Below are 243,793 nucleotides of genomic sequence, written 5' to 3'. Positions count from 1 at the left end.
TGTGTGTGTGTGTGTGTGTGTGTGTGTGTGTGTGTGTGTGTGTGTGTGTGTGTGTGTGTGTGTGTGAGTGTGTGTGTGTGAGTGTGTGTGTGTGAGTGTGTGTGTGTGTGTGTGTGTGTTGAAAAACTAGGGGAAATGAGCACATCCTTTAAAACCATCAGAGCCTTTGTAGGAACGGACACAAAAAGGGCGTATGCCGAGGGGGAGGGGCTGTGGCCCCGCAGGCTCCGCCCCTCTGCATAATGTGCCGGGTTCATTGAAACGACTAGACAGCAGAAACACAGCAGCACGGCACCGCACGGGCTTCACGGGACACTCGTCGAAACGGGGAAGAGAACTCTCAAGTGTACCGCGACATGGCTCGAGTCCTTTGAGCGAGGGGACGGGACGAAGAACTTTTCTTTATCCTGACGACGCGGATGGAAATCACTTGGGAATACAGCTTCCTCTCCTCCTCAACCGTGGTACCCTGAACTCAGACTACAAAGGGACGAGAGGTTTGGGCACCGGTGGAAATGGATACATTCTTTTCAGAGGCAAGTTAAAATGACTTTCTCCATACGGCTTCACTGCTTTTGTATTCGCTCTCTGCTATAAAAGTGACTTCCACATGATTTTGGGAGCGCGACGTCTTTTGTTTTGTTTTTTACTTGTGCTGTGCGCGTGCCTGATCCTGGCTGGTCCCGTTCTAGCCGAACTGTACAGTGTTAGTAAACTTATCACCAAAGAGCACCACTTTTTGACATTCAATCTGTTGTGATTTTGGTCTTTGTGGAATATAAATATCCCGGACTAGCACCGGGCTGGTGGACAGGATGCAGCTGTAGTGAGAACAATAATGCCCCAACAAGCTACACGTAGGGACACTATTGCTTCTGCAACTTGTCTGTACAAGCTAAGCGTGTGCCCTTGTAGGTTGGATGTGTCATCTTCAAATCAGACACCGACACACTCACACATATAGAGACTGTGTAGAGACTGGCTGTAGGTCTGCTTTGTCACCCTCCTCTGAGTCAGAGGATGGCACACACACACACACACACACACACACACACACACACACATACACATATGTGAGTCTCCTCCACTCTCCCCCTGTATCTCTTCCATCCACTTGGCCCTCAGTGATGATGTTGTGACTCAGTGTAGGTACAGTGGTTCAGAGCTGTTTCATGCTGTTTCCCACTTTGCTGCTCTGTATTTAAAGTGGTATACAGACTGAAACATTGCTCTACAATTGATGTGCGGACATTATAAGACTAGCTGAGGTCATTCATCTCTAGACTTGACAGAGATATATTTGACCAAAGCAATGTAAACCTGCACAGTGGATGGGGAAATAACTGAATTATTGTCCTTTTCTGGCAAGAAAGTGGTTAGACTGAGTGATATTTCCCTACAAAATTGCCTCTTTCTGTGACTTCAGTCTACAAGTAAAAACATCAACCTCAGATAGCCCACAAACTGTAGTTTTCAATATTCTGTTGCATAAACCAAACTCTGTAGCCAACAGATTGAGGTGAACTGGATTTTGGGTCGTAATCTGATTGTATTAGAGTGATTTGCTTTCCAGAGGAAGGTTATCATTTCAAATCAGATCGTCATAGAGCATTGTTGTTATTTGGCGTGTCCTTCGTTCTATAATAACTGATATCCTCAAACATGTATTTGAATTTTATCCAGGGTGCATTTGTTTGTTTTATTTCCTAATGTGGTTATGTAGTATATTGCTTTTCATCCTGTGATATACCCAAAAGTGCTTTTCGTCTTGTGACTTCAATTTATTTGAAAAGGTCAAAGGTTATATTACACCAATGGATTTTGCCTGGGCAATTCAACTGGCATCAAGTCAAACTCTACCGTACCTTTTAATGGGCAGCAACTGTAGAAACGGCAGCAAAACGGGTATTTCTGGTGGTTATTTCACATGGCATGAAAACTGCATTAAAATGAAGGAATGAATGTTTTTTTTAATGACTTATGGGTCAAGAAAGAAATCAGCTCCCTGAACTCCTCAGTGCAACCAGTGTGGATTTAATTAAGGAGGGATTCTGGAAGTGAAGTAAGACAAGGATTAAACCAGACTCAGTGAAAACAAGTGCAGCAAGATAAATCTTAGGCAGGATTCAGTACTGTGCATCCAGTGAATCAGTCTTATTTTCACAGCGGACATGATGTTCATGTCAACGCATAAATGATATGATGGGCATTTTGCATATAACGGCATGTTTAAATCTGCTTCTTGATCTGAGAAGAGATTATTTTGCAGATCAGGTTTATTGAAAGCCTTTATCAAAAGTCAGTTCATCTTGAGTCAGCTTTCCCCTTGCATGTCAGTGTTGGCGGTGGGGAAGGTGGTGATGGGTATTGAGGTTGCGGCAGAGAAAGAGGAGTGGCAGGTACAAGGGAGGTTTATCCTGAAAGCCCATCCTGTCCGACGAGGCCTTTCCTCCCAGGAGCTGACACAACACCGTAAAACCCTCAGCGACGCCACCTCGACTCCACACCCAATCCGTCCTCTGAATGGATACGGTCCACTCAACACACACACACATACCTGGAGTGTGTTAGAGATCTTGTCCCTGCCTTTTGCCAGGGCTGCCGGGTTTAGTCAACATAGACTTTCATATGTCAGGAATCCCTGTGATAATATTCTCACATCTGTGGCTTTTTTACGTGTGTTTGAAAATATAACCTTTATGTCTTCGTGAAGCCTCCTGTTGATGAAGTAAAATCCCAGCTATGTGAATTTCTAAACTTGGTAATCAGTTCCTTTTATAGCATCAGCTGTTACTCACCGTAAAGCCTCATGAGGACCTTTCCACACCCGTTAACTACTTCCCTGCACTACACACCGAATACCTTTCTCTTTAAGATACTCTGACAGAGGGAAGCCCAGATTCCCAGCCCTGACCCCTGACATTCCCAGTCATGGCCAGCCTGTCATCCTTGCGTTGTAGAGCTGTGGTGACGAGGAGGCTTTAGGTTTCACACCATCACCACCGCCCCACACACACACACACACACACACACACACATGCATACATACACAGACACATTCTCCCCATCCTGAAACATCGCTCACAGCCCTGTGTGCTGTTTATGTCTGGTTCTTTGAAGCTGGAGCCGTGGGTCAGCATGCTCAGTAAGCGTTCTGCGTTGAAATGGGTAACGTGAGAAAGGCTGGACTATTTCTCTACCCGGGGTCTTTTCTACCCAGTTGTCACTTCCTCCAGCTGCCACTTTAGAGAGCTGAGAATCTGAGATCCTCGCTCTCCACTTCCAACCACGCAGACGGCTCATGGAGCAAAGAAGGAAGTCAGGAAGTACAGTTAGGATGTAAGGAAGGAAGGAAAGGTACAAAAATAGCAAATGGATCCTGCATTTCCTTTACCATGTAATTATACTTGAAGTGGTTATTGTGTGCACTGTCACATCAAATGAGGGGACTTTCAAACAATGTTGTAGCCAATCTTGAAGTTGTGGTGAAAGAACAGCGCTGGTTGTTTCTGAGGTATTATTAAGTGCATGTGTCAGCATAACTCTTGCAGCTTTGGCACAGTCTGGAGGTGGTTTAATCTGTCACAAGAACGCTGGGACTAATTACCAACTGGCATTGTCTGACCACACACAAAATAATGTGGATAATCCATTCTCATAATGACACAGATGCGTTATATTAGGGGAGGCGGTTTAGCTTCGGAAACCACCATTCATAACGGAAATGTGGAGTTTGTTGAATTTGGATTTTCCATTTTAACGTAACAAATAGTTTTATACATTCAAGGTCTGCTTTGAAACTCGAATTAGCTGATAATAGTCTGAATCAAGCTTTTTCCCCTCGCTACCTTGTGTTTGCATTTCTTGTGTCTCTATCAGTAACCTGAGCCCCGTCTATCAGCGAGCTGACCGTCACACAGTGCTGTGATAACCTCCTGCTGACACCATGCTGTTGACTTTAGCTTTAACCCGCTACGTTACCAAGCTTTACAGACAAAGCTGTCTATTTGTGGGGATAAAAGGAAAAGAACACCTTTCCACAGTTTGTTCACAAATAACAAATAATGCAGCGCAGGATCCGGTCTTCCTGTCTATGAGCTCATGATGATGGACAAACAGTTGCTCTATGAAGTTCTGTGACAACTTCTGTCATCTTCTAACTCTTGGCCAGAAAGAAAATTAGGCCATTTCAAATGTTGAACACTTCAGCTGACCTTCACTATGTCCACAGGACACAGCTAATAAAACATATCACTATGTTAATGTTCAATCTACTCTCCACTCTTCAACACCTTCAACACCCATCCTTCTTGCCCTGTGTGTGTGTGTGTGTGTGTGTGTGTGTGTGTGTGTGTGTGTGTGTGTGTGTGTGTGTGTGTGTGTGTGTGTGTGTGTGTGTGTGTGTGTGTGTGTGTGTGTGTGTGTGTGTGTGTGTGTGTGTGTGTGTGTGTGTGTGTGTGTGTGTGTGTGTGTGTGTGTGTGTGTGTGTGTGTGTGTGTGTGTGTGTGTGTGTGTATATTAATTGTAGGGCAATCCTGGGTGTGTCATCCTCTAAAATATAAATCATCATCTTGGAGCACTTGTGCAATTTGCTATCTGTATGCCACCTCAGGTCACGATGAAAGAGAACAACTATTGTCTGCTGTGTCTGTGAATTCAAAATGAAACGAAGAAGTCTTTGTACAACCATGCAGTGTTACGTCGGGACTTGTTGAAGCAAGAGCTCTTGGTTTGATGTACTCAGCTTGTTCAGTGTCAAAACAACAGAGACATGAAAGAGTACAAGTGGGATATTTCTTCAAAGGAGTTAAGAAAAAAAACTATTTTAAGCTATTTGAATCCAGTTGTAAACACTTTGGAACTAATTAAAGGAATATGATCATTTATTATATTGCTGAGAGTTAAATTAATAGCTCTCTGTGCAGCAAAAGTAGCTGAGGCCTGAGGGGAGTTTGCTTAGCTTAGCACAGATACTTCAAACAAGGTGTAACGGCGAGCTTGGCTCTGGCAATAGCGAAACAAATCGTCATGTTATGTCACGCAAGTTTAACTTCCTGCGAAGCTTAGCTAATCGGCTGCTAGCTCTAGAGTCATATTTACATATACAGACATAAGGGAGTTATGGATCTGCTCTTTTTACTCTTAGCAAGTGTATTTCTCAAAAAGCTGCTTGTGTTATGTGTTGGGACATAAACAGTGAGTGTGTTTAGTATGCTGTTCTGTCTCTTCTTCATGTCTCAATAAGATTTTCATTATTCAGACGAACCTGGACTCTCAACCAGTTCGATCCCGCCACACAACAATTTTTTTTTTTATACCAGATTAGACTGCAGCGTATTTTGTGCGGCAGGATTTTTGTTAAGCAAATGAAATCAACGTTGCTGTTTATCACTGCTTTATTGCTCACACAATAAATGTCTGTTGGCCTTCACCTTGGCTGCCCCACCTGACAGACACAGTGAGCTGGTAAGAAGTGTGTAGCTCAAATCCTCTGAGTTCAGAGGTCTCGTCTGGAAGCTTAATAACAGCCAACCTGTGATTACTGCTTCCAGGCCAGATGGTGACTTTCCCTTTTTAGCCCCCTATGATTACTGCGCACAGAAGCAGCCTATTACTGGATGGAGTATGTCTCTACACACTTGCCTGTATATTACATGTTCCTGTTTAAACATATTGCAACAACCACAGGGGAGGGAACAAAAATATTTTTAAAAATTGTTGACTATACTGCTACAGTTGTATTTTCAGGATTAATTGCAGGAGGAACACCCCGCCAAGCCTAACTATATACATCCCACACTGCATGAGCCTTTACTGCCGTGGCCTGAAGAGTCTCACATGGCACCGTGGTGCTAAAAGAGGCCAACAACACAGCATGGCACAATCCACAGTCATGACCGGGTGGCATTCTCATCCATTCCCAGTTTGTTTTATTAGACATGAGTGTGTGTGGTTTGGCCCGAGGTTGTTTGTAGGATGGTGCACTGAGATACTGAGACTTGCATGTGGAGCAATGTTCAGTGTTTTCAACACTCTACATATGTTTATTTCTCCCACTTGGGCCCAACTTCCTTCACACCCTCATCCTATATCTATAAAATACTCCCCACATTCCTTAAGAAAGCACATGAACTTTCAAATGCTGCACAACCTCATATATGTATCTCCACTGTGTTCAATCAATACATCATCATATTTGGCTTTTTAAAAATAGCTGCTAATTAATTGTATGTCTATCATTTAATCTACTGACTAATTGTCTTGTATGTCCGTGTTTGTGTGTGTAAATGTATTGTTGCCAGTCAACAAATTGGCAGATATTGACAAAAGCCCAGAATGCATCCAGTTATTAAAGTTTTTCAATTTAAAATTACAATATGCAGAGAAAAGCAAGCACATCACATATTTGAGGAGCTGAGACAGGCAAGAATTCAAGTTTTTGTCATTTGATGAATCAGTCATTTGTGTAAACACATGTCCAAAATGTATAAACTGTGTAAGACAGGACAGTTTCCATGAGCCATAATGACCAATCCGGGACCGTGTGAGGTATGAGTGAAGGTCAAATACAATGAAACAGGACCCAGGTCCTCAACCTCAACAACCAATCCCCCACTGGCCTGTCCCCCGGATGACTCACCCAGTCAAACACACAGCCCTGACAGCAGCATTCCTGAAATATCTCTGGGATTCCCTGCTGTGTGACCCCACAACAGTCAACAGATGAGTCCAGAGGAGGCTAGATATGTAGATGACAGACAGGAGGAGGAAGGCCAGGTGGCTGTGTAGACATTCAAAGAAATTAAAGCTTAGCTGACAATCCTGGCAAACCTGCAGTAATCACATCATTTGTTGCCTCTTGGTCCCGGCTTGGAACCCATTCTGTTGTCAGAAAATGTATCATAACCCTGGATCACACTAATAGTTTGATCACTCTCGATCAGTCGTGGAAGGGAAATATGTGCACACAGGATATGGATATAACGCAGGACACTGACAGAAGTTTGTGTGCTCCTCTTCTTTATGTGCTCCTGAAGACATGATTCGTTATGCAGATTCTCTTCAGTAAACTCATTAGCATCACGGCAGATTAGCTTCATCAGACAATGACAGAGGGGAGGTGTGATTAAACCCCTAGACACACACATCACCAAACACACACAGACACACACAAACACACACAGACAAAACACACAAACACACGTAAACCTGCCCATATTTGCTTTACTTGCTCTTGTGATTCCATTTAGTATGTTAATGAAAGGAGCTTAAAAGACAGCAAATTGCCAGAGTGTTGCATGTGTTTAATTTCCATTAACCCAGTGACACAGTTGCATTCATAACTTCATCATCCCCAGACATTCTCCTTTGAACAAAACCAGTCTATGAATATGCAAATGAAGCGTGGGTTAACTGGTGAGACGACTGCCTCCGGGCCATCCTGCTTTAAATCTGTTTATAGCTCCCTCAGCAGGGGGTCCAGGCAGCTCCTCGGAGTCGGGAACAATTGATGCACTGCACCCTTTTTTCTCTCTCGCTCCCACCTCCATCACAGTCTGAGGGAAGCCCTACTCCCTACGGGACTCCTCCTTGTCCATTAGCTAATTTCTGATCAGCTGCTCCCTCCATCATTAATTCATACGTCTTCCAGCACAGATGCTGAGGGTTGCCTTTAATCATGTGGTTTTCTCCCCTCGGTCACACTCACCCTGCCCCTCCCTGGCCCGCCCTCACCTCATGCTGGTTGTGGGCATCAGCAGGCAGACGTCACGGTGGCAACCAGGAAACAAAGAAACAAGAAAATGTTTGAGGGACACGCAAAAGTGCACTTAGTATTAAATCCCTGTTAGTTATACTTGATTTATTCTTCATACTGGTCAGTAATTACATGCAATGGGAGGAGACAGTTGCCTGATGGTTTTCAGAAGCTAGCATGTTGACAGCAGGCTGCATGACTGAATCCTTGTAAAACCAGTGGAGGATATTTTCCTCAATAACTGCTACTAATGAGTTCTTGAGAACAACGCTTAACCCTTGGCTGTGCCCAGAAGAACAGTAAAAAAAAAGAACATAGAAGAGAACGTCCCGATTTTGCCCCACTGGAAAGTTTGTGGCAAAAGACGCAGAGGGATCTTTGCCCAGATTCCCCTCTCAGCTGCAGTCAGCCCATTTCTTTAATCTCACCAGCTACTTGGCAGTTTCCTCCTCATTCCACTCACTCAGTATTCAGGAGATTTGGTTACAATCCCTGAATTTGGCTTTTCTCCCTTTTGATGGACAAAGCAATAAACTCCTGCATTGCTACTGTTGTTTATTCTTCTGGCTACATGCATTCATGTGGCTTTAATCTTTCTTTCAAATACTGATTATATACCAATTTAAAAGCCTAGTTTCTGAAAAAACGTTGGAATAATTTTTCCGTCAAAAGTGTTGTTGCACGCACACACGCGCACACACGCGCACACACACACACACACACAAACACACACACACACACACGCAGAGAGAACATGCGAGTGTCAATATGCTGTTTGGCGTTTTTAAATGCAGGCTATCCATCCAGCCAGTGTTCTGGACTGCACATCTGCCCAAGTGAGGTCACACAGGGTCTCGGCCTCATGCCTCTCTAGTGTTATGGTAATGTGCCTATGTCTTGGTATTTGAAGTGTAAATGGCGTGCTGGACAATGATTGTGTATATATATATGTTTAAAAAACAAGATGTGTTTTTGAACATCTGCTTCTAAATGAAATGCAGAAGTTTTCTCCGGCCTTTGACAAACACAAGACATCGTAAATGAACACGAGAAAGCATATTTGCGTGAGACAAGTCAAAGTGGCTACAGCTCAAATTTCTTTTCAACAAATATGTCCCTGGTGGGTACGTTCCGGTGTTGCGTTTATCTTAGCACAACAAATGAGATGCTGGTCCGAATCCAGCTGGATATTCTTGACTCTCAGCCAGGCCTCAGTTCTGGCCAGCAGTCAGCTGCACAGCTGTCCGCTGGGCAAGCGTTCACTCACCGCCCCTTGAAACCACGCCACGATCCAGGAAATTGGCTTATCATAACTAACTGTTCAACCGTGTCCAAATCAGGATGAGTTAATTAGCTTTCTTTTATTCTGGTTGATCCGATCACCCGATACCGCCTGTCCACGTGCTACGCCAGAGAGCATCGAAAGAGCCGTGGCACCTTTTACAGTGTCTGCTCCTAACATTTTTTTAAGGCTCATTCATTAGCAAATCTCTGAGCTGGACGTCATTATACAAGCAGCAGAAACTCAAGCCTCCAACTCTGGGATTGCATCATTCAGCCCCGCTGGTTTCTGTGTCAGAGAGCATGATGGGACGTCGGTGTGCGGCCTGTGTTGGTGCGTTGGTTTACTGTTGTCAGCTGGGTTCTGCCTCAGCAGTGTCACACGTGCTCAGTGACATACATCATTAAGAATTTAGATTAGTTTGAGCTGGAAATGCCCACGCAGCAGTTAAGCGTTGCTTTTTAATAGAGCTGGTAAAACATCTGGTTCCTAGAGGCCTGGGAGTCGCGGTTAACTCGATAATTAAATCCAGTGAAGGATTGGTTTCATTATGAGATTGACGTTGTACATTTCAATGATTCTTATGCAACAAGAACACGCATCGATTCACAGGTTTAGTCAGAATGGTTAGTTGTGCTGCAGCAGGGGATTCAGGTTTAGGGGCCTGAACACAAGCTGATACCCGTGTCCCTTTTGTGTCCCTTTTGTGTCCCTTTTGCGTCCCTTTTGCGTCCCTTTTGCATCCCTGCTGGCTTTTGTTTGGGATATTTCCGCCTGGCTAACTTCTGAGCTCTCAGTCAGAGGTGGTTGCCTTTGTCCTGACTGAGTGACGGAGCTCCTGAGGATGGAGGAGACAAGGGGGAGGAGTTCTGGTGAGACCATCTGTTGCTGAGACAATTCCTCTCTACTTTATACCCTTCAGCTTCGACTCTTTTGGCAACACACACGCTCACAAACAAAGACACAAACAAATGGACAAACACGTCTGGTGTTGTCTGTCTTGAGCCCCCGGGTCACTGGAGAACCGCACTACTCCTTCTATCAACTTAGGTTTTACTGGCTGACTCATCCAGACAAATCCCCGGGTATAAATATCCAAATATTTCGGAAATAGACTGTTTTATAGTGAATGACAATTCCCCACAGCTGATGGTGGTATGCTAAGATAACGTTTCTGCTGACGTTTACTAAGTCAACGCAATGAATGCTTCCTCATTATGCGATGGCTTGTGGAGGTCGTGCACATTTTGGAGGTGAAATTGTATAAATGTGAGCTATAAAGGCAAAGCCTGTTACAGTTAGGATCAAGTGTGGAACTTCTTAGAGAGGGTAATAAATGTAGTTCTTGATTGACTGGCTTTCAAGATTATTGATGATTTTTGTCGTTTGGTTGCTTTTCTCTCTTTTAATTATTTTAAGCCAGAAGACTGTATTTTGTATGTGGTACAAATGTTAAAATGAATAAAAAAGGAGATAACAAAAAAGGGAATGTGAGCTACACGTGATTGGTAGAATCTGAGACATGTGTAATACGAAACTAGTTCAGCTTTTTGTTTGTTCGGTGACTACTGATGTGGCTTTTTCTGCAAAATGTTGATTATAGTGCCTGGTGGGCAGTTCTTCAGAGAGCAAGTCACTCTGCACAGACGCTGGTGCAGTAGCCAAGCCAGAATTGGCATCTTTATGGACCAGCGTGTTGCTGACTTTTGGTTTACCATTTAGCGTTGACTCATTTAATGAACCAAATATTATGTGAATTATTGGGTCTCTTAATTCCTGAACTGTGTGCAATGAGTATGCTGTGTGGAGAATTGTGTCCAACTTTATCCATACAATTGTATCTGGGCTTCTCTTTGTTTATGTGAAAACATGTGAGACTCTGACACAAAACCATTCAAACCTTGGAAAATTGTCTTTTAATATTTGCGTCACTGAAAATGAAGCAATACCACAATGTGGTGTAGAAAAACATACCCTTATGAGCCATCCCACTGCTTTCCATGTCATGGCTTGTCTGCTGCTTTACTCTGTGTAACGTCTCATATAATCTATCTTCTGTTATAATCCACTCCCTGCATGTTTCTTTACTTCATTAGCTCGACTGTTGAAGGTTTGAGTTCAAACAGCCACTTCAAGACGACTAGTGCCAGACATATTCTGCTGCTTTCAAGTCCCTGTGATTTGCAGTTACATAACAGAATTGATCTTCTTAAAATCTATAGAGTAAATCTCCTCACTGGAGCTCACGTGAAGCAGCTTTCCCCTGAATAGGCCATGCATGCTCGGCTTGTACCGGGCAGACCCAGTCGCCAATGGTCTCATGTTAAATAGAGACAGAGTTCATGTGTGGCCACGTGTTGGAGAGTACCGCTGTCATATTTGTGCCCAGATGGTTCTGTTTGTCTGCCTATTTTTCCAGACAATGGGAGGCGGGTCATTATCAGGTGCCTGCACCCTTCCTCTTTGCCCTCTCGCCTCCCCCCTCTTAGCCTCCTCCTAATTTACACGACCTCCTTTATCCCACTCACCACTCTCCCTCGTGGTTTGAGAGAGCTACATTTAGCCGCGCTCCATTAGCCGACTGAAAGGAAGAACAAAAAAGAACTTGATGATGGAAATAGGTTTGCAGACTGCCTCGCTGGACCAAGTGACCCTTTGTCCAAAAAAGGAAACCTTAATCACAAAATAAAGCAAATAATCGAGACCAGTCATCACTCTGAGCGGCGGAGCAAGTTAAATGAATGGATTCTGAGTAATTCTTTACTGAACCAATTTCCCCTTTGTCTCTGTGATTCAGCACTATTAAAAGCAGATTGCATTTCACTATTAAACACAAGCTTCTCTATCTTTGCTCTGACCCTGGTGGCAAAACACATTTGTGTTCCACGTATGAGAGTATGTGTGCACACGTGGCAGCCTGTTGTTAATAGTTAATGAGGATTGATGTCTGGTTGTGGTGACCTTGTATAAGGTTTCCTAGAGGAATCCATGCATATTGATCTCTCCAGTTTTATGCTCTGTTGGACACACAATTCCCTTTTTGCTGCGTGTTTTCCCCGATCACTTCAATGGTGGGAATGATTAATGGTATTTAGTTTGTCAAACATCGGCATCTTACAAACACTTACGGGCACATCCTTTAACTGTTAGACTGAAAACCAAAATATTGAATTTGTGTATTCATGGTTGAGAACATAAACTGAGGAAATCAAAATAAATCTTTTTAAAGGAAAATTGTAAAAAAATGTGCGCGTTCTCGCAGAAAGATAAGTTAGAGGATTACTTTTGTAACCACACATTATCAGCTGTCTCCTGTTCAAAGCTAATCTAATGATATGCTGGCTTTAGCTTTATATTTAATGAACAAACTTGTGAGTGGCATCCACCTTCTCATGTAACCCTCACCAAGCAAGCCAAGAAGCTCATTTCCAAAATTGTCAAATGTTCCAATGAATATAATAGGTTTATCATCCGTTGGTTTACAGTAATGTATGTTGTTTACCCGAAGGCCACATTTATTGTTTTTTACCATGACGAGTGTGGATTTAGTCATCCTAAAAGACTTACAATTTAGACCGCACAGGCGTTCACTCTCATCCACCACAGTCATTAAAATGCAGGCGGTTCTATAAATGTATCTTCCAACACTGTCAGGAAATGACAGTCAGTCTGAGCAACCAGCCTCAGATTCCTGTTATTGCTCCTGGTTACTGAGCTGCTTACAAACATGTCTGGGAAGACCAGTGACTTCACAGAGATACACCAACACAGGAGAATAGGCTGCCCAGATCAGCTAGTGCTGGTGATAATCTCCACCTGGAACTAGGACTTGATCCGGGTGGTTTGCCTGATTGAAATATAGGAAAAAAGAAAGAATGGGGGGCATGGACACATTTATTTTGATTGCTTTGCTCAAGTGCCAAATGCTCATTTGGGAGTAAAGTAGCCCTCGCATTCAAAGACTGAAAGCCTTTTTGAGAGTTTTACTGAGTGTGTGACTGAGTTGTAGTTTCAGTGTCTGACACACCCTCTGCATGCGGGCCTACACATCTTTTCTCTCCAAAAATGAAATGACAGTGTAATAAGAGGATAACTGTGCCAGTTTAGTGTGGTGAGGGAGTTGCTGTGTGGCAGAGTGGTGAGCAATGCTGGGGAAAAGAGAAAAATGGTGGAAAGGCAGAAGCAATAAAACTAGAAGGTGTAATCTCCGTTTAGTATTCCTCTCTTGTCTCTTCTGACTGAACAGTTGTTACTCACCTGGTATTCTCACATTACAATTAAATGGCAAATAATATTTCTGTAGTGTATTTCTGGGTTGAACTTTGCCTTTTTCTTGTTCCTAAAATGCAATGGTAATACAAATGTCCGTTACTTTCTTCCTCAAACCGATGACTCCAATACGACTCCTGGATGTGTCCAGATGCTAACGGTGTTTTTCTGTCTATTGTGTTGCAGGGCGCCCGTGTTTGGCTGAGACACAAAGATCAGCTCCTCCCCTCCACCGTCAGCTCTTGTGATGATTCGTCCTTGGTCCTCACCACCGACTACGGGAAGGTAAGAAGAAGTGTTAATGCTTCCTAAGTTTAAACTATCTGAAAATTCTCATTCTCAGTGTGTCTGCAACCATAACGTATGTTGAATTGGTTTAAGGGCTGATCTCACATGATTTTACAAACCCTTTAAATTCAGGAACAAAAGCCAACACTTGTGCATTCAAGTCATATGCCTTTGCAGGCTTTAACTGATTTATTATTATTATTTCATTTATAATTTACATGGTTGTAGTATAATTTAGGAGAGGAGTGGCCCAGGGTGAATGTGAGAAGGTTTGTTGTTTGCACACGTGTTTCATCTCAAAGGCTCAGTGTTGGAATCAACACCTTTTGTAATAAAAAAAGAATGACAGGAATGGGCTCCTTGTGTCAAGTCATTGGCCCAAGCTTATCTGTTTCGCAGTCCAGGGTGGTCTTTGTGTCTGGAGGAAATCCTGTCAGAGAGAGGGAGAGAAGGAGGGAGAGAATAAGAGCGAGAGAGGGAGATGGAGATGGAGAGAGGGAGAGGCGGCTAAAAAAAGAGTTTCTCAGTCAAATGTCGAGTGTGGGTAGAAAATGATCGGCCATCACTCTTATCTTATGGAATGCCTTTGTACTGAACAAACCTTAAAAGCAGTACATATAATCGTCCTTTAGTTCCTGACTGTCCAAAGTCAGCCGCAGGTCTTTGGTCAGGTCAGGGCTTCGGGAAGGAACAGGGTAGGGCCCAAGGACTGCAGAATCTCAACATCCAACAGCATTTCCACATCCAGAAGGCCATCACCCTAACCACAAGCCACAAGCCACAGCCCTGCTTTATTCCTTCACTGGAGTCCTCTTACATTCATATGAAGAAGGGTTGCATATGGCTGCAGCTGAAGCTTGGGCTGACGGCGCTGTGTTCAAGGTAGAGAGTTATCAACAATGTGCGAGAGGGAACATATGAACTCATCCTGAGTATATGTGTTTGATGCTTCTATAATCAGCACCGGGGATTCTTTTAGTGCGAGAAGTCAACCATGTGTTCTCAAAGGGACGGCGATGACTCCGACCAATGGAAACAGCATCTATTAAAGCTAGAAAGGATTCGCAGCTACAGGTTAAAGGTTGAGAAATGAATCGGTCTTAATAAGACCGGAGAATGCCACTGGGTGCTGCCTTCTCTACCCGCAGTAGGATTAGAATAAATTACATTTGGTTGATGTGACGTCACATTTTATGTGACTGGGTTTAGCTGAACTGAAGCTGGACTCTCATATGATCCTCACATGCAAGCTCAGGATGTGTTGGTTCATCAGGCCAGGCATATGGTCTAAGACTCTGCAGGCAGAATGACAGGAATGTGAGACTCCACCTTTAGGATCACCAGCTGACCGGTTTCTGAATGAAGTATCTGCTGTAATCTATATTTAAAGGCATAGCTTGGAGGTTTTTAAAGTGGGGTTGTGTGAACCATAGTTAGAGAATTACCTACTGTAGATGACAGTCTGCATGACCCCAGTTTGGAGACATAGACGCAAAGCAATAAACTGCTGTGGGTGGGGGAAGCAGCCAAACGTATTTTAGCCACCTCTAAAGAAAGGCTCATACAAAAGCAGTACATTGTTGTGTCCTTGTTGGTTCTCCTGGCTGCTTCACCAAACTGAGGTAATACGATATTGACTTCACACTTCAAAACACCCAAACTATCCCTTTTATTTAACCCAGCTCCTCTCGTAGGTTAAGGGTATTATGTGTGTGTGTGTGTGTGTGTGTGTGTGTGTGTGTGTGTGTGTGTGTGTGTGTGTGTGTGTGTGTGTGTGTGTGTGTGTGTGTGTGTGTGTGTGTGTGTGTGTGTGTGTGTGTGTGTGTGTGTGTGTGTGTGTGTGTGTGTGTGTGTGTGTGTGTGTGTGTGTGTGTGTGTGTGTGTGTGTGTGTGTGTGTGTGTGTGTGTGTGTGCGGGTGTGTGTGTGTGTTGTCGGCCAGGCTGTCTTTTTCTTTGTCCCAGTGTCTTTACTCCTGTGTGCAGTGTCAGAGGTGGTTTGGTAAATGTATCCTGGCAGCATTTTACCCTTGGGAGGGGGGGTATACCATTATCCATTGCTTCAGTGCTCACACTAAGGTGCAGCTCCCTGCCTGAGTGCTCATCTTGCAGACTCAATAGTGTGTCTTTACCCACACTGCATCGGCTTTTACAGGCTGACCTGGCTGCTGTCACATTAACCATCATATCAGCATTCATCACTATCTCATCCCTGGTACACCACATACCTGAGTGGACCAGTATTCTACAGCAGACACAGTCAAGCTGAGATAAATGGCTTTGAGCGTGTGTGTGTGTGTGTGTGTGTGTGTGTGTGTGTGTGTGTGTGTGTGTGTGTGTGTGTGTGTGTGTGCGTGCGTGCGTGTGTGAGTTTGCACGTGTGTCTGTGTCACTGTGTGTGTGTGTGTGTGTGTGTGCGTGTGTGTCTCACTGTGTGTGTCACTGTGTGTGTGTGTGTCTTGGCCAGATGGCACCAGCTGTATTATCAGTGGGTGAGTTATCCCCAGAGGGGCGCACATGTAAAGAAAAGGCTCTGTCACCTGAACTAAAAAGTTGCTGGTGATGTCATCTTTGCCTACCTGAATGCTAGAATTGAGATTGATTGTCTGTCTAGGAGCCACAAATACCATTTTTACGCATCAATTATTTGACACGTACAGTACATATTATTGTTAAAGATCAAATATGATTATTGTTGTAAAAAAGGAAGCCACATTATGGCCAGATATTGATTTGTAATAAATGCAAAGCAGACATTAGTCGATTAATCAAAGTATTGATAATCGAATCATCATTACAGAACATTTTCAATCAAAAAATTCCATGTGTCCAGTTACAGTTTCTAAATTGTGTCTTATTTGATCTTAAATTGAAAATCGTTGGGTTTGTCAAACAAAAACTATTTGATGATGACACAATTGGCTGGTAATGGTGATGCCTTTTTTGTATATATTATTAAAATCTTAATTGGTAACTTGAGAAAGTAATAAACAGATTAATTGATAATTAAATGAAGTGCTATTTGCATCCCTTAATAAATATATTAATTCAGTCATTTTGCTAAAGAAGGATACCACAGATAAAAGAGCCCCTCTGCTTGGTTTCGGATCTTATCTTCTTGTCATCGTGTGCACAAAATAATATTTACACAATAAGCATTACTCTTTGGGTCGAGGCCTTGCTTTCCAAAATGTGTCTCTTACTAAGTGTGATGTCTGAAGTCGTCCACAGCCATGCAGCCTCTGAGGTTTAAAAAAGGCCTTTGATGTCCCCTCAGTTTCTTTTTATGGATTATTGGTCAATGGAACCATTATGTGATTCTTCATGCAAGTGATGTGTATTCATAAGGATCAACATGCACACTCACACATTATTGTGAGCATCTGTGTGTGTGCTAAGCAAATGTCTTTATTTAGGCTTGGGGCTTGCTGAATGCCATGTTTTATGATATTGTCTCATTTTGAGCAGGATCTAATGTAAAAAATCTCTGTTGTAGTCCTCATTAATAAGCATAACTCTTTCCTCCCCCCTATGTCTCAGGGGTCTGGGTGGGATCTCCCTTCAGCAGATGGATTCACTGTAAGACAGAGAGAGAGAGAGAGAGTCAGAGTAAAAAAAAAAAAGAGATAAACAAGACAGTGTTTGTGCTCACAAGCCTGTGATTCTATAACTGCCCATGTGTCATTTCTAAAGGCTTGAATATATCTGGCAGTAAAGGCCACAGAGCGACAGAGCCTGACGCCGCCCACATGTGAATATTCAGCAGAGCTGCTGGAACAAAGCAGCAGCAGGGTGTGGTTTCTGTGAGGAGGGAACAAAAGGGAAGAGCGTTACATCTGCAAGAAAGTTTAAAATTGATATTGTTGCTATTGTTTCGTCATCAGGAAAACTACTTATGTTTCAGAATCTACAAACTAGACGGTTGAATCCTCTTAACTGAGAAGCTGGTTCATGTTGCATGAAAAAATACTTTGCCGATAAATTATCAGAATCATTGCTGATTATTTAGAATTTTCTATTTATTTTTCAGATCAACTTTAATACTAATAGTGCTGGAAATATTTTTATTTCACTCATTTTTTTAAATATTTATCATAATTAATTGTCCAGTGATGCAACATTACAAATTTCAAGATAAATGTATTGCATTAACTGGTAAATTACCCTCTATTGAGTATGCTTCTTTTTTTTTTGGGAGCTGTGGGATTTAGTTTTCTTCCACAAAGAAGGAAGAAACAAAGAAAGCAAAATTAAAAGGAAATACCAGCGGACACATCTGGCTGTTTCTCACAGCTTAGTCGCTTAAAAACCTTCACCACAAAATCCAAGACTCAAAGAAAGTTGTGACTTTTAGCAACAGTTCCAGTGAGTGGTGTTGTTAATTAGCCTACTTTGTGTCCAGCCGTGTGTCCAGCCGTGTGGCCAGCGGCGTAGTGTACCGATTTTTACAGTCAACATTTTCCCTAATCAATCATGTATGTGAGTCACATGTTGTGATAAGTGGCATGACATTATCTCCAGCCATCATTACACCAGTCAGATCATTAACACTGATGGGGCTGCATCCCCACGTGAAACATTGGGATAATTGTCGGACGGCCACTGACTGACATCATGAGCAGAAATGAAACAGCCACTTGAATTGTGTGCTCAAAATAAACTAGTTCTGCTTTGTGTGCTTGTGAACAAGAGACACTCAGTGTTACATCACTGTCGGGTTAGTCAGGCTTTTGATGACGTTTTTTTTCCCAGTGTGTCTAATTGTTTTAATGGACACTAACGGAACGTTATTGTCCCTCCTGAGGATTGTAATGGAAATAGTAAAGAGTATTATTCTGCATCTAGACCTCATATTCCATCTTAGTTTCCTTTTAGCCAAATCTACTGTGGTAGTGTTGTAAATCATATGGAAACTAATTTGAGAATACATAAATGGATATGGATGAGAAATGGTTTGGCTGTGAGGACAAAGCTCAGTGACAGGAACAAAACCCACAACGAGACCAAACGATAAGAAAACCGGGGGGCAAAAACAGAGGAATGTGAAACCTGGAAACTCCCGCTCAGTTTTCTCTGAGCATCTCTGATGTTTCAGGAATGAAAAAGTCCCTCGAGGCTCACTCGATCAAGAGCAAATACAAAAACAAAGGTCATATCATATGATGCAGAGCCAGCGACAGACACTAGACACATTGCAGAATATATCGGCACGCACATAAAGATGTGACGAGACAATTCCTCTCTCATGTGTTGTCCTCACTGCAATTGGGGGGTGTAACATGGACCTGTGGCCGCACCGTGTTGTTTGTTATACAGCAAGGGCCCCTTACAGCAAAGTGGCATAGTCTCGTTTTAAACGCACAAGATGTAATTTTCATCGCAGTCAGCTTCTTCTGGTTAGAGTTCCTTCATCGTTCAAGAGTTTTTTTTACTGGGAGCCGATCCACACAGTTCTGCTCCTGTGTGGATCGGCTGATTGAAACTGGGAAAGACACTGAATAAAGCAGTTTCACTTTAAACATCTGTGTCCCTGCGACACAGGACGTCCCAGTGGTGCCGTGAGCCGACGTGTCACTGACTTCTGCCCTGCTTGCTTCTCTTTTAACTGAAGTTCCAGATGTCCGATGATTAACATCCTTCCTCAGGTTGAAATACAGTCTACTGTTTTAAATGACCTAGATCTAAGAGGTGTTTTGTACAAATGTAGCTTAAAAGTGGATACAAAAGACAAGACGGCTTCTGGCAGACAACCACAATGTTGACACATGAGCAAAGGGGATATTATGTTGCTCGGCAATTTGGGACATTTGGGAAACATGTTAGTTTTGTAATGTTACAAAACAGACAACATAGGTTTGGTAGCTTTTTTAAAGATCAAGCGTGATGAGCTACATCCTTGATATGCTTTTAATTTAAATTATATGCATTTAAAATAATGTGGTTCAGATTGCAATTGCGCTTTTTGATGAGTTTGTTAAATAATTTGCAGATTGAATATGGATTTGTATGAAGACACTTTAGTCGGCAATCCTCCAGAGCCCAGGTGTTGATACTGACATCAATCACATTAAATGAGTGATGCTATTAAATGTAAAATTATAATTCTGGTTAAGCATGTAAAACAAGTGAGAGGCCTGTTTGATTTATCGGCCAGTTCGGCCAATTTATCAGAGGAGAGGGTGGGTGGGGTTAAGGCTGAATGTTTACGGACATCTGGCTGTAAATCTGCAACCTTCTGCCCGGTGGATGACATCACTGCACATGCTGCCTTTCTCCCCGAGGTCCTCTTCACCCTTTCCCTTAACACCACATGAAAATGTAGCAACCCACTGATGACTGCATTGTTATTGTGCAATCGTCCCATCCATACACCCATTCTCTAACGGCCATCGTCTTATCATCTCTGTACTTTTATACAGATTCACAAAAGATGAAATCCACACATACATATCAATCACTACTCCAGTTGTTTAAAATACTAACCTCAACAGTTTTTCCCAGCAGCCCCCACTGTGCTCATGCAACAGTTCTGTGAAAAACAGTATCTGTTCCCAAATGGGACACAAAGAGCCAGAAGTAATGCACTGGGACACCGCAACCCCCAGCTCCTTGTCCATCAGTATTGATCTGAACAGGGCTTCCCGTCAAGTGACCATCACAGTTGTAGTCTGTCTGTTCTCTTATCTCGTGTCTTTTCCAGCAGAGTTCTGATAGCCAGAGTCTGGGAGGCTCTATGTAGAGCCTTTTGTCTTTCTCACAAGCTCCCATTTTATCCATTTCAAGTCACAAATGGGTCTTTAATGTCCAGTCAAGGACATCTCCAATCATCACACGTACTCTACTGTTGCTGGAATGTGACATGGAGAGGGTTTGTTGTATAAAAGTAATCACAGAGAGAAGTCCGGGCATGAGTTAGACGGGGGGGTTCCCTCGCTGTCAGGTATGCTGGCAGCACGCACAGACAGGCACACATCAGGGACTCAATCTGTCATTTTGAACCCAGCTATTTCTGTATCATGGCGGGAATCTGCTGTCATTCATGCACGCGGCGCCGCGGTCACAGTAGAAGAGTAGAAGAGAGATTTATATCTGTGTAGATGTGTCGATCTGCCATTCTTCTGCATAAGTGCTGTTCAGACCCCGAGGCTGTGGTGCCTGTACAGCTGTGAAGTGTCAGCTGTGACTGGAGTTACTGAAAGGGAGCATTTAGCCTTTTTAGTATTTAAGATATATATACTGTGGAATTCACTATGACAGTTAGTGTTATATTGAAATCATATGTTTTTCTGTTGGTCCGTCAACACTTTTGATAATTTGCACGGCTGGAAGGCACCACACTGCTACGGTCATATGTTTCATGAGGGTGGCTTTAGGCCGTCATCTAAAACTGAACTTGTGGGTGTTTTGAGTCCTGGGAAGTTGTTTTGGTTTAAAAAAATAAATAAAATGTTTTACTGTTTATTAAACATTTTAAAGACTAGTTTTTTTTTTGCAGGTGATTTACCTACAGATGTCGGAGCTGAACAGGGAAACGGTGTACCCGATGCACCGCAGCAGCATCCATGGAGTTGAGGACATGTCCACACTGGAAGAGCTGCATGAAGCTGCCATCATGCACAACCTCTTCCTGCGCTACCAGAAAGACAACATCTATGTAAGGCACCACCCTGTCTTAATCTGTGCACCACCATGATGTACCTGCAAGCTGTGGGTCTATTGTCCTGGTCGGGGGTGTATTCTTCATGTTTCTGGGAACTTTGGATGTTCAGCGCAGCTAGACAGAGACTTCAAAGTGTAACAAAAAAAAAAAAAAAACATAAACGGGAAAATTCTGTTTCTGGTGTGAATAATTTTTTTATGCAAGGCACATGCAACATAACACCAACATGGTAAAACAAAATTACACACAGATTTTGGGGGCTTGTTGGACATAACCACTATAACTGAAGCAAGGCAGACCAAAAACAACAAGACTAAATATCAACATTTAACAAAATAAAGAAAACTCCTGGAAGTATTCCTGGAGTATTAAGATTTCAGATGTATTTGTTTGACCCTGTTTCACTCCCGGGATTATTTTCACGGCAGGGTACTGAAGTCCTCTTGAAACACTACACGTGCATTATGAAAATAAGCATTGCCCACAGTCACATGGTAACTATGTTTTTCGAAATCCTATCTCCTAATCTGATCTCGGAGGGTTTGTGCTGGTCTGTCTGCATGGCATCACAGAACGATATCATTGTGGAAAGATGACCCACAAACACACTTTTGTTGAGCACTCCTCAAAGTGATTACCCGAGCCACGCAATGGATTCTAAAACACCACCAGCCTCAGTGCAAACTAGGCCATATATGCAGCAGTTTAAGATTGTTACAGGCTATGGGTACTGTGTCACAGGAAACTGGGTACATCTACAGCACTCGTAGTGTGAAATAATTATACTGTAAATCTCATGCAGGAGTGCAATGTTTGTACAAGAAGTAAAGGTTGCAACTTCGACTGTTTTCTTTCACACCATGTGTGTCTATTCTGTCATGTTTCACTGATAATCTGTGTCTTCCTCTCTCATTTCCCACAGACCAACATCGGCTCCATCCTGGCTGCAGTAAATCCCTATAAGCGGATAGCCGGCCTGTATGGCGGCACCGCAGTCGACCTGTACAGCAAACACCAGATGGGGGAGCTGCCTCCTCATATCTTTGCCGTGGCCAACGAGTGTTACCGCTGTCTGTGGAAGAGACACGACAGCCAGTGTGTTCTCATCAGGTGAGGACCCACTTTTAATACAATTATTACAAAAGTATTTGAAACTAATCCATGGTAGCACGTTCTGGCTCTGAAAAAAAACGGAACACACTCCTGGACATTTGAAGTTAAATGGGTTCGATGGATCCTTCTTTGTCTTTGTGTCGTCAGTGGGGAGAGTGGAGCGGGGAAGACGGAGAGCACCAAGCTGCTGCTGAAGTTTCTCTCAGTGATGAGTCAAAACTCAGCAGGCACTCCTCTGTCAGAGAGGACCACCAGGGTGGAGCAGGCTCTCGTCCAGAGCAGGTACTGTTAGAATTTAAGGGTCTCCACCTCCTGTCTTTACATTACACAAGTGGCAGAGTATCTGTGTTTACTTTGTTATTTTCCTGCATCATTTATTTTATGTTGACATAATTAATGTTTGTATGTTTGTTTAATGAGCCGTGTTACTCTTCGATGTCGTCCATATGTAAATATATGTGTTTGCAATGATTAACCATCAGAGGTCTAAATTCATGACATTCTATAAAATACTGTGACCAGGCTGCACCAACTCAACATCTGAATCCAAACACACAGCGATGGACAAACGTGATATGTAAAAAGGGCTTTCGGAATAAATCATTTTATTTGCGTTTCCTCTCTCTGCAGTCCCATCATGGAAGCCTTTGGGAATGCTAAGACCGTATACAACAATAACTCCAGTCGCTTCGGGAAGTTTATCCAGCTTCACTTTTCCCAGAACGGAAACATTCAGGGAGGCTGCATCATTGACTGTATCCTTCAACTCGAGTTATACTCTAAAGAAATCACACGTCCATAGTGACGTATTGTACATTGTCAAAGTTCTCCTTGACTTTCAAACATCAGATTTGCTGGAAAAGGTACGTTTGTGTTGAAACATTCAGTAGCAGCAACTGGGATCAGCAAGTTTTCATTTTTGACTTTATTAATCAGTCCTCATCAGAATCCATGAAACACTTAAAAAAAAAATTCTTCTAACCATCTTCTCTCTCCAAGAACCGCGTTGTTCGACAGAATCCTGGAGAGAGAAACTACCACATCTTCTACGCTATGTTAGCAGGAGCCGACAAAGACCACAGAGGTTTGTGTGAAAGAATGCAACTTTTGACAGTTTTTGACCAACATTGATGCCAAAGTCACAGGTTTTCCTACATTCCTACTACTTTCATAAGTACTAACACTTAAACATACACTCAACCCCTTATTAATAACAACATGTGTCTAAAATATCAGGGTTACAAAAAAAATCTGAAGTTGTGTATGGAAAATCTATCAGTTACATACAAAATATGATAAAACAAATCCACATTTGGTGTCTGTGTGTTGCAGACTTGTACCTGCTGTCGGAGGGTCCTGAGTCGTATCACTACCTCAGCCAGTCGGGCTGCGTTCAGGACGGCAGTCTGGATGACAAGCAGCTCTTTGACAGTGTGATGGTAAGGATCAGTCTGGTTAGTGTAAGTAGTTAGTTTGAACCCCAGGGGGCGCCATACGCCTTTATCATGAGTGTGATAGCGCCTTATGAGACTGACTCTTCGGTTTTGGAGGCACATGATGCATTATGTTCATATAAGGGTTTTAAAAAAAATTGAACTGCTATTTAACACATATTGAATAGGGCGAGTGTGTTTCTAGTGAAATGTTGTTTAACTTTATCTGTGTTGTGTTGCAGGAGGCTCTGAATGTGATGGAGTTCACTGAAGAGGAGATCAGAGACGTGTTCAAGTTGCTGTCGGCTGTCCTCCAGATGGGGAACATTGAATTCATGACTGCTGGTGGAGCTCAGATCACTTCCAAAGCAGGTAGGACAAAGAATTACAAGGATGATAACAGATCTACTACACAGAGTATGTTAAATTGATCCTGTTATACACATTTTCCATCTGTACCGCACTGTTAAAACTTTAAAGGGGGCAGATAAGTTAAAATAGGAAACTTTGGGAATGCTATACCTCTGTAATTTCTGAATTATTTCTGATTGATTTCCTAGGAAGTTGTCATTTGGAACTAATTATATTGTACACACTGATTAAAAGATTTGTCCACAGGTATGGAAGTTTCAAGTACTAAATGTATATTACATTACATTTATTAGGACACTAACTTGAAAATCATTCTGAAATGATTTGGAAATTACAGATAATCTGATGGTACTTATTCCCTTTGAAAACCAACGTATTTTAGATCATGTGAGCACAGTGCTTTGGTAACCAGACAAAGATGTTTTTTTTCTAATGAGCTAAGCGTAACGGCAATGTTAAGGAAATGTGTTTTTGAGGATACTGGCTACAAAGCTGTAAACAGTGGGAAATTATTTCATCTCGAATGCTATTTAAGGGACAAACACGGAACATTTGGCATTTCAAGCAAGGTCCAGTAAAAAAAAACACCAATTGTTCCCACTTTATTATTGTAAAATAAACTCTGTTTTCTAAAGCAGATAATTAGATGTTGGACCACTCTGCTGTACTCTTCATGCCCCTGAGTTTGATTGACATTGCACTAGCGGACAGCTCTGAACAGGCTGTAACATGAGCTCAAGGCTCCTTTGTTTGCTGTGTCTGACCTCTTTTCCAAAGAACTAGTGAACTACAGTGACAGCAGAGAACTGCAACCCAGCCAGCAGAGCAGAGTTTCCTATAGACTGTCGAGGATCACAGCCTATAAGTCACGTCTGTCGTTTGACATGAATAGAAGACACCTGAATGTTATATACACACTACACCTGAGACATTTGTTTATATATGTGTTTCAGTTGTTAGTAACGTCAGCGAGCTGCTTGGCCTGGACTCCTTCCAGCTTTCAGAGGTGTTGACCCAACGCTCCATGATTCTCAGAGGAGAGGAGATCTGCTCACCGCTCACTGTGGAGCAGGTAACGACCCATCCAAACTTCTCATTTCAGGAATCAAACATCATAACACAGCGCCGTTATATCCCAGAATTTAGGGATTGTTCAGATGTCTACACTGAAACATACAGTAGATGCCTGTTTGTTCCCCCTGTCCGCAACCCCTCTCCCTCCCTTTGTCCTGGTGACACACACACAGACACGTATACACACACACACACACACACACACACACACACACACACACACACAGCCTTTCTCCGTCGCTCTCCCCCACATGCCTCTCCAGATCCCTTGCGTGACTCCCAGCCATTTCCTGCTTTTTGTCTGCCAGATTCCTTGCACAATAAACCCATCGTGATAGTGATCTGAGTCAAGAGCACAATAGAGCCAATGACTGAGGGTGAAGCGAGAGTCTTCTCCTCTGGAGGCAGCGCAGCCGAGCACCAAAAGGGTGGCGTAATAATTCTTTGTCGGCTTCAAATGTCCACGGTCGTGCTCGGTAATTAATGTGAATATTTACACAAGTCTGTGTCAGCGTGTGTTATCCTATTCACCACACGCCACAAGAACATTCTGGCGCATGACGCAATCCTTTTTGGCTGAGCTCAAGCCTTCAGCCACCTCCATATGCATAAATATCAGCGAATAAGCAGCATGCGTTTCATCACCAGACAAAGACCTCGTGCTGTCACCCTGCTGCCGCTTCTTCCTGCCCTTGAAGCAGACCGTGTCTTAATAGAGTTCATTATTCCGGCCCTGGAGTCGGTAAGAATGGCTTCTTCTCACAGCGGCCAGGGGTCACCCACCCCGCGACTGCCTGCGCTAACCCCTCTCCCCCGCCATCCTGGACAAACAGCCATTCTTCTTACCGCTGTGACGGAGATCCTGGAGCCACCAGCGCTCTGTTCACACCCGCTAGTTGCGAGAGGTGACGGGGCATGATGGATTACTCAAAAAGCCCAGGAGCATTGTTGCCCCGAATACAGTACACACCGCGACAGTCTTGTTTTGTTTTCAATTCAAGCACAATGCCTGTGGAGGAAGTGTAGCTGGCAAGCTCCAGCTTTTCTATGTTCACACACGGATGCTGTCTGGCTAAAAGGCCGACTTCACTGCAGCTGGAGAAAATCAGAGCTGTGAGCTGTTTTTTTTTGTCTTGTGTGGAGTGCAAAATTAGGGGAGTTTGTCACAAATTACAGCAGCTACCTCATTAATCAATCAAGTAGCGTTGATTACATAGATTATGATGTTGTAACTGTGACTCAAAGACCACTTACTTTTTTTTCTGGAGCTCGTGGGGAGAAAGCTATAGGTGTCATCTCCTGGTTAATAATACAACCCGAGGCAATAATCTACAATAGCATCTTCATATGTTTGTCTTTTTTTCTCTGTATTATTTAAACAGACCAATTAATACTGCCCGCAGTGCGTCACTCTTAAGATATGTAGGTGATAAACGACCCTGTCTATTGTGACAACACAGACGTTGCCTTCCCTGCTGCCTGCAGACAGACGCTGACACAATACACTATTTGGATTATAGACCCCCCATTGAGGCCTCATTCAATCATGTTTGTATCTGCCATCTGACAGAACTGATGACATGTACATGGTGATGAATTGTATGTTGTTTATTCCTGCATTGGTATCCATAGTAACCTCTCGTCTCTCCATATCATGATTTGCAGGCGGTGGACTCCCGGGACTCGGTAGCCATGGCACTTTATTCTCAGTGTTTCTCCTGGATCATAATGAGGATCAACCAGAAGATCAAAGGAAAAGACAACTTCAAGTCCATTGGCATCCTGGACATCTTCGGCTTTGAGAACTTTGAGGTGAAAGTTCTTGTCTAATTTAAGCTTTTAAAGAGGACATACATCCCGTTGTCAGTGCTTGAGCACATACAGTACATTTGGGTATCTGGAGTGCCTACCAACCAGGGGCGTTTGTAGGATTCAAAGAAAGGGGGGCTAAGCTCCAAGGCGAGCAGCATACTTTGATATGTTTGAGTGCACATCAAGTCTGTTTTGGGGCCCCGGATATCCATTGTTTCCGACAGTTCATAGTTCACAGTTTCTAACTTCAAGTAAACCTGAATGTAAGCAGGTAACAGTTGTTAACTACCGACAGCCACATTCTGTAACTACCTGGACTGGCATTATTATTATTATTATTATTTACTGGGGATTATTATTATTATTAAGCCCCCCTAAAATATGCCTAACGACGCCCCTGCTACCAACCCACAAACTGTGAAATAAGTCACACAGTCATAAATCATGTGATTCAACGAGCCCCGTCCTGTGTCACATGCAGGCGCATTGGAATATACAGAGTATCTCCACACATGGCTTCAAAACTACCTTTGCAAAGGTGAACCATATATTTTCCCTCAAGCCAATCAGAGCAGACTGGGCTTTTTCAGGAGGGGGGCTTAAAGAGACACGCACTAACACTGGGCGTTTCAGACAGGATGATGAACAGGTTTAATCAGAAAAACGTTTGGCGTGTTGTTTGTCCAATATGAAACTTACACAAGTGTGGAATCTCAAATGTTCCAGTGCATAAACACTGAGAATAGACTTTCCTCTGAAACAGGAGAAACTTTGTTCAGTCGTGGAACTTCTGAGGAAAAAACATATTTGATGTTCACAGATATGCGATTTTTCAATTCGGGAGACAGAGAAGATGCGATTTGAACACAGTAATTGAATATATTCAAGTCATAAAATCTCATTATTAATCAAAACAAAATGTTTTATATGGCTTAAAACATGTCTGAAGAGGATCTTTAAGTTACAGAATAGAACTGTCTTAAATCATGCTCTTCCATCCTGCAGGTGAACCGGTTTGAACAGTTTAACATCAACTATGCCAATGAGAAACTCCAGGAGTATTTCAACAAGCACATCTTCTCGCTGGAACAACTGGAGTACAACAGGTAAAGATGTTTCTCCATATCTAAACGATTAGAGGCATCCGTGTCTTCAGATGGGGTTTGTTTGCTGGTGAATACAGTGAAAAACAAAACAAGACTTCTCATGTGCTGGAGACTGCCCCACAGACAGATACAGCTGTGGATCGGGGTCGGGGGTTGGGCCTCCTCACGGCAATGCAGGCAAACTGCCAGAGGTTGGGCATTGGCTCAGTTTCTTGTCCAGACAGTTGTTTTCTTGTATAGTGAGCCAGCAGCTTGGACATGGCTCATTTCATCACATGCTCATGCTGGACAATACAGCCATTGTGTCTTCATAGTTGTTTATATTTGTATATATACATGGTGAGTGTGTGTGTGTGTCTTTGTCCTCACAGAGAGGGGATCCAGTGGGAGGCCATAGACTGGATGGATAACGCAGAGTGTCTGGATCTCATAGAAAAGGTAAAGTCACCACCGGGGGCGACCGCTAACCGCCAGCCAGAGCGTACTAACCCAGACGTCGCACTGTGCTTACATTGACCTCCACCTCCTACTCTATCCTTATGCAGTCTCATTGTGCATGTTGTGTGCACAGTAATGTACACCAGTCAGTGGCTGGAGGTACGGTTTGTTTTATTTTATCACCATGATTATAATGATGGTGAAAAATTAGCTTCTACAGCAGTGGGCTTTCTGGGTCAAAGGTTTAGGGCAAGCGAAAAGGACTACACTACAAACATTGTATCCCTGCTTACACTCTCAATTGAGCTTGATTTATAAGCGGATTTCTGCTGTAAATCAGAAATCCGCTTAGATATTTGTTCTCACAATGTAATTAATACAAGAGCAAACCCACACTCTGCAGTACACCAGTCAAGCTCTTAAAAACAGGTTAAACAAGTCACGAAAATCTTTTCTTTTTCAGCATTTCTTTTTTTCCTCCTAATTATAATGGGATATGGACAATTTCATGCAGAACATCCTGAGAGCATATTAGTTCAATTTGGTATCTTCTGGGTCTGATTTCCCCTCAAGAAGTCATGTTGCTAGTTAGTATGGCGATGTGTAAGTGTTTGGTGTTGCTCCTAAACCCGGGGTCTGCTCAGTGCTTTTGGTAAATAAAAGAGAAAGTTGAATGAATTCTGATGCTATTTCCAGTACTCTATTGTTATGATAAACGCTGCCAGATGTGCCCCAATAGGATTATAACGAGTTTCATCATGACTGCGTTGTGTTTAACCTACTCCTCTTGTCTGTCTCCCCTTTAGAAGCTGGGCATGTTGGCTCTTATCAATGAAGAGAGTCGCTTCCCCAAAGGCACGGACTACACCCTTTTGGAGAAACTACACAGCCGTCACGCCGTGAGTCCACACGCACACATGGACACATCTTTCACACATGTCGGGGAGACCCCTCAAAAAGACATAACAATGATCCATATCCCTCCACCAAAGCTGAAGAAACGCCTCCACCACCCACCAGCTCAGACAACCCCAAATAGTTAAACCTCTCTTAGGGCCGATGAATCTATGAAATTAATCGACAGCAGTTTTGATCATCATTGCAAAAAGTGTTGCGTAGTTGCAAATTCATTTATTTTTTATATTTAGTCAAATTAACAGATACAAAAACACAGTCAATTAAATTGTAACACATTTCAAAGGTAAGGTGCCCAGGAGGCAGTTTGTGTCATTAAAACGTATGTTTGTCCACATTAATGGCACAAATTAGTTCTTGTAATCATCTTTGGAAACAGGGTGAGATATTATCATGGTAAATTTATTGATTTTTGGATATGGGAATGTTCTGCATGATTTTGAGATCATTTCTTCCACTTTTTTCTGAAATTCTTTAGACTAAGATTCATTAGGTTAGAGAAACAAAAAAATATGAGGTTTTAAAAACAGATATTTGATTGCAATCTTCATTAGTTGTTACCCTCAATGTGTTCCTGACCTCTCAGCTGAACTCCCTCTTACTATGTACTCTGCTTGATTTGATTATCACTTGTAAAATGTAAAAGTACATTAAGAGCATTTCTAAAAGGCAGTGGTGTCGTTGTCCTTTTTCCTCAGACGAACCCATTCTATGTGAAGCCCAGAGTGACCGACCACCAGTTTGGCATCAAGCACTACGCTGGAGAGGTAATTAGCAACACTTGCACACACATACAGTACATACAAGCACAGATACAGGGCAAAACCAGGTTCCTCCGGCTTCCTGAACAAGTATGTTGGGGAAGTGAGGTAGTCGCTGGATGGGCGACAGGGCATTCTTTGCCAAAATGAGCTTTTCCCTGAGTCAGGAAAAACCGCTTCACTGCCCTCCTCTCCTTCCTTTGCTTACACGATAAACCTAGATTACTCCTGATGGAAGTGTAGAGAAACTCAAGGAGATCAGGGAAGGGAGAGAGTGTGTGGGTGTGGGTCTGTAAGTGTTTGTGTGTGTGTGTGTTTGTGGGTGGGAGGGGGCCATCATGAAGCCTCATGAAGCCCTCCTCAGACAAGGTCTCCTCAGTGTGGTAGCTCAGTCACAAGCCTGGCATGGCTGTCTATGGTAATGACTTCTTGGTCCAGAGAGGACAGGCAGGCCAACCAGTTGTTCTTTCTCTCTCCAGTGTGTCTCTATGAAAGCTCCTTCTGTTATCTGAAACTGCCGTGAGATCAGCTGGGAAATAGTATCGTCCTCCCATAGATTTGATTATCAGCGTGGTGCCGGAGATGCTGGAGGGGGGGGGGGGGGGTTCTCCTTGTCGGACGTGAACTTTAACAACAACAGAAACTCACCACATCTTGTGAACTTAGGAGCCGAAAAGCAATAATGCAAAGAAGCAACTTTGCAAACAACATTTCAGACTCAGTGTTTGCATGATTTGTGCACCTGTCATATTTTGCGCTTTTTGTAAGAGTTAATCCCCATTTCCCTGTAGCATCATGAGACCATAAGAGTAAACTTAACCTGAAAGTGACAAACACAGACAGCTTATTGTACGAGTCTATTCCCATGTCAGGGGAAATGGAGTGCAATTAGCGTGCCTCCTAATTTATAAATACATGTGTTGTCAAGTTTGTATCTCATGGCTTCCCATGAGCCTCGAGGCTTGTGGGGGGGATCTTATTAGATTAGGATACCCACACACAGCTGTGAATACGAGCACACACACACACACACGTTCACAAATGTGCCTGTGATTAAATTACAGTATGTTTTCTATTATAATTTCTATGCATTTTTTTGCATTACATACTTTCTTTCAAACGTGCAACACACACAATCAGAGTGCATTACACGTGGGTCAGGGCAATGCAGAGAATGATGTGTCGCTCAGATGACGGCTGAACAGAACTCAACAGGTGACTGCAGGCTCTCTGCTGGCCTGTACCCATTTGTCAAGACATACATGTACAGCCCCCACTCATGTTACACTTTGTGCATGTGTGAATGTTGTCATCAGAAAACCCACTCTGGATGATAAGCCTCCAGAAGATAAATATAGTGCATATTAATCAACAGACAAATGGACTTCATTTTCTTTCTTGTGTCCAATCTGTGCCTTAATTGACATTCATTTTCTACACTTTAAATTATGACTTTTTTCAGTAAAAAAGGTTTTGATTTAAAGTTTGAGCACTTCTGACAGCAGTTTAGGACATGCTGTGCTTACAATGCCACCCAATTTGCTGCAGTACTTATGTTTGCAGACATTCATTATCTCTTTGAACATTCTATATATTCCTTTACATTACAATTACAATTGTGGTTGTAATTTACTTTTATGACTGGACATGTTCTGCAAATCACTCTGAAGCAAATTGTAAATGCATTACTTCTGCTCATGTAGATTATTTGATACTATTTTGTTGCATATAATATTTCATATAGCTCTTTTCTTTTCTTCTCGTACTGCTGAAACATCAATAAAGTATTGTCTTAAACTCTGCTCGTACTCACTTTTATGTGTTCATGTCTGTTGTAGGTGCTTTACGATGTGCGCGGGATCCTGGAGAAGAACAGAGACACCTTCAGAGATGACATCTTGTTTATTCTCAAAGACAGCAGGTGAGCATATCACACTCTTGTCCTCTAGCATGCTGAACACACTCCTTCTGTATGATGCAGTTCATATCCACGTTTTTACATTCAAGCCTCCTGTGCTGCGCCCTGTGTGTCTGCAGGCTTGACTTCATCTACGACCTCTTTGAGCGCGTCGGAAGCAGAAATGGAGATGAGACCCTAAAGATGGGCACGGCCCGACGCAAGCCCACCGTCAGCTCTCAGTTCAGGGTGAGACCGAAGCTTCTGTGATCTAAATGTCACTCTCAGTTCTGAGCAGCACAATCACACAGACAATGTGTTAATAGTTGAATGTGCTGCCACCAATGAGGATCACATAACCTGTTAAACTCTTGGCTGTCTATCTTGGCATGCTGAGTGTGAGCGCGATGGCACAGACGAAGTGGGGGGGAAGGAGGATAGAAATCATGGAGAGACAGAAGGGGAAGGAGAATGCCGCCAGTGTATTTAATCTGCAGAGAATGATGGGTGATGGGATATATAAAATATGTGGTTAAGGCGGTGGAGGGGGAGCTGTGGAGGGCTTATCTAAGCATGTCCTAACTGCAGTGGCGAGAGAAGGAGCAGGGGGGGGATTTGGCAGGCTGCCTGGGCTACAGTTCCTAAAGCCAGAGGATTATGGTTGATGGCTGGGCAGAGAGGGGCCAACCAGGGGCCAGTCCTGCTCAGTTCTGCCAGGCCGGGCCTCGCTGGAGACAGACTGTCTGAGGCAGCGAGCAGAGCGAGGCTGACATAGCCTGCGAGGTTCAAGGGTCCTCGTGTGTGTGTGTGTGTGTGTGTGTGTGTGTGTGTAGACAGAAAGTATGAAATTAATCTATCTTTTTATACATTTTGTCAGAAATACTTAAATTATTTTAACTTTTCTAATGTAAGGACATTTACTTGTTTTGGAGTATTTTATGTATTGTTTTATTGATACTTTTACTAAAGCAAGGTCTGAAAACATATTCTACAACAGGCACTGTGACAGTGGTGGGGAACATTTACTCAAGTACTGTACTTAAATAGAATTTTGAGGTGTATTATTAGTGTCTGTTACTGTGTCTGAGAGAAATGTTGTACTTTTATTCCTACTTTATAGATTAACATTCTGCATCATGCAACCACTGCAGAAATCTTCATGTTACCAAGTAATTTGTGTAATTTAATCCTCAAAATCTGAAAAAAGCATTACAGTTAGACAATGTCAACTCTATAGAAGTTAACTCGTTTTCAACATTTTCTACATTAAGGATCAGCAATCTCTCATTCTGTCTTCTTTCAAGTTTCAAAGTCAGGCTTTTCTAGATTTCAACTTTTCTTAGTCCTTTATAATTGTCTACAAGGTGAGAAGCACATGCACACATGAAGTCATATATTTGAATAACTTAGCTTAATGACATGGCTCCTCTGATGTCTTAATCTTGATCCTCTTGGTGCTGATGTGTTTCAGGACTCTCTCCATTCCCTGATGGCCACACTAAGTTCCTCCAACCCTTTTTTTGTACGCTGCATCAAACCAAACATGGACAAGGTAGGTCATGCAAATTTCATTGCACAAAAAAAAAAGAAAATGTGAGAAAGCCTGCCAGCTCTTGTCAAGGTCAGCGCCTGCAAAGTTAAACCTTGTTGATGCTATTCATAGCTCCCATTTCCCAGAGCTAATCTTTAGTCATATAAATGTTCCACTTGAAAAGTAACTATTCTTTTTGTTTTTGCTGCAAATTCTCTTCACCAATAAACTGATACCACTCTCCAGACTCTCATTGTACTTCCTCAAATAAAAGGGCTGTGCACAAGCACATTCCTACCACTTTATCCCCTTTACCGGAGGTCGGAGGTCACAGTTGGCCACTCCAGCTGCAGCAGCTTGGCTGATGCTCTGCTGATCTGGCTGCATCAGTGGAATGCCAAGATAAGACCACAGTGCTGTAGCTGTTGTGAATCCAAAGGGGGCGTTTATTTAATAGGCCTCTATTCCTCCAATACTCTTTACCAGATTGTTGTTAGTTATTAATGTACACAACTCAGTCTGATTGTCCTCTTCTGTCAGCTCCTTCCTTCCCACCTCTCCTGGCCATCATTCCACACTTCTCGCTGACATATTTGCATTGAAACTGCACAGCCTTCTCCTCTCACCCTGTTCCCTGCTCCCACTGGCTCTGTCTTGCATTCGCTCACCTGGCCTCAGTCGGTCAAGATGGAACAAGCTGTGCCTCAGTTAATCCTGCAGAAGTGACAAGAGTGCGTGCATGCAAACAGAAACCACATACAATGTATTTGTGTGATTTACATGCACCCAGCCTCCTTGGAAAATATGTCACTGGGGGAATGGTCAGCTTGTTTTCGCTCAAACAATCAACATGCCGTACCTCTTTCAGCCGTCTAAATCCCCTGCTAAAGAGCAGAGTTCAGAGCTCAGAGTGGTGCACATTTATGGGTGTGTGCTTGATTATGAACATGAACAGATACAAGTGTGCCTTTGTATCCAAGTGTCTGTTTCCATGCACAGTACCATTAGCCCGTAATTAGATTGACACATTTGGGGAATGCTGCGGCCCTGTGTGGGGCTTATCCAGCACTGTGCGCCCTCTGGGAGACAATGGCCTTCGTGCGGTCCTTGTGAGCGGTCAGGCAACCTGTGTCGGGGGGTGTAAGTCGGCAGATATCACAGATCCTTTCTGATAAGCAGACCTGAGGATCATCTGTAACACAAAGCTGTGAACAACGTAGCTGATTATTCCAGAGAGAAAGGCCTATGCAGTTGGACAGGTCTTGTTTAGCACCGTTTGTGTTTCTCTCCGATGGTGTGTGTTTGCTTTGCAGTAAGCTAATTGTTAATGTAAAATGATAGCACTCCCGATGGTAATTAACGTTTTAATTCAAAGTAAACATGGCTAGGCAGAAGAAGAATGTGTACAGGTGTGTAGGCTCAACAGAGGAGGGTGATATTTGCCTTCAATGTTTTGCTGTCTCATATCTTCCACACGGAGATACTCACAAAACATAAATTGTGCTGAATAAGGCCTGTTTGCAGCTTAGCTTTCAATGCATAGCTGAGAATGACTTGCACACATAGATTTGTGTTGTTATCATTGGAGAGGAATGAATAGGCATTTTAGTTGTTTGCATTTTTCAAGTTGTTTTGTGGATTGTCCTCTCCAGAAGGCCAACCAGTTTGATCCTGATGTGGTCCTGAACCAGCTGAGATACTCTGGGATGCTTGAGACTGTGAAGATCCGCCGGGCTGGATTCCCCGTCCGTAGAACCTTTCAAGACTTCTACAGCAGGTCAGCAAAATACCAAGAATATACTGTACAGCCTGAGGCTGACGAGTCATCTAAAAATGATTGAATTATGTCGGACGACTGGGGAAAAAAACTGCTGACAGTCCCAATATGTGTATCAACAGGTACAAGTTGATCCTGAATAACAAAATCCCCTCAGACGATGAGAAGCAGAGCTGCTCGGAGCTCCTCACACTTCACGACGAAGCCAAGACAGAGTGGCAACTGGGGAAGACTAAGGTGGAGCACAGACACACACTCCCGCACACATATGCCTCAACTTGTTTTTGTCATTTAGGAGGACATTGCTTTGACTTACTGTCATGCCCTACTCACAGCAGTAACCATAACCACTACCCAAACCCAGCCACAACCCTTAACCCTCAACCGTATCCCAACATTGTCCAAAAACAAAGTCTTAAACTTAAAATTGTATTTGCATTGGAGGGACCAGCTTTCTGTCTCCGAAATGGGAGACGATACCCCATAATGCAACACACGTGAACAGATATTTGTTCTCACAATGTAATTAATACAAGAGCAAACCCACACTCTGCAGTACACCAGTCAAGCTCTTAAAAACAGGTTAAACAAGTCACGAAAATCTTTTCTTTTTCAGCATTTCTTTTTTTCCTCCTAATTATAATGGGATATGGACAATTTCATGCAGAACATCCTGAGAGCATATTAGTTCAATTTGGTATCTTCTGGGTCTGATTTCCCCTCAAGAAGTCATGTTGCTGTCCTTTCCAAGCTGTTAATGTGTGTCACAGTTTGGACAGCCCGAACTGTGACTCGTGTCTTAAAGATTATTGTGTGTCTTCTGCTCTCCTGTTGACAACTACAGAGTTACATGGCTGCTCCCCAAAAAAACCCTAACACCAACAACTGTTACTGTAACTGTAAACCAGCGCGGGGCTTACAGTAATCCTGAGGCAGCCTTATTGTAGGTGGAAGAGTGTTACCCTCCTGACACTCGTTGCACTGTTGATTTAACAAACTAAAATCCAAGCGAGTGATTTTGAAGCAGTGATGAAGGGTTGCAGAGGTTTAGAAATCGTGTAGAAAAGTTATTGTCCCGAAATGATCTACATCTGTTGCAACACAGTTTATCTTCTCTCGTTTTCTCTCTTGGCCTCTTTATTTCAAACAATCATCAACTCCTCTCTGCACTCCCATTGAATGATTAACCTTTAATGTTGAACTCCGCATCGATGGCCTCTACACCGCAATATAAAGGGTGTAAACAGTTTTTTAGGCTTTCTTGAAATCAGCTAAATCCACACTTGTCCCAAATGTTTCATGCATGCACATCTCCGGAGTCACTGAGTATTACAGACTTCAGAGAGAGAAATAAGTGTTTCCTCTTTGTGGATAAAACTTCATTATGCATCCTGCATTTTGATCTGTTGCTGCCACTGCTGATGCTTTACACTGTGAACTAAAGTAATAGAAAGAGAGAAAGACTAGTTTCAATTTTCAATTACGACTGAGTCTGTGTCATTCTCTCCACATGGTTGTGTTTTTGATGGCAGCGTAATATTTCTGGGCTCAGGGAATTAGGGTAGTGCGGGTTGTGGGAAAGGGGGCTCAGAGACAGATGGGGGCTACAATTCCTTTGGAGAAACAATCTGTGTGTAATTATATATGTTCTGATTGTTTGCAGAGGAAGTGTGTTGCCTAGAATTAGGGGCTTGGGCGTGTGTGTGTGTGTGTGTGTGTGTGTGTGTGTGTGTGTGTGTGTGTGTGTGTGTGTGTGTGTGTGTGTGTGGACGAGGGAAGGATGTGGACGAAGAGGAAGCTTCCTCCTCTCACAGACTTTGCAGAGGCAGGCAGGGCTCCAGCTGTGGGATCCTTTGATTAGTGGAACATCTGGGACTCAAACACACACACACACACACACACACACACACACACACACACACACACACACACACACACACACACACACACACACAGTCATTCAAAGGTCCCCCTCCAAGTTGATCCTCCAGCAACAGTTATCGCATTATCACATAAACCCAGATACACAGCTGGCTGGTTCTCCCAGCCTGCTAACATGGTCAGACATAATAATCTGATCATTCATAATATCGTGTTACCGCTCTCTGTTCATTTCTGTGTTTGAGCATTTTATTCTAGGAGGAGTTGGAGGCTGTCATTTGTCCCACAGTAACCAACTTTGAAAAAGGTCTCCAGGAGCGAGGAAAGGGTTAACTAAACTTTTCCTCCTTCCCTCACAAGAGCAAGGAGGGGTGTGGCTTTCTATCTGGACCCCCCTCCCTCCTTCCCCCTCTCCCTCCATCCCTCCTCTCCTCTCCCTACCTCTCCACTCCCTCTCTGCCTGTGCACGTCAGTCGTGCTACCAACGCAGCAGCAGCAGTATAGGGACACAATGAGGCTCTGCAGCGGCGGCTTTAGCAGCAACTCTGCGGTCCTCGCGCCCGTCCTCCGCTCCGCTCCGCTCCGCAGTCAGGGAGAGCCGCTCGCCCGCTAGCCTCAACTGCACCGCAGCTTCCTCTGCAGTGGGCACAGGGTGCTGCCAGCAGACAACAGTGGCCCTTCACATCTCTATTGGCCCCTCTTTTGCAGTCTTACCAAGAAGAAGGAACTAACCCCCCACCCCCCTCCTCTTCTCTGTGTCTCCCTGTCTCTGTCACTCCCTTGTCGGCCGTGGCGCTGCTCGTCCCGCAGGTGTTCCTGAAGGAGGCCCTGGAGCAAAGGCTGGAGAAGGAGAGGGAAGAGGTGCGGCGCAGGGCTGGCATGGTGATCCGCGCCCACATCCTCAGCTATGTGGCAAGGTGAGTGGTGGAGCGGGGAGGCGGGGCGGAGGCTGAGTGGCAGCGACAGTTGTCGTTGTTTAGTTTTGTAATCGAGGTGTGCAGTCGGTGTGTTTTTGGAAGGGGGGGGGGGGTCATATGTGCATGCCTTTGGCACACTATTTGTGTGTGTGTGTGTGTGTGTGTGTGTGTGTGTGTGTGTGTGTGTGTGTGTGTGTATAACGTGGGTTATACAGTGTCAGTGCCGAGGTTGCCTCCCAGATTTCCAAGTGCAGTAAAGATGGACAGTTATTTCTTTTAACTTGCTAGTGGGCCAGTAATTGAAAAGGCATGCTTTACGTTGTTCATATCTACAGAACATTAAAAAAAGTGGAGCCAAGATCCCAGATTTTCCTACGATACCAAATATAATAATTCACTACAAATGTTGTGTACTCCAGAAAGTCTTATAGCAGGAGTGTGGAATCATAAAGTCTGATTGCAAAATAACAATATCAAATCCAGCACTTTGTATCACTTGATCTCACTTTATCAATAACGTTCAAGTCCTCAGACCCACATTTAATTTTGAAAGCGCTGTGGAACAAAACATCATTAATAAATTGAGTACAATGAGTTTCCCCGTTTTCTTCTCTTTTTTTTTTTTATTCCTCCACAGTTGGAGAAATGTGTATAAAATAATGCACGTGCCATCTAAAATATTTTCATGTGATGTAATGGTGCAGCCATAAAAAACGTAGAGTGTTGGGATCAAGTATTTCACTTGTAAAGATATTATAGACAGATTCAGGATGAGAAGTAAGATTATTTTTAACAACCTTTAAGCAACTTCTGGACAAAAGCAGGAGAACTGTTTTTGTTTTTGTTTGTCTGGTCTGGAGGTTACAATGTGTAATGCACTTGACAAGTATGTCTTTAAAATACAGTTTGATGTGGAATTATGTACAGGTCATGCCCCTCAGTTGGACCACTTATGGGCAAACAGGCTATATGTATACAGTGTATTGGTACACTATAGGCGGTGCAGTCAATGTTGTTTTACTCACACTGAATAACTCATTCTTTTCTGCAGGGCGGCAAGTTTTCCGCCTTTCCGATCTCTCTGTCAGACAGCAGTGCATACATCTCTTTTGCAGTTAAAAAATGTGTTAATTGCACCTGCGTGCCACAACATATCATGTCATATACAGTCCTCCGAAGGCTCCGTTGGGAGAGTATAATGTGACTGATGACTGTGTTCAGGTTGTGAGCTCCCTTCACTTCAGAGGCCCTCATACTAAAGACACAGGCTAGGGAAGTTCCCTAAAGACCCAAGCAAAGCAAAGCCTTTGTTTTATTATATGCAAGCTCAGCAGACTCTCAACATTGTACAGTTCACAATGTGCAGGAGTTTATACAGGTGTGTTTATTTAAACAGAGAGTGATGCTGAGCAACGTTACAAATAAGTTTGTGGTGACACACAACATTGGATTAAATATGCGTGCGTCCATGTTTGCTTGAAAGGTGCGCGTTTGATTTTCTCCCTAGGAAACGATATAAGAGGGTTCAGTCCAGCGTCGTCACTATCCAGAGGAACTACCGCGCTCACTACTGGAGACGCGTCTTCCTGCGGCTGCGCTTCGCCACCATCGTCCTGCAGAAACATCACAGAGGCCAGCTGGCCCGATCCCTCCATCGCCAACTCAAGGGGGAGAAACAGAAGCGAGAGGAGGAGAGGAGGAGGAGAGAAGAGGAAGAGCAGAGGAGGCGAGTCGAGGAGGAGAGAAGGAGGATGGAGGAGGAGAGGAGACAGAGGGAGGAGGAGAGACAGAGGCTCGTGGACGAGGAGATGAAGAGGCGGGAGGAAGAGGAGGAGTCAATGAGGAAAGAGAAGCTGAGACTGATGAGGGAGAAAGAGGAAGGACAGAAGATGGCAGCTGAAGCAGATGAGAAAAGGTAGAGTTATTCGCTCTTCATGACATGTTGAAGATGCATTTATTAGGATCAGATGATCATTCCTTTAAATGCACATTTGTCACCCCGAATGTTATTTTTTTCCATTTTCTAGGAACTCACTGGTAAATGGTGTTTGTCAGAAGGTAATTCCTTTTTTAAATACTATTCTTCAAATAACAAAACACAATATGAGGTGTGTATGTGGTGGCATAAAGTAATTCACTTCCTCTTTCCTTGTCCGTTTACAGAAGGAGCTGTCCCAGACCCTGTCCAACAGTCACACCTCTGAAGAGGAGAGCCGTCAGATGGAGGAGATCCTGCGGCTGGAGAGGGAGATCGAGCGTCTGCAGAAGCAGCAGGAAGACGGCGTGTCCCTTCTCGGGGACGTCTCCCACGAGGAGCTGCGAGAGATGAGAGACGCTGAGATCTACAGACTGGAGAAGGAAGCTTCCCGTGTGGCTACTGAATTTCTGGATCTCCTGGACTTTGGTGGTTTAGAACCATCCCTCTCGAGTGAGGAGAACCTCCACGACCCAACCGAATCTACAGCCCCTCTAGCCGAGGAGGAGGTGGACGAGGGTTTCCACGCTGAGGACGAGTGTGTTCCTTTACCTGACTTCCCGCCTCCGGCTGCAGTTCCTTTGGACAAGGAAGTATTCCGAAGTATTCCCCCTCCTCCGCCTGCCTTTGCAGAAGGACTAGTTGCCACCCCCTCCTTTGCCTCCTCTCCTGCACCAGCAACGCTCTCCCCACTTACCCCCAACGGACTGAGTCATGGCTCAGATCTTACAGACTCCCGAACCTCCAGACCTCCTCTTCCTGTAGTCACTAATGGAGAAATGGTACCGTGCCATAGAGCCAGCAGGGGCTCAGACTTTGAGCCTGTGAGCGAGGAGCCGTCAAACCTGCCAGACGCAGAGTCAGACTACGACCAGGAGGAGTTTGAAGAGGTTCATAGGAGCTCAGGTGCAAGCACCAATGACGGCCATATCACAGATGAGGAGGTGTTGCGAAAATCCTCCTGTACCCAAAACAGCCTGGACTCCTTCAGAGGCAGCTCGGACTCGGTGAGAACTAACAAGCTGAGGCTAATTTCTGTCTAATACTACAGATCCAATCCAGATGGATAATCATTTGGAGTATCATTGTTTACCATAAAAAGTGACAGGAATTGCTGTTGAACCAAAAACAAATACGTTTAGCCTTTTTAAATTGAAGCCAAACATGGAATTACTGCATTTTCCTATTTCCCATGTCAAATCACACGGTGAAAGCCATTGTTCACATATACACTGACACACACCTGGCTTTCTTCTGGGTATATTAATCCCCCCGTGCACTGACTTTACACGTAAATGTATATTCAGCATTTGCCTGCACGTGTGCTAGCCTGAATCTCCTCTTAACATATCAAAAATCAAAAGGAGCATGTGAATCTATTCCCTCATACTGCGCAGAGAGCTCAGACCTAACTCTGTCTCATCAGCAAAATGTCAAAGGGGTGTGTGTGTGCGTGTGTGCGTGTGTGCGTGTGTTTACAATAACACAAGGTCAAGACAGACTGAAACTTCCAGTCATTGTCAGAAAAACAATAAACAATCAGTTATTTTCGTGAAATTACCTTACTAATGTGCAGGTTATATACATTGTAATTTATATAAATTGCTTGTGAAGGACGAGGTATTCTCATGGAGCACAGCTAACATCATGAATGTTGATGTTTGTGTTTCAGTTCATTGACAGCGATGAGGACAACGATGGCTATGTGGACACAGACGAGGAAGTTTCCAATGGGAGAGTGAATATGCTGAATGGCAGTGGGCCTCCTTACTTCCACGGCTACCTCTACATGAAGAGTGAGTAGCTTTACCAAATCACTGCCCAGCAGGCATGCAGATGATTTCTGCACAGCTGAACGCAGCTGGTCTTGTTGTCTCATCACTTTTGGAAATGTCGAAGAGGCATTCTTTGTTTATGTTGTAGTACTTACATTGCATGTACCGTATTGTGTTTGTTAAATGTAGTTTATAGTTGTTTTGCATGATTGTGTGTTTCGTTTCCAGAGGATGCATATGTGTGTGAATATATGTGCGTACAGGTGTGTTGGTGGGAGGAGCTAAAGCTGTTTTTACTACTCCCATCCTACTGAGATTCCACATGATACATTAGTACATAAGCATAGTTCCCCTCTGCTCTCTGCACCTTTCCCTCTTTCAGGCGGGCTGATGATCCCGTGGCGTCGTCGCTGGTGTGTCCTAAAGGACGAGACCTTCATGTGGTTTCGAGCCAAGCAGGACTCCCTCAAATCCGGTTGGCTTTACAAGAAAGGAGGAGGAATGTCCACTTTGTCTCGGCGCAACTGGAAGATGCGCTGGTTTGTTTTGCGGGAGTCAAAGCTCATGTACTTTGAGAGCGACAGCGAAGAGAAGCTGAAAGGAACCATCGATATCCGCACAGCCAAGTAAGATCCTGTTCTCAGTCATTGTGGTAAACATGTTTAATTTTCGTGCCATGTGTTCACTTATTTTGGGGGTCTAATTATTGCTCAAAAGAGACGGAAAAAAATGTTGTTTTGTTCTACTCTGGGTCATCTGTAGGGAGATCGTGGACAATCATGAGAAGGAAAACGCACTGAATGTTGTGACCGAGGAGAGGACGTACCACATCTATGCCGAGTCTCCAGAAGATGCCAGGTACATTATATCCAGAGTCCCATAGAAATCCTGAACTAGATGTTGCTGTTTTGTAGGTAGTGTCTGTAAAAGTGGTGTGCGTGGTGGGGGGGAAAGAGTTCCCCCTTGTGGTTGCCAGTGTAAGTTCATGGTGTAATTATCAATTATGAGTTTGCTGACTTTCACTTTCTGAACTCCCTCTGACCCCATCCAGTGGTTGGTTCAATGTGCTGAGTCGGGTCCACAGCGCCAGACCGGAGCAACTCACGGAGATGCACCACGAACAGGCCAACCCAAAGAATGCAGTGGTTAGTGCTGCTTTACCTCTCTACTGCCTGGGCCCCAGCCTCAACACTGTTTTATTAGCAGTGAAGATGAAGCGCATAACTGAATCAACTTAAGTATGATGGTTCAAATTTGGGTCCTTTAGTAATTTAAGCTGAAGAAGCAGAATACACACAATGTCATTGTTCATTTTGTATGGACGTTGAAAGATTGCAGTGGAGATTTATGAAATCAAATAGCTAGAATTGTAATTGAACAAAATGATGGCAAGGCAAATTTCATAAAAAGAAGCTTTAACATGTATGTACAGTACACCCTCCATTTATTAATATAACACCCATTTACAAACTACTCTGATTACACCCATTTGCCTTCAGATGTGTTTGGATGCCATGATTTACAGACTGCTTAGTTTCAAGTATATCCTGGTATTTATTCCCAATAAACCTTCTCTATCTCACTTACAGTAGTAATAATCTGTACTATAGTAGTGTATTAATGAAATTACGAGAAAATTAAGAGAGATGACAGGAAATTATAGGAGAGAGAGAGAGAGAAGGGGAATGATATGCAGCAAAAGCCTCAACCGGGGAGGTTACATTTCACATTAAACAACATCTGGCCAGTAGGACACCCTGATCAAACAATGGATCACTCTTAAAATAAAACGGCTTGGAGTACCAGGTGGGAATGTTTACTGTGTCAGGGTAAGTAAGGTGGGGGCGGGGGGGTGGGTTCCTGCACCACTAAGGAGACCAAACAGTGGTGTGTTTGTTGCCTTCAACTCACCTTGAAGAAAATCCACCAAGGAAAACATGAGCGAATGGGCGCCCAGCTACTAACATTTCAACCCTCCCCTCTTCTCTCTGTCCAGGGCACACTAGATGTGGGCTTGATTGATTCTGTTTGTGCATCAGACAACCCTGACAGGTGAGGAACGACTAATACACCTAAAGGATCTATTCAAAATGCAATCTTAGTAGTACAACGACGTCGTTGTGACTACACGTGTGTGTTTATGCGTTCTGCAGACCAAACTCGTTTGTGATCATCACGGCTAACCGGGTGATCCACTGCAACACCAACACACCAGAGGAGATGCACCACTGGATCGGCCTGCTGCAGAAATCCAAGGGAGACTTCAGGGTTGATGGACAGGAGTTCATAGTCAGAGGTCAGTCAGTTGAGACACCCACTTTTATAATGAGACGTTTATGATTTAGGAGTTGATGCATGTACTTAAGTTTGCGGTAGGATACTTCTGGTTAGCTCCACAAATGTCTGAGGAGAAAGATAGTTTGAGAGGAGGAAATATTAAAAAAGGATTAATAATAATGTTTATCATCCCTCAGGCTGGCTACACAAAGAAATGAAGTCTGGAGCCAAAAGCACTTCTCTCAAGCTGAAGAAGCGCTGGTTTGTTCTCACCACTACTTCTCTGGACTATTACAAGTCGTCAGAGCGCACCGCCTCCAAACTAGGAACTCTGGTCCTCAACAGTCTCTGCTCTGTGGTGCAGCCAGATGAGAAGGTCTTCAAGGACACTGGTGAGTTCATGGTCCACGTTATTCTCAGTCGTCTTGAGCACCATAAATATACATATCAACTTAAGCTTTAGTCTCTCAATGTTTATTTGGTCATTTCTCAGGTTTGAGCCTGGAGGAGGGAAAATATTTCTGATTTGTTCAGTCTTAAGCTCCATCAGGGAGTTGTTTTGCCTCTACTTACCTGCTGTCTTGTTCACCCAGGTTACTGGAATATAATCGTCCATGGACGTAAACACTCTTACCGCCTGTACACCAAAATGCTGAATGAAGCCATGCGGTGGGCGAATGCCATACAGGGAGCGATAGACAGCAAAGTTCCCATTGAAACGCCAACACAGCAACTCATCAGGGACATCAAGGTATTAAAGGATTCATTTGCCTGTCATGCTAATAACTGCTCGTCTGTATGCAATGTTTGACCAATGAGATTTTACGTGCCACACTAAAGGTGCTAATAATAATAATAATGTATTAATAATTTGCATTAGATGTCATTAACATATTGATATTATTTGAACTCTAATTCCTTTCAGTCATACAAACCTTTGGCAGGGACACACACTAGTAAAGTGAGGTACTTGTACTCACTGAGTGTGTGCTGTGATCTTCTTTGAAGTATTTTGCTTCGCCTACTTCAAAACTTTTTTTCCATCACTGATATTGCTACTATGTTATTTTTCCACACTGAATTAATTAATTATCCCTATTTAATTATGCTTTATTTAGTTGTAAAGATAACTCATGACATCTTTACTTTAAGATTGCTGATCCAGTTTTCTGTCTTTCAGGAGAGCAGTTTGAACGTGGAGGCTGTGGAGCAGACGTACTGGAGGAACCCCATCTTGAGATATACCCAGCATCCTTTGCACTCCCCTCTTCTACCTTTGCCCTATGGAGATGTCAGCGTCCTCTGTGAGTGTCGCGACATGCAGCTACTGACAAAATAAAATACTGTGTTTTAAATTGTTGGGTATAACACAGTACAAGTACCCTGATTTGTTTTTGCAGTAACATGCACCTCAATACATCTTTTTGTTTTCGGCATTCTTATTTTTTTTCTTTCGTAATTCCAATTTTACAACATAAAAGCTTATACAAGATGGAGGGAAAAAGCAGGCATCATTATTTTTAATAACATCATTAAATGAGGAACTTTCCAGTTTGATCCACCTCGACAGCATTGAGTGCATAGATGAAGACGACAACTTCGAATTGAAAGCTCCCCACATACATGGTGCTCTATCAGCGTTAGAAGACATTAAATGATCATTTTCAAGCAAATTGTTAAAACTTATAGCACAATATTTGAAGTCATCTAAAGTAATTTAATTAATACCAGGTATAAAGAAAAGAAAATATTTGTATGTAGTTAAAAAATTGGACTTGAAATACCCTCTCTATCTACCTCTCCCAGTGCAAAAGGAAAAGGGTTATACCAGCCTGCAGGATGAAGCGGTGAAGATTTTCAACTCACTACAGGAGATGGAGGCCGTGTCAGACCCTGTCCCAATCATCCAGGGAATCCTACAGACCTGTCAAGACTTGAAGCCATTAAGAGACGAGGTTTACTGTCAGTTGATCAAACAAACCAATCACGTCCCGCACCCAAACAGTCCGGCCAATCGCGCCCACTGGCATCTCCTGACCTGTATGTGCTGCACCTTCCTGCCCAGCCGAGGCATCCTACGCTACCTCAAGTTTCACCTCAAGAGGTGCAGTCTATTTCTGGGCTCGTGCCTTGATTCAAAACAATCCTATGGTCGGAGATTACAACGGGTTAGAACTTCTATTTTACTGTCTTTTGTGTGTTTTCAGGATTAAGGAGCTGTTTCCTGGTACAGACATTGAAATGTTTGCGCATTTCATTAGTGAGTCTCTGAAGAAGACCAAGAACAGAGAGTTTGTTCCCTCTCAAGAGGAAATCATGGCACTGCTTACCAGACAGGAAATGACCACCACAGTGTACTGCCACGGAGGAGGCTCCTGCAAGATCTCCATTAACTCACACACCACCGCTGGAGAGGTGAGAACTGTCGTCATTGGAACACAAGCAGTTTTGAATATCCCTCTGCAGGATATCACTGTGATTACTTTACACAAACGCTGATATAGATTTGTCTATTTCCAACGAGGCAAGAGAAGGCGCTGTGCTAATATATACTAAGCGTTGTGATTGTTGTCATCTTGGCTTGCTCTGTCCAGGTGGTGGAGAAGCTAATCCGAGGTCTGGCTATGGAGGACAGCAGGAACATGTTTGCACTCTTTGAACACAACAACACCATAGACAGAGCTGTCGAAAGCAGGGTTCTTGTGGCTGATGTTTTGGCTAAATTTGAAAGGTATTTTCACCGTGATTACGGATTACTCTCTATAACATATTATATTTGAAAAAGTTATGATGAATTCTGGGTCCTGTCACATACCGAACACCCAAAATCGATATGTAAGTGACAGGTTTGTGGCTTTCCCACCAGACTTGCTGGCAGTGAGGAAGCTGAGGATGAAGGCCAATGGAAACTCTATTTTAAACTCTACTGCTTCCTGGATGTGGAGAGCATGCCTAAAGAGGGGGTGGAGTTTGCATTTATGTTTGAGCAGGTGTGTTTTACTCATGCTGTTGCACTTTATTGACTCTTTTCCGTCACAGGTTGGTGCTCATAATGCTAACTCTTGTGCTGACCCTCCAGGCCCATGAGAGTTTGACCCGGGGCCACTTCCCTGCCCGTGAGGAGACCCTGCAACACCTGGCCGCTCAACGCCTGCAGTTTCTGTTTGGCGACAAAGCGAAGGTCACCTGGAGCCTGGAAAACGTCTACCCTGTGGGGCGTCTGCGCAGTCGCATCCTCCAGTTCACCAAGGTGGGTGGTGCCTCGGGCTCAGGCCAAACTCTGGAGCGTCGAAGGACTAGCTTCCTGGACGGGACTCTGCGACGGGGGTTGAAGACAGGCTCAATGAAGAAGCAGCGCATGGAGGAGGAGCAGATGTTGGAGATGTGGATAAAGGAGGAGATGTCTGCCACCAGGGCGAGCATCGTGGAGAAATGGTCCCGCCTCAGTGGTCTGGACCAGCACCAGGCCATGCTCCGATACATGACCATCATCAAGGAGTGGCCTGGATATGGATCCACACTGTTTGACGTCGAGGTAGGTTTACGCGTCTTTGATTGGTGTCCGATCCGATCAACATGGTCGACATCAGTCTTGGTACTGATACTGCAGATCGGATCAGTGCGTCCGAGCTGCCAGCCCACCGCACACATTGGATGATGTTCATAACGCCCTGTGTTTGTGTCTTTCTAGTGCAAAGAAGGAGGCTTTCCTCATGATCTCTGGTTGAGTGTGAGCGCTGAAAATGTGTCCGTCTACAAGAGAGGAGAGCCCAAGCCTCTGGAGACTTTCCCATATGAGCACATCATTTTCTTTGGCGCTCCACAGTCCTGCACCTACAAGATCACTGTGGATGAGAGAGAGATGCTGTTTGAAACACCCCAGGTGCGTAAACGTTGCTGTAGATATTAGACTGTTTGTTTGTGAGAGGATGTCTTCTGACTGTGTTTCTTCTATACATTGCCAGGTTGGAGAGATCACAAAGATTATGAAAGCCTACATAAACATGATTGTGAAGAAGCGCTGCAGTGTGAAGTCTGTCTCCAATTATGGAACCAACTGGATCCGGTGATTGACTTCCAGGACTCAACACGTACTCGCCTACAGTAGACCCGACAGATAACAAGCAAGAATGGAGAGAAGATGTATCCATGGCAAGACAAATCACCTCTACAGCGATTGTGTTTCAGAGCTTTTGACTGGCTACTTAGCAAAGCAGACAGAAAGATTCCTTTCAATAAAGACACATAAAAATGGATCTACTGCTTGAGACAAAAGTGGGAACATTAAGCTTCTGCACCATTTTAAGCTTTACAGTCATCCCAAGTGTTGCTGCCCTCCATGCAGTCTCATTAGTTGCACTGCTCATATGTCACATTTTACTTGAAATGTATTTCAGGCATCTTTTCATGGATTCTTTTTTTGCTAAATATCCAAGAAAACCAGACTCTGTCACAAATTTCCAAACAGACATTTATTCAACATCTGAATTAGGACTTTTTAATTTCTAAAAGTGTTTATTCTCTTTAAACATGCATCCAAACTAGAAATATGAATGTGCTACAGTGGCAACTGACTTTGAGTTGTCAGTGTTTTTCCAACAGATGTTGCTCCCCATTGTAACGAATGTTCTCCTTAATGGAGATCCCCTCAGGTTTATGTGTAATATACTACGACTGTCCCAGGGAGATATCCCGCATCTTGCCTTATTTAAGATTTTATTTGAGCTATTCTGGACTAAAATATTTGGTGTGTGCAATGCGGCCTTTCAGGAATGGAATATAAATGTTGGGGTGTTGCGTATATTTGTCAGTGGTAGTTATGGCCTCTACTGGTGCATTTGCTAAAAAAAGCACGTCCCTATCTTTTAAAAAAGAAAATTCAACATGAATAACCACTGCATCAGTGGAGATGCATCGTCTATAAACACTGCAGTCAAGTTATTTTCTCAAAATGCATGATTACTAAAATCAATCCAACCAAAATATACTTCTCTAATAGAACAAGTACTTTTTGCTGAGCTTTTTTATTGTGTACTTTTATTGTTTGTAGCTCAAACTGATTTTAAAAACAAGCAGGATAGTGCTTGTTCAGTGTGTCTGTGTCTAAGACAGTTTTACTGTGTTTTTCTCAGTGATGTCAAAGGCCTTGTAAGGGTGGGTTATTTATTTATGGAAGTAGTGGATTGGGAGAACAAGCAGAGGTGAACACAGTGCTGTAAATGTATTGATGCAGCTGTCCTAATACTGTTGATTTTCTTTTATCTGTGCATTATTGGACATAATTGTAGATTCAGACGATGTGTTTATAACTTACTAGTGATTTTCTCCATTTTGTGCCCTGTTTCTGAGCTTTTGTCAACGTAAAATAACCGAAGTGTGTTGCCATCGACAACCAACATGCTCAATTCATTTTATTGATCTAATAGGATATTTCTCTCTTCCAAGTTAAATGAACACACAGTATGCCTATGCCAGTTGACTTACAGTATAGTTGTGATAAGAGTATGACATATTGAGCTTAGTATTTACCTCACTTCGCATCACTGTCTTCCATCGCTCTCCCATCGTACTCACTTAGGCGATCTGGTCAGCTGCCGGCGGCCACACCAGAGACTGATCTTGCCATTGATGATGACTGTATTTCTGAGATTTCTGATTGTTTTGAGGAAGAAAAACCAGAAAATGTTTTATATCAGAATTTAAAGATGCTCTAATAAATTATTGTATTTGAAAAAAACTGTTTTGTGTTTGCCTGTCTCATTGTTGTGCCTCACAGGGGAGGTTCACGTACTATTCCAAGATGATCCCACTGCTGCTAGCCTTGTAGTCAAACCAAATGAACAACCTGATTATGTTAAATGACTTATACTCCATAATCAGTCTGCGAAGAACACATCTGGCATGTAGTTTCAGTAAACTAGGAAAAGTTAGAGTTGATGTTTCCTTTAGGATTCTGCATGGTATGTGAATATGTTGGAATGGGCTGGGTATTGAGCATCCTGGCTCTTGTTCTTAATTTATTGTGAACTAAACTAATTTGGATTAATGTGGATTACTTGTGAAGGAAGGAGACACTTCCAGGTAAATACGTTTCTTGAATAACTTTTAATAACGTGTTGTTTTTTTTAGAACTTTATAATGTTAATAACATATTCACTGATGTTTTATTGATCAGTCACACATTGTAGCAAGTTATATTTAAAGGGTAATGGATGTACTTTTCCGAAAACATTAAAAGGGGTAGTAGTTTATAAAAGTTCCGGTTTCTCTATTTTTAATTGCCGTCAGCAAAAGTTCAGCGTTAGTTCTCTAAAACGGCACATGACATGAAGCCGCTAATAAAAAGGCTTTTACAAACACTTGTCTGTCACCGTCTGACAAAGAAAGAGGAGAAACAGCTCGAGTTTTATTACAACCTGGCAACCCAACAGGTGTTGTTATTAATGGCTTTAAACGCATAGGTCTATCAAATGAGCGTGAATCAAATCGTTATTAATATTAATATTATGTTTGAATACAACATGACGGAATGGACCCTCCGGGTAAGATGTTCCCCTTTTCGTTTCATGACACCAGCGTCAGGAGTTCATGACGTCAGCCCTCGAGGAGGCCCATCCTCCGGAATCGTTGGTTTGGTCGTTACTTCCATGCAGTCGGTGTTCTGCACTCGTCTCACGATGTCCGGAGTTTACCGAGCGCCAGCCTTGGTTTTTGCCTTGATTTTCGGCGCTGTTTTTATGAGCACGAAGGCGCAGGAGCCGACTTCTTCTCCAGCTCCGAGTAAGTGTGTGTGTGTGTGTGTTTTTTTTTCTTTTCCTTGTTCAGCTTTCGCTGAAGAGTTGAGAGTCAGGAGCTTGGTCACATGACTACAGAAAAGTGGAGGCAAAGATAATCCTCTCAATATATGTTAACGGCTCTCAAGCAAACTTGCCCCTAGTTTCTCTTGTCTCACAGTGTGTCTTTATAACTGTAAACTCTGTTTATGAATTATCACTGGGCATAAAGTCAAACCTCCATTACGATTGTATGTTCTTCCCTGTAAGGCCGTGTATACAACAGCTTGAACCTAGCAAGTAAAACGAGGGCCAGAATGCCATAAAACAATATAACTGCATTGCACTGTTGACTGTGTCAATCGTGTTACTGCATTCTGTTTCAGCTCCTTGTCCCTCGAGATCCAACACCAGTTGTGCTGAATGCCTGCAAAATGTGACAGTAAGTCTCATGAACTCCAGACAAATACTGTAACTGGTCTTAGCATTGTGAGTGGTGTATTACTATAAAAAAACAGAGCTACAATAAGCCCAGTGTTGACTGCTGCTTTTTGTTGCAGTGTTTGTGGTGCACACCAACCAAACAATGCATGGACTACCCAGTGAGGAACATCCTGCCCCCCCGCAGTGTGTGTCCACTGAATGATGCACGATGGGGGTTGTGTTGGGGTAAGACTGACGACATCTTAGATCTCACATCTGGGTGTATCATGCAAAATGGGTTTACCCTAACCCTAACTATTTAATTGTTTCGAGTCATTTTGCCAAACATTCTCTCGTTACAGCTTTTAGTGGTGCTGCTTTCATATGTCTTACTTGATAGTAAAATGAATATTCAAAAAACTATTTGTAGACCGAAACTTGTGCTTTAGGAATTTCTGATTTATCACTATTTTTTTACATTTAAAATAGTTTAATCGATAGAATAAATTATCAGCAGAATAATGACATTATTTACATAACATCTTAGTTCACTAATAGATATGTAATAGTCAAGTAATTGACTGTTTGTGTCCGATTTGTCAATTACTTGACTGAATGTCATATCTAATAGTTAAAGTTAAAAAGGGACCGTGGTGTATATTTAATAGGATTCATAATATGATCAACGGCTAATCTTTGAGAGATTTTTCAGTGTTTCTTTTTTTTCTCTCTCTCTCTCTCTCTCTGTTTCTGCCTTTGATTTCCAGTAAACTTCCAGATTTTGATCATCACCATGTCGGTGCTGGGTGGCGTCATCATTATTGGCATTGTTGTTTGCTGCTGCTGCTGCTGCAAGTGTGAAAGAATTGGGTGAGCATCGCATTATGCCAAGTGTCGGCTGTGTTCAACGTGGAAGGCGGAGCACGGGGAACACAATGGGTCGGTTTTGTGCGAGGCCCGGCTGATACCGCCGTCTCCAAAAGCCTGCCAGAATTTGTGACTGCAGCTTAGCTCTGAAAATAATAACATTGATCTTTCTATTTGGAAGTGTAGCCTCTTCTAAAAAAGTGTTAATTTAACAATGGCATATGTATGTGTCTTTGTATATATATTTATTGTTAGACTATGAAACTGATTAATTAATCACTATTGTGATTTATATTGCAATGTAGGCTTTAATTTACAAAAACACAACAATGATGAATAATAACACAACTGTATATTCTAGGAACAAGAGAGAAGACGCAAAAGTGGAGCGACAAACCCGTGCGAGGAAGAGCCGTCAAAAAGCAAAGTAAGTAACTGTTGAGGAGTGGATCTAAAAAATAACTGATTTAACTATATGTATGTATTCAGATATACAAACTACAAACCCATATTCATTTAATTATAACAATAACATAACGTGAAAGAGAGAGTCTTACATGTTGTGGACTGTCCATATCGGCATGTTGATAAATAAATGTTCATGATAAAAGAGGCAACCTTTGCTTGCCTTCTCAAAAATGATGCAGACAGAAATCTATTGTAATTATATGTTATCTATTTTTAAGTGGCAAGTATGTCAAATGTGAAATAGGTTTTGTGGTATTTACCGTCAGCATATTACAGCAGTACTTTGTGTTGGTCATTAATTGAGAATTAAACCCTGTCGGCAAGAGTGTGTCCAGTGTTCCCTGTTGTCCAACAACTTGTCTTTGTTTCTTCATTTACAGGAGAACAGAAATGCATCTGAGACATGATGAAATCAGGCAGAAATATGGTGAGATTCATTTCTTTGTTGTGTGGTTTGAGTGGGATAATAAATATAAATGCTGGAATATCAAATATGCTTTTATTTCACAAAGCTTTGCTTACATGCACAGTGCTAAAAGAGTTTGAAGATAATGGAATCTGAGCCGAGGAAAACTAAATACAACAATTTTGTTCAAGTAGCGCCATCTACTGTCCAAATTCAATTCTAACACTTTTTACTATTTTTGGAAGACATGGATTTTAGAAATTTGCTTTTAACCCACAATTAAAATGCATGCAACCAGCCAACATCTTGCTAACTAGTCTGGATATGTTCTATTTCTAAAACAGTAATATGCTTTCCCTGTTGTTAGCCATACAATAGGTTATACAATATGTTCTCCATTGTTTTTTACAGGTATGGCAAAGGATAACCCATACGCCCGTATGAACGATCAATGAGAAGAATTTCAGCAATGATTCCTTAAGGAAATCCCTTAAGATCATTTTATTGATGCCAGTAACATTGAAATACATCTCTAGCATCAGACTGTGATTATCTGATTTGATTTATGTGTCTGTGAAAAAACACAAAGATGTTCTGAAATTGTTTTGCGTGCACTATATTTCAAACATGGTCTATTCACCTAATGTTTCATATTTTATACGTGTTGCTTTCTGTTGGTATACAAGATTCACATTTCTTATGCCTTTATTAGATGTCAATGATTGTAGGAGAATGTGTTTACTTAACTTGTTTTTCAGTCCACACAAGAAACTTGGATCTGCCTAAACATATTGTCCATAAAATGCACTATTGATAGATTTCTATAACTCAAGAATAGATCAGAGCTTGTGGTGCTTCTTTTATAACTAGCAGTCTCATTGTCATACTATATTAGTAATACACACTATTTTACTGATCCCCATTCACGTCTCAAGTACAACATTTATTTTTATATAAAAAGTTAATTTATCGCATGTAACTCATTTGACACTTATCGCTTTTTTATCTGTGAATAAATATCAAGATCAGATATTGTTTGAAAACTTTCCTGGATACAAAAAATGTAACTACATGTGAGGGATTGGATTTGTGTGTAGCTTTTGTGAAAAACAAATTGTGACCATTTAAAAATGAAATGAATACAATTTGTTGGGGTGACTTTAATTCTTAATCAATTTCAAAATTCACAATTTCCCCATTTACCTCAATCCCCACTCTGCCAAAATACAGAAACAAGAGAGCATAAAATAAGCTATTCAGAACTAAGAGAAAGTATGGAAACATAATTCCTATGTTTGAATAAATGTTATCTGTGTGCTTCCATCTCACTTTCCAGAAAAGGAGGCACGCTTCTGACAATACTTTTCCCTTCAAAGATTTCAGAAAAAAGACTACAAACCTGTGAGATCCACAATATGAATCCTAATCCAGAATTGTTGTTTTTTGGGCTCCACATAATGTTTCATAACCAACTGAGGGACTAGTTGTAACCATGTAAAATCCTAAATTACATGCATTTCATCCCATGTGTAATATCCTGATACCTATTTCTTATTTTATTTTATATTATAGTTTGTATAATTTTATAGTTTGTTGTTGTTTTTTACTCCCACTAGCAGTTCAATGTCATGCTTCAGAGTAGACGGCCCTTGGCCTGTACTAAAGCCTGGCTTTGCAAAACGGACCTTTTGTTTGACCTATATCGCGGGAATGCGCAAAATTAGCTTGCGCGCTCACGTATCCGCGTTCCCGAGGAAAGGTGGAGCACGTGACCCATTTCGTCGAATTGTGTTTTAAATTTCAGTGCGCGCGCCTGGTCCAAGCGAAACGCCGGAGGAACCGATAACCCGCTTCACCGCAAACAGTCTGCCTCTGCGTTATTAATTAAACCCGGGAACATAAGCACAATGTCCGAAGAAAAGCCAAAGGTGAGTAACGTCTCCGTGCTCCTTTGAAGTAGCGTGTGGTACGTGTTTTCCGTTAGTTGCTCATGATGCCAGTTGCAAGTTAACGTCAGCTCGCACGCTGTGCTAAGCTAGCCGAGCTTCTGCTACAGTTACCGCATTTTGAGCGGGTCGACTGAGAAAACAAAGGTTGACCAATGTGCGGATCTTTTGGCTTTAGACGCACAGTTTCGCGTGTGCGGAGTCCCGCTGATACAAACATCGGCGGCTCCCAGTCACTCACTGGTTTACTTTTATATTAGGACGTGTTTTTGTGAGCGTCGGGAGATTTTCAATGAAATGCACGATTCGTGTTTTTTCCATTCATTTGCGCCATTGTGGCTTTCTGCGCCAGTTTGAACACGGACTAGCTTGCCATGCTAATTAAACGGCGAAGCGAACTGAGTGCAATTGCAGTGTTTGTATGGGGTAGACTGCCCCACGGGTGTTTTGTACATGTAACTTAAGTTATCCGTCTCGTTATGGTCGCTGTTTGTTGCTAGATGAACGTCAGACCACCGGACACCGGAGTTCAGATTTCCTCGGGTCAGATTAGGGAACCGATTGTGTACGATAGCTTGTTACGGCAGATGTTGAGAGCATTATGAGGTAGCACATCAGTCTTCTCGGATGGTCTGTATCTTCTCAGAATAAAATATCCAACACACTCATCTTAGATGTATAGGTGCGTGAAATAAGGCACCCAGCAGGTCTGACCTCCCCCTCCAATAACATCATCAGCATATCGGAGTCGATATCATTCCTGGGTAGTCCGGTAGGACCAGGCCTCTCACGGAGGAGCCAGCTATATTCTGCACTGACTGTGTCCTCTCATTGCCTGGCCACATGACTTGTACAACATACTGTCTGATTGATTTGTGTCTTCGTGCACGCCCCCCCCCCCCCCTTAAAAAAAATAACTTTAAATTCACAGATGGGAATAACATCATAACGCAGTCGTGTTGCTTCCACTGATGATTGTTCTCGTTGCAGGAGGGAGTGAAGACAGAGAACGACCACATTAACCTCAAGGTAGCTGGTCAGGATGGGTCAGTTGTACAGTTCAAAATCAAAAGGCACACCCCACTCAACAAACTCATGAAGGCATACTGCGAAAGACAGGTAAATTCATTCTGAAAGGTTGAAACATAAACATGTGTTTCACTGTGATAACAATAGACTTTTGACTTTAGTCTGAACACTAGACTTGAAAAAAATATAACAACTTGTATTGATCTCTAACTGGGTGCAAAGTCTCACTTAAATGCTATTTCTGTCTGTGCTGTCTTGCAGGGATTGTCAATTCGTCAGATACGGTTTAGGTTTGATGGACAGCCAATTAATGAAACGGACACACCTGCACAGGTTGGTAAAAGCTGGTCTGTTCAAAAATCCCCCACATGGCAAGCTGTTATTAAAAGATCAAGTAGTCTAATCATGTATAAGATTATTATTTTTGACAGTTCAGTTTGTGATTTTTCTGTGTCATGCCATTGACCTTCGTACAAATGAATTAAGTGGTGAATAATGGAAATGGTTCTTGTTCCCAGAGTATACATTTATTCAATATAAGCCAGTATTATATTTGTGTGTGTTATGCTCATTAGTGAGCTTTAAAGATGCTGGTATGTGGATTTTGTTTCATTCGGACAGACCAAGCATATACATTTGCCATTGTTTCTTTCTAGTCTTGGCTAATCACCAGATAGCACTGGCTTCATTTTTAGTTCAGACATGAGACCTTATTGATCTCAATCACATTTTTGGCAGGAAGGCACACAGGGGTGTTCTCCCCAAAAGAATTCTGCAAAGCTGCGTGAATTCTGAGCTCAAATAGTACTATTATGATACCAGATTCCGGGTACTGAAACCAAAGCAATAATTTCCTTCAATACCTCACTGTGAAGATTAACATGTTTGTTTAATTACATACACACACACTTTTTCAGATAAATAAAGCCAGCGTTTAAGTTGTCAAAATAGCCAGCCCAAAAATTACCTAAATACATTCTTCTAAAAAAATAGTGATTTTAATCAGGAACTATGTAGCTGGAGCTGATAATTGCTCATCTAACAAGACAAGTAATGTCTTATGGTACTTTTTACTACTCAGTGCAAGACGCATTGCTGTCTGTACCAAAACATATTTAGGCTTCTATATCCAGCTCTACTCCTATGAGGATAAATATTTTGGGGCACGTCTACACAGTATGAATTATGTTTCATAACCAACCGAGGGACTAGTTGTAACCATGTAAAATCCTTTCATTCCATGCCTTAGAAATGTGTAATATCCTGAGACTAATTTCTTATTTACTGTAAAATAATATATTTTTGTTTTGTTTATTTCAGCTGGAGATGGAGGATGAGGACACTATTGATGTATTTCAACAACAGACAGGAGGAGTTTCTTCTTAAGTCGAATGTGGACTCTTGGAACAACATCCACATCATTATTTTCTTGTTGTATTTGTTTTCTCTTAATTCCCCTCCTACCCCCTACCCCACTGTGCTTGGTCAGGCTGTTCACAACATAAAAGAAGGTTTTTCATTTGGGGCCAAATCCTAACTTTGAAATGCAGAGTAATTTTTTTTTAAAGTGTTTTATTCACATTAATGGATGATTTGAAATTGTCCAAGACAGGGGCACGTCTCCGATAGATTAGGCTTGTAATAAAGAAGAACAAATAACACACTGCGATCTTTTGATGTTGAAATGACCTCATGCATGTCTCATAAACCATAAGCTGAACTACATGCCAAAATTTCCTTTTTTGTTTAAGTTTTCCAGATTGTTGGGAGCATATAAATTCAGGGTGGGCTTAACTATTTTTAATTCAAGTACTTGGAGGAGAACTGCTAGATGGCAGCCTTTGGTTTCTCTCTAGTTGACATGACAACTTTTAGTAGTAGGTTTTTTTTTTGTTTTTTTTAAGGAACATTCAAATTATTTGTATCTGCCCAAGAAAAAGCTGTTTGTGCTGAGAAAGATCCATATGGATGGTGTACCTCAATACTGTCACCCTCGACTCATTGGTAAATAAAGTACAGTAATGTTTCTGGACCAAAAAGCTAAGTGAAGTGTTCTTTTATAAAAGGCTTTGGTTAATATATAATATGTAGATATAAAGGGTTACTGTGACTCTTTGTCGTACAGCAGAACAGTTCTCTTAATGTGTTGCTTTCTTTCCACCTTTTCAGGACATCAGAATAAAAATAATTCACCATAACCGGTCCAGAAATGGAGTGTACCATCCCGGTTATATATTTCTGTCCGTGTATAAATATATATTGAGTCAATGTTGTGTTGCCAATTTGAATACATTTGCCCCAAATCTATCCAATCATTCTTAGTTTGTTTGACTCTTGTGTGTTGGTAAGTAGAAATCTTGTTTTACAAGAATGTCCTTAATTTTTGTGTCTTCATTTGTTAGTTTTGCAGGGTGACATTGGCAGATGCCCCCCCCCCCCCACATTTTTGTTTCGGGATTTGTACATTATTTGTTGTCCCTATACTGTATACAATAAATATAGTTTGATACTCAGCCTCTTCCCTTCCATTTGTGTGCTGCAAAATATAATCTTTGAGTAATGCTGCACTGCCCAAAACAGGGCTGTTTTGAAATATTCACTTTTTGGATGTAAATAAACATGCAGTTGGCAAAGGGCTGATAGCATGTTCAAATTGTCCTTCCTGCATTGGGGTTTGGTTCATGTAACCAGAGATGCAAATGGATTCTGGCCTCATAGCTATCGTGGAAAATAAGAGCAATTGTTTCCAGATTTGAAACCGTGGAACAGAGGTTAATTTCTCAAAGCCAAACATATGATTTGGTAAGTGTCTCTTGAAAATGTTTGTGTAATTAAGCTGAACACATTTGTGAATGTTAAAGTAGTTTGATCCACTAGAGGCAATACCCTTTAAATACATTAGAGGGCGTTGTTCTGAAGACTAAAGAGCTCTGCTAGATCTGCATCTCTACTTGTAAGAATCACTGAAGTCTCCAGCCCTTAAATTAAAATACAAAGACACATGTGTTGCTCCCCTCCAGCCTCATGAGGGGCCATAACTCCACAAGCCTTTTGCTGAAGATAACTTAATTTCACAGATGTTACTTAACTGAGCAGCCAAATGAACTCACTGTGTGCCTCTTCATACAGTGGTTTGATTGTGGTGCCTTTATTTCTGGCATCTTCTTTGCATTTTACATTTCCTTGTGGACATATCTGGAGTCTCTCATATTTCCAGACATCCCAGAGCTGCAGCTGAAAGGTGCCCCTTCCACCCACACATTCAAAAACCTCCTTGAGTCTGTGTACAGTATGAATGTTATATAAAAGCACACAGACGTTAACTAACATTCAAGATATTGTCGGGCATTAAGTTGTTAGTTGGTGCTGTGAGTCACCATCAGCTGTGTCAGAAACCACATATCCTCAAAGCGTTGTACCATTGTTATTGTTTTAAAGCTCATTCATAGTCTATCTTATGTCATGCACGGCTCTGCGGTCAGAATACAGTGAGGATTGTTTGTTTATTATTGTGACAAGATAATCGGTTGATTATTAGTATTATTGTATTTAGAATAAAAGGGAATTATTTTCATGTGAGAAACAAATGTGTGTTACACAAGTTGATGTTCATATGCAGAACTATAAATAAACTTCTGTGTATGAAAAACATAATTGTATGAGAATTAAAAATAATATGCTGGTGAATGAAACTTGGCCCACCTTCACACGTCTTATTACCAGCTTATTACCCACCTCCCCAAAGATAAGAGCCTTTATGTGGGCCCTGTTTATAAGATGGATGATGTGTCAAAAACGAATTACTTTGTTTAATGAGATTACTACACAGGGGCCATGCAATAATCCATCATATGAATACTGTACATGTGCACAGAGTAGGAGAGCAATAGAAGGTTTATAGACCCACCTGCTAATTTCTGCATTTTGGTTATCCCAAACTCAGTTTCTTCATTATCTTATTACCCATTATTTGTTATATTTTTGTTGTCGCTTTAGTGTACACATTCAGCACAGCATTTTACTCTGCAATCTGTAGCAAATTAATACGCATGATGAAAGTAAGGAGAGGAAGAAGAAATATCTAACATTACATGCCCAATGCTCTCAACACATTAACAACATGGAGATATGCACACACTAAACATAAACAATACTCATTAAGTTGATTGCATTTAATTATTTGATCTTTGTACATTTTCTCCCGTTTTGAATATTAGTTGAATCATAAATTCCACATCATCTGTCTTCATTAAAGTTCATTTGCTGAATGTATGTATGTAAAAACTCTTCTTGTTTTTAAACCGTAATTTGTACTTTTTTTCATGCAAAGCACTGGTGGTAAATGTATTTGTATTTGTGGGGCTGAATTCTGATTGTGTAGCTCCTTCCTTCACAGTGGTAGTCGCGTTCTTGATGTGTGATTTGAATGAACATCAGAATGAACAGCATCCTCTCAGTAAATACAATCCAATAAGTGCCTAAACATGTTGTACACATGTGCATACATTACACAACACAAGGGGGAGGGGTCTTCAGACAAAGCAAACCAGCTGAACTTGGAACACATAATGATCTATGAGGTCAGTCGGCCATGTTTTGCATCCTCAATGTGTCCAGCCAGCATTGTCAGATGTGACACCCTCCCTCTTTCAGCAGCCTGAATGAAACCACTGTGCATCTGGAGAACCTCTGGATTGTCTCCAGAGGGCTGCATGCTGATGTCACCCTCTTGTGCGTAATGTGGTCCCCACCCTGTCGCCAGATCAGATTTCCCTCCAATGCATGTAGAGATATTGAGGGAGCATAAACGTGCCAGTGGCTGTTTTATCATACAATTGTTGTTGTACAACAATTCAAGTTTTTCTCGAGTTAACAACTGTACTAGAGGCCCTGGAAGTTGCGTAATTTTTGGTAAACTTGTTTTTGTGGTTCTTTTTACAGTAAACATTTGGACTTGTCATAGAAATAAAACACCTGTGCCTTTCATGTCAAATGTCTTTGGTGAAAAAGGCACATTGCTCTCACTCAGGGAGTATTTTAAAGTCATAAATCCTCAGATAGAATCTGAACAAAAGACCTGTCTGTATTTGCTGAAGGCTTTCTCCCGTGGATATTGGCTGAAGAGAGATGTTAAAGACAAGAGTATAGAATTAAATTCTAGAAAATAGATTCAAGAAAAAAAACGTGTTCATCACTGAAACCATCTTGCCCTATGAATAAGTAAGTTATATTGACTGAGATTATGAACGCAGCCACACTCACACTTGGTTTACAGCAACTCAATTCTATTTAATTCAATACAACTTTATTTAGCCATTACTCATTTACCCATGTAAGAGCAAACGTATTTAACTTCCCAACCCAAACAAATACAGATATGACTCGTGCTTTTTCCTTCTTTTCTTCTCTATTGTAATAATAGATAAGAAAAGAAGAAAAAAGCACGAGTCATATCTGTATCTGTAAAACTAAAGGCTCTATAATATTTGCTTTTCATGCTTTGTTTTCCAGACACACTTTAACTCACGATACCAATGTTAATCATACTGTTTTAAGACACATGCACTTACATTACAGTAGTTACTGAGTACTAAACACAGGTGTAACACATAATGATAATACGTGTTGCATTACATTCAGGTGTGCCAGTTACAGGGTATTGGTGATGTACAGTGTGCCAGCCAACTTACTGGAACATGTATTTCATGTTAGTTACACCTGTAGTAACTAAGTCCAAAGGTCTGCTGGGAAAAAGGCAAACATGTCACATGAATGGAGTGATTTCAACAATTAGATGATGATGAGAGATTATGGCCCTATAATCAAGAACATTTCAATCATAAATAGAGGGAAAAAACACATAGTAAATAAAAAATCCACCTATAGCGCCCCTGTAATCATCTCTAAATTGCTACCGGACCCAAATTTGTTGTCTCTCACAGTGGACTCGAAGTACCACAATGCAACACAGACAAATATCATCTACTTAGCTACGGCTTTGGGAGCTACGCCCCAAGAAGAAGTGGGAGGCTTGCCCCTAAAAGAACTCATTGTAAGAGAGGGATGAGTGGGTGTGCAGCCGCGGTGTGTGTGCGTGTGCGCGTGCGTGCGTGTGCCCGTATGTGTGTTTGAGGAGCCCCCTCCTCCTTAACTAGCTGGTCGGCAGCGGAGGGATTAGTGAAGCCAGCTCCACTCACTACTAACTCACCAGGGGGGGGGGGGGGGATATATGCAATACGCGTGAATCATGATCGTCGTCATTACTACCGGCTGGGAGTGGAGCCGAAATTGTGCAAGATACGGATAACGGTGAAGGAAGGTCCTTGTGGGTCGAGTCACGTTTCCAGGTCTCCTCGTTCCGCCGTGAAAATGCCTCACCAGGGGCTCCGCTGCTGCCGCCGCCGCCGCCGCCGCCGCTGCCTCTCCTCGGACCCGTCGCCTGCCTCCTTCACATGTGCGTTGTGTTGAAGAAGAGACCGGGACACACACAAAAAGGAGTTCTGCGAGGGCGACACAACCAAAAGGACCAGCGGATATTTTATATATATATATATATATATATTTTTTTTTAACTTTCCGCCGTGTGAGAGAGAAAAATAGAGAGAGGGAGAAAAGTTGTACTTGTTGGTCGAGGAGGAAAACATGGGGAACGCAGGGAGCATGGACCAGCACACTGATTTCAGAGGACACAACATGCCTCTGAAACTCCCCATGCCCGAGCCAGGTGAACTGGAGGAACGATTTGCAACCGTATTGGTAAGAGAGAAAAAAAACAAACAAAAAAAACATTTTCATCTGTCTTCTCTTTGTTCCCTCCCATGCTTCGACGTCCTGGGACGGGGACAGCTGTGTGTAGGTTGGACCTCTTGTTGGTCCAGCACGCCTGCCCTTTGTTGTTTAGGGGATAAGGGGGCAAGAAAACAAAAGCCACTTGTGTCAGAGGTAAAAGAGAAACGCATCTGTTGCACTGCTAGAAGACACACGTGAGGCTGAAGTAAAGCCTCTTCAACTCTTATCAAAGTAGTGATGAAGTTGCAGCTGGACTGTGAGCACGTTGACACTTAAATTACTCTACACTAGTTTAACTGAGCCTTCTCAAACACAAGATAACATTTTTTTATTGTAGTTATCTTCTCATTCAGCAGCCTACATCCGTCTTTAAACCAGACACCTGCAGTCAAATTATTGTTTTTATGGCAATTCCCCCCCCCCAACTTTGAGTTCAGGCGCTGGCTCAATACTGAAACTCTTAAGTGCCCAGCATGTCGGCTCTTTTTCAAACATCTGTTACATCATAAAGTGTCAGCAGCTTCTGTCAACAATTATGTTACCTGGGAGTGAACGCTGAACATTCCCGGTGTTGTTGAAAGATCCTCCAGACTTTACAGTGCCTCCAGGTCACTTAGTAGGAGGAGGAAAAAGTGTTTATGTTGATGGTTGACTCAAACCTCCATTGCCAATCTGTTGACTAATTTGTCGGAAGGACTTCTCTGGTGCTCTGAAGCATTATTATAGAGGCCATTATTGTGAGTAACAAATGCTGATGAGGAGAATTTCCAGCACACTGCTTCTCGGTCAGCGAATAAAATGCCTAAATGGAAGAAAGGTGCAGCGATGGTGAAATTTGAGAGGTGGCGAAATGTGGGTCAAACGTGATTGTCGCCTGGCCTACTGCTTTTATGAATATTATCTGCTCGGCCGAAGGCATTTGACTTGAGCAAACAGGTTCTTGCTGCAGCGTGATTTGAGATGTTTCGTGCTATGTCTGTTTACCTTTGCTGCTTCTTTTTTTTTCTGGCACGGGGCTTTGTTTTTGTTCATGTGGCGCATGCTCTTTAATGGACACAGATCTTTTAGCCTGTAAGCCCATCACAGAAAGGGGATCAAGTTTAGGTGGAAGTTAAATCATTGTGTGCCACCACGTTGTGTTGTGTGTGTGATTGCTGCTTGTCAGACACTGATGAATCCCATTCTGCAGCAGCCTTTGGGGGAAAGAGGTTTGACGTCACAATACAGAGGGATTTGGGCCTTCTTCTTAATCACGTCTGCTTTTAGAATCGCCTACTTTTTTTTTCAGCATTGAGGTATTCCCCTCTGACATCTGGGTTTATAAAACGCAGTAAACGCAGTAAACGTCAAGGATGAGAGAGATCCATAAATAAGTTATGCAAAACTAATTCTTGTTATGCTTTCAAGAAGAAGAAAAAAAACCTACCTGTCTAACACGAGGATTTCGTGGGCTGGCTGTCAGAAAAGCCGATCCTCACACCACGTCAGCAGACACCCCCCCCCCTCTCCTGCCAGCATGATGCCTCAGCTCTTGGTGGGATGGAAGCCCTCCAGCATAATAACTTAGTACTATAATCACAGCATTTAGTGTTATTTACTGCCATTTAAACCCTAATGTGTCTCAGCCGTGCCTGATGGCAGTTGGCTCCATTGATTGTGGGAGCGAGTGGCAGTGTGTGCCTCTGATGACCTCACTTTGGTTTGAATAGCACATGATTAAGATGATGCCTCATCAGTTATCTTCAACATATCAGTTGATCCCAGACATTTAAAGTGTACTTGGCTGCTGAACGATGGTCCTTTCACCCACTCGTTAATCATTTCTTCATATATTCCTTTATCAATTCTGACATAATTAACAGACAATTTTTGTTTGACAGTTGCATATATTTTGGACTTGTTGCTAGTTTTCCCTCAATGTATTGTCAATCTGGGCATGTTAGAGTAGCAACCGTTTACCTGTCACTCCTCTTATGTTTGATCAACGGGCACGTTTTGGATCCCAGTGGGGAGCCGTTCAGATTAAAGGCTTGTGCTGTGTGCCACCTCATTCACGCATTCGCCTCACTAAACCCTTGAATTTCTTATCAAGGACTTAGGGTATTTGAATTTCGGTCCATGCTGTGTGGTGTGAAAAGGCTCTTTTAAAATATTGACTCATGACCTCCATCATTTGAGCAGACCAGTTATGTGTAGACATAAAGTCACAACTGTTTGCTGTGCTGGCTCCTCATCTTTTTCGACTATACCTTGAATAGGGAAGGTAGCGCCATACTAGCACTTTAGTAGCACTTAAATGTCTCTTACTGATAGCACTTTGTAGTTTAACGTTATTGAAGAAATTGTACTTTCTTGATTGTTGTTGTTCTGAGTTTGTACTCATGGTTTAATGCACTTATTGTAAGTCGCTTTGGATAAAAACGTCAGCTAAATGACATGTAAGGTAATGTAATATAGAAGAAGGCTAATTCCTACACTAAAATGTTTTCCCTTATATAGATTATAAAACGTACTTTTCGAAGAATAAATAAACACGATCAAGAACCCCTCAAAGCATTTGTCAATACCCTGACCCAGCCCCATATACTGGGTTTGTCTGCTGCTCAGAGTAACCAGGACTATTTGTTTAGAAGAAAAAAAGCCAATCACTCCCATTAAGTTTTGTGCAGTGTAAAAAAACGATTTCTACCAACTTGTCAGCTGTTTTATCAGCTGTTTTATCCTGATAAACTAGGGTTTAACCTCATATGATTTTGACAATTGAACGTAAAACTGTAAAACTACACACAGAAACGCACGAGATCTTGTATCATTCAGTAGGAAAAAAGCATAAAAAACAACTTACTTGACCAAAGAATTCTCAGTCAACGAAGACCAAAACAGCCCGACAGTAAACAAGAAAAATGTTGTTTACGAAACCGTGTCCACTGAAGGTCAAAGGCTCCAGGAACTTGTGGTGAGTGGAACAAGTGTCGAATTGGACCTTGAGTGGAGATTGTTTTGTCAACTGCTGTTGCCAAGGTCAATAATAAACTGTGAAGCTCAATGAGGATTATGTCTTATCATTTTATTATGTCTAAGTTTAGTGAGATTTCTATGTACACAGATGCATATTGTACCACACTCTGACATTGGCTCTGAGACAACAGAAAGAAGCACAAGTCTCCCACCAGGAAATAACTTTTGTTTTGCCACCTCCATGTTTTCTTGTTTGTCTTTTTAAATAGTGTTTTATTTGAAGCCAGGCTTCCCAGTTTAATGTATTAATATGACATAAAACATAGCACAACAACTATCTACTTAGCATACATACTGTATGCATTTCCAAACTGTACATTTAACATAACCAAACATAATTTGAACTGACTTCATCTCATTCAAAGTGTTTTACACTGGGTGTGCTATCATATCGTAATTCTTCAGCATGCATATCCGTATTTCCAGTCTGATATCTCAGTTTGACTTGAAGTCATGATTGGTGATCTGGCTATATGATTGTAGTACCACTTTCTTTTGTTGGGGTTTACTGCTTCCTGAGTCAGAGTTTTCTACTAAATGAAAAGCTCCCATTGAAGTCTCTGTCTCATGAATCCCTTGAGGCACGGGCTGATCTTCAAAATAGACTTTGATAGGAGAGGCTGATTCACATGTGACTTTGGCCATGAAGTGAGGTGTAGTTTAAACCCAAATAGTCATTGTTTCAAGCACTATAGGGAAAGGATTTCCATGCAGGTGTAAGATGGAATTATATATTGTTCAGTAAGCAGTTGCTGCGTGTTTAATTCCTGCTCTTTGCTTTGTGTGACTTATAAATGTTGCTGGTTGTAGTGTTTTAGGGGGTTAGGGTTTTTCCACACAGCATGCAGGGGAAATGGCTCCGTACTCTGGAAAGCATGTTTGCAAGTCTTCACCTCTCTTGTGGTTGCCATAGTGTTGGTGAGACAAGTCTACAAGAAGAAGATGGGTCACACATGATGATGAGCCAGTATCAGGGCGGCCCTCTTAATGTTAACTCTGCACAGCACAGCACTGCTATCGCAGTGAATCTACTGGTCGTATCAATATCCCAGTAGACCAATCTACTCTGCACTACTAGTCAATCCAACACTGTCAGTCAGCCAACCATTAGAGGGTAGAAGCAACGCTTCAAAGTGGCAATTATGTGTCTTGGCCTGTAAGTGCACACTGGCTGAAAGCACGTGAAATGACTGCCGTCACTCTCTGTGAGTCACATGTACAGAATGAGCTGGTCTATATGCTTCATGCTGAACCACAGGAAAATGACTCTGTGCAACAGGAATGGAGCTCAGGCCTCCTGTCGGCTCCTCTGCCTCAGCTCGTCACAAAGCTGACTTCAAATTAAATTGCACCCACATCCTGTACACCATCCATTTCAATCTCAGGGCCGTCACTGATTATCATTGCTGCTGTCAGGCAGGCAGAGAAGTTCACAGCCATGACTCGCTCAAATGCCATATGGTGACTACAGGCTTAGCTGTTGTTGTAGCTGCTCTTAACAGTCTGTCCAGATTACTTCTGAGCTACTTTGTTCAAAGGCTGCTGAAGCACCCTGAGCTGCTGTTCTTTGTGCTGCGAGGTCCTACATCTGAAATGTACTCCTCAGATTAATCACGAGTAGTCGTTGTGTTCAATTGAAGTGTAATTAGACATACATTAATGCTTCTTTGAATATTTGCTTCTTCATTGTTTCTAACATTATATTGATGTTTGTTCATAAAGTGTGTATTCAATTCAGTTTATTTTGTATAGCCCAAAATCATAACTTTGCTTCAGAGGGCTTTACAATCTGTACACATACGACATCCCTGTCCCAGGACCTCACATCGGATCAGGAAAAACTCCCAAGAAATAGAAAAACCCTTTCACAGGGAAAAAAGGGAAGAAACCTTCAGGAGAGCAACAGAGGAGGATCTCTCTCCCCGGATGGACAGAAGCAATAGATGTCATGTATATAGATGAACAGCGTTATAGAGTTATAACACATTCAATGAATATGACAGAATTTGTAATTCAATATCTACATATACTCTTATTCAGATTGGTGTATGCACAGATGAGTAGCAAGAGGTGCAGATGCTTTCAAACCAAGCATGAGGAGTTGCTGAATAGGTTTGATAATAAAATAAGAATCATCTACACTGAGCTGCCACATCTCAATGAATGGAAGATGTTAGTCTCTTTCACCATCGTTACACAAGGTTATTCGCACAGCAAGGTTTCACAGACTTGAGAAGAAAAAAATAAATGTGTAATCAACTTTTGATGGAGGCATTATGTACACAGGCAGTCTGTTGTCTTGTGACTTGTTTTAATGCTACTATGCGAGCACAATGATCCATCCATCTGCTACATTGACACATGGGACCCCGGAAAGGACTAAGCTAACCCTCCTAGTTTTTCCATGTTGACTCTTCTTCATTAAAAAGACGAACAATAGGTATTGTCTGAGTAGCAGAGGGTGAACACTGGCTGTCTCCTGTGCAGCAGGCCCGGGAGACAGAGCTGCTCTTTATTCTGTGGAGAGCCCAAGACGGAGCCTGGCACTGGACCCAGACCCGGCAGGCTGCGAGAGGCCACCACACATACCCAAATGTGTGTGTGTGCGTGCGTGCGTACATGCATGTGTGTTTGTGCTGTAGTCGAAGCCCCGGGATGCTCACCCACCAATTAGTCGTAACAGAGCTGAGCATGAAATGCTCGGGGAGCGATGAAATGTACTTCTGCAGCCAGTGTGCTGCCGGGCTTCGCAGTCTCTCGGAATACATGTGAGGTGCGAGCGATAATGTGCTGCTCAAAACCCAAGAGTGTAGACCGGAGGCATCTAGGCTCGCTGGCAGGGTCAGATGATTATGTGGGAACAGGTCTCTCTTGGCTCAGGAACCGCTGAGTTGAGACCACTGGGGTTCAATCACTGTCGTTGTTCCCAGTTCACTTTTGACATGCACACTTTTGGAGGTGGTTAGCTTTTATTTTGCACTACAGCGAATACTGACCAGGCTAGGCGATAAGATGGTGCTTAGATCAGAGGGTTTTCAGCATGATCACACCTGATCTCAACAGTTCCTGACCTTTGTTTGGGTGCTGGAGTAATAAGAAGAGTCTCCAGAGGCTTAGTGCCCCTTTGTCTCAGCTACCGAATGCCAGCTATCAATGGAGACTGTTTTGAAAGAAAGAGAAACGTTGTCTTCGCTCCTTAGTAAGGCTTTCGTGGATGTTGCTTCTTACTTTGCCATGAATATCTCTGCTGTAGGTCTTCCTGCGTAAGGAGCAGGTGTACGATGATACAGCTTGGAACAGGCCAGCTCTGTCCTTTCATGTCGGTCACAGCCAGTTTCCAGTGTTGTCCAGCAGGACCGGTCCAAGGTCCACACAAAAGAACAGGGGGGTCACCACTCTGGAGAAGTGCATTATGGTCAGGATCTGTCCCGGCTCCAAGATGGCAGCCGCGCTAATAAAATGAGATTGCTTGGCCAAGTGCTGCACGAGAGTGGGTGCTGTGTTATGAACTGTTAAGAATTAGATGTTGATGTTCATTGAGTTGAACTTTTTATCAGAAAAGCCTTCAAATGTGTCGATGTGACAAAGGACTTATGTGTTGTGGCTTCAGTCAGCATTAATATTATCATTTTCTTCTTTTTTTGGGGGGGCCGTGACCAATGTTGAGTATGTTTACAGTCCGGTATTACGCCTCCTCTGATCTGCAATAACCTCATATTGTTTTCAATCTGACTTACTGTTGTTTAATGTATCTGCATAATGTGGATTTTTGACATTAGTATAATTACATGGACTAATAGTCTCAGCTGATGTTTTTGAGTTGTTGGAACGTTGTTTATCTATAACACTTTACAACCTTGTACATTATCTACACTATGTCTGCACACTTTCTTGCGTGTTGGATTGTAACATGCAGTATAACACCATATTCTCCGATCAAACTTGTAGTCTAATATTTTTGTAGTTGAAAAGACACAAAAGTTCCATTTTAAAGTAGCCCAGTTTCTCTTTAGGCTTTTCTTCCTGAATGTTTATTTATTCGTGGGACATATGCTGCTTTTGACACTGCCAGAGTCACAAGGGCAGGTTTTGTCGGGTAACGACTTGCCAGAATTAACGACTGCAGAATGGGAGGTCCTGTTGCATTTGAATGTACGATCCCTGAAGTACATTCACATGCAACAGGACCACGTCAGAGTGTGATATAGGCCTCATCACAGCTCAAGACAATGCAGCAGTCTGTTGTTCCAAGCTTCAATGGCCTCTCACCCTGGACCCCCCACATGAAACCAAAGCAGAAGGGACCAGCCTGAGTATCATGGGTTAGGATTTAGATTAAGTTATTATGTATTTCCAGTAAAACTCAAAAGCCAAAGCAGGGACTTGACAAAATGTCTTCTTGAAAAGAAAGCATTCTTTCAGAAGGTCTGAAGATTCACAGCCCCCTTTTGTTTTTGTAGGCTTTATTTTCTTGTTCCTACAGTGGGGGTTTCAGCCAGTTTATTCAACTGGTATTTGGTAAAAAAAAAACACATTTAAATACTTCTCTCACAAAATATAGCAGATCACAGAACCAACTATGACAGGATCACAGGCTCACCGTCATCTGTGAGCAGGTCACATCCAATGAAAAGCCTGTAATAACTGGCTCATGACTCACAATGCATGATTAGACATATCTGTTTCTGATAGACTTGTGAGGCGGTTCAGTCAGACATTTAGCGTTGACACATCTGAGAGTGAAGACACACATTTGAATGGGCCAATCCTGACCCAAATTGCAAAATGGGCACTTTGTCCTCACTGTATCTGCTTGATGCACTTCTGCCTGGCCCAAAGGACTGCAGTGGTTTTCTTGACTTGTTTGTTGGCAAAAAGCTAGTGATGGGATCAACGACCATGTATTTGTTTTGTGTTATTAGGCTCCCATTCAAGCCATTCTTCATTTCATCACAATACAGACGCACACTTCTGTGTTGGAAACCTCAAATTCAGCTTGCATTAACCACCTCATCAGATTACGTGCATGTTCTCTTTGGGTTGGAGGGGTGTCAAGGAAATGGTCACATTAACATTTCCACCATAAATGAGATGTTGTAGTAGTAGTTTTCTACACTTCCTCTACTATTCTATTGTTCTAAGATAAAGACTCTATGGGTTGTATTGAAAGGATAGAGGCGTGATTGTGTCCTCAATGCAGGAGGAGGTGGAGATGTTTATTGTTTACCACAGAAACCATTCCAGTGTGATGAGTCGAGAATACATCTCATGATAGTTGTTAAACATTCCCATAACATAAGAGAAGATGCCCTCCCCCCCACACTAATGGACAAATAAAGGATCATTTAATTACGTATCCAAAAGGTGTATTGTGCAAGTTTTGGTCATAGGACCATCATCAACACAACTTCTGGATACATGTTGATACGTCACAACTTCGCAGGACGTTATAGTTAATAGAAGATGGTTTTAAAGCTCAAAAGGATTATACTTAGCGGCATCATTTAATTAGTCAGCCTCCTTTTTGTGAGCTCATACATTTCCTGTTCATCCCACTGCCACCTACTCAAATAAAGTTTACGGTTGTACAAAAACCAAAACTTTATCTGAAGGTGTTTTCTTCCAACCTCTATTTCACATATTTCAAGTAAACCAGTGATTTAATTCAACACTAGAACATGGACTCCACCTCAGTGCAGACACTTTCGCAACCTTCCAACATCTGGCCTGGCTGGAACTCATCTGTGTTCATGTATCACTTGTTTTGTTTGGACAACTTCCTGCTGCTCCAAAGGTTTCCGTTATTTGGATAATGTCCAGCATGAAAGTCATCCTGTATCCTGTCATTTTTACCCACAGTGTAAACATCGCACCAGCCTTTTTGCAATGTACTGTGTGTTTGCAGCCAAGTAGCAATTTCTGAATGTCTTCACTCCCAGATATATTAAACAAAAGTAAAAAACGGTGAAGCTTGGCTTCACACCAACATCTTAATATTTTTGCACAGAGGAAGTTGCATTTGATTCCTCCCACTTGCAGCTGCTGTATTCTGTGTCTATCTCCATTGGTTTCACCGTGTAATTATTCATACACATTATGGTGTTGCATGTCGAGGCTCAGAGAATGCATTTACAGAAAGTAGTTGGATGACAGTAGGGATGGTGTGTGGAGAAAATAACGCCAATGAGGTGATATCTTTCCCCAAGAGTAGCTGTGGATGAGCTCTTGTTGGTGGATGTGAGGTTGACAGAAGTACAGAGCTATCATACTGTCTTCACAATAAGGTAATTTAAAGGGATTTCATTGGGATGTGCTCGTAAGTGAGGAAGATGAGAGGCCAGCCTCAAACATTTTAACTCACCGTTTAGTCGAGAGGCATTCCAGAGAACAGCTTCACAAACAAACACTACTGTCCTGATGGAGGGGGCTGCTGAGCCCGAGCAGGGGGTCCTGCGGATTACAAAACTAATCTGAGAACAGACAGGGGACACCTGTGCCCTCAAAGAAACGCCAAGGATTACAGATCCACGCTGCGCTAATGAGGGGAGCACAGCTGAGTTTGGAGAGCACAGACCTCAGGGCCGTCCTACTCCTTTCTCCCTTATGTCGACACTTATCGCTTACTTCCTCCACCATGAAAATTAGTTTGATTCTTATGTGTGAATTGCTGGGCTCCTTCACTTCCATGCAGGGTAAAGGAGAAGAGAAACGGTCAAATATTAGTACACCTGGGGAGGTGTTTCACAACTCAGAGTGGCCTGCAGAGCTAACCTCATTATAACTGTAAACACCTGAAAACATAAATCACCCCAGTGACTGATGAAGCAAACATTGGGAGAGAAGAGTACAGCATTCAGTCATTTCCAGAGTATTGAGCAATTTGAAAATATTTGTTATGACTAGTCGTCAATAACTGATGCAGTCAGATGTTTTCTTGTTGTGGCCTGTAGTTCTTTGTATGTAATGCTCATTTAAAAATCCAGCGAGAGGTATCCAAGAACAGTAATACATTCGAGGTTGGAACGAGTGATGCAAAGTGGGTGTTGACAACAGGAAGAAATTGAATCCCTTGAGGTCATTAGTTATTGCCAATAAGAGGAGAAAACATACTACTGGGTCTGCTGACTCATTCTGAAAGATAGGGTTTTGTTCTGGTTCAATAGCAGTGAAGCTATTGAACCAAGCTAGTGAAGGGAGAAAGAGAAGAGCGTGGGTGTGCCTCAAGCTCACTGTAGTCTAAGTCCTCAAGGACAAATCAACGCCTGCTCTGAAAGATATCTGAGAGGCGTCTGAGAGGCGCTGCACTGCACACTTTTGTCTGTTTCTGTCTCTTGTTAATGTGTGTAATACGTACTTTCGAGAAAGTTAACACAGTGAAGCATGGGCCTGTTTTCAATCACCTAAACTGCTTTTCTTTGAAGGTCTTTTCTTGCCATGCTAGTTTTTTTTTTTTTTTTTAGATTGTGTTGGAATAAGAAGGCTGTCTCAATGGGCATGATCCGGACGCTGATTAACTCACTTACTCCCTTTCACCTCCAATTGTTTTACTATGTCATCAACACATCAAATTTTTTGCAACGTTTCTCCCCAAAAATAACTTGTGCACTGAAATCAAAGCAGATTTTATGTTCAAGAGCATTTATAGACAGTTTTCCTCAAGAATCAAGTGCTGATGTGAAATCCAGGATGTGGAAGTTAACTAACCATCCACTTTGTTCAGTGTACTAGAGTTTTCTAACAATAAGTGCACATACTGTCTGCAAGAAGCGAGGCATAACCTTTCTGACAGGCGGCATTAGAGGAAAATTCAAGATCTGCAACATCAACCCTAAAAATGAACATTTGTATATAAATTACTCAACGTATGTGGAGTCTTCAAAAAACGTTGGCTCATGCATGTCTTTACCGTGGAGGTAAAGGGAGAGTCTGAAAAAACAAAGGAATTGTCGTAAATGCTTGATGAGTAAATAGAGGCTAGGGTTAACAACAGCAAAACTAGACTATATCAAAGATAATTTTATATAGTTTCGCAGATTCTCCGTGGAGGTATGCGCAAAAGAATTGATCTACAAATGTTATTCCAAATAAGACTTTTGGGTCTAATTGTTTTGCTTGTGCATGTAGTGTGTACCAGTTGTTTGACCCGTTTGGAGGCTTGTTGTGAGCTGGTCTGGCAACAGTTAAAAAAAAATAATAATAAAAGTAGAGAACTGTATTCATTCTCCAATTACTAGAAGCTCAGATCAGGTCTGTTTACACACCTATGCTTAACAAGTATAATAATAAATAATAATAAATAACCCATTTAGACGTAGAGCTATTCAAATAGATAGCTTCTCTGTTTTGTTAACTTAGTCGACATTTTCACAGCAAGAGCAACTAAAGCCGGCCCTTCGTGTTGGGCTGTGGGTTTGCTTTTATAGCCAGCTGTGCCTCCGCAGACCTCCTGGAAGGCACTGGGTGGTTGGTGGCCTTGGAGCCGGCTGTCTATTTTTACTCTTTCTATGACTCAAGCTGCTGAGTACATGCACACTAATAAGTTCTGTCCATATTTCTCAGCCTTGTGGCCCAATGTGAGTTAAACATTGACATTTATTGATATCAGTAGCAGCTGTTAAAGTGAAACTACTGATTGTAGTATGTACACATTTCATTTCATGGTCCAGTGTGGCGTACTTTAACGGCACCATGGTGAGATGAACAGCAGAGAGATGTGACCACAGGCGTTGACTCTAACTACTCTCACCTGGGATCTTGTCCACCTGCTTGGGAGCAGAAAGCCACAACATAACAGTCCACACACCGTTTGTTTGACTGAACATCCATGTTTACATGTACAGTGGTGCTTTTTGGAGAATTGGTTGTGACTGACTTCACAATATGCACAGTGACTAACAGTTAAGTGCATCAAATGCTGAGTGTCTTCTTTTTTTTACGAGCATCATTTTGCCGAGATGTATTTGTAACGCTCAGAGATGGCACACACACACACACACACACACACACACACTGCTAAACTGGCAAGAAGGAACCAGATTTCTTAACATATTTTTTACTTTATTTCACTATAATTATCTGCCAATGATGTTGGCCATGCATCGGGGAGTCCCCCATGTGTGGGCCTGGAGTGGTTTACAGTCCAATATAGAATTCATGTTTGAGCTCAAACACACAGTGGTTGCCTTTTCCAAATGTTTTCCAAAGACATTATCTCGCTAGCAGTACAGATGTGCACAGCTGCGCTGGAGATAAAATATCAGATTGGCAGAGAGGCTGAAGATGTTGACGTGTTGAAACCCCACATTTCACGGAAAGAGGGTTGGTCATCCAGCAAAGTAAATTCCATGATTCCCCCCTTATAGTTAAATACATACATTTACATTTATATTTGTTACTAGTTTTATATCAAACTGTAACTGTTTATTCTGTTATCAGATCCAGTGTTTATTGCTTGTTTCAGAACAATACTAATACTGCATGTTATTAGTACATCCCCAATTACTGTGGGCAAACCATGTGATAATTGGATATCACACAATCCTCCGAATGTGTGATGTTTTGGTGCATGTGTATTTGTCAAGGTGGTCTGCAATCAGGCGTCTTCAACATCACCCCGTTTTTTTTGCCATAGATGAGCACACACACACACGCATAAATAGTGTGGTTGTAGACGCAGGGTAACTTGACCCCAGCGAACTGAGTGTCTGTCACAGCTCATTAGCGTTGGGATGAAATGAAGGCTGTTAGAAGTGGTTCTTTGCTTTAGTTGGAGCCTCACCAAGCAGGAAGCCCGCAGCTCAGAGCACCCACAGCGACTCAGCAAACCACCAGTCTGCAGAAGCAAAGCACCTAAATCCAGCACCTACATCATTACCTCAAACCATTTGTGTCCATGCCGACAGTTCTTCAATATCCTAACAAAACAACACAGAAGTCTAGAAATAACTTAATGATTTACCTTCCTTTAATTTGAATTTACAATCCACAAAATGTATTTTTTTAGTTTTCTGTGTAATATAGTGAGACTGTTAGTGGCTTTCTGTCATTTAATGTCACATTCTCCTCAGGTGTCAGATTGTATTTTAATGTACTTGGGTACTAACTCTAGTCATCTGGTTAGTCAATAGAGCCTCTCCGACTCCGTTCAGTCAGCACAGCAGCAATCAGCCGGCCGGCAGCGTCTGCTGAATACTAATGTCATTTCCGGCTCGCTCTCGTAGAAGAGACTGGATGGGCTACACCCTTCTGTTTGTCCCAAAAAAAAAAAATACTGTAACTGCTGTGTTTTAAATTGATGTTGATGCAACTAAAGACAGCAATAAACATTTAAAGCAAATTGTACTCTTATATTTGGATTTATATTAATTTTGCTGATTTATTGGCAAACCTGTGGAGGAAATCAATTGAGCTTCATCAGTGTCTATTTAGAAGAGCAAACATATGTAATTATGGGAGGGACAGAACATGATATAATGAACATAATTACATTATCAATTAGTTAAGTCCACAAACTTGGTTACCTTTATTACCGTTGGCTTCCCTTGTTATCGGTTAACTAATTTGTATGAATCTACTGTTTTGTCTTAGCATTATTCTTCTTTTTAGGAGCAATTGAGAAAGATGTGTACTCGCTCCATCCCTGCGCCTCCTAAGCAGCTCTCTCTGTATTGATTTGCTTTTACAAATGCACTCTCTTAAAATTGTGGATGATTGAATAGATCAATAGCCAAGCCTTGATAATATACAATATACAAAATGAAATACGTTTAAAACTCCAAAGCGAGTTGGGGATCAGACCACTCGGTCAGTGACAGACTGTATCCTGGTATTAATTGATCATGGAAATAGACTGGATCCCAGGATTTTCCTCATCCATCTTCCTCTCGCTCCCCCTGAAAGTTTTGCTGGAAAATCCAGCGGAGGAAAAGTTGAGTCTGAGCACCGAATGCACATTGATAAATGATCCATTGCATCGAATGTGGAGAGGAAAAGAACCCGAGCTGCTGGAAACATTCTCACTAAAAACATGTATTTTTAAACTGAAAACCGCTGATGAAGGACACAGATAAATGACTTAGTGTTTGTAGCCTGGACTTGACAGCTTTTACCCGCAAAAGCTGTTTTTAGAGGAGCTCACACACCTGATTTAATGATTAATGTATATTTTCTCTCTCCGGATTCTTTTGTTAGTTTGAAGTGTTTGTTGGCTAACCAATCTCCAGCTGCGACGCACGTTTTATTTCCATTTTTTTTGCTGACATTTTTGCTGTAGGTGGTACGATTTACGTGCCGGATAATTGTTTCAAGCTTATTTTAATTCACACGAGGGTGGGGTGGATCATACAGGATAAAGAAAGGAGCTGTGTAACACCTTTTGGATGATTGGGGCTTATTTTCAGGCACATGGGTCATATTAGATTTGCCCTGAACAACACACGTCTCAGGAAATCACTCTGAACATCATGAAAGAGGAATATAGTATTTAAATCAGGAAAATGGGAAATAAGGAAAGAAGTTTGAAAGTACAACACCGACAAACATCGGGACATCCTTTACTTCAAACCCACTCTCAAGCTTCCACTTATTGCTCAGTCTCGGTGCACGGTCTTGGGATGTCTGCTCCTCTGACGGATGTTGAGTGACTGCTGGATACTTGTGATGCGGTTTAGTATGCCGGGTCGAACTCAATCGCCTGGACGTCAAATAAAAAACTTTGACTCAGACAACAGAGTTTAGGAGTTTTTCCTCTCTACGTTGGTGTCACAATCTATCTCTCATTGAGGAGACGCCTCCTTTTCCCAGTTTTGTTGTAATATGTCCTCTGCAGATATTTTGGGATTATCTCGTTAGTGGCTTTTGTGGCAACCATATATTTGGTAACTGGGTTGTATGAAATAGGAAATATTTATGTAAGATGTTTTAACCCTGGAGGAGTTTGAATCCTCGACTGTCGGAAAATAAACACAAGGAAAACAAACAAATTAAGAAAAGAGAGTTCAAAGTTAGAAGTTGTATCTTGACAAGCCAAGGAGGAGTAACTGTAACTTGAAAAATAATGGCCAGATTGTCACGAGATTTGCTTTGTACGTTTTTTCTCCAGAGAGGAAGAAGCTGTTAAATTTAAATGACCTCGTAACCTTTCCGTCACTTTGGCTAATACAACTCCTTTTTCTAATCTATACGTATCAGTGTTGAGTAAGAAGATATCGTCCAAGTAGAGGAGCCCAAAATGCTAATCACTTTATGCTCTAAGTGCTATTGTCTGGTTCTCAATTTTACATCTTGAACGCTGTAGATTATCTGATGTTGTGAGTGTACATTACAAATGTAAAGAGATCAGCTCTCTTTACACCAGGTGAAGAAACATGCATCTCACTAATATTGACAGACACTTCTTTTGCCTACCGTTCCCTCCTGTGTATGAGCTTCATTGTTTTTAGTTAATCTGGGAGGTCAGTGTTTATTGGACTCATGTGACTGAAGCCGTTTCAATATCCACATCCAATTAACTCTGCCCGTTTTCTCCCTTTCAGAACTCGATGAATCTTCCTCCAGACAAAGCGCGACTGTTGCGGCAGTATGACAACGAGAAGAAGTGGGAACTCATCTGCGATCAGGTGGGCATCAATCTCGTCTGTATGATATGGTGCCATGTAGTGCTGTGCAGGTCAATGCACCGTGGCTTCATAATCACCAGACTCAGGAGAAAACATTTTTGGAATTAATTAAATTTAGGTTCACGGTTGTATGGCTTCAAAGTGGGGAGTTATTACACTCATCAGCCTTTGATACAGTTTAATCTCCTATTGCTACGGCATATATGTAATCCACTGTGTGTCATGACCACAGCACCCATGCCCCGCCTTTATTCTTTACACACTGCCCAGGCTTCCCTGGCCAAGAGAGTAAAGCGACGCAGCAAGGCGCAAACATCAGCTCGCCAGTTTCAGCACCCAGTCGGTTATCGGCGCAGTTCTGCGTGTAGGAAATAACACAGGGTGCACGTTGTGCAGTGAGCTGTGGCCTGAGTGCTCCACTCAGCCTGCAACCTCCATGCTACAGAGTGTTTCTGCCTCTCTAAGCAGAGAAGAAAAACTGAGCCGAGATCAAGACCACCACCCACTCAAACTGTATTGATGGCCACTGACCCTGAAGGGAACGGTGCCAAAGAGAACCTACCAGGCTGATGACCGGCAGTCAGAGATCCTTTTTCACTTTGAAGTGGACTCCATGTTCCTCTGTCAGACCTGAAGTGAAAATAGTTGTGTGGTGGCTGGGTGTGGTTAGGCTCAGCTGCAGAGGGGAGTCGGGGAGTACACTCAGGGAACGGTACCAGGTGGAGGCCTAATTGGCCTCACCTGGGTCTAATGATGATTGCTCCCCATTATAAGTGTGCAGGTGGACAAAGGAGCGGGGTTCTGGGATTCGGCAGAACGCCGGACCTACGCTGCTGTCTACGGGAGCAGATCATCGGAAAGCACCACGGAGACCGCATCCGCCTGGAATTAATAAAAACAACTAACTAGTTCCTGTCTCTAGTGTCTCTGTGCTAGGGGGATACCATCCGCGGTAACACGCGCTTGTTACCGTGGCCGGACTAGCTTAGTCGGTAGAACATTAGACTCTTAATCTCAGGGTCGTGGGTTCGGGCCCCGCGTTGGGCTCCACTGTAACAAGCTGCAAGTTACTGCGGAACCCCCCTCCTTTGTCCACCTGCACACTTATAATGGGGAGCAATCATCATTAGACCCAGGTGAGGCCAATTAGGCCTCACCTGAGCGTACTCCCCCACTCCCCCCACTCCCCTCTGCAGCTGAGCCTAACCACACCCAGCCACCACAAGTTGGTTTCCCTTTTATTACGTTACATTTTATTGTCATTTTATTCCAAAACATTTCCCAGGGATTTTGGTGACGGGCATCTTGGTTTCTTGATTCCTCTCCCAATTACTGAAGGACAACAACATGCAAATCAAGTCAGTGTTATCTATGCTTAAAATAAATAAATCTACTGTAGGGGTGAAGTTTCCTAACTACACTGCATCATAAATTATTTGCCAGAGAGAAGTTGTCATTATGATGTAACAATACATTTTCTTCTGTGTTTTAACATAAAAAATATATTGCCACACTAATCCTCCAATGTATTTATTCCTCTCGTTATTATACTCATGACAGCACACACAGCTCTGGGAGGAAAGTACTGTGTCATAGCTACAGTCAATCTTTTTATGTAACCATGGCAACAGTGATGGAAGGAGGCAGAGATGACAGGTGCATCCACTCTGCATCTGCAAAACAAGCCCTGCAAACTCAGCCAGAGGTTCAAGTATCTTTTCTGGCAATTATGGGGATTTATTAAACATGGAGGATGCCGTTGATGTGAGCAAAAGGTTAAAACATCAACATTACAAAGAAAGGGATGTAAAGAAATCATGACTGTCAAAATCTGAGACTGCAGGCCTTTTCCAACCATCAAAAGGTTCACAGTTCTTCATGCATTGAAAGTATCCTAAACCGTGAATGACAAACAACAGCCATATAGCATGCTTCTAAAAAACAGACGTGCATTCTCTATGATTTAGTAGCTTCATGTATTTACTGCCCTCCATTCCTCACATTTCTTTACATACAGCACTCATTTATTTTGCAGACTCACAGATAATTCTCTAGCAAAGAAACGTTCGAATAGGGTTGAGCCGTCTGTCTGGAAGCTCTGTTTCCTGATGCCACTGTTGTCTTTTCTGTTTTTCTGAGACAGACACACTATGGCAGTGATACATGTGATTTTTCTGAGAATACAGTGTAGTTTAGAGATTTGATCTGATCTCAGTATCTGTGTACAATGATGTGAACACTTTACAATACAAAAGCCGTTTAGTGAATGCTACTTTTTGTATGAGTATGAGTAAAATTGTTCAGAAACATGCACACACATTTTCTCCGACCCCTGCATATATTCAAGGCTCAGTTTCTAGTTATGCCATTTTTGCCTCATGCGATCCCTCCGAAGAGAGACAAAGGACGAGAGCAGAACAGGACATCCCAGATGATAATAAAAAATCCAGCCAGCACCAAATTGTCGAGGTGGCACGGAGTACTTTTAGATTTCAGGGCAGATGGTCTTTATTTCAGGTTAGGAGGTTTACCTCCACTGTGAAACACTGCATGGAGCTTTGGTGTTATCTGAACCACAACATATAGAAAAAATGCATTGACTCAGAAAACCACGTCTTTCCTTGAGCCTTGAGCGGATTAATGAAGATGTGACTTCATACAGCAATTTCCTTGCGATGTGCATCTGAGATCCTTGCATACTCTGGTGTTGCATTAAACAAACAAAAATGGATGATATGTAATAGTATGTTGCCTGAGTCAGGAAATGTCTTAGCCCACTTTATATGAAGGCTATTATTTCCTCAATGGCATGCTCTCCAGTCTCTCACTCTCTGGTGCAGTGTAGTGGGGTAAATAACTTCACAGAATCATTCATGCTTATGTAGTGTGGCGCTCAGTCGGATCCAAATAGTGTTTCCCGCTCTACTCACCGATCCAAATCCAGTACTAATCTCTTGTATTTATATTTAGAGCACAAGCGAAAAGGGATTTGACCTAAAACCTGTTGCTGGCTGTGAACACAAGACATGTACGCACACAGCCCCACATGTTTAGGCACAACCCCCAGGATAGGTTATGCTTTACAGAATATTAATAACACTTATCATGATCGTTCATGATCTCACGTCGTCACATCTGAAGAGTTCAGCACCTTCCTGCTCTCATATACCTCTCTGTCAGTGAAATATTCAAACTCAACATCAATAGTTTTGTTTAGCTGATTGAAGAATGGAATGGAAATATGATGACAATTCATGTTGTGTCAAACTCCTCCTCTAACAAACATTACATGCCGTCATAAGACAGTAGAACTGTTCACACAAGAGCTATTCTTAAAGGTTTTCTGAGAAGCAAAGTATTACTGATCTCCAGTCCGATATCCGTCATACAAAGGCGTGTCATGTCCAGAGAAGACAGGGATTATTGTTATTTTCTTTCCAACTCTTAAAGCAAAACATAATCTAAGGTTCCCACCAATTGAAGGATGAGTCATGTTGACTGTAATTTACTCAAAGCCGGTTAAGTTTCAATCTGACGGCTTTACAACAGTTTGCCTCTTCCTGTTGATATATAAGACTTGTGGTTTATCTTATTACGTTATGTGTGGCCGCATTGAATGAACAACATCTTTTTTTTATAAACTGCACAACTGCCTGTAATTAAGCTAAATTCACAATTTTTCAGTAACTGTAAAAGGTTTACAAATGTTACACTTTCTGTCAGTCTCTTCTTTCTCTTGTCTTGTCTCACTCTTTCTTTTTCTCCCTTGTTTTTGACAGGAGCGATTCCAAGTGAAAAACCCACCTCACGCGTACCTCCAAAAGCTGAGGAGTTATCTCGACCCAGCAGTCACAAGAAAGGTAAGTGCCCTTGCTAACACGTCATCCTGTTCCACTGCTGCAGCTTTTCCTTCCCCTCTGAAGCTCCACTATCGCCCGTCCAGGAAATCCCTACAGCTGAGAAAAGGTTGCACACACGGCTTCTGGGGCAGACAGCTTAAGAACTTAAGTTAACAGTCAACAGTGTGACTCGGTAAGAAAGAAGACGTCCAGTTTTGAGAAACCTCTGTCCAGTGGAAGAGTGATTAAATAAGAAACTGAATCCTTAGCGATCCCTTGTGGAGCCGTTCTGTGGCGGACAGCATGCTCTGAACTCGCTGTGAGGAAGAGCAGCGTGAAAAACACACAATAAGAGACACTTGAAGACAGAGGAGAGAATGATAGCGTTGACAGAGAGATGGTTCTAGTTTGCTAGTTTCTGCATTGCCATTGCCTTGCAGCCAGGAGATATAAGAAGTGTCTTGGCTCCATGATGAATATGTTCTTATGTCATCTGTTTCCCTGGCTACAGTAAAGAGTAAGAGGAGGGGCTCCAAGAAGCAAAGTGGCAGCCGGCCTTCAGGCTTTGCCAAAGTGAAGTCTTTTTGGCCTGAGAGAGCTGTGGGGACAGTGCTGGGAGACCAATCTCAGTGATAAACAAATTAACTAATAGACTCTGCCAGAATAACAACAAAACACTGAATAATTCAATTGGCACTGACTGGAGTTAAGATTTTACATCTCAATATGCCAACTCGAGCAACAGCGCTATAATGACATACAAACTATTGCTAATCACAGTACACATGCAAACACAGAGCAGTTGACTGGCATTTCTCCTGCTTGATTTGGTAAGAGAATGCACAAATGTGTTGTGCAGCATATCTTGTGTGTGATATGGTTCAGAGCTGCTTTATTGATGTGCAGGAAAGTGATTCTCAAAGGGTGTCACCTGAGTTGTGTTTGTTTTGCCATGAGTACGTGGATTGATTGAGGAGTAAGTTTACAGTAAAACAATTGCCTTATTTTTCTTCTTAAAATAATGTGTGCAAATATTCATAGTCAGCTATAACAACTGGACACCATGTTTTGCTATAGGAGTTTATTGAGTACAAATGCAAAGTTGACCAAACCAGTCTAAACACTGACAGTTCAACTGTGTGAACATATAATTAATAGTGCCAAATAACATACCGTTTTAAATTATTTTAAATGAACACATTTGGCACATGGCAAGTAGTGACGACGAAGGGCTACTTGAGGTCATCTGACGGGCCTGTGGGGGGGTATATTCCATAAAAAAGGATGGGCAGCACTGGTCCTTGAGACTGGTACACTCCTGTGGTTTTAATGTCATGCATGAGAGATGCCACACATAGATCTGTTAAAAGCAGGAAGTCAGAGCTGACTGACGCAGGTTGAAGCAGTCAAAACCCTATAAAGTATATAGCGTGGGTAGCGATAGTCTCAAGGTTACAGACGCAGGTGTGTTGACAGCTGATTTTAATATCTATGGTGGCTGTGAATAGTGATCCTCTTCCTGCTTCTACACCTCCTGCTGACGTCCTTTTGAGCAAGGCACATCCAACTGGCCCATGTGAGATAGTTGGTGACCGCCAGTTTGTGGAACAGGACATGTTTGCTCTCAATAAGAGATTTAGGGGGAGGGTGTTTGGAGGTGTCCCCATGTTAAAATAATAATTTGACATACTCACTGTTTCCCCCTGAGGGTAAGCTCGGTTTGACACTACTCCCACGTATGTCTGTTAAATATGAAGCTACAGCAAGGAGGCTGTTAGCTTAGCTTAGTATAAAGACTAGAGACAAAGGAAAACTGCGAACCTTGCTCGATCCAAAGTAAAGAAAACAAATCCTCCCAGCACCTTTTAAGCTGTGTTAATTTTTACGTTATATCCATACATAAATGTGTAAAAACAACACGTTTTGATAGCTTTAGAGCTGCTAGAAGGTGGGTCTTTTTCACCCCTGGACAGAACCAGGCTAACTGTTTCCTCCAGTTTTCAGTTTTCTCGGCTAACTTTTATAATAAGTGTATTTTCCAAAACTCTTCCTTGAAGTAGATCGGGACCATGTTTGAAGCTCTCTGGGTGTAAACACACAATATGTTCATGGCTGAAGGACTTTAGAGAGTGGACAGCTGATCTTAATCACATCCACCCTCTTTTTTATTTATTTAACTCATCTGTGGCTGCATGACTAACTGGTTGTTGGGTCTATATTAAACCACTCTAGATGTCTCTTTTTGTTTATCTTTCACATCGTTTTCAGAAATATGTGGTATTTCTGAAAATCCCCCTGGCGGGAATTGTTCCCTCTGCCTATTCCTGGCCTTGATCAAAGACTTGATGCACACAAGGAAACAGGAATTTCACGAGAGAGTAAAGTGAGAAGGGCAAATGAGAGGGAGGGAAGGAAGAAGACGGAATAATAATGGCGAGGAGAAAGAGATGGACAGAGAATGAGGGAGAGAGAGAAAAAAAGAAGCACGATAGAGCACGGAGGAAAAGAAAGAGTTATGGGCTTCTTTCTACATTCCTGCTCCATCCCCCTTTTCTTCAAACTCAAAACAATTGCCACTTTGTGCCGCTGTGAGAGAGCTGGAGGTCATTGCCTCTGCTTTCCATAGGCAGGCTCCGGTGCATTCCTCTGGGCAGCTCCCAGCCAATAGACAGCCAAGATGGAAGAGCTGCAGTCCAACTAGTCCCCGAGAATGTATCAGCCATTGATTTGTTTCCAGGATGACCCCTCCTGAGCTCACACTCCCCAAAATCTCTCTTTTCCCCCTTCCTCTTGTCCACACTGTCTCTCTTCTCTCACTTTCCCCTTTCAGTGCTCCCTCCCTGTCTCCTCCTCCTCCTCTTCTTCTTTCCCTCCATGCCGTCCTCAACCTCCTCTCACGGCTCCTCTCTCTTCCTGCTCTCAGTGTTGCAGCTGGTAGTACTTAAAAGTGTGGCGTGTAGGGCGTTTGGTGGGAGAAGAAGAAGATGGAGGAGAGGGAGGGGGGGGGGCCCTCTGGGAGCCTGCGCAGTACCCCTAAATATGCTTTGCTTTCCACACAAACACACAAAGGACTCCTCCCTAATAAAATCTCTCTGTTTCTCATCTCCTCATGTGCCAAACACACACCGCCCAGGCCCAAAGACACCACAGACTGGAGAGAGAGACCCTAGCTATGGGAACAGCTCTCTTTGTGGATGTTAATATTAGGCTAACACGGGGCTGAGCTCGGTTTCCTCCCTCTGACAAACGCATCATGGAAAGTGACCAGGCCCTCCAACTCTGGGAGGATACTTGGACCTCTCCTCTTCTTTTCACTGTCGCTAGAAAAATGTGCAGAAAACCTCTGAACAAAAATCGAAACCCTTTTTTAATGTCGATGCATGATTAGAGCTAGTCTAGACAATTATTTTCTGGATTCATCCATTAATCACCTGGTCTATTAAATGTCAGAAATTAGTCAAATTCAATCCCCAGTTTTTATGAATCCTGGGTGACATCTTCAAATGTCTGTTTTTTCTGACCAAACCTCAAAAATATTAAATTTACAATTATATAAAACAACGAAAAGTTGAAAAGGAGTTTTTGGCATTTGTGCTTAAAAAATGACTAACACTTTTGAAATAGTGCTCAAGATCTATAGTTTAATCATTTTAGCTTTTGTCAATGGACTGTGAATCAATAATGTTTTACACTGAAGACAGAAATAGTTAAACTCTTTTGATATTAAATAAATCTTAATAAAACATATATGACAGTTAATTTGTTTGATTGGCATAGGAACATTTTATATGAACTCTCCTCTCGTAAAACAAGTTTCAATCCCTCATCTGGGATTTCTCTCTCCTGTTTGATCACCAGCGACCGTTCACTTTGCTCGTCTTGTTGCTGAGGTTGTGTAAGCGCATGAGGGGCCTTTGTTTGGTCTTTCTATCAGAAGCTGAAATCAAACAGTTACAAGAGAAAGAATGTGTGTGCGTACATGTGTTTGTGTGTCTGCTGGTAGGGCTGGGGAGGTAACCAATTAGGTTACTTGATTTTATCACAGTGCTACCAGGAGGGATTACAGCTATATAAAAAACCAGTGTGAGCAAACAAGATAACAGGAACTACTCCATATTCACAGTTTCCAATGAGTCAGCTACCCTGTTGAATGGGTCCTGGCAAGTAAAACGGCCACTTAAAAATCTTACGAGAGCAATCCCAACTCTTTATTTTGTAATCGGAGCACGGCGTGCCTGCTTTCACATTTGAATGTCACTGTGGTTGTGTGTCTGTTTTGTCTGACCTTTTCGTCAGAAAAAGTTTTCTCCAGCCAAAACATCGCTGCGTTTCCACTCGATGATTTACAGTACTCTACTGCTACGATGAAATATTAACCCCTCTCCCTCCCTTCTATCCTTCCACAGAAATTCAGACGGAGAGTTCAGGAGTCCACTCAAATCCTGAGAGAACTGGAAATTTCATTGCGGACCAATCACATAGGGTGAGTCACTCTGAGATTGTGTAAAGCTTGTGAAGTGTTGAATATCCCGGACCTGGTTACATTAGATTCAGGGGGAGAAGTCTGACATTCCAGACACCCGGAGACGCAGACGTTGACACTAACCACCACCATCCCCCATTCTGTTCAAAACTCCGGCCTATTATTACACAGAAAGCCATGTGGCGATGGAGAAAAGATGAATCGATTGATTGTTTTATGCGGTTGACATGTGAACGGCCTAGAGGAAGGAAAATAAATTGTTCTTGTTGCCCAACTTCACATTAGTGTTTCAGTCTGCTGAAATAAAGAAGCCTTATTGTAGATGTGACTGAAGAGATCATGATTTCACAACAGATACAATCACGGAGGTATTCATGTGTAATTCCAGGTATCCTCGGATAACGAGCCTCAGCCTGCTGCGTTTGATATTGATTGAGTGCTGTGCAGTCGTCGTCAAACAAAGATCAATATCTCAATGAGCGTCTCTCAATGTCTCTGTGTTTAGTGTGGCTTTCGATCACAGGGCCTGTCTCCGTGATTACAGACCCTGATAGTTAAAGACTGGGATGGATTAGTCAATATCACAATTGAGGTCTTATGCATTCTAGGATCTGTAGGATCCAGGTGCCTGATTCATCAAGGAAGCTTTTAAACAAATAAAGGTACACCATGACGATAGCAAATAATGTTATTCCATATTATGGCTAAACAAAGAATGGCAGTCCACTCTTGTTGTGTAATACTCTTTAAACTACATATTTTTTAAGTTGATAAATCTGAATCTAACTCGACTCACTGAGCAACGCCTCCCTTCTGTGTGCACAGCTAGCAGATGCATGGTTTAAGCATGGTTTGCATGGTGCATGGTTTAAGCACAACACATGTGGATCCTTTGGTAGGAATGAGGATGAGGTCTAGCAGCTATGACGGGTTGAAGGTGGGCGGTCACAAGAGACATGGAGACCCCGGTGACTAGGACAGGAAGAGGCAGCCACGACGAGCGTCCACTGGCAACCGAGATGCGCTGCTTACACAACCATCACCAGCCCTCTAGTACACATTCATGTAATCTAGACAACATCTCTTAATCCCTCTGTTTCTCTCTTTTTCCTCCCTCCCACACACATATTACTGCACCTCAATTTGCCTACTTCACTGACACAAATCATCCCATGTTCCTGACAACACCGTCTTTCACACGCCTACACACTGTTTACACACACTGATCGGATTCCGATTTTCAAACCAAAGTAAACTCCGACCACAGCCAGGGACGATGTCCATCTGGTAAACCAGTGGAGGCATTGTTTACATGGATTAATTCCTTTTAGAGACCGTATGTTGGTAAACTAGATTAAATAAATAATCTACCTAATCTAGATTAGACAAAGCATTACCATAATGGCAGAGGGACAGGGAGAGAGATTGGGGAGGAGGGGGAGGGGTGTGGCGAGAGAGCAAGATGTCACCCACTGACAGTGAATAGTTGCTGCTTCTTTTCAGAGGTGAAACAGAGAAACATATCTCTCATGTAGGCTGTGTATAATGGGTAGATTGTTCCTGTATGAGCGCTGCTGAAGATTAGCCCAGCTCCCTGCCTGCCTGCTCCTCACATGTTGCTCAGTGGTCATCAGCATGTGGTGAATGGGAGGATTGTTAGTTAGTGTCCTGCGGTAATGATTACCATGTGTCCCGACAAGCCTTTTTTTAAACACGCCGGGCCCCACCAGGCACCTCTTTACTGGACCCTACTCGCTCCCATGCAGTCAAACCACAGGGGAGCTAATAAAGAAGCAGAGGATTTTAAAGGCAGTTTAACCGTACATCTTCATCAGCACAGTACCACTCAAAAGCCTGCCCGCGTGTTATTATCTTCATGCCCTGCAAATTTCTCTAATCATCAGTGAAAGGCCTTCATGGGAAGCGATATATAAAAAAGATTTTCTGTGAGCTCACTTTGCTTATAAATATGGAGGGAGAGCGGCACATGCCCAAGGTGGGCTTTTCTGTGCAGAATAAAAAATGAAAGCATGCCGAGCGCTGAATGGCTGGTCCACAGTGCCTGTATGGAAGGTGAGAATGGGCTTTGGATCATTCTGGGTGCTCGTTTTTTCCTGCCACAAACAGGCACACTCAATAACGAGACTCAGTACATGTGTGTGTGTGGATGCCTGTGCTTTGGCAAACACATGCGTGGATATGTTTGCTGCTTTGAAGTCTGTCAAACGGGTCATTCCAATTCTTCTTGGCAAAGGGAGGTTGAAACCAAGGGAGAGGGTGAATGATCTGCAAACATCTGTGTAGCAAGGTCAAGTATGGTCAAAGCCTGCATATAATATAATTATACACTATAAACTGTACATAATAATAATCTCAAAAATATCTTAATGTGATTGTACCAGCAAGTTATTTTCCAGATCTAGAACCCAATAACATTTTTGTGCGGTTTGTGTTGATATTGTTTTTTTTTTTTTATTGTTGTGACTCTGAGGCATGTCGATGACCGTATTGTAAACAATATTGGCTGGAAAAAAGGTAAGACGTTGAGGTTTAGAGCTCCTCATTAATTATGAAGCATCTGTTGATGTTTCTTACCAGATAAGAAACAAAAGAACATGAAATTCTTCAAGTTTGTCTGTCAAAACATACTTGTTGTTTCCAGACTCCGAGATGAGATGTGATTCATGAGTTGAGTTTTTCTTGAAAACCGTTTAACTCGGAAACTCACAATGTTATAAAAGCTGTTTGTGGCTGTAACTGCTGATCAAGTATATTTGAACATGTGCTCTTTCTAGTAATTATTTCAAGAGTTTGTGTGCTGATAAACTTTTGTCCGTCTCTCTTCAGGTGGGTGAGAGAATTCTTAAATGAGGAGAACAAAGGTCTGGACGTGCTGGTGGAGTATCTTTCTTTTGCACAGTATGCTGTCACGTAAGTCATTCCCAGTTCTTTCTCTCATTATCACTCTACTCTATATGCAGAACTGACAACCAGCATAATGCAGCTATTCTGCACAGCCGCTGATGCATCTCCACCACTGTTGCTGCTGCAGTCACTCGGGGCCCATTGCTGACACACATTGGCACTGTGTATTATACCAACCATAGGCTTCTATTCATAGATTGATGGTGGGATTATTAGTCCGTCACAAGGTCCTTGTTCTGGGCCAAACAGCTAAGCAGTTACATTTTTTATTCACCCTCCCCAATTGACCATAAGTAATTATGGTCTGTCCACATTATGAATGGCTAGCCGTAAAGTGTGTTTACCCTCAGTACCACCTCAGCAGCATATAAGAGTCATGAAAACGACCAGTTTGAAAACTGAAATAGATCATAATAGGTATGACATAACTACCAGCTCTTTCCAGGGTTTCTGCCAAGTACCATATAACATGAGACATTTTTCAAACCTAAAAAAATTAAAATGTTAGTGGTAGCGGAAACACATTTTCACCTCTGCCAGCACAAATGAATACAAGCACATGCCATATACAAGAGATACAGTAGATGGGATATCGACTTTAAGGGTAACTTTGGTATCTGGACCCTATTTTCCCATGATTTAGTGTGTCTACGGATCTTTGAAACTGTGTATAAAAACCTCAGATGATTGTATTTACATTGTTTTGTTTCTTATTTCTCTACAAATCTCTACAATACTCATAATGGCTTCAGAAATTCACTATATGGTTTAATGGCAAGTTTGTCATTTGATTTCTTGTTTAACAGGTTTGATGAAGACTGTGCAGAGAACAACCCAGAGGCTGCTATGGATAAGTCTAAGCCCTGGAGCCGCTCTATAGAAGACCTGCATGGAGGAGGGACCCTGCCGTCTTCCATTACTGGGAACAGCCTCACACGTGCTGGCCGACATTCCACGATACGGTATAATACACACGCACACACACACACACACACACACACACACACACACACACACACACACACACACACACACACATTGATGGATAAGAAGATTCCCCATTAACCATGTGTGTTACTGTGATTTGTAAGTGTTTACAGCTAACTTTGCCTCTCGGGGTTCTTTTCTTGTCTTCCCCCTCGTTACTGTTCAGCCGGGGCAATGTGGTTGTATTATGATTATTTTGAGAAGTCACACTTTTCATTTGATGCCCCCTTTTATACAGTCATGAGGTCTGTAAGACTTTAAATGGCGTAAGACGCATTTCTGCTGCATGAGGCCAAAACCTTGTCCCTGTGTGGACTTGAAGTCAGGCTGATTTTGCACATAATTGTGACACATAATTATGACACATGATTGACAGTTGTCTGTGACAGACGGCAGAAACAACTATCTTTTTTATGGACCAAATCAGTTTCCTATGCACGGTGGATTCATAAACCCATGCTAATATATGCTCTGAAGCACAAATCCTATTCAGTTGTGCATTATTTCTCTAATCCGACCTGTCGTTTCATTGATGTTTTGCTACAGCTCCCGCTCTGACTTCTGTGACTTGTAATGTGTTCTAGCATGAACTCTACACAAAGAGCACTATTAATTTAAGGAGGCACATTTGATCTTTGATCTTATCCTTGCATGATAATCAAGTCCGTTGTTTTCGATCTCTCTTGTCTCAAAAGTACACACGTGAAATAAGTTAACGTAACATACTTACATGTTCTGTTTCACTCTTCTAATCCAAGTTTGCCATGAATCATAAACAGTTATAGTTCTGAAAGATGTGTCCTGTTCACAAAGCCACACCCTATTAAAACCACCTCTTCAATTGTGTACTATCCAACTATCATCAGACAATCAGGGCTGGTCTAATCCTTATTAACATATATTGAATCAATGACTAATTGACAGATATTTCATTGGTACGCCTATAATATCAATATTGGCCCATAGCTGACCTTCACTACACATGTGCCTCCTCCAGATGTACCCGTGTATCATCAGCATGTAGAGTCTGTCAAACAGGTCAGAGTGTCTTCTGACTCTTCTCCTCTGTTCTGTCCTGGTGTTCCTCCATAGTTATCTGCTCCTCTGCCTGCCAGTCTTCGACAGCAGGCAGGTCTCAGGTCTCTCACTTTGCTGGCTCACTGTGAGCTTTCTACAGCTTCAGCCCTGCATCCCTGCTCCCTCCCAAGACACACAGACACGCACGCACGCACGCGCACACGCACGCACACACACACAATCCCCCTGCCTCATTGTATTTTATACCTCCCTGCTAGCGCTGCCCAGTTTATTTGTCCCGCTGTCTGTGTCGGGGATGTGAATTATTTGTACTGCCAGCCTACCCTCCCGTGCTGGAGACTGAGTTCTCCTTTCCTTGGAGCAAATGTTTTTTTCTTCACTCATTGTTCTTGTCTATGTGCCTGTGTGCTGCTTGTGTGGCTCCCTAAATGCCAGTCTGTGCAGAAGCTAGCCTAGTGTCGACAAAAGCCCTGTAAAAGCGAGGGCTTTTACTCGGCCTCCAAACATCTTCTGTATTTTGGATACATTCTCCGTTTTCCTGGCTGATAAGTGATGTCACACTAATTATGAAGCAATTGCTCCAGCGCTTTCATAAAAACTTAAATGTCCATTATACAGAATCGATGCCCCTGTTTGTGTTTATCTTTAGATTAGTTTGAAGTTAGAATAATGTGAATTCAATATCTGCAAACAACCTGGTGTCAAAATACGATTTGTATGTGTCTTCTTCAAACTACCCTCTTGAAGGTCACCGAGCACGCTGAGCTGTCCAAAGTGCTCTCAAATTAGACGGTATGGAGTTTGCTAGAAATGTGTAGCTGTGTTAGACCTGTATTTTATAGTTATACTGTAGTTATAGTTGTTTGTGTTTGGTGTTGTTCTGTGCTGTTTTTCAGAACATGCTCTATTGCTTGTGGTCGTGCCGTTTTGAGGAAATGGGCAGGATTTTTCTGTGTTCATGTTTTGTAACTAGGATGTTAAATTCTGGACGGCTTAGAACTTTCTCCTGCCTGATGAGAATTAATCTGTCCACAGCATCTCTCACCTCTTTTTTTCCTCCAGTTTTGGATGCCTTGTTTCCTCCGAGTCATATTTGATTCAGCGTGTTGTGTTATATAAATTGAGTAACTTCAGACAAGTCAAAGCAGGTCAATGTATTACATGTTGCTGGTATTATGTAATGCCTTATCATAACCTTGGTTTGAGATTAAGAATCACGTTTACTCATTTCCTCCTCCTGGTGCCACGCCTCCAGTTGGATGTTGATAAACTCGTAGAAGAAACCTGGATGAACTCCTTTTTAGGATGCTTGCTGCTTTGAGATGCAGTGGCAGCATGTCCCCTGAATTGACTGAAATTATCTCAGCAAACTTGTTTTACACCGGGCCGGCACCACATCCTGCTGAACACATGTAGAATGCCCATAATTACAACAATACACACACTCACATATATGTCGGACACACATAACAATTTCAAGGCATGAGTTACAGTCTTCAATGGAAGCTCTAGCCCTTTTCAGACACACACACACACACACACACCACACACTCACACTGACATAAACACCAGGTTGTGACGCACACAGGAGTCACGCCTTTAAGCATCGGTGTGTCTATCAGTAGCCTGAAGACGCATTTCTCCTCAGAACTTAGGCCGGTAATTGAAGCTGTTGACGAAAGTCTGAAAATAAACTGTTTTGCTCAAATTTGCTATGCATATTATTCAGTAATATTGCTGCGCCAGCATTTCTCTTTGTATTGTGAGAGCTGCACCAAGAAGCAAAGACCTCGTTTTAGCTGCTCAATCACTGTGCTGCATGCCAATGACTGGCTTCTATTGTACTAGCTGTAAGTGATATATTTGTGAAGGACATCAAATTAAAACAAAGCGGGAATCCCGTGGCCCCTGGCGAGGCTGTAGATTATGAGGTATATGAGGTGGCGTGGCAGTTTCACAGCCTCCCTATGTGAAGGAGGTGGTGTGTGATGGTGGCTCAATGGCAAGTGGCATCTGTTTTCTTATTTATTCGGGCCTCAATCACTCTTGTTTATGTTCAAAAGCTCATAGAGTCAACACTGGTTTCAGTAAAGCACTTTCCTATTATGACTGCATTGTTTTGTCTTGTCCTATAATTATTTTTTAGCTGCAACACACTGCCGAGCCGGAGAACTCTGAAAAACTCTAGACTGGTCTGCAAGAAAGACGATGTTCACGTCTGCATCATGTGTCTGCGTGCCATCATGAACTACCAGGTCAGCTCTGGACTAAAGCACACGTATCTAACTGAAGATGAATTCAATTTGCTCCACTGCTAGTTCTCCATGTTTCATTTAATATGCAGAGGAATGCACTTCTTGTGTATTCAGTGGCTCCTCTTATCTGTTAATTAGCTTATTTGTCTCAGTCCTTCACTCTGTGGTTTGTTTCTCATCTCCCAGTATGGCTTCAACATGGTCATGTCTCACCCACATGCAGTGAATGAAATTGCACTAAGTCTCAACAATAAAAATCCAAGGTAAGTTTAAACAAAATGTTTCTCCAGATAGATCACTTGTATGCTCTTAATCTACTTGAATACCTGAATGTTTTTGAGTTGCTCTTGAGTTAACTCAGGAGATAAAAAACCTTAAAATTCAAGATTAATTTGCAACATTTGGAGCTCAACAAATCCAGATATTTTACCAACAAAGACTGAAACCCATAATAGAACATTCAGAGTCCAACATTAGCCTCAGTGCACCTGCACAGTCTGATCCAGAGTGAGTGTCTTTGTAGCTCAGGGACACATTCATCCCGACAGACGGGTCAGGGCACCGCTGGCACACTCCACTCCACTGGCAGCTGCTCACTGAGACGGCAACCAGAAGGACTCACTTCTGTGTGTGTATGTGTGTGTGTGTGTGGGTGTGTGTGCGTGAGTGTGTGGGTGTGTGTGTGGATGTGTTTTCACTTTTTGCCCAGAGGCTCAAGGATTTCCTCAAAAGTGGATGTGAAACCACTCTGCATCACCTGTCACATATCATTTCATCCAGACAGAGAAATTCTGCGCACACACACACACACACACACACACACACACACACACACACACACACACAGACTGGGCCTGAAGTATTCATTTTTTATGAGTGCCTTTTTAATCCAGTGGATAAGATGAAAATGTGGAGCTCTTTTATTTATTTTTTTCTCAGGTTGCGACAGTACAAAACTTTTTTCAAGTTATTTCAAGTTTGTTCAAGTTATTGATTAATATTTATGAAGATACACTTTAAAAAATATATAAATTGTAATAAACCACACGTAGATCCATTCTACACAGAGGTTTCAACATTGTTCAAGTCAAGGTTTCCCGCAGCGCTTGTCATTCGCTCACCGTTCCCACCTTTATTTCCCCTGTTTTTTCAGAACTAAAGCTCTGGTCTTGGAGCTCCTGGCAGCAGTCTGTCTCGTGAGAGGAGGCCACGAAATAATTCTCTCTGCGTTCGACAACTTTAAGGAGGTATGAGCTGCACAGAGAGGGGAAGTGGGGTCTGAGGAGATATCATTACATTTCAACTGTGCAATTTCAAACAGTGACTCAGCCCTGGTGGAATGCTTCCCCAGCAGGTCAGACCAGCAGATTCCTCAGGATAGCATCTAGTAATGAGCTCTTTGTCAACCGATTACACACACTGAATTTAGCTGTATAGCACAGCAGGACCTACTCGACAGGTGTAAACTAGATTTGAGACACGTCAAAAGCTCAGAAAAACAGAGAGAAAGATGCAACAGTCAGCCTTGCATGACCCTCGTCTGTCTGAATGAGGTATTCTGGCAGCTTGAGAAAGGAGTGGGAGGCTTATGATGGAGTAGGCGCTAACAGCAGCCCCATTTTATAGCACACTGTACGGCCGACTGCAGTTAATGCAATATTTACACCCCTGGATGAAATATTGAGTGTTGCTCTCAGTGGCATCGGCATTAGTGGGAGAATAAGGCTTAGGCAGAACGCAGCTCCTCTAATGAGATGAAGGGTAGTGTCATGATAGTGTAGGCTGCTGGAAGCATTTGAGGACTCACTCACATTTCTGTATCTCTGTAGTTTTCAGTTGTTTTTATCTTGATTTCAAAAGCTTCATTAGATCTGGTTTTCTAAGTGACTTTGATGTCCTGTGTTTGATGCAAGGGTTGTAAGCTGAGAGAGTAGAAACTACATAGAAGTGTTAAAGGTTATACCAAAAGCAATATTGAACACAGATGCTCCGTCATGGCAGGCAATGAATATGTTAAAATCATGAGGTAACAGTCATGGCTAAATTTCCAGTGAAGAGCATTAATCTCTAGTGTCACTGTATGTGCAGCATAAAAGTTAACACTGAACTTGGAGCTCTCTGTTTCAGGAGTTGGTGGTTGCTTTCATAAATAAATCACTGTGGGTCGCTATCTTCATCTCTTCATCTCGACTCCAATAAATACATCAAGTGAGACGTTGTTTGTTTTGCAGGTGTGTATAGAGACGCAGCGGTTTGAGAGACTAATGGAGTATTTCAAGAACGAGGACAACAACATCGACTTTATGGTACACACACACACACACACACAGACACAGACACACACACACACTCACACACACACTCTCACACACACTCAGTCCTAATGACTATTGAAATATTGCATCACCAGGCAAACCACAATTTACTCGTTTTTGGTTTTTGAGAGAAGGATGGGTCTTTCCCATCAGTCTCGAGCCTGTAGATTAGTGTCTCCCAAACCTTTCTATTTTCTGGGCACACACTTTTAAAAATGACAAACCATCGTAACCCAATTCACAAGAGGCCCTATCTATAAATACTTAGCAAAGTGAATTTTTGTGTAAATAAATCATTTTAATGCAATTACTGTATCACATTATATTATCTTGAATAGGTAAACTAGCCATTTCAAAGAGATGTACAATGAAGCATGTGTGATTGAAAACATATGCTCACGTTTAATACTTTGTAAATGACACCAGATAAATAGATTTAGGTGGACTTAACAGACTCACGTACTTTTCCTCTCATCAGTTAAACAAACACAATGTAAGCTAGCCTTTAAGATGAGACTCAATGTGAGCTAAGTAAGCTACAATTATCAGAACACTATGAACATTCAGGCTCCATCATGTGGCTCAAAGGTGTTCTGCAGATATAAACATAAGACTATTTATCTGTTGACTTTAATCAAATCTCCTGTGACCCAGCTGTGGGTCCCGATCCAGTCTTTGAGAATGATTGCACGAGAGGCAGTGTTTGAATATTTTGAACACTACTGCACATGCGTCCTGATATGTTTGTTTAACATAACAAATGTATTCAGTTTTGCTTCCAGTTTCACGATACACACTCACCGGGCTATCAGTCTTTGTGCAAGCCCTCTAATGGTTCTCATCACAACACAAACTGCAAATCTGTGATGCAACACATCAAACTGGAATGCCACTCTTCGAGAACCCTTGCCAAGTCTGTCCTTTCCTGGCTGAGTAGTGCTAATAAAAACCCTGCAGATAAGAATAAAAGACACTGAAGAAACTGCCAACTTAGACAGTATTTTATTCAGTGTGTGTGTGTGTGTGTGTGTGTGTGTGTGTGTCCATGTATGTGTCTTTAATTGATGTGAAGCAAATGCTGCATGTGCGTGTGAGTGAAAAGCAACAGCTGCTGTGTTTGAATAGGACTTTACTCACGAGTCCACTCACAGCAGCACTAAAGCAAACACACTTTGTCAAAGCTGCAGTGTTGCACCAAACAACTGAGCTTCTTACCGCGAGTTCATTAAGCCAGTGTCCGGGTGAGAAGAAGTGTGTACATTAGACACTAAGAGGAGATCCCCCAGATCTGTTTACACCGGCTCCCATAAGGCAGCTGATGGAGTTGAACGGGCTGGTTTTGTTAATTTGTTTGTTCAGATCCTCTTAATCTACCAGATAAGCTACATGAATGAGGATGTGTACACACAAATTAGGTGCAAGCCAAATTTAAAGGAATTAGATGTGATAATGAGCATAAAGCCATTTCATAGAAGTACCAGGTAGAAAACCTGAAACCTATTCTAAATGTTGTTTATGAACACATTTTGACTATGTATTGTCAGCAGGCACACACAGAGTACATAGTATGCAGGGTTCACTCTTTGTTGTTTTCATTCCCCAGGTGGCCTGTATGCAGTTCATCAACATAGTCGTGCACTCAGTGGAGGACATGAACTTCAGAGTTCACCTCCAGTTCGACTTCACCAAGCTGTGTCTGGACGACTACTTGGACGTGAGTTGAGACATACCGCTGCAGGAAAGATTCACAGACAGACCAAACACTCCCGTTCTTAATATTCAGCTCAATCCAGAGCTCAGGTTGTCATTATAGCACCCCCGAGACAGCAACCGTAGAAACGCAGTCGATAATGGCTTTTCCATTACTGTCAGTTCTGTAAATCCCTGTCTCCCGCCTCACTGCACAGGTGAGATCAATGCTGGCTTCTGGCTCTGAGATGTTGGCCTCATGCATTGAACTGAAAAAGCGAATGTCTCCTCCCTCTCACTCTCTAACTGTCTCACTCTTATCATCACGACATTTCTTTATGTGTGCATGTTTTCCAGAAACTGAAGCACACAGAGAGCGATAAGCTGCAGGTTCAGATTCAGGCCTACTTGGATAACGTGTTTGACGTGGGCGCCCTTCTGGAGGATGCGGAGACCAAAAACGCCGCCCTGGAGCGTGTGGAGGAGCTGGAGGAGAACATGTCGCATGTGAGAGCCCTCGACTGTTCGATTTTACTCTCTGAAAATACACAAAAATGACTAAATCTCATTTAATTTTCCTAGCAAAAGACTATGTATTAATGTCCAGGATGTCAGCGTGGGATTTTCTATGATCTCTTTCTTTCCCCAAACTGTCAAATCTTTAGAATTTGTTTTAATCCAGATTAGATATATTTATTTGTATACATGTGTGTGTACATATATGATATTATTATTTTATCTTATATATATAACGGCTTATATCACTGACACACTAAAACAAATTCTTTGTTGACATATTGAGTTGGATGTTTCCTCCCGGCTCTTGTTCTTGTAGATGACAGAGAAGCTGCAGGATACGGAGAATGAGGCCATGTCCAAGATCGTGGAGCTTGAGAAGCAGCTGATGCAAAGGAACAAGGACCTTGAATCGATTAGGGTCAGACTCCAACTCTGAACATTCACATGTCAGAAATATATGAAAAACAATAAAGGATTATACAATACTTTATTAACAAGACTCCCCCTCTCCTACACAGGAAGTCTACAAAGACACCAGCTCGCAGGTACACTCACTGCGGCAGATATTGAAAGAGAAGGACGAGGCCATCCAGCGACAGAGTAACCTGGAGAAAAAGATCCATGAACTGGAGAAACAAGGCACTATCAAGATCCACAAGAAGGGAGATGGAGACATCTCCATCCTGCCCTCGCCCTCCTCCGGTGTGGGTGGCTTGCCAGGTGTTGCGATGGGAGGAAACGTTGCAGCTGTCACTCCAAATCACGCGGGAGTCGTAGCTGGCATGCCGGCTCCACCACCTCCTCCTCCACCACCCCCACTGCCGGTGAACGGCACATGTACGTTGAGTATTAGTGCAGTTTATCAGCATGTAAACTGTTAATCATGAAATGAGACAATGGGAGGGGATCTACACAGTTTGTGTGTCGAATAAGACGTGATACTAAGCATTTAGTGTCTCTCCTCTCTCCTAGTGTCAAACGGACCATCATCAGACATTCCTGCAGCTGCAGCTCCCCCACCCCCACCTCCACCGCCTCCCCCTCCCCCTCCGCCTCCTCCTCTAGGGCCAGCCTCACATATCTCAGCACCTCTGCCTCCGCCGCCTCCTCCTGGAGCGCCACCGCTGCCCGGCTGTGGGACGCCCACTGTCATCATGAACTCTGGGTTAGCAGGTAAGGTCATCTGAAGGAGAAAATACACACACTGAGTCAGGCTTGTGTTTACATGAGTTATGTGAGGAAGAATTCCCCTGTAATCGGCATAACTGTTTCAATAGGTTAAAGTAGAGTGATGCAGTGTTACTCTTTTATTATATTAGACTTGTATTCCAGCTACTTTTGTCGATCGCAAACTTTTTGTGCTGCAAGGCTTTCACTGTGATGCAGCTGCCTGCATCTGTGAGGTGTAGACTTGTCATCTGCCAGGTGTCAGTAACCCATGGAAACCCCTTTACGTTTTATATGAAACACACGGATCCTCTATTACGTGTGTATGAGATGTGCATGTGTAAGCTTTCTCACTAACCCATTTCTTAATGATTTGTCTTTGAATTGTTTCTTTTTATGCCAACCAGAGGGACCCATCAAACTTTTCTGTAGGTTCTGCTTGTCATGTTTGGTGTTTTGTCCCTCCAATGTTCCCTTTCTTTATTACATTTTTGGAAAATGGTATTTTCAGTCTCTGAATCGAAAACAAACAAACAACTTTGATTGCTGTAAATCAAGCCTCCTGGAAATAGTTCATAATTGTTTTCATGTTTCTCACATGTTCTCTTTTTTCTCTTCTTTTTGCCACTAGCATGAGGTTGGCAGCATATTCAAACACATATTCCAAAAGCAGTGAACTGTGGCTTCATGAATTCTGCTATTTTTGCTCTCACAGTGAGACTTCATGTAAAACATTAAGAGGGTTTTAAACAACAGAGAAAATACCACGTTTCAAAATGTTGCATGTTTACCTTCACACCTTGCTGTCGCACATGTGTTTGTGTGTGTGTGTGCGCGCGTGTGTTGAATTATGTATCGCTACATCTCGGTGTTGGTTGCATGCTGAGACACAGTGACCTGCAGTGGCACGCAGAGGACAGGAAGTGATGGGCTTTATGCAGAGCTGTTGGAATGCTCTTTGCCCTCTCATGACGGCCTTATCTTTCTGTCCCTGCCGACACCTCGACTCTGTGACTAAACCAGGCGCCACCTCGATGCTCAGCTTCGGTGAATCAGCCCAGGTGGCCACAAATAGCAATAATCTGTCCGATAAAGTATGTCACCGGGCCAGGCAGGAAATCCTCAGCATGTGCACCCTTTACTGTACAGGGTATATACACGTTGTCCTTGTTCTCCCCGCCAGAGGCTAACAGGCTTCACTAAGCTTCAAGTATGACCAAGTGTCCTTTTTATGAACCCGACTTGAAGTAGAGATGTATGTTTTTAGAGATGAAACAGTCGTATCCGTGTTTGTCGCCAATTCACAGATGCCTGTCTACCCTTTCACATGTGTGTGTATGTGTGTGTGAATGTGTGTGTGAATGTGTGTGTGAAAGTGCGTGTGTGTCCTCTCATAGTAAACAGGGACGTGTTGTTAACTCTTGTGTTTCCTTTGTAGCTGTTAAGATCAAGAAACCCATCAAGACAAAGTTCCGTATGCCCGTCTTCAACTGGGTCGCCCTGAAACCAAACCAGATCAACGGGACTGTCTTCAATGAGATTGATGATGAGAGGATACTCGAGGTAAGAGTCTGCCCTGGTTGAGCCATCGTTTAGTCCACTTTCTGCCATTTACAGGATGATGGAACATTAACAATTTCTTTGTCCGCATCTTTAAGGATCTAAACGTGGATGAGTTCGAGGAGATGTTTAAGACGAAAGCTCAGGGCCCGGCTATGGACCTGATCACAAGCAAGCAGAAGGTCATCCAAAAGATGCCCAACAAGGTGACGCTGCTGGACTCCAACAGAGCCAAGAACCTGGCCATCACCCTGAGAAAAGTGGGCAAGCCTCCTGAGGAGATCTGCAAGGCCATTCAGATGTAAGTCTCAAAATACAACAGAAGACCCCAACTGATGTTGTCACATGCTTTCTAGCTTTCTAGTGAATGAGACACATGCTTGTTATGGATGTAACATTGGATTAACATTATGATCGCTAATTTTAATTATTTAATTTTGTCATTTGATGTCCCTCATTTTCCTCTCATAGGTTTTCAACATTGCATGGCATAAGATATCAAATGGTCTATGTATTATTACTTTGAGTTTCAAGTATGTAACATACTTTGCATATTTCTACCCTCCCCGTGTCTCACCCGTCTTTCAGCTTTGACCTGCGAACTCTGAAGGTGGACTTCGTGGAGTGTCTGATGCGCTTCCAGCCCACAGAAAATGAGATCAAAGTCCTGCGGCAGTTTGAGAAGGAGCGCAAACCACTGGAGAGCCTGACAGACGAGGACCGCTTCATGATGCAGTTCAGTAAAATCGAGCGGCTCATGCAGAAGATGACCATCATGGCCTTCATCAGCAACTTCTGCGAGAGCGTGCAGATGCTCACACCGGTAAGAACCGGGGCCTCTTGTGGGTGGAACAAAATGTTCCCAAACAAAACACTGAATATGATTAGAGGCGGTCTGTCTGGGATGCTGTGACCAACAGAAGTGACAGTGGTTTCCTGAATTCAACATATTCTCATGTCATCCTCTTTGTTTGCCACACAGCAAATTCATGCAGTCATTGCAGCATCGGTGTCCATCAAGTCGTCACAGAAGCTAAAGAAAATTCTGGAGGTAACTTATTTATTTATAACTGAACATGATGTCAACTGAATGCATGTTTTTTTGTTTTTTTGTTTTTACATATTTTTGTTCCTTCTTGTTTGCCAGATTATCTTGGCACTCGGAAACTACATGAACAGCAGCAAAAGAGGAGCGGTGTATGGATTCAAGCTACAAAGTTTAGACTTGGTAAGTTGCCTGCTTCTGACTTTAAGGCCCTTTACTTTTTCTATAGAGATGTTTTCTTAAGTTTTTTGTTTTATATTTTACTTTCTCTACAGCTACTTGATACCAAGTCGACGGACCGCAAGATAACGTTGTTACACTACATAGCCAATGTGGTGAAGGAGAAATACTCTCAAGTTTCTCTCTTCTACAATGAGCTGCACTATGTGGAGAAAGCTGCAGCAGGTGAGTCGCATAGTGCACATGTGTTCTACTTATCTGACTTCTCACAGTTCAGTGCGTTGCACGGTCACTCATGCATACGCTGATGTGAATTCACAGTGTCGTTGGAGAACGTCCTGCTGGATGTCAGGGAGCTGCAGAGAGGCATGGAGCTGACCAAAAGAGAGTACAGCATGCACGGCCACAACACCATGCTCAAAGACTTCATCACACACAATGAGAGCAAGCTGAAGAAGCTGCAGGGTGATGCCAAGATTGCACAGGTAACATCGCCACACCTTGCTTTGCAGACCTAGTGCCTTGCTGTTGTTTTTTTCAAACCCTGTTGTGAAAGGGTTTAAAATCAAGTCATCTGAGTGTCTTCTAAGTAAGTCAACTGTCTGTCTTTGAAAGGATGCCTTTGACGAGGCAGTGAAGTTCTTTGGGGAGAACTCCAAAACAACGCCACCCTCCGTCTTCTTCCCTGTGTTTGTGCGTTTCGTTAAGGCTTACAGGGTGAGTTGGATATTCATCTCTCACACATTTCGATCCGATGTGATCCGATGTGAGGTCCTGGGACAGGGATGTCGTATGTGTACAGATTGTAAAGCCCTCTGAGGCAAATTTGTAATTTGTGATATTGGGCTACATAAAATAAACTGAATTGAATTGAATTGGGCTGCACGGTGGTGTAGTGGCTAGCACTGTCGCCTCACAGCAAGAGGGCCGCGGGTTCAATTCCCGGTCGGAGCGGTCCTTCTGTGTGGAGTTTGCATGTTCTCCCCGTGGCAGCGTGGGTTCTCTCCGGGCTCTCCGGCTTCCTCCCACAGTCCAAAGACATGCTGCAGGTTAATTGATCTCTAAATTGCCCATAGGTGAGAGTGAATGGTTGTATGTCCCTACATGTGCCCTCGATGGACTGGCGGCCTGTCCAGGGTGTCCCCTGCCTTCGCCCTATGTCAGCTGGGATAGGCTCCAGCGACCCTAATGAGGATAAGCGGTATTGAAAATGGATGGGCTGCATGGAATTGAATTGAATCACACAAAACTAGTCGGACCTCACCAACCAGTTGGAGTCAGACATTTAGCATCGCACTTCTACTTTTTCCACATGTGCAGTAGTTCTCCCCATGACCTGTACACCGAGTGTGAAATAGGTGTGCTTTCCCTTTAAGTCACAACAACATCTGGAGGGATACAGAGATGCCCTTTGACGTGTGCATGAGGCTGGATATGTTAACCCTTGTGTATGTGAGTGTGTCCATATGAGACGAGACATCAATACGCCCTCTGGTGTTATCACTACAGCACAGTGTTCTCTTCTATACCAAAACTAATACGTATTTTACAAATAAATCTGCACTCCAGTACCACAATAAACAAAACCCCATCCCACCATGTGTTACTGGTGCTCATAGCGTCTTGACTCTTTCCAGACGTTCCTCTCACAGCTGCTGTGTCTACTCGGTTTAGTGCATACTCAACCATGTTAATGACTTAATTCTTCACATTTCATGCTGCTGAAATAGAATCTCAGCTTGCACAACACATGTGGCAAAACTAGTAGATGCATTTGAAGTGACAGTTGTCTCTATGGTACAGCTATGTAACTGTAGTATATTTAAACAAGCTGTAACTGTGTGACATGTTTATGTAATATCCCCAGCAAGCAGAGGAGGACAATGAGCATAAAAAGAGACAGGAGCAGATTTTGTTGGAGAAACTTCTAGAACAGGAGGCCATGATGGAGGAAGACCAGAAGGTAAGTCACTGTTCTTCCAACTCTCAAACCCCTCATCCCCTCCCTCCGATACCCTCATCCCTTCTTTCTAGGGCAGGTGGCTAGAGTGGATCCTGAAGACCACTTTATCCCCTTTCCGCTTCATCCTCCACAGGATTAGTTGCCTGCCGGGTGTAGTTATATCTGGTTCTCCAGTCTGACACCCTGCTGAGCCACTTCACATCTACTCAGGATCAGCGGTTATACTTGTTAAATGGTTCACTTAACTCACACATGCACAAACCTACAATGTGAAGCGATGTGTGGAGCAAAAGCATATTTGAGCTTGTGGGTGGGAGAATCCTTTGTATATTATACTGGACTCATGTCTACGTGTATGACTTATTAATACATGTTAAATGAGGTATGTGTGTGTGTGTGTGTGTGTCTCTCTCCCCTCAGACTCCATCTCATAAAAACAAGCGTCAGCAGCAAGAGCTGATCCAGGAGCTCAGGAAGAAACAGGTGAAAGACAGCCGCCACGTCTACGAAGGCAAAGATGGCGCGATAGAGGACATCATCACGGGTAATATCACCTGGGCCTGGCTGCAGTCTCTTGCCACACGCACACACACACACACACACACGCACTCACACACACACACACACACACACACACACACACACACACATACAGTTCAGGGTGCTCTGCATGAAGGTCTTCTCCTATACATTCAGTATTAACAAAGGGAATCTGAACCAACTAACACAATGACTTTGGCTTTTTTAAATTCAGCTGTCAGATGTTTGACATCTAAAGGTGTATAACCTAATGACTACAGTGACATTTTGCTCCAAATGTGTCTGATGATCATTGCTCATCTATTCTGCTTTGCCATTGCTTTGTAACACCATCTGTACATAGACGGGGCCGGGTTGTGACGAGCTCCAAGGAAATTAATTCATTATAATGGAATAGATACGTTTACTGAAGTGTACTTTTCTGATGTGCTGTACTTACAGTTGTACTTTATAAGTTATATTATTTTTTTAGGCCATAAACACATAACGTACAAACAATCCTGGTAGTAATCCCTTGAATTAGTTTTCATGAAATACTGAGCGGAACATTTTACACCTGAAAAATACACTTAACCTAAAGTAAGGACACTAAATACAATCCATTCTGCAATGTCCAGTACGATATATTTATATTTGTAATGAACTGATATCAGCCAATATAATTTATTGTGATAATTTATTACAATGCATTGTTATAGATTTTGTACTGTTTAGGTAATTGCAATTGTATCCAGTCTGACACTGAAATGCTACTTACATATTAATGCACTAGTATTAACAATACAATATGATAATGTAAAACTGGGAGTACATTTTGTTAATAGAACTTTTTGTGAAGTAAGATTTTAAACTCAGAGTATTTTTACACTGAGTTATTGCTTCTTTTACACAAGTACAAGTTCTTAATATTGTTTCCTCCACTAGCCGCAGTAATGATGTAAATGTGATTCTAGCGTTAAAGACCTCCGACAATTTTAATTCAGCTCTCTGTCTCACAAACCAAGCCAGGGTCTGTATAGTGAAATCTAAGTTTGTGTCAGGCCCTTCAGTGGAACATTAACTGCTAGAATTCACTCTTAAAGACATTATTTCCTGGCCCCTCCTGATGCTGTTGTTGTATATTTGCTTAGCGCTAACCAGTGCTAAAACCCTGTCGGAGTCTGCTTTTCTTAAACTGTGTTGTCTTGTCTTGGCTGTTGTCCTTGTTGTTCTCAATGCAGTGCTGAAGACAGTGCCCTTTACCGCCCGCACAGCGAAGCGTGGCTCTCGGTTCTTCTGCGAGCCCGCCCTCAATGACGAGTACCATTACTAAGCTTGTAGAACTGTCTCTTCTCCAAGGTTGCTGGAACAAAACATTCTCTTTTTTATGCCTCTCTCTCCTCCATTCTTGCATGCCTCTTCACACTTCCTCACGGTTTTTATCCCTCACACTCAACCCTCACACTTTCGGACCCGTGTTTGTGCACAGTGCCCAATCTCATGGTTTTTGCACACACGCCTGAGCGCGCGCGTGTGTGTGCTCTCTCTCCTGAGCATGACTCGGTGTCGGTGTCGGTGTCGGTGTAACGGTGTAACGGTTTTCTTTGCCCACCTGCATGAAGTGTGACCACCTCATTTGTCATCATCATTTTACCAACCATGGCAAACCATAATGTCACAGAGGAAACTGTCTCCAAGGTCATACTTGTATATGCAGTGACAGGAGATGAAAATTGGTGAAAGAGTGAACGTTTACTCATCAAGCACTGGAGTAGAAAGTTAAGCAGTGTGCTGCCATCTAGTGGTAACAGTCATGAGTCGAATACTTTAAGGTTTATCACTAATTAGATTCAAATTGAATGACTATGTAATGCAGTGTGTGTATATAAAATATACATATATAAGCTTTAGTTATGACAGGTATGACTGATGTCATTATTGTGTAAGGGCCTGTGGCATTATAACTTGCTTTTCTTTATGTTTCCATCAATGTTTTAATGAAAAATGAATGTTTGTGTGTTTGTTATTACATATCATTACTGCTGCTGAAACAGCTTCTTGCATGCTGATTGCTTCATTGCTAACACTTTCCCACAATGCATCCCTGCCCTCCCAGTTAGCCAATTTGCAGTGCCTGCTCCTGCCGCTGGCTGACAGGTCCCCTCTCTGTCAATGACTCTGTGGGGTGGCAGGCTCACTAATATTCTGCATGACGTCAACATATGAATAATGTCTTACATTGCAGCAGTCTGTCTCTGCGGTTGCATTGTGTGTGTGTGTGTGTGTGTGTGTGTGCGTGTGTGTGTGTGTGTGTGTGCTACTAACAGCTGCATGCTTTGGTTGCTTCTTTGGTCAAGATGCTGTTGAATGTAACAATCCTGCTGTGTCCTGGAACCATGTTTGTTTAATTTGGCTCACAATCGCTCTGTACTGGAAGTTTGCAACGGGCTCTTTTTCTATCCTGCTGGTCGCCACTATGCAAAGCAGACTGAGTTCATAACACAGAAAAAAGAAACTACAGACGCTTTGATCCTCCTCCCTGCCAGATGAACCAGTTAACATCCTCCAGCTCTGTCCCCTCTCCTGCCCGTACCCTCCTCTGGCCTTTTCCTCCATGCAGCCTGCTGCCACTTTGCTTTGCTCTCGCAGTGCTCTCTTAGCGCTCTCTCAGCAAAGCAGGTGTGAATATGTCAGGCTGACATGCTCCTGTCGGCCTCCTCCTCCTCCATTTTTAACCTCCATTTTGTCTTCTCTTCGTCTAGCCCTAAAGAAGAATAATATTACTAAATTTCCCAATGTCTACTCGAGGGTAAGGAACTCCTCCAGTAGCACACCTGTAGTGGTGGATGTGTCCCAAACCTGGCAAGCATCACTTTATTACCTCCCTTTCCTGTTTTACTGTACTTTCATTGAGGGTTCACTCAGTATTGACCTTCCTCTTCCTTTGTTCTCCACTCAAATCTCCTTCATAACAATACGTTTGAATGTCTAACAATAACAAATAGCAACTATTTTCGGTTGATATTTCACCTATTTATTGGTTTCACAAGATCCATGTAAGGTTTTCTACTTACAAGTCAAAACCCTGTGGCCTGTCTGTCATAATACCAAACAGCTGACCTCCAACGCTGGTTTTTTTCTGTGTAGAACTCACGCTGCTTTGAAAGACAGGCTGCCAGCACTCTGAGCATGTGGGCTCATCAAAATGTCTCCACAAAATTACTGACAGCCCTTTTACACCCCCCCCCCCCCCCCCACACACACACACACACACAAAAAAACCCATCCCTTCCATACCCCCCTCACAGATTTGAGGAATCAGCCTTACAGGCGAGCGGATGCTGTGCGAAGGAGTGTCAGGAGACGCTTTGATGATCAGAACCTGCGGCCGCTGAACAACGGCGAAGTGGTCGTGTGATGAGGGAGCAGTGCATGTGGGGGGGGGGGGGGGGGGGGGGGGGGGTTGAAGATGGTGAGGATGTGTATGACAGGGAGAGACGGGAGGGTCAATGACAAGTGAAAGATGACAAGTGTAGCAACCATAGAGATTATGTGTGTGTGTGTGTATATATATATATACACACATATATATATATACACACACACACACATATACATATATATATATCACACAAGAATACATGTTACATGTCTGTGGTATAGCAGCTTTTCATGATGAAGGACTGTGACATGTGTGGGAATTAAGTGTCAGAAAGGTTGATTCAGAAACCTTAGACAAGCCAAGTGCCTGAACCTATTTTTGTGGGCTGATCTCGCCGTCTCCTGTTTTTTTTATATGATCCACTTCAAGCAATACAACCTAACCTTGCTTTAATTTTAAGACATGTTAAGAGCCACGTGAAGAGATGCTTCCTTGGAAACGTAATGTAGAATGTATGGGACGCGTTCCCTTTAGCTGTTACAACAATGACATCTTTTAGAGTTGGGTTTGACGCGGTGGTCTCTCGGTACATTCCGGTGCTCTTTTTCATTCCTCTTACAAACGTGCTCAAACATCTCAAGAGGTTCTTTAACTTTTTACTAGAAGAGCTGATGATCAGGCGTTAAGAAGGTGTTCAGAAAAGTAATTAAGAATTTATATTTGTACTAAAGTGTGTATAATGATGAACGAAAGAATGAACAAAAGACTTCAAAACGAGACCGGGCTAATGTGAATTATCTATTTCAGGCACACTCAATGCTTACTTCTTTCGTAATTTGTTATGAATCGGTTGTCATCAGTTAATGGATCAAGCCTGAATTTGTAGCTCTTAATCCATAGAAGTAGGCCGCTTGCTCTCGTAAAACTTTACCGTCCATTTAAAATGTTGCATTTTTGTAGCAGCACAGCCGTCTGTCTGGTTTCTGGGAACAAAACAATTTCTACGTATTGAAACTGATGTAGAAACTGCACGAAAGATACAGAACCATACTTAATGATTCTCATTGTCAAAACTGGATCAAACTTTGCATTTCATCTCTATCAATTTTTTTTTACTGATTAATTATATTCCAGGCTACTGCGTCTACTCACTTTATTGTAATTTTAATGTATAGTATTTAACCACTGAAAGGATTCCTTTAAGCTCCTCTTGTCTTCTGTGTCCATGTACATGAAAAACATGGCAAAACAAAGTACACAACAAAAAAAGTTTCCTAAATGTACAGATATTTTGCTACAGACCACGGTTTCTTTTTTTCTTAATTCACATTACCAGATGGTTAATATTGTACATATTGTTCAAACAAAAGTGTTCATTGCCTTGTGCTATACAACTTGAATGTTATTTTAACTTATAGTTTTTGTTTCCATTGTTTTGTATATTTAATTAAGCCAAATGCAGCCAGAAGCTACAGTAGTGTAAAATCACAATGTCATGTGGTGGGTCACGGATGCATCAAAGCCAGCTACAATGCAACTGATTTGTAAGTGTTTGTACATTTAAACACATTTAAACTCTAAATCATACACCCGGTTTCTGTTAGCTGACTTGTGATTAGCTGGTTTTGTGGCTTTGTGATGTTCATCCGTTTCTCTCAACTTGTCTGTCATAGTAACATTTGTCTAACTGGATAATACTGGCATGTTTTTCTTTTTTTACTTTCACCGGAAATGTATTTTAGGCAGTTTGTGCTTATTACAAAATAACAAGCTTTATTTTAAAAATTAGGTGACATGAGATTTTCAACAAATATGATCAAATAAACTATTTACATTGAATATAACACAGTTGGCTTTGGTACTTCTTTTCTTCTTCCCATGCTGCAAATCACTGGATTAGACTGCAGGACTGTTGCATTGGTTAGTCTATGTATAAAGCACGGTAATTTATTGACCTGAATTAAATACTGGTCATAGGATAACCACTGATTAGTTGTCTGAGTAGCTGGCTTATCTATTAATGAAACAGTCCATTATCCATTGAAACATTTTATTACAGTTCACTACAGTATGTCAATTTAAACAGATGCTCAAATTAAAACCTGTTTGGATAATTAGAGAATACAGTTAAGTAATCAAAAACATTCTTTCATTATCTCTGAACATATCCAGAGAAAATGAAAGATACTGTATGTTGTCCTTAAACCTAAAAGAAAGCGCTACTTCTCAGGTGAAAGACAGTGTGACATTTAAGATATACTTTTAATTGAATATAAAAATGATTGGCAATGGAAAACATGTACAGCTAGTCAACTAAAAAATACTAACAAAAGCAACAAAAAGACAACCTGATATTTAAAGGTTGATCAGCTGATCAGTTTCCTGATATCAAATTAGTCACCAAATAAGTGTGTAAGCTCAATGTCGCACATTCCCATGAATACCAGAGAACGGTGTTATGTCACACCGTCCAGGGTGGTATGCCCAGTACAGTCAGGTGAGTTTGGAGGGGAATGCATGTTTGTAGAAGTGTACAAATACAATAAAAGGGCAGCGGAGGTGTAGTCATCAAGGTGCATCCAGCTGTTCCAGTAAAGTTCTTCTCCTCTTTTCCAGCTCTCCTTCACTCAGTTCACTGCCTGATGTATCCCAGCCACCCTGAACACAACACACAGACTCAGTATGATATAAACTATGAGGAAAGAAAGTGATGGTGGTTAATGGTAACTTTTACTAGTTAGATCTCCCTCAACATCAGGTAACCATAACAACATCCATTTAGGTATCAATTTGCTCAAATGAAAATCAATATTACATTTTTAACAGTAATAAAGAAAACCAACCTCCTCTTTTGCAGGTTTTCTTTTAGGAGACTTCTGTTTAGAGTCTGAGCGAGATTTACCCCGAGACTTGTCGTTCTCTTTATCTTTCTCTAAGTCCTTTTCACGCTTTCCATCGCGTTCTCTTCCTTTCTTCTCATTGTCGGAATCTGGCGATGCCTAGGTGTCATAATCACCGTCAGTACACGCACACACACACACACACACACACACACTTTGGGGGGTCTTCCTGTATACTTACAGACTTGTGGCGTCTCTTCTTGCCCTTCTTCTTGTGCTTCTTGGATTTTTTATAGCTTCTCTCTGGTTTCAGGCAAAAAATGTCAATACGTGTCAATAATTAGTGCTGCACTTCTTCCATACAATGATGAATAGATCATCAAAGCTTTGAAATCCACTCACCAGATTCTCCACTGGATGAGCGCTCAGAGGGAGATTTGGATTGGGACCTCTTTTTCTTCTTGTGGTAGTCCTCTTCCTCAGACTCTGAGCCCTGTCAAAACATTTAAGTGGAGTAATTCAGAGATTACCGAGGCGTGATATGGAGTATTGACATCAAGCTATTCTTGTAGATTATAAACTGCTAAATTGTCTCTCTGCAGCTCAGTTTCTTGTCTAAGCACAACAGGACTACCTACCGATCGAGAGCGGGATCGTTTCCTGTGGTGCTTCTTGGACTTCTTCGAGTGCTTCTTTGTCTTGGAGTGGTGATGTTGGCATTCATGCTGTTAAAAAATAATAATAATAATACATGCCGTGGTACACCTTTATCACCTTCTCATCAAGATTAATCATTTCAGCCCATTCCCACTGTCCTGGCAGACTTACCTCCAAGACATGCATGAAGTCTTTGAATATCCTTTTCCTCTCCGACTCCAGAGTCACGTCTTCAAAGGCCGATTCTTTTAAGAATCTATCTCTGATCTGAAATCATCACAAAACCCTCGGTACAATAAAACTGAAAAGACAAGCTACTGTATAGTGCTTTACAGATCATTTAGAAATGGTGTGAACTAAATAGCAGGGAGACTGATGTTAATATAAAATAGATGGTGCTTTAGAACTATAAGAATATATTTAGCATAAAGGACATACCCCGTCCCATGCGGTCTCTGGCTCCAGTGGTGGTGTGGCCAGTTTCAGCATGTTTTTAAAGGCTGCTTCTTTCCTTTTCATTTTCCTGGCCTCCTCCTTCTCTCGCTCTCTCTCTCTGGCTTCAGCCTTCTCCAGTAACTACACAAATAGATGGAAAAAGGTGTTAATCTAATAAATATAAACAATGAAAACAACCAGGAAACGGTATTTTAAGCCTGAGACCGAAAGACACAGATAAACCTTACCTTAAGTGTCAATAATAAGACCATTAATTAATAATAATAATAATAATAATAATAATAATAATAACAACATGTATTTTAAGTTCTTAAACCCCAAGCCAAGTTACTCAAAATATGGGCGATTGTGGGTCAGTGGTTAGCAGGTCCGTCTTTCAATCAGGGGGTTGGTGGTTCAATCCCCGCCCTAGTCGGTGTGTCCTTGAGCAAGACACTTAACCCTGAGTTGTTCCCTGTAGCTGTGTCTACGGTGTATGAATGTAACATGGTTGTAAGTCGCTTTGGATAAAAGCGTCAGCTAAATGTAATGTAATAGTAATAATAAAAAATATTTTCCTGTCAGAATTTTTACCAGCATCTGTGTTCTTCTTAAGGAACTCTGTAGGATTTAAGAAAAGCTAGTGGGGGAAATGTACGTAGGAGAAGAGTCTTACACTGTTGAATGCCAGCTTTATGTTTCCTGCATCCAGTGTGGTGGCTCTCTTGTCTGAGCTGATGACTGATCCAAAGTCATCAAAGCCAGTGTTGACTTCCACCAGAAAGCCTTTGTCCTAGCAGCACAAAGGAAGCAGAAGATTGACACAAATTGTGTGAAATAAAATAAAATATCACAACAAACCTCTGAAATGAAACACTGATATGAGCAGATGACACGATGCCAGATATGAATATACCAGAGGTACACTTACCTTAAGAATATCTTTGATGATCCTCTTTTCATCATGGTAGCGGGCCTTCAGGTCTTCCACATAGAACTTGAACAGATCTAGGGGAGTGGAACCTGCAGAATAGACAGGATAAGTCAAAATATGGAGACAATATGTGTTATGCTGCAAAATAATACAAATATGTGTGCTGAATGTTTTGTTAAATATATAAAAACAAAATGTATCTGAAATGAATGGGGTTAATGAAATTAACTAATGCGTTGATGACTGTTGTAGTCATGACGTATTTACATCCTGAGCTGTGTATGCTATATTTCTATGTTCATGTCACGCTGTCTGCATATCACAGACACGTGCTTCAGCTCGGTCAGCTCATGTGTCAGTGGCCTGCTGTCCTACCCGGCTGGCCCAGCATGTTGGCAAAGCGGATGTCTGAGCTCAGGGTCGGGTACATCTCCATCCAGGCAGACATGGAGTGAAGCTGACCGTGGTCGTGGAGCTCGTCGAGGAATTTCTGAGAAAAAAACAACAATAAGAATTCAGGACAGAAACTGATATGCAATGGTAATACAAATAGAATGTGTCCCTTCTGTGCAACAATTTACTTTTGCAATTTAAAAATATTTAACATTAAGTAAATTTAGGTCACTGAGCCAGCATTTCTTTCCCTAATGTGGTTTGAGATGCACATATTTTGGCCCTCCAGTCGTTCTCACCTGGAAGGCCTCTCTGTTCTTGCGTTGCCGTCTCCTCTCTCTGAGAAGAGTCTTCTGTTTCTCCTCCTCCTCCTCCTTCTCCAGAGCTCGGATGTGCTCTTCAAAACAAATGAGGGCATCCTCTTTGTCCATATCTGTCAGCAGGGAACAACACTTATCAACAGGGAGAACCGATGATTATTGCAAATATAATAATCTATTAGCTCCAAACTAATTTGGTCAATAAAAACATGAATTTATGTTCTCATACTTTGCAGCTCCTCATCCTCTGCAAAGGTAGGGTTGTCCAGCAGGTACTGCTGGGCCTCAGACCAGGTGGTGCGGTATGTGACGTTGGCCATGTTGTCCAAAATGTTCTTCAGAGCTTCCCAGTTCCTCTTTCTCAGCTGCTTGGCTTGCTCCTGGAAACATTTTATAGAGGCGGAAACCAGATGTTAACTGTGCCAGTGTTCACAGAGCCTGTCAAAGTATCATCGTTTATGATGACTGATTTTCCTACAATATTATGATAAACATGCAGACTGAAAATATCAGAGTTGTGTCTCAACTTTAGAACAAAGCCGTACCTTCTCTTTCTTAGCGAGGTAGAACAAAACATCTTCATAGATCTCCAGCCTGTCCCTCTCTGGTACACAGCTCCACACCTCATGTTCATTAAACATCTGTTCTGCTTTCCTGGATTGCACACACACACACACACACACACACACACACACGTTTAGGATATTTTCATACAATAACCCACATGAGGGCAGCATTTGACAGGGAAATTTACCTCCAACCTTTAGTTGTTAATGTTTAGTGCTAGTCATCAGATGCGTAGCGATAATATAAAATGAATTACATGTTAATAAGAACAAGTACAGCTGAACTTAGTAAGTGCAGCTGTCTTTCATGAAACTCCTTGACGACTGCTCTAAACAGTCAGAGGCGGTGGCGGACTGTAGTGAAATAAGGTATTAAATATAAGGAGACAGCTGGCCCATCTATCAAGTCAAACTGCCTGTTGTGTGCCATCCCAGATTAAAGTTGGTCGCCACAACAACCCCCCTGCTAGAAGAAGAACTCTGGAACTGGCTCATTGTCAAGGTCACTGGTCGATCTGTCCAGCCCGTCTGTCCCGATGACTTCACACAAATGCCAAACCAAAGAGTGCTGGTGAACTGGATCTCATGCGAGAGAACTACATTCATCTCCTTAATACATGTTTAGTAAAAAAGAAAAAGAAAAAAAGTAGCTATTTCTAGTTTACGCATCTCTGCTGCATTTATACAAGTGTCAAATTCAATGAAAAGGATAAAACAGACCACAAAGTGAAGAATTAGGTCCAAATCAAAAAATGTCACAAGCACCTAACCCCCAACATCAGAACCAACAAACGACAAAGTTCCATAAGCTGAAGCTACCAGTGCTGTAACTGCATGATGGCGTGCAAAAGCCACTGCTGACCTTTCACTGAAACCATCTGCATAATTATATTGACAATACAGGGAACCACAAATCGATATAGGAAAGAAAAATAACTTTACGAGATCACTGCAGCACTTACTTGTATCTGGTGGTAGATGTCATCTTCTCGTGGTTCTCCAGGAACCTCTGAAAGGTCTCTTTAGACTCCTTGTATTTAATTCTGGCCTCCTCTTTTTCTTCCTTCTCCGTTTGGACTTTGTAGGCATTGAACGCCTGTTTCTTCTCACTCAGTTTGGGAAGGGCACTTTGTTGACAAAAGAAAATGAGAAATGTAGGTCAGAAGGGCCTTATCATCACCTGCTAATGTAAATAGGATGAACCTATCCAAGGAGAATAGTGTACCTGTAGCGAGGATCATTGATAATCATTTTCATAGCCTGTTCCCAGGAAGAGTTTGAGGACACACCCTGAAATACAGAGAATACAATTCAAAGTCATGATGATGACTCTTTAATTGACAATTTAAGTTGACATTAAGATATTTCTAAAATCTGATTCTTTCATAAAATATAGTTGTTAGAAAAAGCATGAGAAACAGGTAGGTGTGCTGCTTTGTTTCCTAAAAGCCAAAACATTTTCTTAATTACTTATAGGTGTCTGGGTCATAGGTGGCGGTGCAATAATTCAAAGAAGTGCTGCAGAGGACTTATGTAAGCGCCCTTTCTGCCCCTTGCCTCTCTCAGGGAGTGACTCCATCCATTATGAACGGATTCCACCGCTTGCCTGTCTTGTAAATTGTCACAGTTATTCTAACTCACTGAGGCATGCCACTTTTTCTCACTGTCTTAATCCTAGCCAGCCCTGTGCCTTTGATCCAATAAAGCTAATCATAAAGACAGAGCTATTAAGATCTTGCAGGAAATGGCAAGCAATCTCAGAGGAGAGCTGTGTGCACAACATTGAAGAGCCTAAATATAGCAGCATTCAAGGTGGGTGGTGCTACGCCGCCCTGCAACAAACACATCCACGGCAACCCGGGGTGACGCTGAACAATTGAGCTAAGACCTCCTAGTGTCCCCGAGGAGGGACAGGGATGAGATCCAGATCACAATGCAAAGCATGTGCTGGTAAACACGTCCGACATTAGCAGAGACTGGCCTGATTGAATTAACATTAAAAACAAACCTGTGTAATGCTGTGCAACTCAATCCTCAAAACGCTTATAAACACATATAGTATAATATAGTATAGTATAATAATATACAATATATATCCCAAAACATCTCATTTAATAATAACATGGCGGTATCATGATCAACCAGGTTTTTGGTTTGTTAGAAGACTTTTGATTGAAAAGTGTGTTACAAATTAAATGCATTATTATTATTAAGAATTTAACATCTATACTTAATTTCTTTATTTTTTTACTACGAACAGCAATTGTATAGCTCACTCTGTTGGTCGGACCACTGTTTTCACCCAAGGAGGATGAAATGTGGCACAGAGGTTAAGTGTATGGCTGTGTGTTGCAGTGAGTGGCATATAACAAAAAGGTACATAACCTCGAAAACACTTCATTTACCATGGCCAAACTCATAACCTGTGAAAGCGTGTACACGGATGCAGCTATTGAGAATTTGCGCATATTTTACTACATTTTAAAAAAACTAATAATGAATGGCAAACTACAGCCACCGTGACGATATTTTACATTGAAAACAGAGCTCCAGCCGAAGTTATGTCCTGTGCCAGTTTAAGTCAGTCAGTCTAAATTATTAATTGATACTAATGTATGTCTTCTTCTATTCGACCTGCTAAATGTCAAGTAATGCTAACAGGCACTGTGTGCTGACAGAGAGCGCACAGCCTCTGCACTCTCCTACAGTGTGTGGCCCATGTTCAGCTACAATGTTATAATGCTTTTGACAGCCTGGCTCACCTTCTCCTTCAGCAGCTCCTTGAAGGCCTGCTTGGCTTCCTCTTTTGTGTTCCATTTGTAAGTTTTCTTCTGAAGTTCTGGCCGTTCTTCTTTTGTGACTTCAACACTGAGGGCAAAGGAAGATGTTAATGCATCCACTTAACTGTGTTTGCATGAAGCATTTAAGACGGTGAGCATTCATCACATCGGGAGATGGGAACATTAAATAAATTTATGAGACGCAAAAATAGACCTCCTCATCCATGAATACATTACGTTGAAAGGGTGCTGTGTACATAAACCCAGGGTCATTATGACTATCTGTCCAGGCTAGATTAATAAAGTGTATATCTGAGTACCCGTCTCCATATCCAACATAATTGTTTACCTGGCTGTGGCCTCTGTGGCGGCTGAGCTCTCTAAGGAAGCCACAGGTGCATCTGCAGTCTTGACCTCAGCTGTGTGATGCACAGCCACCTGAGACAGGTGTTCCTCTGAGACTGCCGTTGCAGTTTCTGCCTCCATAACGGTTACCATAGAGGCTGCATTATCGGCTTGCACTGCAGGAGCTGCTGCGGTGCCAGGAGCCATTGCCTCCGCCGTCCTGAAATCAGGACACATCACATGATAGAAAGAATACCAGGACAATGTAGTAAAAATGAAAAACATTCATTATAAAACAAAAAGGGTTATGATCATATTTACGTTCTGTTCAATAATCACTGTATTTGTTGTTCATAATACATGCAGCATTGAAGAGTAACCTAAGGTAAATAGGAAGCTCTTACCCATTCTCCTCTGCTTTGATCATTGCTAGAATAGACAAAAGGTGATAGCTGTGAGGGAACTTGTTTTCATTTCAAAGCATATTGCTGATAAGACACAATGTGCCATCATGCTGTTAAAGGCTAATCAATTCAGTACAGCACAAAACAGTATGGAACATGAAATCCTCTGACAACACGTTTGACGTCATCAGAGAGCAGTTCTTTACCTTCCAGATCCTCCAGATCTTTGGGTTTCGTCCATCTGGACTCCTTCGTCTGAGAGTTGTAATAATAAGGCTTCCCTGTGTCTGACTTGTACTCCTTCCAAGGGCATTTGGACAGCATTTGCTAAAAAGGTGGCAAAAGAAGGTATTTCAAGTAAATAAACTGCAAAAAGATAATTTGTGTGATGTTATGATCCATATGAAAACAAATATCAGGATATACTTCACTTCGCTGTATGCAATAAAGGCAGTATTGCAAATTATGCCATGAAAGGAGGGTAAAGTGTGTATAAGATCGTGGAGTTTTTATATTTGAAATAAGTCACATACACAGACACACACAGGCAAAACGTAACATGTATTCATTCTAAACTTGCACAGAACAACATTTTATCAAAAGGTAATTCTCCATGACTTCAAAAATAACAGAAACCAAGTTATACAAATAGTAAAAATGTCCCTAGTAACATAAATAAAAGTGATAGGCTAGCTGCTTCTTTATTTCTTAGGAACTTGTCAATGTCAAAAATAAATTGTACACAAAATAACACTATAAAACAGGTATTTTGTGGGATTTTTCAACAACTCACACGTATTACTTTCATAACAATGTGTCCCTACTGGCCGCAAAGGAGGCAGCGTTACACAGCACGACGTTTTGAGCTGAACCTTTGGTGGAGGCCAAGATTCGATTTATCCCTGCTCCCTTTGAAAGTGTCGCAATGGGTGACGAACGGCTTCACGAAGTTGAAGGCAGGAGTTATCTAGGTGACAACCCCTGGCTGGAGGTAATTGCCATTGACTATATTATATGTAATTTGCAGTAAATAACACAATATATTGTTTAAATGGTACCAATGTCGGATGATAGTAAGTACTATTCACCCATCATTTAAGTAGTTGCATCTCCAGTCTGATAGGTACGTGGTTTGTTTACATGCGTAATGCAGCACTCGTTAGGACAAGGTGTCATTCAACTGTGGGTGAGTGTTAACCACCATATGAGCACAACGCAAAGCGGCAGCGATTAGTGGGCACTCATGCTGTGACTCACGGACCGGCAATGTAAACAACGCACAGAGAAGCTCAGATTTGAAGCACACAAGAGAAAATGACTTCTCTGCTCAGGTAAACATAACTCCACTATATCTGTATGTATCAAATTGCAGTTGGCTGCTATATTGATGAATTCCACCTTCAAACATGTTATGAAAGTGATAAAGGTGTTGTACCTCTGCAGGAGATTTGAGATCCTCTGGTTTCTCCCATGTGGACTGCTTGGTCTCGGTATTGTAAAAATAGGTCTTCCCATCCAATGATTTGTGTTCTGTCCACAGGGACTTCTAAAGCAGAAACAAACAAACAAATCAGGTGTTTCAATTCTTAAAAGAAAAGAAACAAAGCAAAAAAACACTTAACTTTGGCTCGATTTTAAATCTTTTTACGGCTCCTAGTTAATAGTGTCACGTCTTTTATGTCCATCTTTCAATTTTCAAAGTACACAAACCTTCTTTGGTTGTTCGTCCTGTGGAGATCCATTTGTGGTACTCTGCAACGACAAAGGAACAAATGAAATGTTGGCAGACTTCAGTTATTGAGGAGACAGAAGACAATAGTCAGGAACGAATGATAAGTACACTAAATTGTCACAACTGTAAACTTGTAATGACTGCATATAAAGAAAAAGTATGCTACACTTACAGCTGTTCCAGGTGCAGCTGCTGTGAGGATAAAAACACAATCAGTCAGACACTTTACCGTTAACGAATACAAAATATGCAAGATAATGAAAAGTGACAAATTAAAGACCTTACCTATGGAGTCAACACCAGGCTGAGGAAAAGACACATTTTTTTGTGAATTATTTCCCCAAGAAACACTCACAAATGATGAATTCAGCTGAGAATACAGACTAATCATTCACAATACACAGTAACAAAGCGTCACACTCTTAAGACGCAACAACACACTTGAGATGATAAAGTGGATGTCTTATTATCTCTAAAACTGTCTGGATGCTGTCACAAAATATTTAGATATCATATTACTCATTTGCATCACTTGCTTATCTCTCAGCATAATACTCAAATTGACAGAACTGTGTGTCATTACGATTGCAGCTGAGGCAAAAACAAAACAGTGACAATAAAGGACATTTTGAACGCAGGTGTTCATTTGAGTTGTATTCAGTCACTGTGTATAATTAAGTTTTGTTGATGGTTCAGTTCAACGCGTGATTAATAATGTACAGATTTGTTTTGTGAATGACAACTATTCACATCCAACAGTGTTACTGGGCAGTGCAAATTATACACTTAGCATTTCACAGATTGCAGTGAATTTTAAGACATGTGAAACAGAGCACTGATGGAAAAAGTAGTGAGGAGTGTTACCGGTCCTGTTGGTTGTACAGCCGCAGCTGGCATGCGAGGAGGCATCATCATCCCTGGCATCATAGGTGGCATCATGCCTGGCATCTAATAAAAGAAGCATCATGAAATATTCATCTGGCCTTTCCATACCACCCAGTGCAATGAGAAGTATTAAGACCCAGTGTGAGACAGGGTGTTGGTTTCTGTGTGAAAGGCTGCAACTGGGGGTAGAAGGTGAGACTTAACCCGAGTTTGCGGTGCTTATTTAATGGTGTGATGCCACCGCCTGCGATCTGTGAAGCAGAAACACACACAACTACATCCTCTCGCCATGTTTTTAGGCTGGTGTTGCTGGCACCTTGATCAAGCACCCTCCAACATCACACTTATTAATAAGCATGAAAGGACCACATATGCTTGCTAAATGTGACCCATTTCTGCTTCCAAATATAAATTAATGAAACTAGAATTCCCCTGTTGCGGTTGTTTGCCTTCACCAATTTGGGGTGATTGTGGCTCAGTGGTGAGCAGGGTCGTCCTTCAATTAGAGGATCGGCGGTTCGATCACCTGCTCCGCTAGCCCATGTCGATGTGTCCTTGTGCAAGACACTAGTCGGGTTACAATTTACATCTACGTCTGTCCAAAGTTTGTCCAATTACACATTTACAACCCTGTTTTGTGTGGTCAGTGATCTTTGACCACCAAGTTTTAATCTGTTCAAGGGGCGACTGTGGTAGAGCACGGTCGTCCTTCAATCAGAGGATCGGCGGTTTGATCCTCGGCTCCACTAGTTCATCTCGATGTGTCTTTGGACTAAGACACTTAACAGCAGGATTCAGTTAACTGATGGTAGAGGATCAACAAGTTGCAAAGTTAATGGCCTCTCTAGAGGACTGTGGGCAATGTATGGGCAAGTGTAGCTAAACACATCTTATGTGCAGAAGTGCTAAACAAAACATCCATCCATCCATCCATTATCACCCGCTTATCCGGGGTCGGGTCGCGGTGGCAGCAGGTTCAGCAGGCTGACCCAGGCTTCCCTCTCACCCGCAGCACTTTCCAGCTCATTCTGGGGGATCCCGAGGCGTTCCAAGGCCAGCCGGGAGATATAATCCCTCCAGCGTGTCCTCGGTCTTCCCCGGGGCCTCCTACCAGTTGGACGTGCCCGGAAAACCTCTAATGGGAGGCGTCCAGGAGGCATCCTGACTAGATGCCCGAACCACCTCAGCTGACTCCTTTCGACACGAAGGAGCAGCGACTCGACTCCAAGCTCCCCCCTGATGTCCGAGCTCCTTACCCTATCTCTAAGGCTGAGCCCGGCCACCCTACGGAGGAAGCTCATTTTGGCCGCTTGTATCCGAGATCTCGTTCTTTCGGTCACGACCCAGAGTTCGTGACCATAGGTGAGGGTTGGAACGTAGACCGACCAGTAAATGGAGAGCTTTGCCTTCCGGCTCAGCTCCCTCTTCACTAAGACGGACCGGTACTGCTGCAGCCGCACCGATCCGCCTATCGATCTCCCGCTCCACCTTACCCTCACTCGTGAACAAGACCCCGAGATACTTGAACTCCTTCGCTTGGGGTAGGCAGTTTGCCCCCACCTGGAGGGAGCAATCCGCCGGTTTCCGGCAGAGCACCATGGCCTCAGATTTGGAGGTGCTAACTCCACTTCGCACTCGGCTGCAAAACGCCCCAGTGAATGCTGGAGGTCACGGTCCGAGGAGGCAAACAGGACCACATCGTCCGCAAACAGCAGAGAGGCGATCCCGAGACTCCCGAACCGGATCCTCTCCGCCCCCTGGCTGCGCCTAGATATCCTGTCCATGAAGGTCACGAACAGGACCGGTGATAAAGGGCAGCCCTGGCGGAGGCCAACACCCACCGGGAACGTGTCTGACTTACTACCGAGGAGACGAACACAGCTCCTACTGCAGGCGTACAGAGACTGGATGGCCCGTGCCAACGGGTCCGGCACCCCATACTCCCGCAGCACCCCCCACAAAAACCCCCGAGGGACCCGGTCGAAAGCCTTCTCCAGGTCTACAAAGCACATGTAAACTGGTTGGGCAAACTCCCAGGACCCCTCCAGTAATCTTGCGAGGGTAAAGAGCTAGTCCACTGTTCCACGACCGGGACGGAATCCGCACTGTTCGTCCTGAATCTGAGGTTCGACAAGCGGTCGGAGCCTCCTCTCCAGCACCCTGGCACAAGCTTTTCCCGGGAGGCTGAGCAGTGTGATACCACGATAGTTCGAGCACACTCTCCGGTCCCCCTTCTTGAAGATGGGAACCACCACCCCGGTCTGCCAGTCCATGGGCACTGTTCCCGACCCCCATGCGACACTGAAAAGGCGTGTCAACCAAGACAGCCCAACAAAGTCCAGCGCTTTCAGCATCTCAGGGCGGATCTCATCCACCCCTGGCACCTTGCCACCAAGGAGCTTTTTGACTACCTTAGCGACCTCTGCCAGGGATATGGGTGAATCCACCCCAAAGTCTTCCGGCGCTGCTAAACAAAACAAGGAAGTTCAAATTTACCTTTCCTATAACAATCTAATCTTAGTTTGACTCAGGAGCATGATGTGAGAGGAGCAGCTACACAGGCTACCAAGCCCTGAATGAACAACTACAATAAATTAGAGACAAGCCGACAAGCTTCCTACAAGGCTCACCTGTCCCATTGGCGGTGCCCCCATCGGTGGCATTATACCAGGGGGAATTATACCAGGAGGCATCGGAGTCATGCTGGGCGGTCTCTGTCCCATCGGGGGCATTCCAATGGGAGGGTAATGAGGCGGTATTCCTGGTGGTCCCATCTAGACAAATTAATAGGGAGAAAAAGAAGGATGCATTTGATTAGACTAATATTAATAAAGACCGTAATATTTACCACTCTCAGTTCAACCCGGTATGACCTCTGGCAACAAAAGGTGAGAACCTAATTGTCATTAACATATCTGTCACTGACTTACAAATTGGGGAGGTATCCCTGACGGCAGAACACCTGGATAAGGTGGCGCTTGGCTCGGGCCATTATTAGCGTCCGATGAAGACTGTCATGAATTAGAAACACCACACAGAGTTAGTGAACTCAAAATAGCAAGTGGTGTAACGCAAAATGATCAGTGTGCTTAATAAAAATAAAGCCACCATTGCTGTTTCTCCAAATATATCCGTATGTTTTTAAAAGGCGGTTTAGGTCTACAATCAATACCACTGTTAAGATAAAAAATAAATGAATAAAGTTGACACGTTACTATTATTCCACAATATTCCTCAAGAGAAGGGTGGACAACATAGGGAACACCTCTAAGTGTAAGGCAGAACAATTCAAGAGCACCACAAACAACAGTCTTCAAAATCACCATTAGGTGAAATCAAACAGCTCTCTAAAACTAATTCTAAGCGATATTCAGTCTCGAAGGCAACATTTGTAAGCGCACAGGCATGGATTTGTAAGAGTGGAATCAGATTTCAATCCTGATTATACACTTGATCGGTTCTGAGCCAGATCTCTCAATTTTCTTGAGCTGCATCTGAGCAACTGAGATGGCAAAAGGTCTCTTGCCCGCCATTTTTGACTAGCAAGCAGCAACAAATGGACACACATCCACATCAGGGTCATGTCTTTTTCAAAGACCACACCGGCAGTGTGGAGACAACTTTGGCAACACTATTGGGAGAGTCCAACTAAAGTACGATATTTTCACTTAAACCAATATAGTATCCAAATTGAGTATGGTAAGAGGTATGGGAGGCAGTTGGCAGACCGAAACTTTTCAATATCTGGGCAAAAATACAAGGTCACTGTGACCATTGTCATTAAAGAGAGACAGTAGAGCATATTCTGGTAAGATGCAAACAAATGTATAGATACATCAGTATGAGCATGAAAGACCATATTGTTGGCTCAAATAAAGCTATACAATTTGTTTTGCGTGCTCAAATAATCTGATAAATTCAGGACTCTGTCCTTGCTTAAGCACAAATCTACTTACAAATCCTGTGCGCTCCTAAAAGTTGACTTGCAGACTGAGTAGCACTCAATTATATTTTAAACTCTCTCAAATCTTTTGTCGTCACTATAGTCCCAGATTATAACAATCTGTTACATATAACCAAGGCGTAAGTACATTTAATAAAACCCATAACGTTAACTAGTAAATTACAACTTGTATGTATGGCTGAGTCTGGCTGACCTAACTTTTCATTCGTAGAGAAATCCCATGGAAATATTAAAATCAAACTAATATTGCTGCACTCTATTGATTTAGGTTGATATAATTTTATTTAAAGGGACAGTAACATAAATTAAGTTAACCTGTATGTAAGGTTACGACAATGCGGGTGCAATAAGGTTAAACGTTACCAGGGAACCTAAGGTTACGTAGCTATAATGTCGTTGTGTCTGACAGACCGTTACTTTCGTTTGTGTCCATGCTTTATGAAAAAGCTCACCTTTACGTCTGAGTAACGCTAACTTACCAAGCAAGCGAACTGTTACCGTGTAAACGCTGTTCGTAATGAATGACTACAGACTCCGTCTAAAACCTGGAGAAGAATAATGGTTCACGTATAGCTAACGTGAGCGTTTAGCGTTAAGCTAGTTAGCCAACTAACTTATTCAGCTAATTAAACACGACTTTTATCGGCCTTGGGCTATGGTTTAAATATCCGAATACCGTTAGAGGTATTTACTGATGTGATATATAACCAAAGTTAACTGCACGTGAGTGGCCTCTACCTTTATTTTATGAAAAGTATCCGTTCCAGGACATAGTCGGAACCATGACACTATGTGTGTGGCGCTATCATAGCTTAGCGCTAAGCTAACACGACATGCATGTGATGGTATAGGACGTGCAACTATATTATAGCATCATGAAGCCAAGGAGACGGCCATTAAGTAAACGCAAAATAAGTACACATATCATCTTTACAATCATTGTATTTTATTTTACTGTGATTCATATATTCTTTTGAATGGTTGTACTCACCATGTTGACGAGAGGGTATCAACCTCCTAGAAACCTGAACACCTCTCAACAACGAGCACAACGATTGGTTCAACTTCCTCCTCGTGTAGCGAGGTCAAAGGTAAAGATTCTGTCGCGTCATTCTGCGGTAGTAATGTGCAGAAATGCGCAATAACCAACAGACAGAGTGGCAATATTCTGATCCTATACTTATTTGAGTTCATGGAAAATACTATCAGCCACAAGAACATGCAACTCCTGAGTCCTCTCCACGAGGAATGAGCAAACTCCATCTACGAGGATGAGCGTGAAATGAAAGTAAGTGACAGTAAGTAGAGATTTAATAAGTATTTTCTTCGCAAATTAGCCTGTCCTAAAACATGTATATAACCACATTACAAAGTGATTAAGCACCAATAAAGTCACATACAAAAATAAATTCTGCAAATAAAATAAATGATAGCTAATTAAATTCAGTAAAAATAATTACAACCTGATAATAAAATGTAATAAGTACATAAATAGATTAAATTATTTTGTATATATCCCAACAGAAAAGACATTACTACTAAAGAAAGATGCAGGCAAACTAGATAATAAAAAAACCAAGAAATACAGAAGAGTTATAGAGCTATACATCGTATAGACAGAAAGGTATAGCAATTAACAACGTTAGACAAAAACACTTTATTTTTCTATACAGGTTCAATGCTCAAGGACAATGCTCTTCTTCAAAATTATCTTGGGTGTATTGGGGATCGTTTGGAGAAGTGGCTGTGATTTTTCAAGTATTGGCTTCCTTGACACAATTCTCCTGGCAGTGTGTAGCTGGAATGAGTCCCGATGATAGTGGACAATTAGAATGAGCTCAGTCTATACACTTTTCACCTCTTTAAGTGCCATTCACTTGCATGGTTATGGTCTTTGTTTGTTCTCTGTTCCTCACACAAAACAAGGTTAAGCAGTAACTCACCCATTAAGAGGGATATTCAGACAGAAAGTTAGTTTAACGGTCTAATGAAGACATTGGTGTTCATTTATTGCTGTTTGTGTTCTGTAAATATGCTATGTTCACTTTCTTTAAACATTTTGCATGACCAGAGTATGTATTCAAGATTGTTTCAAAATGAAAAAACAGATGTTCATCTTATAGCTATATGTTGCTCAGTGCTGTTGTTTACTGAGGAGTTGCCACTGGGATTCAGAGTGCTATTGGAGTGTGAAGCATGAAACAAAGAGCTGAGAAACGGATGAGTCCACATTCAAGGTAGACTGCAATAAGGTCTGATGTATTTCCTGACAAGTGCAGGAGAATTCCCAATCAATTCTCGTAACAAGCCAAAAGGACAACAAGGCGACAGTTAGGGGCAGTGATGGATTGAGTGACAACCTAATGATGGGAGTCAGTCAACCACAAAACATCACTTCTTTTTCTTCTTCAGGGAAACAAACAAACACAAAACAAGCCATGAATCAACAATAGCTGCAAATGGTTTTGTTTTGGGTGACAGTGGGTCAGTGGTTAGCAGGTCCGTCTTTCAATCAGGGGGTTGGTGGTTCAATCTCCGCCCTAGTTGATGTGTCCTTGAGCAAGACACTTAACCCTGAATTGTTCCCTGTAGCTGTGTCTACAGTGTATGAATGTAACATGATTGTAAGTCGCTTTGGATAAAAGCGTCAGCTAAATGAAATGTAATGTAATGTAATGTTTGGATGGAATGATTAAAAAGAAAGAAGAATTTTAAAAGCAATATTAAATTCAGGCCTACAAGTTGAAATGGTATCAGAAGTTGGAGCGACTATTCCTCAGCTTGGTGATCTCAATAAGTAATAAACTGTGTGATAAAATGCAGAAATTGTACTACAAAAACAAAAAATGCTACTGAAACTACATAAGATGCTAATTATTGAGCACAAATCATATACATCACAAACTACATTTTTGTTATATTAAAATACATTTTTTATTATACGTACATTTAATGTTGATTAAATCAAAACATTTAAAATATATAATTTCATAATTAAAACAATTACAGTTCTAAACTTAACAATACACAGAATATAGACTATTTTTTAATTAAAGACATTTTAAATAGTTCAATAAGAACACATTTATATTTAGAAAAATAAATCTCTGGTTTGCATTTCTGACTCATTACAAATACATATGTAATACAAAAGAAAAACATTTTAGATTGTAAAAGTGCTTGCTGTTGTGTTGCTTTAGTGTTCTTGAGCAATGCACCAAGGCCCTGCTACCAGCAGGGGAGCTGTTCTCCAGCTGACATGCCCGAACATCACTGTAGAGTACTGGTGAAGAAAGATTTTCTTAACAGGAATCAATAAAAGATATCTAACACAAATCAAATATCACTTTGGCACACGTTTTTGGATTCATACTTTTATTGATCTCACTATTATATTGTATTTAGTATCCATTTGCTTTCATATGGTTAATGCTAAATATGCTAAAACCATTTCTCTAACCGTTTCCATACACTGCAGATGTAAAAGTAAAAGTATTCGCTTTAGTGTTCTATTTATACATCCTAACACAGTTTGTCTCTGCCTCACTGTTGTGTGTGTTATTGATTCACAATATATGAGGTGGTCAATGTTTGCCTCTGGCCATTTTAACTGAGCTTTGAGTCCAGTATGCGACTGACCTGCCTTACAGGCACACTTTTCTCATCTAACAATTGGCTTCCTGTCAACAACATTCACATTAACTATCAATAGCACACAGTGTTACATGTGTGGCATGCTTTCAAATCCCCCTATTTTAAAATAAAGGAGCCAGAACCGATCAAACATTTGTGAGAGCAAATTGTTGCAAAGAAACCGTTTTCTTTTGACGATTCATAAAAATCTTCATTATGTGGTGAAGATTTTCTCTCGCTAACCTAAGCAACTCTCAAGTGCTTAATATGATCACTGATTTAGTAGCGTATGTTATTATCTTTAAAATCATGCAATTTGCAGATATGCATCCAAGATTTGATTTGTCCACCTCTTTCTACATTTATTTTTGTTGCTTGAGGGTAAAATGTTTTGTCTAAAAGCATATTTGTCCTCTGGATGATTATGGACTACTATGCCTCATGATCAATGAAAGCAATGACCTCTGAGCCAAACAAATCAAACATTATCCATTTACTACATGTTACTTGCAGACTGGTTTATCTGTGACTTTACATGGCACCGGCTTCTATCAAACCCCGGGATCACAAATGTGAAATTTGAGAAACTATTTTTGGTAAGAACCCTCCCTGGGTTGTAATTATCACGCGCAAACACACAAAGCTGGTGATTGCATACCCGTCTCTTGTTCTGAGATGTTGATTTTATGGATACCAGTCACTTTATATCAACGGTTCTACTGTACTTAGACTTTGCAATGCCACACACACGCACATGCACCCACACATGCACACGCACACACACACACACACACACACACACACACACACACACACACACACACACACACACCATGAACCACATTTTACAGCCTTGTCTGATTGAGATGACGTCAGAGCACTGCTGAAAAAAGTATGAATAAGATAGGCCTGCTGAATGTCACTGTAAATGTCAGACACTATATTTCTTACTGTTACTCTTTTCACACTTTAAATAAAGAATCTCTTAACAAGTCTTCTGAGCTACATGACGACTCAGAAAGATCCTCAGACTCAGATAGGAATATCTCCTGTGTGATAAACCTGACATTGCGCTCAGCACTTGTGAGCTTCTGCTGAATGTGTTGTTCCGTTGCCTGAGAGGACATGGGAGCACTTTGGGAGGACCTGAGATGCATTTTCATCTTTCGGGAAAATAAATTGGTGAGGCTTCTTGACAGGTTGTCACTCAGAAAAGGCTGCGTGTGGCGAGGAGAGATAGACATCAAGAAAGTGACACACGCAGGCTGGGTTTCGAAATCACATTCGTACTGCCTCATACATCAGTATGCAATGCTTACTGCCCATGAATGATTAATCAACACACTGTTCACGCTTTAAAGTATGCTCAAGCAGGAATATCACATGACTGACGGCTGGTGTCACCCAGCGACAACAAAAAAACACAGAAAACTGCAAAAAAAACACTGTGATCAGGCCCTTAGCCTCGCTCAAAGTCTCCGACATTGCACAGTCTGAAGAGATACAATGCCTTGTGGGGCAGCTCACTAATGGAGGGTATTGGTGTAGGTATTTTGACAGTTTCGTAAATAGACTTATTTGCTTCTTTTAACGAGAGCGAGATGAGAAGATTGATACCGAAGTGACTTTTGTATTTATCTTCTCATTTAAAGCAAATTTCTCTCAATTGTCAAAGTAGTTTTTTAAAGTGAGACCCTGAGTTATCAGATATTTCTTATGTATAGAGTTCAATACCCCAAATATACACCATCAACTATTGACACAATGTTGGTAAAATTGTATTCATTTTCTGGAGTTTATTTCTGATGACTTGCAGCAAGGGAGTTGAAGGACTGGTGATTTATATCCAACCGGGCGGTGAAACACATATGAGTCTTCATGTGGCAGACCAAACCACTCCACTATCTCAGTGCATTAGCAAAAGCATAGGTAGGATTTACATGACTGGCGTCAGACATGTCGTGAACCCGGTTCTTTCTTGTCTGAAATGCATTCACAGCATGAGCATAATTATTTAAATTGCAACTTTAGTTACTAAAGATGTCATGCACTTATTAGTCTTTTCTGCAATGCCTTTGCCTTCATTTTGAATGTAACGTGAAATATAGTTTCTCTTAAACTATCTCTGGTCTTAATTTGAGGACTGATGTCCAGCTGTTGGCCCTCCCTGTGTCTGTGGCATAGTGAGAGGAAATGGCTGGGGAAAGGGGGAGCAGCAGGAGCCAGGGGATTTATGTGTAATAGTACTGAAATGGGACTTTATGCTCCATGTCCTTCATTCCCAATTTTCTAAAGAATAACCTCTTTCTGCAATGTGTTTTTGTGATTTTGCTGGAAAGTAACTTGGCTTACATGGAACATGGTGTTATATCTGAATATTAAGGCTGCCACTACTGGAGGTCTTTTAGAAGTTTCATTTGCCGTAGGTGATTTTCATATGAATGGGTTCATATCAGGCCAGTTTGTGATGGCTTATTTGATGCTGTTCAAATGAGATTTCTTGATTGTTTTTTTTGGCCTGAATGTTTTCACCTGTTTTGTGCAAGTGTTGTTCTTTAAAATGCCATATTTTTTATCTTGAAGATAAAGAATATAATACATTACAACCAAAGTAGCCAAAGAAAAAACTATTATTATTAGTATTATTATTATTTGATCATCATCATTCTTATTTTTATTCAATTTCTTATTATTATATTTGGGTTTCTTACAATGTTATAACGTCTGTCCCAACCTTTGTTTCAATAAACTGGCGCTTGAAAATAGCTGCTGGCTTAAAGTTGCAGCAAACTGAGCTAACTTCTGTTTTGTAAACTGTATTCATGTTATTTGTGCATAAGCTGGAGCGAGCAGTAGATTTAACATGGATGTTCTGTTTATCAGAATAAACCGAGACCAACCATAAAGAGATCCTATCTCTTACCGACACAACGCAAAAGTCCACTAGTTACATTTGGCTTCAGGAAATGTTATCACGCACCCTCTGGAAACTGCCTATATGATGATGTATATTCAGCAATAGCTTGCCTGTCTCCTTGCTTGCTTGTAATCAACAACATATTCATGAATAAAGCAACTTTTTTCTTCTATTCCTTCTGTTCAGTCTTTTATATCAGTTCAGCGACGCTGTACAGAATCTCATATTAAAGGCACTTTACTTAAATGTATGCATTATGCAGCCACATATTACACCCTTGTACTAAACACCACAGGTTTAATTAAAACATGAGCTCTCCCCCAAGTGAGTGCAATATCACATACACTAATAGACATGGGAACTTATGCTCGAACGCAGGATGAATATTTTAGCCGATGGATATTTTCAGCTTATCGCGACGAAGAGCAAGTAGGTTACGATGTAATCTCTGGACCCGCTGTGGCTTTTAACCACACTCACCGCACTGCTCTAGCAAGAATACTTTGACATATAAACTGCTTTCAAGAGTGAAGCCCATTTAAACCCATCTGATATTAGTCATATCTCCAAAGAGCAGCATAGGGCTTTCTTACCCAAAGGAAGTGAAACATACACGGAATTGATAAGCGCATTGACTTCCACTGCTGAATGTAATTGCTGTTACACAGTCCCTCTCCTCCTCACAGAACATTGTGTTCAGGACATGAATGAGCGGTCAATTAGCTAGGACAGTGCTCATTTGTCTGTGTGTAATACCCTGCCTGTCAATCAGTCAGTCAGAGTGCCTCCGTGGAGATAATGATACCCACTAAACTTTATGAATCTAAATGCGTGCCAGACGTCCCGGCGCTGTGCAAACAATCAGAGGGAAAAGATCTGCGCCGTCTGTAGGTCTGATGTGGCATCTGTTTGTGAAACTGAGCGTGGTTGTTTTTGAAAGACGGACGAGATCAGGTGGGGAACCAACATCAGGTGTGGAATGAGACACAGATCCCAGAGGGGGGGCCGCTGTGTGAAGTGTTCTGTAAAATGGGGGCAGCGATGGCAGGTTCACCACACCTTGTTGAATCCCACAGTACTTGACAAACTGGAGATAAATACCCCCCCCCCCCTAAAAAAAAAGAAGCTCATCCAGAGGAACCATTGGACAACTGTTACGCAAGAGGACTAATTCGGTAACACACTGGAACACTTCTAAACATCTGGCAATACCAATTAGACATGCACTACTGACCACTTGGGCCACAAGAGAACAGAACATTTTGTTTGAGGTTTTGTTGAGAGAAGTTCACTAAATTCATTCTTTGAATATATAATTATATTGTCGATGGAAATGTTGATCTGTAAGTCGGTCCACCACTTTGACCCAGACTGAAATATTTAAATAGTTGTGGATGGATTACGGACATTCATGGTCCCTCGACAATGTATCTTAGTGACTTCTGTGAGACGTTTCCTCCACTGTGAGGTTAACATCAGAAATGGCCCAACAACTATTGGATGCATTTTGTAACAGGTATTTAAGGTCCCCAGAGACCACTCTGGTGTGAAGTCAAGAATCTAGCTAATGAGGCAATGGGGGGTAAACATTATACCCACTATACATAAACGTGTTAACATTATCATTATAAACACATTAACATTTTTTTAGTCTTGTTGTTTACCGAATCAAATTGTAGAAGGAGCGCCGGTACCAGGTGCAAGGCATCAATGAGAAGAGTAACGTCTGCAAACTGACTCCGAACTACGCATTTAATTAAATAATAAACCACCAGTTGGATCTTCCCTAAGTTGGACAACATCCCCACATTGTTCAACATTATCAAACTGTAAGTGTAATAGAAGTAAACTGACATCCAAAACAGCAGCGCTGTGAAAATGACTCAAACATTTTTCATTTCATTCTTTCTTTGTGTGAGTGGCCTCTCTTAAGTGGATTATTAAAATGGTCAGTCAACAATAGTGATTTTAATTTAAATGTCACATATATATTGATAACCTTTTCAATTATAACGGTGGACCGAAATTTAATTTTCCATATCCCTTTTCACTTATGTGAATTGTAAAGTAAACATTACATTTTTGGTCTATTTTATGCCTTCCACACAATAACCCTTTCAAATGTATTCACATTGGGGAGATTGTTTTTGCTGGTCTTTTTTCTAACTTGCATTGAAAGCTCTATTTTGAAGCCTCCTGGCACCTTCAATGCGTCAGACAGACTCATTGTACCCCCAGATGTGGTGTGGCTGACACAGCATTGTGATATTCAGTTAGTTGAAAGCACCTGCTCCCAATCTGTAATGAGTATGCAGAGTTTGCTGCACAAGAACCAAATGGCAAAACCTGATGGAAACTGTGAGCCCAGGCACAGATTAATGACCTCATGTCTGGAGCTCAGGTGGGTTGGCTCCATTTAAAAATCCTCCACCACTTTAACTCGCTGACACATTTGATATTTCATTAAATATGCCGTAAGCCGTCACTGGAATGTGATGAACCGATCTCATGTGGTTGTCTGCACTCTTCAGATGTTTGTTTTCGTAATTATTCCAACCTGCAAAGCAATTTCTCACTACGAAGTGAAAGGTCATTATTATTTTGTAATCAAAATTGAGTAATAAAGAACGAGGGTCTTACATTATTACATTATAACCACAGTGCACTCTCAACACTGGGTCTGATCTGTTTAATGAACACAGCTGTGTCAAATAAGGCTTTTAGAGATTTGTCTTTTTGTTTTTAAAATATTCTTTAAATAATATAATATATGTATTATAATATAATTCATAATATAATAAAGTATTGATTATATGTTTTCTTTTGCTAATTGTACATTCATCGCATTTTCTGTATGAAATAATTGCATTTGGACCTGCAGTTACATATAGTACATATATTTATTTATGTTGACTATTGCATCCTCTCAAAACACTTGAAACTTTGAGTATATTTCCCTGCAATAAGTAATAGCTGCTAATGTGGGACATTTGACAGTTCCTCAGTGCTATGTTTCAGCCAACTAGGACATTTCTGAATGTGTCTGCATATGGCAATCCTTGATTGCCAATTATATATCATGTTAAACTGACATTCTCTGTTTGCTTGGATTATTTAATTAGCTCCCTCCCAAATGCTCTGTTCCCCCTTATCTACAGGAAGCAGTTGGGCTGAAGCCATCTCTGTCCGCTGGCTCTTTAGGCTGCTGCAATCCTGTTGACTTCACACGCTGAGAAATCCTTTTGTGTTTCTCGGCCGCTCTGACACCTCAGCTCTGTCCTGTCAGACCTGAGAAAGGCATTTCATTAAAAGAGCATTGATGAGTTGTTTTTCACCGTCTTGCCATGAGCCATACCACTCCCACTTCACTGGGTCAAGAGGTATCTGACGCACTAACTTCTGCTATTTCAACTTCAATTTGATATATATTTAATATAAATTGATAAACCTCTCGGTATCCATTTGATAGAAATTGATAAACCTCTCGGTATCCATTTTATAGAAATTGATAAACCTTTAGGTATCCATTTGATATAAATTGATAAACCTCTCGGTATCCATTTGATAGAAATTGATAAACCTTTAGGTATCCATTTGATATAAATTGATAAACCTCTCGGTATCTATTTGATAGAAATTGATAAACCTCTCGGTATCCATTCCTCCATTCCTCCTCATTCACCCTCCGTTCTGCAACCAAAAACACCCTCCAAGTCCCCAGAACCAAGCTCCGCACTATGGGCGATCGGGCCTTTTCCTCTGCAGCTCCGAGGCTGTGGAACACCCTCCCCGACCATCTGAGGGCCCCACAGACTGCAGAGGCTTTTAAACGTGACCTGAAAACTCACCTTTTTAAGAAAGCGTACTGCTAAAATATCCTCTATAGGCTCTGCTTTTAAATTTATTTTAAATTTATCTTAAAATGTTCTTATTTTAACTTTCTGCTCTGTAGCACTTTGAGATTGCTAAATATAAAGTGCAATACAAATAGAATTTATTATTATTATTATTAGGTATCCATTTGATAGAAATTGATAACCCTCTAAGCCTCTTTTGAATCAATCTATGGTGATTAATTAAAAGTTGCTTGTGATCACTGATGTGAATCAAGATTTCGGGGATAGATTTGTTGAAATGAACTGAATTAAATGAGATTGCCAGGAAAAACATTGGGGATTTTAAGTTCATCAATGGATGCTATGTTTGATGTCTTGATTAGCCCTGTTGGCCGGCAGGATCTGACACCACTACAGATAAGACTAGTTATGTCAAGGCACACAAACAACTATTTTGTTAAGTTTTGGGGATCTTCTCGGCTGGCACCTTTGGTTTAAAACAAAGTTAGGAAGTTTTGGAAGGGCATCCACCATTTCATCAGATTTGTGACCATGGAAGCAAATGTTGACAGGCATTGATTTCAAAGTTGTATTTACTCTTCTCAAACATCTGGAAAAGATGGATAGGATGTGTATCAAAACAGACCCTACCTTCCACCAGGAGACAAATATATGTACTGGGTCATCTTGATAGGTATTTTTTCAGAGAGAGTAATGACCCCACATTACCATCATGTCATCAGCATATTTGGTTGCTATAAGAGGTATACAAATATAGAAACACAAGTGCAGTGAAATCTTAAATACTAAAACAAATACTAAAACAAAATGCTGTTGTCTAAACAACATCTACGGACATACAAATCACAGAAAAGCATACAAACTACTGCATGAATCCTAACCTTTTAGTTGGCACTATACTTGCCAGGGAATCTCTCAAATAAAATTTAAAAAAAAGTTTTTAATTTCAGGAAACCACATTCTCTATTGCACCAAACCTAATGGAAGAAATGACCCCTTAAAACTAGTAAGTTATGTATTCCTCTCTTTTTTATAGTTAATTGTATGTGGCTTTTGCTGAATTCAGTACAGTGGCCAAACCCTTTCTACAACGTGGCTCTGTGAGGGACATTTCCGCCATAAGATATAGAAACATTTAGATCATGAACGATTGGTGGAATAGGCTCTGCTGCCGCAGGTGCTCCCTCGAGTGTCGAAGGAGCCGTGCAGTAGTCTGTGCTACCCAGAGCCGTACCCAGCTGACACATCTCACTGAGATATCAGACACATGCACACAGCATCAGATGCCTTCAGCTTGTCTGGTAATAACAAACTATTGTAGGGGGAGCTGGAGAAATCAGTCAACAAAGCATAAGTAGCAGCAGCTGCAACATGAGTGAGAAGTTGTCAGAAAATAAAGACTGCTTCATTGACTTCATGTCTATGATTGGTGTGTTTGAGCATGATTAGTAATCATAACAGTGTATTTATTCTGATGATGTACACACTGATATGATACTTCACTGTTACACTCTCTATAGGGTCCCTCGTCCATTATCGACTCCTGGTTCCCTCTGATGGGAAGAGGCGAACCAATTACCAGCCTCAGCCTCCCACTTCTTCCCCAGTTGCTATAAGAAGCCACAAGGCTAGTTATGTGACAACGACAGGTTACTGTTGGTCAATGTGATATGTGCAAGGTCTCCCGGCTTGCACATGGGCAACACACATTGTGTGTGTGTGTGTTTGTGTTCCTGCATTGTTAGTGGTGCTTCTTTTCATTTCCACACTGTTTTTCCACAATTAGTTGTAAGAGCGAATGGAAATAGGCTATAAATGGTGTTGTGTGTCCAACCTGTGATGTTCTTTTCAATGCAGGATATAAGCATACTTTAGCAAAATCACATTAGTTTAAAGTAATATAATCTTTTTCTGGCTCAAACAGCTCTCTATTGTACACCGCAAGCGTATTTGCCAACTTGTGACGGATGAGTCTTCTAACTATTCAAATGTTTTCCTGGTGTCCACTGAACTCTTAATTATGTATTAGTCTTTGTAATACACTGCAACCTTTCAATGTTCAAGATGATGACGCAGACTGATCATTTTGACTTTCTCAGTCACATGTGGAACAGTTGCTCTTCTGTCTTTCTTTTCATTTCACTTGTGTATGATCTTTAATGGTCTCTTAGATCTTTTCCTCTCGTCATGGTCCATTATGATACAAAATTGATGTCATCTGTGCCAGCTCATCTTATTCAAATACATTACAGAGCAAAATATGATGTTCATTGTGTAATTGTATCTCGCGGTATACTTGTATAGAAGCAATTGTTACATTATGTTTGAGTGGCAGCTGCTCCTTGTTAGAGTCACTCATTAAATCTGCAAGCCCACTGACATGCTCATTTCCATAACAAGACTCTCTTAAGGACAGGATGGCTTTTATCTGTAGAGCTGAACATGGAAGTAAAGGTCAGGAACTGTGGTTATTAATTCAGTTAACGACCAAAGAGGAAAGAACATTTCGTTGAACAGCAATTTGTTGTCTCTGCATGACCAGACAAAAACTAGGGTGGAGAGAGACACGGCCCACAGCTGGATATTTATCCACCATCTCTCAGATTCCACTCTCGTGTCCAAGCTCATGTCAAAGTGCCAGTTGCCTTCTGTCAAATCTGTCCAACCTGCCAATAATCAGCGCTTGCATTCAAAGTCTTATATTATTTGACAGTTTGTCAAACCCATAAAGCACGTCCCCTCCCACATTCCTCTAGGAAACCACAGTATGCTGCTCACAGCGATTTGTGGTGTCTTTGTTAAGAAATGGCAGTGTCCATCTCTACAACATGTCTTCATGGTCTTTGCTCAGGGGGGTTCTATTTGTCTGCTCATCACATTTGATACATATTTGGTATTCAGAGTGTAGCTGTCATCAGAGGAAGTAAATCATTTTGTCAAAGCTTTAGTGGAGTTTGTCAAATACTGTATCGAGAATACATCATTTTGGAGGGAACAATGAGAAATACTGAAGATTAAAAGTTATAGATGTTGGGGTTATGGTATATTTAGAATTATAAAAAGCCAAGATAATTGGTTCAACTTAATTTCTGTATTAAATTGACATGGCCTGCACATTGTCTGAATATTTATCAGTCAAAGCATTTCAAAAGTTTATAAAATGCTAAATAAATAATATAAGCCATTCTATTATAACAAAAAAGAAGTTCATCACTAGAATGTGAGCAACTTCTTTCACATAAGACAGTTGCTTCATCCATCCTGAATATATATAATTGTATTGTTATTGTACTATTATTTATTGATTAGTGCAGCTAACAGTAGTGAGAAGTATCAGAAGATGTTTGCAGGTGTATAGACCAATAAATAATGAAGGGTTCACTTGGTTTTCATAAGTCATAAACATATTGATATCTGATAATCATATATGATGTAAGTTTAGTTTTTATTTATTGAATCTGACTCATTCAACCTTTTCCATCCTACTGTCGTGTCTGCGCTGCACCTGCATCTGTTTTCACAGTTCAACCCTGGTACTTTTTATAGACCAACACACAATTATCACTTTCTATATTCACCCCCATGATGTAATTTACATGTCTTAAAGCTGCAGTTTTCCTCTCTCTCTTCTTATTGATCTTCATGAGGGCGGGACCCACAAAGGAGTATTTCGAGAAGAGCCTTTGAAATTGGACGCCACCAAATAAAGTGGGGAGTACGAGGCAAACCAGTACTGAGACACTCAACAGCAGTGCACACTTGTATTATTTCGGCGTGCGCTGAGTAGTCCTATTCCTCCACCTTAAGACCGATCGATTACAAACAGACTGCCAAATGTTTTTTTTTAAACAATGAGACACAATAAGTCAGTTCACTAGAATAATGTGCTGCATGTTAATGGCAAAGTTAATCCCCTTACCTGTGTGCTATGGCAGTTCAGCTGTCTTTTAAATCTCTCCCTGTTCTTGTCTCCGAGCGGTGTCTTGTTGCTATGTACATTGCTTTGCTATCTGCAGACCCATCATTCTTCAGTAAACACATTATCCTGTTTATGGGTATTATTAGAGTTACATTTATGTTCCTCTTAGCCTTGAGCAGTCTGTCAAGCACTGATTACAAAAACACTGCATTCATGTTCTTGGTTGTGGGAGCAGCTTTAATGTCGTGGTTTGGTCTGGAAAGATGAGGGTGTATGTAACCCCCGTGAGATATTTTCCATTTGCATTCACAGAGCCAGGTGGTAGAGCCTGGTGGCACTGAAACCTGCTCTGCTCGGGATACAGCTGATGTGTTTTGACATTGCAGTCACCAAGATGCAGGCTGAAAGAAAGCAGACGGACTCCAAGGACCCAAGAGAGAGTGACACTCACAGAGAGATGGAAAAAGGTAGAGAGAGGGGGGGTGGGGGGATTGAACACCAGGGGGACCAAAAGACAGAGACAGATGCAGAGAAAGAGAGAGACAGATATGATTGTATTCATCATGAAGTTCTCATATTTTCTTGCCTTAAAAAAGGCTCCCTTTCAAAATCCGGCAGCTGACATATGCTGTTATTACATTTTCATCATGAAATGAACAATTTTCTAAATGTCACCTGTAGCTTTCAGGGTTTCCATCCATCAGCAGCTGACCAGCAGAAAAAGACTGGAATGGAGACAGCTTGTCATATACTTCCAGAAGTCTTTGTCAGCGTCATTGCTTCCTCTGACAGTTTATTTGTGTATGTGTGTATGTACTTATGTATTATATATGTGTGTGTTGCTTGTATTGAGAGTGCTTGGAGTTCACTGACCCCCTATGTGCCCATCGCTTCAGGGCTTCAGGGGGTGGGACTGCTGTCACTTAGCTGTCAAAGGACGTTAATTCTAAAAACACATATGTAATTTCATGCCTACGAAGACAAGTGAATCTCTTTCCAATACCTTCACCACAGCCACCTCTGCTGATATTAAAAGAGGTGACAATATCATCAGCTGATTTTGTGCCATGACACTCCCTGTGCATCACATCTGCTGTGTAAAAATAACTTAATATGGCAGGGCACCACACTGACATATCTTTAGAGAAAGCCTTTGGAAGCCAATTTTCCTCTCCAATAATTTTTCAAATACCCAGACAAAGTAATGTCCATGTCTGACATATGACGAAGAGACCCCCCTCGTAGGCTGCCTGTTTTGGGACACTCTGATGTGCATTGCGTGATGATGGTGGGAGGCAGCAGAGCGCTGCTTTCTCTCTCGCTGCCCAGGGGTCGCTCCAACAGGGACCTGCTCAGCCTTTACTGGCTGGCAGCTGAGGGAGTCTATGTTGAACTGGTCTAACATGGCAAGCTTGCTGTGCTGGCTACTGATTTATACATGCATTTGTAAGAGGGAGACTTGTCTTTGCTGTTATTAATCTACCACATTGGGCCATAATTTGGTGAACTGTTCCTGCCTGCTCTTTTTTGTATGTTGGCTACAGAAATACATTTGTTTTAGACTTGATTAAAATTAGTAGACAATTGTGTAAAAAAACAAAACATAGTACATTGTCAAGTCAAGGTAATTTTATCTTCGAATCACAAAATATGATCTGTACTGCACTCTCTGCCCTTACTTTGGACAAGTAAAATTAATGTAATTTTAAGTCGTCAACTAGCAAATAAAACGTCAGCAGATATGACTTTTTACAGGTTTGAAAAGGACACAGACTGGACAGATGTTCTGTGTCAGGCATCAGAGAAAGTCCCATTGACAGGTTAACGTGTGATGAGAGGTGTAGTGAAAGGCACCATCGGTCCGGTGAAGCCCCGAGGCGTTGTCAAGGGATGTGATCAGGTCTGCCAGGGGTGAAGGGGAGGATTCATAGTCAGAAAGTCAGACTAAAATGGTGCACACCAGCTGCAGCCACTGAGATCGGCTGCAACTACAGGGCTCAGATTAATGACAGCCATGACGCTCTTGCACCTCTCTCACAGCGGCAATGGCGTGGCAGGCTGTTAGCACTCTAAACACCTCCAGATCTACACTTAATGAGTATGTCTACATTTGACATATTCCCCATATTCATGCCTGGTTTATGCCAATCCTGGATAAACTAAGCCATCTAATTTGAAAAAGCATACATTTTCCCCCATTTTGGCCCTCCATCCATACTAAGCTGACTTTAAAGTTTTTGTAATTGTCTTCCGGAAATAGATGACTAAAAGCCTGCATGATGTCAGGGACTATGTGCCAGTGAAGTTAGAAGACAGCTTTCTGTTGGATCGATTTCTTCAGGACTATCTTAACACAACACACACACGTCAATAAATGTGTGGTCAGACAGAAAGCACAGCAAATGTTTGTTGGCCTTATTTGTGTGAATTTGACCACTAGACCATCTCTGTGGTTTGTGTTTATTTCAGCCGACAGCACAAGTATTAGCTGCAAAGTACACACTGACCACGTCTGAGTTTGTGATCATCTCTTTGACTGATCTCCAAACGCCAATCTTGTCATTACCCTCTACATTTATTTTTCTTCTCCTCACACGTAAAAGTAAGTAAAACCCTGGGATTAATGACATGTTTTTACTCAGGTTAAAACATTGAACTTGTGTTGCTTTCGTAAATTAGTGATTGACATCTCGTCACTGCCTGGTCACAGCCACGGCTAGTCTCTATTCTGTAAAAGCCACCGACACAACTGAGAATCTGTTTGGACACAAAGAAGCCTCTCCTCCTCTTTCCTTTTTTAATCACGAATCAATTTCCTCTCACAGGGACCAGAGAGCCGTTTAATCGTTACAAAGAGGGGAAAACAAGCAAAGAAATAGATCAAAGCATCTCAGACACTAGCCAGCTGCAAAGCCCTGAGATCCAACCTTTTATGTGACGACTCAAGCAGCTGCGTTAGTAATCCACAATATAACAGCCAGCCTTTGTTTTTTTTAAATGGGTGTTTCTACAGCTCAGTCCCAATGTAAATAGAATGAGGTCACATAGGACAGTCATGAATAGGCTAATCATATCTGAAATGCTTGATTGGATGACTGGTTAAAGAATCTGTTGCTCATTTATGACATTTCATAAGAGCTACTTAAAAGCTAAATGGCATGTTTGTGATTACTGATTAAAATGTTATGTTAGATTTCAGAAGATGTTCAAGAGGAACTGGTGTGATTTATGGCATCACCATACAGAGGTATTCATTTGCGGGTGTCAAACTAAGCACATTTTGATGGAAAATCGTACCCTAAATAATCCACAAAAAACAGCTTTGTGGGACTGCTAACATGAGTTGACGCAAACCGACACACTCAAACAGGCCAGATATTATTGGTCATGTGATGCAGCTGACCTATCATTTGTAAGAATAAACCGTGAGGACAACGGAACAGCAGAGGTCTTTTAGAAAGCAGCTCCTGGAGTGTGGCGGTCTGGATAATGATCCTCTGTGACAGCCGTTGTGTTGTAAAGGTGTGGCTCTGCTAGGCTGGGATGTCACACTGCTGCAACACTCCTGCACTCGTGATGCTGACCCTCATAGCATATATGAGCACAGGAGACAAAGCTGTCACACACAACCACCAGATAATAAAATAAATCTAAAGGGAAGATGTTATTGGAGTGGTTGTAGCTTTTTAACACAGTTTTATCATTTCCCGGATATTTCACTGTTATTTCGACACATAGAATAACACAATAACAGTTGGTGGTTGGCTGCTGCCCATATATTGACTGATACTGGGATCGTATGTGTTATATTTGGGACTTTTTCGAATGTCATCCTTTTCAGTGGCTGTGGACTTATACCCAGCTCGTGAAGGGAAGTGGAGGATTCTGACACTGAGTGATTGACACTCTTTTTCTGCACTCAGATAACATCATTGTCACAGAGTAACATTTTCATAAGTCACCTCCTTTTCTGACTCCTTTGCTTTCACTCCCTTCTTTTTCACGTTTTCTCTTCCTGTCTCCATGTATCTCGTCTGCTTCATGATAGATCTGCTCTGTCAAGGCAACTGCTTATCTATGCTCACCAAGTCTCCCCTTTAAGGAGTCTGTCTTTTATAAAATATTATTGATGGGAGTAATTGTTCTCTTTTACAAAGGCAGAATTGTCATTAAGAAAGTTCTGTTGGTTAGTTGCTATCATTTCTAATGTACTTACCTTAACTTTATGTTATTGGATGTGACACAATTCAACTGTATCACTCCCATTAAAATTATTTGCATTCACTTTAGTGGAATTGCTGATTTGACTGTTTGGAGATTGGCAGCAGCATGTCGTATGGTGGTTTTCTGTGGAGCAAAGCTACAGCATGGCTTAAATGGAGTAAGTCAGGGATGTGACCGAAGAGCACCTGCAGGCAGAGCCAGGCGATAATGGAGCCAGGCCTGAGGGAGGAAGAGCTTGCAGCACTGTGAGAAGCAATTTGAGGAAGCTCAATAAGTCATGACCCTGCAGAGGTTTTATCCTACAGCACTCTGGCTTACTATCATGTGCTGTGACAGAACCAGGAGGGGCACCATCAGGCATGAATTCCTAAGGTATAGCATCAGACCTGAAACACACGTCGGCTGTCTAATCAGATTAGCGTTCATACTATGTGTCAACAGTATATTTTGTGATCTCGGTCCCCCTGTGTTGAGGTTTCTTGTATACATGATCTCCAAACAAAATGGATTTTAAATATCAAAAATACATTTATTCTGGGACTAAAACTTCAATAAGCATAAATCCTGTCGTGACTTAATTGTAGAAACGTTAGAGGATGATCAGGGGAGGACATACTGTATGTAGTGGTAAAGGATGGCTTAGCCAAAGGTGGTTCATAACTGGTACAGTGACTGAGTGCAGCTGACAGCTGGGGTACGGGAGTGCGGCACATCGGCAGGCAGGACACCGCTTCTTGGCAGGCAGGTCCAAACTGTCACCGCTAATTTCTACAGTCAGGTCTGAAGAGACCACTTCTCATCAGTGTATCTTTGCTCAGCCAAGAGTACCAAAAGAACTTTTGTAAATGTTACTGTTTTGATTTACACAATTATTCATTTTGTGGTATGAAAGAAGCACATTTTAATTTATAAAGATACTGTTTAGTATCCTTAATAATGGATATTTGCAATATTATGTACCATGTTGTTCTGCTTTAGACACAAATCTCCATCTGTAGTGAAACTTGTGTGTCAGTAACAGCTTCCCTGTGGCAGTCAGGTGTCAGGGGCTACCCGGATGATGGTGATGATGATGATGATGATGATGATGATGATAATGTTGGTGGCATAAAGCCTGAGGATGAGTCAATATCTGAGACGCCAGTGTGAGCCAGGTGTAGAGCTGAGGTCTTGAGGTGCCGTCATGGCCACTAACCACCTGTCAGAGCTCAACACAAGAACTCTGCACACAATTGTCTCAAAGACTTTTTCAACCCATCCAGTCACACAGCGGTTTCATCAATTAGTCACAAAATTAAAATCTACTTTGATTCCTGACACACATTTTCATTTTCCATCATGTTGCTTATTTTACCCAGCCATGTGACTATGCAGAGGTGGATAGGTCCAGCAAGACATGACTTTCAACCTTGTGTCCCAAAGTGTTGTTGTGAACTGATGCGTTCGTTACATTTTTCCTAAACCTAACTTAGTGGTTTTGTTGACTAAACCTAAGTAGACATACTTATTTTAAGTATCCAACTATGATGTTTATCCTTAATCTAAATAAGTGGTTTTATTGCGTAATGTCATCTCGACTGGCGTCCAAAACTACACAAACGATACTTTCCACTCAAATACATCAGTTTGAAAGTCGTGCCAAGCAACACAGAAAGAAATGACAATTTGTGTCCATGTCTACAAATCACCTGGTTAAAATGACTATTTCTCAAACTGCAATGAGAATGCGATGTTTCAACCATTTGATTAAAATACATCAGGTCAGGAAAATGTGATACATACAATGCAGTGCATCAAACTACTATAAAAGGAAGAAGAGTGTGAGAGAAACATAATCCAAACACACAGATAGATGCCCTTAATCAGGTGATGTTAAGCTTTCCAGCATTTCTCTCGAGTATCTTTTGTTTCCAATTCGGTAAATGAGTACAGTACAGTTAGCCCCTCTTGCGTATTGTAATAAAACACCAGAAAAGGTTTGGATGAGCTCAACTTTGTTGAATAGATGCTAGAAAAGTGAGAACAGTAGTAGGCTATCTCAACATGTATGACCTACGGTATACAAACAGCAGGCAGACACGTCACCGGGTCAAGTGTGCCAAGACAAGCTGTTTGCTGAATAATGCATATTTCTATTAAAGATCTTGCGGAATGATTAGGAAGCTTTGCTCCTCACACCTGCTCTACATTATTGATGGCTTCCCCAAGCTAACAGGCATTAAGCAATGTGGGTTTGCCATGTCAAAGTGGATTTAGAAAATGACAGCTAATGGCGTCTTTACTTAGGCTCAGGGGCATTAAGCTGAATAGTGGTAGAGTATGTGTGCAGAGTGTACTATCCAAAATGATCATCTTAAGCTCTATAGAACACGGTGGCTGCGTAATACTTCAGGTGATAACGATTTCACTGAGTGACAAAAAAAATTATCATGAATGCACTGTCCTCATGGGAAATAGTGTACCTGTATTTATATATACTGTATTCATACCACTAGGAAATGGTAGTTATACACACAATATTCACCAATGCATTGAAATGCTCCCTTGAAAGTTTTTTCTCACTGTAGAAAAAAAACAGCCACTTGAAACTATATCTGTGAGTTTGAGTGTTTTCTTGAAAAGGTTATTGCCTCTCTAGTGATGGTTTATGAAGAAACCTTCCGCTGAAAGCAAAAGTAACAGTTTGCTTTCGAAGACATGGGCTGAAGCTGATGCATGTAGCTGCCAGGGAATTGCATGATTAGAAGGTCAATATGGGCTGAACACGCTCACGTAAGAATTGAAATGGATTTCAGGGTCAATATCAAATCATCACAGCTATTATTTCTAAAGCAAGCCACTCTAATTGCAGTGAATACAAGCTGAGCATCTACAATGATGCCGCATTGTGCCACTTGTGTAAAGAAAGGCAAATAATATTCAAATAGGATGTTATTTATGTTTAGTCAATCTATTGAAGTCTCTCATTACAAAAGTGCATTTGTTTCTTTAACTGATAACAGACTTGTTTGACTGACATTCATTTCCTGGAGTCTTGTCCAAACCTTTTCTATAACCACTGGATGCATAACCCCGCCCTTATACTAATTTAAACCTTACACCTACATCAACCCGTTGTTGTTGACCACTTTCATTTGAGTTGTGTTTCTGACCAGCTAACAAATCTATGTCCAATATTCACATCTCCCTTTAACTCTATTTCAGTCAACTCTTGAGGGAAATATCCAAATGAGGTTGCACCAGCTATTCCTATTAATCCATTACTAAGTTTGTGTACTACTTGTGCTGCTAGTTTCAAACTAGAGATTACAATTTAAGATAGTAAAGGTGTTTGTGATGTTACTATGTTATTGAAATAACATTTTGTAAAAACATTAAGTGTAATTTATTTTTCACATTTGACCATTTTCCACATTATCTCTTTTACTCATCACTCTGAATGAGTTGTATGTTATCAAGTTAACTGGTTCAGTATGAAACATTTACACCTGGCAATTCCGATAACTTATTAATAACTTACAGAAACATTGCATGCATGGACCACCTTTTCTTCCCCTCTCTCTGTCAAACACACAGACAAGCACACACATAATGGATTCCTTGTTTCAGACCGTAGTCCTGAAAAATCGTGGCTTTACGTTTAATTTAACTAAGCTCCTCCCATCAGTGTATGGATGGGTGAATGATGTAATGTAGTGTTAAAGCACTTTGAGTGGTTGGAAAAGCGCTTTACAAGTACAGGTCCATTTCCCATTTCCACACACAATGGATTACAGTACCGTGTTAGGGGCAGGATTGGTCAGATGTTAAATTGCTGTGACGTTTGAATGTGAAACAATCAACGGTACAACAGAGCCATGTCTCATCCCATAACGGAAATCAAACATGTCAACTAATGGAATCATTCTTCAAAACCAGTCTGCATGGATTTATCACAGCTTGACTTCCACAATTACTGCCGCCGTCTCGAGAACCTCGATACCACATGATGTCGGCCACAGCTTGGTTCAGACTGAATAGGCATTGCTGCTGATGGAAATGTCAGCATTTCACATCATGTGGTCAATAGAAGAAAATAAACTATTGATTATTGTTAAAAAGTGTAGTTCCCACTGGTTCAAAAATCTAACTAAAGCCAGAATGGGCTTTTAAGGAACCACAGTAGAAAAGCAATGTGCTGTCAGATACAATGGAGGAAAACGTAATATAAACTAACCACAATTTACAATATACCATGAACATAAACAATAAACCACAATGAGAGTGTATCTCCTACCACAACATAGCAGAAGTAACATTAGAACATATCGGGGGAAGGATGGATGAGGAGCTGGGGGAGAATAGGAGTAAACATGGGAGATGATTGTGTCTGCCTTGCTGCTATTTGGAGCTTTTAGTCACCATCCAGTTCATCGACTGGACCTCGACTGGACAGCCAATCACACGAGAGCAAGCCAGGAACTGAAGCCTCTTTTAGCTCACAATCAACACCCTGCAGATGCTGTGACAGTTGGACACAGCTCACATACAGTATACATTGGATACGTTGACGCTGTCTTTGATATAGATTTCTCTCACTTGACTGCAGGTACACGATGAAAACAGAGATTGTTTTGTTTTTCTTGTTCGACCCACAACAATGTATGCCTGTGGGGAAGAAATGTGAGAACACACTGTAAAACCAGGCAAACATTCTGAACTGAACCCTGTTTTTTTTATTACTTGAACTCTTGGCACATTCTATCTGAGGTGTTTCTCATAAGCTTTGTAGAGGACTGTCATTTTGTTGACAGCAAGAGTGCTAGAGGCATAGATGACTATTTGCAAACATCTCCTATATCTCTCTGAGCATGGGTGTGAGACAAGTGTGTGCAATCTTTGAGTTGGCAGTACCAACTGTCCATCAAGAAACTGACTCTCCGTGGAAAATTCCGACAGAAATGTGTTTGCTCCAATTACATCCACCTCTTACTCTGATATCAATGAGAATCCAGTCTGAATACATGTGTATGTGACACCGCAGGATGAACTAACAATAGTTAATCTGCAGACAGAAGATTGTTGCTGCTGCCATTACATTTCCCTGAGCGCTATTACCAGCTCTCTCTAATGAAAGCAATCACACAAAGCAGAGAGAAACACATGGTGTGATATAGAGATAATTATTAATTTGACATTATGTTAAAGTTGTTCCTACTCTTCTATACTCACAGCAACATCATTTATCTAAATTAATGATTTTCTTTAGCAATAAATTTTTTTTACGATAAAAGTTTTAATTTGAAATAATCTAAATCTCCTTTTCTAATATGCAGAATCCTACCTGATGTAAAAAATTAATTTTACAGTTATGAGTTTATAAACTAAATGTATCTGCTGGTTTAAATTGAGGTGAGAGCTTGATGCATGAGTAATATATCATGCGTCATTGCAGCCTTTTTCTTCTTCGAGGTTAATTAAAGGGGACAATAAGGGGATAAAGATCATTTTAAGATAGTACCGTTTATAAAGTCCTGGCTGAACGTGTATAAAGTGGACACAAAAAAAACATCTGCAAAATGTTATACAATCCAGTACAGTAATATATACTGTGCTGTGTTTGTTATATTGAGTGATTTAATGTTTTACAGGAATCTGAGCCAGAGAGGAGATTTAAGTGGTCATTTTAGAAACCATTGATGTTGGTCGTGTTGTATAGAATTGTACTGTGTGTCAAGATACCCACCATCGCAAATATATGAACGACAGCCTCAAGAAAAAAAGATTTTGCCCATCTCTAAAAAGAATTCTGATATTCAAATGATGAACTAATCTTCTTTTACCTCCTCGTATTTTAGCAGCGGCCTTCTTACACCGATGACATCCTTTTTAAGTTGACAAACACTTTATCAATACTTTTTGTGACGATTGCATTGATTTCTTTGATGAGGACTTCAAGTGTGTGGTCAGTGTGACTTGACAAGCTGCAGCCATCTATCATCACACAGAAGAAGGTCTCGACAAGCGGAAAACAAACACAGAAGGATGGAGAAACGAAGGTGAAGGACATATTTTTCTTTTTTTAAAGAAAAGTCAAGATTTAAAATATTTAACTTTGCATGTGGAGCACAGGTGGGCAATCAGAGAGCAGCATATTGCCCGGTAGCTTCACCTTCCGAGAGTTGACAAGACAAGTCATTTCTAAAGCTGCCGGTTTCACCCTGGGGAGAGTAGCATCCAGGTGAGCTGGGAGCAAAGTACAACATATGCTTTGAGGGGAAGGAGGAGGGACACTGCATTGATCACAATCTGACCCAGGCAGAAAATAGAAGCTAGAAAATAGAAGCTTCCCTCACACAATAGGAATCATTTTACTGTTGTACTACCTTTTACAAATACAGATAACATGATTAAATTAACATTTAGATTGTGACAATTTATGCAAAAATACTGGGAGTATAATTGTTTTATGTGAAGTCATTTCTTCTAAAATATGACTGATCCTCACATGTGTTCCAGAGAAGACACTCTTTATGCCATTTGATTAAATTAGGTGCTAAGACACCCACTTTCCTGTTGGGTTTAATTGCACTAACAACATATTCTGTTTTAGCAGCGTGATTCTTGAACATATCAGAATTAAATAGCTCGTTCTGCAATCTAAATCACTTTGGCAGTGGGCGTGGCGAGGGCAATATTGATGGAAGAAAAATAGACTTTAATTAAGAGGAAAACTTTAATTACAGAACGAATTTACTCCAATTAACAGGATACACGGCATGCTGGGCTTTTCTCCACCCACGCAAACACTCACACAGTCTCCCGCAGGAAATCCAGAGAAATACACTGATTAATACATTGCATATCGTATGCAAAAACACATACAACATACAGTACATGTTTAAACATTAATTTCTCCATTGCATTGGCAATATGAGAGGGTATTTTTAAACAGCAAATACGGAGGCTTTGCCACTTTATGACAAACGGTGCTCCAAGTACTGAAAGTACAACAGTGCTTGATCGAATACTTTATAATCAAAGAGGCTTAAACGCACTATTGTAATTGGAGATGAATGAGTCTTTGCTGGCAATAAAAAGCCACAAGGAAAGAGGTGAAACCTTGTGAGCCGCATCCACCCGCACGGTTTGGCTCCCAATTAGGTTTTTCTAATTACCAATATGAAAACATGGGCTTGTTTAGGCAGTTTATCATCGCATCGTCTCCCATCTGTCCCCAGACTTCAGATCTGATTCAAATCATTAAAGATCCTCGTCAGTCAGTAGGCTCCAACAATAACTGCCTCCGCTTCTTTAGACGGTCTCCTGTCCGTCACTAAAAAGTTGATCATTCCCTCTGACTTTATGAGAAGGTTGCAGCCCAAGAAAAATATGCCAAAAACCACCGTGAGGGACAACACGCACATGACGGCGATCTGGACCACCCTGGTGACGAAGAGGCTCCTCTCGTCCGGAGCGGCGGCCACAAAGCCGTTGTCAGTCACCACGGAGGAAAAGTTGCAGCAGAAAAACTCCTCGGTCTTGTTGAGCAGTCCGCCCTCCGTTTGGTTGAACCCGGTGTTGTTCATTTTCACTTTTTTTTCTTCTTTTTTTCAAAGCAAACTTTCAGTGCGAAAGACGTGAGAGGCGGAGAGGGAGAGACGCGTTTGGAACGATCGCTGTGAGGCGTGTCATCAAGTGAATAGGGAAGACGACGACGAGGCGCTGGATGGAAGAAGAAGTTCCCTCGGATCAGACAGCGCTCTTGTGGAGTTGAACACGCGGCTTTGGCATCGCATTACTGAAGATGTCCTGTGGTCTGTAGCCAGTTTCAGAGCAGAATGAATCCACCGACCCCCTGGTTAAATAGACTACAACAAGTGGCACTACGACACATCAAGAGCGCCGCCATCTGACCAGACTGCACACGTGTCACGAGTGTCCACCAAGGCATGTATGAAGTACACTATGTTATATTTGTATGTTTGTACAGCCTGCTACGTGTGTATATTAATGTAGTATATACATGTAGTACCAGTGTGATAAGCATAAGCTGCCTGCAATAAATCACATTTATTTATCTATCTATCTATATCCATATATCTATATCTATCTATCTATCTATCTATCTATCTATCTATCTATCTATCTATCTATCTATCTATCTATCTATCTATCTATCTATCTATCTATCTATCTATCTATCTATCTATCTATCTATCTATCTATCTATCTATCTATCTATCTATATCTATATATCTATATCTCTATATATATATCACACACACACACACACACACACACACACACACACACGCACACACACACACATTGTGACAGTGAGTCAGGGCCCTGAAACTGAAGCAAGTAACTAAAAGTCAGCCCTCATTCATTTTATAATTTACACCTGTGCTTTTCCTAGCAGTCAACATGTGCTAATCTACCGTGTTCCATACTGAACCAGTAAAACAAAAGCTAACCAACGACAATGAGAGGTTAACGACGTGTTTTAGATATTGGTGGTTAACATATTATAATTAGACATACATGCTAATGACTAAGCTGCAGTCATGACGCTTTCCTCCCTCTGTGGATCAAAGAGGAACGAGGACATCTAGTGGATGCTTTGAATCGTTTGTTTATCTGCAATCATAAACGTTAGTTATCTTTATCTCACAGTAAATCTACCACAGTGTATTAGTCAGCTGTTGACTTATAGATCATGTCAATTTAATGTCAGTCAAAAGGTAATTTACTTAATTGACAGTACATCAGAGTGCTGCTGAATGTTAATTACATGCTGTAGGTGTAGATCGAGGCTACTACATTGCCCAGAGGCCAATGCAACCCTGAATGTCTCTCATCATTAGCAGCAGATGGCAGCATTGTTCAACATGATTCTGCAAAGGCCTGCCTTAAAATAGCCGCTATGTAGACAACAGTGTCAATCGTGTTAAATTAATTGGCACACACACACACACACACACACACACACACTCACACACTCACATCAAGACTTATGCACTGTATGGTGTTGAAGTGTTCATTTAAGTACTGACGCAGTGTAAATTACTTTCCAGTATATTTCAACCTACTGCATTATTGTAACAATGTGAAAACAAACATATAAGACTCCCTGTGGGATTTATATGCATCATGTGAAACTAGAAACTCAAACTAAGGACATTATGTAGACTATTTTAACGTATATGAACATTCAATATTCTAGCTAACTGTGTTAATAAAGAACCTTTTGGGTCAGAATAAGATATTAATAGTTGACCTAAGCTAAATGAAAAGCAACATATACCTTCCCCTCCTAAACAGAAATGCATTCAGAATATGTTGTATGTTTTACACTCAAATCGCAGCACTAATAACTGCATTCGGCCTGCGATGGTCGGTGCACGCGCCTCCGTTTACAAGGCGCCGGTGATAGTTCATTGCGAGAGGATTTCCTGAGCGACGTCGCTTTCAGCCAATCAGAGAGGAGGAACAAGACATTTTGAAGGTCGGTCTGAGCTGAGGTTAGATTGGGCACAATATTATCTCGCCTGTCCTCCTAACGCTAAATACTCAGCCGGAGAACAGGTGCGTGCACGGACTCTTACGTTGCATCTGCGTCAAAAAAAAAAAACCGAATCGGGAACATTGATGGCGACTGGTCGCGTTCGCCGGTCTACTGCGGCTCAACCGGGGGCACATCACATCAATGAGTCCAAACAGGTACCGCGGGAGGCTTTCCTGGACGGACAGCATCACACTGCATTGAGGACGACTCTGCATTGAGATGGACTGCAACTTCGGTGTCGGCGCGAGACGTTGTGCGTTCGCAGGAGCTATTCGCCCAGTTTGATTCGGCCACTAATTGCACTGTTCATCGGGTCATGTTGTCTGCGTTCAACACGTTGCCCGAGAGGACGCCGGAACAGGTCACTGGTTCACTCCATCCATAATTTGGGTAAGCAGAGAGTATATCCTCATCTTCTGTCGCGTGCACACCTTCCATAAAGGCTAATCATGTCGCGGTTTAACCGCTTTGCACAACGTGTCAGCAGATTTAATGAATATGCTTTTTATATCCCATTCAAGGGAACCGTATGTTTATTATCCGTATCGACGAGAACGACTGTGCATCGGCTCCTCGCTGCTATTATTACAATTTACAATGCTTCCATCTCTTGTCACGTCGCACACTTAATAGTATAATCGATATCTAATCTACATGCACATTAATGAGTGTGTCCAGTATAGCCGACTGTGCATCACACCTTTTAAAAAAAAGTGGTAATCGTTTTGTGTTTTAGCTGCAGTCACTGGCCTAATGGGCTTATTGGGATCAGCTCTATAATCACCTCCTGTTCCTGGTATATGGCTGGGTATAGATTGGCATTCTTTATTTCTGGTGCCAATGCTAATATGACGCCTGAGTTTTTAAGTACCTTGCAAGGGAGCACACCAAATTAATTTTCTTTTTTAGTATTTGAGTTATTTTGTCTACATGTATACTATAAAATATGCCAAACTGCAATCTTTGTTTGGTCCACACATCATTCAGTGCCAACTTTTGATGCTTACCAACTCTTAATGGCAGAGACACAATTTGTTCTGCACGCAAAAAGTATTGAGCTGCACTTTCTGCTCGTCACAACAGAGACGGGTTTGAACCCCTACCCTGACAGCTCTGAGCATACCAATGTTCTTTCTGAAGTGCGCATGAGCAAGGCACTAACATCTCATTCAATCCCTAAAATGTCCATGTTAGAACAGTGTCTTGCCTTGATCACACACCAGTGAATTCATGATTAAGGAGCAGGATCTGTTCACTTTTTTCTTTCGGCTTTGTCATCACATGTTTGCTGCTCCATATTACTGCCATGATTCAATGTCAAGTCCAGTTGTGTTGCTGTGGACAGAAGTTATCAATCTGGCAATTGCATACAGTAATATGCTATTGAATAACTGAGGAATACTACATTTGGCTGGTAGCACTGCACCAGACATTTCACAACAAAGGGAGTTGTTAACAGGCAAATTAACTGTTGCACCATGAGACAATTAATAATGCCTGCTGGTGGTTGACACTTGTCTTGACACTACTGGAAAAAGTGGCGTGTAAAGACTGAAGGGAGGTTTTTTTAGCGCCGGGCACAGCAGTGAAGAAATATTCCTCTGTGCAGATGGTTATACTAATTGACTCAGACTTCTTCGGAAATGACTCCAGCAAGCTGCCGGCGGCGTGGTTGGTGGTACCAAACCCAAACATGTTGCTGCCACTGACGCATCAAAGCAGATGGTTAGAGATGCAAATACACATCATCAGACTTAATCATCATTGATCTTACTACGATGTGAGGTGATATGCTACGTTACTGAGACTTTTGTTCTGATTAGACTCATAATCTTGAAGTCTATGATGTACTTCTACTCTGGTTAGATGCCAGTGAAAGTTGTGTGAATTCTGTCTCTCTGAAATCATCCGCCACGCTGTGAATCTGAGAGTCTGAAGCTCTTGATGCAGCTGGACGGAGGCTGCCTTGTTTTTCTGAGATAAGAGTAGCCCAGGCCAGTGGCATCAGACCCTGTGATGGACATTTAGACAGGGAGTGGAGAGGACAGTGTGTGTGCGTGGAGTGCAACATCATTACCATGCTGCAAGTGAAAGATAAGGGAAACTGTCCGATTCCCCACTGGGGAGGCTGCAGGCAAGTCAAAGGTGGGGCAAGTTGTTTTACATTCATGCATTTGCACTTAAATGCACACTCAGAGGAAAATGTACAAGTATATATAGGATAAAGTAGGATGTGCTACACTGTGTGATGTATATTGTAGCGGATATTTTCTGAATACATAAAAGGCAAAGGGTATTTTTGTGTTTGATTTTCTATGGCTGAGCATTTTTTCCCATCATCCCACTTCCATTCTGATTATACTTTCATAAGCCTTTCAGTCAACACAAACCTATAATTTCAGTCAAGTAGAAATCCTATTTGACAGAAAATTATGTTTTTTTCATCAGAAATGTTGTGAGGCATACATTCCATGCCAATGAGATATCCAACCTCCACAAATTGCCTCTGGTGGGAAAGCTTCCCAGATGGTGTGAGCAGCACTGATGATTTGGGAGAAGTCTGTAAAGGGGAAATGAGCATTCACTTATCCTTTGAAATGGAAACATTGGGAGGCTTTGGGGACAGTCCAATATAGAAAGTTGGTGTGACCTCCAATGTACCATCACCCTTAAGGTATGTGTGCGACCAAAGGCAATGACACTCGTAACCCCCCTATAAAAAAAGAATTGGCATATATGAGAAAAACTATTAAATCAAAAAAGCAGAAATAACATCTGAGGTGGACCTCACTCCTGCCGGTCACCGTCTTCTGGGGTACCAACCTTTACAAACTGTAGTTGGCATTATTATTATTATATAAACAAATAGGTATTTTAGAGCTTTACAGATTAATCATATGTGCCAGTATATTGTCCAATACTAGATTTGGTAGATTGATTTAGAAGCTGTACAAACAATAATAAGAAAACAAAACATGAACAACCATTAAAATGTAAAAACAGTATACATGTAGTGCAAATAAAAAGGAGTAGGCAGAAATAAACTCTGATGTGGTCCTACCAGTTTCTATAACTTAAATAACGCTAATACATAATGAACGTAATATTCATCACATAAAGAATCACAATTAACATACAAAAGCATCAACATCAACCATCTTTATACCTGTACTTCTCCAAAACAAATTATGAATATATTTTCTTGAATCGATTTATATTTTTACTTTGTTTAATTTATTCATTTAACCTAGTGGTTCTCAAATGGGGGTACGTGTACCCCTGGGGGTATGTGAAGGCACTCCAGGGGGAACGTGAGATTTGTAAAAAATATATTTAAAATTGGCATCCATTCAAAAATCCTTGTTATTTCATAAATATTCAATACATTTAAGTTTAAGTTCATGAACTGAATTGTATATATTCTATATTAAATCAGATACCGATGGCACAGCGCTGTATATTGCATCTATTTTTTCAAACAAAAATGATTTTGCGCTGGTTAGGGGTACTTGGCTGAAAAAATATTTCACAGGGGGTACATTACTGAAAAAAAGGTTGAGAACCACTTATTTAACCCATTCCATGAATTCATCCCACATATCGATATACACATGCTCTTTATAGCTCTGTTTTTTCATAACATTTTTTCCCAAGGTCTCATTTTGAGAAAATGTTTTGTATGTTGAATGAAATTATTTCTTAGTTTGTATTTAAGTTGTGAACTGGCGAATATGGGTCAGTGGTTAGCAGGGCCATCTTTCAATCAGGGGGTTGGCGGTTCAATGTGTCCTTGAGCAAGACATTTAACCCTGAATTGTTCCTTGTAGCTGTGTCTACAGTGTATGAATGTATGTCAAGTGTCTTTGCAATATCCCATATTGTTTACTATCCTAATGGTTCTTTTTTGTAGTGTGCCTAATGCGCACAATGTGCTTGTCTATAACACAGTGATACAAGTGACAAATGCAGAGAACGACAGTAGGTCAGTCCGAGGGGACTTTGCCGGTTCAGGTCCCAACACCAAGTAAGGATTGTGGACTGGAAGCTGGACAGGTGCCAGTGTGCTGCCTGGGCACAGCCGAGGTGTCCTTGGGCATGGCACCAGGTCCCCAAACTGCTACCCGAGCAGCAGTATAGTAGTTGCTCATAATACAAATGGGGGTTAAATACAGTATGCTGTGCACTGTGTGACATTATAAGTAGATTTTTAAATTTGATTTAAGGTGTGTAACCATTATGCTCCACAATGTGACTTGTTTTTCCCAGAGCCACAATGCTCCTTGCCAACTTTGCTTCCACCTTTTTACAAGAGGTTTGTGTGGCCCAATAATGTATTTTCATATGCTCAATACTCTCTCCCTCTCACAACCCCTTTACATGCACTAAACAGCCTCAGTTTGTACATATCTTGGTCAAATAGGATACCCCAAACTTGTTCACCTCTTGATATGATTCTGAACCATAACTCGGTGGACATGAACATGTAAAAGCTGCTTACTTCCCTGCAGTTGAACTTACTGGGATCATTTGCGATACAGTAACCTAATGCCAGGGATTGCTGTGGCACTACAAACCGTCATGATTTAATGATAGTGGAATTGCTAAATTTTATGACACCGTCGTAGCAATTTACTCTTACTGTTATTTGGTTCTCTATTTTTTTCTTCTCCCTCACAAGTACAATAAATCCATGTGAGAATGCTGTAATCACTGATTGTGTGTAGAGCTATGAAATGCAAAAAAAAGGTGAAGTCTGGAGGAGGCGAAAAATAATGAGGCAAATGTCGATTTTCGTTCACCCTGGCTTAATGATTGACTTTCGTCCCCGAGTGACAGCAACGATCACGATTCCTGTCGTCATTAGATTGATAAATTCACCTTCTCATTCAGTATTCTCTCTCTCTCTCTCTCTCTCTCTCTCCTTTTAGGATGACGCCTCTTAGTCACACCTGCTCTGTCTCCTCCCTGTTTCCTCAGCGAGTCTCCACAGTTCAAACGCCTCATCAGCAGGCTGAGCGCTCCTGAGCACTCGCCGTGACATTCCCTTTCCTGGCTGACGTCCCGGGGAGGTGATGCGCCGGTTTGCCTACTGTAAGGTGGTGTTGACCACCTCTTTAGTGTGGGTGCTGGTGGATGTGTTCTTGCTGCTCTACTTCAGCGAGTGTAACAAATGTGACGATCGGAAAGACCGCTCGCTGCTCCCGGCCCTGCGAGGTGAGTATTCTGTTCATCTTAATAAAAAGAGTAATACGGAAACAAAAGGGGTTCACAGTGAGTGAATTTGAAGATGTCTTGGGTTTAAATGTTAATTCATTTTTAGGCTAAAAGATTGAGGGGAGAAAATCAAGTCTAGTTTCATTTGTGATTTATTAAAGGGAGTTGGTCCAAAACTGAGTAATGATAGATTTTTGAATATGTAATAACTATTTTGAGTAATTTCTCAAATGAAATCAAATGGAATACATATTAAGATCTCTATCCTGGTGTTCAGACAATATTAACTACATTAGTGTTCATTTAGAATCACTAAATAAATGATAATGGTTTCAAGACTCGTATCTAAAAAATAATCAGGTTAATGAGGGAACACCCACATTTTGAAGCAAAAGAAAATCTTAAGAAAAGTGCTTTTAGATCTTGCGGAAGATAATTACCTTGTTTTCTTTTTTACTCCTCATTTTTTGCCAATGAGTCAAACAAGTTTGTGGATAATAATCTGTAACATTTTTGTTTAACAAGGATGTTTAACTTCATAATCTTCAAATCCTATTAACATGATGAATTTCATTGAGGCGATAACCTTGCCTCACAGGTCAGAAAAACGTGAAAGATCAGAAAAAGACGTCATTTTTAATTGTCCACAGTAATGTCACAAATACGTGAATTGTGGTTGTTTATGTAAAAAAATGGAAATGCACTGGTATAATTGTCTTGTGATGCCATGAATATCTCTGTCTAGTGGGACTGATAAAGATCCTGGTAATTTACCTTTTAGTATGCACTGTAACCTTGAAACGATCTCTGTGTGTGTGCGTTAGTTTGTGTATGTTTCGCAGATCAACTTAAAGCACAGTACCTATTTAGCAGAGTTCATTTCCTCACATGCCCTGCAGTAAGCAGGTTTCTAAGAGGCTCGCTAAGCTGCTTTTAAGGTTAGAATGAGGCAGAGCTGCCAGCTACTGAGACTGATTACCAGAGCAAAGTCTCATGTTACATTGGAGTTACTTTGCTTATGTAATAGCTAAAAATGGAAATTTGCGAAGAAAAAGAGTGATGAGAATTCTTTACATAGCAGGTATTTAAATCTTCGTTGCTCTGCCCCCAAATTAAACAGCCCGATTAACATATTACATTTTTCATCAAATCAATTTACCCCAAGCTGATTATTACTGAAGCTTTTCTGTTTTCTGAGCTTCTCCTTGCTTTGTTGACAAATCTGGGTTGGCCGTGTGTGCTCTTAGTGCATGTGAGCATGCCCCACTGTCTGTAGCTCATTTCCGCCTGCTCTGCACAGCTCACGTACGACAGTTACAGCTCGTGGTGCAACGGATCATAAAACTCACTCGACAGCGTAGCGTCCAGCCTCCAGTTCCCCCTTAAGGTGAACACAGCACTGTTGCCATTGTTTGCCATTGTTAGCCATTGTTAGCACTGTTAGCGGCTCAGCCACCGCCATGTTAAGAGACAATCCAAATGCTCCCAGTACTATATAGCAGCGGCCCTCAACACCTTTTAATTATTACATTAAGGAGAACAAATATATTAAAACAAAGTGACAGTAATGGCTTTCCTTTTCCGTTTCCTATCTACACATGCTGAGCTGGTTGTAGTCAGCTTTCATTTAAAAAAATGTTTCAGGTCACCTGACTGTTTGTTTATCATTTACTCTCTTTTTTTGGTCTAAACCAACTCCTGAGGAATGTATCTGTAGTCAGCCTTTTCTTTTAACTTAACTTTAGCTTTCTTGCAGTTAACGTCTGCCAATTTGTTGATTATGGTGGCTCTGACTACATGGCTCTGACTGAACCATACAGTATATATGGTGCTGTTAAAACCAATAGGAGGAGCTACAAGAGGCTAAACATTGACTTACTGTAACGGGACTCGCACAAGCCTAAAGTGTGACATTTTAGACAAGGGGGGCAATTATCCCACACTGGTCATTATCAAGTTGCTAATAACCTTTTCAAGAATGTCTGCCATAAGTTCCTGTTTAATGCATGTACTCCTGAGCTCACATTGGTGTTTTTCCATTTGACAATAATTAACTTTATGGCCAGCCCATTATGTTTATGTAGGGTTTTACAGTTGTTTGACAAACTAATGTAAAGTAATATAATAATATGTAAAGGAAAGAATGCTGCATAGACCCACGTCACCATATGTTCTTGTCAGCAGCATGTTTATGTGAAGTCCTCCGTTCTTTTTTGCACCACATTGCAGCTAATTTAGCACCTATACAATGGGTGGATGTGGGGAAAATAGATTAAAGGAAAGAATACTCCACGGCGACTGTTTCTTTTCTCAATCCCAATCTGAGATACATCATCATTGTGTTTTTCTCACACTTAAGGACACTCTCTCTTCAGAGCAACACAAGCTAAAATACAGAAGTTATCAGTGGAGTTGATAAACTTTGTAGTTAGTCCTTTCGTTTTGATTTCCATTATTGACTAAATTTAGTATGAATTTATAAAATCTTTCTTCAGTTTTTTTTTGGTGCAATTTCTTTGCCCACTTCAAATGTGCATGTTTTAATAAGCTGGCCTGAGATTTGTGGAGATCTACCCTGAGACAGCTACAGTTTCTGTGAGCAATAAAGCTAGTGTCGGCAGTATATTTTTAGCATCACTGGGCAACAATTCCATAATCACCATATTGTAATTCAAGGGGTCTGAAAGACTTCTGCACCTCCTCTTGGCTCTGTTTTCAGGCTTTAGAGAATCTAGCTGGTGATGGGAGACTTTGGTCAATCACAGGTCATGCCAGAGAGAGGGCCTTCCCATTAGCGGTTCATACAGATGTGTGTACACATCCCTTTGTTGAAATCCTGATTCAACAAAGGAATATTGTGCAAGAAAAGCTGCTATAGCAGCATTGTCAACAGCTGTGTGTGTGTATATATATACACATATACACACATACATATACATATACACACATACATATATATATATACACACACATATATAAATGTACACACATATACATACACACACATATATATATATATATACACACATATATATACACACACACAAAATGTAATTACTGTGGACAAATAAGAGGGATTGGTAGTTTAAAATATAAAAATATTTCATTAATTTCTTTTGGGGGGGGCCATTTTGAGGCAGCGGCAGAAAGCTGTAAAGAACTTTCTAAATACACACTGACCATTCTAAAAACACTGAACATTCCAAAAACACTAAACATTCCAAAAACACTGAACATTCTAAAAACACTGAACATTCTAAAATCACTGAACATTCTAAAAACACTAAACATTCCAAAAACACTAAACATTCCAAAAACACTAAAAACACTGAACATTCTAAAAACACTGAACATTCTAAAAACACTGAACATTCTAAAATCACTGAACATTCTAAAAACACTGAACATTCCAAAAACACTGAACATTCTAAACACACCGGACATTCTAAACACACTCTGGATACATGCATTTGTATGTCGTTGTGAATTAAAATATAATTACTGTGGACAAATAAGAGGGATTGGTAGTTTTTCATTCATTTCTTTTTTTGGGGGGCCATTTTGAGGCAGCGGAAGAAAGCTGTAAACACAACATTGACATACTGTATTATCACTTCATTAAGTTAATATGGCAAACAGCTGCCGTTTAAGGGTCCACGAAGCTCCTTTTTTCTGGCAGAAAACCAGCGTTTCAACGAAAAAGGGCTGCAAGCGCTTTTTCTAAAGATGTATTTGAAAGACTAGAAGAGTGTCTGAACATGTTCTTCAACTGTCTCACAAAAATAATACGGTAATGTTTTTAAATGTGGTAAAATGCAAGTTAACTTTGCTTGACTGCCACCAACAAACTTTGCGACACAGTCCAACTCACAGCAGACCGACATGTAGCAGCTACCACGCTGCACTGCAACGCTTCCATCTGCAGCGCTCTTCTTCTCCCTATCATCTCATAAAAGACTCACCCATACGCTGCAGTGATAAAACCTCAACTCCAAATCTGGAGCGAGGACCGCTTGCAGCAGGATTTCAGTGGGGAACGTTCTTCAGACAGAGAGCTGAGAGTTAAGAACCACTGCCCCAGACCACATCTGTCACACATGTTCTTAGCAGCTCACTATTTGTTGGACCAGAGTTATGTCCTTCTCAACTGTGATAAAAAAGCTTTGAACAAAGTTAATGTAATGACGTGTGTTTGATCTTTGATACAGTAATGTGGGTTTTAATAAATATAATTAAATGTAATTAAATTGATTTCATAATATTAGAGAAATTTGCATATATGTTTTTACATTCATATACATGCATGTACAATATTTTTACACAATAATCAAATGCAAAGACAGTTATTTAACAATATGCTCGGGAGTAGTTACATTTATACAGTGTTACAGTTCCAACCGGCCCTTTGAGGGCAGCATAACGCTGATGTGGCCGACGTGAAAATGAGTTTGACACTTTAGACTTTCCTCCCCTCCGGCCACTAATACCTTTTCAGTTATTACACTTTCAAGTCATACTGATCTTCTGATCCTAGCCTTGAATCTCTATATTTATGTGCATCACCTCACTTGGAGTCATGTACAAATACGGTATGTTGCAGTTATAGTGAAGGTGGTAGGCACCGATTTGTCTTATTCAGTCCTGATACTGGTACCTGGGCTTTGGGTATCGGCATGTATAAAGATTCGATCCAAGTGTAATTATTATATAAGTAATTAAGTTATATGCCTAACAGTGTAGAAGTGTCTGAGATCATTCTAGTGTAAGGCAACATCTTTATAAAACACAACAAATAATGACATTTACTTTTGTAAAGGATTGTTTGTTAAAAATGATAATTCACCAGCAACTTGGTAAGAAATCTTTAAAATTTACAGGAATTATACATTAAGAGTACACTTTTTAAATTTAGCAAGAAATTGTTCCAAACCCACATAGTAATTAAAAGTACACGATATAATGAAGTAGTTAAACATATCATTTAATTGAATAGATTGTCATATCTGATCCAGCTAATTATCGGCACGATATCGAGAACATATCAGTGCATCCCTGCACATCAGGACAGCGAAGCCGTACTCAGCAGGGCGTTTTGTTCATGGCCTGCTGTGGTTTTGTGTTCAACGGGAGCTTTTCTTATATATATTGTAATGCCAACTGGGTCCGATTCGCAGGAAGAAAGCGGAGCAGCAGAGGGAAGAGGTGAGGTAACGTATGAAGGAAAGTGAGTGATGCTTGAGATGGAGCCTCCAACTGTGCGCCACTACAGACCCTTTCCTGCAAAGTACATGAGAAATAAAAAGAGCTAGAGAACATCTGCATGCCAATTCATGTCTTCAGTGCACCTTGACAAGAGGAATCTGGGATCAAAGAATCCAGCTGTGCTCTCACGAGACATTTCAATAATGAAACATTGTATCGAGAAGGCTTACATGTACCAGATGTGGCAAATGTTGTTTGGAGAGTCTAGTGTTGCACTTTCGTTGCTAATTTGTCATAATTGCGAGCTAATTAATCACATAATGGACCGCTTGACGGAGAGACATGTGGCACTTTATTTTTGTTCAGCACTGAAATAGTGAGCGATCGTTTCTCAGAAGACTCATTACCTGCAAGTGTGAGGGAAACCTTTTCACTGTAATTGCTTGGGCTGAAGCTGCAGGCAGGGACATTGACTTACATTGATTGACCCGAGGACAGACAGAGCAACTGTTTTCTTCTCAGGTGATCACACTCATCTTTTATAGTGAATGCTTTGTGTCTGGTCGGAGGCTCCTCTGATATGTGTGTGTTCCTAAGAAAACCAGATTTATTTGACTTTCTAGATTTTATGTATTTGACCTGACATATCTGAATGTTTTAGTCATAACCATGGCGTTAAGTAGTCAATTAGCTCTTACAAGAAAAGAAACTTGTTTAAAAATGCTAGCATTTGGTTTGACATACTGTAAAATAAAAAAGAAAAGGAGTCAAAGGCTTGAAAACTAACTTTTTTGCAGGGGTAGGAGAATCCTTGTTATCTCCCCTCACTGAATTGTTTAGTTTATGATGTTAAATACACCCTGAAAGCCACAAACAATACATCATTTAGTTTTATACAGTGGAGAGTCTGCAGCTATGCTATTGGCTCTCGCTATACTAAGGCAAAGCAGTGCTTTAAGCTCAATGCTAAAGTCAGCCTGCTAATGCCGTTTAAGGGTCCACGAAGCTCCTTTTTTCTGGCAGAAAACCAGCGTTTCAACGAAAAAGCGCTGCAAGCTGTCTCACAAAAATAATACAGTAATACTTTTAAATGTGGTAAAAATGCAAGAACATTCTAAACACACAGTGAACATTCTAAAAACACTGAACATTCCAAAAACACTAAACATTCTAAAAACACTGAACATTCCGAAAACACTAAACATTCTAAAAACACTGAACATTCCAAAAACACTGAACATTCTAAACACACCGGACATTCTAAATACACTCTGGATACATGCATTTGTATGTTGTTGTGAATTAAAATATAATTACTGTGGACAAATAAGAGGGATTGGTAGTTTAAAATATTAATATATTTCACACAATGACGCAAACGTGCTAGCGCATATGTTTACCATGCTCACAATGCCTGCTAATGCCGTTTAAGGGTCCACGAAGCTCCTTTTTTCTGGGAGAAAACCAGCGTTTCAACGAAAAAGCGCTGCAAGCTGTCTCACAAAAATAATAATACAGTAATACTTTTAAATGTGGTAAAAATGCAAGTTAACTTTGCTGGGGGGGGGCCATTTTGAGGCAGCGGCAGAAAGCTGTAAAGAACATTCTAAACACACACTGAACATTCTAAAAACACTGAACATTCCAAAAACACTGAACATTCCAAAAACACTAAACATTCTAAAAACACTGAACATTCCGAAAACACTAAACATTCTAAAAACACTGAACATTCCAAAAACACTAAACATTCTAAAAACACTGAACATTCCGAAAACATTCTAAAAACACTGAACATTCCAAAAGCATTGAACATTCTAAAAACACTGAACATTCCAAAAACACTGAACATTCTAAACACACCGGACATTCTAAATACACTCTGGATACATGCATTTGTATGTTGTTGTGAATTAAAATATAATTACTGTGGACAAATAAGAGGGATTGGTAGTTGAAAATATTAATATATTTCACACAATGACGCAAACGTGCTAGCGCATATGTTTACCATGCTCACAATGCCTACTAATGCCGTTTAAGGGTCCACGAAGCTCCTTTTTTCTGGCAGAAAACCAGCGTTTCAACGAAAAAGCGCTGCAAGCTGTCTCACAAAAATAATAATACAGTAATACTTTTAAATGTGGTAAAAATGCAATTTAACTTTGCTGGGGGGGGGGGGGGGGGGCATTTTGAGGCAGCGGCAGAAAGCTGTAAAGATCATTCTAAACACACAATGAACATTCTAAAAAACACTGAACATTCCGAAAACACTAAACATTCTAAAAACACTGAACATTCCGAAACACTAAACATTCTATAAACACTGAACATTCCAAAAGCACTAACATTCTAAAACACTGAACATTCTAAAAACACTGAACATTCCGAAAACACTAAACATTCTAAAAACACTAAACATTCTAAAAACACTGAACATTCCAAAAGCATTGAACATTCTAAAAACACTGAACATTCTAAAAACACTGAACATTCCGAAAACACTGAACATTCCGAAAACACTAAACATTCTAAAAACACTGAACATTCCAAAAGCACTAAACATTCTAAAAACACTGAACATTCTAAAAACACTGAACATTCCGAAAAACACTAAACATTCTAAAAACACTAAACATTCTAAAAACACTAAACATTCTAAAAACACTGAACATTCCAAAAGCATTGAACATTCTAAAAACACTGAACATTCCAAAAACACTGAACATTCTAAACACACCGGACATTCTAAATACACTCTGGACACATGCATTTGTATGTTGTTGTGAATTAATGCCGTTTAAGGGTCCACGAAGCTCCTTTTTTCTGGCAGAAAACCAGTGTTTCAACGTAAAAGCGCTGCAAGCTGTCTCACAAAAATAATAATACAGTAATACTTTTAAATGTGGTAAAAATGCAAGTTAACTTTGCTGGGGGGGGCCATTTTGAGGCAGCGGCAGAAAGCTGTAAAGAACATTCTAAACACACACTGAACATTCTAAAAACACTGAACATTCCAAAAACACTAAACATTCTAAAAACACTGAACATTCCGAAAACACTAAACATTCTAAAAACACTAAACATTCCAAAAGCATTGAACATTCCAAAAACACTGAACATTCTAAACACACCGGACATTCTAAATACTCTGGATACATGCATTTGTATGTTGTTGTGAATTAAAATATAATTACTGTGGACAAATAAGAGGGATTGGTAGTTTAAAATATTAATATATTTCACATAATGACGCAAACGTGCTAGCGCATATGTTTACCATGCTCACAATGCCTGCTAATGCTGTTTAAGGGTCCACGAAGCTCCTTTTTTCTGGCAGAAAACCAGCGTTTCAACGTAAAAGCGCTGCAAGCTGTCTCACAAAAATAATAATACAGTAATACTTTTAAATGTGGTAAAAATGCAAGTTAACTTTGCTGGGGGGGCCATTTTGAGGCAGCGGCAGAAAGCTGTAAAGAACATTCTAAACACACACTGAACATTCTAAAAACACTGACATTCCAAAAACACTAAACATTCTAAAAACACTGAACATTCCGAAAACACTAAACATTCCGAAAACACTGAACATTCCAAAAACACTGAACATTCCAAAAACACTGAACATTCCAAAAACACTGAACATTCTAAACACACTGAACATTCCGAAAACACTAAACATTCTAAAAACACTGAACATTCCAAAAACACTAAACATTCTAAAAACACTAAACATTCTAAAAACACTGAACATTCCGAAAACACTAAACATTCTAAAAACACTGAACATTCTAAATACACGCTGGATACATGCATTTGTATGTTGTTGTGAATTAAAATATAATTACTGTGGACAAATAAGAGGGATTGGTAGTTTAAAATATTAATATATTTCACACAATGACGCAAACGTGCTAGCGCATATGTTTACCATGCTCACAATGCCTGCTAATGCCGTTTAAGGGTCCACGAAGCTCCTTTTTTCTGGCAGAAAACCAGCGTTTCAACGAAAAAGCGCTGCAAGCTGTCTCACAAAAAGAATAATACAGTAATACTTTTAAATGTGGTAAAAATGCAAGTTAACTTTGCTGGGGGGGGCCATTTTGAGGCAGCGGCAGAAAGCTGTAAAGAACATTCTAAACACACACTGAACATTCTAAAAACACTGAACATTCCAAAAACACTAAACATTCTAAAAACACTGAACATTCCGAAAACACTAAACATTCTAAAAACACTGAACATTCCAAAAGCATTGCACATTCCAAGAACACTGAACATTCTAAACACACCGGACATTCTAAATACACTCTGGATACATGCATTTTTATGTTGTTGTGAATTAAAATATAATTACTGTGGACAAAAAAAAGAGGGATTGGTAGTTTAAAATATTAATATATTTCACACAATGACGCGAACGTGCTAGCGCATATGTTTACCATGCTCACAATGCCTGCTAATGCCGTTTAAGGGTCCACGAAGCTCCTTTTTTCTGGCAGAAAACCAGCGTTTCACAACGAAAAAGCGCTGCAGAAGCTGTCTCACAAAATAATAATACCAGTAATACTTTTAAATGTGGTAAAAATGCAAGTTAACTTTGCTGGGGGGGGGGGCATTTTGAGGCAGCGGCAGAAAGCTGTAAAGATCATTCTAAACACACAATGAACATTCTAAAAACACTGAACATTCCGAAAACACTAAACATTCCGAAAACACTAAACATTCTAAAAACACTGAACATTCCAAAAGCATTGAACATTCTAAAAACACTGAACATTCCAAAAACACTGAACATTCTAAAAACACTGAACATTCCAAAAGCACTAAACATTCTAGAAACACTGAACATTCTAAAAACACTGAACATTCCGAAAACACTAAACATTCTAAAAACACTGAACATTCCGAAAACACTAAACATTCTAAAAACACTGAACATTCCAAAAGCACTAAACATTCTAAAAACACTGAACATTCTAAAAACACTGAACATTCCGAAAACACTAAACATTCTAAAAACACTAAACATTCTAAAAACACTAAACATTCTAAAAACACTGAACATTCTAAACACACCGGACATTCTAAATACACTCTGGATACATGCATTTTTATGTTGTTGTGAATTAAAATATAATTACTGTGGACAAATAAGAGGGACTGGTAGTTTAAAATATTAATATATTTCACACAATGACGCAAACGTGCTAGCGCATATGTTTACCATGCTCACAATGCCTGCTAATGCCGTTTAAGGGTCCACGAAGCTCCTTTTTTCTGGCAGAAAACCAGCGTTTCAACGAAAAAGCGCTGCAAGCTGTCTCACAAAAATAATAATACAGTAATACTTTTAAATGTGGTAAAAATGCAAGTTAACTTTGCTGGGGGGGGGGGGGCATTTTGAGGCAGCGGCAGAAAGCTGTAAAGATCATTCTAAACACACAATGAACATTCTAAAAACACTGAACATTCCGAAAACACTAAACATTCTAAAAACACTAAACATTCTAAAAACACTGAACATTCCAAAAGCATTGAACATTCTAAAAACACTAAACATTCTAAAAACACTGAACATTCTAAAAACACTGAAAATTCCAAAAGCATTGAACATTCTAAAAACACTAAACATTCTAAAAACACTGAACATTCTAAAAACACTGAACATTCCGAAAACACTAAACATTCTAAAAACACTGAACATTCCGAAAACACTAAACATTCTAAAAACACTGAACATTCCAAAAGCACTAAACATTCTAAAAACACTGAACATTCTAAAAACACTGAACATTCCGAAAACACAAAACATTCTAAAAACACTGAACATTCCAAAAGCATTGAACATTCTAAAAACACTAAACATTCTAAAAACACTGAACATTCTAAAAAACACTGAACATTCCGAAAACACTAAACATTCTAAAAACACTGAACATTCCGAAAACACTAAACATTCTAAAAACACTGAACATTCCAAAAGCACTAAACATTCTAAAAACACTGAACATTCTAAAAAACACTGAACATTCCGAAAACACTAAACATTCTAAAAACACTAAACATTCTAAAATTACTAAACATTCTAAAAACACTGAACATTCCAAAAACACTGAACATTCTAAACACACCGGACATTCTAAATACACTCTGGATACATGCATTTTTATGTTGTTGTGAATTAAAATATAATTACTGTGGACAAATAAGAGGGACTGGTAGTTTAAAATATTAATATATTCCACACAATGACGCAAACGTGCTAGCGCATATGTTTACCATGCTCACAATGCCTGCTAATGCCGTTTAAGGGTCCACGAAGCTCCTTTTTTCTGGCAGAAAACCAGCGTTTCAACGAAAAAGCGCTGCAAGCTGTCTCACAAAAATAATAATACAGTAATACTTTTAAATGTGGTAAAAATGCAAGTTAACTTTGCTGGGGGGGCCATTTTGAGGCAGTGGCAGAAAGCTGTAAAGATCATTCTAAACACACACTGAACATTCTAAAAACACTGAACATTCCGAAAACACTAAACATTCTAAAAACACTGAACATTCCAAAAGCATTGAACATTCTAAAAACACTGAACTTTCCAAAAACACTGAACATTCTAAAAACACTGAACATTCCAAAAGCACTAAACATTCTAAAAACACTGAACATTCTAAAAACACTGAACATTCCAAAAACACTAAACATTCTAAAAACACTAAACATTCTAAAAACACTAAACATTCTAAAAACACTGAACATTCCAAAAGCATTGAACATTCTAAAAACACTGAACATTCCAAAAACACTGAACATTCTAAACACACCGGACATTCTAAATACACTCTGGATACATGCATTTTTATGTTGTTGTGAATTAAAATATAATTACTGTGGACAAATAAGAGGGACTGGTAGTTTAAAATATTAATATATTTCACACAATGACGCAAACGTGCTAGCGCATATGTTTACCATGCTCACAATGCCTGCTAATGCCGTTTAAGGGTCCACGAAGCTCCTTTTTTCTGGCAGAAAACCAGCGTTTCAACGAAAAAGCGCTGCAAGCTGTCTCACAAAAATAATAATACAGTAATACTTTTAAATGTGGTAAAAATGCAAGTTAACTTTGCTGGGGGGGCCATTTTGAGGCAGCGGCAGAAAGCTGTAAAGATCATTCTAAACACACAATGAACATTCTAAAAACACTGAACATTCCGAAAACACTAAACATTCTAAAAACACTGAACATTCCGAAAACACTAAACATTCTAAAAACACTGAACATTCCAAAAGCACTAAACATTCTAAAAACACTGAACATTCCAAAAGCACTAAACATTCTAAAAACACTGAACATTCTAAAAACACTGAACATTCCGAAAACACTAAACATTCTAAAAACACTAAACATTCCAAAAACACTAAACATTCTAAAAACACTAAACATTCTAAAAACACTGAACATTCCAAAAGCATTGAACATTCTAAAAACACTGAACATTCCAAAAACACTGAACATTCTAAACACACCGGACATTCTAAATACACTCTGGATACATGCATTTTTATGTTGTTTTGAATTCAAATATAATTACTGTGGACAAATAAGAGGGATTGGTAGTTTAAAATATTAATATATTTCACACAATGACGCAAACGTGCTAGCGCATATGTTTACCATGCTTACAATGGTAGTTTTTACTTTTAGTGTGGTAGCATGATGATTAGCTTTAAACACAAAGTCTTGCTGAGGCTGATATGGCTGTTTAGTCATAAATCAAATAAAAAAATTAAAAAAATGTTAACCACATGATGTCTTCAGATGAAACGTTATTACTATTCACCATGAGGGAATAATGGCCAACATGATGGCAAAAGTTGCCTTCATGTTGGTATCATGGGGGCGCGAGAGGAAAAGTCACAGGATCCTTTCAAGTCGAGAGGCTTCATCCTCAGGGGACAATGAATGCATGTACAAAATGTCATGGCGATCGATGAAACGGTTCTTGAGCGAGGTGGTTGCCCGGTTGACGGACAATCCCCAGAGCCATGCAGCTAGGGTAGATGAAGAGTAAAAGAGGTAAAAAATGTAAATGAAAGACAATCTGTTGTGAAAAGCTCCAGTAGAATCGGCAGTTTTGACGGATGCATTTAGGCACAAATGGAAAACATGTTGATTTTCCCAAAATTCATCTTAAATGTGAGTCTTATTATACTGACAAAGTCGGTTACATTTGAGTGTTACGTTGCTAGAAATTACATTGAAAGTGCAACAGCAGTGAAGTGATAAATATATTGTTGTATGATCTGATTTTTATCAATTATACTAAACAAAGCCAGGTTTAAAAATATATTTTTTTAAATGGTCTACCAAAGGGTTTGCACATAACTAATACATTATGCAATGAAAAACTGCAGTTGATGTGTAACATGTGAAGAGCAGTGTTTACACTTTAGATGAGGAGGATGCAGACATGTTTGTAAATTATTCATTTTTCAGTTATACATTTACACATCCTTTTATAAAAGGTGAGGAACATAGCTCTGTCACAGTTCAGCTTCTCTTCTCTCATGCCAGTCTACTTCTTACTCACCTAATCGGCTCATTCAGTGCACCTGTTAGTCACACCCACCTCGTCAGCTCCATCACTCTCACCTGCCCACTCTGCTGCACTCACCTAATCAGCTCATTCAGTGCACCTGGTAGTCAGACAACCCCATCACCTTATTCTGTTCACCTGTTAGTCACACACACATCTTGTCAGCTGCGAAAACTTAAATGTGTGAATGTTGAGAGGTACTATGCAGAATTCTCCTCACTTCTCTTCCTATTAATTAGCATAAACCTCTGATCTTACTAATGCTGTGTTCACAGAACGAGCACCACAGCAACAAGTCATTGTCGCTGGAAGCTGGTGAAGTGGAGCTACAAGCTCGCGCTCCACACTGTGTCGCTGTGTGACGCGCTATATCTCAAAGTTGTGCTCAACATTTTTTAGCGCTCCAATGATGCGGTGAAGCGTCAATCAATCATATGTTTTAGTTTCATTCTGTTCCTTTCCATCTGGAAAAAAGCCATTAGCCAGTTCCCCATGCTATTTAATGTTATTCCCCAGATCACAGTGATCCATAAGAAATGAACTAATGATTTTTAGAGTCAGATTTAAATACTGTTGTTTATGTTGTTGTGAAGGCCTACAAAGCAAATCAGATTGGTGTGGATGGCTTACGAAGTTTCTTTTTTTTTTCTTGACAAATCATATCCTGTGTTTAGCCGTACCTACTGACCGATGGATTGGAGAGGCTGAGCATCTGTTTGATGGACACTTTGTTCAATCATCGAGCCCAGCTCTTGTGCTTTGTCCATCAGATTTAAGCCTGTATCCAATTGAAAATTGTCAGCTGCACTATAAACAAAAGAGCAATATCGGTCGAGGTTAACAATCCAGCAGCTCTCCACGAGGGGTCGTAGGGAATCCTCTTAACCTGGTACCGTGCAGCTAATGTGAACTGTGTGTCCCCCTTTCATGGAAATCACTGCATCTGCTCTGTAAGATTATTAAAGAGGGCACAGTCATAAATCTGCAGGAGGTTATTTATCATTGGTGAAGGGAGCTGCCTCTGTGCAGCATCAACGCTGATGTTTTGCAGGCATCTGACTGGAGCAGCATACAGCAAAGAAGACGAGTAGTAGCTCGAGAAAGGATTTTGCTTTATGTTCTCCCAAATCTCAGAATTCAAGACCTCTTAATAGGTACAAACTGATATATAGCTCACATATTGTGCAGTGCCTAATAGCCAGTTAGCTCAATCCACAGCAACCAAGTGGGAGTTGAAGCAGAAATCTGTATTAAATGTGTTTTTCCACACATGAGGAACCTTTTGTGAGAATGCACTCACATTGTCTGTATGTGTTATTGAAGGGAGTACGACATCCTTTTCACATGTGCACATCCTGTATAAAGTACATTAATTTATCTTAAAACACACAAGTTTGGTACTTTTCCATCTATGTGCTGTGTAAAGAGATATAAAAACTAGCATTGCTGCATTCTCGGTTAATAAACCCTGCACAATGCTTTCAGTAAAACGGGGATCTCTCAGAATGTATTTGTAGTTCATTCCCTTTGTCATGGACCAATTTAGAATACACAAAGATAAGAGACATTTTCTCAGAACACCAGAATATATATGACAAATGATCAAAGAAGTACATTTCTAAGATATAGCCACTATGGATCATTTCCCCCTATTGAGACATAGTTTATAGTCAAAGCAACACCATATTTATCATGTTTGTGCTTTAACTATTGCACTTATACTTCTTTGAGTTCTTGAAAAACCTCCAATGGTTAGAACAGGGCGCACAGCCAACAGACTGGGTTTAGCAAGGTCAGTCAGTACTCCCATTTAAAGAGATCTGGAGCATTTGTAATTTAATGCGCTTATATAACATAGTTCATCCCTCCAATGGTTTCCTTATCAAGAATAGACTGTATATACAAAATGATGTATTGTGCAATACAGTTTGACATTACTTCTTACCTCAGTGAGAATACAACAATAAGGGGCTTGATTTCTCATCAGACATCCTTTTGTTTTGTTACAGCGGTGATATCTCGGAGCCATGAGGGTCCGGGGGAGATGGGCAAGGCAGTAAACATCCCCAAGGACAACCAGGAGAAAATGAAGGAGCTCTTTAAGATTAACCAGTTCAATCTGATGGCCAGCGACATGATCGCACTCAACAGGAGTCTGCCAGACGTGAGGCTGGATGGGTGCGTAAGCTTGGGTGTCTTGCAGATGCATGCTGTGAATCACACCACTGACTCTTTTAACACCTCGACACGCATACATCCGCTTCTCAAGAGAGCAGCATTACATAGTCCTCGCGCTGCTCCTCTGCTGTCTGCAGACATTAGTACCTTTCATACCAGTCACACATTGCAAGGCGCTGTGGTTTCTATATAAAAAGATGACATTTTGGCTGATGCTTTCTGCTTCTTTCGTCTTTATTTCTAAGGATTTCACGGCTTAACGTATGGAGACTGGTGTGCCAGTTTCACTAGAAACTGTTCCAGTATTCCAACACATGTGCAGCACAGATTTGTTATCTTGTCAAAAGAGTCTCAACAGGGTTGAAGACAGTGATGCAGACAAAATGCTCTCAACTGTCAGCAATGTTATTTGGATGATTAAAGTAATTTTCAGACTGTTTGTTGAGTCCATTAGACTTTATTGGTCTTAATAACTGAATCTAATCTGAAAAGACATCTCTAATTATGGCCACCGTTTCAGAATCCATCAGATCTCTCAAGTGTGTACATTAGGCCTGACAATGGGAGTGAGGTTTTGTTTGCTGTCACTCAAGATCCAACAGAGCACTTAATGAAAATCCGAGGAGCAATTTGTGTGAAACATGAGCACGCTCTTCTCGGGCGGCTGATATGCACCAGTTTTCGCCTCTCGCGGAGACATTATCCAAGTGATTCATGTTTAAATAGTCCAACTGAACACCAGTTCTCCACAGCACTTTCATTATGTGGATGCCAAAGACTCTGAAAGTCAGATACACAATGAGAAATAGGCCACAAGAATGTCTTTTTTCAAACCCAGATTACACAGATTTCTATGCAAATCTTGCTTATAGCAAGAAAACATCAACTCTAAGACTTTCGACAACGTGGCGATGCAAATATACGGATAATTTTGCCTGCATAGCGCAAAAGAAGACCTTTATTACTCAGAACATTCAGCTGATTGCAACACTTTTTTCTGTCCATTATGGCTACAACCTTCTCTCAATATAAATATTACAGCAGTTTTATTACAGAACATAGCTTAGTATTGCAAAATGTGTCCTGCTGTGTGATGAAATTATTCAGAGCCATGCAGAATTGCCAGTCGTTGCCTGTGAATGGCAATACCATTTTATTCTGGAAGGCAACCTCCTGGCCTAGTTGTGTCAGTCAGTGCTGTCACTTTGAATAGACAGGACTGCACTAGCAATGCTGTCTGCTCCAATGGCTTCTTTCACCCTCCGTCACCTCCCTCCACCCTTCCTCCTGCACGGGCCGACCACCTCCACTTCTGTAACGCAGCTCATTCTTTATTCAACATCAACCACGTCGACAGTTTGTCACATTATCACTCTTTGGCTTTGACGGACGTGCTGGCATAGCCGTCAACACCGTTTTTTTTACGTTTTCTGCTTTCTTTGGAGATATTTGTCAGTGAATCTCGCGCTCCAATGGCAGCATTGGACAGCAGTGGGAATCTCTTTTCAGACACTTGTCATATACTATAATGGGCTGTGTGTGTAGAGAACCACTGTGACTACCGTTTGATAACAACACTGCCGTCTTAGACCAATATATTTAGACCAGGTATGATTTAGGTTAAGACATAAGGATTCAAATGATTATGTTCAGGTATAACAGTAGTCATGGTTTAGTTGAGCTGCTACAAATATTTTTTTATTTTGTAGAGTGACTTAATTATTTAGATTCTATAAAATGTGTATTCAAAACATTCAGATCTAGAAACTAAAATGAAACAATCATAGGAAGCGGAATTGCTCTTCGACTCCAAACTCGGGACAGTAGATATGATATTGTTCATGAGAAGTCGTAGATATACGGGGCTTTATATTCACTTTCCTCTTCCCTGGGGCCCAGCGATACTTGTGGTTTTCCTTTACTGATTTCATTTTGTTTTGATCTGTTGCTCCTTCAGCTGTAAGACCAAGCTGTATCCGGATGAGCTGCCAAACACCAGCATTGTCATTGTGTTTCACAACGAGGCGTGGAGCACCTTGCTGCGGACAGTTCACAGTGTCATCAACCGCTCTCCCAGACATTTGCTCGTGGAGATTGTGCTCGTGGACGATGCCAGCGAGCGAGGTTGGAAGTCTACACTCTCGGTTTAACTCCTTAGTCAAGGACATAGGCTGTACATTGAGTTGGCTGTAATCAATGTGAATGATATGGGACACCAAACTCTGAGCTTGAAATATAAAAAAAAATACCACATTGACTTCAACTAACAATTTTTTTAATTCATTATTTGGTCTAACATTTATCAGAAAAATAGTGATAGTAGTGATGGTAATAATACTTTCACAGAGCCCAAATTGACATATTTATATTTCTTACCAACAAATCAAACTCAAAGACTTGATCTGTTAGAAAATTACAACAATTCTCAAAATCAATTAATAATTTAAGTCATGTTTTAGTTGATTGACTAATAGATACATTGACACATTCTTTCAGCTCTGTTGCATTTCATTACAAGTGCACCTCCTGAAATGTCTGTTTTGTTTCAGACTTCCTGAAGAAGAAACTGGAGAACTATGTGCGGACTCTGGAGGTGCCAGTGAGGATCCTGAGGATGGAGCAGCGTTCAGGTCTAATCAGAGCCAGGTTGAGGGGCGCGGCCGCCACCAAAGGGCAGGTCATCACCTTCCTGGACGCTCACTGCGAGTGTACTGTCGGCTGGCTGGAGCCCCTGCTGGCGCGCATCAAAGAGGACAGGTAGGAGCCAAAATGGGCCACACTGAATGTTTCAAATTTAATGATGACATTTAAGAACTGATGCAAAATAAGGACTGGATCCTACTCTCTGGGTGCTTATGATCTTCTCATTTTCAATCTCTTCAATCTTTTGCCTGTTCAGTCCTGAAACATGCTTTAATAACACTGGCATTATCACATTTCACTTCAGTTCATCCAGTTCTTGAGCCAAAGCTCTGTCTGAATATTGATGGGACAGCAAACTATCTGTTATAAATACACTTTTGGAGCTTCACGCGGCTGATAGGAGAAGATACTTATTCTGCATCGTCCTTCCTCAGAGGAAAAGCTCCAATTGCTCTAGCTTCATTTGTGCTAAAAGTGGAGCGAGTAAATGCTGGTTAAATCAAGATTAAAGTGGACAAGTATGTTTTTAGAGAAAAGGGGGATTTATTTGTTATTTTGTTATATTATTCATCATAACTTTCAGCTATTATTTCAGGATTATTTTACTTCCTTTTTAAAGAAAACAAGGCATAGCTGCGGTGTGTATTTGTGAGAGTGACATGAATGGATAGATAACGATTCTCCTGTAATCCATCTCATATCTGAGGTCAGACACTTTAATTTTCCCTCAGGAAGAAATCCGTATCATATGACTCAGACTATTATATCATGGAGCCGTTACACTTTTACTGAATGCTGCTGCAGATGTATTGATGTCTATAACTATGGGTGCCGACTGATGATCTGGCACAAAAAGACAGTATAGTATGTTGACTGCACGTTCACATGATTGATAATGCAGGTTGTTTTGATACAGATGCAGATTTTTGTATTGATGCTATAGCATCTAAACTACATAAAGTAGTAAAGTGTTAGAGTCTACACCTAAAACAAAGATTAATCAACAGCAACTCTGATGGATTAATCAATGAACCACAAATGCTTGATATTCGCTGGTTCCAGCTGTTTCAATGTTGTAAGGGGTTTGCTGCTTTTCTCTGTTTAATATTGTTGTAATTTCAATATCGTTGTGTTTTGTTCTGTCTGCCAGACAAAACAAGACATTTGAAGATGCTTTGAAACGATGGCGGCTGTTGCTCAGGCGGTAGAGCGGGTCATCCACTAATCGAAACGTAGGCGGTTCGATCCCAGGCTCCTCCAGTCTGCATGACGAAGTGTCCCCGTGCAAGATACTGAACCCAGCATTGCTTCCGAAGGCTGTGTCTTGTGTGCGAATGTGAAAGCGCTTTGAGTGGACTGAAGACTAGACGGGCGCTGTATGAATGCCCCTCCGTTTCCCGTTTATTCCCTGATCTACTTGGACTATTCTCATTGTTTTATTTCAGCAATTAATCGACAAGTGATTGAAGTGAACATCCAGCTGATTGAAAATCATCCAGCTATTCTTTCCATTTTGATAAACAATACATTTAGAGAATAAATCCACAATAGAAGTAATCATTACCGTAGTTGCAGCCGTGTTGAGATCAACACTTGGCCTCCATTACCTTTAAAACACCAACCATTAACTGATTTGATTTCCATTTCTTGTGTGGATTGTATTTTTTTTATTTTATATAACCATTGAATATTACACTGTATTTTTGTTGTGTCTTTCAGGTCAGCAGTGGTGTGCCCGATCATCGACGTCATCAGCGACGAGACGTTTGAATACATGGCAGGATCAGACATGACCTATGGTGGATTCAACTGGAAGCTGAATTTCCGCTGGTACCCAGTTCCCCAGCGGGAGATGGATCGACGCAAGGGGGACAGAACTCTGCCTGTCAAGTACACAAATACAACGTCCTCCTTTTTAAAGCTCAATCTAGATCCCTTTTAGAAGAATGCGTGACAGTTCACTTGTGTGATATATTTTGATTAATAATTTGGAAAGAGGAGGTCAAATTACACCAAAAAAAGTTGAAGAGACTTATTTGTACGTTCAAACTGATGTTAGTTCTCAGTTTCTGAGCTAAGAGTGGGTTCATCTGTGGCAGCAGGCTGCAGTGGAGACGTGAGATTTCTCCACCCAAACTCCAACCCATTTTATCTTTATATAAATAGATCTTTTTTCCTCTGTGTATCCCACTGATGCAAACAACTGCCCAAATATCATCCTGATAGTTATGATTAGGCTCTGTTGAAGCCCAAGTATGTATGAGCTCATTTATTTTAATAATAGAAAAGCAAAAACTGTACTGACAGCCTTTTTTGGGGGCACAATTTGTCATATGTATTGGTCTGTATGCACAATCCTTAATTAAGGGGCCTACTTTAACATAGAATGAATTAACAGATGAAAGTAATCACCCCTCTGAGGCTTTGTTTCAAATTGTCAAACAAATTGGATTATAATCTGAATGTTCCTCAGTTAAACTCGGGTACTATTAAATAGAGCACAAAGAGAAGTAATAATGCAAAAGGATTGTTTTGCTTTTCTTGCAGGACTCCCACCATGGCAGGAGGATTATTCTCTATAGACAAATCATACTTTGAAGAAATAGGAAGCTACGATCCAGGGATGGATATTTGGGGCGGAGAGAACCTAGAAATGTCTTTTCGGGTGAGTGACAGACTGGGGAGGACGCTACAGTATCTTGATGTTATCATGTCACCAGAGCTAATTGATGTCAACGGGTACATCTCCCTTTATCACAACCATGTTTGGCATCTTTTCCTTGAATCATAGACACTTCCACTTCCATTTCAAGTGAGGGATTCAAGGGGAAATGTAAGGAAAGAGGAATCATAGAAATACATGTTTAGTGATATGAGATGTCCTTACTTCTCAAAAGATGATATTTATTTATGATTTAGTTCTGTCCTTTCATGTTTTGAGGGCAAACAAAAGCAGATTGCGATAAAAACGCTATCACAATATCATCACAGGAGAAGAGTAAAATAGAGCCTGATTTAAAAAAATATATGTGGAATTATTATGTAAGAAAGAACAGACTCACACAATGTTTAAATGCATTTATCCTTTATTTATGCAGGTGGACCTTATGCTCACAGTGTATCCTATCTGTAATACATTAATTTGTTTCTTAACTTAATGTAATTACAGTATATTTGAGTGACATTTTAGGAGTTTTAAGCATAGTTTATGATTATCTGGATACTATTGTGAATTACAATTATATTTCCCAGGATAATACTTGAAAATGTATTATTGTCCCATGCCAGTATGTTATTATTATTAGCTCACATCAAATTGCACAGTGATTGATTTGCAGCTTCACGTGTGACTGAATGGAAATGACAGATAGACAATAAACCATGTTTTTTGCTAAAAGACAACTGGCAGCGGTGACAGCTTTCTAAAAAAAGACCAGGCTGAAGACCCCCCGCCCCCCATCTCATGGACTATAAAAGGAGGTTAAAAGGGGAATTATACATTAATCAACGAAACCTCCTTATGATTGATGAAACGCAAGAAGAGCATAACAGTTGTTTAACGCTGTCTTTCCTAATCAGGTATATAGTTGATACACATCCACTCTTATCATAACTACATTTTGAATAAGAAAACGCATGAAATCTATGTATTTGGGAAGATTCTGATCTCTAGTTTCCTTGCTTAAGCCTCCTTGCTTGCAGATTAGGAGCATTGTGATGTTTCTTTGTTACCTTACAATCCAGGATGGAGGCGCGGTCAAATAAGGAAACTGGCTGTTACCCCCTGTTCAGTTTGTATCGACTGTATTTGTCTTTCATGCCTCGCGCTACATAAAGCTCCATTGTGTGTATGTGTCTGCAGATCTGGCAGTGCGGTGGCTCGCTGGAAATAGTAACATGTTCTCACGTGGGCCATGTTTTCCGGAAGGCCACCCCATACAGTTTCCCCGGAGGAACGGGCCAAGTCATCAATAAAAACAACAGGCGCCTGGCTGAAGTCTGGATGGACGATTTCAAAGATTTCTTCTATATCATATCACCAGGTAAAGCGCTGCGGAGCCACTGTCTGGCTGCATCTTTCTGCCTCTGGGCTGGCACAGTGTATTAGTTACAGGTGGATGACGGTTCTAAAATGAAGTTTCAGGGAATATATAGTTCAGTCAGGGATTTAATAGACTTTCGCAAATTGGTGTGAAAAGGAAAGGCTTGTCTGCTCTCTTTGATTCTTTCATTGTCTGGCATGGGACTTTTATCTTGCTCATTTAAGACTTTATATTTCTCCTTTTACTCACATTTGGAATTGAACGCTGCATTTGTCATCTCCAAACTTGGCTTAATTAATTTCTTCTTTCGGACACATTTTTTACTGCTCCTTTTGAACACTCGAGTTAAAAAAGTGTGTCAAAGACGGTTTCCTTTCCAGCACGGACTTCTCTTCGACGAAGCTCAAACACACACAGACAAACTAGAACAATAGGACAGTGCAGATTGAGAGATGAGTGTACCTCTCCATCTGTCGACTTAGAATTGCGATTACCCTTTAGCAGACAGCAGTGTCCCGGGAATCTCTGGTTAAATGTTTTAGATGCAAGCTAACCTATGAGTGATCATCCGTAATCTGCCCATCGCTTGGCTCAAATTGTGACCTTCTCCTCCACACAGTCGTGCAGGATTCTCCTACAGGCAGAGTAGTGGTTTGTGATGGATGAGTCCTTCTGCTTATTGTGACCCCGAAATGACCGTCTGTTCCTCCAGGACATTAGAGAGACCTCACTTATTGGCACAGAGTAACACAGGATGTTGCTCAGGCCGAGTTTGGGAGTGGCGTCTAGTGATCCTATTAAAAGAGCATCTCTGGCCTCGTCCCTCATGTGCACTGGTGATTTCCAGATCAAAGAGGTTTTTCATCATTTGCTACATGTGATGCTCATTATCAACAAAGAGGAGGGAAAGATTGAAGGGGAAATGGAGAACGAGGGGAGGAAGAGTGGCCTTCAGCTCTTTGCTTTTTATCTGCCAACTTGACATTTCTATTTCCTAGTTGTAAGTGTAAAGCCTTGTAGGTGTTACAGAAGGAGCTGTCTGTCTCCTTTTTGATAGATAAATACACCACGCTTACGTGCTGGCTGGTTGTATTGTATTTTTCCTTATTGCAATCACACTCTTTCATGATAAATTACCAGCCTGGATCTATCTACATGCAAGCTATGAGTCTGTAAGAGGCATTCTGGAGAGAAACCATCTGCCTAATGTGTTTGTAAGTGTCTGTGCCCAGTCGCTGTCTAATCCTTCCTCAGTCTTCAGTTGCATCAAGGCGGATGCATTATGCAGTCTCCATGTTGGCTAAAATAACATGCATCATGGCCCACAGTATTCCACAATTGTTGCATTTGTGCATTTCTGAATGAGCTGTTTGTTTAATTTAGATTTGAGTTAGTTTCTTCACATGCCCTTGTTGCAGGAATGAGGATGTAGATATGTGTAGATCCTTCTCTGACCACCCACACAGCTTATATTTTCAGGTAGGGTTGCAAAGTGTTTTTTAAATTTTTATAAAAGGTCCCTCTGGTGTTTAGTCTTGGTGGTGCAGGACACCAGGCCTGTTCTTTTCTTTTTCTTTTCTGAATTCAAACCTGTAAATACTAAGATAAACCCTGACTGTATACAGCTAAATCCCTGTCTTGGCATTTCGTCTGCAGGCGTGATGCGGGTGGACTACGGAGACGTTTCTTCCCGTAAAGACCTCCGCGAGGCCTTGAAGTGCAAACCATTTTCCTGGTATCTCGAGAACATCTATCCAGACTCCCAGATCCCAAGAAGATACTACTCACTTGGTGAAGTATGAGCTTTCTTGTACTCTGATCCCGTAATGCAGATAAATGATAGATGCATTCAGTCAGATCTGGGCTGTGTTTTCAGAAAGACAATATCGCTGCAAGATAAATCCGAAAATCTCAGGATCCAGCAAAAGCTGAGCGTCACGAGATGAGAACAAACATTCCCAGCTGTTCGTATTGAACGCGTAGCATAAACAAACAAGGGGATGTCCGTGCAGTCAGTATTGATGTTTACACAGTTCTGCTATGAATGCTGGGTAGCTGAGATGAGGCTCATGCATACGTTCTACACAGTCTCATGGTAAAGATTTCTGTTGTTCAAAAATGAATTATTAAAGACAAGAAAGTGCAAATATAAGTCTCACTCTAACAGGGTGGTACATTGTTTGTTATGAAAATATTTATTCCCTTCTTCTCAAGATCTGAAAAAAACAGGGGACATTTTTCGTAAAATTATCACTTTAAAAGGCAGAAATGGAACATACAGTACAAAGGGATTTCTTTAGAAATTAGAAAGGGGATTTCCAGCGATAATTTGCAGCGAAGCCGTGAGAACTCATGGCTAATTGTTTTCAAGATAAAAGGAAAAAGTTGTAGTTCCTTTTATTAGTTAGGTTCCCTGCACACAGAGAAGTTTTTGAGTGACCTGAATTTGCCTCTTGGCGCCGTGTCGACAGCGCGGCGTCAAGTCAGCACTGCCACGCAGTGCGCTGTCTGTACGATAGCCATTTAAAAGTAATGCCAGCTGAAGAACTCCTCCAACATTCATACAGTTGAGGATGAGAGGATTTTAATCTGTGCTGCTCTGCTGTACTTCAGTACAAGCTGATTCCCTCTCCCCTTCTCTTCAGCCACTGCACCACCTCAGCTCCCATCTCCCTCTAAAGCAGGCCTCTCCCGACTGATTATCATCCTCCATAACACACAGTCAGCACTTCTTTAACAGCTGAAACCATTAGGTTTTATATCACTTAATTATGAACGCTGTTCTGTTCCTGCGTGACGGGCATAATAAGTCGCTCAGGCGACATATAGAGCAAGCTCAGTTTGAGCTCTGTGAATGTATGAGTGAATTTAGAAAGCCGAGTTGACTGTGAAGTCAGTGCGAGTGGTGACTCGGATCACTTTTCATCCAGTCATCTTTAAAAGCTAAGATAAAGGGGAGATTTTCAATTAACATCATATAGGATTTAGAATAACAATTATATTATTTTGTGTCTGAAATGTCTAACAAAAAGTAAAAGTAAAGCCTGTAAATGTCAGTTCAAACGTGTGTCCAGAAAGTTTCCACAACACTTTCCCCGAGGCTTTGACTTGTGTGTTATCAGTTATTTATTATAGTAAAGTGTAATTTTCTGTCACTATCACATATGTCAATGAAAAGAAAAGCTGGAACCAGAAAACAATATAAAATCATAAATAATGTAAGTCTGAGCGTATCATCAATATTATAGCAAAACTGAAATAGTAGGATAAAGAAGAGCACATTCATGAACACCAACAGAGAAACAGGGTTGCAAAAGAGATGATTAACTTTTAATGAGAGATATAGAACATAGATCTGACTGGCTTCTGTTTGGTGAAGTTGCTAATGAGTATGAAATTAGCCCATCAAGAGAGCGGAAGTTCATTTAAAATTAGAATTGAAGTAACTTTGAATTGTTTTTTCCCTTCAAATTTTCTGCCTGTAGATCAGAAACGTTGAGACCAACCAGTGTGTGGACAACATGGGAAGAAAGGAGAACGAGAAAGTTGGATTTTTCAACTGTCACGGCATGGGTGGAAACCAGGTGATGAATATGTATGGTTTGTAGTCTGGATTCTGCTTTTAAACTATGTGCCGTTGATACCGCTTCATCCTGGATACACAAGCTTTAGGATTCTGTCTTTGCTCGAAAGCTTGAGCTCAATCAGGTTGGGTGCGTGACTTGCCAACTTTTAAGTCCATCCACAGGTTTTCAATTAAATTCAGGTTGTGGCTTTTGCCTTAGTCTTTTGTTAATTTGACTCCCATACTGTGGGTCATTGTGAAGGATGGTTAGTGCCAATAATTTGATTGTACTTTGGTCTAATCGTTGTTCCCTGTGTCCTCGCACCTCATTCTGCAACATTGTGTGTAGCTGCACATGAGACAGAATCTCAACGTAACCCTGAGATAACATAAAAAACATGGAAAAGGGGAAAGATAGCACTAAAACTCTACTCATTTTGTACAGTACATAAAATCTAAATTTGAGGACGAAGACTACATCTAAATAAAATCCCGAATAAGTATGTGCAACTCATTCACATATCCTCTCATCAAAGACACTTTGAGTATACAGAATTTCTAGCCATGATGTGGATGTTTCATCTTCTGAGAGAGACATCTGGTTTTCCAGGTGTTCTCTTACACGGCGGATAAAGAAATTAGGACAGACGACCTCTGTCTGGACGTCTCCCGCCTCAATGGACCCGTCGTCATGCTCAAGTGTCACCACATGAAGGGCAATCAGCTGTTCGAGTACGACGCTGAGGTAGGATTCATATTCCCCGTAGCAGCCAAATAATCCATAACCAGGCTGCTCCTGCAGATGGCCTTTTTCAGCTTCCTGATGCTTTGAAAAATTACATGAAATGCTGATTTATATGGTTTGCTGTTTGTGCCATTTTCAAAGATTTGGGTTGTACAATGTAGGAAAAGCAGTACCCGTTTGCTGCCACCAGATGGTGCTGTCTGTCAGTTTATTTAGCTGCACATAAGTTGCTTTCTCCACCCCAGCATCTGTGTCTCCTCATGTTCTCTCCTTTCACTTAGTATGTTGGCAAGTGGGAATATGATTTTGAGGTAAGCTGTTTAAGTCATTGCCCCTGAATATTGCTCCATAGTTTGAGTCCTGTGATTCCAGTGTTGTGATTTAACCCAGATCTCTGTGTAAGTGTCAGTAGAGTAGATGATTTGTGGGTTATCGTTTTTGGGCAGAGGTTTGAAGTTGAATCTATAAAATGGATTTTGGTCCTGATGTTTTATTTAAAAATAATTATATTTATTTACTCCATTACAAAAAAGGTCAGCAAAGAAATTACACTACAGTACATCTAATACAAATGCAGTCTAACACAACAATAAATTGTATTTATATGTATATATCATTTTTGGATCAACACCTAGGGAAGTGTTGATTCCCCTGCATGGTCATTCTGGAGGGTGTAGGTTTGTGTGCTGTTTCTGCTATTTAATCTTCCATATATTTGAAATAACTTGGTAGAAACACCTGTCAGTTTGAAAAAAAACCTAATCTCAATGAATTCTGCAATGTCGTGTGGCACATTACAGACCTTATGGCCTGTAATGTGCACTCTGTCAAGACACTCTTGTATTTACACAGCATATACATGTGTCATGTTGTTCATTTATAGTTGCACCACAATGAAAACAAAGATTAGATAAAGGACAATGACTGTATGGGTACATTTGACTTAATATTCCTGGTTATGCAAGCTGTAGTATTCTCACAATGACATTATTTAATGAAAGACAGAAACAGATGTCGCATGGAGACATTTTGAATCCCCTAGAACAACAACAATATTCTCCTCTATCCCTGACTCAGAACTCAAAGTAGACTATGGACTGTACAACACAAAAAAATGTTATATTAACAATGTATGTGTTTTCTTTTAAACCACTGGGAGACGGTTAGAAAAGACTGCACTGAACAGAGTTTTTTATCTCTCAGTGATTGAGATGTCCCATCGCCGACATGTAGATATGACAAGGAGAGGAAGCCGGGAGGCCTTTCCATCAAGCAGCGAACAAACCCTCTGAGAAATTCATTACACTTTGTTCACTGGGTGCATTCTTAATATGGGTAAAAACCTGAATAATTCATAAACTAAGAGAACTGGTCTCTGTTGTAAACGGCATTGGGGGTTTCACCGCTGACGGTGGCCAAGCTTATTTTAAGCCCAGGTGTGATGCACAGGGACCGGCTCCTGGGTGACTACAGTACCATTAACATTTCATCTGCTCATCAGTTTCACTGTCACAGGAATACGTGACTCCACCATATTCCTGATATATTCATTCACAACCGTGACAGACCGCCTTCCCTCTTCACCTGCTCTACTGTTTCAGCCAGCAATAATAACGTGTTCACTCTGCTTTGTCCCACAATCACACATGAATAGGCATTGAGGCAGTCCAAATTATTCCCTTAAATGAAAATGAGAAATTCTGCTGATTTGATCAAGCTCTGCTATTTTCTTTGGTACACGTGAAGTTTTGCGTTAGTGGAGTTTAACTATTTCATTACGTTATTGTTTACCAAGTGAGAGCTGTCGGGTTGTTCCACATTGTTCTCCTGTCCTCATAACTGGAAATCACGTGAAAACAAGTTGAATGCCAGCACACTGGCGGCACTGAGACATAATATAAAACAATAACAACTCCATACTAATATCACCTCCACGTAATATAAGTTGAGATCGGTGAGATTCTCACCTTGCATGCATTCTGTGCATTGATGATATTACACCATTTCCATTACATTTGGGTTGTCTCAATGCTATTTACGAATTGGAAACTCCTTATTGCTCTGATTTGTTTCAACCAATCAAAAGTAGAAGCATATACATTGTAGTCAAATGAAAATATTTACTTTTTGGTTTTCATAAATTGATAAAAATATTGGTAAAACAAAAATATGATGTAGAAATACATACAATACAAAAATAAATGTAATTCTAATTCTACTTCTACAAAAGATTAAATTGGTGATATTGTTAAAAGAAAGTTAAAAAAGCAGGTAAAACCAAAACCACTAAATACTATGCATTGCACATCTAATCTTTTGTACTACATGATGTTTTTACTATTATCTGTATTGTACAGATATATAAATACATTGTTTAATTGTAAGGGTGTTTTTATCAATTATTGATATGGTAGTTATCCCTGGTGAAATTTGGCTCAGTGTTTCATACTGTGAATTTAATCTTTCATAAACTCTGACTGTGTGCAACCTGTGTCCAGGGTTTGAGCCTCCTTAAACGGACCATCTTTCCTTTTTGAATCAACTGTCAATGAAAACAATAAAATCACCTCTTATCAAACTGGAAACGCTGGCTGTGAAGAACAGATTAATTTAACAATAGCTAATGACTCTCGGACTCACCTTCACTGCCATCTGTCCCTTTCACTCCCGGCTCGCCGCAGAAGCACACCTTCCTCCACATCATCACCCAATCATGTCTGACCATCAGCCGTCTGGAGGACGGCACCTACAGCCCCACAGTGGAGCACTGTAACAAAAGTCCCATACAGGCCTGGATCCTCCACAACTACACACGGCAGGAAGTGGCTAGACGCCTTTACTTCAGTCCCACTGACTATTTCCTCTGAGCTGTGGGGCCCGAGGTGAGCAGGTTAGCACACATTAGGCTAAGAGCAGAAGCTAGTGGTCCCTTTAGCTGCTCAGTAGTGATGTAGTTTGTCATGAGCATTGTTGGAAGTAGATTAGTTTGACCTGTTCCGGCTTCAGTAGGCACCTTTTGTAGCTGCTTTTAGCTTTTTTTTCTTTTCTTGTTTTTGACAGTGAGGGGCAGATGAATGCAGAGCTTGTTGTTATGATGTTGATCTTTCAGGTAATAGTCAGAATGTGCATGCAAATTGCTTTAGGAAGCACTAAGTAGCTTTTACCGGTGACCTTTCAGGGGTAACGTATGAGGACAGGGGCAGAGGCACATGGAGCAATGACAAATGTCCCATCAAGATGGTTCCGTGTATACGATGCTATCTGCAAGACCTTTAGCCATCTTCGCGCTAAATTAGATCTTATTTGACATTTATATACTAGCATAAATGTTTTATTTTGATGTGAAAACCCACTGGCCGTCCCTTGGACTGGCTGCGTCTGGTGAATGATGCCCGAGATGCAGGAGGGCGTGTTTATTTTTAGCTGATTATCTACGTGCACGACTAATTGAAATGGGCTTCCCATTGTTTGCAAGCTCTTTTGAAGCGATCCTTCATTGTGAACCTGCCTTTCATGGCTGTGGCCTCTCAGGCCACTCTCCTATTGGCCGGGAGCAGCTGTGTGCCATGTGCATATTGTAAATCCAATGAATCCCAATTATCAGTGCTTTTCACCACTCGGCCTGCAGCTTATTTACATACTTTTTGTAAGGGACGTTTTTTTTTTTTGGCTCAGCATTTCTGTCCATTTCAGTGTTGTTGCTCTCCTGCTTGTTCCAGTCTGTCATTTTCTCCGTAGCCTATTTCGTTCTGCTGAGTTAGATGCTGTTTGCACCTCAGAGTCCTGTACTCTTGTGTCTCTCAAAAAACTAAAGAGCAATTTCACCGTAGCATGCCACAGTTGTTGTGTGCAAGCAGGGTAAATTGGGTAAGGAGCTCCCATGGCTGCTGGTGTGTGTCCGAGTTGCGGCAGTAGAGTGACCTGCTGTTAGATGGCCTGATTTGCTGTTCACACTCAGAGGTCCTCGTGGTATAGGGCACCAGAGGAAATCAAGTACACAAGAGCAGGGCGTCATTAGAGCGAATGAGACAGTTGCCTGACTCTGCCTTGAGACAAAAGGAATCCGCTGCTTTTGTATTTCCCACAAAAACGCAGCTCAGCACACGATCGCGCCAAACCGGAACTCTTGTGCCTTTCAGCGAGTTCCCTGTGCTTCTTGGTGACAAAAGGATAATGTTCGTCAACCGGGACTCGCAGTTAGAAACCAACCTCATTTAATTAGCCGGTCTCAGCTGTGCACACACTCAGCAACTGGCTCCGGAGACGCTAGTTGGTTTGCTGGGAGGCTGAGATGGGAGTTTTCTCTGCCCCAAAGGAGGCATGAAATAATTACCAGCAAAGGACAAGACCTCAACATTTCTAGTATTTTCATTAAATGTGGAATGTTTTTTTCTACCCTCCACCGTTCTACTCCTCTTCTGACATTTCTGCCCCGAGAGTAGGTTTGGATCTTTGCATGAAATGAAGAAATACTATTCTCATTATTGCCTCAGCCAGATATTACTGATTGATAGATTACATCTACCTCCAGTTCGAGAGAAGCTTCATGTGCGAATACGCCTTTAGAGAGAAGGACTTGCTGATTATACTGCTTCTCATTTGCCATTTCTGCAAAAAGAATAATCAGATCCATTTACCTTAAGTTGCTGTTAAAAATAAAATCTTTTTACAAAACAAGAAAAGTAAACCATCCGTAGTCTTGAGCTACCTTATTGTTCTTTTCTTTAGTTGTTTGGCAGGTGTGTCAGGGTGGAACGTCACATGCTCTTTGTTCTTGTTCTGTTTGAACAAATGTGCCCTGTAGGGCGATCTGCAATGTGTACCTCAGGAAGTGTGTGTGTGTGTGTGTGTGTGTGTGTGCGCGCGCGCGCATGTGCATGCACACTTCTTTGTATCCAGGCAGAGAATATCAGGCCCTTGTGTTTTATAGCCTCAGATCAAACATGGCCTTAGTGTCTCTGTGTGCTCATTATTCTGAATATCCTCTGTCAACAAGCACAATCTTATTTTAATGAAGAATTATTCCTCAACCGAAAGATAAATAATGCCAATGCTCATGCTTTAATGTTGCGTGCATACTGTGTTTATAGATGTTCACATGTATTTTCTTTCATATGTGCACTGCTGTTTAGTTGGAAAATGACTTCCAAGATAACAGGGTGCAGATTGGTGAAACTGAAGTTATCTCTTATTTTGTGATATTTTATGCTGCAACTTTTAAATCCCTCCATTTACAATATATAAATATATATGCACTTATTGTAAGTCGCTTTGGATAAAAGCGTCAGCTAAATTACATGTAATGTAATGTAATGTATAAAGGTGTCCTGTTTAGGGCTTTACCAGAGAGTTCATAACGTTGGCATCCAAACTCCAGATCAACATTGAAAGTTTCTTTTTTTAATTTATATGAATTCTGATTAAACAGATCAGGCTACATTATTATTATTATTATTATTATTATTATTATTATTATTATTATTATTATTATTATTATTATTATTATTATTATTATGCTATTTGTAGAATTAGATTTAAGTGGTGGTTGTATGGAATGGTTTCTGACTTGTGTCATCCAAACATTTCCTCTAGAGGATTGTGAAGTCCAATGGCCAAAATATTCAGCTTCAATCCATATTTGTTGTTTTTCATCCTTTCAAACATGTTTCACTGCTGTCAAAATCAGTTAACTCTCCCGCTAGTTTTACACAAAAGGAGGCACGAACTGATGACTTAAATTTCTTAAGACTTAATAAAAAAAACTTTATTAAAACGTACTGATCCATTGCATGATTCAATTTGAGGATTTTGATAAATGATTATTGATTTGTTTTTAAGGTGATGTCATATAATATTATGACAAACATTCAAAGTCTTTTTAAAAACCTCCATAGAAGCTTCAAATGTAAAAAAAAAAAAAAAGAAAAGAAAAAAATAGTACAGTCCAAGTCTTAGTAGCACTTACAATTTAATTTTTTAACATAATTTTCTCAGTTTAGCACCATTGTTTTCTTCAGCAGTGTCTCTGCTTCTTCTTAACAACCAACTTCAGCTTCTCTACTTCTCTGCATGGGATCATTAGGGTGAGAAAAGCAACTCGAGAGAGAGCAGCGACATTGCGGATGCGTGTTACTTCTGAGGCGATGAACATAAATGGTTAATCAAGGCCAGTGAGAGCTCTCTCCTCCAGTTGTCAGTGGGGGTGTTATCGCTGCAGCCTTCGTGGCAGATAGCCACAGATGTATGTGTTTGTGCATGGTTTTTTTTTTTTTTTTTTTTTTGTGTACGTTGCATGTGGCGCTTGAGCTCAGCTTATCACAACAGGTGTCCAAAGAGCTGGTTCTGTCTTCTGGCTTTCCTGATTTGTGGTCCAGATCCATCTGAGAGGACGTGGTATACTTCAGAGTAAACTCTCAAATTACGGTTTGAGCTCAAAAGCATGTAAATCTCAATCCAGCAGAATATGACTGCCATTATCTGAGAGCGGTATGCTCTCTTATATTAACTATCAATTATATTGATTAAACGGTTGGAGGATGAAATAGTGTGACAATGAGCTGACATAAATAATGTCTGTGTTCTATCAAAGTGTCCCAGTAAGACATGATGCATTGTACAGGGAGCGTGTATGCCTGATTGTTATCTTCTTTTAACCTTTTGTTTTGGTGAAGTGAACATTGGGTCATTCCTCATGCGAGAAGCAGTGAATTCCTAGAACACATCTGTTAATTAGACCTCTTCATCTTGGTCTGATATCTCTGGTCAGGCATTTTAAGCTGTTTGGACCTTTGGCCTCCTGTCCTGTCCCACCATCTGACTGCACTTCTGTGTCCAATGTTTTCTGGCATTTTATCCCCGGTTTGGGCTGCCAACACTAAACTAAAACCCTGAGCCGAAAGCATCAGAAAGCTGCTGTAAGCTGCAGACGAAGGCGTTGCTTATCAGTTGTTGTCAGCGATACTAGCAAACCATTTGATGTATCCAAAATGTCCAAAATATTGCTTAACACAGCTGATATTATTTTTGAAATCATTTTGATACTTGTGATGCTCAACAATCCTTCACAGAGAAGACATTCCTGTAAAGTGGCCATGACAACAGCCTCAATTCTCCGAGCAACCTCAGTGCACGTCGTGTTGTATGAGGGGCGTCTCGTCTCGACTTGAACATCCTGCACCCTTGATGTGCTTATTGTTTTTTCTTGCTCCAGCTCCAGCTACTGGAATAACAAGCTCTGGCCATTTACTTGTGTCGAAAGGTATTTTTGTGAAATGTGGGAAATCAATATTTGGAAGTGCGTCTGTTATGGTTCATCTCAGTCATTCAGGTACAGTCAATGAGACCGGTAGAGAGAAACTATAACTGAAAAGCGTCACCAATAAATAACTGTCATATGAAATATTATGTTTGTACAATCAAAATGTACCGTGTTCACATCTAATTGCCTGCGTCTTCGTCCTTCCCTCTCCAGCGACTCACCCTGCTGCATGTGAACAGCAACCAGTGTTTGGACATGCCGTCTGAGGAGGACAAGATGGTGCCCACCCTGAGAGACTGCAACGGCAGCCGGGCTCAGCAGTGGCTGCTCCGTAACATGACCCTGAGCGCCTGATCCCTCGCCTCACCCCTCTCCCCCGCCTCCGCCACTCTGTCCTCATCCTAACCAGCCCTGGCTCGCCAGGTGGCTCTTCCCACAGCACGCCATACGCCTCTCCTGTCACAGCCTGGCCAGAGAATACAATGTCCAGGCAGCATCAGCTTATCTTCCATTATGGGAGCGACTCCTTTTTCAGCTCGCCTCAGGTGTGAGAGAAGCTGCACCTGCTGTTCAGGCGACACGACAAGCCGGGGCTTTGGGGACCTCGGCGTGTCCGAGCAGGGAGAACAACGTGTGAGGTCTGTGGAGAAACATTGAAATCAAAGCACTCTGCTGGCTGTGCGTCCAGTGTGCTGCTCAGACTGACGCTGAGCTGCTTGTCAAACAATTAAAACAGAAGTGTATCGATAACGAACTTTGCCAGGAACATCTCTGCGATGGTGTACATGACTTCCCTTGTGCTGTGGACACGCAGTGCACGGGCGTCCACTAAACATGTAGGAACAATTTCACCCTCTCTCCATATCAGTGTCTGAGTTACATAACAGGAAGTGATGTTGTTATTAGAGCCCGACTAATACTGGAATTGTGAAGCTAATACCGATGTTGATAATTGAGTTGAGATTTCTGATACTGTATGTGCACTGATATTTGGTTTTCAAACTGAAAGTTGATGCAAGGAAATGTAAACTATAAGGATATTTCATGACATTTCTGTATATTTTTCCATTTTTTGAAAAGAGGATTAAACACTTCACATATTTGTTGAAACCGTGTCTAAGCTTGGAGCCACCGGCTGGGAGTTTCCCACAGCACCTGGCAACTGACATTTTAGGGAGCGGTGAGGCGTTGTCAATGTCCGTGATGCGCTGCTTGCTGAGGAACGTCATAATCGGGTTTTTTTTTTTAACAAGCTCACATAATGTTAGCTATCAACCTGATTTAAGCCGCCTATAGGAACCATTTTGGGGGTTTTTAGAAACCAATTAAGTACAAGTCGTGACGGAAACAAATAACGTATGTAAACTGAATTATTATTTCAGGTTTACTTTTAACTAAACAAATAACATAACAAATGCTTTAACAGGATGTGTGAGTGTGTGTGTGTGTGTGTGTGTGTGTGTGTGTGTGTGCGTGCGCGCTTCTCAATAGCTTGAGAACTATCCATCCGGTCTACTTCAAACTTGCCAGGTGTATTACTGGACCCAAGGACAGGCGACAAGTTCAATATTAATAAACTTCGATTAAACAAGTGACACACAGCAATGGCTGCCATTCACTTTTGCTGCTGAATGCTGGGTTCACTCTGAACTGAAATCATATTCACTTCCCTGGAGTCAATGAGCCACGAGCTCTGAACAGCCACGCCCTGAATGGCCACTGCACTAGTTTATCAAATACCTCAAACATGTCTTTGGCACTTCTGTACCACAGCTTACATATAGGCAGATAATACGATATCTATGATAAGATGATATAGGCTGATGTATTGGTCGTGCTCTAGTCGTTAACGTGGATTTCTTAAAATGTTTGGAAAAAATATGAATCTGAAGATTTTAAACCATCATCTAAAATACATTAGAGTGCAACTATAAAATCCTCCTAGATTAGTGGAACATGAATTACAGTATGAAAAAGTGAGAGAGCTCTTTTGATCAGTAAGGAAGATTATTAATAACTAATTGATGGAATGAAAGAAGCGGCTGCGGGAAAGGAAGTAGCAAGTAATCAAGACTCTTCTCTGAGTAGATCAAATAGCATTTGAAATGTTTTCTCGAAATGATAACAACTGCGTTCTGAAATACTTAAACTGCACTGCGTTATCATTACTCAAGTTTCTGATTTCTGGGACAGATATTTTGAGGAATCACGATGTCTTTGAAACAGAATAGTTACGTGTGCCTTTAGAAAGTTGTTTTGTATTTGGTTCATTGATTTTTAGAAAATGTTTGATTTATTTTGGTTTTGAAAAAGAAGAATGTTCATTTCGAGTAAAAAAACAAAAACAACGAACAAAAACTGTCATATCTCATGAATATGTCACTCATATTGATGCTTGATCAAACATTTAGTTACTGTAAAGTCAGTATATCAGCACTCGCCCAGCACACATGCAAATGTGACTTTTCACTACATTGTTGATCAGGCAACCAATGTTATTGTACATAATGCTGTTGACATCTTTCTATCACCATTGTTATTGTTGTACATACAGAACCAATTATTTTTCTAAGATGCTGTAAAACTTGAACACTCCTAACCAAGACACTGAATGGTAAAGAGATCACGAGGTAATGCATTGTTTCATTTGGAATTGTAGTAATAAAAACCAGTGCTTACCTTGGATTTTGAAATTGCGGTGTGTTTTGGAAATCATGAGCGCCCCCACGAAAACAATTCTCCGACCACCTTAAGGACGTCCATGAGGCCATACTTGGCATTCAGACTAAAAATCAATCAACTCTTTCATATTACGCACACACATTTATTGTTTTTCATTATCCTAAAGTGCATGGTGTTGAAATATGAATGTAATATTTCAATGTACTGGTTGCAAAGTGATGTTACCTGTTTGTACCTTCTTTTTTTTTGTAGAAAAAACAAACAAACTTCGACTGAACATAGATTTAGTATTAATTTCAGTGTCGAGCAAACACATAACACATCAGTTGTTTAATAAACCTTGTTCATGAAGCCTTTAAGACCCCTGTACATCTCATTACCTGGCTTGAGTTTACAGGCTTTTCAAGGTGGTAAATTGCAGCCTCGGTACAGCACTATGAAGAACTATTGAACTGGGTGCTACCTTCCTCTTTGTGTTGTATCTGTCAGCAGCTCATGGAGGCACTACTGCACACGGCGTGTTATTCTGTACATGGAGTCGCTCAACCTTTCAGGTGACTGTGTTTGTTAAACATCTGAGAGGCAAATTCCTTTTCCTCAATGGAACTATTGGGTCAATCTTGGGGAACGGAATATCCCAATTAGTTATTATATTCACTAATTAAGAATAGTGAATATAATAGTGCTGAAACTAAGGTGCACGGTGATGGCCGGACCATCGTTCAGTGTCTTCACCAAAGACATGACATGTGGTCAGGAGGAGGTGGAGATTAAACCAACCATCCTGTGATAAGTAAACAACCTGCTCGAGACTTCTGTTCTCCAAAAAGTTAAAAAAATCAGAAGATATTCAGTTTAGTTACATAAGACGTTTTGAGAGCGTGGAACCAGCAGATGTGTGCCATTTTTGCTTGAAAACTGACCTCAGACATTTAACACGCTTGTTGATAGATTTTTCTCGATAGATTCATTGATAAAAGGAACAGTTTGACATTTTGGGAAATACATTTCTTGCCAAGAGTTAAATGAAAGATTATACTGCTACAAGCCATAACTGGTTAGCTTAGCACAAAGACAGGTACAACAAGGATTAACAGCTAGCCTGTTGTAAGGTAATTAGCGCCTCTAAAGATCACCAATTAACACGTTTGTGTGTGAAAGTGTGAAAACAATACCTTCTAGTCTTTGGCTTGAGCTAAAATAACCAGCTTCTTCTTGCACCTCCGAACAAGATGAATATTTTCTCAAATGTCAAACTACTTCAACCAATCACTTTACCACTACAATATTATAACATTATCATGATGTTGTTTTACGATATTATAAAAGTTGTTTTGTTTATGGTAATGATGAATAAATACAGAAAAGTAGTTTGCAGTATTCCCTTTTTAATAACTCTTAATTCACTACATATCTTGCTTGTATTCATTCTCCTCACTTAGGCTTTTAAAAGATATTTGTAAACCTCTCCAAGGTAGCCATTACAGAGGTATTAATAGTTGTTGGTGTTGTGGAGCCGACAACACATCAGCGCCTCACCACACTCTCAGCAGGGGCCCTGTGAGGACCGACTGTGGTTTCAGACAGTCTCACACCTGCAGCAAGCCAAACCCAGTTGGTTAACTGGGCCTGTGAGGATAAGATAGTGGGTCTGTGGCTGGGCCAGGGGAGTCCATTAAGGGGGAAGATTCTTTAAAACAACACCCCTAATGGAGGTCTTATCTGTGGGTATGTGTGGCTCACTGCGGCTCTCGGCGGTAGTACACGATCAGAACTTCTCACCGTGGAGGAGGTATCATTCTACAGGAACATATAAAGCATGGGTTTCGGAAAACTATAATTCTGGCTGTCTTAAATCTTTGAACAAACACCTCTGGTCTCCAGAGATTACAAAACATATTACATATTACAATCAATGAATACAAAAGGCTATAGAAGTTTCTTTGTGTTGCTTTATGTCAAAGCAACCTACTTTATGGTGAAATAAATATTAAAAACACCTAATTTAAGTAAAAGCACCAATACAATAATTTAGAAAAAAATACTTCTATAGGTTTTAAGGGTGTGTGTGTGTGTGTGTGTGTGTGTGTGTGTGTGTGTGTGTGTGTGTGTGTGTGTGTGTGTGTGGAAAGCAATAAAAGAGCAATAATAATGACAATAATTATTTAGATCATTTGAATGCAGAATTGGGGTTTGAGTACAACAAAGCTACCTCAGAGACCATTGGCAGAGTGGACCACTGCAGGCATACAGACATATTGTAACGACCACAAGACAATGACTGTGATTTGTGCTGACTAATTTGTGTTTGGTAAATGTCAGTAATTTAGTAGAAACAGTAGCCTATGGGTAACAGTATAAATGTACATGGAAACAATAAGCTAAGTTGAAAGTGAATAGGTAGAGGCATACTGGGGGTGGGGCTGTAGGTGTTGGTGGTGTGGGGGACAGGATTTGCTTTTTCTTCTCACTTGAGACCAGAGGAGAAATCCTGCACTTAATTGTTCAGGGGACCTGAAGTTCCAGAGCGCCTGCATTGAATAGCAGCTTTAATTAGACATAGTTTGAGGCCAGTGTAGCTGTTTTTAAATGTGCAGCGCCAGCCAAGGGATTCACCCAACAAATGTCTGATGTATGCTTGCAATCTCTTGTGTAATTTTTATTGATTCGCAGGGGAGAAAGTGCCCTTAACAAGCTTCTTCTATGTGATAATCTTCTTTTAGTGACGAAAGCAGTGATTAGGAGGAGGGGCCCTGCTCCTTTCAGCACTAATTGTGTAGTAATCAATCATCAATCTCCAGTAGCTGTTCCACAAAACGCTCCTGTTTGGATGCTATTTTGGGCCACAGCGACAATTAATAAGGTCTTCACTTCAGCTGTGGAAAGAAAAACCAGCAGCCCACACTAGAACAATACTTTTTAAGTGTACCTATTAAGGATTGTGTCTAGAATAATTCCTCATTTGACATGACGATGCGTGGCTGTATCACTGTCATTATCAGATGCAGCTTTGCCTTCAGTGAGGCTTCAGTTTCTGGTTAAATACTGCTGCTTCTTTCACAATTGCTCATGAACAGCTGTAATGTCCTTTGATTACCACAAGATGCTGACAATTTCATATGTCCCCTGGAGGCTCCATATTTTGACCCAATTGCTGTCCCCCTTGGAATCACCGGTTTAGAGATGCTGCTCTTCTTATCTACCACATGGCTTCACAATACATGCCAAGCATGGAGGAGAGTGTGTTACTGCTTCAGCATCCTCCCGTTAAAATATAATCTTTGCGGGGAGAAAATCATAGTGCATGTCTTTCATGGGAAGAAGATTGTTTGTTTAAAATTAAAAAATCAATAATGTAGCAGCAAAATAAGATTACAGAGAGATTTTAGGTAGGAAGTTGTGTGTGTGTGTGTGGGGGGGGGGGGTGGGGGGGGTTGGGGTAGAAGGACAGATCCATCAAAGCAACATCAAAGCTGAGGCGGTTTCCCTGCTCGCTCTGCCTCTGATTGTGGAGATTATAAAGGAAGATGGAAAATTACAGAAGATTGTCTGAAGTGATTGTCTGATCTTCTCGGAGGGTGACCTCAAGTGCTATTTGAGCTGATTCGGAGAGGAGGACAAATGCATCTGGTGTCCTACATTGGTCTGATTAGATTAATAAATCAATCCCATCCCCACCCGCCCATCAGGTTTTTCGCGGGCTATTTTTAAGAAATGGGATCATCAAAGTATTTCTGATCATTAATCAACTAAAGTTTGTCATGTGTTGGTGCAAGAGGTGCCAACAACATACACACCACTGGTCAGTAGTTGTGATGGAAGATAGTGTTTCGTTGTGAAGAAAGCAGTCGTTTTCTGAGTGATTTGATTTGTAGAAGCAAAATGTACAACTCTTACAAATCCAGCCGCTATTAGATAAGAACTAATCTGCATATTCCAATTTAGTGCACAGTGTCACACATCAGCTGCCTCCTGGTGTGTGACACGAACAAGCCCGGACCTTAACCTCTTTCTTGTATTTAGCTGTCAGTGACAAAGCCTGCGTGTTGAACACAATTAGAAAAGTGTTCCTGTGCGGTTTGAGAGTGTTTGAATCATTGTAGAAATAAGGGTTTCTATACACTCCCTTAGGCCTGATCATTCTGGAGACATGCTACACTGCGTAATGGTCACTGCACCTGAACTGAATTCACATAGAAATGAGATCTTAGAATTTTGTAACACATGAATATGGCTCGGTTTGAAAAGAAAAAATAATTCTGCGTGACGATAATCCATTTCTGTAACCATGTTACAAACAATTGACTGTATCACTTAAAGGCCCTGAAAAACATGTTTTATGAATCAACTTCACGAGAGTGATTTGATGCTACATAGTCACTTGATGTTCGGTCATCTGCATCAATCTGGATTTAGCAACATTTTAATCTGAATTGGTGGATTGTTTGTCATCACACACAAACAGTCCTGCACATTAGTAAAATATCAAGGATTTGGACTGTTTAAGACTTAATAAATAGGACCTATAGATGTTTGTTGTAAACTTAGAATGTTGCTTATTCAGTCATGAACATTTATAGAAAATAGAGAAATACTTTGACATGAAGTTTAGGACACAAGACTGTACTGCAGACATTTTGTGTCTCAACACAAGCTACTGTATCCTGAAATGAATTGCTTTATCTAAATGTACATGCATAACAGATACTTTGCCAAGAGTTGTTGAGGAAACTTTTTATTTCAATTATTTTATATCTGTGAAAAACATCCAGCAATTAAAACAATTCTAGCTGGTGATGACGGGCTGACTGTCGGCCAGTCCAAACTAATAGCCTTATTTTTCGCTCCGCAGATAGCGGGTAGCCTTTTCCTCCTAATGAGGGCCAGAATGCACAGTGGCTGACCTGTGTTCCCCTGCACTCATTATAAAAGTCCCGCAGAAGATGTCGCTAATGTTCACCTGCAATTATGACGGCCCGGTGACTGACGGGGAAATCTTTTCCTGTCTGGCACCTTCAAGGGGGCTGAGCCACAGAGCCTATAGCAGACAACACTTGGAGGCACATCAATGCTGCACTGGGCTGCCATGCGATCGGTCATTTGGAAACGGTTATGTCAGGCCTTAGTGCTGTTTTAAGACACTACCATTTGTACACTGGGGCACTCTGAGCTCAGACTGAACGTGGAATATCATGCGGTAAACCACAGGGAGTTGCAGGATAATAGGACAGGTGGATTTCACTTGGAACCAGGCTGGCTGGACAGCATATTGATCCCTGTGAAATGAAAAACTGGATCCAAAAATGGTTAAATAATAAAATCAACGAGCTGCTCTAGAAATATACAGTATGTCTCAGCATATAAAAGACCAACAGATATTGCATGACAGACACAACAGAGTGTAAAAAAGAGCTACGCTTCATATTCACATGGAGTTCTGTGTGGTGCAGGTAACCGTATCTAGTGGATGACTGATAAGCTTGATTCAGAAGTAAGGAGGTTTAATTGGAGAGCTGCTTTATTAATTTATCTACTAAGGTTTACTCTTTCTAAAGTGAAAATTATCCAAATGGATCCCATAACTGCTTCGCTGCTGTCTCCTTGTCTCCAGCTAAAACTGTCTGCCATAACATAAATAGATAAATAATCATGACATGTGAATTTCAAAGCTGAAGTCATCAGTGACTTCTTGATTCAGTCGTAATTGTGCTTTTAACAGGGAGACATTTTGATTTAGTGCAACACACAACAGCACAATATCATGTGTAAACAGAAAGAGAAAGTTAGAGGGGCGGAGGGAGCTAAACTGTGTGTGAGAGAGGTGCTGGTATGTGGTTGGTCCTGCCTCATGTGTGTTTGCAGCATGTAAGCCCGGGTAACTATGGTGTGGGTGTATTCCTCTGTGACCATGATCTCAGTAATACGAAGAGTGAATTCTGAGCAGTGCATCCTGGTTGGTTGCAGCTCTTTGTTCCCCCTGAGATCTAATACAGTTTGTTGTGAGTGTCAGCAGCTTTCCTGCAGCACTTGTCACTCTGTTGAGATCTCTTGTGTGTAGCATTCACAGGATAGAGTGGGTGAAGCCACCCATGGGATGGAAAAGGGGTCATCAGTGTCTGTTAGTGCGGATGACAATGGACATATTTGTACACCAGGATGCTTCATGGCAGTGTATTTCAGAGATAGAGATAAAGCTGTGAATCACTGCTATTCATTTTTCATATTTGCATAAACATATTGACCCATTTAGTTATACTATAAAGATCCAGAATCATGTTTATTCTCTTGCTAAAGGCTGAACGTGGCATTTAGTGAGATTATTATTATTTGTAAGTCATCACGATATATTGGCTGCTGTTTCTCATATTTGATCACTTGGAAATAAATAACCTGTGAAATCAGGCGAACCCTCTTCCCTCCTCCTCCAGATTGTCTGTCTTTGTAGTACCACCAGGCAACAGTGAGCGCATCACTGGAGCTGTGGAAGTGCGCAGGAGCCGCGCAGGGAAATCGACGGGAAAGAGGGATCTAAGCGGCCAAAAAGAGCGTCTGGTGGATCTCTACTGCTGAACCATGAGAATCCAGTCGACATTTCTCTAAGAGAATGGAATAGGTGCCCGAAAAGAGCCTTGTTAATCAGCGTCGATGCGCGCAGCCAAAAATGACGACAGTGGGACAGTGATTTTCTTTCTCCATCTCGTCATTTTGTACATGCATATGCTTGGATGCAACTCTATCTCACATGTATACATATTCCCAAGGAAGGGCTGGAAACCGAATCCTATCCAACACAGACGCAAGTGCCCACAGAGACGTGTCATCCTGGAAACCATTTCCAGCGTCTAATTACGCGGAGATATTTGGTGTTTTTGGGGGGCCGTGGAAGGATTTTGAACTTTCGCATGAAAACTTACTCTGTGAGTACAGTTTTGAACAGGTCGATACAGCCCCAACCTTCACGGGCGATGAGTAATCCACGACGCAGCCACTGATAAACCTGTAAAAACCTGGACGGTGACGGGCGCGTTTGGATACCTCACCCTGTGGGTCGCTTATTTTTTTTCACATGGCTTCTATCTTCGGGGTTTGTGAACTACTCGTCCGTTATTGACATTTCATGGCTGTAGAGTGTAGCAACAGTAGCGTGTGGCGGAAGAGGACGGTGCAAGACTAACTGGGGGCGAAAACAGGACACTTGTATCGCCTTATTTCCAAAGAGGAGACATTGCGCACGGGCATTAACGACTGCAGCGACTACAACACAGACTTTTTTGTTGTTGGTATCACTGAATCCTTTGTGATTTCCTTCGCTGCTGTCATCGTAGTATGTCTGCACTTCGAAAGAAATTTGGGGACGATTACCAGGTAGTGACCACCTCATCCAGCGGGTCTGGATTCAACCAGCCTCCCCCAGAGAAAAAGAGGAAGAGGCAGCGCTTCGTGGACAAGAACGGGCGATGTAACGTCCAGCATGGGAACCTGGGTGGTGAAACCAGTAGATACCTCTCAGACTTATTCACAACACTAGTAGATTTGAAATGGCGCTGGAATCTATTTATTTTCATCCTCACCTACACCGTCGCTTGGCTCTTCATGGCCTCCATGTGGTGGTGCATCGCGTACATCAGAGGAGACCTCAACAGAGTGCACAATGACAAATACACCCCGTGTGTGGCCAACGTCTATAACTTTCCTTCCGCCTTTCTCTTCTTCATAGAGACCGAGGCCACTATAGGATATGGTTACAGATACATCACAGACAAATGCCCCGAGGGGATCATTCTCTTTCTTTTCCAGTCGATCCTCGGATCAATTGTCGATGCCTTTTTGATCGGCTGCATGTTTATCAAGATGTCTCAGCCCAAGAAAAGGGCCGAGACGTTGATGTTCAGTGAACACGCGGTGATTTCTATGCGAGATGGGAAACTAACTCTCATGTTCAGGGTCGGCAACCTGCGTAACAGCCATATGGTCTCTGCTCAGATCCGCTGCAAATTGCTGAAAGTAAGTGATGCTACTTTTACTCGGGATGCATCGACTGTTTTAGTTCTGTTCTTTTTATTTATCATGTCTCAGTCCATGCTGAACTGATGCTGAATGGCGTACATCTTAACATTACGCCATGACTGCAATTTTGCAAATAAATACAAATAGACCATAAGTCACCAAGGCATATTTTTCAAAACTGATGGGGGAAATCCATCAAGTTTGAGGCCTTTCATCAGACCTCGGGAAGAACATGTTGTTCATATACTCACTGTTTTAATGTGTTAATACTTGTATAAATGTGCTGATGTTCCTTATTAGGAGAACACCATCTATGGATTGCCATGCTGTCCAGCTGCTGGCTTCACAAAAGTCCTTAGTAAACATATACAAACTTTGAAATGTTCTACAATGCAAATATCCACCAATTATTATGTAATAATACTCTGGAATAATATAGGAAATTAAATTCAGGCTTCTATAAAGTTTAAGGTAAGTACAAACTCAGTTTTCCCCAATGAGCACTGTAACCATATCCATCTTCGTGAATTATTAAAACAGTTTTATAATTCATAATTTCCATGTGCTGACACAGCAGGTTATAAGGCAGATGAACCCAGAGACAACAAGACATTTTAAGTGGATTTGATTCAGTTTTGACGAAAATGACACATTTTATGTCCCAGTTGTACATCAGATCACATCCTAATTTGGATTTTCTTGACAATGTCAATTAAGAAAATTATAGCAATTTTTCTGATATGCTGATTGGTTACTCTGATTGGATATACATGTGAAAATCTCCAACAAAGGCTCTGATGTGCTGTAGATAAGTCTGTCTTACCCCTTCCCTCCCCCACTCAACATCTCCGTCTCTGTCTTTTCCTGTACGCTTCCTTAGTCTCGCCAGACGCCCGAGGGCGAGTTTCTTCCGCTGGATCAGTTGGAGCTGGACGTGGGTTTCAGTACCGGGGCAGACCAGCTCTTCCTCGTCTCCCCACTCACAATCTGCCATGTGATTGACACCAAAAGCCCCTTCTACGACCTCTCCCAGAGGTCCATGCAAACAGATCAGTTTGAAATTGTGGTGATACTGGAAGGAATAGTCGAGACTACAGGTTAGTACAAGCAAACGTACATTATATCGGCCTCCTGTTCAAAATGAGAGCTTGTTTTGTTGCATGTTGTGACTGCGGCCTAAATGTACAGTAGCTGACGATGTTGTCCTTACAATGTTTTGAAGTGCTGCAATATCGATTTCTGCAACAAATCTCATGGATCATTTTGAGCTCTATCATCGTTGTGAATACTTCCAAATGGACACACTATTGACCCTTTTATTGCATTTTATAGATTTTTTTTCTGTGGCACACATACAGAGACACAAGTAATATGAGAGGTGAACATCATACATTGTTGATGATTCAGGCATTAAGAGAACCAGTAGAGCCAATATTTAAGCCACATGTGAGCTGTGGAACCATTTCAAACTCCAGCAGGGTCAAAGTTAGGCTATATACATTTTCTTTTTCTCATCTGAAACAAATTCCATTCCTCTGCCTTTGTGGCCATGCAGCATTTACCTCGTAGCTGCTTTTCTCTGAGGGGATAATAAATGTGCTTTGTAAGGGCCCTGTGGAATTAGGGAACTCCATTTCCACAAGATGAGTAATGCCCAGAGTAAAATTCTCCACTGTGGTCATTTTGAATTCAACCGTTTATTTGACACCGCTGACATAGGGTGAGCTCCTTTAGGGTTTTCGAATGAACGGAGGAGCAGTTGTAATAGATTGGTTGAGAGAAAACAGCATGTGGAGATGTGACAGGGAGACTGACACAGAGGACCGCAATTAGCAAAGATCTTCAGTTCCTAATAGATAGTTTTAATAATTTAATGCTGTTTCATAAATTCATTCTGCAGTTGAGACATATCCCAACGGCATTCTTGAGATTCTTCAGTTTATGACTGAAGCTTTTATGTCTATCTGATGAGATTTGACATATTCATAAGTATGGTGCTTTAATGTATAATAATATGGAGTATGAGTACAGTCAGTTTAAACACCTGATGTATATATCTTTCTTTCTTTCTTTCTTCCTTTCTCTCAGTTGATTATATATTGATCCAATTAATTATCAGTAAACATGTAGTTTCAAAGTTGTTGTTTTTATGACAGTAATTGTAAAATTGCTGTTGTCTACAGGTTGCTTTGGTTTTAAGGTATGGATATATTCATTGTGGCAATGTGACTAAATTCTCATTGATATATTATCAAGTATTTTCAGTGTGGCAGTGACTGTCACAGAACCACGTGTCCTTGTATCATTTATAATAGTCACAATCTCAGTTTTGATTAAACGGGTTGGTTCGGGAATGTTATGCTCACGTTTGTACGTTATAGGCATTTCTGCATGGAGAAGCAGTTGTGGTTATGTGGAGTCGGTCGAAAAGGCTGATGTAAAAACAATCTATGGTTAAAAATTGATGTACAGTGAAAGTCTAAATCCTCAGACGCTTTCATTCCTGGCCACTGTAACTCTGTTTCCATGACAACCTCTCCTTGAGTATTCAGGATTGCAGCACTGCACCTAAACTTAGTTTTTTTATTCCTATGGTATAGGAATCATAACACAAGTTCAGTAATAAAACAGGCAAACATGCAATGCTGAACGTTAAATGAAGTTGCTTTGTTGACAACAAGGCCTGGTATTAAGGAGGATCTCTTCTGAAATATATAAAGCACACGGAGGCGTTCCTGTAGCAAGAAGTGCTTGCCAGAACAGGTGTTACAGCAGAGAAAGAATAAGATGAAATATTTATGAGGCTTGGTGTTTACTAGCGAAGAAGCTGCCCAACTCCCCAGATCTAGGTTGTTGTTGTTGTTGTTTTGTTATGTGTGGAAAACCGTTGTCTGGAACACAAGTGAAAGTACTTTCCACTACATATTAAAGCTACACAATCACTGCCTCTGTGTCCTTTCTACTATTTAATAACACACGGCAATTGACCCTTTTTGACAAAGCGACCTTTTGTCCTGCATTTATTATATATAATGTTTTGGACTGACTTTATGCATCTCGGAACAGCACCTGTATAGAATTATTCCATTTAGCTGTGACCTCTACATTGTATATAAAAAGCAAGAGCTATTTCTTATTCCTTGTGAAGAGGAGCCCAATGTGTTTGTGATCACCACCTGAGTGAGATGCACCATCCAAACGAGACATGTCGGAGGTCTGGAGTAATGCCAGTTGTGGCTTTGCGGTATCGAGTTTGGTTTTCTTACGGAAGATGTTGTGCGGCTGTGGAGGAATTGGCTTTACATTACGTTGCAATTAATGTACTGTATTGCACTTTTGCTGTAGATGCGATCTGATTGCTCGCCCTGCAAAACACAATAGCTGTAAGAAAGAAAAGCACAAACAAGAAGCCGTTAGTAATACGTTAACAGCACTTGGGATACTGTCTGACACAATAACAATCAATAAGAGCAACACAAACCACAGCACTCCCCAACAAGTATAGAGTTACAACAGTGGCCTTTGCTCCAGAGCACATATGCATGAAAGGCCCTGTGTGTTACGTTGTTGATGTCAATCTCAGAACAATAACACCAAGCTGAGTTACTCCTGCATTATTTGTGCATTGCAGGCATGTCATGTTTGGATAACACAAGAGGAATTGAACACGGCTGGAATTAATGACTGCAGCCCAGTGGAAATTGATGATCAATACAATTTGTAAAAGAAATTAAAATGTTGTGACAAAATGAAATGCCTACTTACTTTGGTTTATTTGATAAGGGGACAGTGCACATTAATACAAACATTTCTGTAAATGCGCCAGAGTTAGCCAAGAGGCTATTTTTCATCTGTCGTCCCGAGAGGCAGATGTTACAAAACAAACAAATAGGAGTAAATATACAAGGTTATACAATATTGACGCTTTACAATGGGTGCACAAACAATGAATAGAGTGAGAATATTAATATATGTAGTATCATCATTCAGAAGACTCTTAGACATTGTCAAGTATAACAAGACATGCAACACAGAGGCTCACAAATTAAACACACACAAAGCAAATAAAACGAGGGATAATTATGTTAAAATAGAATGGACTAAAGACAAGATTATGCTGCATTGTTAGACACTAAAAGAACACTAGATACTATATTTTATGGTTGGACAATACGTTTATGCATTCTCACAGAGTCTCTTGTAGCATGGTGGAAAACAAACTCAATATTCTCTCATTTAAATATTATATGATATATATTATTTTGTACAACATTCTGTTAATATGCTGATTATTTGCAACAGCGACCAAACTGCTTTTTATCAACCTACTGAAAAATTGGAAAGTCTCAAATGTTCACTTTGAAAAGTCTCGAGCCATGTACGTTCACAATTCACAACCCCAGTAACACGATTCCCATAAATGTAACACTCATATTATAGAAAAACACGTTGCCAACTTTATTTGAGCAAAAGTAGGGGTACTATGTAACAGAGGTACAAAACACTGTGGAACTCTGTAACCAGTGGCTTCTATTTCACATACCATTTGCTCTGGACATAAAAAGGAAAGAAAAGAGAAGTCAAAGAAAAGCACAGGTGTTACATGTCAGTGTCCGATACATCTCAGCTGCTCGAGTCCTTCTGCACATGTTCCTAACTTTGGCATAACTATGATGCTAACCGGTGCTTAGAACGAGAGCAGAGAGGAGCGACTCCGAAGTGCACGTTTGTGTTGGTCTGAATGACGTAGTTTTTTTTGGACTTCTTCAAATTCACGTCTGATCATTTTGGAGGTGAGAAATAAACTATACATTTGGAATATTTGCAGTTCCACGTAAAATGCTGATGGTGGATTGTAAAAATGTCTCACTGTTATCGGAGTTGAGAACGCATGAGTTTAATTGGAAGCAGTTGCTAGCCAGAGGGCGAGTCGGGCCCACAGACCCTGCTGTGTGGTTCTATAGTGGAGGAGCATAGTGGGGCTAACTGGAGGATGTTTAGGGGCCGTGAGATAGAGGCAGCCGACTAAGAGTCAAGCATCATGTATATATCAGAGAATACCATAATAATAATAATAATAATAATACATATTATTATTATCAATAATATGTATTGTATTGTTACATTTTCTTCAAACGGACACTATTCAAAATCTGCACAGTTTATTTCTCGCCTCAATGGGTTGAAATACCCAGAAAAGTATGATGGCTTGAATAATGCAAAAAGTGACCGGATGCATACATCCTAGTATTTTTGTCAGACTTTTTTATGCACAAATTCAAAATGTCCATAAAAACAGGTAGATGGAAATGCACTTAATGTCACAGTGAGCCAGCATTCACAATACCAGGAACAGCTGAGAAGGAATCCAGTTATCATTTATTTTATTTGTTGGGCTTCTTCTAAATATATCATGTTTATCATGAACATGTGAAAAATATTTACAAAATCACATTTTTATATAGTACCATCTTGACATTCCATCTTAAAATACATCGAAGTTTATATATGTGTCCCATTTACACCAGTAATGCTGTTCAACGCTGCACAGGCTTAAACACCAAGCCAGAGGCAATCTGTTCATTAGTGGAGCTGATTCTTGGGAACCCAAAATGAACGGTAGCTGCCAGCAACAGACGTTTAGGTTCCTCCATCCATGAAACTAATCAGTGTAATGATTTTCAGTGTCGGATTTGTACATGATGCAGTTACTGAATGCTGCAGATCCCGTATGCTGAAGATCTAATCGAATGTGTATTGTATAATTTAAGACCAGGCCGTTTTCAGCTTTAAGAAATAATAAGCAACACACATAGACAAGCTGATGATTTATTTTGTGAGTAACTCATTCAACAGAAAGAGGTTTGTCAGCACACCAGTCTATCCCTGACGTTCTGTATGGTGTTTAGGATCTCACGTGGTCGCAGATCTTCACCAGCTCTGCAAAGTGTTTTTTAATTTACTCATCAGCTACGAAAAGCAATAATTCCTGAGGATAAACTGTGTCATCAACACAAACCTCTTTTATTTTCAAAAGGATGTGACTTCCATGCAAATGTGTGCAGTGTGATCATTACATTTGCCGTGAAATGCATAACACGCTGCAAATAAGTCATATTTAGACATGTTTTCTTTTAGCAAAGTTGACATGATTTTTTAGGACGTTAACTTCATGCTAAAATCTGCTGTCTTGTTAATTTTTTTTTTTGCTCTGAGACTTTTCAGTTAGACGTTTTTTTTTGCCCTCTTTTTGTGACACAGCACATTTGTATCGCAGGCCAACGCTCGCTGCTTACCGAACTAACACATAATCCCCATGTTTCTAAATGACTTTCCGCTGAATGTGCGATGCACACAAAACACATCGTCCCACTTCATATCTTGATTAGGTTATGAGGCAAATGGTGGAAAAAATATGAAAAAGTCTCCTCTCTTCAATAAAGTCTTGTGTTGATTTTGATTATTTTGAAAGATTTCTGTCAGCCCACTATTTTTCATACTGCTACAACCAGCTATCTGCTCATTTTAAAACGAGTGTGGGTGGCAGGGGGTTGGTTGGATATAAACAGGATCCACTGGTAATGTTTATTCATGTGTGCATAAATGCAGTATTGACTGGTGAGAACAGCTTTGAATAATTAATTGCCTACCTATATGCTTAGTATTTGACACTGTGCCACTCTTTCTTTTAAATAAAGTCTGTGTTTAGACCTGTGTAGTATTCAGGGGAAAAGTTAGGGGGAAAAAAAGCTGAAAATATATATTTTATAAATTATGTGAATTGATGGATCCAGAATAAATAACAATCAAATATATTCATTGTTTATTTTAAAAAAGTAATTAAAGTGACTCTTGCCACTCAGTAAAAGTAATTACCTGACCATAGCAATAATGTTGTTATATGACAATCACCATAGCGTCAATTAAGTAACTGTTATGCAACAAATACACAAAGTGTATATTAAGAAATTAAATTAAGTATAATAATTGCCCCGTCCAACTAGTCAGCATAATTAATTTGAAACGTTTATTGCCACGGATTAGCCGAGCAGTCTGTCATGGCCCGATCTATGTTTCATCATCAGCAGCGGTAATTGAAATGAAAATGGAGAACTTTCTAATGTGCCGGAGGCCCAGTAGTTTAAATCATATGAGTAAGAGGTCCTCGCCCCGGAGGTCTGGGGTCGCCAGACGTCAGGAGCTCCAGAGCTGAAGTAAACAATGGCGCAAGTGAACCCCGGATATGAGCCAGGACTGTGCAGAAACTGACCATAACTCATTCGGATTCATAATCCCTTCCTGTTGCGGCCATGCTGGTCCCAGAGTTAAAGTGTGTTCATTGGGGAAACTAAGGCTGCAGATCAGGTGACAGCAGGAATTTCCAATTAAATCTAATGTGCTCAGGGTGAGAACTCAGGAGAGAAGTGTCTGTCCCAGCTGAGCTCCCCCTGTGTAGCGATAAGCCCCGTGTTGGATACCTTACAGCTCACTTAAAATGCATTTCGTGCGTTTGGTTCATTTGACTTTATTAACAACACTGAACATTTTTCTGCTACCTGCCTTCAATATTTCAGCATGACAAATATGGATAATATAAGCAGTATTGCAAAGAGGTGTAAATATACACAAGTATAGTCCTGAATATACGATATTCTAATAAACTGTCCTGGTGATCTTCCTGGTAAGGCACATGATGTGTGAATTGCAATACTTTTAATTGTAATGGAGTATTTTTACATTATGGTACATTTACTTAAGTAAAGAATCTTTTTTTTTTAGAGTGTAAACAGATTGTAAAGCCCACTGAGGCAAATTTGTAATTTGTGATTTGGGGCTATACAAAATAAACTGAATTGAATTGAATTTGAAGTTACATTTTAAATTATTTCAGAGGCTTGCTTAAGTGGTACTTTTTACATACTGCAGTATATTATATTATTATGGAATGGATATTAAATTATGAAGATGTGTATAATCAAATTAAATCAATTACAATAGTCCCAAAATTAATAGTATGTTCCATTTTATGTGTCTACATTATGGTGTAATGGAGTGTATACTGCATATACTGTATATTGGAGTTATGTTGACAAGATAATTCAGTTCATTACAACATTGAGAACAAATACACGCTCTAAATCAACATAGAGACGAGTCAACACCTCAAAAAGTCTTAGAAATGAACTAAACTTTAGCTTCACAAAAGACTGTTGGATTTGATTACATTATAAAAATGTTCATGATATTTTGTCCACCCCCTGTATATTGACATCTGCTGAACAACTCACTACACTCTGCACAAGAGCCGCCCTGTTTGCTGGAGCTTGCATGCTGCTTTGAATAAGGCTAAAATTAGCGTTACTAATTTTAGATAAACAAATGGGTATTCTAGGAACTCATCTGTGAGATTTTCCTCTTATGTCTACTGTACATACAATAATTGCACTGCGGATGAACTCCACATAATCGGCATGGCAGCGAACCGGCAATGACATCCTGGATTCATTATCCCTTTTACATGAACTGTGCTGGCTTCCCAAGGGGGAGCAAGGTAATTGTGTCTTTAGGGATTTGTCAAGTCTGTGTTGGACGGCAATAAATCACCAGCAGAGGAGGTGTGGTGGCAGACCTGGGATGAACTGTTGTGACCAAATCACCTGAAATGCATTCACCAATAATGCCTCAGCCTTCCTGTCACGCTGAGAAGAGTTAGATATAATTGACTTGGTCCTGGTTGTCTTTATCTTAGAAGACGTGCGCCCCATGCTGTTTTTGGTAATTAAGAACACAAACCGTAGACCTCGGTATTAACCCCTGTATAGATGAAGGACGGGACACTCGGGGCAAAGTGTAACATGGCCATAATTGAGATAAAATTGTAGCTCCACTTGCCTAAGAGGAAATGAGGAAGGTTGTGATGCACTTGCAGTGCTGGTCACTGGCAGCATTGATTGGTTGGGCTGCGACCGTCTCTTAAGTGCAGGTGAATCAATCCGGCAGCCTAAACACACGGCCACATGAACATGTTGTTCTTAAGACCTGTCTTCTAACAAGACTCTCCTCTGGGACTCCTCTCTGTCTGTTTTTGTCACTCAGACGTGCTCGAATTTACTGGAATAATCTGCTGTCGCACTTAAATGACAAACAAGAGGGGTGTTTTCTTACCAGAGAGTTACTCCTGATTAGCAGCACCTACGTCTGAGATCTCTTCAGGCTTAGAATTCCCTCTTTCGTGTCCCCCCCTTTCAGCTATATCTCCTCTTCATGACTGAAGTAGAAGTAATACAGATAAATATGAGATTAGGGAACTCACTCAGTCTGTTTTATGGAGAGAAAATGGTGTTCTGATCATTTCTGCAATCAATACGAAATGAGGAGAAAGTAATTCATAGCTCCATTTAGTTTGGATACCATGGGATTTTTTCTATATGAACAATTGTGGTCGTTTGGCCTCAAGGAAATCCATAAATTGCTGGTTCCCTTTACAGCAGTATTGAGATGGCCTTCACTTGGTAATATGTGCTCTCCTGGCTGAGTTAATGACCGACTGCCATATGTTCCTCTAGTCTGCCCGACATCCCACCTTGTGTGGAGATGGTTGGCAGCCCCTGTTCCGATTCCCTTCCCTTTTCCAACAGCCTCCACACTCAAGCATTTGCCTCGGCATCCAGGCTCTCCCCTCCCCCACAGCAGTGCACTTCCCCTGCCTTTTCCCTCCAGCTTCCTCCTCGCTCTCATTGCTCAGCCGGTGCTGTATGTGGAATAAACATCAGAGCTGCAAACAAGTCCAAGCCACCTTCACAAATGGATCACATTGGGAAGCAGTATTTAACAGAGGGAGGGGACTTATTTCCATCTTTGAAAAAGTAAAACTGTAAAAAAGAAAAAAGAAAAAAAGGTCACTGAATGCTTGTGGATCTCTCTACACTTTATCACTTGATGGTGGTCACCATAGAAACAGATTATCCGAGAGGACTTGTGGCCACAATAGCAGTATCTGTATGAAAATGTGATACCCTGTTATATGTCGGTATTGTTCTGTCCTTTTTTAACATTACATTGAACAGGGTAACGAGTCAGTTGTAAAAAGCCCCCCCCCCCCCCCCCCCCCCAGCATCCTTATATTCTGCTCTCCTTCGGCTTTACACTACCGCAGTCAGCGCAGCAGCTTAATATGTCGTTACACCGATCCTAGAACAAGACAAAGGGGTATTCTGCTTCCTGTTTTGCAATGTGAAGAACAGAATAATTGTCTCGAATTAATTGCTGCTCCTCACAATCCAGCAATTCAATAAAGGCATTTTGTGGGCATCCTTGGCCGCAGCGAGTGCCCGACATTGAGAGCGGGATGAATCTTGGATGGTGTTATGTGGCGGTGCTCTGTATGTGCAGCATCCAGATTCACATGCTTTGTATGTTTTTGCACGCATCGTTCTCATACACAACACTTGAGCGGTTTCCACAGTGTGATAGACTGTCAGGGGACTTTGCTGACAACACTGCAATGTTGTGTGCGTGCGTGTGTGTGCACGTGTGCATGTGCGTGTGTGTGACCATTCTGGTGACTTTGTGAAAGAAAGAAAGAGAGACAGGCGGAGGATATTTGTGATTATGTCACAAAATAGTCTTTGATGTCCACTTCTAGAGAAGTCATTTGACTAAAGCTTTATTGTTCCCGTCAATTTTGAGTATCGCTTGCTTCCTTCCGTTGTTGTATCATATAATAACACAAATTTAAGACAATAGCTTGAGGATCCGCCTCGATGGTGTGACAGAGCAGCAATAAATAGATCTCTGCTCTCAGGCCTGGCCCTTGACTTTTCTCCGTCCTCACTGTGTCAAGTGCAGATCTCCAGCTGAGAATTTGATTGAGCCAGGCACCAAATGGATATGATGCTTCTACAACCTGGATGAGCTTCTTTTAGATGAGAGTCAGTGAATACCACTTAGGCCAGGTTTTTTTATAGCTACTATCAAGAAACACTGGCAGGCTGCCTCAGAGTTTACAGTGCTTTTCTATTCCAACCCCCAAAGAACCCATTTTATCTGCGCTGTCACTCTGCTGACAGCACGGCTGCTTCACTTTGTTGGACCTGAGAAGCAAACAGCGCTCTGTGTTATCAAAGGAAAGTCCATTTATTTAGAGTCTCAAGCTGAGATGGCTTTTGGGTATCTTAATCTCAAAATTTATTTTTGACACTTCCTGCCTCTTTGCCTTTTTTTCAGTCCATAATGGAATCAGATAGAAGTCTAGTGAAACATTGCATAACACTGTACAGTGCAGATAGAGCACCTCTAATCCCCAGACAGACAGCCCATCTTAGTGCTGTGTAGTCATTCCCAAAGTCCACTTCATTCACTGAGGAGAAACAACAACATTTGATTTTCATATTGTGATTATGCCTGGAGATTTCATTTAAAAACATGATTGAAACGGAGGTGGCAGATCAATTTCACACATGGATGCAGAACACGTTTCTTCTATGCTTTTCTATCTTACTTCCTCTCTGAAGTTTCTTTCAATGGGATGCTTTTTTACATCTGTCTTGAATTCGTGGATTCAGCAGAGGATTAATCTAATGCCCCTCATGCTGTCATGTGGTTATTGCATACAGTATGAAAGAAGTAGACTGCCTGGTGAACTTCAGCCATGAGGGACTTTTGATGGGATTTCACACTTGTGTAGGATTAAGATTTGCATTGGCCAGTCAGCCCGAACGACCCAACCTTTATGCTGATGGTATACTTTTATGAAAAAATTGGACGGAGCTGTCATGGAGCAGCTCATGATATGTAACATTATTCGCAGTTTTATAATAAATATATAATTGTTATAAAAATAACAATGATCAGGTCAAATGAGAAAACAGTAATCCATATACAAGTTTATTCTTAACAGTAAAATTAAAAATGAAGAACTGCAGTAATGTGACAGGTTGATCAATACATATGTTACAGCAATCAATTCATAAATGGTTTGATATTTAACTACATTATACTCTAATACTTGTTTCTGTTACTTATGGAGGTATTGATTTATGTTTTTGAGATTTATTTGGGCAGCGTGCAAGCTGTAAACACAACATTGACATATCTAGCCCGTAGGTGGCTAAATATCTCCAGCAGGCTTAGACAACATTAGCAATCTATCATAGTTGTGTTACGGGCCACCCGGGGAATGGAAGTGCACTATTTACTTTCTTTTAACTTTGTTACGGTCAAGAGGTCTCCAGCAACTCTTGAGGAGACAGAACAAATATATATATATATATTAATATATATATATGGCTCTTTAACTGCTAAATGCTCTTATGTTCCCCAGCTAGTGTCTGTTACCTGTTTAGTGCAGGTAGTGTACAGCACAGGGTGTGTCAGAGCTTTTTCACTCCTGCTGCTGCTGGAAATTACTGATGTGAAAGATGAGAGTGAATCATAACAGTTAAGTTATTAAGAAATGCTCAGCAGAGCTGCGGGGCACTGTAGAGACAGCCTTTTTATGTGGTTTGTTCCTGTGACCCTTCCACATTACACATTTTATGAACTATTCATTTAAAATTATTGATCAGTGCAGCTTTACGTAATTTTTGAATGCAGTATTTTCACCTGACAGTAATTATTATCTTTTTGTTTTTTGGGACTTCAAATTACATTACATGTCATTTAGCTGACGCTTTTATCCAAAGCAACTTACAATAAGTGCATTCAACCATGAGTACAAACTCAGAACAATAAGAATCAAGAAAGTAACATTTCTTCAAAAAAGCCCAAACTACGAACATCAGAGGTAAAACCTTCAAATTGTTGTTTCTCCAACAAGCAATACCCAACAGTATAATTTACTAAAGTATAATAAAAAGAGAAGCAGTATATCCAGTTGAAAATGGCATTTGTTTTGCATTTTGGTTACAAAATCATAGATTATCTAATTGTCAAAATGATTGCTGATTAATTTGATTTTTGTAATTTTTATTTTTTCATAGAAACTAAGGGATTAAAGCCAATACAGCCATTGGATTAAAATCAGATAATTGTCTAAAAAGACAATTGAAAACAGCAAGACATGTTTTGTGAGAATTTAACGTAAGTAATGATGTAATATTTTGCTATTATTTTGGATGTAGGCCGGTGTGGAGTGTCGTGATAGTCGATTGGTTAAAGACCGCAGCGTTCCTTGTACGATTTGAGATAGCCAAAAACATTACAAAAGATCTAAAACAAAGACATAGCCAGGTGTACCCACGGAGTATAAAAAGCCTGTCCAGAAAATAAACAAAGCTTTTAATGCTTGTTTGGGTTTAACTTTCTTGACATACTGTATGTTAACTGTTGATGCCAACACCTCTAACTGACTGTGAAAACACTGCACAGCACACATCTCGGGTGTTTCTACCTCACTGAGGTTCAGTTACATGTCTCCAGCAGCAAACAGCAGCAGAGATAGGACAGTTATGTTGTTTCTCCCTTACTGTGTGTGCGTTGGACACAATGATCACATGGAATTGAATGTGGTGCCATGAAGATGACGCAGGGGTAAAACAATATCAAAGAGGACAAGGGAGAAAATCATTCTGTGCTTCGCTGATGAGAAGCCAGTGTGTGATGTACCTCTTGTGTGTCATAAAAGGTCACGTTTCAGAGACAGTAAAACCAGTTTGGTCTGACTCTGGAGCCACATGAATGATTTACCCCTAAATGGAAAATCCATTTTGAGTTGAGTTTGGATGTCGTGATCTGAGAGAGAGACTTTTGTTCTGTTTTGTCACTGTTACTTTTGACCAAACTCAGCAGTGAAGAGGTTTATGGCTGTCACATGCACACATTCCTACAGTTTTGTTTCCATAGAAACACTGAGTCCTGGGCAGGCGTGTGTTTTTGAGTTACATAAGCTTTTGCCAGTAATACAAAATACACACCGACATGGGTATTCTCATTTGACTGGATTCTTATTTTAAGGATTTACATTCAGCGAGTGGAGAAAATATATGAATCTGGTTTTATTGTTTTGTGCTATTTTTAGCTGTTAAACTGCACTGCGTTTGATCGCAAGGTCTCTGACTAACATAATGAGTAAATTTCCATCACATGCCATGGCCTGAATGAAAGTTGAGTCACACAGTTCACTATTGTTGCTGTGTCTGTTATACTGCGGGCCATATGGATGCAGGTGTTTGCAGAGCCGCCGGTTTTCATCAACAACATTGTACATATATACAACCATGTCCATGATTATGCAACGGCTCAGGCATCAGCTCATGAATTATGTATAGGAAGTAAATGCACATTAACGGCTATGATTAAGTCTAATCCCATTGTTAGTTTTTGAAGAAGGGTGTAGTTAATTAGACCATCCACATCAGTGAGATTTCTCCCTCTTTTTGGCGTGGGGTTGAGTGGCTCTGGAGAAGGGGAAACAGGTTGGAGAGGGATGGAGCCCCAGGCCAGCAGGGTTCATGTCTTTCCAGAGACGGAGGTCCTACAGTAACTCCTACACCATCTGCAGGAACAATAGAGCATTATTAATACATGTAAGATGAAGCTATTTGGGTCTTGTGTATTACTGTAGAAACTTCTTGCCTGAGGCATAATTTAATTTCACTCATTCCAACTTTTTTCCTTATCATGCACCAGCAAAGTAGCTATTGATGTTCTCGCCCTGTGTCTACTGTATGGACGGTCCAGTTAACAGTGCTATTCAATAAAGCAGGTCTGGCTGACTTCTGGTGGTGGTTAAGTAGCTGTTTTAAAATCAAAACAGCGAGCACTTTACACCAGAATCCCTGAATGTTACCTGTTGATGAACAAATGGTGACGATGTTTTGGCTAGAGGCCGTTTAAAAGGCTCACAATGCAATACAATTTCCATTCACACTTAAGTCTCAATCGCTTTGGCCCTAAAGTTCTCATTAGCTTTGCTCGCTTTATTCACTGCCACACACTTCCATATACCCAAAGGCTCCGGGAGGGTAAAGCAATAGTGCAGAAGTAATAATGTGAATACCCAGAACGCACTTGATGTGCAGTCTCTTGCACATCTGCGATTGTATACCGAGCTGTTATCAGTGAATTCTTTTATGACCTTGGGAATAGGGTGGAATCACAGATGCCGCCAGTTTCGATGATCACATCCTCACAATCAGCAGCGGTGTCTCACTGTGAGCGAGCGCTTCATCCTAGTTTGGACCCAACAGTCGCTGCCAGAACAATATTAAACTGGTAATTAAAACATTTGATAATAAGCTACTGCCGTCACTGATTTCCTAATGGATTTCAACAAGTCTTAACAAGAGTGCCCCCGGCCATTCCGCTCTGTTAAAATAAAAGCTTTTGGGACTGATGAAACCAATTTAGCGTTTTGTCTAAGATGTGAACCTAATTATAGATTTGCTATGCTCACTTTCAGTAAGAAATTAAAGTTGTGTTTTCATCTGAATATTAACTATGCCAAGATGGATGGGGCTTTGTTGTGAGCAATGTAGTATGATATAAGCTAGCAGCTACATAATAGTGGTGATGAGTAATCACTAATAAGCATCCAATAACCTTTTTTTGGATAATATCTATAAAGCTCATTGTTTCCGAAGATGTGAGGGGCGTTTTAAAGAAGGGATTTCAGTCAGTCCCTTGTGAGGAAACATTTTCTTTAAGTGTATCATTCTCCTCTTGCGCTGAGTTTGCAGAGCATACTTAATGGGTAGGCACACAAACCCAGAAAATGTCAAATAGGATATCTATATCCTATACATATATCTGTAGTCGGCAAATGACATCATTTTAAGCTTTTAACTAAATTGTCAGACTCACTTGGGCTTTTCTCCAGCTGAACAATGTTATGTAACGGATACTGCATGTAGCTTTTTTTATTTTATATTGAATTGGGGTTTCCTCTCTTGTGTCAGAAAGCTCAAAAGAAAATGTAGTGCGAGCTCGACCTCCTGAAGCCTTTGCCTGCAGCCAGCAGGCAGCCTGCACCTATTGTGGGTTCCAGCAATTAGATTATCTTAATCCTCTATCTTTTGTGGCCATGCTGAAGGTGTGGATGAACTGTTAAGCACCATGAGAGGCTATGTGGAGAAGACCTGTGTTATGAACAGTTCTGTAGCATTGCTCTGTTGGTGGGTCAGTTAAAGATATCCGGCGGATACCGACTGAAATAGTTGGATCGGGTATCGGTGGTGACGGGACCGATCTATTCATATCGATTCTGAAAGAAAGTAACAATTCGGTAAAATTGTGTTTATGTGTTAATTTGTTACTTTTTGTTTTACAAAGTTAGGAAAGCAATGTTTAAGTCATGCCTGATGTTGCATTACACATTTGAGAACAATCTCAGTCTCTAAATTAAAGTATGGTATGTTTGTGTTCAGGGTTGTCTTTTTATGCACTAATGAATGAGAAACAGTTAAAAACTAAATACAAATATATATATTTTCATATCAAAAGTGCATTGACAGTTCCTTATTAACAGGAATTTCAGAATTAAATATTTTATAAAAGGAATTAAATAGCCTTTTTATGAAACACATTCAACAAATAACTTTTAATTATCTTTCAATTTAGGCAGGAAATTACTAATAAACATCACATTTTGAAACTAAGAAATATCAATGAAGCTGTATTTAGGCAGCTGGCTTTTTATTAAATTAAGTACTTATTCATTGAGGCACTTTTGTTTGCAATATTGTTTGCTTTGTGATGTGAAATGGCAAGAATCCTGGTAAATAGTGTTTTGTTGATTATTATGGAACGATGCCAATCATATAATTAAATCAGGGCTTTGTTGTTGACTGGAGTCATGAAACGTTTCATCTTCATTCCTTACAGAGTCTGTGCCAAGAGATTTTGAGGCCTTATAAAAATAAATCTGATGATTCATCCACTCAATGGTTGGTATTTTTTTAATGTTGTTTCTTCTTCTTTTTGACAGGGATGACCTGCCAAGCGAGGACGTCTTACACCGAGGACGAGGTTCTGTGGGGACACCGCTTCTTCCCGGTTATCTCCTTGGAGGAAGGCTTCTTTAAGGTGGACTACTCTCAGTTCCACGCTACATTCGAGGTGCCCTCCACTCCATACAGCGTGAAGGAGCAGGAGGAGGCTCTGCTCCTCTCCTCGCCCCTCATGGCTCCTTCCCTGTGCAACAGTGGGGAGAAGAACAGCTCTCTGGACTGCCTGGAGACCCTGGAGGACAATGACAGCACCACCAAGCTGTCCGCCAAGCTCCAGAAGATCACAGGGCGGGAGAACCTGCCCAAGAAGTTACTGAGGATGAGCTCCACCACCTCTGAGATGACTTACAGCTTTGGAGACCTGCCCATGAAGCTGCAGCGAATCAGCTCTGTTCCAGGCGTCTATGACGATAAGCTGATGGGTAAGACCTCCAAGATCAGCACGGAGCCCATGAGTAAGTCTGTGGCGGACTTACCTCCCAAACTGCAGCGACTGGCTGGTGGAGGAGGGGGCCGGATGGACGGACACCTGCCGCCCAAACTCAGAAAGATGAATTCAGATCGCTTTACATAGAGCAGGCAACATATTTTAACGTATGCCACCAGTGTTTCCCTCACTGTGTCCTTGTACTATCCCTAATTTATTAATGGACAATATTCTTATATGAAAAGAAATGTATAAAATGTGCACATATACCTTATATGAAGTAGGGTGATGGAATTGAGCACATTTGTCCCGGGATGTGTGTACATGTTATGAAAGACCTCTGATATTTTTTTTAGGAAGATGTACAATTCGCACAATCTGGCATGTAAGAAACAGTGCATGTAGAGCAGAATCTCAATAATTTTTGGCATGACATTTATTGATATATTATTTTACAAAAACAATTTAATCTGTGATTTTACAGACGGTGAACAATTGCACAAAGCCATATAATTTACTACGTGGAAAACCTACATTACATGGTCCTAATTTGTGGTGACAAACAGCACATGCATTTGTTTTGAGTTGATTGCTTTTGTTGTTTAATGTAAAATTGTGGCAATGTTACGTTGATTGCATGCTCCTCTTATTGACTTAGCTATACAAAGGTAATGGACAAAGATGTTTAGCCTTAATTATATTACCTTGTTTCCATTTTCATGTTTGTTCACAGCTGGACTTTTGGTATATAGACTATTTTACCATGTGCGATTTTATGACTTTATGAGTTGATCAACTACAGAATATGTTGCTAGATGATGCATTTTGCATTTGAAAAAAAGTTATTATTGGCATCATATGACCTGTCTGAAGTGGGCACAATCCCACACAATTTTCACTTGCTTATTAAAGTAACACTTAAGTTGAAAGAGTCAATACTTTTACTTGATAAGCACAAAGCAATCATTATATAATACCCTGTGATATTAGACAGCATTTATGGGCATTCTTCTCATAAATCAACTACTTAGGACATGAGTATGTACTGTGCAATTTCTTTGTTTCATCATATAACAAAATCAACCTAAATATATGGTAGGGCTGTGTGGTCATTCATACAAGACACTCAATTAGAATTTCAACTTAGGTGTTACTTGTTAGATTTAGAGGTGGGCCCGTGAGGAAATCATAGCCTTTGTCTTAAGGGCCCATAATCTGCCTCCTTTGTGATTAAAGCAATAATATTATAATGACTATAATCTTTATATAGCCACAGGGTCTACCACAGCCCCATATTCATTATGTTAACTGAATCCATGCCATGAAATCTGGTTTTCTCTAAATGTGTCATAGACATTGTATGATACCCAATCTCTTCAGGAATAAAGATCTAACCTAAGTGTTTAGCATCTTGCTACTTTGAATAGATGTAATGCATCCTCTACCCGTTCAAATAAATAAAATGTATTACTTATTAAAGGGGGTGGTCAAAATGATGAAAGACCAACAACATGCTTACCTCACTGTGAAGAGCCGGCACTACGGTATAAATCTGATCTTTGCCAAAACCTAGGCATATTCAGATCACTGTGCACATAACAATTTTGACTTAAGTGCTTTCTTGCCCAGAGTTAGATGAAACATATGTAGCTACAGCCTGCAGATGGTTATCTTAACCTAGAATAAAGACTGCACATCAGCTAGCTTGGTTCTGTCCAAAGGTGAAAATAGTCTACCACTCACTACTTTAACATGATATGTCTTGTTTGTTTAAGATGTCTTTTTACTCAGTTTGTGTAATTCATTTCTTTTAATCAGCACAACATTGACACATAATCCCTTTGTTGATGTACCATGCAGTGAACTTTAGGGATGCTGATGGGGAGATTGTTTTAACCTTTGGACAGAGTCAAGCTAGCTGTTTCCCCCTGTGTTTAGTGGTTATGGTTGAACTTATCTAACGGGCTGCTGTAGCTCCAGCTTTATTGTACAGATATGAGCATGGTATCAATCTCCTTCTAATTTCAAAATGCATACAATTATTTCTTGGAACGAAACCATGCAACAATTCACACCATAATTTAAATGGCATCTGCTATTTTGTAAGGTCGTCATTTCTTTATAAATGTTGAGGACATGTGCATGTACTATATGCATTTAGTAAGATGAGACAAAAAGCCCCAGTAAAAATGACATACTTGGATGATGACTATGCCAACTGATACTGAACATATGCTCGAGTAGCTAACTATACAATAACCCTTTCAAAACTCTCAGGAGCAGAGATGCAGGTGATTGTATCTTTTTAGAATCAGTGGTACAGTCTGCAGACCTTTTTTTCAAAAACACAAACGATACAACATTCACAATGTATTGCTCTCACTATTTTTGTACGTTTATCTTGCCTTATTGACAACACATTTGCAGAACAGCAAATTGATGTTGATCTATTTCTAAATCTGGACCAAAACCGTGCCAGATAAAGGATTGCACATTGAAACAGAGCCAGTGTCACTGCGAGAAGCCTTTTTATTATTGTGCCCTCATTGTTTTGATCATACCCTGCTTAATCACGGCTTCTGTTCATATTTCACAGTACACCCGTTGTTGCCGTCAAATACGCTGTGTAAATAATGACCGTGTTTCAGGAGATACCTTAAAGGACTTGTGGAGATAAGTCAGTGCCATGACTGTCGGTATCACAGGCAGATGGGTTCATTGTGTTTTTATCTTGAGAAAACCTTTTCTTCTGAATCTCTCAAATAAACTCCATGGATCAGAATAGCAAAACTGCTGATTGCATTAACCTCTGACTCCTTGGAGATTGGGTGCAAATACCTTAAGGCCACCTTAAATCAGCACTTGCTCGGCCAGAAAAAAATTGCTTTTACCACCAAGAAGCTCTTTGCTCTAGATGTCACTTTGTTTGTTTTTTGTTGTTGTTTTTTTGTCATCTGTCATGTGAGGGCTCTCCGGCAGAGCCTTTTATGCATCTCGACAGAAATAGCATTTAAATACTAAAATTATGTGTAATTAGATGATGTGGGAGGATTGTAGTAGGATACAAGAAAAGGGTTATTCAGAGTTTAAAATTGTTAAAGTTCCATAAAAAAAGTCATTCTTTGAGGAATGTTTTGATAATTTCCACAATCAGGTTTCATGAAAAACATTAGTTTTCCAAGGTAGACATTTGCAAATTCAAATGAATTCATGTCAATTCAATTAATTTTGTCAAGCCCCAAGTCACAAATTTCCCTCAGAAGACTTTGCAATCTGTACACATACAATCCTCTGACCTTTGACCCTCCCACCAATAAAGGAAAAACTTCCCCCAAAATTGTTTTAACGTGGAGAACAGAGGAGGATCCCTCTATCAGGATGGACGGAAGTGCAATAGATGTCACGTGTACAGAATGAACAACATCACAAATATAACTATTTGTTGTTGTTATAAATGACAATAGGAGAGAAACTTCATTGAATATTCACGATTACATATGGTATGTTGACTGGCTCTTTGAACACTTCTCTCACCACATCAGCGCCAAGATGTTATGACGCATCACATATGAAGATTGGTGCAACATAAGACTGAACTGTTGGTGACTTTGCACTACACGACACACTGCAAAACAAGACAAATTGCTTCCCATAGTAACAATGGTTTGCTATATTTCACTTGTAGCTTGGTTGACCATTTCAGATGCAAAAAGGAAAAATTTAATTCATGGGTAGGGTGTGGCATGAACCATCCAACTCAAGGCAAACATTGTATGAGACCATGTTTATTTAAAGCTTTTTAGTTTTGAGCCATCCAATTGACAGTTCTCTAAGCCCCTCCCCATGAACAGTGCTTGTCCAATCATCAATCAATCAGCTTTGCAACCATAATGAGGTACTGGATGCCTGTTAAGCTTTGGATGGTGTTTATTTTTGTTAATCCCTCTCTATAACCAACTAACTTGAGCAGCTCCTGGAAGTTCACACTCAGCACTTTGCAAATCATCCTAAAAGGCTTTTTACCTGTAACAAAGTGAAACATATAAAAAATACAAACAACAAAGCATACATTTGTCATCTCTATTGCTTGTCAAAGTGCTAAGCAGCCAGCCAATACAATGACAATTATACAGAATGTACTGTATGTCTGTGTGTGTTAGTACTCTATGTACGTATGTATGTATGTATGTATGTATGTATGTATGTATGTATGTATGTATGTATGTATGTATGTATGTATGTATGTATTTACATACTGTAACACTACGACTAGCTCTCTCCGCAATACAAGAACAGTTACTTCTTATTTCCACATGGATCATCAAGTGGTAAGAATACTGACTTTTTGCCGGGGGCTTACAGCTTTAAGGTTGGTTTATGCTCAGAAACACCTGGTTAGGACGACGTCAAACATGTTGGACAGACGAAGTGTCTTTCAAACTGTGTCAGAAAAGCCGGCCGTGGGAGATGCATGCAATAATCCTTCGAGGATAACCATTCACACTTTTGGACAGTTTTTCCTGGAAGGCATTTGTATTGAACATAGTTTCACACATGAAAATTGACAGAAATACTGGGGAGAGAAATCACCTCTGCCCAGCACTACATGAAGTGTGTGTGTGTGTGTGTGTGTGTGTGTGTGTGTGTGTGCACCCTGTTACACGGTTCTTGTTTTAAAAAAGAATCAGCAACATTAAAACGCTGTAAACAGTTTATGTTAGCTTAATGTAATCTTATTTAGCTATCTACGCTCTTCTGCTGGCAACATTTTTGCAAACAAAATCGCTAATTGCTGGCTAGAAATGAGAAGTCTTCTTTTGTCTACCTTTGTCTGAAATAAAGGTCCCTTTGTCTGAAAAATGGCTGAGAGTTCGAGAGGTACATCTGCCTCCATTATCATCATTAACTACACGCTACAGATTAGAACAGAAACCTCAACGTTCTTTATGTTTGATCACAAAATCCAGAAGATATATATCATTCAGTCATCTGTCAGGCTGTTTGGGTACAAAATGTAACCTTGTTGGACTGACAGACATCATTTGAGCCATACTTCAGATTAGTCTTTAGTCCATCTGATTGGGGAGTGAATCAACTTTTCAAGGCCTCTGCAGTAATTTCCAATTCCTTTTTATTGCAACAGCTCCTGACTCATGAGCTCTGGGTATGATTTACTGAAGTCTAGGTTGGGTTGGAAAGCTTATTCCAGCTCAAGGCGATCATGATGGTGGTTAGACAATATCTGCACCAGGAAACAAATACAAGGGTGATATTGCTGTTTGTTGCTCGACATAAACTGAAGAAAACATAACGAGAGGGGCAGAATTTGTGGGAATGAAAGGAAGATGTCCTAAAGGTTCAGTGATATAGTTGATGAATTAAGGATTTATTAGTAGCTGATTCATTTAAATATAACTTTACAAATTATAATTGTAATATTTTTTCATATTCTTTAAACTAGAGTGATTATGTTATGGTTTCCTTTGGTTTAAGCTTTCCAGTCCATTACAGATCCCCAAAGATCAGTGGCGTCCTCCAACGGAGCCAACTGAGCAAAAGACAAAAGTGACAGGGAGATGAGAGAAGTGCATTACAGACAGAAGAAACCCAAATTGGTGTGTGAGATGAATAATGCATTTGTCTCAATCCTTCCAATCCTGTAAGTTTGCAAAATGACAGTGATCAAAGTTGAGTCTGAAGGGATGGTATTAAGGGGGAGATTAAAATGGCTGAGTGTAAAAAAGAATACCATCGGGGAAGAGAGGAAATGTCTCTTGTCACATTCTGTCATGACTTGTTTTACATTTGCACCTTTCCCTCTTTTTGTGAAAGCTTACATCCTGGCCTTACAAATAGGGAGAACAATTCAGTGTGGAAACAGCCCATTGTCACTGCTATCAAGATAGCACACTGCAGTGTTTTTGATGTTATGTATATGTATTAATTAGAGTGTATTGTTAGAATTGTCCATCATATATAGTAACAGACAGGGAGGCTACAAATCCATCATCTGTTTGTGACACACACACACACACACACACAGCCACAACAGATGCCTTGTCTCTGGTGTATTGCATTTGTAAGATAACGGCCTGGTGTGGGCGTCTACAAAATAGCTCAGTTTGCACCTGAGTCAGAATCTATCTCTGCTTTAGTCGCCAACAGCGCAGGGGAAAGGAGCTGAGGAGGACACATCACACCGAGCCCACTCTCTCTTTAGAATACCGAGCCTGCTTGCCTAATGATGTCGCTTTCTCTACTCTCTTCTATTTATTGTTTGCGTTAAGATCAGTAAACAACTGTCGCACTTCTTTGCCAGAAATATTTATTTGAGAGCATGGGCAGCACACAAAGCTTTGTATTCTTCCAGCCATGAAGAGTCGTCAGCAAAAACAATTCTGGATTGATCTAGTTTCTTATGTGTGTGTGTGTGTGTGTGTAATCATGTTCTACCGATTGCTTCTTTTTGCATTTGAATAAATAAAACATATTAAAAGATATTTTAAACTACATTAATTTGTGACATAATTCAACTCTAGCTATGACACATTTCCCCATCATTGACTCACTGATGTGACATTAAAGAATGAGCAAAAACTAGGTTCATCTGTGGCCACGAGGAATGTTTCTGTGAGCCGCAGTGAACCTTCATAAAGCCTACCACCAGGAAAATGACTGTACATACTCGAAGGGCACCAAATAATTGTGGTGCTTCAGGCAGAGCCAGTAGGACTGAAATAAAACAAGTGCTCTCTCACAATCCATGGCTGCTAAAAATAAGCCTGTTCAGACGAGGGTGGCGGATTCTCGACTGCATCCCCGGCTCTGGCTGTGGAGGCAACTGTTTGATAAGAGTGGAGCCATGAGAAAGAGATAGTACGTAACTGTGTGCCTCTGTTCCGCTGCAAGCGTGACATACAGTGCACCAGCATTTTATCTACAATTCATACACATCCTCCGACATGTAGAAACAAATCAAATGTTCAGAGGTAATTCTAGAGCAATACTTCATCAGAATTATGTGAAGAAATCAAATTAAACGCACACAAGCTGTTACTCATGTGGGTATTAGTATTTAAGATAAGTATTCAAATACTTCTATCAGCAAATTAGCAATCAATGACGCGTTTTAAATACTTCATAATGAGGGTTTCCCCCTGAAGCACTTGTTACCTAGCAACTGCAACCAGATTACATTGCGTCCGCATGATGCCAGGACTTAACATGTTTTAATTTATATATGTCGATTTATTTTGTGCACTGTAGGTTTGCTATAGGAGTGAGGTTTTTTTCTGATTCATGACCACTCTCTATATTATGAGCAGCAGGAGTAAAACCACAGTTTTCAAAGGTGGTTTCACTTGGCTGGGCAGAGCTTCTGTCCCGCTGTTGGTGGTTCACTTCATCATTGTCTTTTTGCTGCCATTTGAGTGCCTGCTGTGGCAGTGGGATGAATATTTCAGGAGTCTACATTGTGTTCCATTTGTTCCATCGGTTGTAAACAGTGATGGACTCTTCCCCAGGTACAGAAGTCAGGTGTTTACATGCTGCCAAAAGACACTGTTAACTATTCACAAACACTTGGCTGTAGGTAAATACAACATGGTTTTGGCATCTTTACCCATTTCTAACTGCAGTTATTACAACAATTCAATTTTATTTTTTTATTTATAGTTCATTATGCTCAAACATCTAAATCTCAGACAATATAACATATACATAAAAACAATATAAAATAACTATCAAAGAATTAGTACTATTTGTGCATAAATTGTAAACATGTATATAATTAAAAAACTCTGAGTTTTCTGTCTCCTCCGTTGAATTTCTGAACATACCATTAATCTTCCGCACTGGATGCTTCATGATGAATATGCCAGTTAGACAGTAACCTGTGTGCTTATAGGCTATATGGATGTGTTAGACGTAGCCCTGTATGTAATTCATAATGCACTTCACCCACATGCATTTTTGATTCTATAGAAAAATAGAGCAGCCTTGCAGCCTCCACTTTCGTTCACCACAGGAGCCCAGCCTCCCGTCGGCGTTCAGCCTCAGGGAGCTGATTGGACTAAATGTTGCAGAATGAAGCACTGTTTTCTTCCCCTCTTTGTCTTACTTTTTCGTCGGGGTCACATAAGCACAGAGGAGCTTAATTTCCTCCCTCTGCTGTTATTTTGAAGGAGTGGTGAGATCAATAGGTGACAGGGGCGAGGACAATGAAGATGGAGATAAGCGGAGGAAAGTAAGGTCACTTTTGACACAAGGTTCCTGTACGCGCAAGGTGTATCAAAAGGAAACTTGCCTCAGATAATTCACCAAAGTGTTTTAATTTGTATCACTTTAACACGTCAATAGTTTCTTGATTGAATAGAAGATTAGGGATATAGTAATAGGAGAATTGAATATATTCCACAGTCAAAATGAGTAGAGCCTCTCCATACAGACAGAACTGGAACAAACACTTCATCTGTTTAAGTCCAGATAACTGAATGACGGGCATGGCTAAAAACAGAAATCTTATGAGAAGTGTTGCTGTATAAAAACACCTAATTGGTTTGCTCAAATTTGCATTTGAACCTTACTGTTCCCCGTATTCCATTATGAGAGAGTTATGCTGAAAGTAATAACACAGAGAAACTATCTTAATTGGGGTAGAATGGGCAGTAGACTTCCTGGAGGCGATGAAGTGGAACGTGGGTGAGTGTGATAGCTTTCACAGCATTGAGTTTGAAGGCTACATTCAATTATGGGCTACTTGTCAAACGGAATAAATCATTCAGCAACTGTAATGCATAATGCAGTCAAACAAAACTTTAGTATAAAATATATTCTCACACTGGAGAAATAATGACCACGGTGGTTTGGTGGGGTTGCCTTGGCGTCAATTGTCAAAGCCCATCATCATTGGGAAAGGAAAAGAAAGAGCAAATATTGAGCTTGCCGTAAATAAAAAAAGACATGAACAGGCTGTTAGGTGGAGTTAATGTTGAGTGTAATTTATGGACTGGTTGAAAGTACAACATCACAACCGTATTTGTCAGTGACCAATGCAGCAAAAAGCAGAGCCTTTCCTGAACATGGGAGCAGGTATATAATAATATGCTTGACATGCTCACTCCATGAACAAGTAATTTGTCAAAGGACAAGTTCAAAATAAAAAGGCTTTGACCTAGTAATTTGAGGGAAAACATTAACGTCACTGTGCAGAAAAGATTCTGTTAAGGCCTATTACCTCTTTGAAATGGATTATACCCAGAGTGCTTCCGGGAAATGTACCGAAAAAATGCTCTGCCACCTCTCATTTAAAGTGACAGGTAGGTCTGAGGGCAGCTGTCCCCTCAAGGACAAACATTGAGCATCTGAACCTGGAAAGCTAAGCTGCTGTAAAAGCAGAATGTCACACACAGTAACCGCTTACAAAGGTAAACCAAAGATCATCACAGCGAGGGGAGTGCAGACTACAAGGATTACAGTTAAAGACAAGTGTGTGGATGTTGTGTTTTCTTTTCATTGTGATTATTTTTATAATATTCACACTTTTACATGTTTTTGCCAAAAAACTTCTCTTACGATGTGTCATTCCAAGGTTTGTGACATAGAGACAAAAAAAGATGACTTGAGTACACAACATAAACTTTGCGCACAAGTTTTTAAATCTGTTGCTGGTGTTGCTGTGTCATCAGTTGGGGAAATTATTCCTTCTGGCTCAGCTCAAAATATGCTTAGCATCTGTTCCACTTCATTCCAGTGCCGGGTCATGGCTCATGTTTAATGTATCTGTGCTAATAGCATCCTATACATACAGTACAATAGCCATCTTTACATAAATACTGCAGCAGTGTGATCAAATTACTGATATGTTGAAATGTGACATGTAAGCAACATATCAGTAATTTGATCACACTGCCGCAGTATTTATGGTCTATTTAAATCATGTGCAAGGGAGGTCAAGTGTGACTCACTCTAATATGATTATCCCCCTGAGACATAGGAAAGTGGAATATGTAATAGTCCATTAAGCACTCATTCAATACAAAACACGCACATCAACACACCTACCTACACCCACGCACATACTGTACTGTAAACACAAAGTACATGTTCACATTTTATGATCACACATCAAACATGGAACAGCATTTCATAAACAAGCTGTCTCAAGAAGCAGCTTTTGTAAGTTTCTTAACAGGCTCCAACCTTCCTCTGATAAGGTGCAAATGATCACCATCTGAGGTAAAGGGTTTCAACCGATATATTCATAATGTCCTTAAGGCCTGTCAATCCAGAAAAAAAAACTTGGAAACATTATTTTAATGGTCACATACATAGTATAAATACATGAAATTTGACCTCCGCCTTTAACCTATTTTAAGCATTTTAGGATCAGTGGGCTGCTGTAAAACACCCAAGACTGCTGGTTTTAAGGAGAAACAAAGCAAAGATGCCATCTCATAAGTAATAATTATTTTCCTAATTTATTGTTACTTTTCCAGTATAAAATGCCAGAAAGGTGTGAAATATGCACAAACACAAGTTCCCACCGACAAAAGCAACATTGACCAACTAACAGTTCAAAACCAAAAGATATTCCATTTACAATGATATAAAACAAAAAAGTAGGGTGCCCAATTGGCCAAGTGGTACAGAGGCCTTCCATCAAATTGCAGTCAATATGCAAATTAGTTATTAATAACTGGAATTACAGTTTGAGGACACGTTAAATGAAAACAAAGTGTTTAGCAGTTTATCATTGCTTTGTACAGGTTTTCAACAAAAAAACGCTATCTGTATGTAAATGGTTAGCGAATGGCCATGTCCTAGAGGAATCTTCAGAAAAAACAAAGCAGAAAAACAAATTTTAAGGCTAGAAAAGCATAACAAAATCTTTTAAACAGAAAAACTTTTTAATTGTTGCCAAGTAATTAATTGTATGTATATCTAGTGATTGATGTATCGACTAATCATTTCAGCTGTTTTCTCCCTTCTCTGTTATTGGATAATAAATGCACAGATTATATTAATGGCTTATACACCAGTGTCAGAACAACTATGAGAGTTCATATATTTGCAAATGTTTGGCTCTGGACATATACACTCTTCTCTGTCGCCAGATCCTCAGCCAGAGGAATTTAAAATGCAGTCTGTGATGTGCCAAGCCAATCTTTCAATTTATCGTCTAATGATAGCCACTCTCATCACAACATATTTGAATATGTGTATTTTCATTTGTGATCTGATGCCGAGAAAAGTTGGCAGTGGACGAGCAGCCTGTAGGGGCCACATCAAATGGCTCTGGCTTTGAGGAAGATGAGAGGGAAGCATCGTCTTAATCTTTTGCCCCCAGAAAGGGCCGTCAATACTACCTTTAAACACCTCGCTGCGAATTCTCAATGCTGACTCATGCTTCCTCATTTCATTTTATCCTCGCCCAAAAAGAGCCACATGGCCTTGAAAGTAACCACAGTGGACAGCTGAGGGGCACTCATTAACACTAGGCGTCTAGGTCCAGGAAATGTTCCTCATATTGGCTTGATTAAGACACACTGCAGGGTTGCACTGCAAAGATTTATCCAGCACATCAACTGTAATATTTTGACCTGAAATTGTTGATATATGACATAATCTACACTCAAACTGAATATATAAATACATATATCTCATTTGACACTTCTCTCAATCAGAGCATGGCAACAACACAACACACAACATCGAGTTCCAGCATCATAAACGTGTATTCAAATAAAATGTGTTTTGAGCATATATGAGAGAAAACATTCACTAATGCTGGAAGCCATATGCTCAGCCATTAGTCACAGGATTTTAGGAACCCTTGTGAAACTGTGGCTCCAAATGTGATGTTGAAGGGGGGCAATCAAAATAAATATAGGCACAGATTTGAAAAGAATCTTATCTCAGTGGGATAATATCAGTGTCACATTTCTTTCCCGCTGTCACTGGCGCTAAAGAGCGATTAAGCATGCAAGATGACTGTCGATTTAAAGAGGAAAAAACTGTTAACGTCTTTTGTTATACCCCAGACACTTAATAAATGGTCTATTCATGTGCAGTCAGCGAGCATTGCGCTGTGTTACCTATACCAGGATAAAGAAGGGGATCTTTTTTCTAATACAACAAAGTAATGCTTTTCATATTCTACAAGGTGTCTGTCAGTGGTTGCAATAAAAGAAATATGGCTGGATTAATTCTTTGGGGCTTCTGGCAGTGGGCTGAATATTATGCACCAGGGAGTCACAAGAGGATTGCAACAGACTGTCAGTCTGCTGTGAAGTCAGCCAGATGGGAGACAACATCTTCTTCACCTCAGGGAAAAGCACTGGACAGAAACAGGTGAATAAGAGAGAGAGAGAGAGAGAGAGAAAGAAAGAGAGAGAATGAAAACAAGAATTTAAACAGAATTAGAGGAGCTTACTCTGGGTCTGACACAAGGATGTTGGATGCTGCAGTCAAGCAGCAAATAATGGGTCTTGGTTAGCTCTGGATGATGGCTGAGGAAGTTCAATATGAGACATGAATAAAACAAAACAACGGAAGAGGTGGAGGAGCGGGAAGGTGAACGCGATGCAAGGAAACATGTAGCTCTCCCTGGGAAGCTTCCTGCTGCATGCTGAGAAACTGTAGAGCCTAATATTTATACATGTCTTATTAGTTAGAGATTGTAGCAGCTGATATGGTAGAAACCCTGCAGACATGTGTACAGAGGGCGTGGTCAGGTTATTTTGAGTAACTGAGGTGGGAATCCAAACACATCGCCAAGGATAAGATGGTAAGGTGATTTAGGTGAGGGTTCGGAAAAGGCTAAATAAATTGCACTTCCACGCCAATACCTACTGTTAGAGATCTCCACACCAACCCACATGCAGACAGATTCCCTGCATGGTGATTCAGAGAGATCTCAGTTGCAATTTCACAAGGCTGCACAAGTCATGATCTGCTATACTGGAGAATATATATACTGTCTGTCAGCCACATGATGAGGAGCCTTTATATGGGCCATAAATTCCATGGCCAGACTCAGGCAACAACAATACATGCGATGTCATGATTCATCACTTGCAAACAGATAACCTTTCTCGATTCCTACTGCCCTCAGCTCACAGCGTTCTAATGCACTCCGGCTTTTTATAGACTGCTATTGTGAACCTGCGATCCTGGACTATTACATTTAATCATTAGTTGAGATATGCAGCATTTCTCTGCCTAATCGAGGCCACTGCGTAGTTGAATTGTGTAACACCATGATGTATGCATTCTGTCAGCTTTGTCATAACAATGAATCCGCTCAGTGAAATGATCGCCACTTATTAAAACTGTCAATCAGGAGTGCGGTACAGTTCATGATATTGCCGAGGTCAACGCCCTGGTTCAGCAGAACACTGCTATCATTCTGGCATAATTCATTCAAAGCTGGTCAGCATTTTTTTTCTCCTTGTTGTACAGAAACTTGCATTCTGGCTTCATCTTAATTCTCCTGTCATAGAAAAGCACGCATGCAAAAGCCCTGCTGTAAACTGCGTTGCATCCTATGAATACACAGTGTACAACTGCCATACACGGAACAAACAGCAGCTTAGAAGCACAGTTTCAAATGCACCATACATCTTTTAACAAAGCTTACATGGAAATAGCAAAGCAGATTATTAAAGGCGCCCATGAGATGTGGAAGTACTGTACAGTACATTCAAGAGGCGTTGCTAGGAAACGCTACTGCTGGGTGAGTCAATGAGCAATCCACAGGCTCTAAGAGGGGCTACAATAGAACAGACAACCCAGCAGCCACACAATAATCTCAGTCCACATGGTCATTGCAATTATGCTAATTAATATCACCCTTACAGCTACTCCAATGACAAACGTGGTTGTTTTGCGAGCATATCCACGCCACCTATTTAAATCAGAGAACTGGGAGCAGGTTTCAGAGTTACGGCTGTGAACATAAAGAGAAGGAAAGTTCAAGGCAAGAGAAAGACACAGGTTGTCACATTTTAGTGAAACAATGGATACGCTTTAAAGGTCAGAGAATTGTCACATTTAGTAAAACACTGAGCTCCATTCCTCCTGTTGTCACTGTGGGCAATTTATAAAACTTGCCTGCATGTCCTTCGATGGTTGCATCGTGTTTGGATGAAACATGATGCCTTTGCAATGCCTTGTCATGTATGCTCAAAGGGAAAATGTCATTTTCAGACACACACACTCACACACACACTCACACACACACACACACACACACACACACACACACACACACACACACACACACACACACACACACACACACACACCAGGTAGAGCAGATAATGAGTTGCCTACAGTATAATGAGCTCTACTGTCAGACGAGCTCTGTCAGGTGTAGAAGATTTTCTATTTTGATGTGGAGCACGGACCACCTTGCTCCGTAGAGGTAGTGAGAAAGTGTTTCTCTCTCTCCTGCATAATACCCCATGCTGTTTATACTGCACACCTAGACTGATACAACATTTGTGTTTACATTAGCCCAAGAGGAAATCCATCTTGGAGTAAAAACCCTCGCAGTATAGGCCCTGCAATTATACAGCTTTTATAAACGTGTGTTTTTGTCATTTTGGACATGCTGTACACACCAAATGCTGTGTCTGGCATACACTTCATGCAGTGTTGGGTCAAAAACGTTACTTGCCTGGAATACAATCACTTTTTCAATGCAAATGAAAGTCTAGGAAGGATGGCCTAAATATATGTTAAAAAGCAGCAGCGCCACAGAGGCAAACTCAGTAGTTAATGTTTATATATGTGCTTGATCATTTTGGCAACTGATTAAAATTGTCTGAATAAATGTACTGACTTTCTTCAAATAATGTCTTCACATACCTTTATGTATACACTACCACCTTCTGTATAGTGTGTCTTTTATATTTTGTATTTTACTTTTTCTCTCTTACTGTAGTGTTATTTCTCAAATGTTGACTCGGAGAGCCCTGCACAAGATTTCCAATCCAGATTACTGTTGGTCCATGCAGGCACAAATGGCGAATAAAACCTTGAATCCTTGAATCCTTGATCTGTCTTTTCAAAGTCTATTCTGTGATCAGATGATTCCAAATAATTCGTAAGCACAATCAAGCACTTGAAAAAGCATGTTGTTCTGAATAAAACTGGGAACATATAGCATGTATGATAATGCAAGAGAATGCAAGGTAATCCTTCAGTGAGACAAGAACATAAGAAGGCAAAGTGGCTGCAGGATGTAAGCCTGCTAGCGCCATGCATCTTCATTTGAAATGACAACACGCGATATTAACTGCAGGTACATGAAACAAACCACAGTGTCAGGAGGTACCAGACAATAAGCCCTCTTGTATAAGATGTCACATTCTATACAGTATGTTGCTTCTTGCCTTGATTGGTTTTGCATTTGAGTAAATTATGAACATGAAATCTACTGATATTGGTTTCATAATCTTAACAGGAGGTGTCACTGTTTTAATTATTGAAATATCCATATGATAATTTGCTGCAACAATCTGTGACAGCCATGTTACAAACCAGCTGTGTTCAATGGTTCATTATGGTGTTGACAGCATTTCTCTCTTGCGCTGCAGTCGAGTCATTATATGATCATCCATCACTAACACTTGCATTAATGACACCAAACCTGTAACTATAAATACCACAATAATCATAAAAACCTAATGTAGATGGCATGATAAAAGAAACCATCTTTAACTTGTTGATATCAGATATGTTGAGTGCTTGTCTCAGTAATGATGATTTAAGGACATTCAGATTTCATTGTGGGTTTAACGATCATATTATAAGGACAATAGTGCCATCTAATGCACAGAGGGAGAACTGTTGACGTCCGCAAGTTCTAACTAAAGAACTGTGTTGAATTATTATTCTTTTCCCTTCTATCCGAGAAACATTAACAACAGAAACATTTCTGGCAGCAGCACTTCATCTTGTGTTGTCTTTGTCTGTCAACAAAAGCCTACAAAGTGGTGCAGTGATATGTTAAAGGAAGCAGGTGGTGTGTATGCCATGCTCTCTGCATAATTACCATTTCAGTTGGAGACACTCAGCTGGTACCCTCAGCCTAACGTCCCCTGCAGTTCTCCAGAGAATCTCCTCAAATCTCACTCTCCACACACACTTTCATGTTGAAGAGGAAGCAGGCTAGTGTAGTCTACTGGACTTCAACCCATATATCTATATCTGCCTCCATCAATCCAGACAGGTATTGTGACTGACAGCACTCTCCTGTCCACATAAAGGTTGCCAGGTTCTCTGTAGAGAAGTACAGAACCTCACCATTTTTTTCAGAAATAGACATTACATTTGCTTCACCTTCTTTTTAAGTCAGACATTTTTAATTGTAGCTAAAATAGAGGATACTATACCACAGCAAAGAGACACAGGCAGCAAGGATAACAATTCATCTTCAACTTCTTATCTTGTATCACCTTAAGAACTAAAAAAAAGAAGTCTCCCACAGCACACATCAACCACGTGTTAGGGCATAATCAGTTGTACAACTCAATAGATGCTGCTTGTCAATCAGCATCCCGAGCACTTCCTCTTGCATCTTGTTGGACTGATATTTTACAGCTCCAACTCATTTGTTGTCCACGCTCCTGTCCTTGTTTGGGTAAAAGGTTTATATACTGTATATACTAACTGTCCTTTTCGTCACTGCTCTCTCAGTGTAATATGAGTAATGCCCTCATATTACACAGTAGTGTCTTATACAATACTTTAAATTTTCCCATTTGCATGAAGTAGGTGTGGGGTATGTTTAAACATATGCTAATGTCTTTGGTAACTTTGTTATTTTATCGCTAGCGCTACCTATTTATTGGAATTTAGCACTGGTTGGCCATACTAGTCTAATTACTTATATAGTCGCAGTACCAATCACTTCAATGGTATCCTTGCCCATCCTTTACTGCGTATGTTGTAGCTGTAAACATTCTTCAAGGTTCAGTTAATATGGAAGCTTTGGAAGAAGTTGAGGGGTCAGTTGATATAAAAGCAGACATTTCAGTTGAACTGTCAGTTATTGAGACAGTTTTATGATTCATCCGTTGCTCTGAAAAACAAAATTGAACAGCAATATGAACAATCACTTAAATATTGCACATTGTGTGAGCTAGTATAGGTGATATGTTATTGTATTGTTATTGTATTGTTGGGAGTAACAAGGTTTTCACCACATAAGGCTGAGTAAAACCAAGAACGATATGGCTATAATATCATATTATGGACAGCACCTGGGGCTGAGGTCTGATGAACTTTGCAGATAATAACAACATATACCTGTTGTATGTTTTATTACTGTTTTTGTGTATATATAATGTATCTGATGTGAATATAGATATGTTCTCACACCCTCGTCTATTATTGTGAATATTTACATTATTTATGTATATCTGCACGAGACGGCAACCACTTTATTTCTCCCTCTACACACTCTTAGAACATTTTTTCTCTTCTCCTTTTTCCGTTTTATCCTTCACAATAAAAGCCCTTGGCATATACATACACTGGAACACTGCTTCCTAAGGGACTGTTAAAATAACTCAATATAACAGCTTACATTACTTTCCCTGCCACAATATGGAAGATGACCTTAATCACGTTTACGTTTGATGACGCACTCAAAATGGCGTTTTTCAAAGTTAGCAACTTGTCTCAAGAAACAGTACATTTAGGTAACTTCAGTAGTCTTAGTTAGCTAGTTGACGTTAGTTAGCTTGAAGTTAGTTAGCTTGAGGGCGAAGTCGATGGATGCCGCCATGACACCAAGCCAGGCAACCTAAAGGTAAACTATCTTTATTAACTGCTATCAAATGTGAAAATATTTTGGGAACTTTTTCGATCAATTGACATCGACTTTCATTGGATGTAGGCATTCGTTTTACGACTTGTGTGTCACAATATTGTTAAAACACTTTATGCCATTCTAGATGGCCTCATTTGGTATTTCTCTGTGAATATTTAACTGTTTTTTTAATTATTTTTTATTCATTTTTCTGACCAATAGACAAAATCCTATTAATACTCAATTTACTGTCATATTGTAGGCCTATATAAAAAGCTGGAACAAGACACTGTTTAAGTATTTCTTAAAAACATGACTGAAACAACTGGGCCTAATTTATTAAATAAATAAATGTGGCTATGTGTGCTCCTGAGCTACACCAATGTCCTCCTGGAATATGTGGAGTATGCCTGTCTTTCATTTGTTGTCTGCTTTGACCCGACTGAATGGTGTCTCTCTTGACAATTGTTTCTGTGCATTGGCGACCAAACTAGTTTTTCCTCTCTGGGATTGATAAAGTTACAGAATCCCGTCAGGCATTCTTGCATCAGATTAGCTCTAATAAAGTGTGGTGATTTATTGACCTTATTTGATCACATATAGGATTAATCTCTCTATCAGCAAGGAATTACCATTGTATTTAGATATTTTACCTTTACTCTACTTCAATGTGAAAATGTTTGCCAGCATTAACTATTGATTTAACTAATGTAAACAACGTCCTCCTCTGTTCCTGTAACACAAGATTCCGCTGTATATTTTCTTCTGAGCGAAGGCCAGTGACCTCCTGGCCTGTCACATGATCCGGCCAAAATCACAACATGGTTTCTCACATGCAAGCATCCGTATACTGTAGAGTGGCGCTATGTGATCCCGACTCCTTCCTGCCAACACAGGATGATGCAGCAGTTTAGTGCCCAGGATTTATGAAGAGGTGATGAAACGTGTTAAGACATCGTTCCCCCTGTAAAGGGTGTAGCCCTGATGTGCGATATTAGATGATGAGACCATCAAGTGAAATATTATGATTACATCACACCACAGCACAAAAGCTGTACAGGCAGTAACATCATGGAGGTACTGATAACTGAACCTGGAGCAATGGGACATAAATGGGAAGGAGCCAGCCATATAGTGATAGAAAACTTTACTGAATGCCCTTTATTTCATATGATGTTTATGGTATCAAGTTAAAAGTGGTCAGTGACACAATAGGAAAATAATACATTATTCTATTTCCAAATGAAGACGTCAAAAGTCAAATTTAGTAAAAAAAAGTGTTCAGTGACACAATGAGAATACAATATGCACTTTATTTTTATAGAATTTGTATGAGTGCATTTTAGTTCATTGTGTTCTCTGTAAGTTTTGATGCAATTTGTCAGCAGAGTTATCAATATGTGGGGCACGTATTAAGAGTATCCAGGTGGTACATTGCACGTTGTATTTTCGGCTCTATTTTTACAGTTTTATTAAAACATAATAGTGTGATGCAATATATCGTATCGTGACACGTGCATCACAATACTTATCGTGTCGTGAAGTGCTTGCCAATACACAGCTTTAATAATAAAGTTGAAAAATAGTTTCTGGTATGGTAATCCTCCATGGAGAAATGCTATGCTACACCGGTACAACTCAAAAAATAATTTTTACAGTAAGGAGCTAAAACACAAATGGCAAAATTACCACAGATTCACTGAAACATACTGAGATTAAAAGTTCCTCCTTGAACTTGAAAACAGTATTTTAAAAATCTCACCACAAGGTCCACGTAGGAGATAATAATGAATATAATATAATGAAAGGATGTGTTCAGATGTTTTCAAGTGAAATACAATACTCACATGAGCGTGTATTGAAACAGACTCCTGCTGTAATCATTCCTCCTTCCCATAAAACCTGAAGATGTTCCTTACAAAGAGTTGGCAAAATCAAGTGGGTATTTTCTCAAAGTTAGAATCTTCTTACAAGGCATGTGAATTGTGTTACCCCGTCTCTGACACTGGACTCATGCTAAAGCATCTCTTTAGTGCCAAGGATACACAAATCCAGCTTATTCAGTCCAGCTACTTAAACAGATAATTGGGCTTTGGGTGTCAGCTGATACCAAGTACCGGCCAGGGTTTAATAAATAAGCTGATTCACTGTGTGGAAGTGTCCGCGACTAATCTTCTATGTGTAAGGCAACCCAAGGCATGACGTTAACATTGCCTTTTTAACTTTGTTGTTACTTATTGCTAAAACAATAACTCGTACACCAGCAATTTTTGATATAAAAATCTTAAAATGAAAAGCAATTGCAATTCAAGTGTAAACCTTTTTAATTCAGCAATAAATCGGTTTAAACATCAACAGGAATTAAAACATTGTATAATATAATATTGTATATAAACATATAATTGAATTGATTAGATTGGCTCCATTGCTGCCAATATCCAATCCAGCTTTTTGAGTATTTCAGTATTTCACCATTTACATCAAGTATGAACAAGCGTAATGACGATCAATAATTCTTTCAATGTTCATGAATCTGAGTATTGTATTAAAATAATCCTTTTATGAAAAACATAAACGGATAATAATTAACACACATTACGTGTCATGTTTTGCAGATAACATTTATAATCCATTCACATTTCCATAGTGCCTTTCACCTAAATATTGAGAACTTGGACTAGTTAGGCAAATATGACACTTTAATGCCACTGCTCACACGACTCTGTTGTGTCCAAGACCTTCACCTTCTGTCTTGATATTGTGCTTTTGAGCTTTTTAAAAATATGTTTTAATTGCTCGGCAGCAAACAGCTCTTTTCCCTTTCCTCAGGTTATTTGCCTCTGGGCAGGATGTCTCGTTGATTAACAATTATTTGTCAATACTGTATAAACTAACCTCTATTGAGCAACTTCTTGGCCTCAATTACTTTCACAATTTCTAATCTTGAATTCTTGAGTCCTGAGTATTGATCATAGCAAGCCTTTAGGTCTTTGTGTACTGGCTTAAGTGCTTTGTTGAATATTGTGTACTGAGAATAATGCTAGTTGTCCTAAATTAGTCTATTACTTAAGGTGATTACATCAGCTAATTATGTGAACATATGTAACACCAATATAAATATTGCTAGGTGGTACTATAAAGGTGTTTTTCACTTTGCCACTAAATAGTAAATATTCTACTTGTGTCTGACTGCTTTTATTACCTTTTCAGACTGTAAATCTGATCAAATACAGAGTATTTTAAAAGCATTTTGAAATACAATTAGTCAAAATAATTTGGACCCGGTCAAGAATCTGGAGCCAAGATTAGGAACCAGTGTTTGTATAATAACTGTTTGCCAGATGAGTTCCCAAAATGAAATCAATGATAAGTAGTTAGTGGATGAAAAACTATTCAGATCCGTCACTGCAGTAAAAGTATTATTACCATACTGATGAAATAATCCACTACGAGTAAATGTCCTGCATTCAAAACATTAGTCAGGTAAGTTATTCATCAGCAAAATGTACTTTAAGTACCGAAAGTACCTGTGCAGTAAAAGTGTTTTAATATCACATCTGATGTTTCAGGATTTATGTTGCTGCATGAACCTGTATGCTGCATGTTTTTAACTTCTTTACATACTGTTGGTTAGTTTAATCTACAGCAATGCATCTTATTCTATAAGATCATTGTATGTCTGTAGTGTCAGTACAGTACATTATTGTTCTGAGGTGTAGTGGAGTGAAAAGTACAATATTTACCTCTGAGATGTAGTGCAATCTGAAAACCACCTTTATACTGCCACCTGGCGTCTGTGTCAGGAGTGATATCGGTCAATCCAAAGGCGAGGGTTGTAACCAATTAAATGTAGTGATACAATGGTGACTGGGTCCGTCCACTTCCTGTCAACTAGAGAGAGACTTCCTGCGAGTGAGCAGGTGAAAGGCGAGCAAGTGAAAGTTTCAAGCAGAATATTTAGCACAAGTTAGCAACACTGACTCTAGTGCGGTGGGCATAAGCTCCCCTAACCCTTTTCTTAAAAAATGTATGCCTTTTATAAGGCACACCGTCTTTGAAGACCGCTGGTTGATAATTCGTGAATCCATAATCCTGGAATATGAATGGAACTTTTTGGTATCTAACTGGTATCTGAGCATGCCAGTAATCTTTAGCAATGTTTTTGGCCTTTAAAAAAAATAAACTTTGCACTTGAGGTGCAGCTGGCCTTTGCTGTAGCTAAGATTTTGTCCACTAGATGTCAGGGAGCTCCCAGATTTGAGAATGAATTTACATCATCCAGTGCTCAGTGACATCATATTTTTAACTAGTTTAATCAACTGTGATGAAACTACCGAAAACTATGACATCTTATCACGTCTTAAATTAAAATGGATGGATGATTTTTTCTTTTTTTTAGAGGGCAATATAATATTTATTTAATTTACTGCTTACACCCACAAGATAAAAACATCGTCGAGAGCACAGAGTTACAAAAGCTAAAATCCTCGGATTTCAATTAAAATGTAATTAAAGGACTGTTATGATCTTCCTATTTTGCATCCAGTGTAGGTGAAGATGATTGGTAATTGTATAGGAATTGCTGTCTTCTGCTTTCTTTCTGCAGCAGTCCCCAAAAGAGGGAGACATTGCACTAGAAATAAAGTAAAACATGAGCGCCACAAGAAACCTTTACATACTGAATATGTCTCATACAGTAGCTCAATTCTCACTACAAGTTCTGTATTCCATTTAGTGTATGGACCAAATCAGTCTGCAGATAATTAGCTATGTTCATTTATATATATATATTTTTTATTTACCGACCGTGGCCATTGTTGCATTCTAAAATGATACCTTTTGTGTTTTTGTCAATCTTTTAGCAAATGCAATGTCTCCAAACTCAGTATAAAGTTCAAGGGTATGATGCAGACACAAATGTGTGGCTGTCGTCAGAAGATGGCAATGGTGTCAGGTTATTGCTCGGCTGTCAGTGGCGGTGGGCTGGACAGGCCGTGGCTCTGCGGTAAGCAGGGCTCCTTTCTGCCTGCTGGAGATCTTGTACTGGCTGCTTGAGTCAGCCCTAAGCCGCTCTCCCCACGCAGGGCTCCTTTCACCAGCGTTCACCTAAATCTGTCACACAGATTTGACACTGCGTCTCTTGGAGTGCACTCTGAAATGACATATATATAATGTGGAATATTGTGCACATTTACAGCCTGGACTTCCCTTAGAGCATTAACGGTTTTCTTGTTTTTTTAATGATTTTTTATTTGTCTTGTGGAGAAAATCTGACTCATGTTAAAACACATTTTTTAATACTACTACAATTAATACAAATTATAGGCCAACATGACATCACATACAAGGCAGATTACTGTGCTTTTTTTTGCACAATAGGTTGTTTTTAATTGTTAAATGAAAATATTCAAATTAAACTCCCTTTTCTAAATAGTAAGGGAATGGGCTAAGAGGTTAATTGTTTATGTTTAATCAGCTTTTAAAGACCAGTTCATAGTGTTACCATATGGGGGCTTTTATCAACTGAATGGTGTCTTTACTTTTCTGTGGCCAGTCAACATCTTACTGTCAAACATTCGGCATGTTTAGCCCATAAACCTA

The 243,793-nt window shown here is 40.8% G+C and overlaps 8 protein-coding genes across 13 annotated transcripts; 6 read left to right on the top strand and 2 right to left on the bottom strand.

Moving 5' to 3' along the window:
- The first annotated feature begins 279 nt into the window (after positions 1 to 279).
- On the top strand, positions 280 to 50,035 carry myo10l3 (myosin X, like 3). The gene is made up of 41 exons (XM_034562336.1): positions 280 to 536; positions 13,494 to 13,592; positions 21,088 to 21,246; positions 22,175 to 22,362; positions 22,513 to 22,647; positions 22,996 to 23,120; positions 23,215 to 23,228; positions 23,365 to 23,449; positions 23,698 to 23,804; positions 24,041 to 24,170; positions 25,124 to 25,242; positions 26,910 to 27,056; positions 28,062 to 28,162; positions 28,534 to 28,600; positions 29,407 to 29,499; positions 30,214 to 30,282; positions 32,115 to 32,197; positions 32,314 to 32,422; positions 33,645 to 33,725; positions 35,357 to 35,481; positions 35,604 to 35,718; positions 38,173 to 38,279; positions 39,787 to 40,194; positions 40,307 to 40,337; positions 40,443 to 41,261; positions 41,927 to 42,050; positions 42,412 to 42,655; positions 42,792 to 42,887; positions 43,081 to 43,174; positions 44,026 to 44,081; positions 44,183 to 44,325; positions 44,504 to 44,698; positions 44,900 to 45,057; positions 45,487 to 45,610; positions 46,113 to 46,410; positions 46,514 to 46,721; positions 46,901 to 47,037; positions 47,173 to 47,296; positions 47,386 to 47,841; positions 47,998 to 48,189; positions 48,272 to 50,035. The coding sequence occupies exons 1-41, from the start codon at positions 516 to 518 to the stop codon at positions 48,374 to 48,376; spliced, it is 6,291 nt and encodes a 2,096-aa protein (XP_034418227.1). The 5' UTR covers positions 280 to 515; the 3' UTR covers positions 48,377 to 50,035.
- Positions 50,036 to 50,625: 590 nt separating this feature from the next.
- Positions 50,626 to 54,273, top strand: pttg1ipb (PTTG1 interacting protein b). Of its 2 annotated transcripts, XM_034561611.1 has the most exons (8): positions 50,626 to 50,737; positions 50,883 to 51,086; positions 51,466 to 51,521; positions 51,640 to 51,748; positions 52,270 to 52,372; positions 52,731 to 52,796; positions 53,218 to 53,264; positions 53,655 to 54,273. In XM_034561611.1, the coding sequence occupies exons 2-8, from the start codon at positions 50,954 to 50,956 to the stop codon at positions 53,696 to 53,698; spliced, it is 558 nt and encodes a 185-aa protein (XP_034417502.1). In that variant the 5' UTR covers positions 50,626 to 50,737; positions 50,883 to 50,953; the 3' UTR covers positions 53,699 to 54,273. The 2 variants fall into 2 exon arrangements, with proteins under 2 accessions (XP_034417502.1, XP_034417501.1); XM_034561610.1 differs by having other exon boundaries at positions 50,640 to 51,086.
- A 763-nt stretch (positions 54,274 to 55,036) lies between these two features.
- sumo3b (small ubiquitin like modifier 3b) lies at positions 55,037 to 58,257 on the top strand. The gene is made up of 4 exons (XM_034561609.1): positions 55,037 to 55,171; positions 56,180 to 56,308; positions 56,480 to 56,551; positions 57,539 to 58,257. The coding sequence occupies exons 1-4, from the start codon at positions 55,151 to 55,153 to the stop codon at positions 57,602 to 57,604; spliced, it is 288 nt and encodes a 95-aa protein (XP_034417500.1). The 5' UTR covers positions 55,037 to 55,150; the 3' UTR covers positions 57,605 to 58,257.
- Positions 58,258 to 62,223: 3,966 nt separating this feature from the next.
- Positions 62,224 to 108,575, top strand: fmnl2a (formin-like 2a). Of its 4 annotated transcripts, none has more exons than XM_034561163.1 (27): positions 62,224 to 62,974; positions 78,559 to 78,642; positions 82,422 to 82,502; positions 86,888 to 86,964; positions 89,812 to 89,895; positions 90,696 to 90,851; positions 94,061 to 94,169; positions 94,356 to 94,432; positions 95,323 to 95,416; positions 96,401 to 96,475; positions 98,088 to 98,198; positions 98,531 to 98,680; positions 99,009 to 99,110; positions 99,211 to 99,529; positions 99,665 to 99,865; positions 101,298 to 101,422; positions 101,518 to 101,720; positions 102,008 to 102,242; positions 102,402 to 102,470; positions 102,567 to 102,647; positions 102,740 to 102,869; positions 102,966 to 103,129; positions 103,260 to 103,361; positions 104,512 to 104,607; positions 105,028 to 105,151; positions 107,889 to 107,935; positions 108,435 to 108,547. In XM_034561163.1, exons 1-27 carry the CDS (start codon positions 62,861 to 62,863, stop codon positions 108,438 to 108,440), a joined length of 3,216 nt encoding a protein of 1,071 aa, XP_034417054.1. In that variant the 5' UTR covers positions 62,224 to 62,860; the 3' UTR covers positions 108,441 to 108,547. The 4 variants fall into 4 exon arrangements, with proteins under 4 accessions (XP_034417054.1, XP_034417053.1, XP_034417056.1 ...); XM_034561162.1 differs by having other exon boundaries at positions 107,889 to 107,988; positions 108,435 to 108,541; XM_034561165.1 differs by lacking the exons at positions 107,889 to 107,935; positions 108,435 to 108,547 and adding an exon at positions 106,368 to 107,880.
- A 1,966-nt stretch (positions 108,576 to 110,541) lies between these two features.
- Positions 110,542 to 125,838, bottom strand: prpf40a (PRP40 pre-mRNA processing factor 40 homolog A). 2 transcript variants are annotated; one of them, XM_034561166.1, is made up of 27 exons: positions 125,755 to 125,832; positions 123,730 to 123,810; positions 123,430 to 123,573; positions 120,779 to 120,862; positions 120,200 to 120,218; positions 120,087 to 120,106; positions 119,893 to 119,934; positions 119,618 to 119,728; positions 118,389 to 118,509; positions 118,183 to 118,207; positions 117,783 to 117,998; positions 117,416 to 117,521; positions 115,879 to 115,943; positions 115,616 to 115,780; positions 114,633 to 114,741; positions 114,317 to 114,467; positions 114,067 to 114,200; positions 113,750 to 113,864; positions 113,372 to 113,463; positions 113,117 to 113,233; positions 112,444 to 112,581; positions 112,177 to 112,272; positions 111,987 to 112,073; positions 111,751 to 111,841; positions 111,590 to 111,651; positions 111,352 to 111,507; positions 110,542 to 111,166 (listed from the first exon to the last, which is right to left on the bottom strand). In XM_034561166.1, the coding sequence occupies exons 1-27, from the start codon at positions 125,755 to 125,757 to the stop codon at positions 111,077 to 111,079; spliced, it is 2,640 nt and encodes an 879-aa protein (XP_034417057.1). In that variant the 5' UTR covers positions 125,758 to 125,832; the 3' UTR covers positions 110,542 to 111,076. The 2 variants fall into 2 exon arrangements, with proteins under 2 accessions (XP_034417057.1, XP_034417058.1); XM_034561167.1 differs by lacking the exon at positions 123,730 to 123,810 and having other exon boundaries at positions 125,755 to 125,838.
- Positions 125,839 to 150,572: 24,734 nt separating this feature from the next.
- Positions 150,573 to 151,100, bottom strand: rprma (reprimo, TP53 dependent G2 arrest mediator candidate a). The gene has a single exon (XM_034562217.1). The coding sequence runs from the start codon at positions 150,879 to 150,881 to the stop codon at positions 150,573 to 150,575; it is 309 nt and encodes a 102-aa protein (XP_034418108.1). The 5' UTR covers positions 150,882 to 151,100.
- A 1,759-nt stretch (positions 151,101 to 152,859) lies between these two features.
- Positions 152,860 to 194,933, top strand: galnt13 (UDP-N-acetyl-alpha-D-galactosamine:polypeptide N-acetylgalactosaminyltransferase 13). The gene is made up of 12 exons (XM_034561487.1): positions 152,860 to 153,253; positions 157,792 to 158,077; positions 173,887 to 174,055; positions 176,013 to 176,179; positions 176,605 to 176,812; positions 178,418 to 178,588; positions 179,246 to 179,363; positions 180,561 to 180,741; positions 182,398 to 182,537; positions 184,227 to 184,325; positions 184,917 to 185,051; positions 192,523 to 194,933. The coding sequence occupies exons 2-12, from the start codon at positions 157,936 to 157,938 to the stop codon at positions 192,661 to 192,663; spliced, it is 1,671 nt and encodes a 556-aa protein (XP_034417378.1). The 5' UTR covers positions 152,860 to 153,253; positions 157,792 to 157,935; the 3' UTR covers positions 192,664 to 194,933.
- Positions 194,934 to 201,422: 6,489 nt separating this feature from the next.
- kcnj3a (potassium inwardly rectifying channel subfamily J member 3a) lies at positions 201,423 to 221,846 on the top strand. Its single transcript, XM_034561540.1, has 3 exons — positions 201,423 to 202,995; positions 203,879 to 204,095; positions 219,923 to 221,846. The coding sequence occupies exons 1-3, from the start codon at positions 202,318 to 202,320 to the stop codon at positions 220,516 to 220,518; spliced, it is 1,491 nt and encodes a 496-aa protein (XP_034417431.1). The 5' UTR covers positions 201,423 to 202,317; the 3' UTR covers positions 220,519 to 221,846.
- The last annotated feature ends 21,947 nt before the right edge of the window (positions 221,847 to 243,793 follow it).

This window comes from Cyclopterus lumpus, chromosome 21 (genome assembly GCF_009769545.1).
Source record: "Cyclopterus lumpus isolate fCycLum1 chromosome 21, fCycLum1.pri, whole genome shotgun sequence".
Taxonomy (NCBI): domain Eukaryota; kingdom Metazoa; phylum Chordata; class Actinopteri; order Perciformes; family Cyclopteridae; genus Cyclopterus; species Cyclopterus lumpus.
Note: the sequence above shows the minus strand (reverse complement) of the source record. Positions and strands in the feature narration are given on the sequence as shown.

Excerpts from the sequence above, each read along its gene's own strand:
- myo10l3 (XM_034562336.1), top strand. The coding sequence starts at position 516 with ATGGATACATTCTTTTCAGAG. Across the intron at positions 13,593-21,087 it reads TCACCACCGACTACGGGAAG|GTGATTTACCTACAGATGTC; the intron begins GTAAGAAGAAGT and ends TTTTTTTTGCAG. Across the intron at positions 44,082-44,182 it reads GCATCAGACAACCCTGACAG|ACCAAACTCGTTTGTGATCA; the intron begins GTGAGGAACGAC and ends TGCGTTCTGCAG.
- pttg1ipb (XM_034561610.1), top strand. The coding sequence starts at position 50,777 with ATGAGCGTGAATCAAATCGTTATTAATATTAATATTATGTTTGAATAC. Across the intron at positions 51,087-51,465 it reads GACTTCTTCTCCAGCTCCGA|CTCCTTGTCCCTCGAGATCC; the intron begins GTAAGTGTGTGT and ends ATTCTGTTTCAG. Across the intron at positions 52,373-52,730 it reads TGCAAGTGTGAAAGAATTGG|GAACAAGAGAGAAGACGCAA; the intron begins GTGAGCATCGCA and ends TGTATATTCTAG.
- sumo3b (XM_034561609.1), top strand. The coding sequence starts at position 55,151 with ATGTCCGAAGAAAAGCCAAAG. Across the intron at positions 55,172-56,179 it reads TGTCCGAAGAAAAGCCAAAG|GAGGGAGTGAAGACAGAGAA; the intron begins GTGAGTAACGTC and ends TTCTCGTTGCAG. Across the intron at positions 56,552-57,538 it reads AAACGGACACACCTGCACAG|CTGGAGATGGAGGATGAGGA; the intron begins GTTGGTAAAAGC and ends TGTTTATTTCAG.
- fmnl2a (XM_034561161.1), top strand. The coding sequence starts at position 62,861 with ATGGGGAACGCAGGGAGCATGGACCAGCACACTGATTTCAGAGGACAC. Across the intron at positions 96,476-98,087 it reads ACAACAACATCGACTTTATG|GTGGCCTGTATGCAGTTCAT; the intron begins GTACACACACAC and ends TTCATTCCCCAG. Across the intron at positions 101,721-102,007 it reads ATCTGCAAGGCCATTCAGAT|CTTTGACCTGCGAACTCTGA; the intron begins GTAAGTCTCAAA and ends CCCGTCTTTCAG.
- prpf40a (XM_034561166.1), bottom strand. Across the intron at positions 118,208-118,388 it reads AGATCTGGAGGATCTGGAAG|CAATGATCAAAGCAGAGGAG; the intron begins GTAAAGAACTGC and ends TGTCTATTCTAG. Across the intron at positions 113,865-114,066 it reads AGAACAGAGAGGCCTTCCAG|AAATTCCTCGACGAGCTCCA; the intron begins GTGAGAACGACT and ends TTTTTTTCTCAG.
- rprma (XM_034562217.1), bottom strand. The coding sequence starts at position 150,881 with ATGAACAACACCGGGTTCAACCAAACGGAGGGCGGACTGCTCAACAAG.
- galnt13 (XM_034561487.1), top strand. The coding sequence starts at position 157,936 with ATGCGCCGGTTTGCCTACTGTAAGGTGGTGTTGACCACCTCTTTAGTG. Across the intron at positions 176,180-176,604 it reads GGACGATGCCAGCGAGCGAG|ACTTCCTGAAGAAGAAACTG; the intron begins GTTGGAAGTCTA and ends GTTTTGTTTCAG. Across the intron at positions 182,538-184,226 it reads GATACTACTCACTTGGTGAA|ATCAGAAACGTTGAGACCAA; the intron begins GTATGAGCTTTC and ends TTCTGCCTGTAG.
- kcnj3a (XM_034561540.1), top strand. The coding sequence starts at position 202,318 with ATGTCTGCACTTCGAAAGAAATTTGGGGACGATTACCAGGTAGTGACC. Across the intron at positions 202,996-203,878 it reads TCCGCTGCAAATTGCTGAAA|TCTCGCCAGACGCCCGAGGG; the intron begins GTAAGTGATGCT and ends ACGCTTCCTTAG. Across the intron at positions 204,096-219,922 it reads AGGAATAGTCGAGACTACAG|GGATGACCTGCCAAGCGAGG; the intron begins GTTAGTACAAGC and ends TCTTTTTGACAG.